At 40.9% G+C, this 288,358-nt stretch overlaps 6 protein-coding genes across 16 annotated transcripts in view; 1 reads left to right on the plus strand and 5 right to left on the minus strand.

The window, feature by feature from the left end:
* Positions 1-600: 600 nt before the first annotated feature.
* Positions 601-62,755, minus strand: RAB31 (RAB31, member RAS oncogene family). The gene is made up of 7 exons (XM_064705843.1): positions 62,647-62,755; positions 34,397-34,476; positions 32,236-32,317; positions 22,104-22,175; positions 21,094-21,200; positions 16,394-16,503; positions 601-4,809 (listed from the first exon to the last, which is right to left on the minus strand). The coding sequence occupies exons 1-7, from the start codon at positions 62,683-62,685 to the stop codon at positions 4,712-4,714; spliced, it is 588 nt and encodes a 195-aa protein (XP_064561913.1). The 5' UTR covers positions 62,686-62,755; the 3' UTR covers positions 601-4,711.
* Positions 62,756-82,102: 19,347 nt separating this feature from the next.
* PPP4R1 (protein phosphatase 4 regulatory subunit 1) lies at positions 82,103-145,070 on the plus strand. Of its 8 annotated transcripts, none has more exons than XM_064705852.1 (21): positions 82,103-82,383; positions 82,653-82,697; positions 97,143-97,278; positions 102,130-102,236; positions 115,841-115,983; positions 117,337-117,483; positions 119,050-119,157; positions 119,939-120,004; positions 122,104-122,262; positions 123,506-123,636; positions 124,751-125,274; positions 130,320-130,388; positions 132,405-132,580; positions 136,678-136,773; positions 138,382-138,567; positions 140,053-140,214; positions 140,706-140,806; positions 141,165-141,285; positions 141,382-141,516; positions 142,337-142,478; positions 144,035-145,070. In XM_064705852.1, the coding sequence occupies exons 1-21, from the start codon at positions 82,377-82,379 to the stop codon at positions 144,196-144,198; spliced, it is 2,925 nt and encodes a 974-aa protein (XP_064561922.1). In that variant the 5' UTR covers positions 82,103-82,376; the 3' UTR covers positions 144,199-145,070. The 8 variants fall into 8 exon arrangements, with proteins under 8 accessions (XP_064561922.1, XP_064561919.1, XP_064561915.1 ...); XM_064705849.1 differs by having other exon boundaries at positions 82,159-82,383; positions 97,194-97,278; XM_064705845.1 differs by lacking the exons at positions 82,103-82,383; positions 82,653-82,697 and adding an exon at positions 82,793-82,887.
* Positions 145,071-151,024: 5,954 nt separating this feature from the next.
* Positions 151,025-184,939, minus strand: RALBP1 (ralA binding protein 1). 2 transcript variants are annotated; one of them, XM_064705854.1, is made up of 10 exons: positions 184,750-184,939; positions 167,062-167,354; positions 159,417-159,875; positions 157,272-157,621; positions 155,697-155,858; positions 155,106-155,237; positions 154,501-154,608; positions 153,618-153,739; positions 153,072-153,195; positions 151,025-152,836 (listed from the first exon to the last, which is right to left on the minus strand). In XM_064705854.1, the coding sequence occupies exons 2-10, from the start codon at positions 167,303-167,305 to the stop codon at positions 152,573-152,575; spliced, it is 1,965 nt and encodes a 654-aa protein (XP_064561924.1). In that variant the 5' UTR covers positions 167,306-167,354; positions 184,750-184,939; the 3' UTR covers positions 151,025-152,572. The 2 variants fall into 2 exon arrangements, with proteins under 2 accessions (XP_064561924.1, XP_064561923.1); XM_064705853.1 differs by having other exon boundaries at positions 184,794-184,931.
* Positions 184,940-189,280: 4,341 nt separating this feature from the next.
* TWSG1 (twisted gastrulation BMP signaling modulator 1) lies at positions 189,281-212,832 on the minus strand. 2 transcript variants are annotated; one of them, XM_064705857.1, is made up of 5 exons: positions 212,695-212,832; positions 210,573-210,738; positions 203,509-203,608; positions 199,720-199,986; positions 189,281-191,799 (listed from the first exon to the last, which is right to left on the minus strand). In XM_064705857.1, the coding sequence occupies exons 2-5, from the start codon at positions 210,693-210,695 to the stop codon at positions 191,618-191,620; spliced, it is 672 nt and encodes a 223-aa protein (XP_064561927.1). In that variant the 5' UTR covers positions 210,696-210,738; positions 212,695-212,832; the 3' UTR covers positions 189,281-191,617. The 2 variants fall into 2 exon arrangements, with proteins under 2 accessions (XP_064561927.1, XP_064561928.1); XM_064705858.1 differs by lacking the exon at positions 212,695-212,832 and adding an exon at positions 212,362-212,456.
* Positions 212,833-214,875: 2,043 nt separating this feature from the next.
* On the minus strand, positions 214,876-274,380 carry ANKRD12 (ankyrin repeat domain 12). Of its 2 annotated transcripts, XM_064705859.1 has the most exons (12): positions 274,090-274,380; positions 255,452-255,589; positions 248,997-249,144; positions 240,643-240,789; positions 239,414-239,614; positions 236,045-236,187; positions 234,366-234,513; positions 227,290-231,977; positions 221,329-221,427; positions 219,025-219,168; positions 216,466-216,561; positions 214,876-216,142 (listed from the first exon to the last, which is right to left on the minus strand). In XM_064705859.1, exons 2-12 carry the CDS (start codon positions 255,536-255,538, stop codon positions 215,957-215,959), a joined length of 6,087 nt encoding a protein of 2,028 aa, XP_064561929.1. In that variant the 5' UTR covers positions 255,539-255,589; positions 274,090-274,380; the 3' UTR covers positions 214,876-215,956. The 2 variants fall into 2 exon arrangements, with proteins under 2 accessions (XP_064561929.1, XP_064561930.1); XM_064705860.1 differs by lacking the exons at positions 248,997-249,144; positions 274,090-274,380 and having other exon boundaries at positions 255,452-255,584.
* Positions 274,381-279,947: 5,567 nt separating this feature from the next.
* NDUFV2 (NADH:ubiquinone oxidoreductase core subunit V2) overlaps positions 279,948-288,358 on the minus strand; it is a 12,046-nt gene continuing 3,635 nt past the window's right edge. Inside the window, exons 3-8 of the mRNA XM_064705861.1 lie at positions 285,032-285,094; positions 284,832-284,948; positions 283,096-283,264; positions 281,779-281,888; positions 280,969-281,045; positions 279,948-280,103 (exon numbers count right to left, since the gene is read on the minus strand). Coding sequence (XP_064561931.1) covers positions 280,010-280,103; positions 280,969-281,045; positions 281,779-281,888; positions 283,096-283,264; positions 284,832-284,948; positions 285,032-285,094 — 630 coding nt within the window. The 3' untranslated portion in view covers positions 279,948-280,009. The remainder of the gene's footprint in view (positions 280,104-280,968; positions 281,046-281,778; positions 281,889-283,095; positions 283,265-284,831; positions 284,949-285,031; positions 285,095-288,358) is intronic.

Genomic DNA, 288,358 nt, shown 5'->3' on the forward strand with positions numbered 1-288,358 from the left:
ACTCCAAAACCCCGTTCTTCCTTAATAAACCCAGCTCTTCATTCACAGTCCCCACAGTTGTTGTAACAACTGTGAAAATATGAACCAAACAGTGCAAAAATCTGCTGGTGTAGTTAAATACCTCTTGAAACAATAGCACCAAAGGGAATGAAACACTGCACATTTCTTAAGAGAGTGTTAATTCTTCTAGACACAAGTCTGAGGGAGGGACATAAAGTAGGGTGAAAAATAAAAGCATACAAAAGATGAAGTGTCTTACAAGCCATACTAGTCATTGCTGTTATTCAAAGCAAGCGGTAACTGGAAGCTCACTTTCTACTGACAGCTACTATTCTAAATTTCTAAGCAGATGCTAGCCACTCAGGTCCCTCTCTTCTAATGGATAAATCAAATAACATAGCAAAAGGATTTTCAGATCTTCTTTTTCTGGTTTTTGGGAGTTCATCTGGACCGCAGGATCCCCCAGGAATGCATTCACTTTCTGTTAAAAGGCCATCCACACACGTTTAAAGCAGCATTTAAATCCCAGGCAAGTAATCCACAGACTGCAGAGAGGCCTTTTTCAAGAGCAAAGGACATGCAAAACGGAAGCTATTTTGTTCTGCTTTATTGAAACCAGAGATAGTCCCAATTCAGAACCATTTAAAACATTTATTAGCATTAATCATTGTAGGTTAAATAAAACACAAAAACTACATTTTAGGGGGGAAAATATTATTAGGTATGATACAATTAATATGTAAAACAAAAGGTAAAGTATTAACAGATTGCAGCATCCCATACATGAAGCAAGTGGGTCCAGCCCAACCAAAGCTCTTATATAAACAAAACAGAGGAAGAGTACCTAGCAGGTGATTTTAAACTGGGAATTTATCACCGACTCTGGTATAAATAATTAAGGGTAGGTTAGTAAAATATATCACTGTAATGAAACAGTGTGATGACAGCCAGAATGCTCACACGTGTAACCTATATAGTCATGCTTATTCCCATGTGCCATGAAGGATTAGTGAAGACATGGGATGACAAATAAGTTTTTCAGGTATTGATACAGACTCATATTACATTGCAGCACTTTAGATAACATGTTGTACTGTGAGCAAAAATAATAAGTTTTTGAGCGTCACTTTATTACTTCTAAGTTCCAATTCCTGAAAAATAATGGCTGGTTTTAGATTTCTCAATCTGCAAGACAAACATTTTCTACAATATGCCATTTTCATGCACAAGAATGGCAAGTCAGAAATTGTACCTATGCATATCTCTATCTTGCTACCTTTGATCCACAACTTTATGTTCATAAAGGTGAAATGATCACTAACAGAAAAATGTACTTACAGAATAAAATGTGTAGTATATGAGAACCAGACATAGCGAAAAAAACACTACATGTCAGCAGAACCATACAAAACTGTACTTTATATACACACATATATGCAGAGCATATACAAAAACTAGTTCCTTCATAATTTTTTTTTAAACTTGTTCATGACAAGCCAGAAAAGCAAGTCACCCTCAACTGGACAGTCACAGTCCTGAGTCACAGTGCAAACAAGCTCCACCAAATATCCTTGGCACTACAGCCTGTGCCTCAGTCCTGCTGCCAGCTCTCTTGAGAAAATCAGTCTTGGACAAATCCAGCACCAGCTGGCTAACCAAGAACTGCAGCGTTGATATTATTATTATTATTATTAGAGAAGATCAGTTACACAGTCAGGTGCTCCAGTACAGTAATTCAGCTTTTCACCAGCCATTAACTACTAAGAGGAATTCCAGTTGCTGCTAAACTTTCAACTCAGAGGTTGTAATTTTTCTGACTGTTTATGGAGGGTGGTGGTACTTTCCAAGAAATACAGGGAACCAATGGAGCAGAAATCATTAATTTTACATTTTAAATTCACTATTTTTAAACAAACAATCGCCCTATTTGAATGGGCTGCACCTTTGCTTTGACAAACAGCAGAGAGGCAACAATATTGTCAAAAGTGGGCCCTGTGTTCAGAGAAAATGCGAGATGCTCTACACAGCACACTGGCCTGTTATTTTTATTCTGGTTTCAGACTTCCCTACTGAAGCTTCCACTAACCCAAATCTCAAGAACTCATACAATCAGATTCCTTATTAATTTAAATCTTTTTCTTGACTAGAAGCAGAATAAAGTGATTTAGATTTGCCCTGCCAAAAGCAAAACCTCTTTAGTCACCATTCAAATTTTAAAATCTGTCAGAGATCCATTATAAAAACTTCCAATTTAAAAATATTTTAACATATAACTCAGAAACCTGTTCTGATTCACATACTGCTCAAAGCCAGCTGTGAGAGCTGGTTGTTCAGGACAACATCCCATAAAGATCAGCAAAAATTGCCATTTCTAACATAAATTCGAGTATACAGGGTAGTCACAAATTGTCTTAAAAAGCTTTCAGACATCTCAGTTAGGATTTAGTAAGTTTTGAGATGCCATGGTAGAAAAAATAAAAAAATGCAACAATGATTTACAAAAGCCTAAAAATCAATTACGGATAACTGCTATATATTGAACAAAAGTTTATGGCACCTCTAAAAACACGGGTTCGATCTCATCTTGTTTTCTGGGTAACTGCTCTAGCCTCTTAGTGGGTTTTACATAGGAGGAATCAGATCTCTTCCAGCATTGGGTCATGGACCCATAAAATGTATGAACCTGTGATGTTGGTAAGTTTGGAATTTCCTTAGCACTGAAGGCCACACTAAGCTTTTCCCTCCCCAGCCAAGTGAAAGAGCCAGGCATCCCTGGCAGACTTGCTTGTACTGGGATGGAATGAAATGTTCCCTGAAGGAACCTGTCTCCCTCCCCTGCTATCCACAGTGATGATTACTGAATTTTCATTTAAATAACCCTAGATTATCAGTTAAATACTTGCTGCAATGAGACAGAGACATGGATCATATATCAGCACAGCTGAAAACTGAAAGTTTGGCCAAAATATCCAAGGCTGTATTTTCTAGAATGATTGTTTTCAAAGGAAGGTAAAATATAGGAGAAACTACTTATATGTGAAAAAACAATGCAGCATAGGTTCTCAAATAAAATGCAGAGGGATATTTCCCACCTATGCTACTCCAAACCCTCTGGAGACAAAATGTTCCTGTTGATTTTATCTGGCTCTGTTTCAAGCCCTAACAATTGGTGACATTTTATCTAAGCAATCTCACAACCAGCCAATAAGGTCTGGTTTTCTATGTATCAACACGGAAACGACGCTCTCGGCTGCCTGCTCATGATTTATTGTGGAAAGTTATTTTTCCCTTTTGTTTGCTTTTCATAAGCCCTCCTGAAAATGTGCAGTGGCGATAATTTTCCTCATAAGAGAACAAATTAATGTTGTGGAATTCAGGCTGGGCTCTGGTTTTGAATACAGCATTTCTTACTCCAATTCCCACTTCCAATGAAATTGATGAAGAAGATAAATTTGGATTTTATCATCTCAGTCACACACATTCATAAAAGACAGAAATTGAAAACACATACGGTTTTACATTATTTCTACTTCATAACCCTCTGTAGGAATTCTTTCCTCCACTGCATTTCCAAGTGCATCACGCTTCAAAGATATCACACAGTGTGCCTTCCACACCACATCCCCACACAATTGAGAAGATTACTCCACAAATTCAGGGAATTACATCTGTAAGCAAACATTCACGTTTGTTTTTTAGATTCCAGCCTCTAACCCCAAATAATATTGTGCTCTCTTGTGCAGTTTTTGTACAGAAATATCATTCTTTGAACTCAAAAACCTCTTGGAGCACAGCACTGAGACCACACGGAGTGGGGCACTGTGGCACTCTCTTTCAGAAACCAAGGAATACGCAACCTTGAACTCAGACAACTTTGGTCTGGGGCACAGATCTGAGGAACCCTGGTAAGCAGTGGATATTAAGCCTGTATTTATCCTCATTTTACATTTTCAGCAACTATTGAAACCCACACCATACACAGGAAATCATTCCACTCTACACAGGGGCTGCATTTTCACTTCTTTCTGGAGCACACTGGAACTGTATGGGGTCCAGCAGTTTCCTTCGTGACAACTCCTTCTTCCACATACACAGCACTTCCTGACACAGATTTTGACTTCCAGTCCATAAAAACTGCATTCCCTCATCCTTTGGATCCTTTTTTTTTTTCTTCAGTTAGCAAATTCAGTCCACTTCTTGCTGATGTTTACTGAAAGTAGGAGATGAAGCTGCAGATTTAGAAAAATCATGAAGCAGAGTCCAGCTAAAAAGATGGCAGAGAAATTGTAAGCCAAAATTCAGGTTTTATGAGATTTTTTCACCCTATTATTACAGAGAAAACTCTAAAAACAGGCCAAGTCCACTTTGCAAATGTAAGAAGATAAGTTTTTGCAGAAAACCTAAATTTTATTTAAAAACTGATCTTTTTATTTAAAAAAAACCCAACAAAACAGTCACTGGTTGAAACAGAGAATCGGAGTACTTTGTAATTTTGACAGGATATTAGAGAGGATTTTCCAACTGGGTTTTGCAAAATCCCTTTGAAGTAAAGCCTTCTGCTTCTGGTCCTTGCGTTATTGCTCATGGGAAGTATTGAAATTACTGCTTTCAAGATAAGGAGCCACGTCACTGAGATCACGAAGTCCTTTCTCAGTGAAAAAAAAAGCAAATGGTGCTGTTTTTCAAGTAAATCTCAAAAGATCAAGTTGGGTCAGCAGCACCGCCTACCCGTCTGTGAAGTCTGCCTTCCAAGTTTGATTGCTCCATTGTTACTGTTTTCATGAGGATCTAAGGGTGGAATTTGCTGACCTGAAACACATGAGGAGACATGAATTCAATTTTCCTGATGTGAGAACAACACACCATACAGGTAACAGTTAGAATTTAGCTTGCATAAGAATTACATCTGTGAAATATTACAAGAAAACAGCCGTACCTTGAATATTTTCCCTTGTATCCTGCTCATGAAAAAAAGGCTTTCACATTTAAAAAAATATATGAAATATGGCTATTGAGAAGACATGAAATACACTGAAATTATATTATCCATCATTTTTTTTTAATAGTTATCTTACAGAGCTTCTTACAACTTAAAAAGAGAAAATTCTCATCTTTCTCCTAGTTCCACCTAAATGTGAATGGTGCAAGTTTATAGAGATTGTGCCCATCCTAAATCTGCATGCCATTTAGTCCTAGCACACTGGAGTTTTACAAAGCACTGTAACTAAACACATGGTGCCTACAATTGACAAAGAAAAACAGATCTGTTCTTTCCATTGAATCCCTTCCTCTTTTTTAGGCATACCCACGTCTTTCCAGTTGACAGCTCTGATTACCTAACATCACCACCACCCCTTTCCTTGCAAACTCTCCTGATTTTTTAATCATCTTATGGAGCAATTATTTAGAGTGTTCGAAAGAATTCCAGCCATTACAGGAGAGCCAGAGATCTCTCCTGGGGCAGAAGGGCACTGCTCCAACTCCCTCCCCTGTGTACCCTTTTAGCACTGCTGCATCTTTTGTCTAGCTGCCTTCCTATTAGTGGAAAACATACAATGTGCTTAATAAGAAAAATAATAAATGGGGAAAGAAATTCTCCCAGCTCCAGTCCATCCTGTCTCTCTCTCTCCCTTTCTCTGGTGTGCATCTGGCTTTTGCATTAAAATCTTGTGTGAGCTCTCCATCAGTACCTTGAGATTTTACAGTCATGGTAATGTACTTTCCCGTCACTTTGTGGATTTCCTAAAATTTTTTTTTCTGAAGCTGAATCCATTTTTATGAATTATTCCTGGGTTTACCATTACCCATGTTAAATAACATGAGCTAAAATATTTAACATTTGTTTCTTATATACCACTTTCAGAGAACACAGAGTTCCTGTGAACAGCTCATCATAATCCAGGTGGATTTTACAGCTTAGATTTCCCCATCCTTTGCTTCAGTCATTCACAGCTCTCTCTTACCAAATGTTCTATGAATTATGTACCTATGCTGAAGCCTCAGTCCTACAAATTATTTGGGGGAGTGGTTGTGGGTGGGTGAATTAAAAGCATTCAGGTAAAATCCAATCCCAATGAAATCAAACAGCAAAATTTGATCTGTAAAACTTGTCCTTAAATTACCTTTAGCAAAGATTCAAATTTTCTCTTATTCAGTCAGCTCTGCACAGGTATGCTGTACAAGAAAAGTGTGACTTTTAAAGCAGATAATTTTGTGTGTTTGCACAGCTGAATGAGAAGGGGAAACTTCCTCCCATTACTAAGGTAAAGATACTGCATTTGGTCCAACAGAATGAAAAATGTGTATCTTGAGGGCCAAAGCATGTATAAGCACTGACATTACCATGCTGAGCTCTCTTTGGGTCACTAAAATATCAGCTTCACATCCTGCTTAACATTCTGTTCAGACTTCACGTTTGTAAAGTAAAATAAAAAGCAGAATAGGTGGTTATAGACCCAGCTGTTACATGCATTAGTGCTGTTGGCTTTGTTTGGAGACAAAGAGAATCCACTAATTCTTAAAACTCTAGAGAATATGAAGAACATGGTATCTGTGAGAGGCTTTCCAAGAAGGCAGTGCTGTCGTCATAGAGACCTGCAGGGAACTTGTGCATAGGTACCCTAACACTTCCAAAGGGCTTTCAACTCAGTCCCAGCAAAATAAAACTCTGTCAATCTGACCCAGACAGAGCACAATGTAGCAAAAAACCTGGAAACTCCAGACATGACTTCCATAAATAATTTGCCATTAATCAAATACCTCTAAATGTTTGTTCTTTTAACAGTAACTTTGAAAGAGGAGAGCTTTAATGTGCAAACTTTCATTTTAGAAATGAAAGCCTAACTTTCATTTCAGAAATGAAAGCCTAACTTTCATTTTACAAATGCATTAAACCAAGACATTAACTCTATTTGTTTTTCATTTAGCTTTTCATCTTTCCTATGAGTTTCAAGTATTTTCTACGGTAGTCCTGATGTGTCTGCCAAGAAGCAGGCAACTCTTATCTTTGGAGCAAAAACCTTGCAGGCTTCAAGGTCAGCAAGCAGTTTGTCCAGTTCAGACCAGGACACATATATGTTCTAAGAATCACCCAGATTTAAGTAATTTCTCAGAACAATAAAACCCTCATAGATAACAACTGTAAATAATGAAGACAGAAAAATCTGTAGACCTATCTGCTGCTTAGTTATTCTTGAACTTAAGTACAGTTTGTCAGGAACTAGCCATCTTTTCTACTGTTTTGATACCACTACCTCCTTCTTGAACTCAATGTAAGGACATAAATGTTTAAACAGTCTAAGCTTTGACTTTATTTGGGTCTGAGAATATTTTTTCAGTAGGTGATTCTTGCCTCACTTATTACTTCTCTTATTATGAAAATTATTAAACCATGAAGTTAAACCATTTTAGTTTTATTAACAAGACATCCCTGCCCAAGCAGCTTTTACCATGATAGGAATCTTGGAGCATAAAACTCAGTCTAACTCCTGAGAACCAGCTCCATGGCAAATGATACAGCGATTTTTCATCAGGCATCAGGGAAAGTGAATAAAAAAATCAGTCAGAAATCTGTCTGACTTATTGTCTCTCCTTAGGCCTCCCTGACAGTAGGCACTGTAACAGAGAAAGGCCTAAGCAGCAGGAGAACACTAAGGATGAGGAGTGAAATGCTGATCCTGCATCTACACTTCCTGCTTCTAACCCAGCTCAATCACTATTGCCACCTAAAAGCACTGTGATCATCTCATCTTGTCATTCAGCTCCTGATAAATATGGCATCAATATTGCTGACACCAACTCAAACATAGCTGGCACTGAGTCAGGTTCAACAGAGGTCACAAACTGAATTAATTTTGGAAAGTATATACTCATTTAAAATTTGCATCTCACTGGCATCTACAGCCTCTGTTCCAGAGTAATAAAAATATCCCAGTATTGAATACCATAAATTAAAAATGCTGTAGGTTATTTCTTTCATGCAGTTTATGTCAGAAAGAAGCAGCAGTGCTCTGACATCCAGCCCTGGAATTCTCATGCTGAAGAAATAAAAACATAAAGGCAATTCCTCTTCAAACTGAAGACTGCTTGGTAGAGTCAGCTTAAAAGTACCATCAGAGATTGAACTCCTGGAATAACAGAATGGCTTGGGTTGGAAGGGCCCTTAAGATCTGGGGAGTTCTAACCCCCCTGCCCTGGGCAGGGATGTCACTCACCACATCAGAGTGCTCAGGGCACCTGGCCTTGAGCACTTCCTGGGAAGGGGCATCCACACCCTCCCAGGACAACCTGTTCTCATCTCTTGCTTAACTTAAGATGACAAAGTAGACCACAAATAGTCTTCACCCTGTTTTGAAGAGCAGGACACAACTTGCCAGCTTGCCAAAGATCAACAGGAGTGTGTTTTAGGATTCCAGAAATAGTTATTCACAGAGAATGCATACACATTTATCTAAGAATTCTCCAGCTGAACTGGTGAAACAAGGAACTTGGGGATAAAATATTACTGAGCTGGTATGAAAATTCCATATGGCTCCTATTGCTGATATTCCTACAGAGTAAGTTGCTGACTACAACTTGAAATTTGATTTTGCACTATTATTAAATGTAAGATTATATATTTCAATTTTATTTCACTAAGGTTCAGACCACGTTTCACAGATTTTGTGCAATAAAACTGTTTGTAACCATCCACCTCTGCACATTCCTGAAGAAGTCTTGGTGTCCTCCATCCTCTCATTCCAGTAAACACTGGTGTGTAAAACAAGAAGTGTCACCAAAGACTGCTCAAATGTAGGGTTACAGAAATTGTCACAGCTCTGAGGTGAATCATCCAGATTAACAGATGAAAAGCATTAAAGCAATTGCATCTCCTCCTTTCTGGCATGTTTGAGTCGGGCTGAGGCAGTCCAGAATGAAGGTCAGAGTCTTCTCCAAAACCTGGTAGAGTTCCAACTCCTGCTACTGAATCTGAGGTTTGTTAAGAGATTAATCAGCACTGTGGGCGTTGCTGTTCTAAGAGTGCCAGAGGCAAAGAGATTGGGAAATGGGAGGGTGGAACAAGAGATAAACAAAATGGGAATGAAGAAAAATGAAAAGTGGAGTAGAGAAGCAAGAGAGACAGCAGAGGCTGGGTGGCAGCTCAGTGAGCAGAACTTGAAGAAAGACAGGGAGTGCTCTAGTGCAGCTGGAAGCAGGAGGCATCATGAAAGTAATAAAAGCTGCTCTCTTTGTTCCTTTTTGAATGTGATGCTCCAGTTGGAAGCTGTGACATTCACTAGCTCAGAAAAATCAGGCTTGGAGCTGAGTTTTTTGCTCTTGTTTGAGTTTTTAAACATTAAACTAGTTTCATCATTGACCTGTAAAAGACTGCATGAAAGGAAAGGTTGGGATCAGCCCTAAAGCTGAGCATAAGGCTCAGTAAAAAACCTGCAACAGTTACCATGATGATAAAGGGACAAACACAACAATGCATTGAACAGATGACTCATTTACTGTGGAAACAGATGTGTTGTGATCAACCTGAACTGGCACATCCAGATGATGAAGTCAAGTACCAAGGACTTGCAGAATCACAGAATATGCTGAGTTGGAAGGGACCCACAAGAATTAGCAAGTCCAACTCCTAGCCCTACACAGGACACCCCAAGAGTCACACCATGTGCCTGACAGCATTGTCCAAATGCTTCTTGAATTCTGTCAGGCTGGTGCTGTGACCACCTCTCTGGGGAGCCTGTTCCAGTGCCCAAGCACTCCCTGTGTGAAGAACCTTTTCCTAATATCCAGCCTAAACCTCCCCAGACACAACTTCAGACCATTCAAGAAGCAGAGCCCTGCCATCTAACACAACAACAATTACTCTAAGGAGAAGAAGCAATCAGAGTCCTCTGCAGTGGCTTTCTCTGCCTTTCTTTCTGTCTTCCTGAAAATCATGTACTAGGTAATTTTTACGGGGCTGGAAGGTGAAATCCATTCCACTCTGCCCCAGAGAAGCAACCTAACACCTGTCAGACTCAGGTGGGCTTTTCTAATGGCTCACCTGAAAAAGGGTTAACTTCAAGCAGTGGTACAACAGCTACACAATGCCCAGAACCACCTTCTCAAATTTCCAGCTGTATCCCAGCAAGTCGAGCCCCTGCAAACCTCATTAATAAAGAACAGCCACCTGTGAAGACCAGGCAGAGCAAAGCAGGCACATCTGATCCAACAGTTTTACCAGTTTTCTGCACCTGTAGGACTTAAAACAGTCCCACTTCATATCTCCCCCAATTCCTTCATGCTCTGAAACCCATTTCAGTGCTATTTTAGACGTTTCTCACAAGAATTATAAAGCTTGGCTCACTAGTCTGTCTCTAGTTCTTTCTCCCCAACCCCCATATTTATAATTAAGATTTCCCCAATTGACTGTTTACTCATGTTGGAAGTTTTCATGCAAGGGAACACAATAAATAAAATTGACTGCATAAGTAAACACAGCTAAGTGGCAATTATTTTAATAGCCCTAATAGCACAGTTAACAGCATCTCCATGTAGGAAAATAAAGCCTTTGGTTTGGTTTGGTTTGATCTTAAGCAAAAGTATAGACTGCTGACACAAGTTCTTGCTAGGGGAAGCAGCAATACAACTACGTTTTGCTCATTTAATTAAAATCTCCAGAAAAAAAACCCAAACAAATATTCAAATCTTGCATGTATCGAAGTAAACAACAGTATTTCTAATTACTTAATTACTAAGATCCAACCTTGACTCAAGGGCCTGCTGTAATTAACTTTGGGCTATGTCAGTTTATTCACTGACATAGCCCAAAGTTTTAAGTGCTCTCCTTGGAGAGGAATCCAGTACCTCACATGTTTAACTTTAGGAATAGTCCAAAGGTCATTAAGTTTTGCTCCATTCACTGAACTCTGAAAGGAAGAGGAGAACTAATCCTGAAACACAGGGAACATAAACTGTAAAGAATATAACCTCAAATATTAGTTTGGACAATGTTCTTCCATCCTTTCACATCCTGTACAAAAATTCAATTATGAGTTTGGACTACCTTAAAAATTGGCATATGTCAAATTTCTTTGTAACCTAAATGTACTTTCTTTTCTTAAAACATCTTTCATAGACCTCTTCAAAGTACTTCACAAATATCTGCAAATCAGCAGATAAAAGGATGAAAATCACCACAGTCATCACTCACAAAGCTTGCAGACTGTCCATCTGCAATTTCACCCACCCAAGCCCATCTGAGTCAGTGTATACATTGAGTGTCTGCTGGAAAGTATTCCTTACCCATTTCACAGGTAGTTCATACCTTGCACTTTAGCTTGTCCAGCATACAACTGGTTAAAGTGTAAACTCTAGAGATCGAGTTTGATTGGGTTTTTTTAATCTCCCAGTATTTCTAGGAAACGAGTATTTGGGTTACATTAAATATTCAATATATGAGCTGCTGGCAAGGCATCAGAAAATCAATAGCTTCATACATTTATAACTGAGCATTTACCACATGAAAGGTTGAATCCCAAGACAGAAACTGCTCTAATTAGGAAGCCTCATCTAGGAAGAATGTTCTTATCTGGATTTTAAACATCAGCCTGTCTCTCCTCGTAGCAGGAGCATCAGTGTGAGTGAGCATGCTAACCACTCTTTGCACAGTCTCCAGAGTGTTCTGATAATGCTCTTCCCACTTCCTTCTCACCCTCAACAGAGGATGCTGAAATGATTTAATCTTGCCCCCTTTGGTAGCACGCTGATCTCAGACTTTTGTTGGATGGGGCCTTGAGCAACCTGATCTACTAGGTGGCACCCTTGCTTGTGGTGGGGGAGCTGAACTAGATGATCTTTAAGGTCCCTTCCAACCCAAACCATTCTATTGTCCTATGATTTGCCAGACTTCAAAGAAAGTAACCCATGGCCATCATGCTTGTTTTGTTTAAGCCCAAGTTTATTTCATGTTTTCCTGGGACATTAACCGGGGAGCCGCGGGCTCGGCTCAGCGCGCACCGAGGGCGGCTCTTACGTAACCTGCGCCTTCATATCTGGGCCACCTTCACACTGAGGTGGCAGGCAACACACACGGGCTGGAGGGAAACATCTGGGTGTGTACCCGATTTGAGTAAGGTAACTCAGGCTTATTTGAGCTGGTAAATGAACAGGTGTCTGAGAACTGCAAGGGTATGATTGCCACTAATTGAGGACACATTGGGGAGCTTGTTTAGACATTGAAAACCAGCCAGGCACAAGCAAAAGTCAGTGGGCTGAAGTCCCACAAACAAGAAGGTGCAATACAGAACTGGTATGACCCCCTGCACAGGCACAACTTTATTATACTGCTGTTGTATAATACATTCTTGGCATTTTTGCTGCTGCCAAAAAAACAGCAACAAGGAGCCACTGTGCCTATGATTCTTTTAAGGCTGGGAATAAAAAGTTAATAACATTTGTTCCTATAGAAACTCAGCTATTAAAAAAGAACTACTGGAACAAATTAAAGAAACACTGAACTGTTAAGCCCTTTTTATGTCAGAAACCTTTAAAGAAAGACATTGGGAAAAATCTACCTCCATTGAGGAATATACAACTATATTAAAAATACTCATTTCATGTTTACAGAGACATAAATCAGTCATGTGATGTTTCACAATCACAGCAAACCTTCAGCCAGGCACTGCTAAACAAACCCAGGCTAAGTGCAGTAGCTTATCATTTGAAATCCCATGGGTACAACAGAACCCAGGAGCTGCAGCCCATTACCCAGTGCAAACTCCCAGCTCAGAGAGCACTGACTTTGCTGATTCTCGTGCTCAGTCTGCCTCCTCATCCTTATTTGCCCAAGTATAGCAACCGCAGAGTACCTCTCCTGCCAAATTTGACCCATCTTCAAAAAAAATCAGAAACTTTTACTGATTCTAGTCTTTCACATCTTGTATTTTCTTGAGACAAATTAAGGGCAATAGATTTGTGTTGAGACTGTGCTATGAAGATATCCCTCTAAGCAGCCAAATCCTCAAATTGTGAGAGAAACTTATTTAAAAATCTTTTAAGCACAGTGTAATATAATAACTTTAGAAATGAAGCAATCTTTCTATAATCTCTGCTATTTTTCCAAGATTTATCTGGCTGTCAACAAAACATACCAGTTCCCCTTTTTTCTTTATGCCTTCTTCCTATCATTATGAGTATACATTTTTTCCATCATACTATTTCACTCCATTCACAACAATGTCCCTGGAAAGAGACAGTTGTTAGACATCTCAGGAAGGAAAAATTTTATGTTAAAACGCCCCTAGGAAATGAAAAGCATAGGCAAGAAGGAGGTAATTTTTTTTAGCTAAAATAAAATGAAGTCTAACCTTTGAGCTGCTTAGGCTATCAATTTCAAGGAGGATTTAATAGAGAAATTCTCCACACATGTTGGAATATCCTTCCAAATCCAGACTATAAAACAGATAACACAAACAATCTACCTGCAAAGTCCAAGGTAAACAGAAATTGCTGCTTCCTTGTTCAGAGGCCAGGGAGCTGCACCATGCCCTTCAGGAGCAGCACAGGGAGAAGGGCAGGAGCTCTCAGGCAACATGAAAGCAAATCTGAAGCTACAGAGTGACTTTTAGGGCATCACACAAACAAAATTAGCCAGCAGAGTAGGAGACATTGCCACAGGAGGATTTCATACTCTGAAAAGGCAGAAATGTTGCTATGCAACTTGGGCAGAGACAGACTTTTTTGGAAATTGCACTAAGACTGAAGTGGTATAAAACATCAGAAAGTTACTTATCAATACTCTCTGTCCAGTCACAATCACACTAATTAATTCTACTGCTAATCAAGCATTTTTCACTTGGTTTCCACTACATTTCTATAAACATACTCTACCAACTCTCTCCTTTCTCTCTGCTGAGTGCTTGATAAGGTCACAAGTAGATCCACTGAGACCAAATATTTCTATATATAGAAGTAATTGCCTGTGGAATTAAGTGCACTTGCCTGGGTATCTAGTTCATACTAAACTTAATTTAGCTGATTTTCCTTGTCTATTATATTAATTATTAGGGACAGTGCACACTGCCAGCTGCAGCAATGCCTATCAAAGCTGGAAACTAATTATCTAATTATGTGGAAAGAATGAGTTCCTCTGCAAGAACATTCACAACCATCAGATGCAGACAAACAAGTAAACTATCACAGGGAAGAACCAGTTCCTCCAGACACCCATGTGGCACACACCTCTTTTTTAAAAGGAGGCAAAAGAATAGTAGTGTATTCTAGGAATACTGGCTCTTATTAACCACTTCAAATATATCCCATAAAAGCAGAGCAAACAGTTCTACACTTTCCAGCAGGCAAAGTGTGCTAGATAATATCAGCTGATTAAAAATATGTGAAATAAAAAAAAATAAAATAATGGGAAACAAGGAAAGGACACAAGGTTGAGTGTCTGGACATGCTGTCTCCTAGGTCTCTGCACCCCAGAAGAGGATTCAGGGAGAGAAGGCAACAGCAGTAGTGGAAGAAGATTAGACTATGGATGTCTTAAGAAATCTTAACCATACAAGCCTGAGGATGCATAGGGAGCAACACCGTTTTCTTTATCATCCCTGTTGTTTTTGAAAGGTTGTGGAGAAAGATGAATGTTCTGTCTGTCTTCAAACAGGGACATAACAACCCAGAGGTCTACAGGCTGATTAGCCTCACTCTGCTTCCTGGGACAGCCCAAAGCAAATCCTCTGAGAAGCTGCTTCTGAGCACAAGAAGGTGAAGAAGGTGGCCAGGACCAGTCAGCATGGGTTTACCAAGGGTTAACTATGTCCAGCCATCCCGGTTGCCCTCTATAGCAGCATGACTGGATGTTGTTTACCTTGACTTTGGCAAGGCTTTTGGTACTTCTCCCTGCAGCATCCTGGTACATCCAAGTTGGGATGCTACAGTCTAGATAGGCAGGCTGTTAGCTGTGAGAGTAGCTGGCTGGAACATCCAACTCAAAGGTCAGTGGTTAATGGTGTGTGTCTACCCACAGACCAGTTACCTTGATTAATACCTTTTATCAGAGCCTGAAGGATGAAAAAACAGGCACCCAATTCATCCCTCAGATGACACCCAACTCTGAGGTGCACTCAGTATCCTTGAGGGCAAGGCTGCCCTTCATACGGCCTTAGGCTGGAGGCAGATATGGGTCAAAAGGAGCCCTTACAAAGGACAAATGCCAAGCACTACTCGTGGGAAGGAAGAGCCCCTGGCTATGAGAGAGGCTGGGCACTGGCTGCCTGAGAAGCAGCTCTGCCCAAAAAGGACCTGAGGGAAGCAATCTGAGCATGAGCCAGCAGCACGCTCTGGCAGCAGAGACAGCCAGCAGCAAGCCACAGGAGCCAAGGCAGAGCATTAGGCAAAGCAGTTATCCCCTCTTAGATGTGGTCCAACACCACCTGGGTCACACTTGCTTTGGGCCCCACAACACAAGACAAATGTTGACAAGCTGGTACAAACTCAGAGAAGGGCTGCAGGACAGTGAGGGCCGGAGGGCCTGCCCTGTGAGGAGAGGCTGAGGAAAAAGGGCCAGGTCAGCCTGGAGACACAATGGCTTTGGTGTGCCACAAAGCTGCCTGTCAGTGCCCATGGGAAGGGCTGCTGAGAAACTGAGCAGTGAGGTGCACCCAGGACAGGGAGTGAGCTGAATGAGGATAGGCTCTGGCTTGATGTGGGCATGTCACTATGAGGACTATTTGAACTAAGGAGGCTGTGGAACCTCTGCTTGGGGGCCCAGCCAGACAATGGCCTGGTCTGAATTCACCACCAAGTCTGCTTGGGCAGAAAGTTGGACTCAAGTTCTCATGAGGTCCCTTCCAACCCACAAAACCATTCCCACTTGCAAACAGTGACCAGCACTGGAAGCCCTGGCAGGCAAACTGAACAAGACAGGTTTTCTTCTCCTCATGACAATAGCCAGCCTCATCATGTTTAGGAGGCCTGAAGAAATGTATCTGTTTGGGGTTTTTTAAAATTACTACCTTCCACTTACCAATGCCCTCCAGGAGCATTTATCAACATTTAAGTTTTTCAGCAACATGATGATAAGATCAACAGTACTGCCTCTAGAGCAAGCTTGGTCTGAAACAGCAGATGTGACCCAGGCCAGGATTTATATACAGATTCAGAAGGAACAGGTTTACTCTGTATCTACTATCTACTATGTTTTGCTCTGGTGTATTCAAAGCTGTTCTTAGTTTACATCTGCATAAATAGCAGCCATACCACAGGCTTCGTAGGATTTATTGATGTGCTTGGGAAAGTAGTTTATAGACCTGAAACAGACAGCTATTTTCAGAAAACTTCTAAACAATCACAATTAATTAATTAAATTAGAGGAAAAAAAGAGAGAACATATACTTAAAAGAGAACATATACTTACTTATTCCTTGAAAAAGTTCTTCAATGTTAACAGCATTCTTTGCACTGGTTTCAACAACAATTGCACCTATAGATTCTGCATATTCTTTGGCATCCTTCATAGGAACCTCCCTGAAAAAAAAGAAAACATTTATAAATAAAAGAAGCCAAATTAAAAAAAAAAAAAAAGTTAATTTTTAAGAAAAAACCCCAAACAACCTCAAACACAGCCTGAGCATTAATATGCTTTCATCTCCATAAAAGCAGTACTGTTTTTCTTCATATGACATTTAGATAATCTGATTAAAATATATCAAAATTTCAGCAAAATTGATCAATTTGCAGATTTCTGTGACTTGCTGCTGAATCCATGCCTTGAGAAAAGGAAGATAATTTAAAGAAAATCACATTTGTTTGTGTTTTATATTTGATTTTGATAAGAAAAGCACTCTCCACATGCCAAATGTTCGAACATGATAGGGTACAACTGTTGAGGATGAAAACAATAAAAGCATCATGTGTCTTTGTCTGCAAGCAGCAAGGAAATGAGAGATTGTGAAGTAAGAAAACCACTGACTTTGAGAACATCAGCAACAGCAATCTGTGAGTGCCAGTTCACTGGGGAAAGACACCATTCTGTGCCATTTCACCAAACTAACACCATCTTAAAATCACCAGCAGAACACCCTCATTTTGTAACCAATACTTCATATGCCAAAAGCTGGCAAATGCAGTTTACAGCACTCAAAAAGACCTCTGCTTTAAACAAGCTAGCCCTATGCTGGCCTTGTATCTCCCTGAGCCAGGTGGCAGAGCTGGATCTGCCCATGTGCAGTGCTATCTGTAACCACCTCTACTCCTGATTTTTGGGCTACAGCAGACTCTGCACCGACTGCTTCACCCCACAGCTCCAATATACCAATCCAGAGCCTCCTTGTACAATTTCCTCCCAGTATGAGCATGTCAGATACATCACTCAGCTTTGTGTCATCAGCAAACTGCTGAGGGTGCACTCACCCCTTCTGTGTCATTACTTGTTATGAGTAGAGAAGTTGCCCATTTTTTAAAAGCTTGCAGAGTTCACAGGTTGGGCTAGTTGCTGCCAGGGTGGAGTTCCAACTGCCTGTTGTTAATAGTATTTCGTTAATAGTTTTTCATTAACTATCTGTTGTTGATAGTTGGGAATTCCCTTTTTCTGTCGAGTGGCACCTTGCTGTTTCCTAGAGGGTGGCACCCGGACAGTGAAGAGGAGGAGACATCAGGGTTGGCATGCAAATGACATCGGGGCTGGCATGCAAATGAAGAAACCTCTCACCAAACCTAGCAAAAAACCCTAAAAACAATGAGCCAACACAGAATTAAGGGATCGAAGTGATATCTAGATGTGAGGAACAGAATCCAGAATCGTATCTGCTAAGACCCTTTTTACCTCTCACCTTAACCTAAAAAAAATGGCTGGAAAGGGGACCTCGAACATTGAACCAGAAAGTAGAGACTTTCCTGATGCGCTCATGAGGATGGAAGCCCCAGTTCTGCCCACAGACCAGCGGACAAAACTACATTTTTCCTCCTCCTCCATGCCACTCCTGGAAGCAGCAGCGGCAGCGTGAGCACGACCCGTTAATTCTTCCCACCCAAGCTGATTTTTAGTAAAGGCATTAAAAAGGAGAAAGATCTCCTGCCCTATTTATTTCATTGCTGAAGGTATTAAATAACACTTGTCCCAGTATGGATCCCCAAGGGACACCCCTGGTGTCCAGCAGGACTCTGAGCCATTGACCACCACCCCTCAGATGCGACAGTGTGACCAACTCCTCATCCATCAAACAGGCCACCCATCAAATCCATCTCTTTTCAGTTTAGAGAGAAGGATGTTGTAAAGGACTATGTCAAAGGATTTAAAGAAGTCCAGATAAATTACGGAATAAGGAAATATTGTGGATGCATCAAGATCTGAGCATGAAATTCTGCTGAATTCTCTTCACCAAGGATTTCCAGAGAACACAATTTGTTAAGAAGGTGAACCACATTTTTAGGGAAGTGAACATTTCTTAGCTGCTGTTACAACCATTGAATTCTATAATGCTCAAAAAAGTATTATGGACACTTACAACATTTTAGCATTGAAGTTTCAGCTCCCGTCTTTTAAAGTACTTTTTAATGACCTGTCAGAAGAAAGCCTTATTCCTATTACTTAGAAGTATGCTGAACATTCAGCAGTTCTAAGAGTTGACAGTACTACAACAAAGATGAAGATTTATAGTTGATAAAATTGCTTGCCTATCTGTAGAAATTCCGTCAAAGTGGAGAAGAAATTTACTTCAACAGAGCACCAAGAATTGCTGATAGCTTATTAACAACATCAAGGAAAAGCAGTGTGATCCCTAAGGGTCCCAAGGACATCTTGGCGGCTCAAAACCAAATTTTAAATGCTAAACAGGGAGTGTAGCCTGGTCAATGATTATGAGAAATACATTAATTCCTCCTTACATTATCTCTTACACTCAGATGGCAGAATCAAACCAACTTGAACCCGGTCAGCTTGACCTCTTTTGCATCTATTCATATTGGTCTTAAAAGCGGCTGTCTCTCTGATATCCAGCAAAACATCTGCCAAAAGCTCTACAAAACCAATCAGAGATGCCAGAAATGCACACAAACAGCAGCTTGCTCCTGTGCGCTCACATTATCTTACTTGTAAATTCTCTGTGCCTAAAGGCACACGTATTTTCTACTCATTGGAAACAATCTGATAAACTGGTGACATGTTTCACCTAAAACCATTTTTACTGAAGTAAATCTGAAGACATAAAGCAGACAGAGAATGCAAACAGCTGCATGCATTGCATAAACAATCACATTGTTGGAAGAACTGTGAAAATATATCACATATGAGATAGTCTACTCTCTTTTTTCACCAAAATAACTTTAGCTGGACATCACTGGATAACTCCAAGAAGAAAAAAGGTTGGTGGACGCAGAAAGAACAACTGCACAAAAAAATATTACCAAAACTATTCATAATTATGAGGAGAAAAAATGTTTTCTCCCATAAAAACTAAAAAGATTAAGAGACTAGCTCATGGACTTCAATGAGGACCATTCACACAGCAAAACAATTTGTGCAAAGAAGAGCTATACCAGCTGAACAGGAGCAAAAACTGGATGATCAGCAATCAGTAAACTACAGGTAGTGGTTGATAATAATATGGTGAGAAGATCACATATCACAGTTGCTCTGTGAGGAAGCCCAGTACTTACACAACATTTCTGGGATACAGGATTTTTTTAAAGTCTTCAATTGGGGCAAGAGCAAAGAGAAAAAGGGCTGGTTATGGACTCATTTAAAATTGTTGCCATTTGTCACCATCTCCAAAGTTACTACCCTTGAGTTAATCTGGCAACTGTATTGGAAAATAGTATTGGATATTGTAATTGCTGGGAACACTTATGCAATAAATTTGAAAGTGACTCTCAGGGCAACCAAAACCCCTGATTTGTGCTAACTGGCTTTTGGTTTTATTTTTATAACCATCCTTTCCTCTTTTTTTTCTCCTTCTGAACAAACTGGAAATTTTTGTCTAGTAGGACTCAGTTTCACCATGTTGACCAGCATATCACAACATCACTTAGGAGATGCCAATACATCTGTGTCCTTGATTCTCAGCCCAACAGAAACCACAAGTTTGCCAGAATTAGGGCTTGTTCAGTTCTTACAGAAAGCAGTGAGTTGCAACTTTGTCCTGGTTCATGGCTGACAGTGGCAGGGGGGAGAACAAAACAAAACCCACACAGGTCAAACTCCCGTGTAGGCCTTGATTCCATAAAAGCACTCAGCACTTGAAGTTACACACATGCTCCAGAACCCTGGTAAATCTGCGCCAAAGTAACGATAACTAAACACATGGGGATGTATTTGAACAGCCAAGAGAGCCTGTGAGGTCATAAGGGGAAAGCATCAAATATGATCATTGAGTTTGTACTCACAGATGAAGCAAGAAATAATAGTCATGGGCTGACAAACAGAATCACTATTGTACAGCAGAATGTGCTTCCATTTCCTGAAAGGATAAATGCAAATCCAAAATACAGCTAACAAGCAGAAGAGAGATTCTAGCTTCACTCTCACTCCCAATAGCATCATCTCAGCTCTTCTGTAGGGGATATGGATTCAACCCTTCCCTCTTTTATCTAGGAGGTTCTTTGCTTTACACAGGGACAAAAGTTTTACTTGAGGATATGCTCCAAAAAATCCCAAAAAAACACTTTCTACATCCAGTATTATGAAAAAGTTTCAGTTCTTGCAAGTCACAAGTTCTCAAAGTTCTGTGATTAATATTTTACCTCTTGTCCACACTCACAGCTTTATATTGCTGGTTTTGCTCATCACTTACTGCATTCTGCACCTTTTAATAGAATGGAAGGGAGAAACAAAAAAGAGAACTCTTTTCAATTCCCAGTGATTCAGCAGATAAAGGATGTAGAGACTGTACAAATAAAGAGGAAGGGCAATAAAAGAGGGGTTAAAAAAACCATAATTCACATTGTGCTGTTGTTGTTAAGGTTGTGCATCACCAGAATCACTGATTCTAGGAGTTGCTAGAATCACCGATTCTACAGGAGGCCAAAATTATATACTATTATAACAACAAAGCAAAACTATTACCTGAAGGGAAGAAACAATATAGTTACTGCAATGAAAACAACATCAAAAAGTATTACCTGATATCAGACAGATCACATTTGTTTCCAGCGATGGCCATTACAATGTTTTCAGGACCATGTTCTTTTAGTTCTTTCACCCATTTTTTCAAAGTGTGAAATGAATCCTGCATCAGAGAAATAACAAAATAACCTACCAGCACACTCTCTGCCAATGTATTTGCCTATTTTTTAAAGTAGAGGAGCACAGCAGTGGAGAACAGCACTGCTGCACAACAGTGACCACCACTGTCAGCGACAGATCACTGCACTAATGCACTGGGGAACCAAACCTGCCCTCCCAGCCTCGGAGTAAATAAGGCAACTGGCAAGAAAGGAATAAAATGCCAGTGAACTCTCCTGACCATCCATCCATTAGCACTGCCTCTAAGTCTGCTATATCAGCAGGGGTTTCTTCCTAAAGGAGTGAAAGAGGTGTTCAGCTGAGATCTCCCAGCCTCCTCTAACCGAGAAATGAGCCAGAGAAATTAGGGATCTAAAAATAAAATTTTCATTCTAAATGAATAATGTTGAGACAAAAGGTCAGAGACTCATGATTTCATTATCAGTTTGAAAATTAAGGCATGATGCTTGCAATACAAACATGAAATTATACGCTTAGATAAAAAGAATTAGTTTTAAAATCAGTAATATGCAAACAACTTAATTTCTACTCAGATGATAAAGCTAACAGCTGCTTTTTGTAGTAAAAATTCAAGTCCACACAGAGAACATAGGTGGTGGCAGTAGGGAGTATTGCAGGATATGAATCCTGTCTTAGTCAGAGGAAACCCAAAGAAAATTGACACAATGCAGTCTCAAACCTTTTGTCTACATGAAGTTGAAACAACACAGAAGCAGGACTTTTATATTTAATGTTTTAAGGCAGTTGGATACCTCCAGCCAGATCTACACAAACTACCAAAGCATATACATGTCAGACAAATTAAATTCTGCAGTTGTGGGGTTTAACTCAAACTCAGGCCCAAACAGAGGAGTTAACACAGTTAAAAGCATCCCAAAGGTCTCACCTGTTTGGTGATATCATACACTATCACAGCTGCTGCTGAGCCTCGGTAGTACATTGGAGCCAAGGAATGAAACTGTTAAAACATAAACCCCCAGGAGAAAGTATCATTAATAAATAGAATTATCATATGCTTTGCCAGGTCTCAAAGACTTGCCACAGCAGGACCACCCCCTTCATCTCACAGAGAACAGACCTTATCAGTGGTCACCCATCTCTCATTTCCCTTAAACACAAAGAAGCCAGACCTCCTTTATCTCGTGCTGTTCTTCATCCCACTGAATTTACACAACCAGCCCTCACTGATTCAATGCACCAGGACAAGTTTTGACAGGAAGATCAACTGCACTTGGAAGCCCAACCTGATGGCATAGGGACCCCTTCCCCTGGCAAACCACAATCTTGCTTTGTAGATCTAAGACTGGATTCAGCTTGGGTTTGAATTTTGTAAAACATTGCAAATGACTTGTATCTGAGCTCCTGTCTTGTTTAACTATCCTATACTATGATAAGATATTTCAAAAACCATGGATTCTTGCAGTTGCTCTTCAGCTTTTTGCTTCAAGGAAAACATTCTTTGAGGAAAAAACCCCAAGAAATAAACATGTTTGTTAGAACAACTGAAGAACAGCATAATTTTCAAAATTTACCAATGACTAAGCAGCTGATTTAGAATTTCAACTTACAATTACAATTAGAGTAAGGAAGTAAAAAAAAGTCATTTTGCTGATTCAACTAAGCTTAGTCTCAAACAAACCAAAAATAATCTTTCTGGGAAAATGCATTCAGTCTCAGTATGCTCGCACAGCCATTTTATAATTTTTGGGGGGTGTAGCTATCTGCAAAAGATGCATATTAAGCTGCAGCTAATAACTGAGGGCAGCGCCTAAATCAAATACATTATTAGGGCAGGGTCTGAACCTCACTGCCCAGCAAACACACACAGATCCACACGTCACATTGCAAACCCCTGCACATTTACTGGACACATCTTTTCCCCAGATCTGTGCCTACTGACTGAGCACTTAGACTTTCAGCAGCCTCCACATTTCTTGCTGTTTCACGTGCAATTTATTTGCGGCGCTGGTTGCCTTGCCAGTCTGTAAGCTATTTATCACAGACCACGCACACCAGCTCAAGGTCGGCGCTCTCTTTTGTAACAGTGTGGATGCACAGCAGCAGTGACAGATGGCCAAGTGCTCAAGTGTTTTGGGCAGCGAGGCAGGTGGGAGAGCTCATTAATAAGGGAAAACAGCAGGAAAGAGGATGAGAAAAGAAAAAGGAATCAGTCGAGAAGCGTGGTCTGAAGAAATGGGATCAGCCAAGATCCTGAGGGAGTTGGGTAGATGTGTGCTTTCTGGGGTTTTAGTATGCAGCTTTATTACTTGCATGCTTAATGCAATTAATGCTTTCCAGAATTTTTAGTCTTCTAAATCACAATAGAAATTTTCAGTATGTTAGGACAAAGCATTTCAGTTGGAATGGACCTACAACAATCATGTAAACCAAGTGCCTGATCAATTCAGGGCTGGCTAGAAGTTAAATTATCTTGTTAAGGGCATTGTCCAAATGCTTCTTAAACACTGACAAGCTTGAGGCTTCAGATAACAAGAAGGGGTTTTTCAAGTATGTTAACAGCAGAGGAGGTCTAAAGAAAACATCCAACTCATTATTTGTTTCTCAATCACTGTGGCCAAAGTATCCCACCTACTACCACACCCCAAAGTCCTTCCCAATCACAAAGGAGTCTAGCAGGGCATCTTGCCTGGTTGGCTCACTGCATGCCTGCCACTAGAAGTTATCTCCTACTGTCTTCTAGCCAAGACCATCTCCTCAACATAAGTGTTGTGTTGAAGTAGTCTGGAAGTCAGGAACTTTAACCATGGAGGGTACATCTGACCTTTCATGGTGTATGCACACCCCTCCCAGTCTGTAAACTCCAGGGAAAAAACATTCAAACCCTATACACATGCTGATTTGGTCTTAATCTAGATTACATTTTAATCTAGATTACACAGTATTCATGAATTTACAAAGAGCTCTCAGATAACAGTAATCACATTTCACAGGAGCCATGCAGTTAAACTCACATACTCCAAATTCCTTCAAGACTGGCCCTTGAAAGCACACTGAGAACCTGTACAACATCTTGGTAATTTCTCTCCCTTTACTTCTGACCAGCTGACAAGAATACTTCCCTTAATAGCTGTTTCACTGAAGAATATTTGCAGTGTTAGAGCCAGAAAGAAAAAAAAAAAAAAAAAAAAGTAAAACAAACAACAATAACAAAAAAATGCACTTTGTCATTCTCTTATACAGGCTAATAAAGAAACATAACAATACACTATGTCCAGTCACAAGAAATCACTGTTTTCTAGAAGAAAACAAGAAAAACCTCTTTGCAACACTGAACAAATCAAGAGGGGCTGAAAAATTGTAAATGCATGAATTTCATGATCTAATGATAGACTCGCTACAAATGTGCTTCCTGAACATGAATTTTCCAATATCGTGCAAATTATGATGTTCAATTTTTCTTTTAAATCAGTGCCCAAAAGCAAAGTCCTCTTGAACATTTTTCTGGCCTAATTAATCGGAAAAAGAGAGTCACACCAAATTAATTAAAGGGATACAAAATACTAATCTGCACATTTTTCACCTGCCAAGGACCAAATGTGGGACAGATGCCCAAAACAACTGACACACAAAAAAAACAGCTCACAAAATTATATCTCACGGGACTACCCTCTGTATTATAAATGACAATGTCTATAACCTTGATTTTATAGTTCAGTATTTCTGTAACCAGTAATTCCCAAGAAAATCAGGATAAACAGAAGCAGTTTGAGATTTGGCAGAAAAACAATACAGCTTGAGAAGGGCCACCTAAAACTGCTCAGGCAGCCACTCCACACATGCACTCAGGTCACAGCCCCAGCTTTCCAGGGAGCCAGCCCCTCCATGACCTGCAGCCAAGAGCAGAATCTGCCAGATGTCACCCCTTCCTGCAGGCAGCAGCAGCTCCTCACATCCCCTTGCCCTAGCAGGAAAACACAGACCAGAAAGAGATTTCCATCAGCTCCCACCATCACAAATAATCACACTCCTAACCCATTTCAAACGCTGATCAATGTTCTGCCTAAAATAATTAGTTTTCTTTCTTCATTATGCTACATGGGATGCTAGCACTGCTACAGGGATCATATTACTTTGACAATTAATAACATTTTGAATTCCTAATTACTAAATTACTTGTAATTTACTTGCACCTTGACTTAGTAAAATTAAGGGATCACTGCTTGCCTTTAGCTGAAATATTAATATAGAGTGACAAACTTGCAGATTTAACTTTGCCAGTCTTCTATACCAGGCTCTTACACTCTGAGGTAAAAGGGAGAAATCAGGGTCTAATCACCTTTCCTTGTGCCTTGTCCAGCTTCAGCTCATCTTTCCTGACTGCTGGTGACCAGGTTTCTATGCAGCATTACAGACATTGAACAAACAGCCTTAACTGCACATGCCCTAACACTTTTCTCTTGGCTGCATCATACTCACATGGCTGGTGAATACATTCAGAGGTGGTTTTTCTCCTCTGTTTCCCAAAAAAAACCCAAAATTTAAAAACTCACCGACAACTCTACAGCATAGATTTTTGGAGCAAAAAATACAGAACCTTGGTTCTGTACAAGGTCCTTGGTTCTGTTACACTATCAAACTTCATCTCAACTGCTTTCCACCTTCTAAGCACTGGGAAAACCTCCCATCTCTGCATAATGAGTAAATTACCATTAGCAGGTCACCTACTGAGGGAATTTAGAAGTTTCATGCCTCTCATTCCATGTCCACCAATAAAAGTTTGCCTATTTGACCAACTGCATCACTCATTAGTCCCATTTTGCTTTTGGAGAGGCTGAGGCTGCTAATCCACACAGTGCCATACTCCAGTTGCAGGGGTACATTTCCCAATCCAACAGCCAGACTGAAAGGACCATTCAAAATATAAATAAGAAACTTATTTTTCCAAAAACATGCCAAAACCCAGAATCAATTACTTTAAGCAGACTTCCAGGACTCTCCTCCTGGGAGACACACAGGATGCTCCTTACCTACAGTCACCTGAATCCTGGAGCAATGCCGACTGGGCTCAGAGCACCTTCTTCCTTGTGCTCCTCTACCAACACATCCACTTTGCCCTTGTGTTCCACCATCTCTGACACTAAGCAAAGAAGTGAGGCCACATGTGCATTATGAAATTTCCTCTGAAAGCAGAACCCAAGGGTCCAACTAGAAGCTGCCCAACCCTTTACAGCTGTAGAGGCCAATAGTACAGGGAGCAAAATCAGTCTTACATGGTGCAAATGCTAGCTGAGCATGACCAGAGTTTCTCTCATTGATTCCAGGAGTATTCTGGGATTCTGCAACTCCTCATCTGGCCATCTCAATGAAGTCAACAGAAGCTTTGCCCTTGCAAAGGACAGAAAGATGGAACCAAGTAGCCATTAAGGAATGTACCACCTATTTAAAAGCAGTGTAGTATTTTGCTTGTCTGCTTCCTGTGCATCTCATCTCAGAGGGGTGTATTTGGCCACAGGTAACACCATGTTTCCTCTTTACCAAAAGTAAAGAATGGGGAAGAAGGAAAATCATCACATCCTACTTGGAACAGAAAACCAAAATCAAGAGAAAACAGCATAAATCACACCTGAGCTGTGATAGTGGAAGTCTCTTAACCCTGTCTAATATAATGCTGATTTAGAAAGCAAAACAGAGGCCAAATGAACACAGAAATAAAAAACTACCACTCCTGCTTGTTTATATACAGGCTGACAAATGCTGCTGAAGACAGTTGGGATTCATTCAATCTGCCAGGCACACCAGGGAACATTAATTCATGTCAGCAGCTCTCTGCACCATCCTGTGGTGCTATATCCCAAGACTGGCATACAGCCACAGCAGGGCTGCCTCTCCCCAACTCCACAGTCAAGAGGCAAAAAAGCAAAAGCAAAACCAACAACTACAACCACCACCTAACTCCTGCACTTGGTTGCTTTTACTATTCTAGAATGTAAAGAACATCACCTGCTCTCACTGCAAAAGGATGATAATTCTGCCCATAAGCACAGCTGGAGAGGATAAGGGAGCACAGACTGAGCATCATCACACCAGTGCTCAGCAAGTGTTGCACTCTTTGAATTCAGCTATTTCTACACAGTGCCTTCTCAAGCACCTGCAGGTGCACAGCAGCACAAGATTTGCTTCCTGACAGCTGTGATCATTTGACTAAATTTCACTCCCTTTCCTATGAAGCTCCTCTCTGACAACGTACGTTGCATCTGAGTGGCCAAGACCAAACCACTTGGTTCCTCTCAAAGTCAGAGATCCTTACTCTTTACTCTTCATCTGGGTGCCACTAAAGGCAAGGACAGCCACAGCCTCGGGCTCAGCTGCTTGCTGACATGCACAGGCAGCGTCACAGCCCTGCAGCTTCCTTCCCCTTCCTGTCACACCCACTCACTACTTCTGGACTCTTATCTCAAACATACATCAGGTCCCTTGGCTCAGCAGGCCATTCCCACACAGGTGATTTTCAGTGACCTGTTTCTCCTGCCCTTGGCCCTTCCTGCCAAGCCACTCCCAGAAAACCCCTTCAGCCCTGTCCCAAAAGCCACCTGAAGGACACTTGCCAAGTCTGGGCAGTCACACTCCCCACTCCTGCCACCTTCGAGGCAGTGGCTGCCAACAAACAGAAAACCGTGGTGTGCAGAGAGAAGCAAAGGCAAAACCCAAAAGCATTAAACAGATTATCCTGACGCACAAAGCTTCTAGAACAGGGAGGGATACAAAATTCCTGACATTCTCAGCTGGCAAAGAGCAAATGGGAAAAATGTTATGCATGAAAGCCACTTTCAGATACCATTTAGCATTTTAAAACCTTGAGTAGTTTTCCTTACATGATTGAAGGCTGAAATTCCAGTTCTCAGGATTTGCAAGCTGAGTAAATCAGGAAAGATCTGTCTCTGATCTACAGGTATTTTTTGCTAGTTAAACTGAAGATTAAATATATATCTATAAATTATATCTATAAATATATAAAAGAGTGAGCATTTTTTTCCAATGTCCAAGAATTCTTTGACTGAAGAAGGAAAAATCTCACCATTTTAGGTTAACCTTTTTAAGTTCTTTTAAATAGGCAGAAAACAAACCTTTGCAACACCACAGAAGGGACCTGTGCTTAGCTGTTCTGAAGTTTACAGTCATTAAAGAAAGGATGCTAAAGACACTACACCAAAACCACGACTCACCATCAAGCTACAAGTGCTGCAAGTTTGCTGAAGATTAAGGAAAACCACATTTAAATGCATCCCTTAAATTATTTACTGTGCTTTATGCTAACTCTGAAAATAGTAAAAATAACATATTGGCTTGCTAGCTCTAATGCCACTTGCGCTCTCACACACTGCCAAATCACTTGGTCAACATTTGCAGCATGCAAGAGGTCCTCACACCACACACAGTGAACCACCCCACCTCTGACTGAGCTGTGGGAGACCATCAAAGCCACATTTATGACACCACAGAGCAAAATTCAGGCTGCGTTTTGCCTGCAGAAATAATTCAAGTCATTGATAGATGGTGTTGTGCCTCTGTCTCTGAATCACCAGGACAACTACTGCCACTCAGAAAAGAGGCAGCTATAAAGAGCTGTGGACATGTCATCAGTCAGTCTTTTCCTGAAAATGGAGAAGGGTAAAAACCAAAAGAAGAAAAAGCTCACAACTCAGAATAATTCCTATCGAGCTTTAAACTGGGCTCAGGTAATTGAGTCCTCTTCTATTAAACAAAATTAAAAGTCCCAGAGTTCAACACAGTAAATTTTAAAAAGACAGAGATAAATTTTACTGCCCTAGAAACAGAGCCCTCAGACTGCCTGTTTGCTGCAATATTCCTCAGCTGGCAAAATGGAAAGCTGGCAGCCACCCAAGGTATTCAAACAAAACATTGTAATTAAAAGCTACTTAGGGCACCATGAACCAAAATATATGCTAATAAAAACATCATTAACTAACTTGCAAGGAGACTCTTCTTAGGGGAGGGAATCTTTGCTAATAACAACAATTATTGGGCATGTAAGTCCCATAGTCTGCAACAATTCAAAGCTAATGGGGAAAACATGAGACACGAGGGGGAAAGTGACATTTGGGAAATACTGGTGTGGAGGGAAAGTGACTGTGAAGAAAAGAATAAAGCAAGTTTGTTGGATAGCACACCAACACAAAGCAACCAGGTCCACAGAGAGCAGTACTTAGGCACAGAAGATAGGGGGATTTTGTGAAGTGTTCTACCAGTTTGTTTCTTTCTAGTCAAGAAAAAGAGAAAGAAAATAAAAACAAGATAAAAGGATTAAGAAGCTCTCTCTCCTTTTGTAATCATGTACTGTGTGAATTTTTCACCACAAGCCACACACCCCTCTCCTGGGTCTCCTCCTAGGAAGCACACTCAGCACTCACCCCCACCAGGGATATGACAGAAAAGCTTTTAATCTCCATTTTCTGCTGCATTATTGTCACTCTGCAGCATTGACTCCAAGCTAGCAGTTTCTCAGAGAAAATAATGAACAGGGAAATGAAAAGTCATTAAAAAGGACAAACTCATGAATGAGGACCATGGAAGCACCACTCCTGCTGTTTCTGCCTGCCTGCTCCACCACGGTTAAGCTTTGAAAGTTTTTAACTTTGATGGCATAAGTGAGGCCTCAGTTAAATCTCAGCCAGGGCTTTTCTGCTGTGAAGGCTCCACATCAGCACAGAGACACAGCTGGCACATCTGGGGAAGCACAGGGCACCCCAGCTCCAGAATAAGCACAAGCCTTGCTTGGGCTTGCATTTAGGAGAGCAAAGCCAAATGAAGGCAATGTTGAAAGAGCAGGGAGTCCTAAACACTGCTCTCAGCAGTACAGACTGACAAAACTGACAGGCTTCAGCAGTGGGACACAAAGCCTCAACAAAAATCGCAAAGAACAAGGGAAGGACAATTCTCAAAGCAGAAACAACATTCAGAAGACATCTATTAGTACATGGTGAAAACAGCAATAGGGATAGGCTGGAAATGTTGGGTCATCATTGCTGGTCAGAGAATAATCAGAAAAAATTACCAGGGGGGAGACATTTGTTCTTGAATCAGACGGAGGAACACAAAACAAAGCAACCAAAATTTTCTGATTATAGTCAGAAAGATACTGAGAAGCATCATGTGTTTAGCTGCAATGTAAAACAGGAATGTTCTAGGACAGGGAATGACCTGGACCAGTATGGACCTCACCTTGGGAAACTTGTCTGCCTCCATAGCTTGCACTCAACGCCAATGAACTTTATTTACTGTATCACTCTACACCTTCCTAGTCCTAGTGAAGGACTGGGAATACACTGTGCAAACACAGAACAAATAGATGGTCCCTGGACTAATTAATGATTACTAATTAATGAAAACCTTTACCATGCCGTATCCATAATAAATTCTAAGCAATCTAACAAAGGTTGTGGTGCTCACTGCTCACCACAGCTTCTCTCTCTTTCTCTCTCACACACACACAAAAAAAAAAAGGAAAGCAGATGTTTGAAAAACGATGAGCTAAAAAAAAACTGAGAGGAAACATAAGGGACTAGTTGGGAAGGATGAATTGTGTGTCCAAGAGTTAGAGCTCAGTCACAGATTTCCTGCCTCAAATGAGGCATCATTTTTTTCAGAAAATATGTAAATATGAATATTGCCATTCACCAAATTTTAGAGGGCTTTGAGAGTCCTTAGACTATGTAGGAAAATAGATAAATCTTAATATAAGTATAAATCCAATTGAGTTTTGTGTGTAAAGTGCTAAAAAAACAAAAACAAAAACAAAAAACAAGGAGAGCAGGGCAGCAGAAAGAAAAGAGATAGAATAAGCAAGGAAACTGAAACCATGGGAAAGAAAACGGAACTTTTCCTAGCTCTTGCAATAATTAGTCAGTTATCAGCTACAGACCATGCAGAAATGGAACAAACAAGATTCAAGGGAAGGAATTAGGCTTCAAATATGTTTTTCAAGGTCTATTTTCCCATGACAAATAACTTACTGAATTGTTATGAGCCAACAGATTTCATCAGTCACTTTATCTCACACTGTGCGTTATAAATAAAAGCACAAACATTTCCTGCAATTAAGAGTAAAAAAATCTTCTTTGCCCACAATTCACATACAAAGTATGGAGAATACAGTAGGATGTATCAGGACTGACATCCAGTCTGTATAAATATCTCATTTTATCCCAACCTAATGTGAGCATAGCTGCAATTTCCTATGAAGACACACTGGCCATTTCACAAGTTTGATGTTCTAGAAGTGTGCATAGGTTTTTGGATATATATTAAGAGAAACCTTCAGCTCTACCATCTAGAGTCCAGTACTGCATACTACTGTCACTGAGGCTATTAAACGAAAAAAAAAAATCAATCCGACTTATATATAGTCCAGATGAAGTAATGCCCAAAATTCTGTTATGGTTTGGTTTTCATTTCTGGTGGTTTTGTTTTTTTTTAAAGTCAAAGGAAAAGCTGCTCAATCTGAGCAATTTGCTTCATACACTTGAAAAAAAATCAAGATAAAAACCCAAAGTGGTTCAGGTTGCTGGTGGTAATTTCTTATAAATAATAACAGCAGACACAAGCCATGCCCATATTCCCTGTCCCAATCCAAGACAATCCCCGAGTCACCACCTAAGTTCAGACCACCCCAGCCCTGGGCTGCAAGTCAAAACCTTTCCAACGCCAATGAGAGCTGCCACAAGGAAACCTGATGAAACCAGAGGGGAGCTGGATGCTGCTGGGGCACTGCTCAAGCTGTCTTGGGGAAGGTGGCTGACAATTCACACCATGGTTTGGGCTTTTTAGGTAAGTGGTATGGTCAGCCTGTCTGCATTTTCATCATAAGGAAAGGGAACCCACATCCTTGGTGCCTGCTGACCACCTGCACTGCAGAGCCTTGCAAAGATTCAGGAGGTTGATGCTTACAAAGTCTTCTGAAGATGAAAGGTTTAGAAAAAGTACAGCACCACATTAAGAGAGAGCAGGATAATGAAAGCATTCTGCAAACCAACACTCACCCGTTCCTGACCAGCTGTGTCCCAGATCAGAAATTTATGAAGCTCATTCCCACATGGCACAGTTTTAGTCATAAAGGATGCTCTGGAAATAAGGAAGAAAGAGAAATTTGTATCATAACTGACACTCTGAATATGTAACCTGTAGATCCTAGTGAGTTCTTCTGGATTAGACTGCATTTGGGGGAAACTCCAAAACCTTGATAAAATACCTGCAGAAGTCTCCCTTTTCTCAGATAGGACACATGCTACTTATAGATGTATTTTTTTAAAAGAAGGGAAAAGCCTCTGAAGTTCAGAGGGCATTTGTTCATGGGTCCAGGAACACAAATGCTCCTGCTGCTTAACTCCATCTTCTTGGTGGTACAGACCTGAGAGAAAGGCAACAGACAACATCAGGTGCCACTTTTCACTTGAACATATGAGACTGGATCACCTGGGAACAGAAAAGTCACCTGCTGGAGTGCACATGGTTAACAAATGCAAGAAAGTTGTTCTTCATTTCAACTGGGATGAAGAAGTCTTGGTAGTTTCTTTTATTTTCCATAGGAAATGAGATAGGTCTATATTTTCAAAGTTTTTTCTTTTAGGAAAGAAGTTTTCAAATTTATAGGCTTTTTTGTATTACAGCAGTTCATTTGAAAGCTGGTAGGAGAGACTGCCAAACTCTGGCAGATTTCTATTTTCCCCATCCTATCTGGGTACTGATGAACCATTTTTGTTGTGGTAACATTTTTCCTGGCTCATAAAGATGCATTTGATACAATGCATGGTTGTTACAAAAGCACCAAATGACATCAAATGACATTTTCTGAGAATGATATACGAGAGTTCTACTCTACAGCCATCTGCGAATTGCTTGAATTTAACAATGCTGCATTGTTTATGAAAATACTAACTAAGGGGAAAAAATGGCCACATTTCTTTGGTTGTTTTCAGGGTGTGTTCTCTCAGTTGTCACTCTCCTTCTCAAACCAATAAGCAGCACTTTACAGCTTCAAAAATGGGAACTCTATAGATCCACACTGGCTACTGTTGATTGCAAGGATTATATACTTAAAATAGTTGAATAATTTGGAAGAAAAAAACCCTTATCTGTGCAGACAAATAATATCACCTGTGTGAAGCTAGTGCTCACATTTTAATCTCCCAGTGGAAAAAAAAATCCCTTTAGTTTTCATAATTATGGTAACAGAGGAAAATTGTTTTCCAAATTGAGCAGAAGGCATTTACTTAGCAACAACAACTACTTGGGGAAAAGGGCAAAAAAAACCCCACTCAAGTTGCCATCAATTGTTTCACTGCAAACAAGTGTCCTTCAGCCAGTAATTTCATTCATGACATGCTTCCTTTCTCTCTGTCCATTTTTCTCTATTTATTTCATTCAGGAATCCAAAACTGTCCTGGAACTTCTACATGCAGCTTCCACCTAAGACTCCTCCTTGGGTTGAAAGGCAGAGCTTCAGAAGGTACTGTCCAACCCTCTGAACAACACACAGCAATCAACACCAATCCTTCACAGACAACTTAAAACACCTCTGGCACACATGCCAGATCAGCCCTTTCCCCCCAAATTACTCCTTTCTGTAAATTTCATAATAGCTTCCTTTCCCATAAGAGATCTATATCTATAACTTCAAAAATTTTCCAGGTTGCATTGGACTTGGAAAATCTGCCCCTAAGGTATTAAAAGAAAAAAAAAATTTGAATTAAAATCTACTACAGGACTATTAGGATTCTGATGGTCTGATACATGGAAGCTCAGGAGTTTTTAAAGAAGTTACATAAATTAATTACACTTAGTTTGAACTGCATTGTTCCTATTTTAAGAAAGGAAAATGTGACACATCCTAAACTTCAGCAATAGCACATCCATATGGGGAAACAGACACTGTCCATGTTCCAGCCCAGCCTACCAGGGCACTCAGCAAAGGTACTTTGAGGGCTTCCCATGGTCCTCCTGCCATCCCTCAGCTATGGGATGACCTGATCATTGTGCAGGTCACAGCCTCTCGGGTCGTGGGGTGGTGCTTTTTGTCTTGTCAAGAGCTTCCCACTTTAGAATGTTTTTGCTGTAGGACCTAAGGACTTAAATCACTCAAGGGTCAGATCTGAAACCTCACTAACCAGTAAAAAACAAAGTGATATTTTGTCTGATACTTACCCAATAGTAGGACTAATATTATGATCAAAGTGGTCCTGGACAAACCGACAGACGATGCTTGATTTCCCAACCCCAGTATCCTGAAAAGCAAAGAAAGCATGACAGTGAGTCAAGGAAGTCACATCCACAAGACCCCAGATGTCAATACTTCACTTGATTTATTTTCAAGAATTAATATTTGACTCTTTGTTCTTGTCCTGTGGCAAGCAGGGCACCTTACACATTTCAGAGGAAAAGTAAGGACATGGCTCATCCTTTTCAAACAACAGCACTGTGAGTGAATCTCCCTGGCCCTCTTCCCAGGACTCCCTTCTCTCCAAGCCCTCTATTTCATTGGATGGATTTTATATTCCTGTTGCAAGGACTGCAGTCCATCCAGCAGAGCCATTTACTTGTACAAGCAAACCCTGTGCTTTCCAACACGCAGCGCATTGCACGGCACAGCCAGAGAAACAATTCCACTCAGGCCTGTTGCACAGCCAGCCCAAGCAAGCCTCCAAAACAGACTAATAACACCAACATTTCAGCACACTGACAGCACTGAGTTAGTGAAAATAACCTTTTCATGGCAAGACAAACTAGCCCACTCAGTGGAAACTTTGCAGAGACTTTGGGTGGTTTTGAAAAGGTGGGAGTGCAAAAATCTGGATCCCCAGGGATGTGCAGCTCTCCCTGTGCATGCCATGCTAGAGGTCTGCAGTGCATTACTTTAAAGGCAGCACAGCTTACTTTCTGCACTGCAACATGGCAGGCTGATTCCATTTGCAGGAAGAGTCTTTTTTTCCCTTTCAATTCACCAAATCAGTAGGGAAAAATAACAGCAGTACAATACTGAAATAAAATTCAAAATAACCTGAAGCAGCAGGAGAAAATTTGAAATTACGCAGAAATATTATTTGGGCACCTAAGATATAAACAACTTCCCTAAAATGCAACATTTTTCAGTCTGTCTGTTTTTGCCTAAAGCCTTGGATGGTAGGTAGAACTTAAATTATACAGGGAATTATCAAGGAAGAGGAGTAACATTATCACTGTGTCTTCCACAGAATTGCAAAGAGCCTCCTTAGAGACAAAAGGATGCCAGGAAATCAATACTGACCTTTCCAAGACATTAACAATGACAGCCCAGGGTCCAATCTAACTCATTAAACAGTCAATGGAAAGTTTTCTATTAATTTCATTGAAGTGATTGCAGAACTAGCAGATTTTACCTGGTAGCTCCATTTGTATACACATTTTAAGATGACTAATTTACAAAACACTCCTGAAAAATGCCAAGATAAGACAATAGATTTTGTTAACAGCAAAACGCACATAGCTTTTCTATTAAAAAAACAGAAAAGCAGCTTTTGCCCACTCATAGCTACATATTAAAAATAGCACTTCTGCCTCCTATAATCAGTTTTGCAATATGTTATCTTCTTTTTGAATAAGAAAGAAAAAGAATGCCTATATTTACATTTCCTTCCACCATGCTTACATGAAATTGTATTGTCACACCACTCTTTATGGACAGCACTTATCAGAAAACCATCATTTAAACTCTCATATTTAATTCAAAGCTGTCCTTAGTCAGCTTAAAATCCATAATAAATGCTCATGTTACATAGACAGTTGTTTATCTACTCTGTTCAATCAATAGGAAAAAAAGATCAAAGAGAGGAGCAGTGTTTAAAAACAGCCCTGTAGCCTTTGATCAATAGCAGTAACACATCCTGCTACTATTCCCAAATTTTGCCTTCATTATCGATTCCAGCTGACATCACTGTATAATTAATACACCAGGATAGCAGAACGCACTAAAAAAATAAAATTAAAAAATCCCTCTGCCCTGAAATTGAGGATCTAATTATTTTTCATGGTTTCAAATGGTGTAGAGAAACTAGAATTACCACCCACTGGTGGCAAGGAATTACATTTCTCTCTTGTGGGGACAGCGTTTCTGCCACGGTGTTAGAAACTAGACATTGACTGTGGTGACCCGATGATGCTTCAGATCCATCTGCCTCCCCCAGCTCCCCTGACAAAGTCACTCCCAATGGCAACTGCAGTCACAACAGGAGCCAGGGTCTCTGGCAGGGACGGGACATCCACAAGCATGGATTAAAGCTCAGCTCATCTTCCTGGAACCTCTTCATCTCTCAGTTCGTGGCTCTTCCTAATGTTTCATGATAACGTTAGAAGGACCTTTCAAAGTTTCTACTGCTTTCACATCTCACAATGAGCAACTTAAGCACATGCCAGGCACACCAACAGCCCTCCAGAAGCTTAAAGGCTTTCTTACACTTTGCTCCTGGGGTTGCTTGCACTACCAAGAGGGCTAAGGTTTCCCTGGAGTAACTGGAGTGAAACCAATGGACTTGGACCACGAGTGAACCTGTTCCTAGGACGAGCACTGCTGCAGCCATGGCTGCTGCTTTCCAGGAGCCAGGCTCTCCATTGCACCAGGGGGGCTCAGTTGCAACAAGCACTCCCAGCTTCCCTTTTGTTGCCTGGAGGATGCAAACCACCACCTACCAGGGTATAATTAGAGCACAGAGGGGAAGGAAGTAAAATAGAAAAAGCTTCCTACTTAAGGCAGTGATAATCCAACATGGGATTTAAAACTGCTTCAACAGTGTTCAGTCCATGTTACTGAAAACTGTACTGGCACCCATCAATCAAGGCATTCACCTGCCTGAAAGCAAAGTAAATCATCATATGAACATTATGCAACAACTTGAAAACAGCTAAGGAGACCTTAACTTTTACCAACAACAGGGAACTGTCTTTGAAGTCTCTCACAGAAGACAAGGAAAGCAGAGTTGTTGCATCAAAGAAGTAGAAAAAACGTTTTTTTTCTCAGCAGTGCATTGATATTGAACCTCCTTGCTAAGACTGTATAAACCTTCCCTGCAATCATCTGCTTTGTACTTTACTATATGGTCTTTCTCTACACAAAACTATTTTTCTAACATCTGATGGGGATGATCTCCCTTGTTTTGTTCTTTTTTCTTCAAAGGATTACAGCAGATTTATCAAGCCACATGTCTGGGTAACATTCAGGCATACAGAAGATTTATTTTTCCAGTTCTCAGAATTCTGCTACTACACCCTCTAATCTGTTTTTCTGTTTTGTTTTACCTGATGTTGGTGTACATAAAACATCAAACACACACGAAGGTATAACATCCTGGCTTATGCAAAAGGTCATGGTGGCACTGAGCAGAGTGGATTGTTTAAGTTTCAGAAACTGAGAAGATGCCCTCAGGAGTTATGCTGCACTTCAAGGAACAGATCCTGCAATTCTTTGGGAAAATCCTCATTCACAGGAAACCCAAGGGCTTCAGCACTACAGTCATTGACTCATCATGATCAAGAGCATACCCATCAAGGAAAGAAGTGGCGAGAAATGAATAATATGAAATAACTATTGCAAATCAAAGTGTTCACAAATCACTCAAGGAACAAACTACAGGTTTCCCTTTATTCTTTTTCTTCTTCATAAGCCTCCTAGCACACTTAGAAAATATCAGTTATGAACCACATTGTAGCAAGATAAGCAAAGTGGGTGGGGTAGGGAGGAAGGAAAGAAGCAGGAATGTATTTCACAGTAAGTGAGCCACTTTTCGTTTGCCAAAATAAGTAGCTACAGCTTCAGAATCTCCCCTGGTCAGCAAAATGGATTCAAAAATCTGAAACTGTATCAGATGTTTCTGATAAATACAAGGAACCAATGCAAGCATGACTAATTCCAGACTTTTAACGTTTAACTCCGGGAAACACATTCTCTGTCCTTCCAAAATCCCTTAGCAGCAGATTTAGGTGTGAGGATTTCAAGAGCACCAGAATGGAGAGCAGAATGCCACAGAAAACAGTGCCTCCACCCACACTCCTGCTCCTGGGGAACCACCCCACTTGGCTCTCCTTGGCTCTCACTGCTGTAAAGGAGATGAGACTGTATTTCAAGCCAGCAGCATTACAGGATGCTGGCAACTCATTTGCAGGCAAGCAACAACTGAGCTGCTTCTGGCTGATTTGCAGCAGCTTACAGGGAGATAAAAAAAAAAAAAAAAGAAAGCAGAAAAAATATGAGCAATATATTAAAAAGGAAAACCATTTTCCCATTACAAATAGGCATTTGGTATATTCCTCTGCCTATTGTTCCAAACACATTTATCCCAGCAGAAAAAGCTAATGCAGAAAAATTGAGTACTTTAATTTAAATCTGGATGTCTCATTTATATCTTTGCACATAGGGCCTGGTCCTCCAAGCACTTTTCTAAACTGGAGGAAGCTATAGCACCCTGTGAACACATCCCTGATTAGGCTGTTAGTCTGCAGCCTTGATATTATAATAGCTTTTAATAGAGTGAGGGTCAAGCCCTGTTGTGCTGACTAAACTAATTTCTTCAGGCAATTTTTTTTCTACATCTGAAATTGAATAAATGTTGGATGCACACAAAAAAAAAATCCACACATATCATGACTGATGACTAAACAGCAGCCCTATAATCATGCACACTGCTGCAAGAGCTTTTTTAGCCTCCACTACGCAGTCTTTCTCTGCTATGTTAACACACAGGGCTTCCTAAGTATGTGTTAAATTAGATAAACCATACAAAAGCCCTTTATGACTCTAGGATTTTGGAAATACAAACAAAACAAGAACACTAGACAGCACTTCACATGAGGAAATGGCACCCTAAGAATGAACACACTGAAGAAACTGCCTTCTGTCCTTCTACTTGCAAAGTAAGGACAAAAAAAGAAAAAAAGAACATCTGGCTTGTAACCACCACAGATCTCATGACTAACTTCCCATTTCAGCTTTAAAGGAAGGTTGAGACACCCTGGAGACAGGCACCACAAAAATCTGCATTAAGAAGCAATGGAGAACTGACCTCTATATAAACAGGGATCCCACACACAGCTCCTCCAAAAGGAAGTTTTCTCATCACCTTGGACAAAGCCAGGATTCAATCAAATTTACAATGTGAATATTTAAAAATGTTTAAAAATTAAAAATGCCTGTCCCTTCAAAACATTCCTCACAATAACTAAGAGTCACTGAGACATCGGCTACAGACAGGTCTCATTAAATCTGACAGGGTTTAACATGAGTTAGTCTTATAGATCAAAAGAAGAATGAGCCCTAGCAACCTGGAGGGTGTTAAGTACTAAGTGCTCAAAAATCCCCAGGCAAAGAAGATGTTATTTCAGTAATAATATGAGAAACATTTGGACCTGACAAGTCTTTATCCTTTCCCACATGCCAGAAACTGATCTCACAGCTCATGTGGCTTCCATCAAATTCAGCAGACTTCCCTGCACCTCACAGCAGGAATACATCTGCTCCTCAGAGCCCATTTGTGCCAGGCTCCCCAAAAGCTGAGCAGCCACCACCCTAACTTGAGCAAAGGCACCACAAGCATTTGGTGGCTGAACCCTTCCTCTGAGGATCCCTAATCAGGAGAAAAAGAGCACAACCAATGCAGTCAGGGTTAGTTTAATAACAGGGTTAGTTTAATGTAACCCCCAGGAAGCCTCTTTTCAGCAGGTATAGGGCTGGAATTACAAAGCTGCTCACACTGATGGAACTCAGGGTTTCAGCCAGAGAGCAGTACCAGCAAGCTGCTCTGAAGCTTTCTCCAGACTGGTCAGCATCAAGAAGTGCAATTTAGTGCATGCACCAGAAACATCTATGGTCAAATTTGTCTTTAACAATTCACTCGGTGTCCAGTGAGATAACAGCACCTTCTGTCTTCCTTCAGACAAAAAACCAAACAAAATCAAAACAATAAAAATCCCCAGGCTTGATGAAACACACAGAATTGGGGTGTAGTCAAAAAGCTGTCCCACTCTCCTGGGTGGGGAGGAGAGGATCTGCTCAGAGAGGAAGCTGGCTGCTCCTCATTGTTAAGAGAAGCAACAATTCCTGGCTCCCTGTTACATATTCCCACCACCGGACACTCTTGGCTGATTCATCCCTAACTGAAAAATAACAGAGGAGCCAGTTCATGCTCAAGATTTCCCAAGCTACATTCCACTTTTTGTAACACTGATTTGATTCCTGCCAGTGCTAGTGCAGAGAGGAAGGAGAGGTCCTAGTCTTGTTCTGAGCAGAGCTTTCATTGTTGAAGCATTAAAGATGTACATATGAAAATACTTGAATTGGTATGAATTTACCAAAAAGGAGAAAACTGTCCTTTATTATCAATGTATTTAGTATTTTATATACCAAAACCAAGCACTGAAAAGCTTTGCAACTGGCAAGGCAAACCTGAGGTAGAAAGACAGAATTTAAACTTTAGGGGAAGAAAAATAATCAATGAGTCACAAAAAAAAAAAAAAAAAAAAAAAAAAAAAAAACACCAAAAAATAAAACCAAAACAAATGCAGAGAGACCATTCATTCTAGTAGCTCTGTAAAGCACAGCTGGTTTTGACTTGGCAAATCAGCTTCTGCACATTTGAACAGCTCTTCTTTCCACTGCCAGAATTGGCCACGCTTTCATTTTTGATTTACAGTTGAATCACCCTGGCCCATTCCCATTACCCTCAGCAGGACTTTGATGGAATCTGAAAATTCACAGCAGTGTAATCGCATCTCAGAGCTGCTAAATGGTTTGCATTTCATTAGCTATCATCAAACAAATTGCAGGGCCTGGGCTGTAAAGTATCACTGGGCTTTAGCAGAAATGTAAGCTCAGCTCTGGTCAAGCCTGGTGCCCAGGAGGAATGCCACTCCTCGGGCACAGTCTGGCATGCAGCACTGAGACACCCAACCTGCATTCTGAATGCTTTCAGGGTTGCCAGTTCTTAACCCAAAGGCATGTGACAAGCTAAGGCTGAGCACAGGATTATGGCTCTCTTTTAAATTCCAGTGGAGGTAAAAAAGCAACAAGCTGAAAAATAAATTAAAGCTCTGCAATTTCCAGCCTGCTTTAGCCCTCTGTGCCTGCCTTCAACATTTTAATCATTACTCTACTGATCAAATGCAGGTAGCATTGCAATACTTTCCATGTCTTACTAATCCACTTACAGCTGCTCTGGAAGGCTGTGACAGGCAGCTTGAAGAGCATCTGAAACTGCCTTTGGATTTTTATCAACTGTATGAACATACAAGGAAGAGTTATGCACAACAGATTCCTGAGGGCAGTTTCCAAGGGCAGTATTTTAATCCAAGAATTACTCTGCCCAATAAACTTTATGCTATCCTTAAACACATCCTTCGCCCTTCCCTGTGTTTGGGTATCACTTTCAGTTGTCTGAAAACACTGCTGTAAGGAGAAATACCTTGCAGGAGACTGAGGTTCAGACACCCCTGGGACTGAATTGAATCTGCCAAGTGTCAGGCTTGTCCCAGGGAAAATGAAGCCAAGCACTCTGGAGTGGTGTCTAGGAAGAAAAAAAAAAGCTTCCCGCCTTTATTCGGTTTTTCCATCTGCAAGATGTATCAAGTGGGCAAAGCTATCACTGCATAACTGCACAGATGAAAATACAAGAGCAGCTCTTAGACTCACACACTGGCTCTCAGCTGCTTCACCAAGACAAAACTGCCTGAAGCTTCAGCCTGAACCACAGGGATGCAGGTACAGGTGCTCTGAAGCCTCACTTCCACAGTCAAAATACAGGCATCTCACCCAGGACTAATGATTTCTGTAAATTCCAAATTAAAATTTTGTGACTGTATACCATCAGTGATCTTCAAGGAATTTCTGCAAAGATCTGGGAGATACTCATCTGTAAAGCAAATTTTTGAAAGGGAAGAACTAGGACCAGAGCTGGCTCCCAAAAGTGTAATTTTGCTGTCATGCTCTTTCCTGAGAGAAGGGTACTTGCCAAATTAACAACACTCACACTGAATGTTGGAACCCAGCTGCCCACGATCCCAGCACAAACACATGGATCTCACTGCAACTCTGTTTTGAGAGGGAGGATGGCCACCACCGGCCTTCTCTGGTGGATTCTGCAATGTCTCATTTCAGTAGGAACCACCACAGATCTTCTGGCCATCTGTCCCCGTGTGAACTTTACATGAAAATCCCTATTTGCATTTCCCTTTGTTGCATTCCCTTCTTTAAACTCATAATATATGGTAGTAAAGGCATCTTTTAAGTCAGTTGGTACATTACTCCCACTAAGTTAGGATGACCTATGCCAACTCCCACACAGTAAAAAACCCTACACATCATTCCTAATTGCTTTCAGGCCAACATTGCTGTTACAGAGCACAAATTAGCTACAGAATCAGACTTTTTCTTCTGGAGTGCATTAGAATTATATCAATTCCCTCTACACACAAAAGTGCAGCACTTGTTCTACCCACAATCAGGTCAGTCCTGTTATATCAGAATGCAATCCCTCCTCCTAGTACTGCAAGGACTGCATTTGGCACAGTAATTCTTGGCTCTATTGTTCTCAGCTGCAATGTGAAAATACTTATTTGGTTTTACCTTGCAACAGCATTATGGGGATGTTAAACAGTGATAGTTCTAAAGCATTCAGACAGAGTAACAAAGGGCTATTTAAGTTCTTTAAGAGATAGCCAAGCACTGAGTTTATTTGTTTGGTATTTCTATGCCTCTTCAATACCACCCATACATGTCTACTGGCTGTTTTAAAACAGAAAAACATTTGCCAGTCAGGGCTGAATGTATCTGGCCTCCTGTGGTGGGCTGATGCTGCCTGGAAACCAGGTGCCCAACAAAGTCATCCTATCACTCCCTCAGCTGGGCAAGTGTCGCAGACATCTTTTCATGAAAATCCTTTCCTTAGGACTTTTTCCTCCTGAGAAGCTGGAGGCCTCAGGAACAAAATGTAAACATTGGTTATCTGCTGCTGTGGAATGCAACAGGTGGATCTGTGATTGGCCTCATGTGGTTGTTTCTAATTAATGGCCAATCACAGCCCAGCTGGCTCAGACAGAGTCCGGGACAGCTGCCTTTGTTGTCATTCTTTCCTTTTCTATTCTTAACTTAGCTAGCTTTCTGAGGAGAACCTTTTCTTCTGTTCCTTTAGTATAGATTTAATGTAATATACATCATAAAATAATAAATCTAGCCTTCTGAAATATGGAGTCAGATCTACGTCTCTTCCCTCATCCTAAGATCCCTGCGAACACCGTCACAGGCAAGGGAGAAAAAATATAACAAAAAAACTGTGGGTTGAAATAAGGACAGGGAGAGATCACTCACCAACTCCTGCCATGGGCAAAATAGACTTGAAATGGGGAAATTAATTTAATTTATTGTCAATTAAATCAAAGTAGGATGATGAAAAATAAAAATTAAATCTTAAAACACCTCCTCACCCACATCCTTCCCTTTTTCCCAAGCTTAACTTTACTCCTATTTCTCCACCTGCTCCTCACCAGAGCATAGTCTCTGCCCCTCACTCTTCCTGAGGGGGAAGACTCCCCACATTCTTTCTCTGCTCACATGTGAGTCCTTCCCATGGGGTGCAGTTCTTCCCAAACTGCTCCAGCACAGTCTCTTCCATGGGGTGCAATCCTTCAGGCACAGACAGCTCCAGTGTGGGTCCTCCATAGAGTCACAAGCTGGGCCAGCAAAGTTATTCCAGCCTGGGCTCCTCTTCTCATGGGTCCACAGGTCCTGGCAGGAGCCTCCTCCTGCATGAATTTTCCATGTGGTCACAGCCTCCCTGAGGCATCCACCTTTTCCAAAATGGTCCCCTCCATGGGCTGCAGGAGGATGGACCTCCATGGGCTGAAGGGACACAGCTGCCTCACCACGGTCTCCATGCAGGCTCCAGGGGAATCTCTGCTCCAGGGCCTGGAGTACCTTGCCCCTCTCCTTCTCCACTGGCCCTGGTGTCTGCAGGGTTGTTGCCCTCACATATTCCTCTGCAATCTGCTCTTGTGCAGTATTTTTTTCCATTTCTTAGCCACGTTACCCCAGAGTCACTACCACCATCACTGACAGACTCACCAGTGTTAGACCTGTGTTGGAGCTAGCTGGCATTGGGTCTGTAGGCCACCAGGGAAGCTTCTGGCAGCTTCTCACAGAAGCCACCCCTGTAGCCCCCCCACTACCAAAGCCTTGCCAGGGAAACCCAATGCATCTCTGAACGGCAAACATCATCTGATCCCTCTCTAGGTTTGTTTTCCTTCAGTCCACATCCATCTGCCAAACGTGTACAGTGACTGACCATCTGCTTCACCTCAGAGCTGAAGGGAGGCTACAGCCCTGTCCACCTCTGCTCCCAGCCAGTCCCCAAAGCCAAATGCCTGCTGCATTACCAGTTTTGGCACCCTTACCACTGTGATTATTCAGCACGTGGTTTCCTTCCACACACATCCTGCACACATCTTCCTGTGGAATTAAACTCAGGCCTGCATAGCTGCTCCAGTATCTGCAATATCTGGAGCCAGAGAATGCTGTCCTACTGGTCCTGCTATCTGTAGGCTTCTTTGGAGTTAGCTAGTCTCTTTGTAGCCACAGGCCCCTTGCTCTCCATCAGATCCCAGCCCAGTCATCTTTCAGAGACAACAAAAACCTCTAATATCCAAGTTTCAACTACAGTTTCTTTAATATTTTGCTACATCCTTTTCTCTCTTATAGATAAGAAAGAGTATTTCCATCCCTCCCTCACTCACAGACTGCAATATTAATTACAATCTCTTCCAACTATCTACTTTTGTCAAAGACATAGCCAAAGATCACAAGCAACAGTGAAGTTGCTTATGATCTTTGGGTACGTCTTTGACAAAAGTACAAAATCAAGCAAGCATTGATGGCCAAAACCACTTTATCATCCTACCAAAGTGATGTGCCTGGCCAGAGATAAGGGAGACTGAAGAGCAGCTAATTATGTATTGTAGCTAATTCTAGCAAAGATTCACTTTGCCAGAGATACTGATATATCCATGCACGTAATATTATATAAAACCAAAGTCTTTCCCAGAGCATTTCCAAGATAATTGGTATTATTCTGCTATCATCACTAGGGCTCCAATCTCAAGCTCTTCATGCTGGGTTGATGGCATGGAGAATCACAGCAGCAGCCTTAAGAATCACAGAATCATAGAAAGGGACCTTAAAGATCATCCACCTCCAGCCCACCTACCCTGCAGGGATATCTTTCAATACACCAGGTCGCTCAGTGCTCCATCCCGTGCTCCATCCAGCCTGGCCTTGAACACTTTCAGAGATTGGGCATCCACAGTTCTGGGCAACTTGTTCCAGCGCCTCACCACCTGCACAGCAGAAAACTTCCTCCTAATATCTAATCCAAACCTACTGTCTTTTTGTTTGAATCCATTCATCCTTGTCCTGCCACTTACATGTGATACAATGTCCCTCTCCATCTTTCTTGTAGGTACTGGAAGGTCACAATTAGATCACCCTGAAGCCTTCTCCTCCCCTTCCCTCCCCCTCCCCTCCCTCTCCCTCCCCTCCCCTCCCCTCCCTCTCCTCCCCTCTCCGAACAATTCTAGTCCTCTCAGCCTTTTGTTGTACTAAAGATGCTCCTTCCCTCTCATCATCTTGGTGGCCTCCTCTGGACTCTCTCCAACACATCCATGTCTTTCCTGTGCTGGATGCAGCCCTGCAGGTGGAGTCTCACAAAAGCAGAGGGGCACAATCCCTTCCCGTGCCCTGCTGGCCATGCTGCCTTTGGTGCAGCCCAGGACGTGTTTGACCTTCTGGGCTGCAGGCTGGCACTGACAGCTCCTGCCCAGCCTCTCATCCCGCAGAATCCTCAGCTCCCTTTCAGCAGGGCTGCTCTCAATCTGCTCACGCCCCAGCCTGGAGTGATACCCACTGCCCCAACAAAGTATTCCACGTGTCTGCTGCACATTTTCTCTTCCAGCACTTACAAATCCTGCTGCTCTTCCACAACCTGCCAACTCTTTTGTCTATGAAGCTGGCACAGGAATATAAAGAGATCCTGATTTATGAGAAAGGGGGCTGTGGAGGGAAAGGGACAACAGAGCTATTCTTCAGGAATAAAATTAACACTGCAGCCAACCTACCTCTGCTTCACACTTTTTAGAGCTCACCTACTCTGGTAAAAAAAAAAAACCAACAACCAACCAAACAAAAACCAATCCAAAACCCAAACCTATAATCCAATTCCACTGTTTATGCTTAATCACTGCATGTTACTATACAAAGAGCAAGCTAACCACAGTGCTATGCCACCATGAGTGTGGACAGCAAAGATAACAGCCTTTGATTGTTGCTAATACTATTTAGAAACTGCTTCCCCACATCAAATTTCCAGCTAATTCTCTGTGTCTGTTCTTACACCTTTCCTTCCCCTTTGCACACAAGTTATCAAATTCAAAACAGCAGCTGAGCTGCCAAGAGAAATGGAGGATTTTAAATTGAAATCAAAGAGCAGAATCTCAATCAATTTCTTATGCCCTTCTCAGCATGTGGTGAGGGCAGCTGTGGAGAGAGAATTGCTTAGCCTGGTGAAAAGGAAGAAGGAACTCAGTGTTTATTTGCATTCCTTCAGCTCAAATTGTGGCTTTTGGGGGCACTGGCTATTCATTTAAGATGCTCAGCTCCATGTTTTGAGCTGCCTCTACAGTTCCAAGTAGGAGCATGGTGTCTATAAAACCAGTTGCAAATAAGGTGGTATCAATCTGGCTGGCTAATAAGATGAGAGGATGAAAGGAGAAAGAAGAGGAGCACCTTTAAAGGGTCACACACACACACAAATCTCCTTTGGACCAGCAGCACATGCCAATGAATGAGCAAAAATCCCTCCCACTGGATTGCATGGGGGACCCAACAGTACAAAGCCTGAGAATATCCTTAATGAGACTTGCTCATGCTTCACACTACAGTGAAGCAGCTTTTGAGTTTTTGAGTTCTGCACAAACCATCCAGAAGCAGTCCAGCCTTTGGGGGACCTACCTCACTGTCAAACAAGGCACTGATTAAGTCACAGGAAACAACTTTGCATCAAGAAAACTGACTGAACAACTTTGCGTCAATAAAAGTGACTCAAGACTGAACCCGAGGCAAGAAACAGAAGCCCTGGCAGTACCTGACCCAGGTGCCCACCAAAGCAAGCTCCACCACAAACCCAAGCCCACCGAGCCCCTGTGCAGGCGCACGGAGGGCATTTCCCTGGGCAATAGCACCACCTGGTGACTCCAGGGACTCGGGAGCAGGAACCGGCTCCGCTCGGCCACGCTGGGACTGGAGCGCAGCAGGAAGGGACACTGACCCTGCCCGAGTGAGCTGGGAGCCAAAAGCCTGGGGAACGAGGGAAAGAGGACAGCAGGATGGGCTTGCAAGCACTAGAAAGGTGATGCAGACTGAGAGGGAAAGAAGAGTGCCTGAGCACCTTCCCTTGGAATCACAGGCATCTCCCACTGCTGGGACCGCCTTGAGGAGCCCAGTGTGGCAATGGGTAGTGTGAAGGTGGCAAGGGCAGCTTCAAAGGAATGCCCCATCCCACAATTAATTTATAGTACTAATGAATAAAGAAAGGAAAAACCCCACAAAACCCATAAAACCCCCACCCAAACCTGCACAGTATCAACAATGCTGTATGCCACAGGGGGGAAATTTTCGGTTTAATTTTTAGGAGACCATAGTTATGGGACTTCATGGAGCCACTATCTTCCACACAAGAATCACACCTCTAATTGTCTTGTACTGAGCACTGGATCAGAGGATCCTCCTGACCATGGCATAACACAGACCAGACAACAAACCCACTAAACCCACCCTGAGAGGTGCCTTGTAAGTGGCAAGAAAGTGTGTTACAGAATCATAGAATTACAGAATGGTTTGGGATGACAAGGACCTTAAAGATCACCTATTTCCATCCCCCTTGCCATGGACAGGGACACCTTCCACTAGATCAAGTTGCTCAAAGCCCCATCCAGCCTGGTCCTGCACACTCACAGGGATGCAGCTTCCATCAGGGACCTCAAACCAAGTTTGAGGTGCTCTCCTACCACCCTGGCTCACCCTAATCACATCTCCCTGCTGCCAGCTTGCTGATTTCCCATCTGAGCTCCACCAGAGACACTTCAGAACAACCTCTCCAATGTTCACCATTTCATTTTGCAGGTGAGGATGAGAAATGGGCCCTGGTTTACCATGGGTCACATTCCCAACACCAACAAAACAGGAACTAAAAGCAAACTTCACAGATCACTCCAGCAGATTAAGCCTCAAACAGGGAGGAGCTAAATAAAGGTAAAATAAATTAAAACTGCAGGTACTGCTTCAATGCAGTACCTGCAGTTTTAATTTAATTTATACAATACAATTTTATTGATAGTAATACCTGGATTTTGGCAATTCCAATGGTCAGAGTTAATTTTCTAGACAAATTTGGGACACTTTTTAACATCTGCATGCTGCCATCCCTTTCCTACCTCCTCTATCTCAAAACATACATGGAGTCACAAAAATCCACTTGATGTACTACTCCTCCTGCAGAGAAATTCCTATTTAAAGATACAGTAAAAAATGTGTGAATAGTATCTACTTAGAAATGCTCATAATTGTCCCTGAAGTTGAAAAATTAGGTAAGGGAAGCAACATACAAGTCACTGTACCTCACATTGTCAGTGATAATGAGTATTGATTGCAGGGGTTTTATCTCCATTGGCCATATGCACACACACCAGCATAACAATTTGGTTAAATATCTTTCATCACCATTGTGCAATGCAGTGATCACAGAAACTAAATTTAGTTTTCAGACAACATGCATAAATAACCTGAGGTTTTCACAGTTAAGTAAACACATTAAGCAACAGCATCCTGACAAATGTTGTTTTCAAGTACAATTTGCCAGCAAAAAATGGGATAAAAAATTCTGTGTAGTTCTTTCCAAACCAAATTCTTTTCCTAAGTGAACCTTCCCCACATATACTGTAACAGCTGCAACTTTCAAAATACTGGTATGATGAGGAGATAATCTTTGACTTGAATTGCTGTTTGACACAAGTTGCTGTTCATACTCTAACACCCTACCTCTTTTCATTGTCAAATTCTATCATCAGGGGTCATGACTTAGAAATATAGGCTTGTCAGTGTCACCTAGTAAATACAAAAACAAAATAATTTATATTCCTGTCCCAACATAGAAGATATCAAAAATCTTCCAACCAGTCTGAAATTGATAATCCAATCCAAACACTATAATTTCACACTGCAGATTGCCAACAAGCACCAAGTAATTTTCTTTTATTAAATGAAGGCAGTGGCTCTTACACAAGCAACAATATGCCCATCAACCACAGCATTTGACAAAAAGGCTCTTGTGTTCAGCTTGCTATTTCACTAGTATAAAAATTGTTCAGCAATTGTCTGGAAAAACTGTAAAAGGGCTCAATTACCTTCAAATTTGTCCAACCAAGCTCAATAAGCGCTATTCAATTCAATGTTCAGACTTACTCATCCCACTTTGTAACTGTCCCACCTGCAACTTGTTACTGCATTTCATAGCAGAGAGGAAGAAAAAAGCCACTTAAATTATGAGTTCCAACTGAAACATTGGTTGAAAACTTCAGTCCTGGAGACAAGAAAGCCCAATCCCTTCTCCCTTGCAGCAACAGGCAAGAGAGAGGAAGGAGGCAGTTTCAGGGGCAGCTATAAAAACTCACATTTCCTCTAACAAACAGGAACCAGCCTCACGGCCATGGAGCTTTGCTCCAAATTAGCAGAGCCCTGGTACTGGGTATGTCACCTACCAACAACCAGAAGCAAATATCTCCTCCACTGGTCTCTACTGGCCAAAGGCAGCTGGACACCATCAGCCTGGAGTGGGTCAGGAAACACACAAGGGTGGGACGGGAACTAAGGATTTCATACCTGGATTTATTGCCAGAAACTCTGCCTCTGATCATCAGCTCCTTTTAGCTGATACAACAACCTGCAAAATCAGCAGCCTCTGGTGACCATCTAAGGTGAGAGCTGGTCTCCTTTATCAGCAGCCTATATGCCTGCCCAGATGCTATGGCACCCTCTTTATGCAAGCTGCTTTTACAATTTGCCAGTCTTTGGAAAGCAGCCTCCATCAACCTTCCAGACACAATAAAACAAGTTTCTTCTGCAGGAGGTATCAGGAGAAGGGGACAAGTTGAGAGTTTCTGAAATTTGCCATTATTTGTTATTTCTAATTAACTGCAAATGACACATAGATACTATGCATCCATGTGGACATTTGGTGGCAACATGAAGGAGAGGCCTAAAATCCTTGAAACTGGAGGTTTTCATTTCCTGAATTTATGTGCAGGATGGGAAATGGACAAACAAAAGTTTGCCTAAACCTAAATCTGAGCTAAGAAATGTTTTACCCAACTGTTAGGTTTAAACTAACCTCAATTAGTAGTGATTTCATATTCATTCCACCTGCTGTCTGGATGTAGTTTTCCCTAAGACAGCAAACATCACCACTTATTTTAAACAGCATCATATAAAGACCCACCTGGTGCTTTCCCCTCTATCACTCATGCAAGCAAACTGAAGAGATAACAGAAGGCACGGTATAATAAATCCCAGGGCTGTTTTTTTATCTGTGGATTTACTCTGTGCTGCTGTGAAGTTACTAAACCTAAAGCTATCTGCACCAAACAGGCTCACAAATGGGAGAAATTATCAGTGCAAGGCTGTAGCCCTTAAGCAGTTGACTTCTTGAATGTGTTCACCTCCTGTTGATTTCATCAGGAATGAAACTTCTAAAAGCTGGTAACACTAGAGCCATGAAATTCAACTTTTTAGGGAAAGGTCCTTAAGGAAAACCAGGTTTTATTGCTCTTACTGTTAAGGCACCCTCTTCTCTCCATCACAAAAATAACTAGGAAACCAGTATCTAACTTACAACTGACCTGCAAAAGGAAGTTTTTATTCACCTGGCCATTTTTTCTCATCTTCAACTCAAAATCTGGGAACCAGAAATGGTCAAAAGTGTATAGACTTTGCAAATCTCAACTGAAATCACGCTGGGAACATTTCAAATGGAATGCTGAGCCATGGGGGTCAGTACATTTAAGGACATCTCCTCAAAGGACAAAGGGGTAGAAGAGTGCATTTCATCTTTCTCTCAAAAGTAGGAAAAGCCACACAGGAGGTGCTGAGGAGTCACCCTCAAGACAGACTGTCTGGATACTAAACACTTCCAGTGTCACATCCTGAGTGTTTGGTACTATGTGGAACTAACTCCAAAGTTCCCATAGATCCCAGACACGGCAGAACAACAGGCACAGGGATTGAGGAAGAGATATCCACTGGCCAATGAGATCCCACCAAAGCTTCCCTGTGTCACATCTGTGACAGTGGTTTTGACTGGTTGAGAGATACAGCTGAATTTAAAGCAATGCAAGCAACAATTCTGCAGGCTCCACTGGCCAAAAGTGTTTTGAAACACAAATGAAACAGCACTAAGACAAAGTCAGGGGTTTAAAATCATTTAAAAGGAAACTGAAGCCTAAAACCAAGGGAGAGGGTGGCAGGGTTTTTTCACCCCATGTTATTATTTCTACTACCTTTTCTTGGTTTGCTCTGTCTAGCTTTCTGTTTTGTTATCCTCAGCTTCTCTTTCCATTCCTCCTGACTTTACTCCTCTGTGTTCCTCAATCCCTCTCACCAGTCGCCCTACAATGCTCCCACATGTTCTACCTTGGTCTCACAGTTTCAGACTCCTCCTCCTCCATTATTCTCTGCTCCTCCAAATCTCCTCCATGCCTACTTCTACACCCCTTTTTCTACTGATCTGCACATCCTTGCAAGTGTTCAAGGCCCTGAGCAATGTTGTCGGCAGGAACGTGTCCCTGCCATGGCAGGGAGGGCTGGAATGAGATGATCTTAAAGGTCCCTTCCAACCCAAACCATTCTTTGGTCATAAACTATTCCTGAAGAACTTTTTTAGGCTGCAGGGCTACCACTCTCCTTCAGACAATCTCTGTAAATTTGGATTTATGGTGTTAAAGGTTGGCTTTCTCTCTGCTATTTTCCACACCAGCATAAGGGAGAAGACAAACCTGGCCACAAGATAGGTAGATCTCAGCTATTCTGTCTGGCTTTAATGTCAAATGGCAGGAATCACTCATGAGCTGTATAATCTCAAATACTTAATTTACCTAAACATTTTATCCTATTCTCTACACATCAGTCATTCAGCTGTGCATTAAAGCATGTCCTGAGCTTTAAGCACGAGATTCAATTTAGCCCATGCAGCAAAGGCTGAAGGATGCACCCTGACACTCTGCTGAAGGGGGATTACCCTAATGCTCAGAATCAAACATATACTAAAGGATGCTACTCAGATTAGCGTTTCAGTAACATAATCTCAAATCAAATTTATGTTATTTGGTTTTATCCAACTGCCATTTTTGTCACATAAAACATGCTCCAACCGTCTGATGAATGCCCTGGCATGCATTTATTCTTTTCAAGTGCACTCTGCAGGAAAAAAAAATACACAAAAATATCCAAGGCAGAAAAAAACCCACATCAATTTAAGACAGAACAATCGATTCTGAAGATTATTCCCATAAACTACACTCTGCTGCTGGAGTCATAACACTTGAAGAAAAAGTTTAATTCCCTCACTGACATTTAACAAAACCAAGACAAAAACAAAGTTTAGCTTTCCTTGAATTTTCCACAAGAGCAATAACATTCAAAAAAGAAAACTGCTGGTGTAAGGGATAATGTAGCAAAAAACTCTAATGTTTGTAGCACATTCAGAAAATTAATATCCTAAAAGGAAGCTTGTCTACACAGTATTGGAAAGGTTGAAGTCAGCATGGACTATGCACCATGAATAACTTCTGGCCTAAAAGTGGTTGGAGGTTTCCTGTTCATATCAGCTTTAAGAAGAGATATTTCAAGTGTTGCTATTATGATTCTTAAAATAGGCACTTAAATACTTATATTTAGTATGCAAAGGAAAAGGAAAAAAAAGAAGAGATAGATAATGGGCTTCCTATTCACGAAAGAACATACTCCCTTTCTCATTTCCTAAACCCCTCCAGGAATTAATCAGCTGCGAGATTCATCCACCAAAGTGGAAGTGCACCCTTACAGGCTTATAGTGGTGAGAATCAGTCAGTGAGAGGTTCACTTTTTTGTGGTTTGAGGGTTTTTTATTAACAGAGACGGCCTAAAGCAAACAAAATTAGTATTTGCTTCCATGGATAGTAGAAGATGCTCAAAATTAAAACTGTGACTGTACATTTACCAACACCTCAATATCTCAGTTGTAATATTCTTCTAAATCCTAAACTATTGACCATAGTGATAACATATTTTTGCCCCCTTAAACCAAGCACCTAAAAATTGAAGTCTCAAGAGTCAAGCTGAACCTTGGTGTGACACCAGACTACATTCAAAGAAACACTCTTTTCAGTCTTTGGCAAGTCTGGCGATTCCCGGTACGGCCTCTCTCTGCAGGCACACACCAGATGCTGACCTAAGGATTCTTTCTTGCCACTGAATTCCCTCACAGGAAGAAATGGGTAGATCTGGAGAATTGACACAGCAGCAGTACTGGAGATGAGTTATCAGTTACCAACTACAAGCATAAGATAGAGAAGGTTAAAGCTATTCCAGTTGTATCCCAGAGGTCATCAGTGAGCCTGGAAAGAGATGCAAGTGACTTCAGACATGTTCTGTCACCCAGAAGCACAGCTTTGCTCATGAACCATGAGATCCTATCAACACTTAAGTTTTGTTTGCTGCAGAATTAAATGGGCCCCAAATTTAATTTCTTTTTCAGAATTAAACCCACTTTAGTAATCTCTTGTAACTCATTTTGGCTCCGTATACAAGTTTTAAAGGGAAGGAGAATCTGCTTCAGAGAGCCCCTAACTGTAGGTGAATTCCTGCAAGAGCCTGATATTTATAATTTACAGTTTATTATAGTGCCCTGCAGGGACTACAGTCCCCTGAGGGGTCCAACCAGGACACCCAGTGACGTCTGCAGCATCCTGTCACTCTGCTGACAAAGGAGGAAACAATAACTCAGGGACACTAAGTATTTAGTGGCTGGATTTCATGCACATGCACTTCCACATGTTGCCCAAATAAGAACATACTCTGGCCAAAACAAAAAGTGAAAAACCATAACTTCTCTACCCTCGCCTGCAGAAAATATAAAACCCATGCACTAACCAGCATTTCTGTTTAAAAATATCCCAGCGAAAATAAAAAGCGTTTGTTCCACTGCCTGTTGTTCGGCTTTCAGCACAGCCCTGCAAGGCCAGAGACTGTAAATCAACCACTGGCATGTGCTTACACAAGGCTCTGCTCCCAGCTGGCCTCCCATCTACCTCCGCTGGCAGCTTCCTAAAGCTTGGATTTGTCCTTTGGCAGTGGTGCTCAAAACAGCGAGCATTCATGGAAAGGGTGTACAAGATGTTTCAGAAGAAAACTGAAATGTGTCCCTTTCCTGGCATCCTACAAACTGAGATGGAATTTTAAAAATGTCCTTTCACCTTGACCTTGACACCACTACCCAGCCTCTACAAGGTATGTAGTGAGAAGAAAAACAACTCTGTAAGAATAAAAACATCTTTTATTTTGGTTTACTTTGGAAGCACGTGTCCCATGGCAGCTTCAAACACCTTCTGCAGAGTTAAATTCACATCAGCTGCCCTTGGCCTACAGTCAGGAGGTGGTGGGGGACATGACAATGAGCAAAGCACTGCAGGCTTGCTCTGCTCTCTCTAAAAAGCACGGGATGATCCAACTCATTGGCACGATGACCTAACCCATAGGTGTGATGAGCACTGGATGGAGGTAAGACTTGCAGGTAGCTTGTGAGTAGACCAACTCTACCCAGCTTCCAACATCCTTTCCCAACCCTCTTGGATGGCACCTCTAACCATCTGTTGGGCACTCAGCTGGCCCCAGAAACACTCGAGAAAAATATGAGCAGAGGAAGCTCCAGACCTCTTGATGGAGAGCACAGCTCCAAAACCAGCCCCAGTCCCGTCTCAGCTGTTCTAATGGCCTGGAGAGGCTCTGGATGGCCTTGGGGCAGCCCGCACTCCAAAGGACGAAAGGAGTCTTCAGGTTTTTCAGTTCTTCAGAGTTGTTTATTAATTCTTATGTACAATATTTTCTCCCGGCCCGACAGAGGTCCACACAGCAAGCCAGCCATGAGCACACTGACTGCCCTCGGGGCGGTCGCTTATCTTTATACCAAAAACTACGTGTAAGATATTTACCTTTTGTCCCCAGTACCTTCCACCCTTATTGACAAGTGCACATTCAGTAAGAACCAATCTCAAAGTGCCACCATCACCATCGAAGATGGATGACAACAAGAAGAAGAAGGAGGACAGGACACGCCCTAATTCCTCCATCTTGTCTCCTAGAACCCCCCTGTACCAAGATTCCAAAACCTGTGTTTTCACACTATAATTAATCTATCCCTTCACCACTTATCCCCATGTGATCCTCCCATCCTCATACAGGTGTTACGTCTTGTGCAGGATCAAAGTCTAGCCACCAAACACTTCTGTCAATGTTCCAGGACTTCCGAGCCCCCCAATGGTTGTCTCGGTGACTCTGCACATCAGGAATGATGTGCTGAGTTCCCACAAGCCCCCACATCAGTGGAGGCTGGCGAGACACCAGAGTTGACAAGAAACTCCTTGCCCTAGTGTCCTGGTTTGAAAAGGAAGTGAGTTGTTTTGGGATGCTGTGCAGTTTTCTGAGGCAGCACCTGAACTGTGGTGAAGGTGGGGTCAACAGCAGCCTGCTTGAGTGGAAGGTGACCCTGCCCATGGCTGCAGGGTTGGAACCAGATGGTCTTAAAGGTCCCTTCCAACTCAAACCATTTTATCATTCTTTAACAGTGCGAACCTGCTAACGCAGTTCACTTCAAAGTGTTCACTTCAATGTACCCCTCTCCCTTCCCCTCGAAACCACAGCGCAGGAAATGGAAAAAAAGAAAAAAGTGTCTGTCCTGATCTTATCTGGAGAGAGATGTGGCCAGGAAATCCATGACTAATAGCAGTCCTGGGAGGGTCTAGCAGCCCTGATGACTGGACAAGTGCCATCTGCAAGAAGGAGCAGCAGGGAGGCAAAAGAGCAAGAGCAGCAGAGTTATGGCTCCAACCTCCCTGTAAATGCTTCTCTCAACAAGCAATTAGCTTGAGAAATTTTAGACAGAATAGGTCAAGAACAGGTCTCTCCAGCCTGTACGTGCACTTGCAGTCTGCAGCACCCACACTGCACCCAGCCCAGACACAGCCCAACACAAGTAAAATGCACCAGCACTGTATAATTTGTGTAATTTATAAACACCACCAGAGGCAAAAGCCCTGCAGACTCAAAGGGTTTTGCCCATGGGCAGCTGAACTGCACTGTAACTGCAGCACATCCTACCAATAGATCAAATTATCACCTTAGAAACAAGTCCTACCATCAACCAGAGTTTCAGAAAACACACTTCAAATGCAAATTTAAAATGGCCTTTTAATATGGCTTGACTTAAGCTAGCTAAAAGGAACCACCTGACGGAAATGAGAGGGTTTTTCTTTTCCCTATGTATTGTTTGCATGCAAAGCTTCTGCCTCCTTCACATAGTCTCAGCATTACTTCACTGAGCAGGGCTAAAACTGCACTCAACTATGTTAAAAAATTGAGTTTATCACCATTCAACTTCCTTATTTTGGCAGAAAGAAAGAAAGAATGTGGGGGTTTTTTTCTCCAGAACTACTGTAAACCAAGAAGTTTCCCAATTTTTTTGGCCAGAAATCAAAAAGAGCATGGGGCTGGGGAAATCTAAATATAAAGAGAATTTGAAAAACAGTAGAACTACAGCCTGCATATGATATCTGGGTGACAGTCACTGCATGGACTCATTCAACAGGCGAGTTACAAGCATGGGATGGGAGCTCAGAGATATTTATCAGCAAATGGGAGCCCATGAAGTGCAGCAACAAGCACCAACCACAGGGTGCTCTTTTGCTACCCAGGAGATGATTAGTAACAAGCTTCCCCTTTGAGGCTTTGCTGCTACTGAAACTAAAATCTGCTTCAAATTCCTCCTTCTGCTTCTTCAGAAATCCAGTTTGGTTAGGAAACGAAAGAAGAGTGTGGCCTCCACAATCACCTTTTCCTAGAAGGATGTTCCAGTCTGCTCTTCTAAGCAATCCCACACAACACCCTTGGAAGAAATTAGTAAAGAAAAAAGTTTTCTAGATACATTAGGAAAGCAATAGGGCCAAGATCAACATGAAATCCTGAATTCCAAATTATGAGAAATTGTTTACCTACATATTTAATGGATATATTGCAAAAAAATCTGATTGCAGCCATTTAAATGTCTTACGAAATAATATGAAAAGGCTGCTTTAGGCTTCTGAAGACACTTTTTTATTGATACAAGAGAACTGGTCTTTCTTGCTTGGTACATAACTGGATTTTTATGCAATATTGACAAACACAATAAAAACAAAATCACCAGTCTCAGTCTCTTTTAGTATCTTGCATGCTTCTTTTGACTGGCAAAGCAGGGCAACAGAACATGGAAGTGCTGTGTGCTCACATTAAGTGCATATTTCAGAGTATTCTTCACCAAAGAAGAATACAAAGAAAAAACATTTCCCAAGAAAATCAGGTAAATGTAGTTCAGCTAACCACGTCTGTCTTTCAGTTCTCCATGGACTTAAAATCACTGTTCAGTTTCACCTGTAATTTGATGCTTCACTACAATGCAAAAACATAACTAGCTAGGAAAGAGATACAGATCAAAGGGCTCCTTTGATGGAAAGCCTGAAATGATGGACACTTCAAAACAGTGACTTCACAAGACAGAGAGCCATGTGGCCACGACTCAAAAATTTTTCTCACGATAGAGCTACTTGTTTACATAATAAAATAGAATGAATGAGTATGTAACGATGAACCATTAACATGGGAGAAAGAATTGCTTGGCAGTCTCTGTCCTTCTCTCAGACAAGACACTTTTGTGGACAAAATTACAGAAGGCACACATTTACTTCATCAGTACATTCTTCCTCTTTTCACGACCCCCTTTGTTTGCTCTGCTCTCTGTTTTAGGCTACAACAGTGCAGATGTTGATGCACTCGTGGCTTCTGCACTGTGCAGCGTTGCTGTCTCCAGCAGGATGCTCACCTTTCCACTGAGGCCACCTTTCACACACCTGGTGAGAAGAAAGCTCCTTAAGTGGTCCAGCCCAGCCAGGGGTGATGCTATTCTGTTTTTAACAGCAGCTTTCCTGTTTGTGCTGGGACATGCAGGCCATAAAAGCATTGACTATGACAAACATTTTAGACACAAACGAAAAGATTCCCAGCGATCTGTGTATACATCTGTATCACAGTGTAATTTCCACAGAGGAAATGTTACTCCTTTTACAAATGCAGGCTCACCAGCTTCAGACAGCATTTTCATGCCAGCAAGCGACTCCTTGGGAGCAAGAAAACAGAGGCACAAATGGAAGGGTGAAGAAACAAAGTGTCAGCCAGGGAAGACGTGGGCACTATGTTCAGGAAAAACTTTCTACAGGAAAAGCAGTTAAGCCCTGGGACATAAACCCAGGGAGAAGACTGTGTGCTTTTAAAGACAGAGGAAACAAACATATGTCAGGAATAAGAAGGGCTTTAGGGACAAGCAATGACCTCTGAGCCTCTTCCAATCCTACCTCCTTTGGTCCTGTGATGCACAGTCACAACACAAAAATGTAATAAACAAAAACAGAAGGAAAGCAGTAATGGAGGTCACTTTAGATGGTAGTCAGCAAACCACCTCCCAAAGCCTGAAGAGTTGTCAAAGTTTCCTCAGGAAGTGACAAAGAGAAGAAACTTTGCCTTAGTCGTAAACCTGGCAATCTCTTCTGCGGCTGCCACACACAATTATGTCAGGATTTGGCAGGGAGCTGTAAATCGCTCCTCCAGCCCACATAAAGAAAATGTTGGGAGCTAGGCACAGGGCACTGGGCAGCCACAGACAGATTAGGAAAGCTGGCAGCTGCACAGCCAGCCACACTTCAGCACTGAAGCACGGCTCAGGAACACAGCAGCTCCCCGTCACTCCTCCCTCCTCCAGCCCCTCAACAAGGTGCCCACATGGAAACACCATGCAAGTCAAAGGAGAGCTACACTTCATTTCACCACACACACTGAGCTGCAGCTAAAACCTGCACAGACCCAGAAGCATGCGGCATCCAACACAAGGACAACTGCTGGGAACAAATAAACTGGATTGGGAGAGCAGGAAGAGTGGGGGGTAACAGGACAGGACTTGGAGCAGAGCTCAAGCATTTGCACTCAGGAAGATGAACACCTCCCACACGCAGATACCTCACTGCCCAGCAGCAGTAATTTACTGGAGGAAGTAGTTAAGGAGCAGGCTTGAGGACACTTGCATGGCAACATACTAAAGCGAGCTGTTCAACTGCACCTCCGTGGCTCCTACACCCGAGGCTGCGAGGCACCGGACAATTAGACAGGCATCCTGCTCCTCCTCACCCACTGGCAAGCTGGAACCATCCGTTCTCAGAGAGCTCTGCAATCAACAAAGCCTTCCTTCCAAACTGACTCCCTCCCACCCTCCTGCTGCCCCAGACTTCCCCTTTGCCCTTCCCTCACTTGTGTCTCCTCCAACAGCAACAAATCCCACAACCATCATCTTGTACTGACCTACTCCTGCCTGCTCCAAATCACTCCTGTGACACCCACAGAGAGTTTTAAAAACTCCAAGATACTCTGGAGGAAAAAGAAATGAAATGCAGACACTCAAATCCTGTTTTGTTAGGTTAATGCTGAAAACTAGAGGCCAGGCTCCCTCTTGGCAATGTGGGGTCACATCCAGGAGCCAATAACCTACTCCTCATCTTTAGAGCAATGGCTCCAGGCCGCTCACTGGCCCTGGAGAACTGCACTGGCCTGTAGGGCTGGCAGTGTGCACCAGAGCTCTGGTTTCTCTAGTCCTCTTCATCATATTCCCATCTAGACCCTCTATAGCCAAATGGGACTCCAGAGCTTGTGGAGAAGCTGGCTTTGCAAACATTGTACCAGCTGCAATTTGTTCCCACTGGGAAATTCTGAATAGGCAGAAACAGCCCAAGCCCAGGCCCTCTGCACAGCTTGAAGCCAAACTTGTCTGATCCAGAGGTGCAGTCTAGGGCTGTGTTCAGAAGTGGAGAGGGATATGGATTTACCAACCAATTTAATCCATATTTCTAACAAGGATAAGAACTTGTCTTGGGACTAGAACATGCCAGACTGATTATCAAGGGATCTGTGACATACAATGCAGATTAACCAGGGTTTTTTCAGGACCTACTGAAAAAAAACAACTGTCAAGATTTCTTTTGGTAGATCTGAGAATGTATTTTGAGTTGCCATCTAGCTTTCAAGCAGATCAGACAGTTATTGCCTCCATTTGTTCACACAGACAGGTATGGAGTTTCCCTGCTCTAGAAACGTCAACTTCTTAAGAGGATTCATCATCTGAAGGATTCCTCTCTTTTGGGGAAAATAGTGTCAATCCCCACAGTAAATGAGATGTCTGTGATCAGAAGTAGGAGGTTTTCTACAACTATGCCCTCTTAAAACAGAAGGAACATATCACTAATTACTAAGTGACTATAACTACAGACACATCTCCCTAAGTGCTACCACTGCCACCCCATCATTTTAATGAATCTACACAGTAATTGCATACTCTTAGTAACACAGAGCTGCACTATAGGTTTCTTTTCCTGTCTTAAAAAAAAAAAAAAACACAACAAAAAAAAACCCCAAGCAATTGCCTTACAAAATCTCCAGTAAGTTTTAATGTTACAAAACGTCAATAAATTATGGACATGTGGAATCTCATACCACAAGACATTTCATCTCTATAAAATTACAACATTTTCTGCTGGAGAAGAAAACAAGCAAAGACACATCCACATATTCTACCACAGACTCCTCATGTTTGTACAAACCACATTTATTTTTGTCACTATGCCATTTTAAAAGTTGAAGACAGGAATTCTGACCAAGAAAGGAGGGATGGTCACTGCCAAATACTTTGGGTTGAGCTCTCCAGAGCCCTGGCAGCACATCCTGGCAAGAACTACTCCAGGGCAAGGTACCCACTCCTGCTGGGCTAAGTGTCAACACAAATCAGAGAGAACTGGAGCGTCTATTTCTGTTTGGTTTTCAAATGTTTAACTCACTTGGATGGCATGAAAGCAAATTCACTCTCAAAAGCCTTCATTCATGCACTTCTCTGAGTGCTTATGGAGATGTGGGCCTAAAAGCAGCCGAACTTGCAGCGGGTAACTTGAGATGTTTGACTTTTAGACAGTAACTTGTGTACTGGAGCAGTGATGCTCTGCTGGTTACTGTCAGGAGAGGTGGTTCTGCTCCGCGGCAGTGTTTGTGCCAACTTGGTGGGCACATTTTGCCGGGAAGCTCGCTCGGTGCCGGGCAGCGAGGGGCAGGCGCAGCCAAAGTGCCGAGCTAAGCACATTGCTGCTCCAGATGTGAAACGCACGCGTGAGTTCGCCAAAAAAGCGAAAGAAAAAAAAAAAAAAAAAGGGAATGGCAAAAAAGGACGTTCCTGTAAGGAATCGAGTCAAAGAAGCGCTGCTGAATAACGCCAGGCAAGGAGCTAAACAAAGCACCGAGCAGCACATCGGTGAGCCGGGAGCGAGCCCCCCGACGCAGCGTCCCGGGGCGGGCAGCGCTGCCGCTTCTCTCCGGGCGGCTCCCACCGCTGGAACGGGGCTCGGCACGGTCACCGCCGCCTGTGCCGAGCCCCCAGGGTGGGCAGCAAAGCCCCCTACCCCTGCCGGTACCTTCGGGGCTCTGGCACCAAAGGGAGACCTCGGCGGGGCCACGGCCACCGGGGGATGGCTCTGTGCCGGCAGCCGCGCCGCCGGGGAGCGCTGGGGGAGACCCCGAAAGAGAGCCGCTCTCCGCCTCCCCCTACGCCCTTCTCCCTTTTACAAAGCTGAGAAACAAGACAAAAACAACCAGCCCCAAAGCCTCCCCCCGCCCCGTGCGCGGCTGCCAAGTTTCGGCGTGCAGGAATTTTCTGCGGCCGAGCCCCCCTGCCCCGCCCGGACCTCCAGGCACGGCTCCCCGCGGGAAGCGGGACTGCCGGGCCGGGAGCGGGTCAGCCGGGCTGGGAGCGGGACAGCCGGGCTAGGAAGGGGACAGCCGGGCCGGGAGCGGGACAGCCGGGCCGGGAGCGTTTCCCGGCTTAGCGACCAGCCCAGTTCCCACAGCCCCCACCTGCGAGGCGAGAGAGGAGGCAAAGAAAGGGGGAAGCGACCCCGTGGCCGCCCTTACTCACTCCAAGCAGACAGACTTTCAGCTCGCGTATCGCCATCATCTGCCCGGGGCCCGGCCGCTCCGCATCCCCGGCGCTCCGCACTGCCCCGCCGAGGCGGCCCAGCCCCGCCGGGGCCGCCCCCGCCGCCGGTCACATGCGCCCGGCCCCGCCTCGCTGCTGCCCCCCGCTCGCATCCCATCCCATCCCGTCCCGTCCCATCCCATCGCCGCCGGAGCCGCTCCGGGGCTGCCACCGCGCCCTGGGCTCAGCCTGGAGAGCGGGGACAGCACGGAATGGTTAGGGATAGGAGGGAGCTCTGGAGATCATCTGGTCCAACCCCCCTTCCAAGGCTGGATCGATCACCTGGAGCAGGTTACACAGGAGCGCATCCAGGTGGGGTTTGAATGTCTCCAGGGAGACATGGAGGTCCAGCGCTCTGCCACCCTCAGTGGGAAGTTCTTCCTCATGCAGAGGTGAAACTTCTTGTTTTTCAGTTTATGCTTATTGCTCCTCATCCTCACTGGGAACGACTTTAAAAGAGTCTGACACCATCCTCTTCGCACCCACCTTGAGATACTTACAGGTATTAATGAGATCCCCTTCAGTCTTTTCTGAGGCCCAGAGTCTCTCCTCATGAGAGAGATGCTCCAGACCCCTAATAATCTTTGTGTCCCTTCGCTGGACCCCCTCCTGGGGCTCCTTGTCTTTCTGGTACTGCGGGGTAAATATTTGCTGTTGTGAGAAAAACAGTCTGTGAGATACGGCATCCTGCAGGGGGCTGTGCATATGCTTAGTCCTACACACCATGTGCTGGGCTAGGCACGGGATGGGGACAGCTCTGGTTGTGAACCATCTGAATCCATCTCCTTTTTCTTTTCTTTTCTTTTTTAAGCTTTTCCTGCTATGTGCAGAAATAATTGAAAATAGTAACTCCATTTTTTACCCAATCCCGGTAATACACACCCAATGTGGATTAAAGTAGTCAACCTCAGGTTAGTAGTAGGTTGCAGCCCACACATCTCATACCAAATTCAAGTTAAACTCATTAGCTTAAGGCTAGTCCTCTGAAATCAATGAAGAATAACCACTCTGCTCTTGGTATGCAAGGTGCTGGAATTTATGGAGAAGGATTGCACACAATAACCCCGGGAAGGCAGAAGAACATCATCCATCAGATATTTTAAATCAGAGCCTCTCTGTTCTGCTTGCAGTTTTATTTTGGCTTTTTTTTTTTTTTTTTTTTCCTGCACTAATTTATCAGGTAAAATTGCTAAAGGGAATTGAAGAAAATCTTGATTAGTCATTGTGAGATTACTGCCAGGTTATTAGATGCTTCCTGGCAATAAACTGTTGTGGCATTCATTATAACACTAATTAGTTCCACGTGGAGCCCTGCACTCACACCAATAGGCTGGATTTTTTGTTTGCCCACTTCCAGAATCCCAAATCCTAGGCCAAGGAGATGCCTGGAGCACAGCAGTTGTTATCTCCATGGAGGAAAACACGAAGTATTGCTAGCAGAGTATTCACAGCCTGTCAGGAGAGAGATTATCAAAAGAGAGAGATCAAAGGAGGGGCTCATCACAGAGATGTTTTTGATTTAATTAAGCTTTTTTTTTTTTTAGGAGAATTTAGCAGAGAAACAAAACACAGCAGGTTTTTTAGACAACGAGTAAGGAATATTGCAAGGATTCTGACTCCTCATTGCCTTTCCACAAGAATGCATTATACAGTCAAGTATTTAAATAAGCACATGGATACACTCCCTGATGTAGAAAAACTACAGTTCACACTCAGGACATTCAGTTTAAAGCAGCCTCTAATTATTTTTCCAAATTTCAGACAATAATTAGTTCAACAAATTGACAGGAGATAAAATTTTTAAGGTTTTACACCATCCCACTGCATTCTTTTACAAAGAGTGTGTGGTTCAGGATCACCTTTCTATAGATTCTTTTGGGGGTTTTGTGATGTTTTTAAAAATTTCTGTATCTTTCATATATGCTATTAGTCATCAATCCCTTTCCTTTGGTCCAGATTGTGTAATTCTTGAAGTCTGGGATTTTTTTCATTACTGTGTATGTGAAACATTATGCCACCTGAATTAATTTCAGCAAGACTCACTGGAATTACATTTTCATAGAATCATAGAATGGTTTATATGTTGGAATGGCCCTGAAAGATCATCCAGTCCCAAGCCCCACTGACCATGGGCAGGGACACCTGTCCATTTTTCAGACAATAATACATCTCACTGACTTCAAAGCCATATTACTACATGTCCACTGGCTGTCTTGACTCAGTATCACCAAAATACGAAGCAGTGCCTGAGATATTTGCCCAGGAAAGCAAGTCAGATTCCTGTCTTTCATCCTACCTGGGGAAATTTCTCAAATACACACTGGTGTAGTGTGACCTCTCACTAAAAGAAGTTACAGCCCAGACTCAAAAAGTTTCTTGTTGAATAGAACAAATAACTAATTAGCTACTTAGAAACAAGCAAATTGTTTAAAACAGTAGCACAAAGATGACCCACTGGAAATTGTTCAGGCTGAAACAGCAGAAGAGAGGTTGTTAAGGGCAACTTTATTATACAGTCAAAAAATCTAAAGAGCCAAACTAAAATTAACAACCAGAGGAAAAAGTAACATACTTGTTTAAACAAAGAGCCTATGAACAACAAAAACAACAAAAAAGGTATCCCCAAAAGTTTTGAGTATCCCCAGAATTAGGGAGATAAGAAGAGAGAAAAACAACAAACGTTTTCCAGAATTTAAAAAAGCTACTGATGCTCATTCTTCCAGGAACTGGCATAATCCTTGTGTTTGTCTGCATGCAAGACGCTGTGGTCAGGAAAACATTTTTGCAGAATTGGTCATGTTGCAGTGTTTTCAAATGGCTTATTAAAAATAAAGGAAAACAAATCTTTGCATCCCAGAAGCTTGCTTTCTTTTTTTTTTTTTTTCTTCCTTTTGTAGCATTTTATTCAATGAATAATTGTAAGTTTTGAAGCAATGGTGTACCTCACTTCTTTCTAACCAGCTGTATTTTGGTTTGGGGAAGTACAAAGCCAAGTGGCTTTGGTTTTCAGCAGCCTTCCTCTGGAGCTTTCAAGTCATGGCAGGGTGTCCTCCAGTGGTCTGGAGCAGTGGCAGCTGGGGCTGCTGGTGCCCTTCTCTTTGCCCCTGCTCACACGTGTCTGCCCCAGTGTGGCTCATGCTGGTAGATTAGTCCCAAGTTTAAAAGTTTTCTATGACCTCAGTCTCCTCCTCTCTAGAAGTGGTGTAATGGTATTTAAAAAGCCTTTATTGGCAGGAAACTGGATGCTTTTGAGGTTCTGGCAGTGTTTGTAAGCTTATGAAGGCATCTACACTTCCTCCTCCTGCTTTCTTTCTCTGTGAGCGACGTAGGTAGAGAAAGATCCATCCAAGACCCTGATGTGTACCCAGATCCTGAAACTGCTGTTGTCTGTCCCAAACACTGATGAGTTACTTCCTTTCTCCCATGTTACTTCCCCTCTCGATTTCTTGGCAAGCATCTTTCTCACACAAAAATGTTATCCCCCCCTTCACTGGCGAATTCAATCCAGACCCTCCTACTGTGGGCTGCCATCCCAGCTCTTATTCCCAAGGCAGGGAACAGGAGGCAAGTTAACTCCCTGCTGCCCAGGAACAAATGCCTCCGCATCCCTTGGATGACACAAACTTGCAGCACAGTAATGACTGCCACCACAGAAATCTTTCTGGTGCTTGCCCAAGAAACTGCCAAAATCTCTTAGAAGGAAAGCAGCTGCTGCTGAGCAAGCTGTTCCTTGAGTGGGAGGAGCAGCTTCCAGCTCCTACATCCCATGCAAAATCCAGTGGTTATGAAATGGCTAAAATTCTGGGAGATGCTATTTTTGTTTGTTTGTTTACTTGAGCTAAGTAAATATTTACTTAATCAAAGTTTGCTTACTTAAACAAAGGCTAGAAAAGGACTGCCCTGGAAAAGCATCATGAGAGTCCTGAGACATGAAAGTCAGAGAAGTTCAGGGATGACCTGGTGGAAATAAGAGCATGATTCTGATGTCAGCTACACAGGTCTTAAGCCACTGCAATTTATTTTTTTTTTTAGTTTGAGAAGGTTTATTCCACTTCATTTCACATGCAAAAAGTGAATTAGGCTCTTTATAACCCACTGGTTCCAGCATTAATGCCTGGAGACTATGTAGCTGGCTGCTACTTCATTTTGTTGTAGTGTTGCTTCATGTTTTAACGTCTTCTGTTTATGGCAGTTGGATGGTCCAGTCACTCCCTTCTGAAGAGAAAAATCTGCTGGAAAAGGTTAGAGGGGAGTAAACCTCTGCAAGATGCTGCTTGCAGCTTGACTGCCAAGAACTTTGAAAAGCACCATTATTGCTGTTGAGCAAAACCTGGGAATTGTTTGCGTGAGGCTTTACCAGCATGATTCTTGTTGGACCTTGCAAGAGATGCACTGTTCCTAAAGTGTTTGGGAAACATTTTGACATCTCTGGCATTAGAGATGTATGTTTGTCAAGAGGGTCAAGATTACTCTCCTTATTCACTGCTAATCCCCAAGGCAATCTCCTATTCAAGGAGTGAAAAATGATGCAAGACTTCTCATTCTTTGCAAATGATGTCCCATAGCCTCAAGCTGGTGATAGTGCAACTTTTCTCCACTGTTAGATGGGGAAAGAATTTAAAAAAAGCTTTTTGCTTACATCAGAAAAACAGGAGCTATGTTACAACTTGAGAACACTGCAAATACCATAGTGAATTAAGCACCAAGAAGGGACAAGAACTAGCTAAAGCAAAATATTGGCTCAATTAAAGAAGAGACCTAAATTAGCTTCAGATGGATTTAGTCTGGAAGCTAGGATTAGGGCTTTCTAAGTCCTTGAAAAGCTCAGTCAGACAATAAATGAAAAGTAAACTAATTTAAAGGTACAGCCTTATACAGGTAAAAAGAAGTTTCTGAGATGTCTTGGAAAGCAGAAGTCAAGACTCTGTGATCCAACAGATTATTTGTCCATATTGCTAAGTAAATTGGCCAGTGGGCTGGGTTTGACTGGGGTAGAGTTGATTTTCTTCCCGTTGGCTGGGATGGGGCTGTGTTTTGGATTTGTGCTGAACACAAATTAATAGGGTTGGTAATACAGACATGTTTTTGTTATTGCTGAGCAGAGCTTACACAGATCCAAGGCCTTTTCTGGCTCTTCACACTGCTGTGCTGGGAAGGAGGCTGGGAGCATGTGGGAAACTGGGGGGAGACACAGCTGGGGCAGCTGACACCAACTGACCAAAGGAATGTTTATTTGAAATCATGCTCCGTTTATAAAGTGTGGGAATAAGGAAGAAGGGGAGGACATTTGGAGTGATGGAGATTCTCTTCCCAAGCCACTACCATGTGTAATGGGGCCCTGCTCTCCTGGAGGTGGCTGAACACCTCCTGCCCATGGGAACCTGTGAATTTATTTTTTGCTTCACCTGTGTGCACAGCTTTTGCTTTGCCTAAATAATGGTCTTTATGGGAACTCATGAGTTTTCCAGCTTTTATCCTTCTGATTCTCTCCTTGGTCCCACTGCTGGGGCAGAGAGTGAGTGGCTACCCGGGGCTTGGTTGCTGGCTGGGGTTAAGCCATGACAGCCAGTCAACACCAAGTGTTGAGGTTGGACATCAGGTCAAAAGGAATCAAGTTTGAGCTCTTTCTGCTGAGATTGAAATAATCTATGTGATTTTATGCAATCAGTCCAGCAAAATCAATCCAGTTGCTGCATCCTGTAAGTTCCTTATACTGTATGAATTCATACAGTCAGTTCTTGATGAAAGCCCTGTATCTTATTATCAAACTCATTTTCCACATGAGCCTTATGAAAACACTAATGTGAGCCCACAAGGCTGCTGAATTCTTTGTCATGTATCATCCCATACAAAACCGTGTCTGAGCATGCAGGTGTTTGCAGTGTAAACACCAATCCAAACAAAAGGCTATTGTGATTTCCTGTACCAAGGCACAGTTCAAAACAGGGGGCACTGACTGGGGGATATTCAAGGTTTTGTCGTGTCTGTAGCTCTTGTAGCTTGCTCTGTTTTGCAGGTCCTCATTTTGGGCAGTTTTGAGAACAGTTTGTAAAGACAGCGTGACAATTTTCCTGAATGAGTCCCTGGAGATGACAAGAACTGTCTCAGTTTACTTTTGGTGGTGCTGGCATTGGTTTGCTCGGTTCCTTTCATGCTTCTGGCATAGGTGACACCTGTTACTTGCTGCTTGAAAAGGGAATGTGAAATCAGCTTTTCCCAACTATCAGTTATCTGGTTGGAGTGATAACTGGAGATCTCTACTTCAAAATTCAGGCAGTCTTTGCAGCAGGTCAGTGATACCTTCTTGCCTTCCAGCTCACTGCAGGAGCAGCCCAGCGAGGTTCTCATAAATTACAACTGGATTTACTGAATAGACATGCTGTTTCCTTCTAGCAGTATATTCCACAGTACACCATTCTTGTATAGAGTGGTGCAGTATCTGGTTTACCACCATTAGCTTTGTATGAGGTGAAGGAGCCTGTGTTTACTACCAAATGAAAGGAGAGCATACACAATTCTCCTTTTAATTAAGCTTCGCCTTATAAACTATGAAAAGGGTTTTATATCAAGGCCAAATATTGTCAAGCAAGCAGGCTTCTATTGTGCATACTGCCAAAGAGAGATAAGAGCGCTCTTATACTTCAGAAATTTGTCCTGCCAAGGGAGCATCAGGTTTGTCTAAAACACACCCAGCATGTGCTGCCAGCCAGAGAAGGTTTGAACTTCACATTGATTCTTCTCATTAAATCTGCAGGCAGTGAATGTACATTGATGGGTGCTTCCTCTGGTTACAGAAGACCCAAACAGGGACCTTCCAAACAAGGCCCAAATGGAAAATTTCAAATGAGAATGCATCTATCTATCCTGACCTTACAGTAGTTTAGGCAGTGAGAAGGGTGTCTGTAGCCAGCTTGTGGTGTCGCTCCTACCTTTTTGTCTGCATCAGTGGAACTGGGTGCTCATTAGGAACAATCATGAGGCAACTGCAAAGGAGAAATTAAAATCCAATTGTAAGCCAGGTGGTGACAGAGGAGACATGTCTTAGTCTTACATACTCAAGCTGATTCCTTTCTTTAGATTTAACAGTGAGAGGGATCGTTGCACTCCCGAAAGAAAACAGGAAAACAGTTTGAGAGAGGAATTTCAGAGGGATAAAAATCTGATCATTTTGATGATGAGAAAGAAATTCTCATCAATCCAAAAAATCTACAGCATAAAAGATAGAGTTCCTTTTTTTTCCTCTTTTGTTTTGTTTCTGCTATGAATAACACTTTTGTATGTTGAAATGAGCTTAAGTCTGAGCATGGACTCTGTGACCTCTCCTCTTCCCACCACTAGTCTAAACAGCCCTGAAATGCAAAGGATTTTTGATGCAAATTCAAAATTCCCTTTTTGAGTCTATGTCATCTATGAGGATAAATTAACCCTTAAAGAAATCTGCAGTTTTGCAAAGTTTTGACCACATAATTTATAATTATTACTGGTAATGATGTCAGCCCCTTTTCAGTTCAGGACAACTCTTTGCTTAATGTTTATTTCAATTTCCTTGTACAGCAGCAGAAGTACTGCCTGTTTATGGACCTTGAATCTGGCTTCAAAACAGATAATCTCAGTTTGTTCAAACCTAAAATTAAATAAGAATTTAGTGTGCTTTGTTTTGTAGGTTTTTTAATATATATTATTAAAATATTTTACAGGGGGGAAAAGAATGCATTACTTAATCAGTAGCTTTAATTTTCTAATGAGGAGTAATAATATAGTAATCTCTTCAAATAAGCAATAATTTGTCAGGACCTTAAGTGTACCAAGAGGTGCTGATTACCCTGACACAACTAATAGCTAAGAAACTATCTTGAGAAGCAGAAACTGGAAATATACACAATGCAGACTGTTTTATCAGTCCAGCTATTTTACACTCCTTCTCAATCAGTTCTTGTAGATTCTTTAAAGATGATGGGTGCATTAGGTCCAAAAATCCTGCAGTACATTAGGAGGCTTTAAATGCTATTTTTAGGGCAATTAAATGCAAAAGAAAAGTTCTATACTAGGTCTGCACTCTAAGGGTCTGCAAACTTACTTTCATCACACATAGATCATAGAATCATACCTCTCAATTTCACAGTTAGAAAAGTTTTAAGAATAGATGAGAATAAAAAAGTAATAGAGTAGTAAGTTGTAAAGGTATAGCTTAAAGAGAACTAGCACTAGTTATCTTCAGCAAAGAAATCAGCAAAGTGAAGGCCTATCTGCAGAACAACCTTAAAGAGAAGCTACCATGGTCATAATCTTTCTTATGATATCAGGAGGGTGGTAAAATGGATTAAAAAATAAATCTGATGCTCTGGCAGAGACAAAATATCATTTCACCAAAACCCAAAAAGAGTCAGAAGTCTCATTTTGGTGTTAGAACGCATTAAAAAATTCTAACTCAATCTTCAAGCCTTGGATGAAGTAAGTTTAAGCTAGTAGTGCCAAGTAATTCCTTTCAGTAAGACAGGTGGCTGGAATGGCGATGTGGTCCTTGGCTCCTTGATCCAGGTGTTCCTGCAGTCATTAGCAAGGGAAGAGCCTAGCTTGTGAGCAGTTTGGATTTATGTGAGCCACTGTTGTTGACTTAACTTCTGGGCATGTGACTTGACTGTAATTCCTCTTCTAAACTAGCTCAGATGATCTGCATCTTGGTAGGAATATCCCTTTGGCTTTGGCTTCTGCACGGAGAATGGGAGCCCTTGGGCATCTGGATGACTTAGGTCATAGCAATTTCCAATAGCCTGAAAAGTAAGGAAATCAGACCATTGGAAATAACAAAGGATCTGGGAAGCTGGATCCCAAATTATTTGCAAAGAGGATGAGGAAAAATGGAACTACTGTCTGGCTTTATCCTGCAGGAAGGGAAGGTTAACAATACTGTGGGAGTTCAAAGATTTCCAGCCAGATGCAGAGCTGCCTGGGCGTGTTATCCCACAACACCAGAAAGTTCAAAATGCCTTATTTATTCCATCACAGGAACAAGGAGATGAAGATGTCTTTGAGGAGGACACCTATGGCACACCTATTTTTTTTGGGCTTGTCACCCCAAAAAAATAAGCTCACACTGAGGGATGATTGATTGATTTATCTAGTCCAGGGCAAGAAGTATGATAGGCAAGTAATCAGGCTTAATGTACATATGCTGTGTTAGTGGCATATCAGGAGTGAAATGTGGAAGAAAAAAGGATGCAGAGATTTTTGAAGATAAGATTACCTAAATCCTGCCTTAAAGCAAGACATGCAGCTCCCTGCTCTTATCTTCATGAAGGATCTGTCTGCAGATCAAAGAAACAAAATCACGCTACAGCTTCTTTTTTTCAAGATAAGCCAATTTTTCACTGCTTCTCCTCTAACTTGCGCTGGCATGCCGTACACTGCTTGCTTTTGTGTTTGCTTATCAAAAGGTATCATGAGATAATTAATGCATATAAGCCAGAGCTTTCCAGGAGAAATAATTTTTCTTTTATTCTCAAGCTCTTAATATCCCGAAGTTTTGTTCTATTACTGTTCTGAGAACTTTACAGATTAATTTTTCATGGGTAGCTGAAGGACACCACGGCAAGTGGAGCCTTCTATTTAATCTGTTTCTCACTGAGGCAAATTACAAACCAAAATCTTCCCTGTGTATTTAATCTAATATAAATCTTAACATTTAATTGAGGGAAAGGATGTAATACATTCTTTGAAGCTAATCCGTTAACCTATAGGTTAATAGCATTCATACCCTTAAAAAAAAGTCACAATTGATAGGAAATTCTGAGAACTAAATAACATCTTTGGTATATTAGTTCCCTATTCACAGGTCCTGCAAAACAGCAGACAACTTTTCAAAGGAAAAGGTGGAAAGCCCTCTGGAAACGTAGTATCTGCGCTGGTTCCTGCACCGAATCCTTTCCAGCGCTAGGGGCAGACCGAGAGCCCTTTTGGCTCCTGCTAGCAGGAGGGTTCACCTCGTCCCCTTCTGTCCGTGAGTCCTGCAAGCTCCTTCTCTGCGGGGGGGGCGTACGTGGCCCGAAGTTCGAAGTCCGGCTAGTTGAGGGCGAAAGGCCGACGCCCCTCTGCAATTCCTGGCCAGCACCCCTCGGCGTCTGATGGCCTCGGGCTGCGCTGGCTGCGGACTGGCTCACACCGCTGGTATTGGCGAGGAACGGAGCTGACCACTTCACCGGGGGTTAAACGTCGGTTTATTGAAGGTGTTGCGGGACCCAACGTGGGGAAACCAACCGGGAAAGTGGCCCCGAATAGGGGGTGAAACAGGATTATAAAGGAGGGGAGTGGGTACAGGTGGAACCAATCGGGAAAGGTGAGGGGATGAAGTTCACAGAACTGACACTCCATGGAAACCAATAATCAAAAGGTAAGGGAGGTGTCCCGGGACCCCAGCCAACCAACACCTCCAGAGAAACGAAAGTTCTGGAAAACCAGGAGGAGTGGGGGGTGATTGACTGAGCCCAGGGAGGAGAAAAGATTTACTAAAAAGGGAAAAAGGGCTAGGAGAAATTATATAACTTGGGTGACAGACACAGGGGTAACCATGGTAACCTAACGGACATCAGGGCTGTGGCGGGAAAAACTGGGGGGACAAAACCATTTTACACATAATGGGGGGAAACAATACATAAATTGGGGGAATAACACAAGAAACTTAACAACACACTACAACACTTCTCCTCCTTCCTTCCTCTTGAAACAGGGCATCCACAGCCTTCCTTTTGCTAGTTTCTCTTTTATTTCAGTAAGCTATCCCACCTCACAAATGCATGAATTTCGCCAAGGGAGTAGTTAAGACTAGGCATGGCCAGGCTAACAAGGTGTTTATGCCCTCCGAGTGCATCTGAGTGGGCAAAGCAGGGATAAAGGCAGAATGCTCTGTTCCTACTGTTTAGCAAACAGTATATAATAAAAAAATATGTAATTCTTGATCGGGGGGTCAAAGAAGAATCAAATATAATGTATTTAAACAGATGTTTCATAAATGTAACAGCTTGATTTTTAATAATGGAACTCAGGACAGGATTATCCCTCCTGCCAGTATGAAGCCCTCTAAGCAGGGCTCAGTTTCTCAGTGTTAGAGCTCCTTGTTCTCAGTACGAGTGGCTTCTTAGACTCAGAAACAAAATCAGCACTGTGGTTTTCAAAATACTGCCTGGAAGGAGATGCAAACAGGAAGAGTGCAGAGAGGGTGAGGTACATGCATGCAAATGTACAATCACAGCATACCCAGCTCAGTATGCTTGTGGATGCAAATTAACAGCAAAATTGCATTTAAATAAAAATGTTGCAGCCACTCTGTTAGGGAACAGATAGAATTTTATTCTGTATTGCAACTGAAGACAATGTCCCTTTAAATCAATGTTATTTTTATTAATTTTAATAGTTTTCCTGTCTTTCACTTCCAACAAGTCTGACTGTAGTCTCATTGCCAGTGGAATATCTGAGGGTGAATGCTGCAGCTTTTTTGGTTTTTACTTTAATATTTTCAAAGGGCGGGGGGTTCACTGGAATAAATGGCAGTTGGAAATATGCTGAGGTTCTCATGGGCTAAATCCATCTTCATTCAGAAAGAAGATTTCCTGTATGCTTTGCTTGACGAACATATTACACTAAATCAGTACTTTGATCCCACCCAAATTCCAATACCACTGTGCATACTTTGTCTGTCTTACTTTATGAATCACTCAATAAAACACACCCAGTTTCAGATATTATTGGCAATGCTACAGTGTATGTACATTAAATCTCATTTTAAACAGAAACCTTGGAACCTGGAATGTTTCCAGTGCTTGAATCCAAGAAGAATTTGAAATGCATAATGTAAAGCTTCTTAATATATTCCTCTGACACCCTTCAACTGTTCCCACAGTTAAAAAATATTACAGCTTACATTTGAACCTCAACCAGGCACCCAGGAGGTCAAGCCCTATATGATGGTTAAAGAAAAGGAAATAATCATTTTTATATCAAGTGAGCAAAGCTGATTTGGAAATTATTGTAAGAATCAGCCTAGTCAGGAGCTGCTTTAGAGCTGTAATTGCTCTTTCACATCTTAGCTAATTTAATTAAACAGAGAAACTATTTTTGGACTAGACAGTTCTTTAAACTTTTGGTACCTCCTATTACAAACCATCTGGCCCTGTACATAGTCAGATTTCTTAACTCATACTTTGTCACTATCTTCAGAAATTATACATGGGGTTTTGTGTGTATCTGTATCCCCTATAGTTCTGTGTACATTTATTTCAGATAAAACACTTAATTCTTTGCAGCCCCTCCCAGTTCACTGAAAATTTCAGTGTAGGAACCAGCACATCTCAAGAACCATCATTCAGTTCTTCTCTTTATTTTGGATAACTTTTTGGTGGTTGTTTCCTCTGTTATAGAATTCTTTCCTCATAGTCTGTAATCCTTTTCTAACACTGTAAATAAGATATGCATTGAGTCGTTTTGGATATTGTCAGCCTTCACTTTGAGAGGAACAACAGTTTCAGTTTTAATTAATTCTTCAGTGAAAGGACCTCTGCTATATTTTGCATATGTTTTACTAGTCTCCAAGTGTCATGCTGCAGTCTGTCCATACCTCTGAGCTCAGTGCTACCTGGAGTGTAATTACACAGCTGCTGATTGAGGTGTACCAGAAGCAGGATGAGCTCACATCTGACCTCAGAAGACTGAACAAACACATCTGAAGGCTGCCTCCCCCAGAGGTCTAAAATACACGTGTGTAACTGACCCTGAAATTCAGTGTTCTTCCTGCAAGAGCCAGGGTTATCTAAACAAAGGATTCTTAGGAAGTAACCTCTTGACTTCTCCACCCCTCACATTTTTAAGGATTGACAGGTCCTAGCACTTGCACAGACCAGGATAACAAGCCGTGTCCCATAACAATCATTCTCCTGACATGCTTCCCACTGGCACCTACCACCCTTCAGATCAGCAAAAAAAGAGCTTGGCTGCCTGCATAGGCATGTACCCAGTCCTCCCTGACTAAATGGATTACACACTTGTTGGCTGAATAGGGTGCCAAGAAGACTTCCAGCCAGCTCGTATTCACATGGGTTATGAAAGAGTGCTACTCCTGAGTCCTACCTAAGGCCAGTTAAAATATGACAAAGGTCTGCAGACAAGGTGCCATACTCCACTTCTGCCAGGATTTACGTTTTATTTCTGTTTTATTTTGGAAAAATGCAATGTGAGTATAAGAAAATAAGCAAGAAGGTTCAAAAACTGTCAAGAAGAGCAGAATTAAATGTGCTGTACACAGCAGCTTGCTGAGAGGAGTTTGGAATAGATGACAGTGGGGGGAGCTGATGCTGAAGCAAGAAGAGAAAGGATCTTAGGAAGAGACCAGTTGGAGCGATGTGAAACTCATGGAAAAGGAGGTTTGGAAGTAGTGACAATTCAATCCCATTTGTCCCTTTGAGATATGTTCTGGGATTTTGTTAACTCATCTCTGGTTCAGAAGAATGTGAGCCATCAGCTTGCATGTGTACGTGTGCCAATATCTAAGCAGATCTAAAGAGATGCAAATTTAAACTCAGTAGACCAGGAAGCAAAGGAGTGAATAAATGCAAATTTATTAATCTGAATATCAGGTTAGGTATTTCCAGGCAGGGACTAGTTGGGTGGGGAGGTGAGACTGCGTGGGCTGAGGAAAGGCTGGAGAGTCCAAGGGCTAATCTAACAGGGAGTGTCTGGCCTGGCATACAACTGAGAGCTGGCACAGTAGGGGCCATGCATTGGATTGCTACTGTCATATATTGAATGGCATCAGATAGCAAAAAATAGCACAGATTTTTTTTTTTTGTGTATTTTATTTGATGCACTAATTGTCATCTCAGGCCTGCAGCAGTATCAAGCACATCACTTTGCTTCTTTTGTTCTCTGTTTCTTTACCCGTAAGATGACAATAATTTATTTTCTTTCAAAATGATGTGGAGATCTAGGATGAAAGGTAGGGGGATAAGTGTATCTACTACAATGGTATCCCAGCTGCAAATATAGGTGGTTGCTGGAATTTCTTGAAATTTCCAAAATTCACCTTTTTTTCTCTTATCAAAGCAAACAAAACAAACAAACAAACAAAAAAAAACCCAAACAAACAAATGGTTCCCTCCCTCTCCCTGCAAAAAAAAAAATCAACAAATTTCCCCCCAGGCAATTCAGTAAGGAGAAGATTCAGTAGCCTTGTTCCCTTCTGATATGACAGTGAGATAGACACCTCTGAGAACCAGGAAATCCAGAGCTAAGGTAGAGCAGTACAACCTGAACTCTGCATTGTTTGATCAGTGATTCAGTCTTCTTGTAACACACATATGCATGACAATGTGATTCCTGAAGCAGAACATCTCAGAGCTGCAGCACTTTAAGTGCTCTTAAAGGAAAACTTTCTTTTAAGTTCTCTTAAAGGAACACCTGTGTCCAGGTGAGTGCTACTACATGAGGAATCCTGCACATGTGCTGCAGAAAAACCCTGAGACCCATCTCCTCGAAACAGCCCCTGGTGCAGTAATTCTTTGTGTTATTTCACCATCAACTTCAGCACCTGAATGGTCAGATACAGACAGAGACTTTCGCTTCACTGCTATTGAGATGACAGAGCACTCTTTCTTTGGTCTTTGGCCAAAGCAGTTGTGGATATCAACACTCCTGGTCATGGTCTGAATTGAAAAATGAGGCATCAGGACTTGTCTCCTGACTTGCATGCCTCTCTTCCTTTTGCCTACACAGCTGCTATCTCCATGTCACCAATGCAAGAGATTTACTTGAAAATTAATGCCAAAAGCCACTGCAAGCTCCAGGTGCAGCCTTAATTCCACGCTGGGATGTACCTAGGGATGTACCTAGGAAATACCCTAGGTATTTCCTAGTTTTAAGATGTTTGAGTGTCACTTGAACTTTCCACAGAATTTGCTGTTGACTTGGAATGACATGAGGAACCCACAAGGCAAACTTTATATTAACCAGGCTCTTTCTCAGCAAATGTAGGTGTTAATTTATTCATGGTTGGCATCTTGTGTGTTTAAAATCCTTCTGCAAGGCCTTCTCTGAGAGCAGTGGTAGCTGAACTTTAATGCTAAGGTTTGCCAGTAGTCACCAGCTCAAACTCTTGCCCAGGAAACAACAAAAATTAAACAAAACTGAGTGATGCACAGTTAAAAACTTTTGCAGCCACAAGGAATACAGATATATGAAAAAACCCAAACCAAAACAAACAAAACACCACCCCTCTCCAGTATTTTTATTGGAGAGGAAAAAAAGGAGTAGGGAAAGGAAGAGAAGGAAAAGGGAAGGAGAAGAAAAGAAACATTTTATGATGAACACCTCTTTTTAGCAGAAATGCTTTACTACATTGTCAAATGCAAATTGACTGTAAATCTCAGGCTTCAGCCACTGGGTTTTCACATGTATCCTACATATTAAAGGTATGTGTGTGCCTCTGTATGTACATGTATCTTAATCTGTATGTTTACTGATGGGCCAAATTTGGTTAAACACTCTGTAAAGAACAAAACGATGGTCCCAAAAGCAGAGAGTGAATGGTTGAACCATCAAGGACAACACCTGCAGGCAGATGGAATCCTGGGTGTGGGCGGCCAAGAAGACAATGAGTCAGGATTACTCAAGAGGGTAAGCAGTTGCCTTGGTGCACCAGCAGTCTAACCCTGATCCATTTCTTGATAGGCTTCACAGGAAAAGAGAGTTTCACGGAGGAATCCAAAGGAGGATTGGGAGATGGCTGCAGATATTTATGGGAAGCTCTTCCCACACATGAAGGTAGCCTGGGAGAAATGCAAAACAACTTAATATATGGACATTGAAAGCTGACACTATCTGATCAGACCTGCTTCTTCAAGCAAATGAGCAAAAATAGATAATAATACCTTAGATAATAAATAAAATAACATGGGTGAGTTCCATGTGCAGCAGTGTTTTTGAGCCTGAGGTCCTTAGACCCGGAACAGTTTTAAAAGAAAAGATATCACCAATCAAACTATGGGATAACTTGTTGCAAGTATGTCTAGGTGGATGTCGGGTATCTTGTGTTTAACATGCAAGTTTGAAAGGATTTATGTAGTACTTTATGTAAATACTACACTTTTACTTTATGGAAATGTCTTGCTGACTGCTATGGACTTTTTTGAGATACATCCTGGAGATAACAATGCAGGTGTCTTTTATCATGTGCAAAGGATCTTGTCAAGGAGTCTTCCATTTGTATCCTTCCATCCCTAGCTTGAAGCAGTGGTGTAGTGTTTGTAGTGTGTTTTTTCCTTGAGATAGAGTGTGAGAATGTGAGTTTATCATTCTTCAGTTCTTTACTTCCCAGTGCCTGTAAGGGTACTTAAGCTAACTATGAGAACTCCAGCACAAAATCTGCTAGAACGTTTTTTGGTAAATGTTACATTACTTGCTCCTTATCAGGTCTCATCTAATAAAACAAGGTTGTCATGAAAATTTTCTTCCATGTGTTGTGCTGGTTTGGAATGGCCACTCATCTGCCAAAGTCTGCATCTGTCCTACACTTACAAGGTTCTCTGTCTGCCTTATCCATGACCAGTGGCAGGGAATCTTACCATCAACTTGAACTTTGGATCAGACCCTGAAGAAGTACTTCTGGATTTACTGAGGCCAACAAGTTTAGAAGTACCTGGTTACTTATTCATTAAATGGAATTTTTCATTGAGTGTTGGCATTAAGCCTTTTAGTTTGTTTGTTTTAATGACATTATTTCCCCCTACCGTACTGTTGTCACTGTATGAACCCAAGGCTTTGCCAGAGTTCCTGCTCATGGAGGATGAGACCTTTCCTGGTGGCTCCTAGTGATGATGCTGGACCCAAGTGTGCCTGAGGAGCAAAGTCTGATGTTCTAGAGATAACACTAAGCACAAAACCCCCTGCAATTCCTGAACAATTATATTTTTTAACACACTGATCCTTGTTATCTGTGCTATTTAAATACCACATGGTCCTGCATACAGAGAAGGAACCAACAACCACTGAAGATCACAAGCACATAGGAAGATTCAAAATTAATTTATATGATCTTATGTTCAGTATAACTGCTTGCAATTGTCATTGCTTGATTCAATAAATTACGCTTCCTCTCTTTAAACAAATACACACATAGAAATTTTAAAAAATCCTAAATACTCTAGAGGCAATTATATATGGAGAAATAATTAATTTATGATAATTAACACTATTAATACTTTTAAGAGCACTAATTCTGGTCATTGTAAGCCCAGTTCTCATAGATGTATCTCGTTATGTTCTCCTTATGATGATAACCCTAATAATGCTTAAGGTAGCTTTGGTGCTCTCAGACCACAGTAATCTGTGGTTTGTGAGCATTACTGCTCTTTCCTAAATGCTTGAAAAAAGGAGTCAGACCCCTTGATTCATTCAGTAAAACTAAGTGCATCAAATTTTAGTTGTGAGAGACATTCTTAGATTCACTTCTACTGAATTCAGTGGGAGCAAAACTGATTATGGTGAACAATGCAGAGGAGATGCAAGAAAACTTCCCAGAAATAACTTGCAGTAATAAAGATAATAAAACGAGGTCTTGAAGTACACCTAACTTTTCTGATCTAAGTCTATTGCTATCACATACAGCATTACCAGAGATTTGTGATGTCAAATATTTCCCCTGAATCTCTTCTTAAATTACACTGGCAGAGAATAGCATGGTTCATATAACTTAGTCATGGTGAATTTACTTGATTTACTCAGCTTTTGATGTTATATATCTGAACAAAAGAAAATGTAAGATAATCAGTATCCAGTAGGCCCTAGTGGCTCATCCAAAGATTGAACAGGTGTCAAATAGGACAGAGCTTGTTATAAAAGATTATAAGGAAAGGGAGGTATGGATTTTAAAAGAAGATTACATATTTTCATTCACCATGGCAAATAGAATGAATGACTATGGCAATTTAATCCTTGTACAATCCACCAAATAAAACCAAAAATTGTTAAAAAGCAGCTTACAAGACATACTATCAAACACAGTTAAAAACAGTGCTAATGAAATTGCATCTTTTTTTGCAAGCAAGAAATAATTTATTTTGCTTTTCTGTGTATTAACAACTTCATCAATTATTATGGAGGCTTAAAACAAGATTGTGGAAGACTCAAGTAATATTCCCAGGTAGCACTAGTACCAGTACTGGTCCTTTCCTCTATCAAGTGCCCTGGTTATCAGCTGAATAGAGCATTTGTTTCATCCAATTGTTTTAATATTCCAATTTACAGTGGAAAAAATCTATTAAAACAGTTGAAATGAGAACCATCAGCAGTGACCAAAAGGTACAGCCAAAAAAGCAGAAAACCATGTGAACCTTCGTGTCTATGTACAACTAAACTGCCTGTTTCTAAAGTAGAAGTCAGAAGGCAGAGCATTGCAGTGGGGCAATATCCTGTGTGTTTAAGCCATGGGATCCCAGCTGCAGAAACTTGGCCATTCACATGAGGAGGATGCTCGTGGGCTACACAGTGGTGGTGGCACGGCTACCTGCCACAGAACCATTAGATTTGGAAGGGACCTCTGGAGATCATCTGGTCCAAACCCCCTGCCAAGGCAGGGTCACCTAAGCAGGTGAGGCAGGAACACATCCAGGTGAGGTTTGAATGTTTCCAGAGAGAGAGACTCCATGACCTCCTGGGACAGCTTGCTCCACTGCTTTGCCACCTTCAGCGTGAAGTTCTTCCTCATGTAGAGGTGAAACTTCTTGTGTTTCAGTTTATGGTCATTGCATTCTCATCCTGTCACCGGGAACCACTGAAAAGAGTCTGGAACCATCTTCTTACCACCTGCCTTTGAGATATTTATATGCATTAATGAGAACACCTCTCAGTCTTCTCTTCTTCAGACTAAACATTGCCCAACTCCCACAGACTCTCAATAATCTTCGTGGCCCTGCACCGAACCCTCTCTAGGAGCTCCTTGTCTTTCTTGTCCTGAGGAGCCCCGAACTGGACACAGCACGGCAGATGCGGCTTCACCAGTGCCCAGCCGAGGAGGAGGATCACCTCTCTGGACCTGCTGGCCACACTGCTCTGGTAGATCACGAAACCTTCCTCCCCAGGTAACCCCACGACGTTACGGGGTCTGGGAGCGCCCCCACGGTGGAGCACCTTGGGGGCCCTTCCTCCAAGTGACCCCTCAAACTCCACGGCAGGGGAAGCTCCGTAGCCTCGCCTCAGCCCGTCGGCTGGCGGCAGGAGGAGCCCGAGCCCAAGCCCCGAGTTGGCGGAGCAGCGCGTAGGACAGGTGAGCGAGCCGGGGCGTGTGGCCGAGCCCGGGCGCTCCACAGCCCCAGGGCCAGCCCGGGCGGCTCCGGCCGTGACTCAGAGCGCGGCGAGGGGAGGCGCGGCCGCCCCAGCGAGCGAGCGAGCAGCGAGAGCGGCTCCGCCGGGCGGAGGCGGGGGCAGCGTGTCCGGCCCAGACCCCTCCTCCCGCCTTCCTCCGCCCGCTCCCTCCTCCCTCCCTCCCTGCGCGGCTCTCCCGGGGACGCGGAGAGGCGCCGCCGGGCCCGGGGCCTGGACCGCACGGGTGCCCGCCCTCTCCCACCGCCGCTCCCACCGCCCGGCCGCGGGCTGGATGTAGCCGGGCGCCCCGCGGGGGCTGCAGCAGCAAGATGGCGGGTAGGCATCGCCCCCCTCCCCCTTCCCGCACACGCCGCCTCCCCGGCGAGGCGCCAGCCCTCCCTCCCCTATCCCCCCTCCTTCTCCTCTCCCCCGCCCCGGCTTCGGGAGCGCTGCCCGCCGCTGTCCGGGCACGGAACGCAGGGGCTGCGGGGCGGGTCGCGTCGGGGGGGCGCAGCCCGCGGGCGGGGCAGGGTCACGCGTGGCCCCGAGGGTCGGCGGGCGCAGTGGCACATGGTGCGTGTGTGTGTGTGTCTCCCCCACCGCAGATCTGTCGCTGCTCGAGGAGGACCTGCCGGAGGAGATCGACGGATGTGAGTGGGGACGGGGGGAGCGGCGGGGCGGCTTTCGGGCGAGGAAGTGGCTTCCGCGGGGGAGCGCCCAGGGTGCATTGTGGGAGGCGGCGGGGAGGAGGAGGAGGAAGACATGGCCATGCTCCGCGCTTCCCGGTGTCCATGACCCGGTCCCGGTCGCGCGTGGGGCTGCGCCGGGCGGTCCCGCGGGGTGCGTTGGGCGGCGGGCGGGGCGGGGGCGCCGTTAGCGGCCGCCCCGGAGGGAGCGAGGGAGGGGGGGAAGGAGGGATGGAGGCAGGGGAGGCTCTGCTTGCGGGGCGGCGTCCCCTCATGGCCCGGGCACGGCAGGGCGCCGCCGGGGAGGAGCAGGAGGAGGCTAGGGCCGCTGCATCTGCAGCAGCATGTGGGTTGCTCGTTCCTTTTATATCTCTGTATTTTGTATATTTTTTTTGTGTCCCCCATTCTTTCCCCCCCTCCACCCCTCCCCCTCAAGCTCTCCCTGCCTTGTGCAGGGTCTGGAGCACATGTCCTGTGAGGAGCAGCTGTGGGAGCTGGGGATGTTTAGCCTGGAGAAAAGAGGCTCCAGGAGGGATCTTTCTGCTCTTTACAGCTGCCTGAGCGGAGCCTGTGGCCGGGTGGGGGTCGGTCTGTTCTCCCGGGCAACCAGCGATAGGAGAGAGGCCGTGGCCTCAGGCTGCGCCGGGGGAGGCTCAGGCTGGACACCAGGAGGGATTTGTTCTCAGAAAGGGTGCTTGGATATTGGAATTGACTGGCCAGGAGGTGGTGGAGTCAGGCTGCTTGGATATTGGAATTGACTGGCTTGATGTGGTGGAGTCGCTGTCCCCGGAGGTGCTTACGGAGAGTGGACGTGGCACTCAGTGGCATGGTGCAGTAGATAGGGTGGCATTTGGTCACAGGTTGGAGAGACGGTCTCAGAAGTGTTTTCACACCCGACTGATTCTGCGAGTCTGACCCCGCTGGAGAGATCTGTGCAGAAGAGTTGATGGCAGGGTGCAAAGTCGCAGAATTGTGGCTGGGGTGATGCAAAAATTACTAACTCAGGGCTGAGAAGCCTTAGCATGGCAGACTAGGATGTTACTCAGATGAGAAGGTGTCTGTTGATCGTGTCGATACTGAGGAGTTGCTTGGAAGCAGAGGAGGATGAATTTTGGGTGGAAAGTGAAAATGGAGGTAGAGGCAGGCGCCGGCCGTGGGTGTGCAGACCCCTGGTTGCTGCCTGAAGGTGTTGTGTTGCCTGTGCAGTCTGCAGGATATCCTCTCACCAGGGCTGCAGTGCAGGGAAAAAACCTTGTGTTTTGTGGATTACAGTTTTAGAGGACAGCTATTTAAACTTTTCAGGATTTAACTGATACATCTTCTTTTTCACTTTTGTCAGCTGACATTTAGAAGGCTCCTATTGTGCTTTGCCTTGCACAAAGAGGGAGCCTTTCCCTCAGGCTTTTTTTTTTTTTTTAATTCAGTGTGATAAGTCACTGTTTCAAAACTCTCTGTGATTACAGAGGACTTTTTCAGAAGGGACACACTTAACCAAAAAATAAGGTGCATTCTTTGGTTTCCACTTAGATTATGGTTTTAGTTGACTGTAAGACAGGAATTGAAATTATCTGTAGTCATTGGAGGGGTGACAGAAGCTGTGGGTTCCTGGTGCTGGTCTTGCTGTTATGGTCTTCAAAAATGAAAAAAAAAATGCTTGGAGATATGACTCAGTCCAGATGAGAGCATCCTGAAGGCAGAAACCATAGAAATATAAAGATTTGAAACCTCATTAAAAATTACTGAGGATTTGATGGAAGTAGATAAAAGCAAATGTCTCAATACTTAGGCATGATATTTTTGGAGGAGAAAAACAGGGCCCTCTATGAATCAATATGTGCTGTTTGGATGTAGTTCAGTCTCACAGTGGCTTTTATGGTTCTAAATTGTACATGATTTTGTTCTTGGGTGGTGTCTGTGTGCCAAAGAAAAATAATACAGATCAAGGAGACTGTCCATATCTAGTCAAAAGTGCTGTTTCTTGTGCACTATTTGAAATAGTTGTGTTTTGTACCCATATACAACATGTCTTACACAATTATGGAAGTGTTTCCAATTGATTGGTTGCACGTATGAAAGAGACAATTAAAAATATAAGACACAAAGTTGCAACTCCTGCCTGAACCCCACCCTACGCTATCCCTCTGTTGTAAATATTTCAAATGTTTGCAGCTCTTTCAAGTAGCAGAGTTAGACACTGGTTTAGAGGTGTATTACTGAAGTAGTAGAATGCAATAGTGATAAAACTGGAAGTGCTGGCAGCTTTTATGTCTGTGTGATTCTGCCAGCTGCATTCTTGCTAAAAGTGTGCTAAGCTATACTTAAAGACAAATAAGAGAGAAGTACCTGCAGGCATACCTGTAGTCCTGGTTGTATAATTTAGGAGGAGGAATCAGATGAATGTAAAATGGTCTGATTGACTGGCTGTTTTGAAAAGTGAGCTGTTTTCAGTAAATTTTTGGGCTTTTAACTGATCTGTTATCAAGCAATAGCAGGACATCTGTGAGGATGTGCTAGGAGTGTTTAAGACTGGATGCATGTGTCAGGGTCTGGTTTGGACATCTGAAGCTGGGTCTCTGTGCATATGGCTCAGGACATTTCACTAGATTAGGTATTCATCTGTAGCTAATCAGTGAGCCTACATTTGAGTCTGGATCACGAACATTTTTTTGTTGTTGTTGTATTGTTTTGGGGTTTTTCCCCTTTGGTAATGAGAATTTCCAGTGGGATTCAGTGTTTGCTCCTAAAGGAGGAATCATTAAGGTGCCTTAAGAGCTACCTTTTGTTGGTCATGTTCTAAAGCAGTCGGAGAAAGTCCTGGAGCTGAGCAAACAGCCGTGCACAGTTCCTGCTGAAAGTGATGAACCAAGCATCTGTGCATCTCTTAGATAGGCAGAGTGAAGAACAGCTGGGTTATGATCTTTGTCTTTTAAGGTTTCTGGAGTCAAGTGTTTTACTGGAAAGCTGGAGTTTAATCAACAACTTGTACAACTGTACAATTTGTTCTTCTCCTCATTCATTATGCCAGCTTGTTGTAAGCTAATTAACCTGAAATATAGAAGAGTAAAAGATTATCTCTTTGGAGTACTGTTTTAATAGCTGCTTGTGAAACAAAGTTTACCTTTTCTCTGAAGAAAACTTGATAAATATTTAGGTTAATGAACCATTCCTAGATTTCAACAGGGAGCAGTAAATCTGCTGTTGGAGTAGTGGAGACCTTCAGAATATATGGTGTGGAAGGCATCTATTTATAAAATAACCAAAACAACCTTCCTTTTGTTGATTTGTTTAAGAGGTCAGAGATTAAACAAGAGCTTTTATAAGAAAGGCTTTCAGAGAGTGGTTGATAAACCAGCTGGATTGACTTTTAAATAATTAATTTCAGCTTTGGTTTGCATTTCTATTTTGAAAGCTCCATATTATTTTTCTGCTCTTGGTTGCTTGGTAACCACTGGAAAGCTCTGATTTTTTTTTTTTCTTGAGGTGAATGCATACTTTACACCTGGTACATTAAACAGATTATTGCTTTAAGTAGTTACATAGCTTGCTAATGAAATGGCGTTTCAGTATTTTGATTTTAGCTGATATTTCACTTCTGTAGATACAGCTCCTGATGTCAAAGGCTGTGATAATAATTGAAGAAATTCTGGTTCTTCAGGAATTCTTTAGGCAGTGGCTTTTCCTTGTTTGTTTGTAGTAAAAGGAAAAATAACCCAGAACCAAGACAGTGAGTGTACCCTGGCTAAACATACTGAATGCTAGAAAAGAAAAATTAATTCCTAGATGTGAGTTGTTTCATGAAAGACAATTAATTGACTCTAACCCCCCCAAATAAGGAACATAAAAATTGCATTTCATTTATGTAAAGATAAAGCTAAGAAGAATCCATGTGTGATATTATCCATTAAAGGACAAAAAGAATAAAGGCACCTCACTCTAAAGACAATAGAGTGAAAATTTAAAAATTCAAAGTGGAAGCCTGAGGAAGAATCTCCATCCCACTACTTGGATTGTTGATTTCCTCACTCTTCTGTCTGAAATCTTGCACAGTGTACAAAAAGTCAGGGAAAATTTGGCTTTTATTCAAATCTTTTGTTTTGTGCCTACAAAATCAAAACAGAGTAGTATAACTGTCTAAGATAAGTACAGAAAAGAAAAGAAAATAGGCAGCAAAAATGGTTGAAAAGCGAACGTGGGCTTGTGGAAAATGAGGTGTTCTTTATGGCTCTTGCCAGACAGTTGGTGTTCCCCCTCCCCTGGCTGTTTCTGGAGGCTGAGCTGATCAGCCCAGATAGATGAAATGAAATGAAATGTACCATGATGCTGACGGCTTTCAGTCTGACCATTGATGTGTGCGGGATGTGTGCTCTGAAAAACAGAGCCATCTGCAATTAGGATTCACATTTGGGAAGGGGTAGCTTTATTCAACTCGTTATTTTAATTGCGGTTTAAATCAGGAGGGAAAAGAAATTTTGATCTGATAACTGCTTTTAATACTGTTTCACATTTGTTTTTGGAAAAAATCTTTGTTAGTGGTAGCTGATAGCTGTATTTGCATGCAATATCAGGACTATCAGGTAGCTGCAAGTATATGTGTATGCTTTGGTGGTTATGTAGCTTACCCAGATTCTGAAACTTTAGCTTTTGCCCTTCCTTTTTCTGTACCCTTAGTTTCCAGATGTTTTAACTAAAAATGCAGAAAATTGAGTTTTAATATCTACACATTGTTTAGGCATTTCTAGTTTAGAACTGTTAAATGGGTTTTTCACATATATATATATACACACACATATGCAAACTCTTATGTGTAAACTTGTTTTCTATAGTGCTTATTGCTTTATTTCTTTAGCAATAAGGTAGTTCTTGCAATTGGCAAATCTAATGTTACTCTTTAGATTTTACTAGTGGATAAAACAGTTTTAAAAACTAAAAACAGAGTGGTGATGATCCAACATAGTTCTATTTTTATTATTGAGTTCTTTCCCATTGATTAAAAAGGGAGGACAGGTCTTCCTAGCCTCTCCTCCCAGCAGGCTTCTCAGTGAGTGAAACACATTTTAGCTGAGCTGAAGAAAATTCTCTTTGTGCATCTGCAGATGTCAAAAGCTGTTTTATCATTGATGCTATGTTCTTTTTCCAGGTGATGAGCAAATCATCTGGCATTAGCAGTGAGCTTGTGTTGGTTGAATGCTTTTAATTAAATTATTCTCTTAGACTTAGGGTAGGGCACAAGTCTCTTTCCAAATGAAAGGTAATTTAAATTTTTTAACCTTTTTAATGATAATATAAGTTTTAAAAAGTAGTTTTTTTCTTTGTTGTTGTTTTGTTTTTATAAAATCAGTCTGTATTTCCCTGCGGTGTCAAATCACAGTCGCAGCTTGATGCTGTGTAGTAGTTTTTATTCTCTGGTAGTGAATTATGCTGGCATAACATGCATTCAGCATATTAAAATTCACCTTCCCTTTCCCACAGCTGTACATAGTAATATCAGAAGCTTTTGCACTGTGGCTTCTTTGTTCCTTCACCACAGAATAAGAACTAGCAGATTTTGTTATGCTGGTAGTTGTTTTGTATAGGCTGCGCATTGTGCCACTCTTAGACTTTATTCCAGCTTTGAGTACAGCTGAATTTCCAACATGAGGTTCAGATGCCCTGTTGCAGTACTGACCTTTTGGTCCCATCGGAGTCTGAGCTCTGGTGAGAGTGCTGAGATAGTTTGAGTTACTGGGTTGGCATTTAAGCACTGCAGAAAAGTAATAACAGAAATTACTGGCAGGCTTTCTGTAGTGATTGGAATCAGTTCTGTGGTGTGACTGAGATTCTGCTCCTTTGGGAATCCAATAACCGTTCCTTAATGCTAATGAAGCACACTTGTTAAGTCCCTTGTTTTCCCTGGAGAGCAGGGTTTCATTCTCCCAACACTTCAGTTCATTTCTTTCTCTTTTAATGTGGTGATTGACCCTCATAGAAGCTGGGAGACTCAGGTGGATGGCTGTGTCCCCATGGAATTCTGGTGTTAGTGGTCTCAGGTGGGTAATGGTTAGTCTCTCTCTCTCCAGCTACCTCTTAGGATCCTAGTGAAAAGAAGATGATGTGAGGAAGGGATTGTGCTTGATTTGATGTGGGCTAACGAACCTTTCTCATGCAGCTGCACATTTTTTCTCCATTACACCTAGTAGAGGATTGAAGAAGTAATTTTCTAGGCTTTCAGCTTTCTGAGGCCACTAGCATCACTTCTGATGTGGGAATGCGCTTTTCACCAGCCAACTTTTATTATCCCATCTCTGGCAGGGATCCTCAGTTAAGGTTGCCAGCTTTTTTTTTTCATTGTCTTATGATTTATCTTCCAGGGCTTTGGATATTCTCCTTCTCCCTTTCTCTCCCACTTGCAGCTAAAAAACTGAGGGAGTGAAAGAGTCACGAAGGAGCTGGAAATGTTCAAAATCCTCGGCTTAAGATAGTGAAACCTTGGTGCTTGCAGTTATTTCTGACTGCTGACCTATTGTGGAGCTGGCAGACTGCAGTGTGTTGAAGCTGAAATGCTTTTTTTTCCTGTGTGTACCTTTTGCTGCTAAGGCTTTCCCTCTGTGTGGGCAGGAGGTTTTCATTGCAAGGGTTATAACATGAGCAGAACTGGATGAGAGGATAGCTTCTGCTCTGAGAGCTGGAGGAACAGTTCCCTCTTTGGAAGAGCAAGCCAGGGACTGCTGCTCCTAAAGGTTCCCAGAATATCAGTGTTCCTCTGTCTGCTTTAGAAGGTACAGTATAAGAGAAACTAATGTGGCTGTTCCTTGGTTAGAGGGATGCTGCAGTTCTTTCTGGCAGTAGGGTGTTTAAACCCTGCTGGATAGGTTAAAAAAGTGTCAGAATATGTTTGTGAGGGGTGTTTGTTTGCAACAGTGGAACAACACCACTGACAGTTGAGACTACTGGTTTGGTGGTTTTTCTTACTGTATTTAAGGTAAAGAAAATAGAGAGGCAAATAGTAGCATAAATATGGGTTATTCTCTGTACAGTTTCTGGAAAAGCTAAATAGATTAATGTATAAAATGGATGTGGTATGTGAGTGATATTGCAGGCTGTTGAAACATTTTTCTCTGATAAACAAATCCGCTTAGGGAATTTTTTTTGTGTTGTTGCCATAGTGCCTGAACAGTTCCCAAATACTTGAATGGAGGAGAGACTACCTTTTCCTTCCTCTCTAGCCTACAGGAGGAACAGCTTGATTAGTCTGTAGGGATGCCTGCTTGTGCAGGTATTGTAAACATTAAATTCCATTGAAATGAACACCCCAACCATGTTCATACTTTTTCTCTAAGAGTGAATCCACTGCATTCTGTCCTGCTCAACCTTCTCCCATAGACCAGTTTTAGAATTTATACTGAGCACAGACAGAAAAAGTGTGGAGAGTTGCAACAGAAATTTCTCTATATGCCCAGGAAACACGGATGATTATCTCACTTAGGGTTTTGAAAGCTGTCAAGCAGTGTCTCAAGAACATTGTCTGCGATTTAAGCAGAGAGAGGAAAAGTGCAGTTAGAAAGTTGAAAGGGATTCATGTTGCAAAGCCATGTTTTATAGTTTATAGATGTCTCAGTTGTAGGGCTTGCCTTCTCTGCAGCGTTCAGCCCAGGTAAGTGTATTTTAGTTACTGCAGTGATGCTGTCAAAGTCCCTGCACAGTGGAACAGCTCATGGTGTCACATCAAGCATTGCAAAGCTTGCACAAGTCTTTGGAGTGTTTGAGCTTCAGCTGCTTGCTTCATGTCTCCCTTCCTTTTAGTTAGTCCAATGTTAAGGCACATATAGTTTGAACTTGGTGGTATTGTGTGTACCAGATACCCAGTTGTGTGGCAGAATTTAAGCATGGCCCCAAGCACAGTGTCCTGTTGTGGTAGGACCAGAGAGAACATGTTGGTTGAAGGTGGAAGTAGGATTTTCCTCCCAGTGCTACAAAATTCTTGGTCAGTCAGGAGGTCATTTAAAAATCCCATGTACAGCAGTGCTCTGCTGAGAGAAAAGGGATACCTTTCTTTGACAGCAATGACCTTGTAGAGGAGAAAAAAGTACCTTAGAGGAGCTTCCTGCTTGCAGTGGCTGGCTTTTTCTTCATTCCAACCTCATTCCCCAATTCTTAAGTACATGCAGTTGTTTGGAAGGGGTAGAAGACAGGGACTTAAACAGCAGCGAACTTGAGTGCCTTGGTGATGGGCGTGACATGCTCCCTACAGGAAATAGGCAGACAGAATATAAACTGTTGGTTGTTTTAACTGGTAGCTTGGATGTCCTTCTCTTTGTTTCAGTTTCCTCTGGAGCAGCAGTGTTTGTTGCAGGTCAAACTGTTAATCAGCAGAAGGTGCATTCAGCTGTTGTGCAAATAAATGACTAGTGAGCAATATGAGACAGAACTATTCCTTTCTGTTCCGAGCAAATCAGGATTTTCAATGCTGCTTGCATATGCCTGAAAGAAGCAAACTTGTGTGTAGCTCCAGCTTTTCTCCTTGCATGAAGAATTTTGTATTGCCCCTTGTTTCTTCTGATGCTTGATGAGAAATGCTGCTCCTGTGGCAGCTTGATAACTATCTTTTTGTGAAGGCCTTTGCTGTGTCTGTGCTTCTAGCTGTTAGCCAGCTCTGCTATCAAAGTGCTGCACAGGGGCTAGTGTGGTAATTGCATCAGAGCTGCTTTGCATTTCCAGCTTTCTTATCTTCTTCCTTGCTCCTTCCTCTCTACTCCTTCTGCCCAGCCCCCAAACCCAGTCCTGCTAAACTTGGAGTTGAGACAACAAAGTCTGTGCATGCAGATGTGGTAACTTGACATTCATAAGAGGCTCAAGTCTGATAGTGCTCCATGGTTTGATGGGCTAATTTAGGGGAGAAACGCAGAAGGAGAAGGGTGGTTCTGGTTTCTGCTTATATGGTAGGTAAGCTGGAATCTAACATTATCGTTTCCAGTGATGATATTTGCCAAGTAGAATCATACATCTTGTGGCTTCTCAGTTGCATTTTCAGTCTCAGACTACAGCAGGAGGAAAACAGAGAAAGTAGGTTTTAAGTGTCTCATGGAAAAAACAGCTCCTGCTTTGTGATGGTGCGTTCTGTGATGACCAGTGAGTGATGCCTGGATGGGGCAGGCAGCATGGTAGAATTCAGCATGACAAGCACATTTTGTAAAATTGTGTGATTGCCATTGCAATAGCTGTTGGTTAATGTTACTGAAGCAGTGCAATAAATATGTGGTAGCAAATTAATAAACTGAAATAATGTCACTGATGGGTCTGTGCTGTCATCACAGAAGCAGAGCTGGGACCTTAGAGCAGTTAGAGCACTCTTTGCTCAGAGCACTCTTTCCTTGTGCACTAGGAAAGAGTTAAGAGTAGTGAGTTCAGCTGTGAGCAAATGCAGATGCTTAAGCATTAGTGCTCATGCTGAGCTGAATTTCTCTTTGCAGCACATCAGATACAAAATGAGATTTCTTACAGAAAGTTACATAGAAATGAATGTGTTTACAATATTGAAAGGCTGAGAATACTACTTGTGTTCTGCAGAAGTCTGAACCTAAGGTGGATTTATTCTCTTGTAGCATGGAAGGCAGTAATTTAGAACAAAACCCGCTGCTGTTATTTTGTGGTCGTGATATCAAATGTCTGGGCTCATAAGATTACAATTCTTGCTTTACAGTTAAGCAGAAAAATTGCTTGCCTGAACAGCAGAACAGAACTCAGTTCTTTCTGCACATAAGTGCTGTATTATCCTGAATGTCCATATGATAACAATTGATGCACAGCATAATAAGTAGCTTATACTAAAATTGAATAAAAGTTTGTCCATTTTAGTAGATATGTCTGCCACATAGTTTTTGCAATAGATCATGAGAACTCTTTGGGGATACAGAAGATAAAATGAGAGAACTTAATATTAGCTGGAAATCTTGAATCATTAAAGCTGTTTGTTTTTCAGCTTTCAGAATTGAAAGTTGCTGATTTTTTTAAATAGACTTCTTGTCACTGAGTTTCTATGGCAAAACAAAGAAGAATATATTTCTGCCATGGGGCTCATAGGAAATACAGAAGAACAAGAAGAATACATGTAGGCCTCATTACTGAGCAGTCTGTGGCAGAGAATTGTTCCTGCATTATTAAGTAAGAAAAAACAGCAGTTATGTTTTCCAAATGTGATTTTGTGCACTTCTCTGTAAAAGATTCAGCATGAGAGACCTTTGTGAAAGATACTATCAGGGTATATATGTAGTAGAAAAACCAACTCCCTTGAAAATTGGCCTAGAGGCTGTGGTTTTATGGAGGACTGAGTTTTAAATGGCCCTGTGTTTTGTTGTTGTATGCTCAGCCAAGCTTGGCAGTGGTTGACTAAGCACCCCTAAATGTAGTGTGCCTCAGCAAGATTGCTGTATAGTTCACATTAGTTAATAACTCTGTCACATTATTGTATCCTTGCCATAAAACTAGGGCAGCTTAAGGGGAACAGAGAGATATATTTTCACGCAGTACAGTATGGACCAGGTGCAAGATAGATAGACAAGCTTGAGCAACTTCTACAAAAAAACACTCAAATGTTTTGATTGGAAAATGAAGGTGCACAGAGGAGAAGTTACTTGGCTTCTGTGATACCACAGAAGTTAATGGCAATCAGACATGGAAGCAAAAGGCAGCGCCTGTGTTGTTATGTGATGCATCCTTGTGTTTGGCAGTCATTGTGTAGAGTTTTGAAGAGAAACTTACAAACTTCGTCTAGATAAATTATGAGTGTATTCATTTTGCTCTGCTTTGGTACTTGAATGTGTGGAAATAGAAGCACTGTGGTTGCTTTTGACATCATTGTGCAATTGCTGTTTCTCCTCTTGAAGCCAGTAGTGGCTTTGAACTCCTGGGATAGCGTGTTCTGATGGAAACTCCTGTTTTCTCTAGCTCCACTTTTGCATGCTTACCTGTGAGCACGTAAGACCAGATTAGAAGGTAGTAAAGGCTCTGCACTAGCAATAGTTTTCAGAGGTGTCTTGTAGCTTATATGCTTTCTGTGGATTTGGTCCAGACTTGTACCTGTTTGAAAAAGTGGAGAAAAATAAGAAAATTTACCCACAGTTGTTTTAGCAGTAGATAAGTAGTACATGGCCCTGTTACCTACCCTGTTCCCCGGGAAGAAATTTGTGTTTTGCATTTGAATTAGCCAGAATTTGTACTGGTTTTGACTGGCATAGAGTTTAAATTTCTCTAGAATACCTTATCTGGGACAGTGTTTTGGACTTGTGCTGAAACTAGTGTTGATAAATCACTGATGTATTAGTTACTCCTGAAGACAGGGCTTAAACACTGTCAGGGCCTTTTCTATTCCTCATGATGCTCTCCCAGTGAATAGGTTGGAAATGTGCAAAGTATCCCCATATAAGCTACTGGGGAGAACTTGAATGCTGTCCCAGCCAAAATCAGTACACTTGTGTTGTCCAGGGGTGTGGCTTGCGTTGGCAAAATTCACAGAAGGTCCTGTGGTACTTAGTCAAATGCTCAAAGCTGGGTGGAAAGCACAGTAGGGCTGAAGAGGCAATATTCAGTTAACAGCCTTTTTGGTCACTGTTTTGGTGTAATGTGGAGGGAATAGCACAGTGACTTGGTTAATTGCATAATGCAAAATATGTCCTTTCTGCATTTTTGGTGAGGAGTGGTCAGGTGTTGGTGACTGATGTTTGTGGTGAGTTGAAGAGCAGCATCCACGTGAGGGGCTTTGTTGGAACGGGAGTTTTTTGTTAGAATGGACTGTCTCTTTTGACTTGCACAGATTTTGTGAAATGAAAATAAGTATGTAATGTAACTGTAACAGCACTTCACTAGAACTGTAATACTTCATGTGCTGATTGATTTATTTTTACCACCCTTTTCTTCCCTGTATTATAGTTGTGTTAATCAAGATGCTGTCATTTGAATGATCTCTTCTGTGACTATGAGCTGCGATGCTGGAATTATTTAAATAATAAATGTTGTTTGGTAGCAGAGGCACATCAAGCTCAATGTAGTGCTCAGCCTAATTTTACAATTCATAAACTCAGCAGAGCAAAATTCACACAATTCACAGTATGAACTAGTAGGAGACATCAAACAGATAAATTGTAAGCAGATGTTTATATTTTTTATCATTGGTATTTACATCTGATATAGAGTGGATTTAGCAGTTGGATTGACTTAACTGGTTTCATAAGACAAAAATTGTAGAAAAATAAATGTAGAGGGTACAAGGAGGAACATAGAACAAGACTGAGGTTGAGAACAGGGAGATTAAGTGAGTAAAATTGGTGGTGCGTGTAATGGTCAGCATTTTATTTTTTTGTATTCATGAGTTTGATAGCTGAGTAACTATTGTCAGCAGTATGGTTATTTTTATGTTGGTATTTTGACATAGTTTCTTTAATTTATGTTTTTTAATTTACAATATGATCAACAGACACTGAATTAGAAAAATAGGACTCTGTCACAGAAGTAATTTCACTGTCTGGTTTGGAGAGAAAGAGGCTGAGGGGTGACTTCACCACTTTCTGTAGATTCCTGAGAATGGGAAGTAGAGAAGGAAGTGATTTTAGTTTTGGTCAGCCTTGAGGTGGTTGGGCAGCCGGACTGGATGATAGTTGAAGATCTCTTCCACTGAAATAGTCTAGGTGTGAGATGGCAGAACTAAAAACACAGAAAAATCTCTGCTTTCAGTTGGATTTCTAGGTTGAATTAAAGGCCTATGAGCCTGTGAAAGGTTGTAGCCTGTTCCTTGTTAACTTAACCTGGCATAAAGTCCTAGCTTGCACTGAGTTCATTTTTACTCGCCTCCCACTTCCTGCGAAAATAAAACAGATTCTTGCAAAAAGCCCAAACTAAACAACAAAAATTAAACCCAAACAAACCCACAAACCCAAACCAAACACAAGTTCAAACAGTTATGTAAACCTGGAGTTGCTAAACACTTTCCCTTTGTGTTGCAATAGCTTTTTGCAGCTGATCTTTCTTTTCAGCCTTCCTTTCCTCCCCCTGCAGTTTGTTATTCTATCCTCTACCTTACAAATATCTAACACCACTAATTCCCCTTCTCAGATTGCTCTTCCATTTCCTTTGGCTCCTAGTACACTTTCTTCCTTTCTCCCATCTCTTAGATTGTTCTTACACTCTTGCTCTTTCCCCATCGCTTTTTCTTTTGATTTCTGGCAAGAATTTCATGTCCTATCAGCAACTGCAGAGTCTGGTCTTTTGTGCAAGCACGGGATCAGTTGATGTCCATGGATTCCCTATGTAGAAAATGGGAGAATTACTTAGTTTTTAAAAGGGTGCCATTACCTTAGTTTATGTCTAAAAATAAAACTCTCCCAGAGCTCAGTGTTTGTCTTTTGACATTTGAAGTACAGTAAGGAATATGTTCAGGCAGTGGTAGCTGTTTATGCATTCTGAATGTCGAAAATAATGACACACTATTTGGTAAGCAATTTATACAGCACAGCATAATTGTGTGGAAGGTAGAGGACAATAATGGTTTTTTCTTCCTTTTGTAGAGTTCATTTAAAAAAAGTTGTGGTTGGACTTCTAGGTCTGTTTTCTGTTCTTCTCTATTTGCAAGTTATGAAAAGGCATTGCAGGGAGATTTGGATGGACTGAAGAGTAGGGGTAGTGTAGTGTTGTGTTTTCAGGACTAATGGAGGTGACCTTTCCAACAGGTGATCTCATTTGCAGCCAGAGGTGTGTGTTTGCTACGGGACTGAGTGTTAGAGCAGTTTTGAGGGCATACAGAAACTAAAGAGGTGGTGGTAATTCAAATCTTCATTCTTAAGCAGCTCTGCAGAACAGGATTGGACTTCCTTCCACTTCTTTGGTTCTATGTTGATAAATGTTGTATATGAAGTTCCGTGATAATTTGCTGGTTAATAATTATGCAGTAATTGAAGTGACTTGTGCCCATTTTATTTGGTAGCCAGATCTAGCAACACGCTCTGATTTTTTTTACATGCTTAGTTTAGATTTTTCTGGTTTGGAACAAAGTCTTTTTGGTCTGTTAGATCATGTTGTATAAACTTTGGGCTACCTGCAGCTATCATTTGAGTTTTTGTCGTCGAAAAAAAGCTGACTTGACAATTGGATAAAAGTAATTTGCTTGAGAAAAATACAAGGTATAAAAATACTCAGGAAGTTTAGTGATGAATCTTACTTGGGAAGTTAGAGAAAATGACTCAATATCCATTTATACATCATCAGTTGCACTTATAGAAAAGACTTTATGGGGGCTGGGGAAGCTGGTGGGAACAATGTGATGCAGTTACTAAATATGTTGTCAATGGGACCTTGCCTAGATTTCTGTATTTCAGACCAACAACAGACATCATTTTAGTGTCAAACTACTGTGATTATAAGGAATATTTCTGATGTCTCTGATAGTTGGTGTGGATGACTACAGCTCAGAGTCTGATGTGATTATTATACCTTCAGCCCTGGACTTTGTCTCACAAGATGAGATGTTGACGCCTTTGGGAAGATTGGACAAGTACGCTGCAAGTGAGAACATATTTAACAGGTATGCTTTTTAAATGTCTGTCTGGCTAATGGTATGAAACTATTCATCTGATTCAGATCTGACTGAAGCTAATTTGCATGGAATACAAATAATTTCAAAAAACCCAACACCTTTATGAAACTTCAGTTTCCACCCCTCCTTCTGTTTGCTCATGCACCTCCTATTTAAAGAGAGCAAAATATTAATGATAACACAAAAACATTAGTTCACCTTTTAAGCAGCTGTAGTAAAGGCCTTCTTGAACTTCTTCCTTAATTGGAGAACATAATTTAGGTTTTTTTGCAGATGCTAACATTCCTGTTGGCACAGGAGTGTAAGGTGATAGTAAACTCCATCCATAACTCTGTGTGAAAGTAAGTTTAAGAAAATACTTCATGAACGGTCAGGAGAGCATAATGAACAGCCAAGAGATTGCCAGGAGAAAGCCAAGAACTTTATTTCAGAATCAAGCTCCTCTGTAATTTACAGCTTGAGTATTGCTGCTTCTGGTTATTGAAAGTGAACTTGCCCAGTTAATACTGTGTTCTGCATTTTCCCCTTTTTATTTCTGTACTGAGATGCCACTGAGATGGTTGTTTCATTTAAAAGCACAAGTATTTCCGCACACTTCAGACAGACACACATCCCACCCCATCCTCTTGCACTCAGACCCTCTGCACTCAAATGGAGAAATTCAAGCCCATAGTTTATTTTAATTGGAACTGTAAATGGTAACATGATCACAGAAATGTATAAAATATGTTAACATTGAGATTTTCTGGTATTTTATTTGAACATGGTTTAGTTTGGGCTTCAAGTAAGCTTTTAATAGAGTGTTTGCTTTAATGCTGAATTCTTAATACAGTAATGTGCAGAAGCAAAGTCTGTGATCAACCACCCAATAGGATAGCCTCTGTTTTGTTGTTCATGGCCTGGGTTTGGAAAGGATTTAGCCCTGTTCTTAACTTATGTCATGTGCAGTGTGCTTAAAATTCCACACTACGTGTGTGAACATACCATTGACTCGAAGCTGAAAATTGCAGAATGGATTCTCTTGTTATAACCTGCATAAACCTGTATGCACACATAACTTCTGAAATATGCATCATTTTCAAATTTTGTTTTTTCCTGAAATCCAAAATTACTGTATTTTACAATTTAAGATGAAATGGACACTTATGCTACCAGGAGAGAGTTTTTGCATGTTTTGACTTTTCATGGGGAGGGAGGGAAGAGGAGCTTTCCGGTCTCCAGGTGACAATTATATAATAAAAGCCAGTAGGAAGGAGAACAAACTCAAAAACTCAAGTTGTGTATCTTCAGAAACTCAAGTTGTGTATCTTGAATTTTAACCAACAGTGCTGTTCCTAATATCTTACTTGCCTGCCTAAGAAAAAATGGTGATTTCTCAGTATGGATTGCATTGGATATGGGCATGCACAAACTGGGAATCCTTTTAATTGCTCTGTCCAGCTTTATGCATCCTGTGCTTTCCTGCAGGGAAAGGTGGTTGGAGTAACTGGTTTTTCCTGATTTTTTTTTCCCCCTGTGTTTGCTTGTTTGGATTATTTTTGCTGGTACAAACATGTTTTTTAATCCTAGCTTTCTTTGTAGGCCTATTGTTACATAGCATTAGAAAATACAGGAAATAGCAAATGATAATTATTAGTGGTATGACTGAGTAGCACTTAGATCACAATAAATGATAGTGACTACTGCAGTCAGTTTATGATGATTCAGCATTAGTCAGTCTCAGAATAATAGGAGAGATTTCTGCTAAGCAGAGGAACTGGAGCATTTAATACGAAAAATATTAATTCAATTACATTTGTTTATTCCTATGTCTTAGTATGGTATCAGCATATCCAATTACTAATGAGTAGTTTAAAAGTTTTAAAATGCTGTGATTGAGTTAATAATGTTTCAGTTGTTTCTGTGACCTTGAACCTGCATTTCTGTGGGAGCTTCATATTACACATTCCAAATTCTTGAAACATAATCATTGAATCTGGGTAAATTAGGGTAAGATGTTTTTTCCCCCTTTAATTGGATGAATTTGCTTTTAGTATGGCAGGTTTTATTCATTAAGTTTCATTTTAGGTATTATTTCTCTTTGCATTTGGTTTTATTATCCTTTTCTATCTGGGTAATCGCCTACCTATGCAGCATATTTGCAGTCTGTAATTGTATTGAATGGTTAAAGTGAAGGGATTTTTAACAACTGCTGCAAAAGTCTAGTCTCCTTTAAGTGGATTCCTTGAGTGCTTATGATTTTTCAGCCATTTGTTCTGAGATGGACATGAATCAGTGTCTGTGTCCTAAAACATTTAAGGAGATGAGGTTTGGAAATAGCAATATCTTCTTTGTTTAAATATGTAAGATTTCTCATAGGATTAACTGAAAGTGAGAGAGAAGTAGGGAATCCTTTAACAGCTTCCCAAGTGGTGGAAGGTTTTGCTTTGTGACAACTTTTGGTATGTTATGTTTTTAATTTTTACTGGTTTAGGTGTTGCTCATGAGCACCACAGATGTTGTCTATGAGAATGGAGGGGAACCTGACAAATATTACAATAAATTGTTTGTCTGCAAAATAAGACAAGTGGGAGTCTGGCTGTGGTGTGATTGTTGAAGAGGCAGCCTTCAGTTCAGATTTGAGAAGCATCTCTAGGATATGCCTTAATAATCCACCATCACATTGCAGCAAGAGTAGATGTTGAGCAGAAAGCCAAAGCCGTCACCCTGGAACGCAGAATCTTCTTGTGTCTGGTAGCACTGGTGTATGTACATACATACAAGGATGATGATTCCTTTGTACTTGCTTTAAAAACCAATTGCTAGTTGCTGGTGCAGTTTGGAGCTTAGCCCTTGTCTCTTTTTGGTTTTTTTGTGTTAAAATCCATTGTGGGTTTTTTAATCTTTATTGCCTTGAACTTGCTTCCATTCCTCATTAAGAAGGCTCAAAGTGTAGAGCACTCACCAATAAATCTGTTTGAATAGTGAGGCAGTTCCTGAACACAGATCCTTTATTTCATATGAGGAATTATTGCTGCTTTTTCTCTTCAGACCAAAGCACATCTTGGCAGTAATGCTGTTCACTGTGGTTCCTCCCTTGCTGAGACTCAGTGGGTTAGTTGACTTGTCTCTCACTTTCCAAGACTACATTAAATATGTAGGAGACACATGTCCACACAGGCTGGTTTATGAAATTGCTTCATCTCTTCCTCTTCTCTTTTCAGAGGTGTCCAGCCCTTTAAAAAGACCAAGTCAACTCTGCTTCTAGGTTAGTGTGTCATGCAGTCTGTTTCCCTCCGTTAGGGTTTTTGTGGCTGAATTTTAACTGCATATCAGGATCTCTGCTGAGAGATGTACTTCTGTCGAGTTGAAAAGAGTGAGGGAGAAGAAATTAATTAAAGGCAAATGGTTTCTTCAGTTTGTTTTTTTAGAAGATTTTATACATCTGTATGTCAAAACAGTTTTATTTAAAATAGTTCTGCAACTGGCCAATGTGCAATATTTAAATTACTGATTTTCAGTAGGAGAAAATGTGTGCTTAGCTTTGGGAATTCATGGAAACCTTCTGCCTTTCTCTGATTCCATGGAATTGTGAAGTTCTTGAGCTTCCCTTGTGCACTGGGAATGTAACCATCTGTTCTCTTGTAAGTTGTTGAGCACTGCTCATGTTCAGTGCTTGTAGTGAACATAATAAAGTTTAGGTATGCCTCTGCTCTTGTCTACAGCACTGCTGTTTGTCAACAGTGCTTCTACCTAGGCTCCATCCTAGGTGTGTTTCTGTCCTTCAGTTCTGGAAATACCTGGCACTTGACACTTGCTCCTTCAGTGTTTTGTTGAGTTGCTCCAGGGCATTACCAGATCTACCAGTGTCTTGGACACTGTTCCTTGGCCCATTCCCATTCCATTTTCCAGGGATAACTCTGCTAGCTCTGAACTGACATTAACCCATGTTATCCAGTAGGGTAAGAAAAGAGTGATGCCATTGCAGAGTGTTTTTGAGGAGAAGGTTGATTGCCACGCATTCCCAGTTGCATCCAGGGCTGTCTAGGTACCTGATGGGTATTACTTTGTAGCACAGGCTATGACAGAACCTTGGGGGACAAAAATCCCAAATCTGACTGTATCTCATCACTCATAAATTAATCCACAGAAAATTTTCTTGCCCATTTGAAGTAGAACTGAGTTGATTATTACTTATTTCATATTTTCTTAATGTTTCTGCTTTGCTTAATGTATGTCTTAGGTACACATGGGTTGGGTAGTACGTGTTATTTTCACAGTATGTACCCACCACTCACAGTATATACCCATAGCATTCAAATGAAGTTTGACTTTTAAATGTCAACCACTGTTGGTTTAAATGTCAACTACAGCACCATTGGTATGAAAATCTTTAGCTTGAGTGTTCATGCTTTTGTGAAATAAATTCAGAGTTCTGTTTAAAAACATTTTAACGATACTAGTGTTACTTTGCTTTGTATGGAACAAGTTAAGGACTTCATAGATGAGGATGGATGGAAGGCTGATTCTGACTTCCTAACATTCAGCTCCTGTTTGCCCACTTAGCAGATGATTACTATTTCTGGTCTTGGTGGCTGGTTTCTCTTATCCTTGTAAATGAAAGGGATACTTTTAATGTTATATTTAAAGCTTACAATTTTTTAAGATTATGCCAGGTATCAGAAGTAAGAATTCCCAAAGCAGGGCTAACTAAACTTACTACAATTTATAAATTAAAATTTAAGTGAATATATACAAAATTTTACTTGGTGTAAGAAACTTCTGTGATTCACAACTTTTTGATTTAGCTGTATTTCTGGACACAAATAATGCTTATTTTTAATCTTTCTTGTAAACTAGGCAAATGGTGGCTCGAAGTTTGCTGGACACTTTGAAGGAAGTCAGTGATGATGAGAGAGATTGTATTGCTGTGTTGGAGAGAATCAGCAGATTAGCTGATGATTCAGGTAGGTAGCACTAAACATTTTACTGGGTTGATGTGGGAAAATCAGAGGTGCTAAAGCTGTGTTTAGCACAGGAGCAGTATGTTCTTTCTCCAGTATTCAAACTAGGCTTCTGCAAATTCAATAAAGTAGTGTAAAAATTTATTTTTTCTTAATCATCCCCCAAAGATGACTTTTTTCCTTACTATTTTCAGCAATAGATTTACACCCCTTCAAAATGTAGGACTGTAGCTTTCCAACAGTACACTTTTTTGTAACTTTTATTATTTACTTTTGCTACTCAAAAGATCTATATGATTACTTTAGATTTGTAGATCAAGATCAGTTTCTTGCCTTGAAAATAAACTTGGAAACCATCTGTACAACACTCTCATAAGTTTTGATAGAATTTAAATGCTGAAGTTGTTCCTTTGCACCTTTTTGGGCAACCAGGTGTGCAGGTAAGAGAAGCAGCAAGAATTGGTAAAGGTGCAAATATAGAATCAGAGAATGGTTTGGGTTGGAAGGGACCTGCCATGGACAGGGACACCTTCCACAAAACCAGGTTGTTCAAAGGCCCATCCAGCCTGATCTTGAACACTTCCAGGGATGAGGCATCCACAGCTTCAGGGTAACCTGTTCCTGTGCCTCACCATTGTCATAGTGAAGACTTTCTGCTACCTGCCTTCTTTCAGTTTGAAGCCATTACTGCTTATCAGGCCACTATGTGGTTTTGTAAGAAGTCCCTCTCCAGCTCTCTTTCAGGCCTCCTTAGGTACCAGAAGGCTGCAGTAAGGTCTCCCAAGAGCCTTCTGTTCTCCAGACTGAACAGCCCCAGCTCTGTCAGCCTTCTCTCATAGAACAGATTCTCAGTCTCTCTGATCAGTTCTATTACCCTCCAGTGGACTCAGTGCTACAGGTCTACATCCTTTTTATCTTGAGATCCCCAGGGCTGGCTGCAGCACTCCATATAGTGTCTCACCAGAGCAGGGGAGCAGAATCCCCTCCCTTGCCCTGCTGGCCAATGCTGCATTTGATGCAGTTCAGGTTGTCTTTGGCATTCTGGGCTGCACGTTCCTGGGTCATGTTGAGCTTCTCATCAACCAACACCTCTGACTCTTTCTCCTCAGAGCTGCTCTCAATCCATTCTCTACTAACCCTGCATTGGTACCAAGGTTTGTCCCAGCCCAGGTGCAGGACCTTGTTCTTGGCCTTGTTGAAATTTATGAGGTTCACATGGATACACTTCTCAGTACATAAAGGTTCTTGTGGCTGCTGTCCCTTCCCTCCAGCATGTCAGTCCCACCACAGAGCTTGGTGTAGTGGGCAGACTTGCTGAGGGTGCTCTCCATCCCACTGTCCATGTCACCCACCAGGATGCTGAACCCAATATTGACCCCTAAGGAGCTCCAGATTTCACTGCTCTCCCTGTGGATATCAAGCTGTTGACCACAACTGTTTAAGTGCAGCCATCCAGCTGTTTATCCACTGAGTGGCCATCTCTCAAATCTGTGTCTCTCTGATTTAAAAACAGGGGCTTAAAAAGATAGTGTCAAATGTTTTGCATAAGTCCAGGTACATGAGGTCAGTTGCTCTTCCGTTATGCACCAACACTTTAACCCCATGGTAAAAAGCCAACAGATTTGCCAGGAGTGGTTTGGCCATAGTGAAGTTGTGTTAGCTCTTACACATTACCTCCTTATTTTCCATGTGCCTTCTCACAGTTTCCAGGAGCAGCTGCGCCATGATCTTGCTAAGGCACCAAGGTGAGATGGCCCTGTGTCTTCTCTTTTTCTCTTTTTGAAAATGAGGGGTTTGTTTTCCCTTTTCAGGTTGGTGGACTGCCACAATTCCCAAATATAATGGGTAGTGGCTTAGCCACTCCTTCTACCAGTTCCCTCAGGACCTGTGGATGCACTGCATCAGGTCCTGTGGACTTGTGCACCTTCAGGTTCCTGAGATGATCTTGAACCTGATCTTCCTCGGTGGAAGTTCTTCAGTTCTTCATTCTCCCAGTCCCCTCCTTCACCTTCTGAGACTCAGATGGAGAACTTGTCACTGAAGACTGAGAACATCATTGAATACCTCAGCCTTCTCATTGTTTGGGGTAACCAGGTCTCCCTCTTTCTTCTACAGAGGGCTCATATTTTCCCTTGTATTCCTTTTATCACTGGTGTACCTATAGAACCTTTTCTTGTTACCCTTGACATCCCTGACCAGTTTTAATTCTTTGAGGCTTTAGCTTTCCTAACCCAGTCCCTGGCAGCTTGGACAATTTTTCTGTATTCCCCCATGGCTACCAGTCCTTGCTTGCACCCTCTGCAGGCTTCCTCTTTTTTGCTTGAGTTTGTCCAAGAGCTCCTTGTACATCCATGCAGGCCTCCCAGTGTTTTTGCCTGACTAGTTCTTTGTTGGGATGTATTGCTCATGAACTTGGAGGAGGTGATCCTTGAATATTAACTAACTTTCTTGTGTAGCTGTTCCCTCAGGCTTTATCCCATGGTACCTTCACCAAGTAGATCCCTGAAGATGCCAAAAGTCTGCTTGTGAAACCCAGTGTAGTGAGCTTGCTTCTGCACCCGCTTTGCAATGAGTAGGAGGGCTCTGTAGATCCAGTGGGTCTGTTGCTAATCAATATATTGAGACCGCTGAGTGTTTAGAATAAAAGGCAAAAGCAAAAGAAAAATTAAAAACAAATGTGAAAGAAAGAGAGTGCTTAAAAAGTCATGGGGAAGTGCATGAAGGGAAAAATTATGTGGACAGAGCTGTGGCAGAATTCTGGTTTAAAAATTATCTAGAAAGAATTAAGGGTTTGATTTCAACATAGCTAGATACAGTTGACATACCAGAAGGAAGAAAGTCTAGCAGCAGAACATCAGAAAAGATCTGGTCATTCTTTTTTAATTGTTGGTGTGTTATGAAGATAAATTTGTAGTTAATCTTGAATGAGAAGAAAATGTTTCTTCTATTTAATGTCTGTTAGTTTTTCTCACTTCTTCTGGAACTGCAGAAGATAATGCTTTCCAAGGGTAAAAATATGTTCTGCTGATTTCTCTTATTCCGTCACTGCTGTCTTAATTTAAAATGCCTGGTTTTATTTTTCTGAGGGAATGTCCTTGTTTAGCCAGGAAAAGTAGCCTGTTGTAAGCATTACATAATTGTATTGAGTACCTCTCCAAGGATTCTTTAAAAAGGAAAAAAAAGTCACTGTTCACTTACAGTAAAATGTGTCTTTAATTGAGAACAGTGGCATGCTACTGTTTATAGAGTGCTTTCCCAGCAAAGCTCTGCTTCTGAAATCTGCATTTACAGTTGCCTGGTTGTGTGGCCCTGTGAATAGTTTAGAGCATCAGACACTTTCTGAAGCTCCTCTTCAGTTTAGAAAATAGGACAGATGTGTCCAAGGGAAAATGGCCTCTTGCAGCAACTTGTAGCCTTAGGCTTTTCATTGGTGACCAACTAAGTGTGTCAAATTGAAGTTTATTTAGGCAGAAGTGTAGTGGAAGCCAAGAGTTGAGCTCAAATCAATTTGTTGCCTTTAACGAGGGTGGGGTACATTTTTAGTCAGAGCTGATATTTTCTCAGCGTCAGTAAAAGCAGCAGTTCAGGCTTTTCCTGCACTGTAGAAGTTGTCTCAGATCTGCCAAACTAGTAGTGCTGGATTCTGCAGCTGCCCCACAAATTAAATTTCTGCAAACTTAACTGTGAGTCTTGTGCCTCGAGCAGTTGCAGTATTGGACTTGGCTGGTTTCGGTAAGACAGGTTATTAGAATAGCCTTGTGTTTTAAACCATGTGAAAATTCATTAGGGAGCTTCATCTGCTTTGTATCTTCTTAATATATGGGCTTGTCTATTATTCATGCTGCAGCACAGTGGATTTTTTTTTTTTTTTTTGGCTTTTTGGTTTTGTTTGCAGAGGTTTTGGTTTTTGTGTGTGTATGTTTAAGGTTGTTACTATTAGAGTTGTTAATTTTTGTCTTGCTTCTTTTCATTTACAGTATTTATTTTTCCAATTTGTCCATAAAACATAAAAAAGCCCTTGGAATTTGGAATAAGAAAACATGGTAAAACATTGTTTTAACTTGCTTGGTTAGAGCAAGATATTTGTATGGGTAGAGCCCTCCTGGAGTCAAAACTTCACATTTAAATGTTTAAATAAATAAAAACAAAAACAAACTTAGAAGTCAAACTAATCTATGACTAAGTACAAGTCTTTTCATTTCTAACTGTTGATGCTTGTTAGTCTTATGCCAGTTCTTTTAACATTTGGAGCTCTTTGTCTTCTCTTGTCACGTCAAGTCACAGAAAGTCAGATACTTTTCCTATTTTTTCAGTAGTTGGTATAATGAGGTTGGAATTGAAGAATATACCCAGGATACGTAATATCTGTTCTCTTTCTGGGCTACTGATGCTGATTTCTAAAGTAGAGGTGCAGCAGTGAACTAGAAATACCAGCTATCCTAAAGTTGCCCAGAGAGTGCTCTGTCCTGTTAAAACCTTGCGTTTTCTGAAATCTTGTAGTGGGATTGATGTTTTTCAGACATGGTCTTTGCTTGAAAAACAATCAGTCTCAGGGTTTTAAAAAAATTCTTTGGGTTTGTGGTTTGTTGGTTTGGGGTGTTTTAGCTTTTTTCAGGTTTGTTTTGTTTTAATAAACTGGGGCTATGCTGAGACAGCTATTTCTGTGTTTAAAAGCAGGAGAATTTCCAATAATTTTCATTCCTCATCTACTGTGATAAAACTTTAAGAACCTAAATGGCATCTTGGTTGCACTAAATACTATTTAAATGCATAATAAAAATACTCTTTACTAGAAAAATATCTGGGTCCAAATATGATAGTAGGATGGAAGAAAATGATGTGAGTATGGTTTGCTATGATTGATACAACTGGGTAGCCAAGACACATTTTTTGAGGCATCATGGCAAAAGCAAATATCAGCTCTAAAACTGGTTTTATAAAAGCTTTTTGTAAAAAAAATCTCAGAGAAAGTGCTTTTGATGGAAATTCATTTGGACCCTTTGAGTAGAGTTGTAGTGAATTGTATTTTGTGAAAGAGAGTTTTGTTACCATTGTGTCTGCCCATACAAGTGATGTAAAGTGTGCCTTCTCCTTACAGAGTAGTTTGGACTCTTAGTAATGAATTAATTCCAGTTTATACTTGTAGCCTTTAAATCAATCACAACATCAAAATGTTGTGTTTCTACTGGGAAAAAATACCCACTTCAGGTGGTCCTGGACATGAGCTGCTCCCAGTGCTGGCAGAACACAGGATTTGCTCTGCCCTGGTGTCATGTGCTGCTCTTGTATGTACATGGCAGCACAGAACAGCTGTTCCATGGAGGAAACCCATCAGTGGCATTTGGGCAATAATCCCCTGCCCCCAAGGCCCTTACTTGCTAAAGAAACTTATTCTCTGAATGTGAGTTATTTGTAAGACTTCACTGTTTGTCTTCATTGCTGTAGCTGGGTGTTGCTGTTAAATCCGTGATTCTCCTGTGGAATTTGGGTATTCTTCAGTCCTAAACTGGACTTTCCTGCTGTCTTTGGTACCAAGTTTCCTAGAGTAGTGACAGCTAAGAAAGATATCTTCTACTGCCTTTGAATCTGCTGTTCAATCACTTTGTAATTTCTCTGTTTCTTCTGGGATGTTAGATATGATTTCTCACTTAGATTTTTTTATGGTGTCTTTGAATCTATACAAGCCCAGAAGTAGTTTGACATATAAGCTCAGTGCTTGGCAAATGTTAAGTTATCCCCCATACACTCTTGTTAGATCAAAAATGCATATCTTTGTGTTAAGATAGCTGGGTCTTCTTCATTTTCAAATGTACACTGGCTACAGGCTTGTGAGAGCTTGAACAAGGGCCTTATGTCTGAGTTATTGACTTAAGTAAACAAGCATAATTCAAATTTTTTTTTTGGTACCAGCTTGTGAGTGGCTTAGATGATACAAGATTTCATCGTTGTGTGCTGAAGTGCAATTAACTGGCTTTGAGAGTTAGCCCCAGCCAGAATGACTGCATTATTGGCATTTTGCTTAGTGTGCAAGAGGCTTCAGAAACTTTAAATTTTATTTTCTGAAGTTTCTTTAGACGTGAAGGTCTGTATCTTTGTTCCTAAAATGCCTGTGTAATGTAGCTTACTATGAAATAGGTACACATAGGTATCTTTTTAAATAAATGATGGGGGAGAAATAAAATGACATCCTGAAGGACTGGTGCTTATTTGTCTGAATACAGCCAACTAGGATGTTTTTCTTCCGAACGAAAAGTAATCCCTTTACTGCAAAGAATCAGTTGTAAATGCAGTTTCCAAAACAACCTGATTTTGAAAACAATTATTAGGCTAATTGGTCGTTAAATTTTGAAGCTCTATAATCAGGCTTAATGTGGATGGCCTCACAACCCTAATTACTTAATAGTGTGCTTGAATGGCTTTATTAATGTACATTCAATTACTGCTGTTGGTATTTTGAAACATGCCAATATTACCTGTCAAACAGCACATAGTGCAGTATTTCATTTAACAAAAATCTTCATATGTAAGCAATATTATTGGGAATGCTAATATTTGCTTTTCTCCAGCTGCATTTTCTTCCCTTCTCCATCTTCATGTTCCAGGATTTTCCATACCTCATCTCCCACCTCGTGCTTTGCTAAGAATTTTCTCCTGAGCTTGATGTAAACTTCTTTTGCCTCTCCATGCACCTGATGAGTGACTGACGGTGACTTTACCCTCCCTCATTAGTCCATGTTCCACTCCTTGCTCTGCCAGTCAGGAATGAAATCCATTTCTGGATCCACTACTGAAGCAGCACATGCATCAGCCTTTCTGCTGGACTCCTAAGCTGACAGGGATGGGCTGTGGCTGCAGTGTATTTCCGCTTGTCTAGCTTTTATTTTATCTTCAAAAGAGATAGGAAAGTCAGAGGGAAAGATGAAAAGGAAAATGGTAGAAATCAAAAGGGAAAATACGTGTGTTTGTGGAAGGAAAAGAAGAGGGAAATGGAGGGTTAACTTTAGGGAAAGAAGAGGATAGATAAAGCTGTGTCAGGGGACATTTAGGTTGGATATTAAGAGGTTCTCCACCCAGAGGGTGGTTGGGCACTGGAACTGGCTCTCCAGGGAAGTGGTCACAGCACCAGCCTGACAGAGTTCAAGAAGCATTTGGACAATGTTCTCAGGCACATGGTGTGACTCTTGGGGTGGTCCTGTGCAGGGGCCAGGAGTTGGGCTTTGATGACCTTCTGGGTCCCTTCCAGCTCAGGATATTCTGTGATTCCATGAAGTATTCTTCTATTGAATGGAAGTATTAAGGCAAAGCCATGCACTTACGTCCTTCCCTGTTGTTCACAACCCTTAATAACAACAAAGGGCAATATTATTAGTACTCAGGTGTACTTAAAACATCCATAAAAATTAAAGTCAGTTAAAACAGCTCTAACATCATCAGTGGTTGTTCTTCATATACAATTTTACAACACAAAAACAACTCCTCACAAGTGTTGTGGAAATTCACTGCTGCTTATATTTCAGAATGGTCATAGTGGGATAATGAAAGCGCTCCAGACTTTTTTTAAAATACTGTATGTTGCTGCAGAATTAAGCATTGTGAAATAAATCTAGTTGTGGGGTGGCTCTGAGTAATGACTTGATTTATAAATAGCTGGTCTGAAGCAATTAGTTGGTATTACACTGTGCAGTTCTAAAATAATCCCTTTTTAATTTTCAGTATGCAGCTGATGGTGCTGCTTTACTTCCTTATAGCTGAAGTGGAATAGAGAGTGAACTGAAGCCTCAGCAGGGCTGAAATAAACATTAGACATTTATAGATCCAGGCTGAGTGTATGTGCTAGGAGTAACCAAGTGAGCATGCTGGCACTTTACATGAGATGGTGTCAGATTTTAGGGGAAAGGGTTTTTTTCATGGATGAAGAAGAAATAGTAATTACTTCTGTGATTTTAGAGTCAGTTTAGGATGTTGATTTGAATGGTCATTTGTGAAATAACTAAAACTGATTGTTAGTTTAAGCAGAAAAAGTCTGCCCAGGTTCTGTAGATGCTGATTTGAACACATTGATGGTTTTGTGTGATCTGGAAATGAAGAGAGGTAGAACTGTGTCATTTTATTCTGGAAACTTCTTTTCCACATTGTTTAATGAACAGAAGAAATGGAAGCTATTTTCACTGTCTTCTGTCATTCTCTTAATTTTTCTTGATTCCTAAAACTCGGTTCAATGTAATTCTGTATCTAGATAAGACACTAGATATGATAGAATGAAATAAAATGCTAATGAGTAAGGGAATCTAGTATTTTATATTAATATTTATTTTCAAAGGTTTTGTTTTAATAGATTGCAGGGTTTCTTTTTAGTAGATTGCTACTTTAAGGAATAGATAGACTTTGTCCTTTCAAGAGGTAGTTTGAAAAGATCATTTAAAAATACTTCCTCTGCTGAACAGAAAAATACTGTTCCAGCAAATGTTATGTAGAACCTAGCTGTACACAGAGATTTTTCCAGACTGCCTAAAATAGAAACTTGACGTGAAGCAAAATTCTCCTGGTTTGTTTATACTGTGTGAAAGTATAAAGCCTGGTCCTTGACTATATTGTGCAGTGCAAAAGAACACAGAGTGCAGGCGTATTCCCCAGCTGGATGAGCTCATGCTTTACAAAGCAACTTGTACCTGCTGTGCACTGTTCACTCTGTTGATAACTGCTGGCTTTGGCAGAGGTAGAGTTAATTTTCTTTATAGTAACTAATATTGGACCATGTTTGAATTGATTGTGCTGGAAACAATGTTTAAGCTGCCTTCTTCCCTGCGAATGTGAGAGGAATTCATACACCACTCCCATGGGCAGGCAGCTATTGAGCCATCCTCAGATGAAGGGGCTCTGTCGCACCTGACAGTGACTTGGGAGCATGAACACCACCATTCCAAACTTCCCCCATTCCTCCTTCTCCCTCAGCTCTATGTGATCAGCGTGACAGCATGGTCTGGGGTGTCCCTGTGGTCAGTCCCTGGGATCAGCTGTCCTGGCTGCATCCCCACTTTGTGTGTCTCCTGCTGATTGCTGATGAGGTGGGGTGAAAGGCAGAAGAGGCCCTGCTCTGTGTAAGTGTTGCTCAGCAATAACTAAAACATCCCTTATCAACCCTATTTCCTGCAAAAATCAAAAACATGGCCCCATACCAGCTACTGTGAAGAAAATTAATGCTGGCCAGAACTAACACAATGACCAAGCTGTAAATTTGGTTTTAAACAACAGGGAGGTTTAAACTGGAGTGGCAGACACTGATATGTCTTGAAGCCTCCTGGAATCCCTGCTTGGAGCTGCCACCTGTTCAAGCTAAAGACAAAGCTGAGGAATAGATGAAGAGAATAAGAAAGCACTCTGACTTCAGTGGATTTTTTTTTGGCATTGTTGCCTGGGTCTTAAGGAAACAGAATGCAAAAAAAAGCTCTACTGTAACTGCATCAGACTGCAAGATTAGGCTCTATTCAGTACACACTGGAACATATGCCTCAGCCTTTGGAAGAATTGAGCTCTTATCTAAATTGGTAAGCTTAAGGTTCAGGTTCTTGCATAGCAGCAGTAATTCCCCAGAACAGCACAAACGCCTTTTGATGGCGAATTACAGTGTTGTGTTACACAGCCAGTTCCCTACACAGCCCTCCTTGTTTGCTGCTTTGAATCGACCTTACAAAGATCCCAGAGCCAGGTACTTAAAGTTAGGGAATGTAAGAACTAAGGTGACTTTACAGTTCTAATTCACTCCTGGGTATGAATGTTTCAAATCTTTAATTGCATCGTCTCATCTGCCCGTGTTCTTCACAAAGCCAGAGCTGACTTGGTAGCTCAGGAAGCAAGGGGCTCACTTTACATCTGCAGGTCGTTAGTATTGTTAGGCAGATGACATAAGTGCTGCATAATAGATGAGCCCCGTTCTGAAGGAAAAGGATCTCGTGGTTTTGGTACATCCTGTACTCTTGCTAGAGTGCTTCATAAAGAAATGTATAAATCCTGTTTCACAGCAAACCTCATCAATTTAGGGAAAGGGAGTGTTGCCACTGCTTTTTCAGTGGGTGGGCAAACTTTGAAGGTGTCAAAGAGGTATGGAAACAGTCTCCCCATTTTGAGTGCCTCATGTCCAAAGTATGTACACAGCTCTTGATATATTTAATACAGAGTTCTTGTTGTCTTTGATTGCAGAGCTATTTCTTCAGCATCAAGACAGAGTTCAGACTGTGATCAAATGAGTAGTGTGCAGTTACTCTGTGGAGAGCCTGGCTTGAACGTTTTGCACAGCTTCCTGCTAGAAGGAGGAATAAATTTGCTTTCCCAATATTTTGCTTCTTTCCCTCAGTTCTAGCACCTTTTACCATTGCTTGCTTTCATCATCAGATAATTCTGCTACTTGAGGGAATTATGTGATTGCACAGGGAGATCAATATTAAGTGCCAGTTCTTGCTGTTTAATTATGCTGCTGTGGTGAGGCAAAAGCTGCATCAGCTAGATCAGTTCTTTGATAGGATTTATTGTCTGGCTGCATGAACAGTAGCATTGGCATAAATGGAAGCTGCAGGTTCTGTGTCTGGGAGGATGGGAACTGCCTGAAGCAAATTTAGAAGCCATTTAAGAAAAACTGCTGCCGTGCATGCAGCCTCAGTCAGATTGATTTTGCTTACTCTCCATCCCCTTTAACCTGGGAAAGGTGGGCATGAGTTCCTCCAGCCTTGGCTTTGGGCACTGGTTCCTATTTCTTTACCATCAAGTTCCTGTCCTCCTTACCCAGCCTGATGGTTCCTCATCTTGCTCTGTTTGCCACCTTCACCCTTTTCAAACAAATTACTCTTGGGAGCAGTTTGCTCAGGTGTACAGCCTGTTTGCCGAGACAATCTCTTGCTCTGCTTTCAGTGGATACTGGGCAGTTGCAAATGGAGGGTGCAAGGCTTCTTTAACTCAGCCACCTTTGAGCAGATTGTCACACAGGTGGAAAAAATGCACATTGATGTGTCAAAGTTGGCATGTGAAAGGACTCCTTTCTCAGGCACACTTCAAGCCCATCTTCCAGAACTGAAGAAGCCAGGCCTTGTCACATAAAAGAACCAGAACTGAATTAAATGTCGGAATAAAATAGGTGTTTTTGCCAACTTGACTCTTGAAAGCACCCAATCTACTTTGGTTGACTCTCCCCCACACCACCTCATCCTAATGAACAATTTCATCTTCTCTTCCTTGCGTTCTAAGAACTGCTCTGACATTTTTATAAGGAAGCAGATGAGTTACTACAATAGGAATATTTTCTTTCTTTTCATTAGTATAATATGGAGACTCTAACTTTCAGAATTAATAATCTCATTAACTATTAGTTTGTCCTAGTTACAGGTGCATGTTTTGGTCAGCTGTTACCTTTAGTGCTACAAATGGAGTGTTTGATCACGAGACTACAGTTCAGCATTTTGTTAAGGTGTGAATTTTTGTTAGATCTGCTAAAACTTGCACATAGTTTGTGTAGTGTTCTTCAGGATCTGACTTCTTCAATATGAACTTCAGGATGCCAGTGTTGCTTATGGAGTTCAACCTGCACATGTTTCAGAGCATCTGAAGTTTAAACAAAAATGTTTTTCTCCTGTGTGCTCCTGATAACATTTGGGAAGAGATACAGAAGAGATGGGAAGACTTTTTAACTTTATTGTCATGAACAGCAAACCTATACGATATTGATTTGTCTGAGACTTCACTTTGTATTTTGCAACTTGTTCAGCAACTCATAAACTTTCCAGAGTATCCCTGAAAGTGTTCAAGGCCAGGTTGGATAGGGCTTTGAGCAACCTGTCTAGTGGAACCCCAACCCGCAGGGATTGGAACTAGATGTTCTATAAGGTCCCTTCCAACTCTGATTTTGGTATGTTTTTCTATAGGAAAAGTAATTTAAGTCTGTAGTGAAGGAACTGGACCCCATAGGCATTTAATTACTTTGTGTGCAGTGATCTTTTCTGTTCTCATTGTTCTCAGTGAAGAAAAGACTGCACACAGCAGGGGACTTGCTTTGTCTTTGTTATGTTTTATTCAGACCTGAGTTTACACTTGTAGCCGGTGTTCAAGAAAACCAAGTGCTGCACACATTTGCCATGTCAAATACAAATGCATGTTGCATGCTTCTGTTTAACAAAAGGTTGTATTTTTAATGAATCATGTTAATTACAAGTATTTCAAGGAAGATGGTTCAGGTTGTATCATTTTTGCCTGAACAACTTTTAGGTAAAAATTTAGTAAGGCATATGTACCTATCCTGTGACACATACATCTTATTATTTAAAATATTCTAAATCAAATCAGTATAGTTTGAGAGTAACTGATGTTACTTTTTGTAAGTAATCAGTAGACCAGTGGTAACTGCATATATCAGCAAATCCTGAAAAGGCAGAGGTACTCAGTTCAGATTTTTTTTTATTCCCAGGGGGGAAGTTAGGCACGTAATAAGGTCCTGCTTCTTAAATTGAATCTGTTTTTCTAATAATTGGAATTGAATCTACATCTGTATTGTTTCTCTTGCTTCTTCTCTCATCCCCCGCATATATGTGCATGTTCTGTGAGGATTAGGATTCATCCAGGCAGTGTGCCATTTCTTGAATTTAAAAATTTAATTAAATATTTTTAAATAATCACCAACTTTGGTGAGAAACACATCTCAAAGGTTTAGCAGAAGCAGCTGGAGAGATGCTTTCCTTTTCCATCTGACAATTACATCAGTAGCCTTAAAAAGCAAAGAATGAAGAACAGCGTCTGTGGTTATGGCTGGCTGTCCTGCTCAGTGGGATCTTTCCTGAGAGGCCGTGGCCCAGACTCCCCCTCAATTCCTTTCTTCTCACAGTGGTGCCAGTTCTGGGCTGACTTTCTTTCAGCATAGGAGGTTTCTGTGAAGTAGGTGATGCTCGTAGGGAGTTTGGAAAACTCTGATGTAGCCATGATATTTTCTGAAAAATCCTTTCCTTAGGATTTTTTCTCCTGAGAAGCTGAGAGGCCTCAGGAACAAAATGTAGACAATGGTTATCTGCTGCTGTGGAATGCAACAGGTGCATCTGTGATTGGCCCATGTTGGTTGTTTCTAATTAATGGCCAATCACAGTCCAGAATGTCCAGACTGTCTCGGTCAGTCACAAGCCTTTGTTATCATTCCTTTTCTATTCTTAGCTAGCCTTCTGATGAAATCCTTTCTTCTATTCTTTTACTATAGTTTTAATATAATATATATCATAAAATAATCAATCAAGCCTTCTGAAACATGAAGTCAATGTTCTTGTCTCTTCCCTCATCTTAAGACCCCTGCAAACACCATCACATTCTGATACTCATAATGTTTGATGGCTGTCTTACACCTCTTCTTTTTTATTACTAATAATGTGAGATGTGACTTTTTAGTAGTTCAGCAGCAGAGTGTGTACTATCTGGTTTTGTAAAAAGATGTCAAAATGAAGCTTGACAAACACACTGACATGAACACCTGAGACCATACTTTGTATGTAGGGTACTGTAAGAAGCTTACTCTTGCAGGATCTGGGAGCATGCTTGTAAACATATATTGTGCCAATTTTTTGGTTTTGTTTTGACCCTTACAGAGCCAACAGTGCGGGCAGAACTGATGGAGCAGGTGCCTCATATTGCCATGTTCTGTCAAGAAAACAGACCTTCAATCCCTTATGCTTTTTCCAAATACCTGCTACCGATTGTGGTGCGATACCTCGCCGACCAGAATAACCAGGTACGTTTCTGGTAGCTGGTGAAATACTGTTGTGATGCCAAATTATTTAAATTTAGCGTGGTACAAGTGTGTTATATTTTGGGATATAAGGATTTGGAATGGACATGAAATACATGGTACTATAAATTTACTTAAATATTAAAGAAAATCTTTTAAAGAAAATGTAATGACCATTTTTTACATCTCATGTGATCTGTCCTGATCTGGGGCCTTTTATCTGATATTGTATTCGTATGGACAAAATTAGTAATTTAGACAAGCTTGCATAATTAAAATTCTGGCAAAAAGGAATGGTAGTAATGAAAAGTGGAGCCCTTTGTATAATTCAGTTTTTAATAGCATGATGTGCCTTCATTACCAGTTATTTGTATATCAATCCAATAAACATTTTGGATTCAGCTCGTGGTTTGTCTCTCTGCATGTATAAGTTAGCTTGTCCAAAGTTTCTTGAGACTTCTCCAGTCATTTCAGACTAGACTAATGCTAGTTGAGACATTATTTTCAATATTTTAGGCCTCTTGAGTTTGTCACTTTTTTCCTTGCCCTTTTCAAAATTTACAGAGTTAAAAATAACTACCCAAACCTATTTTTCTTAGTAGTTGTTTTGCTAATTCATGTATAATACAACAACTCTACTTTTGTTTGATGTTCTCCTGCTAGAAGATTCGGTGATTGTTTTCATTGTGTTAACGTCTCTTGAATAGTTCATTGGGCTGTGGATCTCTGAAACAAAGAGCTCAAAGGTGTTTCCAAAATTGCTGCATTGCAGTATATGTAGTCTCTTGCTGTATGTAATGTTTTCTCTTCTGGTGAAATTATTCCTTTTGGAGGTAGGGGTTAGCAAGCTATGACATCAATAATGGGTATCTTATTTTTGCACTTTTTTTTTTTTAATTGGGACTAAGCAGAATTGTGTCTCAGAATTTAAAGACATTGGAAATAAACACAGTTTCTCCTTGCCAGCCTATTTCTGGGTAATCTCAGAAAAAGAAGATTTGTTCAGTATTAGAAATTTGTTACTCTCCATTAATTGCGCTGCTTTTTCTTTGCGCGTTTGCTTCAAATTTGCCATGACTGCCCTTTTTGACATTAAAACAAATTGTGTGTGAACCCAAGAAACACCTGCACATTGTCAACTGCAGCAGATATCCACCTCCATACTTCCCAAAACACAGGACAGCAAACAGGAAGTGCTTGCAGAAGCACGTGTGGAGCACTTGTCCTGTCACTGTGTGCAGTTAGTACTGCTGTGTGTTGGTATATAGGTACACCTTCCAAAATACAGCACTCAGGTATTTCAAAAAATAAATCTGTCTTGGAATTGCTTGGTTCAATTTTGTCGTTTTGTGGCAGGTCAGAAAGACAAGCCAGGCAGCGTTGTTAGTGCTGTTGGAGCAAGAACTCATTGAGAGATACGATGTGGAGACCAAAGTGTGCCCTGTGCTGATAGATCTGACAGCTCCAGACAGCAACGACGATGTGAAGACAGAAGCTGTGGCTGTAAGTAACAGCAGTGCCAAATCACACAGCCAAAAGTTTGCCTGAATGCTTGATAGTGCAATGGTGGTGGTGTGTTTCCAAGTTGCACAGCCATTACTAAAAAGAAAATGTTATATTCCCTCTCCGTAACAAATCTGTAACAACTTCTGTGCTGTGTCAGTGCTGTACACTCTGGTCAAGTTAAGATTTAAATTCAAAAACTTAGATATGCTATTTAAAAAACTCCAGCTGGACAAGACAGTGCAGGGGATTAATTGTATTGATTCCTAAAGCATCTGCTGTGTTGGCTTTTTAGTTTTTTGAATGTTTGTCTGTTTATTTTATGGAAGTTTAAATTGCCTGTGTGGAAAATTTCCATCACTTCAAAAGCTTTAATGCCTCAGTTCTTTTGCTCTTTGCTGTATGTCTATTCACTTTATTGATTTTGTGATGTTTTATTGGACAAAGTAATAAGCATCTGAGTTGATTAACTCATGGTTGGTTGGTTGGTGGCCATTTTTTTGCATTAGACACAACCTTTGTAATTAAAATGTATGTGTTGAATTAAAATAGTAGATGAGTTAATTTATAATGGAAAAATGGCAGATGTAGGCCCTTTTGTTTCCTTTTTTAATTGCAATTTATATTGCTGCTTTCTGCTGGGTGAATTTTTTTCTGTTCTTTTTGCATGAGAGGGACCTCATTTAATATTTTACTTTCCTACAGTGGCTGGACTGATAAACAATAAAAAGTCTCAGTCACTGTTGGATTTGGCACCAAATTTCTAGTGCTTCTTGATGAAGCTTACAACTACATAAGGGAATAAAGTATAAGCAGATTAGTTTTATCTGTCTTCATGGTTTTGAAGGTATTGAAACTTGACAGAAATTTCTGTACCTCATCAACCCTAGAGGGGTTTCTAACCTCATCTACCCCCTAGAAGTTAGAAAAGCCATCATTTGTTATTATAGAGGAATGAATGTAAGTAGTTCTACTGACGTGATGGGGAATGGTAAATGTAAAATTCTTTTTGCTTTTTAAAGCTTTTTTAAGTTTCAGTACAAATTAGAATGAAGGAGCAGTTAGAGGGGAAGAGGGATTTTTTTGATGTGATACATTTCTTTGGGAATTTTATGTTTGGGAGTTGCATGTATGCAGTGTGATGTTGTATTTAATTTTAAACCACACAGGACTCAGAAGTCTCTTAAGCATATTAATGGTCAATAATTTTCTGTTAATTGTACATATATGCATTTTGTGTTGAAATAGTAAAAGAATCATGTACTTTTTTTTTAAGATCTATTGGGTAACACAGGAGAATAATTTCTAAGAGTCTAATTATCTTTGTTAGCTGGGAATTTCATTCACTTTATTGGAAGATCAATGTCATCTTGTACACCTGTGCCATGTCATGACAAGTGGCCAGACCTTTTCAATTTAAATGGCATTTTGTTTTCACTATTTTTGACAGTTTTCAGTAAAATTATGTTCATCAGAACAAAGAGTAGAAGTAAAAAGCCTCTGCTTAGCTGGCACAGAATGGTGGGTTATGCAAGCATCTCTGATTAGTGTCTGTCTTGCCATTAGATTATGTGCAAAATGGCCTCCATGGTTGGGAAGGACATCACGGAAAGACTTGTGCTTCCCAGGTTCTGCGAGATGTGCTGTGACTGCAGGATGTTTCACGTTCGTAAGGTATGAATTACGAGCATCTGCTCTGGATTATCTGTGACAAAATGTGTCATGTGCTTGGAACTTGCATGTGACTAAGAAACTTCCCTGGTAGATCTCATTTGTGACATGTGTAAGTGAAAGCTGTGGGGGTTTTTGTTTCTCACATTTCCACAAATTTTAATGTTTGACAATGAGATTTTTTTTCCAGAATCACTACCCTTATTACTAGAAACAAAGAAAGAATCTGCTTGTCCTTATGCTATAGGTGGCTGCAGTGTGGTTGGGCATTTGTCCTTATGGTTGTATTGGTAGCCAGGAAAACGTGGAGCAGCTGTGGCTGATGCTGCATCAGCCACCTGAGCTTATATCTCTGTGCACAGATGGAATTCAAGATGCTCATCTTCATCAAAGATGAAGTAAACCAGTATTCCATCATGATGTTTAGGTGTGGAGTTATAAGCTATCCAGTGGCAGTGTTTTCTCATCCTGCCACTGGATAGCTTATTTCCCTTGATAGCTGCATGTGTTCTTTAATTTGACAGCACCCCAAATACATTTTATCCTCTTTTATTTTCATTTAAGTTCTGCGGTTCTGTGATTAAAAAGACTGACTAATTTTTAAGAAAATAAAATTATTTATCTTTTAAAAATGTAGAAAATGATAGAATGGGAAAGTAGCTCATAATGAGTTTGCACCAAAACATATTTTTCTGATTTTAAAAGTTGTTGATTTTTTTCCCCTTGGATTTTGCTGTATTAAAGCTGTGGTCTTAGTCTTTATTTCTTGCATTCTGTCTGCAAGGTATGTGCAGCCAATTTTGGAGATATCTGCAGTGTGGTTGGACAGCAAGCCACTGAAGAAATGCTGGTAAGCCATTTCTTAAAGGGTTTTTCTTCTTAATACAATTCAGGAGTGGAGCCAGACAAGCTACAGAAGAAGGGCAGTTCATGAGAGATTGCAGACACAGGGGAGTGTGGCAGGGGGAATAAAGTGCTGGGAGTGCTGAGGCTTATGTATTGATTTAATCTCTTCAAGTCAGTTTTCCTGCCTCAAACAGCCTCCTGGAAAGGAGGGAAAGAGAAAGTAAAGTAAAGGAAATAAGTGAATCTCAGAAATAAAAAATGACATAAAGAGAAGAGAGACAAATTCAAAATGGAAGAGCAGGGAACTGGATGGAGTGGTGAGAACAGGATCCTTAACTGTGCACGCTTTCCCATGGTGGGTCTGGGGAGCTAGTGGATGTTGATGGATTTGGAGATGTGACAAGGCTAGGGAGGAGAAATTATCTTGGCAGGCTCTGGAGCTCTGAAAGCTCTTCAGGCTTTCTCCTCTTGGGAATGTGGACAGTGAGCTTGTTGAGGGCCAGCCGAGGCTGATGAATCAATGCCCTGAATTAGTGAGGGACTTACTTACATGGACAGTGTAAATGCAGGCATGACTTGGCTGAAAGGCTCTGCAACTTTTTGCAGTTGGGACAGGTAGGCCTGTTGTGGCTGCCAGGCCATTTCTTATGCTCTTAAAGCATTTGCTGCATTTTTCTCTAGCTATTGAGTGATTCAAGTCATTTGGTAGTGAAGTTTAGTAGTGTGGATTTGCATCCCATATGCTTCCTGATTTGGGATGTAAATTGATTTCTCTCACACAACTGCCCTTTTAGTGATTAGCGTAATGAATTTGGATTAAAACTTTGTAGAGGGTGCACTTAAACTACTATGCAATAAAAAGTGATGATTATTTCATTTGAAAGCAGTAATGTGTGACAGGACAGCTGGGGTTCTCTTTCTATAACAGAAAATGCCATTTTCTGCTCTTCTTGGATTATTGTTAAAAAAAAGGAGGGGTGTAAAAAGCTGAATGATAAAACTTCATTTTCTAATCTAAAAGCTTTTTTAAATTAGAGGCAAAGTCCAGGATACTTGGCTGCAGAGAGTAGGGGACAGCTGAACATTAATAAATGTGAACAAGGCTGTAGCAACAGCCACTGAATTATTAGTCATGTTTTGTCACTGTGCCTGTTGCAAAGCCAAGGCAGCTGTGCCTCACCTGCACTCTGTCCACCCTTACCATTACTGTGTCCAAAAAGCCCAAGCACCTGAGCACCTTCAAAATGCTTCAGTTATATTAGTAAAACCACTGCTCTGTTCAAACATGTTTTCTCTTGGGCAAATGCAGTCTTTCTCTCATTCCCCTGTTCTTCTTTGCAGTTGCATTGTAGGATAGAGGGTGGCAGAGGTCGATAAATCTAACAATGAGAAGTGTAGGTAGAAAGGGAAGTTTTTTCTTTCTGAAGATGCTGTTTGTTATTTCAGTAAGAATCTTACAAAAAATCTGAAGTGATCTCTGATAGGTAAAATGCTAATCATAGAATCAAAAAATGTTAAGGTTTGGAAGGAACCTTAAAGATCATCTAGTTCCAAACTCCCCTGGCATGGGCAGGGATGCCTTCCTCTAGATCATGTTATTCAAGACCTTACCCACCTGGCCTTGAAGACTTCCAGGCTTGGGGCATCCACAATCTACCTGGGCAGTGTGTTCCAATGCCTTACCTTCCAGTAAAGAATTGCTTCCTAATAATGCACCAATATTATTTTTCTTGTCCCTGATTTAAAAGAATGGTGTGGACATGAATGGTGTAGACATGTAGACTTGTCTTTCAATAGGTTTCTTGGTCTTGGGGGTATTTTTGAAGTTGGGCTTTTGGGGTACGTTTTGGGAGTATAAATCATTCTTAAGAGTTAGTACTTCCTTGCAATTCTTCAAACAGGTGAATTTTCCTTATCTGTATCCATAAGTAATATGAAAGCAGCAGATTAGAGGCATGGTGCTACTGCATATGTGTTCTTTGTCTTGCAAATGTTAAACTGTGCATCTAAGTATGAAGGTGGACAACCAAGTGAAGAAAAATGAATGTGAAAAGAGAACCTGTTTTGAAACAAGTGCAAACTCACTCACTGTATTCCTAACAGCTGCCAAGGTTTTTCCAGCTCTGCTCTGATAATGTGTGGGGAGTTAGGAAAGCCTGTGCTGAGTGCTTCATGGCAGTTTCTTGTGCAACATCACAGGAAGTCCGGAGGACAAAATTGTCAACCCTTTTTATTAATTTGATTAGTGATCCTTCACGATGGGTAAGAATTGCTTTTTGTTTTTTGAATAGCTGTTGTATTTGAAGGATTTTACTGCAATACTCTATGTAGAACTTCTCATGGGTGTGGGTAATCTAACCTATTTCATGCACCTCAAGCAAAATTGTTCTTAAACTGGTTAGTTCATTGGTGGGTGTAGAGAGTCCCTCGCATTTTTACAGCAGTATGTAAGAAAAACTGCCAATGAAGTAGCTTTTTTGAGCTACAGAATTGCCTGTGATTAACACAGCTGAGAATCATTAACAAAACCAGAAAATAAATTATGATATACTTATTCTTCTTCAGGTTCCCTACCACCATGTTGTTTTTTGATGGAGGGCATGGTGAAGTTTGTGGTTGGTTTGGAGGTTGATTAGTTTTGGGTTTTGTGGATGTTTTTGATGTTGATGGTGGAGAGTTTCTTATTAATTAAAATTGTATTGTTTCTTAGGTGATGGGTTTTTGTTTGCGGGTTTTTTTAGGGGGGTTGGGTGGGATTTTTTTGTTCTTGTTGGGAGGGTAGGTTGGTTTTTTGTTTGGTTGGGGTTTTTTATTATTTGCCATCTTGAAGATTTACTCTTAAACCTTAAGTTTGTTACTAAGCAGACAACTTCCAAGAGCAAAGGATCATCTGCACAGAAGCATGAGCTTATGGACCTTGGGAAGTCATGGAAGTTGTAGCTCAGCAGAATTAATCAAATAACAAAAATTGAGATAGAGAATTGTTGAGAAGAGGAGAATAAACAGTAGGAGAAAGGAGGAGCAAATGCACAGCATATCATGTGGGAAAGAAATATAATGCTTATCAGTTAAATTTCTGAAACTGAAATGTCTGTTTTCTGTACATGATGTTTTTTTCCTTTCAAGTTGTTAAAATTCTGAGCTCCCAAATTTACCTGCTTCTATTATCTAAACAGATTGTTGCTCCTTTGGCTGTGGGGAATAAGCCTGTCAGTTTGGTAACCTGTGATTTAACTGGTTTCACTGTGCTTTTTCATTTTTCTTAACTTTTTTTTTTAAACTTGGCATTTTGTAGACATCTGGCAGATTCTTTCCAGACAAGAGCTTCTGCTCTTGATTTCTTGATTTCTTTAGTAGGCTTATGACTCTTTCAATTCCTAGTAGCAGGCATTTTATGTTTTCTAGGACAGCAAGATTTATATATAATTATATATATATATATATATATATATATATATATATATATATATAATTTTGTTTTTTCACCTTGGACCCTTTCCCCTAGGTTCGCCAAGCAGCTTTTCAGTCTCTGGGGCCTTTCATATCAACTTTTGCTAATCCATCCAGCAGTGGCCAGTACTTTAAAGAAGAAGATGGTAAAAACCCAGAAGATTGTGATTCTGCACAGGAAAACAGGTAAATTTGCTAAATCTACAAATTACTTTTGCCTCCTTGGTCTTCTTCTGCATGAACTGTTAGAAAAACTAACTTTCCTGGATAAGTTGAATATTTGGTAAATGGAAAGATCTGGATCTTCTCATCTCCATAGACCAGAATTAGGATATATGTTCTGTGATGAGATGACTGACTTGATAGACAAGGAAGAGCAGTGTATACTGTGTACCTGGATTTTTTTTTGGCATGGTCTCCTGTAAGATCCTTGTGGAGAAGCTGCTGAAGTTGGGTTGGATGAGGAGATAATGAGGTGGGCTGAGGGCCTGGCCTGGCCCATGGCACTGGTCAGCAGCGCGTAGTTGAAGGTCACTGACTGTGTGTCAAGAGGGGTCAGCACTGGTTGGGTCCAGTCCTTTTAACATCCTCTTTAGTGATCTGAAAGGAGCAGGGTGTAACCTCAGCAGGTCTGCTGATGACACAAAACTGATGACAGGAGTGGCTGCTTCACCCACAGGGTCGTGCTGCCATCCAGAGGGAGACATGGAGAGGCACACTGGAGAGGGTGCAGTGGAGGGCCACAAAGTGACAGATTGTGGGATGTCTCCTGTCGGGAGAGTCTGAGAGAGCTGGGACTGCAGCCTGGAGAAGAGAGGGCTCACTGGGGTGTCTTACCAATGTTCATAAACACCTGAGGGGAGAGTGAAAAGAGAATGAAGCTGGACTCTTTTCAGTGATGCTCAGTGACATGACCAGAGTCAATGGCCACAACTCCAAACAGGAGGTCCCCTCTGAACATCAAAACCTACTTTTTTTTTTACTCTGAGGATGACCAAGCACTGGCAAAGGTTGTCCATGAAGGCTGTGGAGTATCCATCCTCTGAAGTACTCAAAACCTGTCTGGACACAAGTCCTGGGCAAGTGGTTCTGGTTGTCCCTACCTGAGCAAGGAGGTTGGCCCACGTGGCTTCTAGAGATCCCTTCCAACCTTGACTCTTTGTGATTCTATGACTTCTGTTTTGTTATGGTGTAAATAAATGTACTTTGACAAATAGCAAGTTGATAGCATGTGTGTTATCAAGAAAGAGCATAACAAATCTATTTTGGTTTTTTAATGTCAATTTTCTTTGGCATTCAGCAGTGAGCAAGTCAGGACCACAGAAGATGGCACAACAGATGAAGAGCACAACAGGACAGAGGATCTGTCTTCACATTGTGATGATAATGATGATTTTGCAACAAAACTTGAAAATGTCGTAGAAGATCAAAATACAGTGTCAAATAACTCCAAGAGGGAAAGTGATTTCCAGACTGAATCATCCTTCCATTGCACTTTGCCTTCAGAATCTTGTGGGGAAATGGCAGATGAGAACGAGCAAAGTTCTCATTGCTGTACAACAGCTGTGCAGGAGGCTGGGCTGAATTCACAGGAAACCTCTCTTTCAGAGCAGGAATTATACAACTCTTTCCATTTCTGGAGGACTCCACTTCCTGAAATAGATATTGACTTTGAGCTTCAGCAGACTTCTGATATAAAACTCGATAGAGAAATTCAGGAACTCACTATGCCAGTGTCTCCAAGCATTCCTATGGCAACAAGGAAAGAATTAGAAGAAATGATAGAAAATTTGGAACCCCATATAGATGATCCAGATGTTAAAGGTATGGTAAAGATACTGAAGCATTTTTAATGTTTGCAGATATGTGTATGTTGCTTCAGCAGTTTGTGCTTTAACCTCTTAGTTGTTTTAAAAGTCAGAAGTACTGTTTTCTCCTGGTCCTCAAAGAGGAAAATTGATATATAGTCAGCTAAAAGGGAATTTGCATTTGTGTAAAGATGTTTAAAGGAGTATAATTCCTTTTAGAAACTGAATGCATGTGCAGTTAGGCAGTATAAAGTTCTGACTGCCTGTTTTGACATTATAATCAAATAGATGGTTCAAAGGCATAAGCTGTTGATGAGCAAGTTTATGCCTAATTAGCATACATGCAAAATAAGGCAGATTAAGAGGGTTTTATTTTTTTAATTATCAGTGTGAATTATGGTTTTCTTTTTACTCATTATCCATTTGATTTTGGATTAATTAGTCTCCATTTTTTTCTGCAAAGGCTTTTTTATTGCAGTCACATGTTTACAGCTTTAATGCGACAAGTTTGTCAGATCAGGCTGATAATTGATCCAGGCTGAGTTCTTGAAGTGAGCACACATTCTCCATTTTAAAAGCTCTTTAAGAATGGAGAAGGGTTTCATAAGTGTGACGAGGTGGTGGAGCAGCACTTCAGAGACACCTCCTCAGCTTAAAGGACTTGGCTCTTCTACACATACTTACTGGAAATAGGTTTTTCTTGGTATTCATATGCTGAATAAATTCTAAGACACATTGGGCTTGAGTGTCACAGTCAGAAAGTCTGGAGGTACCACTAAGGAGGCAGCCATGATATTTTGGAGCTGAAGAATCTCTAAGGGGGGAAGCATGCCTCTGTGCCAGAAAAAGTAGGAGGAAAAGGAAGGGCAAGTTGGGGGGAAATATTTTAGAATAAACTGATATTGCTTTCAACTTCATTTTATTGTTGGTAGGTTGATATGCTAATAACTTTTTTAAAATCCATTTTGTGCTTTTATCTAATCACTTGTGAAGTCAGCAGATAAAACTTTGCTTTAGGAGTGCTTTGGGCACTAAGGAAAGAGGTAAGGAAAAAAATTCACCCTTGCTAATGACTTCAGTCTTCATATAACCCATCTTTGAAGCCAGCTGCAGAAGCTTGCACTGCTATTCAGGTTTACTTTGTAAAGCTGTTCTGTCTGTAGTTAAGAGAACATACCTTAATGCATAAATTACAGTGGTTTGTGTAAGCATGTAGTTGTGCATCCAGAATTGTCCTGTGTTATGGGTTTATCATGTGTTCATGTCTTGTTTCAGAGCAGGTTTTTGGAATTCTTTTTGTTTGTTTGTTTGTTTGTAGGTCTCTTGACTGGGGTCAGGAGCTTTTCTGTGGAGTTGTTGACCAACATTTGCACATTTAAGTAAAAGAAAACTGTTCCTAGGTTGCCAACACCATGGATTTCCCCACTCTGACTTGGTCAAGGCTATGAAATGAAGCCCCATAAAATATTCCTCCTAAATCTTCTACTCTTTTACCTCTTGCCTGTGCTCTTGTTATTCAGTCTAAGCGCTCAAGAAGCTGGAATTTAACAACATGCCTGTTTCAATTTAGTAACATTGCAATTTTAATTTTGCACAAAGTGCAAGTAGTATTAATTTTGCATGCTTGTCTCAAACACTGTGGCAGACGTAGAAGTGGTAGATATCCAGACTTTAGTCTGAGTAGCTGACTTAATACATGTGTTTTGAATCTTATGCTTCCTAAATTGTGACAAAAGGTAGGCTTGCTCTGGGGGTAATCCAGAAGATCAGAGCCCTGTCTCCTTGCTCATGGCAATATAATCTAAAATGGTTGTTGCAAACTCATGGTATTAGTATTCAATCAAAAGTATATCTTAATCTGTTTTCATGGAAATTTTATGAAGCTCCCTAATTTCACAGTTAATTTTGTCTCCAGTATACATTGCTTACAAATGTATGCCAAACAGCCCTGGTCCCAAATGGTCCATAGGGCCTTACCCTGCCTGCACTTCCCTCTCTGCAAAGCTGCCATGATGTTTTTGAGTCTTGTACTGTGAGTAGGCTTTGCTTTGACAGCAATGACTGAGCAAGCTAGGAGGGTTTTTTTTCCTCTCTTTATTTCTTTTTAAATCCCTGTGATCTTTTTCTTGCACTTATTTTCTTCATTGGCTTGCTGTCACCTAAGTCCTGGACTCCTGCTTCCATGCTGTGCTCCTGTCTTTATTGCTGCATTCCCAGCCAAGGGATGGGAGTGGAAGATGCTGTGTTCTCTGTGGTGGGTAAGTGGAGGCCTGCCATACTGGAGAGCTTCCATGGGTACACATCTTCTGGCTTCAGTAGCACATTGGCCAAGGATCCTGAAGGCATGACAAGATGAAGTGATAAAGTGTGGTTTGGGAATGAGACTGCAGTGTATGATGTTTTGCATGTGTCAGTAAGATAAAGTTGTTCAGGTGACCTTGTCTCTGGCTCTGCCTTGCCTCTCTATGCTTAGCTGTGCAAATTCAGCAGCCTTCTTTTGACATGGGTTTTTGGTTGTTTCTTTTCTCTTTTAAAATTGTTTAAAAATTTTCTTTAACATTGTAGAAATTTATGAGAAGAAGAAAATTTATTCCTGTTGTGTGGAATCATAATGGCACAGGGTTTTTGCAGTTTCTTAAGATCACACTGAATTTTTATTATTTGACTCTGCAGGATGTATAGTGATGGTAATAGGGTGCTGTTCTTCACTGGTCAGTCGGAGGAGGTTGATGATTTCTATTTTGCTAGTTGGTTTCAGAGCCCATCCGTGACAGCTGAGGCAGATGTGGAGATTTGGTGCTGAAATTCAGCCAGCAATTACTCTGAGTCAGAAAAATATGGTTGTGTTGGGGTTTTCTTAGTGGTTTTTTTTGTTGTTGTTCCTTCCTCCCATATCACCCTCTGCTTTGCACTGGATGTTCATCCCTAGCAGCATACCTTTGTACCTTCCCTCCACATGTATTCCCCTTCCTATTTCCTTTTTTATCTTCATTTCTCTTTCTTTCTGGGTTTGACATTCCTCTGCTTCACGTGTCTCACTTCACCCTTGTGTCTTGTGTGAGTTGCTTCTCCCCTCACCTGCTTGCATCATTATAGCAGAAGTATTGAGAAAGAATAGCTCAATTTTTGTCTGAGGAGTGCCTGAGTGTACCATGCCAATGGGAAGAGTCAAAAGAAAGGCATCACCAGGTCATGTAGCCCAGAGTATGGCATGTTCAGTGCATATTCCCATCTTCCAGATGCCTTGGATGCCAAACACTAAGGGGTTGCTGTTTACATTCACACTACTCATGACTGTGTGGTTTTGGTTTGGTGTTTTGGATGGGGGGGAGTGGTGGGTGGTATTGGTTTGTTTGGGGTTTTCTCAGTCAAGCCTTAGATCTTTGCTTCAAGGCCTGGAGACTGATGAGATCTCCAGCAAAAACAGTTTTTTAACAGCAGTCAGTAACCATCATAGAATATTTTTTCCCTAATCTCATTCTCAGAAAAGGATAAACTGCTTCACCTGAATCTCACTCTTTACCTTGGAGTTTTCCTTCCAGAACTAGCTTATTGCAGAGTGATAAATCTGAGCATTCAGCAACCAGGATAAAGAGAGCCTGTCTTCTCACAGGCAAACTGCTGGCTAGCAGAGCTGCACAGGCTGTGCAAAGTTAAGCACTGCTACTGTAATCCCTCTGGAAAGGACCTTTCCAATCCACTGGCCAGACATCTGGAAGGTCTCAGGCTGGGAGATGGGAACCTGCACGTTCCTGTGAAGTATGCCAGCTTTTTAAAAATCATCACAGATCTTTTTTCAGGTCACGTTTTTCCAGTTCCCTGAGGCTGCTGCTGTCTTCACTTCCTTCAGAGATTGCTTTTCTTTCCTCAGATGTTTTTCTTTCTTTGTTTTTCTTTCCACTGACATTTTCTTCAACTGGCTTTATCTTATGATCTGTATAGAAAGAGCTAAATCATGTAATGTCAGCTTTCCTTAATATTATTTGGGGGAATAGAGGAAGCCTGACTTGCAGGCTACTAAGGCTAACTGTGGCCTAAGTCACTTAGTTACAAGCTGCTTTGCCAAAAGGAGACCTAATATGGACAAACCAGCCCAAATGTGGGGTTAATTGATCCCATTCCCTTATAAGAACTGTAATTTAGGTTACTGGCACTGAAAATCTAAAACATGTTGTTAATGGAACAGGTGAGGAGTAAGTGGAGAAGAAACTGTTCTTATGTTTCAGTTACTTCATCTCTGTACCCATTGCAGCCCATAGCTTTTGCCTCTGAGTAAGAAGTAAGGGTAGGGAAGGCAGATCCTTTAGAAAAAAGAAAGTAAAAAGAAGAAAAAAAATAAATGAAACATCAATGTCTTCTAGTGAAACATCAGGAGAAACAGAAAACAACAGTAAGGGACAGAAACTCCTGAAAACCAGGAAATTCAGTAGGACAGATGAAATGTGATTTAGAATTTCTAGATTGTACTAATTATTTTAGGATGCAGGTACAGTAGCCAAGACTAAATACTTTTTTATTTAATAATACATCTCACCTGAAGCAAAAGTTGAAGAAAGAGTTAATTAATGGTCTAAGATGGAGTGAACATTGACTTTATCTGAGCAATGCAATAACCTGAGTTCTATGCTATGTGCAAAACTGACCTTTACACTCCAGTTTTTACCGATGGTAGATGTGAAAACTGGTTAGCCAGAGATTCCCTTCTTGAAGCATTTCTCAGTCATTCACAGGAGAGCCTTATCCTTTACTTGAATTTGAAATTATTTTCTGGAAACCATTGCCTGTCTCATGTCAGTAGGGGATCTCTCCATGAGAGATAAGGAGCCACAGCAATTCTTGGCTCTTCTTTTAGCAAGGACCTTGAGATGTTTGTGGGCTTCAGGACATTCACCTTTCAGTGAATGGCAGCACTGAAGTCACAGATAAGCACTGAAAGAAGGCACTTGCCAGTCAATGAAATCCTTGGGAGTTTGGCTTCTCCTGTCCTTCACCCCCACATCTTGAGATTGTAGAATTGACAAGAAGCTGAGGAAATGCACATTTTTGTCATATTTCTTCTAGGGCAGGCAGAGGAAATCAGGACAGGTGTTGTCTCCATCCTGTTAAAGCCCCTAAGCAAGGGCAGTCCAGGTATGCAGGCTGACAGTGGGGCATGGGTGGGAAATATGTCTTGGAAAATTCCCAATACCTGCTGTAGATACTTTTGTTGCTGTAGGTAATCTTTGTTAGCTCTGTGTGGATTTTTCAGAAAATACATAAACAGTGTTGAAGCAGTATGTGTTTACCTAGTTGGGGTAAGCTTTCTTCACTTTTCAGTGAAGGTGAGAGGAATGCACATTTTTCATGAAGTTGTCCTTCAAGAAAAATGTCTCAATGTGCAGCAGAATATAATTATTTTCCATTTTCTTGTTTGATTTCTCTAAATTAAAATAGTTTGGAAATAAGCCAGGCATTCCTTGCCCTAGCATAGCCACTTATTTTGCCTGGTATTGGGGATGATTTATTTAACATTTAAGTTTTGGGGAAAATTTATTAACCTTGATCTTTTTTATTCTTATGGGTCTTAGAGTATACAAGTTTATTGTCAGTGAAGTAATACTTGAAGAGTAAGGTTGTAGCAGTCTTATTAATGTTAGTAACAGTAAATTTCCTTATTTTTATATATTTATATGTAAATTATAATATATATATTTGAACTATATGTTTTATAGTGAAAGTATTAGTATTATGTTGGTTATACTTTAAGTTTTTAACAATTTGTTTTTCCTGTTTCATGTTGAGGAATAGAGTAATACAGCAAGAATATATTTGGGTTATTTTATCAGAAATTGGACAGAGTTAGAGAGTTAGCATTGCATATTTTAAAAAATTGTCTTTATTCCACAGTGTGTTTTCCAATTTTTGCTAGATTTTGCTAATGCTTCTAATCTAAGATTTTGCTGAGTTAACAATTTTTGTTTCTTGTAACAGCTGTATATCTGTATATCTGTTTCTTCTATCTACAAATGAGTCCAACTTTCTTTATTTAGTACTTGTTAACAACCATATTGAAAATGCTGGAGGGAGTAATTCAGAATTCTGTAGTTTAGTATGGCAGTGTGGGATTAAAAAGAAGCATATGGGTTGTCATGTAATTTCACAGTGAACATTTAAGAAACCTTGGAAAAGACAAAATCTGTGAGGAACAGATCTTCCGGATGGCTGGATAAATTTAATAAGTGAGGAGATAATTCCTCCCTGCCTTCTTGGAAAGAAGAGGAGGAGGAGAGTGGCAGGGTGGATTAATCTGCACTGAATTCTGTGTCACTTGCAACTGAGATTGCCCCTGATATCTGATCTCAGGTCAGGCTATAGCCAAGGAGCATTGCTCAACAAAGCTTTTTCTAATTGGCAGTAAACAGAGGGATGGAAAGCAGAGCAGCCTCAGAACTGCTGGATCTTTTCCAAAAGAGTGGATAGCAGAATATGAAGTGCTAATGCCTTTTTTAGATGAATAAGAGAACATCACACAGTGCAACCTTCTTATTTGTTTGGAGGATCCAAGAAGGCTGAAGTATTGGGTCTGGCATCTTTCTATATAGATCTTGCTTTGGAGTTGCTATTAAAATGTAAGATTTTAATGAACATATATAGAGGGAGAGAACAACCTCTCAGAACTGAAATCCTTTGTGTATTACGAAAATTGTTCTCAATCTTTGTTTGAATTATTTCATGTCTCTGTCTCTTAGTCCCACCTACCACAAGCAGCCCAGTCTATAAGTTAATATTCATCGGCTGTCCTGCCCCAAAAAACTATTTGCACTATTAATATTTACTAAAATTGTTAAAGAGCTGATCCTGCCATAACAGCGGTCTCCTTATTTGTCTTGAATTATGGGGTTTGTTTGTTTATTTCAGCTTTAGGAACAAATTTCATTGGACTGTGGTTTGGTTGAGTACCCTAGAAAAAGAGTGGGGTGTTAATCTAGCACTTAATTGGTGCCTAGTTTGGGATTTACCAATATGATCTTAAGTTGGTGTACCTCTCGTGTAGTTCCTCTGCCATCTTTCAGTTAATTAGTCTCTGTCTAAAACTTGAATCTGTGGACTTGCTAAAAGTTTTATTGCAGTTTAGTCTCTCATGTGTTTCTCTTTCGTGTACTGCAGCACAAGTGGAGGTGTTGTCTGCTGCACTCAGAGCATCCAGTTTGCATCCTCAAGAAGAGACAATGGCCAGTGTTGGCAAGGGAACAGATTCACAGACTGAACTAACCATCAATGACCAACAAAGTTTTAAACCTATACTGAGTGATATTGTGCCTTTAATTCGTGACACTGTTGAGGTAAGGACAGAGTTTTGTACTTTATTTTTTTCCATTAGGATTTTCAGGGCTCCAGTAACAGAGCAGTAATTTGCATTCATGTGATGATTGCAGCCAAATGCTTTCTACTTTTGGCTGGTGTGACATTCCCATTTGTTGGATGGTATTGAAATGCTAGCTACTAAAATAAAATTACTGGTATTGGGTGCCTTTGTTTTTGCCAATTCTCTGCTTCTCCGTGTAAATTCTTTAAACTGTTTCTGTTAAAATCTCTGTTGCAGAATTTCTGTTAAAATCTCTGTGACTGTTGCATTTGCAGTTGTTTTAATGCTACCACATTTTATTAATGTGAAAGTGCCTTGCTTAAAATAGATTCCCTACTCATAATGAGTGAATCTTCTTCTCCAGTGTCCTTCCCTGAACCTGTAGAATGGGGTACTTTGTTCTCATTCTCTTTGCTCCCTGTGAGTTGATTTATTCTGGTTTACTGGTCTGCATCAGAGAAGTTGAGGACCTGCAACTGACATGTTGTGCAGACTGCTGAAGGATTCTAGCAGTCAGTAACATCTTGAAGTTTTTTGCATTTACTTCTTCAGCCCTTCTCCCCATTCCCTGCCTGACTGTAGTTCTGGCATTTGATACTCTTTTCTGTTCTTTGCTCTGTCAGGCCAAACCCACTACATTCACTGCATGTAATGCCACAAGCTGAGGTGGTAACCAGATAGCAATGGTTCCAAAATAGGCTCCATAAAACCAGAGCAAGTGATTTGTTGAATCATTCTACTGAAATTGTGTTTTCCAGATGAAATTTTGACAAGCATCTTTGAAATGGCTAGTAGTTAATACCAGTTCAGTATAAAATATTTTCATCCTTCTTGAATTAGAGCAGTGTTTCTTGATGGCATTTAATTAACTATTCTCTAAGCTGTTGGACCACCATCTAGACCAAAAACATACAAGGGGTTCAGGAATATGACATTTACATGGTTACTGCTGATGATACACAATCATAATTTAACTATACAAATGTGGTTTGTTTCAAAAACACCAGCCTGCCTCAAATTCCTTTTTGTCAGGCTCAAAATGCTTTTTTTATTATAGAATCTCTTCTTTCTAATGCTTACCTGAAATTACAGTTTTCCTCCATTCTTAAGAATTTTGGGAGGTGATGTTTGTGCAGAGGGACTTGTCCTGTGTTTTATGTTTTTGTATACAGAGTATAATGCTGAAAGAAAATTTAAGAAGCAGTCACATTGCTGGTATATGTTGATTTTGCATGTTTCAGTTTTATGCTTTAAGAGGATGCTCTTAATCTGTCAGTTTCTTGTTTGTTACTGGCACTGAATCAAGCCCTCATTTTACAAGTGAGCAGATATTCTAGAGGTGACCTAGAATTCTGGGAATCAAGCTGTGATCTGTTGAGCAAGTAGACTGTTGCCCCTAGCAGTGAAGAGACCTCTGATTTTCACAGGTGGTTGTTGGGGTTTTTTACTTTGGTCAGGGTTTTGTTGTGGTGTTTTTTTTCTTCTTGACTTTTCTTGAGGTTTTTAAGTCTCAGCATAGCAGTGTGTCAGTCGGGTACCAGACTCTTGAGGGAAGTGAAGCTGTCCAGCATTTTATATTTGAATGCAGCCTGCACAGTTCTGCACATACTCCAGTAAGCAAAACCACAGTGTGCTTGTCCTTTGGCAGCTGTACTGGATCATGAAGGAGTTAATGCTGCATGCTTAAGAGAGATTCTCTAGTCAGTGAAAATAAATGATGTAATAGAGTGGACCAGTAAGATTTTTGGGACATGATGAAGCTTGTTTGTTGAGGGCAGCTGTTTATTTTTCTCAGGAGGCATTGTTTTTATTTTTTTTAGGTTTTATGTTCTTTATAAGGTTTGATAAGGGGATGTGTATTGAAATCTGTTTTTATTTCGAGGTAGAGAGGAAACTGGGCTAAAACTTTCTCACTCCTGTCTGGCACAAGTACCTCTTTCTAATAAGAATAGCATGGATGCCAGGAGGAGATGGACCCCTGACATTGGCCTCTTCTTTTTGTGGGCCAGCTGCTCCATCAGGAAGCGCCAGCACTGCCTGTCCTGGTGTGCAACCCTCGACACAGAGCAGAGATCTTTGGAGCACAACCCCAGAGCTCTTGTTATGCAGCCAAGGGAAGCTTAGCCTTAGAGATTTTAGAGGCCATGGCAAAGATTTTGTGTTTGAGGTACACAAGAATGCATTAAGGCCATGGCAAAGATTTGCATTCTTGGTACACAAGAAGCTTTTAGGCTAAACCCTGCTGAATTTTCATGTCCTCTCTGCAATGCTCAGTTAGGTGTGTGCATGGAAAAAGATGGAACTTCATTTTCAGGAGTGGGGATACTGCATAACCTAAATACTGACTGATGGCTGGCCTTCTCTACTGAAACTCTTCTTCTCAGGAATGCATATCTGACTTTGAAAGTGGCTGAGTGAAAATATTCCCATCTGTGACACCCTCCATTATATTCGGTTGTTTGCCTTGGTTCAGTCCATAAAGTATGATTTTTTGAAGCTTAAGCTTTTGGAGCTGAGCAGGGAATGTGAGATGGAGTCCTTTCACTTTTATTGTAACAGAATGGCTGACCAACCTCTGGTCCCATGCAAACTGGCAACTCATGGAAGGTACTGTGGCTAGGGTGTACTGGCTGCCTCATAATTCCATGATTTGCCAGACATCAAAGCTGGTGACTGGCAATGCTGAAAATAATCTCTTTTTCAGGGGGAAAAACCCCCAGACAAACAAAAGGCTAAAAAAGAGTGAAGGAGGAATTGACTGTCAAACTAAAAATCCTGCAGAGATAGTTTTCAGAGCCTCCAGAGGTTTTACATTTGGAGCTGTGTGCTGCTGGACACATTTAGTTATGGAGTTGCTTGCAAATCTCTTCTTTCCTTGGGTCTTTAACACCTTCTTGCTGCTGCTTCCTAAGCCTGACAGGTGGCATGGACTGCTGTGCCAGAGATGTGCAGTTGCTTCACAGCTCTGCCTGTCCTTTATCACCTGTAATTATACCTCAGCAGCTAAAATTGCAGCCCAGTGCTTAGATGAAAGTAGCTTGTGGAGAAGGAAAAAGCAGCTGTCTGAAGTCAAACCAAGGAAGACAGATTGTATCCTGGAGGCTTTTTTTGGAAGAAGTTTGTAGTTTGCTGGAAAATTCTCGTTGTCAAAATGATCTGAGCAGCTGGTGGAAGTAGGCATGTTCTTGTTGCTTGTGTTGACCCTAGGAGCTCACCCTGCAGCATTTGGGAATAGATAGATACCTTGGCTCAAATCTAGCAAAAATGCCTTTGTCCTTTTCCAGCACACAGCAGCCTGATGCACTTTTCAGATATTCATTGTATTCTGCTTGAAATTCCTGGTTTGTTACACGAAGCCATTGTATTTGGGGAGCTGCACTTGTAAGGAAAGTGTTGGTGCATCCCCCCAGCAGCACAGCTCACTGCAGCCCATCACACCTCTGCCACTCCCCAAGGCCCAGATGTGTGGCCAAGGTGCTAAAATGATTGCTGAAAATTATTTTATTAGGACTGCTGAGAGAAGTTACGACTCTTGTCAGCAGCTGTGGCCAAGCAGGACTCAGTTCTATAAGGTGAAGCTTGTCCAGAGAAGGTTATAGAATAATCACCTCCAGGAAGGGTGCAACAGCATGAGTCTCATGAGATTCTGCTCTTCAGTGTGAGGGTGGCTTTGTTTTAACCATTTTCTAGCACAAATCCAAAGCAGCAAGTCCATCAAAGTCAGCTACAGGTGTTTTCTTACTTTCCATTCAGGGGAGAAGCAATGGGACCCATATGTTAGTTGTATTTTCCTTAATGCAGTCTCAAAAGTACTTCTCTCCTGTGATTTTCATTCCATAAGAACCAAAATGGAGCAGAGTAAGAGGAGCTTCTGTTTGAAATTGAAAGCAGATTTATCTTGCAGACCTTTTGATTTTGGGCTGCAGTAAAATTGTATTTGATATTAAAACATATAGTCCTTTAATCTAAGAAATAGACTGTGAGGCAAGGACAGCACTTCTTGATGTTGGTATTTCTTTTGTGTTTAATCTTAGAGTGTGTTTTATGTGACCTTTTATTTTCTTTTTTTCACAGGGTATGGATTCTCCACTTCACTATATTCATAATGATTCAGATTTGAGTACCAACAGTAGTTTCAGCCCTGAAGAAGAAAGAAAATCCAAAGTACAGGTAAATGATAGTGAATTCTGGTTTTCTTATATGTAGCAGATAAGTGAAATTTTTTTAATATATATGGGTATTTCTTTTATCCTCTTGATAAGTAACATTTTTAAAAATATATGTGGGTATTTCCTTTATCCCTTTTTTTCATTCATTCATTTCTGACATGATCTAGTTTCTATTAAATACCTCTTAATTAAGTAGTTTTAAATTAGTCCTTGTTTCCAGAGTCAATGGCTTCATTTAGAAATTGTTTCTGTTACATTTATGCATGAGAGATAACAATATTATTTTGACATGAGATAACAGTTGTCACAGATCTTCAGGCTCTGTTTAATTTGGTTTAGTTTTCAATGGGAACCATGCTGTAGTGGGACTTAGGTTATTGAGGAAACAGGTTTTTTATTACATGTTTTGAGAGGAACCACCCCTGCCCCTTGATAGCTTTTTGCAGAACAGTTTTGAAAGTGTTTCATTAAACTGGAACTGCCTCTGTTTTTTTTTTCCAAAAGGAATCAAGTGTCTGTTGTTCCATAGTGTGGAACAACATTACATTGCCACTGTGCATCAGTGTGACTCCTTGAGTGGGAATCTCAGTCCCTGGCTTGTTCTTGTCCGTCGAGCTGTTCAGCAGCTGTGTTAGGCAAATGCTCTTGTGCTCCCCTTCATAGAGTCAGTCCCTGACACAGCTGAAGCAAAGGCAGTAGTAAAGAGGTTCTCACAGAATTTTGGTTCAGATGATTTGATTCCTCAGTGGACAGAGGGATAGTTCTTCACCACAGATCTCTTTGTCTCCGGAGAAGCCTCTTTCTCCCTGTTGAGTGTCCAAGGAGTTTGGACGCAGTATGGAACACACTGTAGTCTGCTCCCTCCCCTTCCCTGCTTCCCAAGGCATTTTAATTTAGTTGTCTTCTCTCCACCTTTTCAAGATTTTGAGAGAATTAGAAAAGGTTTTTTTGAGCAAGTCACATCATTTGCTGTTTTACCTGTCTTTATGGATGACACAAAATGGCCAATTTGCACAACATGAATCTGAATGTTTGCAAAGGGTAGAATGGAGTCTTTCCATTTCCTAGACTCCCTAAGGAGACTTGTCCACTTGCTCCTCTCTTGAGTTGGTCTGTGTGTTTTCAAATAGCCCCTAGTCATGTTATTGTTCCTTTGGAACCTTTTGGTGGAACTTAGCAGATACAAAACTGTTGTGTGTCAGAATAGGACACAGAATGAATGACACGCAGAAGCTGAAAGGTCTGAGGTAAAAAGAGCGTAGTTTATTTCTGACTCCAATATTTATAGACTTTCAAGAGTGACTATGGATTGGAGGATGAAATTGCCACCTCTCCAGCCACACTGGTCAAACCAACAGTCCATCAAATTTCTCTTCCTCTAGAAAGGAATGCAAAACAATCATTATTTACATGAAAAGTACATGAGAAACTCCATTACAAAAATGTAAACATCAGAAGGCTTAGAAGAACAGGGTTGTGCTCTTATTAAGACACTGTAATTAAATAATATTCTATAGTTGTGGGGGAAAAAGAGGGCCCTGGAATGATAGTGAGCCTTATGAGGAGTAAGTGAAAATGGTGTGTATGCTGTGCCTTCCTCCTGCTGCAGGATGTTGTCCCTCAAGCCTTGCTGGATCAGTACCTGTCCATGACTGATCCGTCCCGCGCACAAACAGTGGACACCGAGATTGCCAAGCACTGCGCCTACAGCCTGCCCGGCGTGGCTCTGACCCTGGGCAGGCAGAACTGGCACTGCCTGAAGGACACCTACGAGACTCTGGCCTCTGACATGCAGGTGAGCTCAAGCACTGAACAGTCTGAAGTTGTGAGATGTGACAAAGACCAATTGCAGCCTCTGTAGTGGTTTCTCTTGTTCGCTGGATGTTGGGCTGCTGTGCTTTCCACAAAGAGCTTTCCTTCCCTCGTGTTATCCTACAAGGAGTGATGGATAGGTGCAGTGGTTGTTTTAGAGGAAGCAGGGGGTGTGGTGCTCAGGTAGTAAAGAAATGGGCAGGTTAGAGTGGGAGATGGATCTCCAGTAGGAAAATGAGGACAGGTTTCTGATTTCCTGTGCATGCTTGAGATCTTATGGCAGTGTCTGGGAGCCTCCTATGTTTGAGAATTTGGGCCGTGCTGCTGTGTGAGCAGACATGCCCCTGCAGGCATGTCTGGAGCTTGGTGAGTCAGCCTCACACCAGGCCTTGGTGCCACATCCAGTTAGTCATACAGGAATAACATCGCTATCACCATGCAGCAGCACTGCTGCTTTAAAAACAAATCCTGGAAATAGCAGCATTTTCCTTGTTGTCAAGTGGTAAGGAGGTGGCTTTCTGCATTTTGTGGTTTACAGTTGTTTCCCAGACCTCCTTTGTTTCCTTGTTTGGAGATGCTCTTTATATTTTTTTAAATATTCTCAGACTGCTTCACCTCCCTTGAACTTGCTGCTTGCTCTGTCAGAGCAGCAGTTCTCAGTGATACATTGTGAGTAATTTTATACATGGCTATTGCTCATGTCTTCCAGGCCCCTTTACAGCCATTAAAAACAACCAGCTAATAATTTGAAACACAAGTAAAAACAAATTGCCCTGTGTGCAGAAGTGTCCAGAATTTATCACCAGTCTAATCTGAATTACGATTGGATCACCAAACCAGAGCAAAAGAGCAGTGCCCATGCTAATTGGAAAGTGCTGCCTAAAGAATAGATACTATTTTATTTTTAAAAGACTTTTTTGAAATAATTACTAGAATTAAACAATGTGCCCTCAATTTAAGGTGTCTGGTAGCTCCACTGGTCCTTGGGCTGCTGGGCACCAAGTGTGGAAGAAACTTTACCTATTATGGAAGCTAAAATATCCCAGCTGAAATATTGTGGGATATATGTCTTACTCTTTTAATTTTAAAAATAGAATGAGACAATAGTAACATGAAACTAATTTATGCTGAAGAATTTAAAGCGAAAAGTAATGTGTGCAAGAGCACTCATGTCAGGAATACTATTTTGCTTCCTGGCACCAGGAAAATTAAAATATTTTGATTACTTCTATTTGAATAGTTCCTTGATATGGAGGTGGAAGAAATGATACCTTGTCATTTGTCTTCTCTTCAGTTTTCCTTTTTTTTCCCCCTATTTTAAATTTCTAGTGTAATATTCAGTTGTTACATGAGGTACTGTAAGGATATTTATAAGCAGTGGAATTTGCTGGGAGTCCGGCTTGGATACTGACCCTCAGGTTTGCCTGGAGCCCTTTGGATCAATAACATTGATTTGTTTGTGTTGCAGTGGAAGGTTCGGCGGACACTGGCATTTTCCATACATGAGCTTGCTGTCATCCTTGGAGACCAGCTTACAGCTGGAGATTTGGTTCCTGTCTTCAATGGCTTTTTGAAGGACCTAGATGAAGTGAGGATAGGTGTGCTTAAGCACTTGCATGACTTCCTGAAGGTATGTCTGTGTCCTACCCATGGAACTCTGTGGGAATCTCTGCAGATGTCGGTTGAATACTGGAATATGTGTTCAAGAGATCTGTGTTGCTGCTACTTGATTTTCTCTGAAGAGCTTTGTTCATGTTTATTCAGTATATGATTTTTTTTTCTCTAATCTTGCCTACACAACTTACTTGTCAAATTTTTGTAGAGGTTTCTTTGTAACTGCCTCATTTCTGGAGCTGAGAGACACAAATCCTAAAACTATCTTTACTATTTACACCTCCTTTCTTAGAAAAGAAGAGACTTGTCACATTTTCCTTTCAGTAGTGCCTCATGTGATTTTAGTCTTTGGCATTACACAGTTTAGCCCAGGAAAGCAACACTGTTGCTAAAGATTTAAGGTTTTTTAAATAAACAGAATGTTTCATTAGTTGTATTTAAAGCTCTTGTTCTGTGTGCTGATTGTAGCCTGTAGCTCTTTATGTAAGTTTGTATTTTCTGTTTCAGCTTCTTCATGTTGACAAAAGACGAGAGTATCTTTATCAGCTTCAGGAATTCCTGGTGACTGATAACAGCAGGAACTGGCGTTTCCGTGCTGAGCTGGCTGAGTATGTGCTTTTCAGAATGATTATTTTTATTGTCGTGGATATTTAAAAATATGAAAATCATATTATAGATGTTTTTCAGTGTTATTCCTAATTTAATTTTTGATTAGTAGATGATCCTTCTCCTCCTCCATATGTCCCCCTTGCTTAAAAATTCCCAGTAGTTGTATTGTTAGTTTGATATTTTCAAGTTACCCACATTCAAGATGATGGCACTAAAAAATAGATTTTGCTTCCCAGTAACTTCATTATGGCCACATTGCATATTTGATAAGTGCTGTCCTATAAATGATGGTACTCAGTTCAGCTGCCTTTTTTCTTACTGTGACACACTGTCTTTGGTTGTTCTTCCATCTTGTAGGCAGCTGATTTTGCTCCTGGACCTGTACAGTGCCAGGGACATCTATGACTACCTGCGGCCCATTGCGTTCAACCTCTGTGCAGACAAAGTGTCCTCTGTCCGCTGGATTTCCTACAAGCTGGTAAAGCAATCTGAATAAATTTAGGGTGTCAGACTTCTGAGTGTTGGTGGGGGCAATTTTTTAATTTACTTTTTTGTTCCTTCTTGTTTCTTCAAGGTTAGTGAAATGGTAAAAAAGCTGTACATGGCTTCAACACCAACTTTTGTGATAGACCTCATGAATGAACTTGTTGAAAAGTTCTGTAGATGCCACAAATGGTCTGGGCGGCAGACTTTTGTCTTTATTTGCCAGGTGAAATGTCTTTTCATTTCTGTTCTGGGGGTTTGGGGGAAGTTGATTTGTTTGTTTGCTTTTTGGTTTTGTTTGAGTGGTGGTGGTGGTGATCAGAATTAAGGGGACTGGAACTCTCCAGCTGTCCATTGGCATTATACTGGTGAATATTTGAGAGCATTGTTTCCAAGGGAATAGTTTCATGGCTGTTTTTTTCTCTGTTTCTCCATAGGCGAGCTTGACTGCATCTTTAGCTCAGCAAATTAGCACCAGGTCATCAAATCTGATATTGAATATAGAGCACAAGTGTAGCAAAATAATCTCTGAGTTGGGAAGCTACTTTGTTGCTCAGCATGAAATGAGATTGGTGTAATAAATCTTTAGAAATCAATGAGTAGGTGCTGCCTGTACCTCTTCAATCAGCTTGTGCAGCTTGGTCAAAGCCAGTGCATTCTCAGCAAAACAAACAGGAGTTGAAACTAGCTGGGATCCCAAGGAAATGGTCAAATTTGGAGGCTGTAGCAGAGGTGCAGACTGGGAGCCACTGTGGCTCCTGCCCAGGTGGACAGTTCTTTGAAGTGTTTGGAGAAATGTGAGCTTTGAGCTTATTTAGAGAATTGTTATTGCTATTAACCATTTTTGTCTCTAGTTTAAACAAAGACTAAATTAACTGTGAGAAGGATTGTAAAGGTCTTCTGCTTTTCTCTCCTGTTGTCAAGTGGTACAGTGATTAAAAAAACAAAAAAAGGGAAAAAAGGGAGTTCCAGGTTTCTGATTATGTGTTGAGATTTCATCCTCCCTGTGCTGAAATGTAATGAAATTGCCTCTGTGTTCCTGCCAGAGTATCAGTGAAGATGACTGCCTGCCCATGGACCAGTTTGCTGTGCATCTGTTGCCACACTTACTACACTTGGCATCTGACAAGGTTCCAAATGTTCGAGTCCTGCTCGCAAAAACATTGAAGCAAACCCTTTTGGAGAAAGGTTAGTGGCAGAAAGAGTTGCAATGGGCTGACTGCACAGGGGTTTTTTGTCCCTCAGTTTTCCTAAATTCAGCTGGGAAAGAAAAAGCAACATCAGATGTGGGCTGCTGTTGCTTTTACTGTCTCTTTGATGTGAGATGTTACCTTGGCTGACCCTGTTGTGGTGTCCAACCTGTGGTTGTGTAGTGCTGAGGAAATGAGTTCTTGCTCAGCCTGTTCCTTTGGTGTCATTTTCCATGAATAAACTACTTGGTAGAGGTGTCATCAGAAAGCACAAGTGAGCAGCTAGCATCTGTGAAATTGTTGAACAGTGCCCTTTATTTAGTTTAGAAAATAAAAAAAGTTGATGTTCTGTGTAATAAGACAGAAAAATATACACAAATATAAACTACCATTTGTTTTTTCTCACTGGGGGAGAAGAGATGGCTGTTGTTTGGGCTTGATATTTTATGGTAGCAGTGGGAAGAAAGCTTCTCTGGTTTCTCTTCAGGGAAATAAGACATGCAACTCTTAAATTGCAGAGTGTGCTTAGGAAAGCATCCCCAGTGCATTGCAGGTGCCAGAAGAGTCAGCAGTGCTCAGAGCCCAAAGCACTGTTAAGGAAAGCAAAGGAAATCAGCATTAGAAGTATTAGGCTATTTTCTAAGACAGCTGAGTGTCCATTTTGGAATACTTCATCCATTTCTGGTCACTTCCACTCCCAGCACCATACACTGGCTTGAGGACTGCTGAGCTGTTGGAGCTGCCTTGTGCATGCTGACTGAGGAAGCATATGGGGGCAGCTGAGATGGATCAGCTGATGGGCAGATTTATCTTCTGTTAACTGTGCCAAGGATGTCACTGTTCTTCCTGCCCTCACGTGCATTGGTGTTTTTGTGTCCCCCACATGGATAGTGCACCTCCATTCTGCATTGCCACTACTTAAATGTATGGCAGGTAGTCTCTGCCTCAGAGGTGTTCTCTGTAGGATTAGGGAGGGTGGATAGCTTGGGGAAGGCAGGTTGAAAAAATCAGTTCAGGAGTTTTTAAACCTCAGATCTCAACCAATCTTCCTATGAGCCATTTTTAGTGACATTGCTTTTTTGCAACTTGTGTTCTGTAGTTTGTCGAATGTTGGAGCTTCTTCCACTCATGTTATCTTAGATCTATCATTTGATGATTACTTGGCAGGGCTGGCAGGGAAATGGAGTGGCATGGCCATGGGTTGATGGTGTCTTTCCTCTGTCACAAATACAAGCACTCTCATCTGGAGTTTTGTACCAGGCTTTTCCTTCCTCTTTGGCCATGGAGTCTGACACCCTTTTATACTGAAGGGCTGTAGAAATCCTGTACTTGTGCAACATCATTAGAGCAACTGTGCTCTGAAACATTAAATTATTTTTAAGGTGAATTCATAGATATATTTGGAAGTGTCTTGTGTGCCTGCTCAGATATTCCAGTTGGACTGCAGGAGTGCACTGTCCTCTGAAATTTTGTGTCTCACAGGGTGCGCTGAGGCTGGCATTGAAGTATCTGCTGCCCTTTCCTCCCATAAGTTTTGTGCATTTTCTCTTACAGAGTATTTCCTGAATTCTGCCAACTCTCACCAAGAAGCTGTGGAACAAACAATTATGGCTCTTCAAATGGATGGTGACAGTGATGTCAAGTATTTTGCAAGCATCCACCCTGCCAGTACCAAAATTGCAGATGATGCCATGAGCACTGCTTCATCAACTTACTAAGTTCCCAATGTTGCTATAATTAAAAAAAAAAAAATTAAACCAACTATCCTCAAATGCTTCTAAAATGGTTGATTTAGAGCAACCTCTTTGGAAGGAGGGATTTCTTGCCAGATTTAACAGGTGGATGTTATCTAAACCTGATAACCAGGGATTTTAAGTCAAGGCAAAGTAAAGATACCTGTGTCAGCTTGACTTTAGAAAAACACTGCTCAGAGGATTATTTTTGCCACCGAAGCCTTAAATCTTCTGTCTTCCTGAACAAATGAAACTTGAATTGGCAGATCATTTTCATTGTAGAAAGGATGTGATGATTTCCAGACACCTGCATTGTTTCTCCTGAGGAGTTAACTTAGCAAGTATTTTCTGTAGCAGCTGATGGGCAGGATGGCCAGAGAGGCGAGTTTGTACAGGGACTGAGACCTCCAGTATTAGAGCTAAAGTTTTTATCAGTCAAGGACTTGATTTGTGTGCAGCTGGGCACACCCTTAAGTGGGAATAGCTTTGATGTTTGTAAATGGGAAAAGTAGAACTTTGGATTTCTCTTAAGGGCTCAGTGCTAACACTAAACTAGAATCTGATTTTAATCCTTAAATGCAGCATATTGCTGTATCCATTAGCAGAAAACTTTGCTGAGTACCTGTGTCCTAATTATTTTCATGCTGGTCATGACCTAAAGGAAATTTATTAGCACATGTACTTTAAGTCAGGTATTTTTAACTTGATCATGATCAGCTCTGAAGGTGCAACTTTTTTCTTCATATACTGTACATATCTGTGAGCCTCCTTGGAGTGCTGCAGTCTAATCATGTTGTTTAAAAGCTGTTGTGATACAAGTTGTTCTCTACTTGTCCAAATAAAATTTATTAATAAGATGGAAAGAAATCTTGTGACCTTTTTAAGACATTAAAAAAATAAGTTTGAAATTTAAGTGGACTTTTTCTTTCAGTTTTCTACACTCTGGTGGCTGTTTCAGGGGCAAGGGGTTTGCTTAATGATCCTGAAGAATTCTGCATTTTGAGATGGAATATGCTACAGCACAGATGTACTTTGACCATATTGTTGAGGTTTTGCTGGATTCTTCCAAGTGTCCCTTTTGCTTGGGAGCCTGTTGCCTCCAGCCTGAAATGTCATCTTGGCTGGAAGTAAGTCTGAACATGCACCTCAGTCAGATTTACAGAAAACTGTGAGTCCAGACTGCCCTTAACCTGCCTGCAGTCCATTGACTGCTTTCCTCTCCTCTCATTTAAAATTACTGATCCAGTATCTCCTTCTGTGTCTTCCAGGGAGAACTTCCTTAAATCACCTTTCTTCCAGCCTGCAGAACCCAAAGTGTGAAGCTTCTTTTCCCCCCTGAGGAAGTAGAAATGGCTGTGGCAGCTTATCTTTGATGTATTTTAGCAGAACATTTTCACTTATCAGTCAGGTACCTGATGCCCTGGCAGTTGAGCCTTAGGGGGATATCTTTTTTTCACCTCCTGTTTTTTTGGAAAATAGATTATTCTGCAGTTTCTTCTCTTGTAAACAGAAAGTTGCTATTTGCTCCCCAGAGGCTGTTTTTGTACTCCTTAGCACAGCCTTGGAGGTGGTTAAGATGCAGAGCCATCTCTGTCTGCCTTGAAATGTGGTGAGTTTGGAGTTTTTTTGGGTAAGTTTGATTTTCTAAATTGCAGAGTTTTTTTCTTTTATGCTTGAGGATTTTTGTGGGATTTCTTTATTTATTACTTTTTGTAGACGTGTGTTTTTCATCTGCTTTTTTGGTGTAGATTTTTAATACAAAATTTTTTTTTTTTTTTTTTTGCTATGCATGTCCCTTTTCAAAGTTGGCAGAATCCCTGGAGGAGCAGGCAGGGTGACAGTGCTGTGGATGGCAGCAGGCCGTGTGGAAGCAGGGAGCAGTGCTGCTCTCCCTGCTGCCCCAAGGAGAGCACCTGAGAGTGACTCATCTTCTCCCAGGCCAGGAGGTTCCCATTTCAGCAATATGCACTGAAGTGCAGTTGATTTCTTCATTTTGTTCAGAGAAGATAAATCCCATCATCTGAGGGGTTTTTTGCCTTGTGTGTGCCAATTAAGTTGCAGTTGAATTGTGTGTGAACAGGACCTGTTGAGACCAGAGGCTGGTCCAGGCCATGCTCTTGACTGTGAATGGAGCACAGTGTTCACTGGAGGAGTGTTGGGGTTTAAATCCCAGTTTGGAGTCTGAAATTAACATGGCCCAAACTATTTCCAACACTGTACTTATGTACTCTTCCACTAGTCCAGTAAAATGAAGGATTATGTCTGATCCCTTTATTTTCCAGTTACTTCAAGGTAAAACACTTCTATGTTGAAAAATGAGACAGAACTTCTGGATGCTCTATTTATGCAGTAGTGGCTCAGGCCTAGGAATCAGAGAGAGTGTTTGAAGCTTTTCCTAAGGAAGACTTGAGTGTTTTCAGTTTCAGAGTGCCTGAGTCTCCCTTTCATGTAACAGCTGAAGATCATCTCCAGTGAAGAGGAGAAATGGCTTTGTCCTTTCTCCTCCACCCAGCCTGTCATGGATCCGTCCCTTTCTTTTCTGCTCCGTTTGATGATTCCCAAGAAGCAGAGGGGAAGGAAAGCCTTGCTTTATTGTCAGCATTTCCCTGGAGCATTTGATCTACAGCCTGAGGCATGTGGACTCTCTTGCTGAACTCTGATAAGGGATTTTCTCATGCCAGCAGTGTTAGCAGTGCCAATAATTCAATCTTCATTGTTTCCCTGAGGATATGGGGTGTGGGGAAGTGTGGATCCTTGTTCTGAGCACTGCTAAATGGCGCTGGTTCTTCTGTGGAGCAGTGTCAGGGGATGCTGCCAGACATCCTGCTGAATTACCTCCTGGGTGCCTTTCCTGAGGAAAGATTTGAGCTCTGTACTTCAGTTCATTTCTCTTTTGGTCAGGATTTCCTGAGCAGAAAGGGAGGTGGCTCCCAAGCTGCCATCTGTTGGTTCATGGTTTTCAAAAGCTGTATCATCACTCAGCTTTCACCTGCTTGGTAGAATACCAGATTGGTTCTTCACAGGCAATTTTCATTGTTTGCCATTTAATATTTTGGCTCACTCATCTTGCATCTTCTTCATGAGAATTCTTCACAGGAAACTCCTTTTATTCCCATGTCCTGCTTGCAGTGCTGCCTTACTCCCACTTGCTGTTTTCCACAGCAGCTTCTCTCCCATCAGTTGGTTCTCCTCCCAGGGACCCATCAGGATTTGGTATGGCCATTTCCTCGGCACACTTGCCTGCAGATTTCATGCCAGTAAAACTGGGAAATGTCTGAAACTCTGTAGAGGGAGGGTTTGTTTGTAACCAAGACATGAGCAAGGCTTGGAAACTGGTTTTTTTCTGCTCTGAATGTCCCAGATGGCTGCTGCACAAGCTCCTGGCCCCGTGGGTTCATTAGGACAACAGAGCAGCAGGGTCCTTGTTAGTGCTCGGCCCCTTGTCCCTGTACTGCCAGAGGTCAGGCTGCAGAGGTGCTGAGTGGAATTGGGAGTGGAGGGGCAGGAGGGCAGAGTCTGTCCCATGGCTCAGGCACTCTCTGAGTGAGTTCCCTCCTGCTGGCAAAGGCTCCTCTTAGTCCCTTGTCTTTTGCTGGGGAAGCTGGTGAGCACCTCACGTTTTCTGACCTGCTTTCAGGAAGGATAAGAAGAAGATTCTGAGTCAGGCAGATGGGCAGAAGCTGGTTCTGTATTCCACTTACTCTGTCCTCCCTGATACTGATGGGAAGGGTTTGTCTCCCTGTCTGTGCCAGCTTGGAAAGGATATTTGAAGTGATTAATCATTTCTGTATGTGCAGAGTTAGGCCTTACTGAGAGACTGCCTTAAAATATGAAAGTATGACAGAAAACCTCATTTTGCATGATCTTGTCCCTCTGCCCGAGTGCCTTCAGATTCCGCCTGTTAGTTTTAATTAACATTCTGTTTAGATCAGAAAATAAATAAAGAGCCCAAATTAATGGGATTATTTTAGGGTTCAGTTGCTGTTGAGGTTGGGCTACATCTAGCTGATTAGAATACCGTCACTTAGCAGAGATAAATAACCAAATGTTTAAACATCTTACAGTTCTCTGATCGTTGTCTGCTTGAAATTCCGTGACCTATTTCTGCAGACATATAGTGATGTCTCTGTGTGGGAAATGCTTAAAGGGATTACCTGCAGGTGCTTTGGGATTGAGACTGTGACAAGTGAAGGTACTGAGCATGCTTCTCTGCATGTTTTTTAGCAAGGCTGAGAGGAGGAGAGATGCACTGCTTGAACATCAAAAGGAATTTCATTTATTTTTCAGTCAGTCTGGGTTTGTGGTGTAAGAAAAACCCAAATAAACTCAATTTGAGTAAGGTACTGACAAAGGCACAAATGGGGCCAGGCCATTTCTCTTGTACTGGTCATTGATCTCATGGTTTCTTCTGGTCTCTTGGCTGAGGGTTTTTTTTTTTTGTTTTTTTTTTTTTTTAGTTTTTTTCCAGTCACCCCCTGGATCTTTGTGCCTGACACTGTTTCCTGTAGGAATTTCTGCTGTCAGCAGAAATGTCGTGCCCCCATCTCCCTCAGGGCCCTTAACTGGGATAAGCCCAGGCAGTGACTCTCAGTAGTGGGAGTGTGCAGCAGCAGGAGCTCATTGGGACTCCCAGGCACATCCCCTGTGTGGCAGCAGGAAGTGTTCATTGGGGCAGAAATGTGGGATGCAGTATTCCCATCTCTCAAATACAAAATGCTGGGATTGCAGACTGCCATGGAATCTGTGGAGTTGTAGAGAACAAGGCTATGGCCGCGCTCACGGCTCCCTTCCCCCCCTTCAAGGACCAGCTGTGGTTCTTCTCCTGGACCAGGGGGCTCAGAGAGAAGAGGGATTTGGGAAGGGGAGAAGTCCATGCAGAGCAGCCCAGTTTGCAGGGTTGGTCTGAGAACTCTTGCGGTTCGGATGGGGAATTTTTCCAGGCTGTGGGAGTGGGGTTGTCTGGTTTAGAATCATGTTTGTGCAGTGTAATCCTTTGGCAAAGCTTCCAGCTCATGCTGTTAAGGCAGCAACACAAGAAACTCCAGAGGAAACGTGGCAGCAAGTCCTTTGTGTCAGCAGTGCCAGTGCAGAGTGCCCTGTCCTGGCAGGTGCTGTGGGTCTGCACCTCTGGGAGAGGGTGGGGCAGCAGCCGAGGGCTTCCTCCGAGGGACAGGAAGGACAGACAGCCATGCTCTGGCACAGGGCACCGTGCTGTGCCTTCTGCTGTTGGAGTGTGTTCTAAAGAGCACAGTGGAGAACTTGTGCTGTTGGATATAAGCCATGTTATATGGGTCTGGATGAGGCATTTTTCCCTGTGCAGATGAAGCACTGGGAGTAAGAGCTGCTTGCTGAGAAAAGGAAAGCTTGACAGATGAAGTTTGGTCAGACCTCTTTGGCAGAGGTTCAGGTTGAAGTTTTAATTGTTATCTATTTTTTTTTTTAATTGAAAGAAATTAGCTTTACATGGTCAGGTATCAAATTCTTGGTTTCAGTACATAGATTTTAAAAATTGCTACTTCACTCATTAATCTGAGGGGACAGAGAAATAAAAGTCCCCCCAGTGCTAGTGTAGGAACAGGGAATAGAGGTGGAAACCTTCTGTACAGGAGTCCTTCATGTCCATGGTAAAGGACAATGAATTTCTGGAGGCCCATCTAACATTTTATTTTTTGTTATCTTTCAGAAAAATAAATAAAACAACCCCAGTTCTTTTTAGCTGTTCAGGCAATACCAGTTCACTTCAGGCTGCTGCTTTTCAGGTAAAAAGAGGGAGGGAAAAATCCTGCTTGGTGTGCCAGATGTCTGAGGCTGTTCCAAGCACAGCTGCAGTATTTCAATGGGTATAAAAGCTGTTGTGATTTCAGTAACCTGTGGGCAACCCCCCCTCTTTGTGTCCTGCCTCACTGGCACAGGAATCCCAATGATTTGTTCATATGGTGCTTCCTGATCCCTTGGGCTTCTGACTGTCGGATGTGACCGGTCTGTTCCGGGCCTCTGTTGGAAGGAGGTGTCAGAACAAGCCAGGTGTGTCATTGTCACCCATCCCATCACCTGGGGCACCTCCAGTGCAAGTGCTCAGATTTTAAGAAGGAAGCCAAGGGCCAATCACTCAGAAATGTTAAGTCCAGAACAGTGGGAATAATGTTGTGAGCCTGTTCCTGCCTCTTTTCAGTAAATGTAAATCAGTCTGGTATTTTGTCCAAAGGGTTTGACAGAGATGCTGCTGCTGCACTTGGCACGCACAGGCTCTTAGGTGTTGCAAAGAGGCTCATTTTAAGTCAGCTCAAATGACACTTTGATTTATATAACCTGGTCCTTTAGGACATGGATGTGCTTCACGCAGGTGTCCAGGCTGCTCAGGTATTTTTCTGTGGCCCTTGGGATTGAGAAGTTTACAATTTGATCTGAACAGCACACTCAGATTATTGTGCTGTAGTTACTTTCCACTTAATTTGAAATTAACTTTGGCTTTTTTTGGCTAATGATTCTCAGCTGCCACGTGCAGGCTTTCCAGTGGCTGCTCTCTGTGTACTTTTCACTGCAGGCAGTTCCTGCTTGGGGCAGGAGGGCCCTCGGCAGGGGAGGAGCAGGAGCGCAGCCCCAGCCTCACCTGTGCTGAGGCACACAACAATTCAAACATCTCCCAGGTGTTTGACACCAAGTTTCTGCTTACAGGAGCTGTGCTGCTGCAGGGGCTCCACCTGTTTCAGACCTTACTTTGAGAAATTTTTCATAGAAAATTCTCAGCTGCAGGCACCCACCTGAGAAGAGTAACTGTGATCTGCATTATGAAGTAGATGAAGGAGAAACTACTTTCAAATGGCTGTTGAATTTATTTGCTTGATAAATACAATCCTAACAAAATAAAAGTTAACCAATATTAAGAGATTTGTCTGAAGAACATTAGAAAAATCCATGACAATTCAATAGGAATTAGTGTGAATTAAACAAACAAACAAAAAGTTTAAATATTGCCAGCAAATATAAAATGTATGTAACGAAGGCAAGGGAGAATGCTTTAGTTTACATTTGTAATCTGATCACATTTTCTGTGTTTATAAACTTTTTTCCAAATTTTAAAAAAATACTATGCTGTTTTTTCCTATAACATATCAAAGCATTATTTGTACAAAAATCAAATCATGGCCAATGATTCACAACAGTGCAATAGATAAAGAATAAAACCACATCCAACAGGTGCTGAAAATAAATATCCAGATTAAAAAATAAGATAGCCTATATGCACTCTGTGGAGTTTCTGTCTATCTATGGATTGAGGGCTGAGTCCAATGAGCGTATCCAAAACATGAAAGGGCCCTTAAATGCCAGTGTGGGTGGAGGATTTGGAAGGGCAGAAGCATTAAAAACAGCCAAACCCAAACCAAGTCCCAGGGAGGGGTGGATGGTTTGTCAAACACCAACAAAAGGAGGCTATTGCTGAACCCCCGGTGCCTCCCGTTGGCGTGGCTCTGCGGGCTCCTTTGGAATCCCAAGTGCCTGGCATTTGTGCAGGGGCAATGCTGTATTGCTTGGTCAGGCAGATACGTCCCAAAGACACGACCACTCCATCCCTGCCTACAAGCAGTGGCTTTTTCCAAGAGATGGAAACATTTAAAATGGATGAAGACAAAGCGCTTGGCTACACGGCAGCAGTGTGAGCAGGGCCTGTCTCAAACAGGAGTGATGAGGGTGGTTAATGATGAGTCAGTGAGTTACCTACACCGCTAAAGGACACGGACATTGCCACCGTTCAGGGACATAAATAACATCTCTCAAGTTTTTACACTTATTCAGTACATCTCAGAACAGAAATGAAGCTTAAGGGCATGTTAGGTAAACATGATACCCCACAGTCTCCCACCGTTTCAGCCAACCCAGAATAAATTTAAAGCTCCCTTGTATATAATCTGCATCAGAAAGGTATCAAAGGCACAAGCAAGAAGTGACTAGGTTAATAAGCAGAGATAATGGTGAATGAGGATGAACAGATCCACAAGGCAAATCATTAGTAAGTGTGGGTGGGTTTTGTTTTACTGAAAAGGAGATCTTCCAATTCTGCTCCAGTGAATGTAAATAATGATTTTGGTTTGAAATAAAACTGTTACTGAATTATTTTGAATCACCTGAAGGAAACCAGTCTTAAAATAATCTGATACTAACTGGAAAACTCTTCTGGCCTCTCCAAACTCACCTGAGTCTGATGAGTAGAAGCCACAAGTATTAGAGACAAAAGTCTCCAGGGCTTAAAAGAAAAGTTTCTTTACAGAATGTACACAGCCACCAATAATTTGTGCAGTTTGACTCAAATTACAGTAATTTGCACAGTTCAGTTGATTTCGTGCATAGCCAAGGAGCCGGATCAAATGGGAGTTTCTTTCCTATCTTTACTTGGGGATGGCTTGACTTGCTGCTCCTTGCTTGCTTTTGGCTGCTCTTTGGCTGCTTTTGTCTCCAGGACAGTGTCTCTCTGCTGCTGAGAAACGCCCCCGCGCTTTTCCGGCTCCTCTTCCTCCTGGCCCTGCTGCTCGGACTTTGCGCGCTGCAGCAGGCGGAGCTGCACCCGCAGCTCGATGATGGCCTCGCGCTCCTCGTGAATCGCTTGGTTCAGGTGGTTGTTCTTGATCTTTTAGGGAAGGGAAACAAATGTCAGGGAATGACAATATGTTCCTGTGCTGTAGCTCGGGGGTGTTTAGCACTGCTGACCCAGGCAACAACAGGAACTCGCACAGAGCAGCGATTTAAAAGCTGCATATGGGTCACAAGCCTGGGCAAAACTGATGCACGCAACCAGTTTGCACCTGTGCAATCACATCATCGCCACAAGAGAGAACCAGTGAATGCCAAGAACCAAATCCTACCTCCAGTTCCTCGTTCTGTCTCTGCAGATCCTCCAGGATGACCTGCAGCTCCTCCTCATCTTCACTCTCACTTTCACTCTCGGAAGAGTATTCCTCGGTTTCGCTGCGGCCGTGCTGCTGGCGACTGAAAGAGCAAGGGCAAATTCCACTTTAAACGCTTCCTTCAGTCTGCCAGAACTGTGGCAACACTAGAGACTTAATTTTCATCCCCTCAGTCATCTGCCAATGGTTTAAAGGGCAAAATCAGATTTCCCTTTCAAAGCTTAATTAATAAAAAAAAATAAAGCAGTGATTTTATAGGTGGATTTTTTTTAGTGCACAGGGTCAAGTTTCCTTTAGATCATAATTCCATTGTTAAAACAACAGAAAATATCCTGCAAGATTCAAATTTGTCAAGACTTCGATAAGAACAAGTGGCTTTCAACTGTGATGTTCACTGGGTGAGCTTTTAAGTGTGGTTTGGAGTATTCTTTCAGCAAAGCATTTATGCACTTTTAATCCCAGCATGCTGTCCTGGCTGGGCTCTGCTGTGAGCTGGCCCCTTACCTTTGTATTTCGGCTATTTCTGCTCGGAGCCGATCTATTTCTTCCTTCTCGGAGGCGATCTGTCTCCGCAGAAACTGCTCCATGGCCAGCAGCTCTTCTTGTTCTGTTAAAATCTCATTCTCCTGCAATGATCAGTTAGTTCACTTAAAGTCTTGACTTTATTTCCTACAGGAACATACAATAAGTATGAGATGATGCTGTTCTCTGAAATACTTTCAGTGGCAGTGGTTAGCATGTCTGCTTTGAACTTTGATCCATCAAAACCTCAAAGCAAATAAAAAGTTCAAACCCAACAATGTCTGTTCTAAATCCTCAAGATAATCACTATACTGAATAGTTGTGGAGATGACACACCAAATCCTGGCATGTTTGGCTGCCTTTCCTTAAATCACAGGGGAAAGCTCTGGCCAACCAGTAAAATAACTAGAAAAACTGAATTACATGTCTTTGATCTTCTCCCCTCTGTACTTTCCTCCTTATATTCATTTTCAAAGCTACTGGGGGAAGCAACAGAAGGCAAAAAAGCCAAAAGAGTTGCCTTATTTCCTTTGATCAGTAGGAAAGCAGTTAACAGTACTGAACCTGGCTACACTGGGAAGTGGTGCTTTCTATATACATGAACAACAAAGGCCACTTTTTTTCTTTCACAGTGTCTCCTTTCTGCTGTTACCAAGAGTCTCCTCAGCTCTGGGCTCACTCCTGCAGTCAGCATTCCCTCCTTGCTTCACTGGCCATTAAAACAAAGCCTTGTGGTTTTAATGGACACAGAGACCCCTCTGAGTCTGCAATGTCCCCTCTGCATCAGAAGGGACAAAGAAGTGTTTAATAGATCTGAAATATAAAATACCATTACCAGGCAAACAAGTAAGTGCCTGCCAGCTACCTGTGCAAGCAGAATATTTATAACTTCTTCATTCTCATTCATTTCTTCTTTGGAGACATCCTCCTTTGAAAGGCTAGCAATTTCTTGTGCAATCTTTGTTTCACACTCCTGCCAGAGAAAGAAAACAACATTTAAAGGGACAGCTTCCCTGGTCAGTGTATTTACTCTAAAAAATATTTTTTTGAATGCATTATTTTCCAAATTTAGAACCACCATCACAGTTGTCTTCCAAATTTTGAGCATGGTCTGTCCCATCTGTTGGACATAAAATAGTTTAAAAAATACTTCTCAGATTTGTTAACGTCAAGTCCTCCAGTAATTCCTCTTGGTACTCTAGGACTCAATGCAATGAGCATGTTCCCTAGGAAACACTAAGGTTTTCATCACACAGACATTTTTTGTGAACAGCTGTGAAGATCTCCCTGTCCCTATGAGAGCCAGCTAAGCAGAAAACACAATTGCTCATCAAGCATGTAAAGTTAAAAAGAGAAAATCTGCAGCAAAGAAGATTGAAAGGTGTTTTGATTTGCCTAGGTGTCTCTGCACTGTTATGGATTAGGATCCATGCTTTAGCTGTCTGGCCAATAAAGAGGAAAGTTACCCACCTGTCTCTTAGCTTCTCTTAGTTTCCTTTTAAGGGCTGTTAAGATTCTCTGCACCTCCCAGAGTCTCTCTTCTTTGGATAAGTCTTTTATCCCTGCCTGCAAGTCTCTGTGTAAACAGTTCAGAAGGAACTCCTAGAAAGATTGCCAAAGAAATCATCTTTAAATATATTGTACCAGGGCAGATTGAGAAGGAAGATCTTTCTTGCTTTGTGGCAATGGGCTGGGAGTTCTGGTTTCAAACCTTGACATGTCCATGAACAAGTGTTAACACAAACCCAGCATGGATCCAGAGCCAGCTGAAGAGCAGTACTAAAGAAACCACCCTCCCTAATGGGCTCTCCTGGCCCTCCTCCCACAGCCAAAGTACACAGCAAAGCACTCCATGGGTGACACAGCTATGAGCATCACAGACCACAACAACTTTCCACACATGAAAAAGGAAAGGAAAGCATCAAGCTCTTCCCAGTGGTCTCATCAATAGGATAATTGTGATGGACTTAAAGCACGTGTAACAAACTTAGGAGAATTTTCTGCTGAATGTATGAAATCCAGGGCAAAGATAAACAGAAAAACACTCAAGTAATTGCCAACCTGTCGCCTGATTTCTTCTTTGATGCTCTCTTGTGTTTCTGGAAGTGCTGGCATTGTTGCCATATTTGACCAGCGAAGAGGTTTTGTCACCTGCTTGAGGGTCACATTTCCAAAGAACTCTTGAACATGTGTAAAAAACACGTACAGGACACGGTTGCTGATCTGAAAAGGACAGCATATTGGTTAAGATGATTTATTCACATCATCTTTATCTACAAAGCACAGTGTCCTCCAGAAACAGCAGCCTTCAGTAAACCTTACTGTGAGCCATAGTCATGTCAGTCTCTCTTGAGATTAAATCTGGATTTAAAACTATCTTTACTTTCAACAATGCAGTGTTAGCCTCAAGGGATCACTTCACTGTTTCTCTTACCTGTGCATCTGAGACACTTTCATGCTAAACTCAGCATCTTCACATCTCTTAACCTACCAGAATTATTTCCATCATGATAGACATAGAAATGCATTCAATCTCTTTGTGCTCACATAAAGATAGATAGTAAGAGGGAACATCAAGCCTACTGTGTTATACCTGATGGCTGGCTACACCTTCTCTCTCTTCCCCCAACCTTTAAGTATTCTCTACAGCTTCTCTCTCAGATGACTTAATATAGTAGAAAAAGGTAGTATGAAAGTATCTTTCACTATATTCCTTGTTTTAACCTTAGACAGAAGCAAGTATATTTATTTTGATACTTTATCTTCCACTGACATTTAAAAAATTATCCTGAAACAAATGTTAGAGTTGTGTCATTACCTGCACTTCAATTGCTAAGATCTAGTTACCAACAAAACATGATTGGGCCTGCATTGTTTTACCCTCATTGTTACTTCTTTTCCTAGCTAGAGAGGTGTCTGGCACAGCAAAAAAGCCAGGAATAACAGCTGGCCCTTCTGCTACTGGGCCTCTACCTGGACTCTAATTATAAAGTCAGGCTTTTCTAACTTGTGGGGTTTGCTCTAGAAGATCCACACCCAGTAATGCCATGTTTTCATCATGCACAGGATTAATTCTGAGCTGTATTTAATTAAATATTTCCAAGATGTCCATTAAGGAATCAAGCAATCCAGAAACCACAAAATCTTACTGGAAAACCAAGTCAGTTGTTAATCCCCAGCCATTTGGCTGCAGACAACAAAGCCATTTCACTTAAGTCACTACTGCACCAGGAAGATCTATGTGCAGGACAGGGTTCATTAGCTTGATATTAAAATTAAGCAACAATATCTTAACTAAACTATCACTGAATCAAAACCCCACAGAAATTGTGTAGCTGAATTATTGAACCAAATCAACATTAAATGACTTCTCCTCATAACATAATTGAAAGACAGCAGTCTTTGTAATACTCTGATAATAACCCAAATATCAGAGCCACAGTATGAAAGCCCACATGCAGAAAGACTTTTGTTCCCCTTTTCCCAGCATTTTGGGTTCCTGAAGCATAAAGAGGAGCTGTAAATTAGCTAAACTGTATCAGACAATACCCAATTCCCACCTGCAAAAGAATTCCTACAAAGAAATCTTTCTTGGGCTGCAGTTCCTCTCTAAGCCTTGCAGTGTGGAGCACATACCTGAACAGTAGGGCTGAGCACTATAGAAATATTCTGGATGTTCATTTTTGTCTCTAGTTCTTTTGCAATAACATGGTCCATATGCACAATCAGCCACGAAATCAGGAGATGGTTACACTCTGGCAGCTCTTTGAGCAGCTTCTGGCACTCCTGAACTTTCTCAGCTTCTGTGCTCTTTCCACAAGCATCCTCAAAGCGGGGCATGAGCTCTTTGGTAAGCAGATTTTCGGGCAGTTCCCGCAGGTACTGTTTGAGCAAGCTGGCGACTGTGTTGGGCTCATATTCCTCCAGGTTTGGAGATTCCTCGCGATCATAGGCTGCCTTCAGCTCGTCAACTTTTGATTTTATTCCTTAAAATAGTTAGATCAAGAATTAAGAGAAAATTTTACTGTAAATGTCTAACAGTTATATTTAAACTTTTGTTTTTGGAGATGCCTTTATTTCACCTCTCCTTACAATTTCAGATAATTGAGAAGCAACTTTTAAAAGTTATGCACATGTAACAAAGTGAAAATCGTGACTCAAAATTACATGGTCACTGGTTCTAAAAGCACTGACTACTCCTATGAAGCAAAACCAAAGCACTGACAGAGCTCTGAATCAGAACTGGTGCCAGCATTCCTTTTCATCAAGGAACATAAAATAGGGTGAGGAAAGTCTGGGGAACTCGAAATCAATTGTGTGTTTGCATTAAGCTTCTTTCTGGCTGTTCAATTACCCATCCCTAACCCAGGCAGCAAATATGTTTTTAGTTCAGATGCTGTGCAATGAGCTCTGCCTATAACAGCTTTCCTTTGTCAAAACAAACCCCACACTTTTCAGTTTCCAGATTTCCAGCTGGCCCTCCTCAGCAGAGGAATCTCGCACAGGATCCTTGATTTGAGACATCACATGATTAAAAGTGTGTTCACAATTATTCAACCCAGCCAAGATTTTCTACAAGGTGTTTGTATAAACTCAGTGACATTTCAATCTTCCTAAGCTTGGGGAAATTTCATTCTTGCAGCTGAAACACCCACTCGGGTTACAACAGTTTGGTGCACAGCCCTGGCTTGGCTCATACTCAATGAGCACAACTGGGCACATTCAGCTCCTGGAAAATGCCAGGAAAACATGCTCAGTTTCATGGCCAAAATGAGCCACCACAACAGCTGCAGGCCACTAAGGCACGGCAATGCTCTCTCTGAGCTCTCAAATTAAACAATCCTACACGCACAAGAGGGAGCTGTTGCACAGGAGAACATGTACAAAGGACACAGCAGAAATTAAGGAAAACACACCTGTGAAAACTCCCAACACATTGTGAGTAAAAAACCAAGGAACCAAAATGTGTCACTAGGCAGGACTAAGCAACTACTGCTTAGTAGCTGCAGTATTTCTGCATGCCCGCCAAACACCAAGCAGATGGACAGCAAGAAGACAGCTAATGAAGCCTTTAAAATAATTTCATTACTGGTTTACAGCAAAGGGTAACTTGATTCAAAATGCTTTTCCTGAAATTCCTTTTCTTGCTTGTTCTTGTCCCCTCCAATGTAGCCACAGAAGTACTTACAGGAGTTGCATTTCTATTTCTGGTGCAGCTCACAAATAAAGGGACTGTTTTGTCTAACATGACTTAAACTGAGGTTTCACTTATGTAAGCTGGTGTTACACAACTACCACAGTTAATTAGCTGCTGTTGCTAACCTTAGTGAAACTTGCATTTTCTCCTTATTAGCAAATTTGCTGAAAGAAAAGAAGTTTTCAAGAAAAAAAAATTCAATGGGAGTAACTGGATAAAGCAACTTAGTGGGAAGCATAAGCAATGAAATGGTTATAGCTCATCTTTGCTTTTGCTATCAGCTACCATTATATTTCTAAAGCAGAAGAAAAAATACAACATACTAACACATTTTATTCATTGCTATCATCCCATGACAAAAGGCCAAAATAGGTGTGTTTTTACTGCCATTAAGCAGTACCACCACATTACCAATTTTTTCTGGTACTTCAGACCTACAAGTTTGCTTAACTTCGGCTAGCTGATTACCTTCTGGATAATTAATGGAACTATGAACAGTGTACCTAGATGTTGGAAGTGATAAAATAATAAGAAATTCACAAGTGAAGACCTTAGAAACCTGCATGTCAGTGTGCCCAGAGTACCTGAAACTCTGTAGATGCCTTCACATTTCATGCCATACTTCTCTACGTAATCTATACATTCACGGAAAACTGCTGGCAGGCGGATGCCATCGTACATCATGGTCCTGTCTACTGCGTCAGACAAAGGAATGCCAAACACGGGTCTGTGACTTGGAACATCCACTTGAGGTATCTCTGTCTCTTGAATTGGCTTTTTCTTTTTCTTCTTCTCTTTCCACTGTTTTACAACATCTGCTGCAGTTAAGTCTTTTGACTTTTTCTCTTTGTGTTTGTCTTCCTTATGTTTTTCTTCCTTGTGTTTTTCATCTTTGGGTTTCTCTTTTATTTTAAAATCCTTCTCCTTCTTTTTGGAAAAGCTGGGTTTCTTGAAGACGTGTATTCCCTTGGAGCGCTTCAACTTGGAAGGACTTTCAGCTTCATCACCGGAACTGTCCTCTTGAAACGCGGCGTAGCCTTCCGCTGTTGGGAAAGCAGGACAAGGGAAGGGGACAGCTGTCAGTCTGTTTACTTTCCAGACAGCAACAACAAGAAGTTGCACGTAAGGAGGAGAGGGAAGAAGCAACATGAATTTAAAAACAGTGCCCGTCTGACTCCTCGGGAGGTTTTCTTTAGTTACACACTTGAGTGGATAAGGATTAAATCAAATTGTATAATTACATCAAAGATAAGCCACAGAGCTCCTGGACGATCTAAACAATGAATACTTTATATACTTACTCATAATGGCTATGTCCATCTTATGGGCTAGATTCCCATCTAATAGTCAAGGAAATGCAAAATAAAAACAACTGTCTGGCAACTTCTCTATGTTCCTGCAATCAACAGTATAAGAGTTGCTGTTAAGGATCATCTACTGCATACACAGAAGTCTAACAAATTTCAATTAACAACAAACTAAACTCCAGCCACTTAAAGTCCCAATCCTTTTCCAAAATATTATGAATTTAAAGACAAGTATGAAGTTAATAAAGTTTCAGCCTCAAATAAAATACAAAAAACCCCACCCCAAACATAAACCAAAAAAACACTAGCACTTACTTTTTACTAGATGAATAACACAATTCCACTAACACTAGAACAATACCTGCCCATGAAAGTGCAGATTTGCCTTAAAAAGAACATGGGAGAGATTCAAACAAGTCCCTGGGCTGAGCACACCACTCCAGCAGCAAACATCCAAGTGCAGTCTAAAACATGCACCAGGTGCTTTTAAGTTGCTACGCCTCTGCAGCTGGCCCTGCCTCACCTTCAGGCAAGAACACAGGAGTCTTTAAAGGTGGATTACAAAAAAACCTCAACAAACATAGCAACAAAAAAAACCAACCCACAAACAAACCCAGCAACATGCAATGCAACACAACTTTCAAGTCCACTAATTCTAATTTTACATACCCAGTACCCCATATAAGAAAAGTAAGCCTGAAACCTGGTCAACAAAGGTGACATTGGACATGCCATCTGCACCAGCCAGGTCCCCAAGGCAGTGGGCAGCAAGCCCCCATTAGGAGCCCTTTGTGGCTCTTCCACTACCCACAGGCAGAGCCTCTGCTCACGTGAGGCAGCACTGACAGCCAAGTGCTCCTGCTGCCTGAACACTTTTGGCCAGAGGAAAATTACCCTCTTGATAATATCTGAGCGTATCATGCACAAGACTACAGCTGAATTTTTTTCCAAGTGGAATATCTGCAGAAGAACCAGGGGGCATTTAGTCTGTCCTCCTTCTAATTCTGAACTATACCAGACTGCAGAGTCTCTCAGCATTTTTTCAGCATATAAAAGAACTGTCTCTATTTTGAAGCCTCATTGACTGCTCTGTAGAAGATAGCTTGTAATAGTCAAACAAATATAAGAAATGTATTGAAGCATGGAACTACCATAAGATAATTGCAATTGTTCAATCAGCTCAGTCTCTGCAGCTGATACTCCTCCCTAGGACTACCAAACACACACTTTCCTAGAAGACTGAAAAAGACTGTAGAACTGTTCCTGTCAAAGGGGAATTTAAAATAAAAATGCAAACATTAATTGAAGGCCAACCAGCAGCCAGGTCTTCTCCTCCCTCCTTACTGACTATGTCACTTACTGGTTTTTGTAAACTAAATCCACACATGGGCAAGGATTCAAATCTCACTCTGGTACCGAAGCAACTGTGGATCCACCAGCTACAGGACAAAGTAGGAACACCCATTTTCACTGTCTTTTATGAGAATGAGATGGGGCTGGCACCAAGGTTCCAGATAAACTTCAGAGATGTAATTTCCAAACAGAGAGCCAGGTGTCCCCCAGAGAGAGCCCAGGACAATCTGCCCTCGATGTTTCCTCCTGGGTAGCTGTGACAGCTCCCAGTCACACAGCGTGGGGTTCCCACAGGCACACCAGCAAGTGCCAGCACTGGAACACAGCCTGGGAGGTTGGTGCCACCAGCAGAGCACTGCTCACACATCCCAACATTGTACTCTGCAACACAAGCCCCAGTGCCTTCCTAGGTCTGTGGTAATGTAACACAGCAAGAGAACATTACTGAAACTGGTATTTCTTGAATTCATGAGAAGACATGAAGGTGCAAGTTAAATACAAACCCAGCCTTCTAAACTTTGTCTCAGTAACACAAGTCAACAAAGTTTAGAAACATAAACTAATACAGATTCACACAGAATATCCCAAGAGAGGATTTGCATGTCTCTCAAGAATAGCCTGATTTTCTTTACTATACTTTTGGTTATAAAATTGCTGTATCCTTTCACCAGTGATACAATATATTGAAATATAAACAACTAAAGTTAAAAATTACCAAAAGTGCTTGAAAAATCAGGTAGTTTTAAATATGGAAAGAGTATTACCCAGGGTATAGTAAACTGGTATTTCTGTCTACTGTTTCCTCAAGACTTCCAGTACTAATAGTCCCCATTTTCCCACCACTCTGTTCTATGCCACTGATATTTTCCTCCATCTAAATGAGAACAGTACTAATGTAATAAATACTCCAATTTCACCAGCATAATGACACAGCATAATCTGCCAGCTCCTTTTGTTAGACCTTCCTTCCATGAGCATGCCTTCATTGCAGTTATTTTAAATGCAATGCTTCAAGTTACATTACATGTAATGTAATGCTTGAAGTTCCCTTATCTTACTGAGAATTATAAAAAACCCTTTAATAATACTAATAATAATGCTACTAACAATATTCCAGTGTTACTCTGGAAAAATCTAGTTTACAGGCTTATAATCTTTGTTATGCAGCAAGTCCAGTGTCTCTATCAGTCTGCATACTTGGGAATACTTCTGTGTTCTCATAACAAAGCACTAAAGTCATGCTGTAGTATTTATTGTTAACTCCAAGGGTGGCATTACTCAGAACTACCACTTATCAAACCTACTGCAAGAGACATTTTGTCCATTGGGTCTCTGATGGGTTTTTTAAAGTAAATTACAACTCTACAGCTGATTTGGCTCCCCAGGGAAATCTGCAGCATCTGTAATTAATTAATTGAAAGAAAACATGGATGGCTTTTACATATGAAAGCATTAGTAGGTCAAATATGACTGAAGTGCAGTGCAAGCATGAGTTACCTAATGTCAGTTTGTCAGAGGGACTGTCATCAGATTGTACAGCACTTCTAACTACAGCATTTCTAAGTAAAACTAAAACACACAAATGCACAATGAGCTTGAATAGATGGCTTCTACTTCATCTCCTTGCCCACAAGATGCATTTTTATTGTCAACAGAAACTTCTACCTTACAGACACTACCAACACTCACTATCCAACTTTCAATTAGATCAGTTTGTCTCTAATATTCACTTGATTCACTGATGTCAGCACAGGACTCTCAAACAAATTCTGCATGCAAATTACTCTGCAGCACCATGCCAGCAGAGCAAATGAAGCTGAAATAAGAAATTTGTCTTACTTTATTTTGATTTAAAATAATCACTGGCATTGAAAGGCAGACCTTTAAACTATCTGCAAATGGTGCTTTGCTAGATAAACACACAGTGGTACACAGAAATATACAGTGATATGTCAGTAGAACAGGATGCAGCAATACACCCTATTTATCCCAAAGATAAATCCTGATATTAAGAGCCTCTAATCTTTATCAGGTGTAGAAAATTCTAATAACCTTTTAGTCTGTAGATCTGAAAACTGTATTCAGAGCTTCTCCACACACTGGACAGTAAAAATGTTTTGTTTGCAATAGCAGTGGTTTGGTTTCAGTCTTCATCTACATTCCAAAGGAACACAGAGGAGCCCTGTCCAACACATCAAGGATCTGCCTTTCAAAAATATTCCCTGAAATTTTCAGAAGAGTTCATATCGATGATCCTACTAACCTTTCATGTGATAGTTTAGTACAATTCTAATAATTCTCCATTTTCTTGGAATTGTACAAAGAAAACCCCAATTCTTGTAAACGAAAAAAAAATCCTAGCTGTATATTGAACCCATTCTGCCCATCAGCATCAATCTTCAGAAGTAAAATGAATAAGCAGAGTAAGATCTACTCCATACAGACTCTTTATCTACAGAAATTCTAATGGGAAGAAGAGCTTCTTCAGAGGTATTTTACCATAACATTTTTCTTCTGCAAGAAGCTGCATATTTTATGGCTTTATCAACATGTGATTAGTGACAGGTGGTTAAACATTTTCAAAAATCAATTACAGTGGTTGCTGTTTCACATAATCCATTACTGCTTAACACAGATCCATTTTTGCTCTCCTGCTGTCACAGGACAAGTTCTGTTTGAGTCAGGGAACAGATGTGATTTAAAACTATGCCAGTAAAAAGAAAATTCCTTTTAATCCTTAGTAAGTTTCCTAATCTAACTCAATCTACAGGCAACCAACACCCAGTCTATCAAAAGAGAGGGGAGAATAAAAATTAGTGGCTGAAACATTTTTCCAGTAGCCAATATTCCACACAAAAAACAATATTAAATTGAATTTTCTATTACCTCCAAAACATTTTTAGCACTTTTCTCCCAGAATAATTGCTGTGTATCATTAGGTTACTGACACTAACATGAAAAAAATCAAATAATTAAATAACTATATCTATATACAAAAGTATGGAAAAGGATATTTTGCTAGCACACAAAAATGCTTTTTTATATAGGTGATAATAATGAAACTAAGAATACATTACTCTTGCAGAAATTATTTAGCTGAAAAACCAAACTGAGTAACTTTGGGGCATTTAACCTTCCCTGCTGCTCTTCAAGCACTTCTGAAGTTTACATTTAGAGTATCATCAAAATAGCTCAAGATTTTGTGGGATTAAACTTAGATAGAGTTTCAGGTGTTGGAATGACTTTGTCATTAATTCACTAATATTGCAAGTTCAATAAACACTCATTCTGTCATAATGTAATGTTCACTTGTCTTTTTTTCACTGACACGTTCAGTTATATTTGTTTATATCCCAAACAGCATCATCATGGCAGGTTGTGCACTACTCAAAACCAAAGCAGGTAGCCAGAAAAAATGAAAAGAAACAATCTGAAGACATACAACAAAATTGAAAAGGTGAAATAAAATGAAGAATCAAAAGGATGGGAGGAATAACAAAGGCCAAATCTGGAAGGAAAAATCTTAAAATCTACCATGATAAGCAACTGTACAGTACACTTGCAATTTAGACAGGTAAAGTCTATGTTGAGGGTATATTTACAATATTGATTATTTTTTGAGTGTATGAGATGTACTGAAAGCGTGGTATGTAAATTACTCTTCTATCTGACTGGCAATTATATGACAGACATATATTAGGGCCAAGAAATGCTGAATGCCCTTTACATTATATTATTTTGATATAAGATATTATTTTGTTCCTCCCATATTTTGCATTTTTGTGTTCTTTGAGGACTTTTTCATACCTTTAAAGGTTCTTTTAAGTAACAGAGATTACTTTACATCAGCTATAAAATCCACTATAAAATGTGTTGCAATCTCTTGTGGAAAAAAACCAGTTGCAGTGCCAATGTGCACAGACCCGTGTGGATTTGCTGAAGTAGCATTTCTCCTCCTAAACAACAGACTACAGCTACACTATCACCATGAGACATCCTGAATTCCATACAAAGAAATCCATACGATGAAAAATGTTGGCATCTACCCGTTCCAGATTTAGAGGTGTGCAATACAGAGCTCTAACAGAAAGCTGGACAGTAAAAAAGGAACTACTGATAGCCTGAATTTAGACCTATCCAATCAATACCAAATTTTCAATGCCAATCCAGTAATCCGTACTAGGTCAATATGGTTTACATTACAGAAAATCACTAACAAATCACTTTTCTAAAAACCTGTAAGAATTTCAACTGTTGGTTTTAACTTGAGGATGCATCTTTGAGTTACAGTATTCCTTAGGCAAACAGTTGTTAGTTAAAATAGCCATAGCCCTTCTTAACTGTGGTAGAAACAATTCCTGCATTCCAGGAAACTGGTTTGATTAAAAGCAGTGCAGTGACAGCAGATTCTTAAGGAGTGATTATTTAAATATGTGCATGCATATTACAAATAGTGCCCATATTAATTCTAACAGAACACTGTCTCACTGTTTCTGATCTTCCAAATTCCACATGTAAGAAGTAGCAGGATACACTGTATCAGAGATTCAGACATTTTGAGATTTTGCTAAAACAAATATCACTTACAAAGTATTAGCACTTGGGCTGTGGTATTTAGGTTTCAGAGACTTGGACAGGAAGTGTCATTCTGGTATTGAGAGTGCTCAGTTAGTATTTACAAGTGCTTTGTTCTTTCAGAATATGGAGAAAAACTTTCTTGAATAAAAACTATTTCATGTTTTGAAAATTTTCTGCTCAAATCTAAAGGTGGGAAGTAATAGTTCTGTTGTTTTGGACGATGGGTAAGCACTTAAGAAATTTCCACTCTGGATACTGATACACTGACAAAGGATTCTGTAGTCAAAGCTTTACCTTCTTCTAACCTTTGCTCAGTGAGTTCTGGAAAATTCAGATCTCACTGTTGGTTTCCATATTTTTGACCTCTGCAATAATACTTTGGCACTGCTGGAGGAAACTGCATGATCAGACTAAACTGAGAAGCTAGAGAAAAAAAACAACAGAGATTTTATGACTGCCCGAATAATGGTGCAGTGTGCACATAAAAACGTGGGATGGTACACTGAATAAGGCAAACACAGAAGAAGGCAGACACATAGGAAAAGGGCTACAGTTGTTGAAACTGCTTCTTCCAAATGCACAAGTGTACAATTGAGATCAGACATACGCTTTTATTCTAGCTGGCACCTCAGCTATGATTAAAAATGGATATATTTGGAAACACATTCGAAAACCTCCACTTAAAACATGAAGAACCACTCCATGCCAGAATTTACCAATGCATCATGAAAGTTTTTGGATAAATGCATTTATTAGCAATTCTGGGCACATGCTTGGCACCTGTATCGCACAACAAAAGAAAATTAAGGTGTGGAGTTTTTTTGTAAGAGAAACAGGTGCTCCACAAAGTCTGCTTGTAGCAAACTAAATTAACTTCCTCCACACTGAAACACATTTAAAAGAACCCACTGGGAATATTCAGCAATTTTGAGAGAGAAAAAAGGAAGAGAACTTGAAAGCATTGAATTAAAAACAGAAGTTGTCTACTCACTTCTTTTTTCTTTTTTCTTAAATTTTCCTTTCTTCTTCCCATGCTCCTTTTCATCATCAGACACTATATCAGGAGGCTCATGCAAGCTGTCGTGAGGCGGCGAGGGCTCCCCGGTGCGGTACAAGCCGGGGAATTTTGTGGGGCTGATCTCTTCAGAGCTGGGAGTACGAGCGAGTCCCCCGCTGTGCTCTACCCGCCGGTGCTCACTGGGGCTGCTCGTGGGAGGCAGGAAGCACTCGGTCATTCTGATACCAGATAGCAAAGTGAAATCTTCTGCTACCTGTCCATCACACCTGCAGCAGAAGAAAACAAAAAGAGAACCCACACAATTTTAAGCAATGGGTTTCAGAACGCTTGGTTTAGAGCTTTACCCTGAAATCATAAACAGCAATACCTTCTACAATGAGAGTTCCAACTTCTGCCAAGACAGAGTAACACAACATCAGGTCTTCAGCTCAGTGTTTGCAGAATTTGTGCATTAACTCCTGAGCCATATTAACATGAGATCTGCCATTTTAGCCATTTCTACTCTATGATATATAAAACGTATTAATTAAGTATCTGAATATTTTAACTGTTGAAATAATTCTTGCAAAATTCATAGGCAGCTTGCATACTGATTGGCAGTATTTACCACAAAATAGTTTCCTAACTTTAACTTTTTTGGACATCAAATAGATTTGCCTGGAAGCTCAGAGTGTTGTGAGCACTGCCCTTAAGGCAAAAATCATTTTCTTCTTTCCCAAGCATATTTTATAGATGCAAATAAGAACTCACCTAGCCTGTTGCAATAAGGGGGAAAATAAAATAAATACAGCTAAAGCAAATCTATCTTTTAATTATGCTGCTGCAAATTAAAGAAGGTAAAAAAATAATGATTATGCTTTACTGGTATACAACAATTTCCCCTCTGAACAGGCTGGATCAGGTTATCTGCATCCAGATGCTGGTACATTGTTTGCTTGGGAGCTATGGCCAAATAAAAGTTTATACAAAAATTGCTAAAGGAAGCCAATGCATAAATTCTCAGCAGTGGAACACATAAGCAAAATCTCCTCCTAGTACAGATAAATTTCAGAAATACCACAGAATGGATATCCTGTATGGGACACTGCACCTCTGGAGTCCACTTGGCTGGATTTGGCCCCTTGTGTCTAAATGGTCACAAAGGACACATTCCACAACACTCTTCAGCAGAATCACTCAACTCCAGGGCTTTTAGTTGCAGATTGGTAGCACACAGAAAAAATACGACATGCTGTTGTATTCTGCCCATGTTAATTCTGCCCAATTAACAATTATAGATCAGTCTAGCTAAGTGGGTTTTGGGGAGGGTGATTTGTTCACTTTTTTGGGGTTAGAATAATTTTTTTTTTTTTAATTCTCATCTTTCAGCTCTCTGTATGCAGTGAAATTTTAGAGTATGTATGCAACAGTATCTCCCTACAGGAGATCACTCACAGTGCTTATGGAAATTACCGGTTACTCAGATCAGAATTTGAATAGGGCACAGTAAGACACAGAATTATGATGAGAAAGTATTAATGAAATCTTTATTTAATACTGTTCATTCCTTATTCTAGCTAAAGCAGAGGCACTGGCTAAAAATTAAGACAATGGGGTGTATTTGCAAATGCAATAAATTAAGACTGCATTTATGTTTCTTATTTTTTTATTTTACAGCTTCAAGAAAGCATTAATTTCCTATATGTAACATTGCCTAGGGCTTTAAATAAGTGAGAAATTTTATGATGCTCAAATTATATCAAGACCTATCAGCAGAAGAGAGCTTTTAAGCCTACTGAAAAAACCTCTTCTACTTTACTAATGGATGTTAATGTTCTACTGCCATATAAATCTTTACATTTCCTTTGGCTTTTACCATTTTCTTCTGACAGCAATAAGACTGAAAAAACCATGGACCTTCTAGGCATTTTGAGAAGGAACATTTCTAACAGGCTTGCTCTTCTGCCAGTTTCTCCCTCTCAGACTTTTTCTTCCCAATCTGTTACTGCTTCAGCCCTGCCTCCCCTCTGCAGCACATCCCTCCCCTCAAACTGCTTCTCTTCACCTGGGCAGTTCTCATGTGTCAGGGGATTCAATAACTCACTGCTGCCACATGAGGAAGGTCACACTGCTCCCCCATTAACTCTCCTCTGCCTCCAATTGCAGCAGTTTCCTCTTTGTGAGATGATTCAAGTTCCTAGCTGCTCCAACAGGCTTCTGCTGCTGAGCTGGCCTCTGGAAAAGCTCAACAAGCACTAGCAATGAAAAACAGAGAAGTGGCAGAACCACCATGACAGGAGTGCAATCCCTGTCTTTGGGCACCTCTTTTATCATACCACACACACAGCTACATCTCCTCAAATTTCAGTTATTTCTAGTATTTATAACTTAAAACTTTGATTTCTTTACCACCAAATGTCAGAACTCCCATAGCTCTCGTCTTGACTTACCACTCTGTTTCATCTTCAGTGTATCATAGACAATCTGATCTTCATCTGCTTTGGTCTCTGTGACTCAAGCTCGGCTTCCAACTTTCCCCTCATCTTGTTTTTCATTTGGGCAGTTCCTACTTTCCTGCTGCACACCATTTCCTTGCAGATAAAATTCTCTCCCTTCTTCCTCTGTTTCATCTACCGGATTAGTTGCCAGTTCCCACTTCTCCCTGAATGTTCTCTGCTGCTGTTTTCTGTTAGCTCATTTTTTCACCTTGTCCCTATTTCTCCCAGTGGCTCTCAGTCTCTCCCCAGTACCACAAGAAGTCCCTTCTTACCTCCCTGCCAACAGCAGGCTCCTTGACTCCCACCACTTCTCCTTCACTTGACATTTGACTCCTTCCACAGGAGCCACAAATGCTGTTACATGACAGCATCAGAGAGCTTCTTGCAGTTCTGGCACCTTCTCAGACCTAGCTACTTTTTTCAGTACTCCCAACATGCAGTTTCTTGAGCCACCTTCCTGCTCAACACTGAGTCAGTCCTTCAGAATAACTGAATGTCAAATAGAAGCCTTCACTGAACATGGGCAGAATTGTGATCTCTCCTCCATCCCCCAAGGAAAGACTAAATTACAGGAGACTTTAAACATGGAAAGAAGGTACATCATTAACACAAAATCTCCTCTATCATGCCATCACCATCTTTCTAGACCATAGACTAAGCACAGGAAAGCAGGTCGGGGAAAGGAAGGAAGATGCCTGCACAGAAAAAATAATGTGGTTTTTCAAGTCTCATTTTTGAAAATAACCAAACTCTTTCCCAAAAAAAATTAGTTTGAGCTGCATATTTAGTAAGTAAAGATGAGATTTGGAAAAAAGCATAAAAAAGGGAAGACAGAGAGACATGACAGCCAGCTTTAATAGATCTCATTTTAACAGTGTATCATCGAAGTCGGTATGAACACATTAAAAAGAAACATAGTCTGAAAGACCAAATTCAGCTCTTTCATTCAGCACAGAAGGCTCCATTATTTCTGTTTTGCACTGAGTCTGTACTGTGACTTTGTGCTTTGTACCAATTGCAACAGCAGAAGCAAATTAGAGCAGGTGATTGCATGCACAGATGTTATTTTGTAAAGCTTCTGGGTGGAATGAAGGATGTGGATTTTTTCTGCAACAAGTATTATGCAAGACCACATCTGAAGCACAGTGGGTGTCCTCTGGTCATTCCATTTTGCCACAAACAGACACCTTCTGCAAGCCTGGGTGTTACACTGAAAATAGTCCCAAGAAGTCACTAATCAAAGGATGGAGGCAGAGCGAGGACATTCACTCAGCTACCAGTACCTGCTCCACCATAATTATCCAAAAGCAAGACAGAGAGCACAGCAGTCCCTCACTCATCACCACAGACCTTCAGTCCAAAATATTTGCATATGTGTGAAGGACCTGATTCTTGCAGAAGTGAAGCACGCCATTTTTGGATAAAAATATCCTAGTAACAAACACAGCTCCATTTTGGAAAGCAATGAACCACAAGAAGAATAAAAACTATCACTTGTGGGCTAAGTATGTCAAAACACTTCAGAAACCATGAGTGGTACTCATATAACTGTTGAGACTCTGGAATAAGATGAGAAGATCCAATTAGAATTTATTTACCAAGACTATACAAGGTCTGTATCACATCTAAATTCCGTATCTACTGCATTTTTCATAACATACTGAAAAGCTTAATACAAATCTCTGTTTTCATTTGAACACTTCTTAGATGGCCTCTGATGTAATCTTGACATTTGACTGTATGGCAGAATTTCAGTCTTTCATTTAATAAGCAGTGGCCAGGTATAAAATCAGTGCCTTTTCTTTAATAAGGCAACGCAACCATGAAAGGAAAAGGAATAGGGAAGTACTTCATGTAGACAGGCAAAGCAAGTTTAAAATTTCACAAGTCACAAGTAATCACACAAACACAGCATTAAGTAACTCCCCTGTGAGTCATGCACTCTTCATAACTGGCAAAAATTAAAGCCTCAAGAAGGGACTTCACAGAATTTTTTTATAAAAAGAATGAAATACAAATTGTTTAGCAGAATTCAGCTCCTCAACCTCAGATTAGTTTACAGGATATGTGATGCCATGAGAATGTTGGAAAATTTACTTCAAAGGAGGGTGTACAATCATATATTTGAAGTCACACAGGAGCAAGCTGTACATTTTTCAAATAATGCCAGCATCAGATCACCTCTAAAAGTAACAAAACTAGATTTTGTGTGGTCTCTCATTTACCTGTAGGTGGATAAAGTCTGGCAGCTACAGCACCATCCAAGGCATTTCAAGTTTGGCTCTGAGAGTCCATTCCAGCTCAGGAGTGATATACAAACAGACAAAACTACTTAGCTCTCAACAACCAGGGAGCTACAGACCACATCCACATCTGAGTGGGCTCTTGGAGGAGCCAGCTCACATTTAGAATATGAAGTTGTATCCAGAATACTCCTTGTTACTGAGGGTATTCCAGCTCTTCAATAATCTAATCAGGAGGGAGCCAGCCTTAACATAAATAATTAAATAATATCCTAGACATTTAGAAATATCGAAAAGAAGGTTTCCTGTTGAAGTGAGGGAGAGACCACCTTTGTTGATTTAGCATCTGACTCCACTTTATTCATCAATCAGGCACTTTTTATAACAGTGTTAATTAAGTTCATGCATATTGCAAAATTTGAGCTCCTGATAGGCTGTAGAGAAAACTTCAGCTCCTCCTTTTGTTTACAATACCTGAAGTTAGTTTAGTGAGACCAAGATCAGTGTTCCCACCATAATATGAAAGGTTCTCAAAACCTTCATATCTATTCCCAGACTGGCCGTCTGTTCCCAGTAGCAGCCAAGGACAGAATGGTCTGAGAATCTTGTTGTTTATATAAAAGGTGGCTGAGAACCTAATTATTTACAGGATCAAGCCTGGGAAAGGCTGCTTCACAGCAGGCTTCTATATTTCCCTCAGCTGAATACCTTCATGGCCTCTTTCTTTAAGCCATGCTTAAACCAGGCTCTCCACAGTTTCCAATCCCATTATGATAAAGTCTTGCAATTGCATGAAGATAAAATCTCCAGATATGTGGAAGCATATGCTTTCCAGTTTGGTTCACTTCAGGGAAAACAGTATTACAGCCCCTAGCCTACAAAATTCTGTAGAGCTCCATCAGGATGCAATTCACAGGCTGCTTCCAAGACACACATTTTGGAAAAAACAAAAACGGGATCCCTGGAAGGGGATGGATGGTTGAATGCTCTGCTCCAGGAGAGAGCACATTGGAAAGAGATGGACCAGAGCTGCCTAGGAAAAGCCCCTGTCCCATGGTGCTGCCTCCAGCACTGGCTATACTGTCACACTCCTATTTCACTGTAACATCCCGCTTCCCAGAAGAGGCAGGTATCCCACTACCTCTCCAAAGCAAGTAGTCTACCAGGAAAGTCTGGGCACAGATCTTTGTTACAGGCTAACAACCAAAGCCCTACACAGAGGGTACACAAACTATGCCCCACAAGGGGCTCCCCCTGCCCTCCCCACCGTGTGGCTCATTCCATCCTTCAGGGATATCAGAGCAAGGCCTCCCATGTCTTTCCTCAGCTGAACCAATGGCCATGGAAGCAGTATCAAAGCAGTGCACTACATTATGATAACACCCAAATATTTAAGAGGCACTCTTGCAAATAACTGTCCAGCTAACAAGCTGTTGAATTGCTTTGCACGGCAGCTTTCTCAAGTAACAAGCAGAAGGCCTGAACTCTGCACCACAAGGCAGACAGGCACTGCACCCAGACCAGACTTCTGCAGGAGTATCTTGACTAATCAGCCACCTGCACTGCAACTGCTGCTGCCCACCCTGAGAATAATTTCTCATTCTCCAAACTTCTTGGCAATGTGCTACTCTGCTGTTTGGGATTCTCTGTTTTTAACCCCAGCAAATCCTGGTCTTGGTTCCTGTGGTCTTGTCAGCACAAAGTAATCCAATACCTGCAGTAACAGCACTCAAGCCTGGTACACTAGTTTCTCACTCACGGTTTAGTCACACTCTTCCCCAGATTATCTCCATTTGCTTCCTTGTCCCCTTTCCTGCAGTGCAGCTCCTCCACAATCAGGACTGCACCTCGTCTATCTCACAATCTTTTCCTCACCAAGCAGGTGCTCACAACCTGGACCCGTGCAACCCCAGTTTCACCATTCCTGTTCTCCACACCCAGTGTCTCATCTAACCTCACCTCTTGGCTGCTTGCTGTTTCCCAGGTTTCCCTCACCACCTTCTATTTCTCCCACACTCAGTTCTCATTAAAACTTCTGCAAATTATGGGCCACACATAAGCAAGGCAATCTGGGAGGTCTTCTCCAGCCAAATACAGGTTCCCCCTCTAAATTACAAATAGCACTAAAAAGATTTGCCTGATTAGCAAAATATTCTTTAGAAAATATTTGTTATTACAGAAAAGATATTTTCTTGCTAGCTGAATTCTCGGAAACAGCTTGAGGAATGTAGTTAGTGCTTTTAAAAAAAATAAAATTAAAGTACCAGCCTCTGATACAAAACTTTTCAGCCCAAATTAAAATATGGTAGCTTTTGATAAGAGCTGAATTGCTGAGAGCTGAATTGTCCTGCTAACATACTGAACCCTCCTATACTTCTGAAAACTGCCACACTGTGCAATATATCTAATATTCACTTTGTTTCGACTGGCTTTAGAATTATTCCTGGTGTGACAACCCTGCCCCTTCTCTCTTGTCCACCTCTCCAAATTCCCACTTGTACCACCAAGAGAACAGAAAGTTTTACTTTTAATACTTAACAAAGGAAGGCAGGAAATACAACAAAAGGTGTGCAGTTTACTTCCTTAACAATCACTATAAACAGCATCACCATGGGTTTTGTCTGCCCTTGGAACTGTATCCAAGTCTTTTTACAATTCACATTTTCTGACAAGCCCTTCAAAGAGCAGTCTAGTCCCCAGAGGTCTGCAGCAAGTTGTACAGAGATTATGATTTTGCAAATTAATACTAATTGTTATACTTTAATCAGTTCCTGGGCTGGATCTATTTAATGACAAATTCCCCTGATCAGATATTTAAACTACAGCATTGCTCAGTCACACTCCAGTACCTGAATGCAGCCAGCTTGAGAACAGCTGTCAAATTAGTGGAGTCAGGGGAAACAACCAAACATCCTAAACCCATGACTGGTTGAGCTGAATGTACTACAAATGACGTTTAAAAAGCAAGTGCTATTCAGAGTAAAAAATGCAAAATGAAGCAGAAGACAAACCAATGGATTTGGCATGAAGTATTTTACAGGAGTTTTAAGCACTTCTGTTGTTCTTTCAACAGCATCTGCAGACTACCCGTGACAGATCAAACAACACAGAACAGAATCTGGTTTTCCAGAGAGGCCTGAGCTCTACACACTCAGTTCCAACACCCAGCAAAAAACAACTAAGCCTATAAAAACTATATTTTTGTGTTTTGTGGGGATTTTTTTTTTAAGTGTCTTAGCTAACACATGCTAAAATACTAGAAATGGCAAGGGTAAACAGCAATTACCAAAGACCTTTTGCTTTGGATTTAACAGTGGCAGCAAATCTGGGAATGCCCACACACCAGAAATACACACTGTGATGCCCTGGCCCTTCTGTAACAGCAGCAATTCACCTGGCAAATCCAACAGCAGCAGTGGAGAGGCAGAAGGCACCGTGAGGCTCCTGGCAGCAGTGGAGCCTGGGCTCTGTGGCACTCTTGGGAACACATTCAGCTGGATGTGCAGCAGGTGCCACTGCTGATGCAGCACCATCGCCTTCTGTACCTGCACCAACTCCAGTGAGAGCAGGATGCTGTGTGCCCTCTGCCAACACCACTGCACTGGGGTGCCTGCTGGTTTGCCCTTCCAGAGGCACCTGCTGCCACCCCCAACACAGAGAGCCACAGAGAGCCTTGCACACTCCATAAACTGCTTCACACGCAGAGCATGGGTGCTGCACGCAGAACTGCACACTGAGTCCAGACAGCGGGGCTTTTTAATCCAGTATTCAAATATCATCTTTCAGACTGGATATAGAAAAAAAATCAATTAGAAGCACCATGCTTCTTCACTGAATTGGGTGAATTGTGATTGTTATTTTATTCATAGAATTTTCAAACAGCATTAACTTTGCAGAAGTCACTTCATAATCCTTTAACTGGGAGGGCAGTACAACCAATCCTTACCAAAGGCAAAGAATATTCAATTCTATGGCCTTATCATACCCAGAAAGAAGCAATTTTTGAAAGTATATTAATGACACACAAACCTTTAGGGCTTGAACTGTGAAAATTAACTTTCTTATGCTTTACATTGCATTTTTGCCACCATCTATTGAGCATAGATGAAAAGATCTATCAATTACAGGGTGTCACTTGAACTGACAACTCTGTAGCAGAAGAGGAAGCAAAGAACAGCTTTGCTTGGATCTCTTCATAGTGTGGTACAGGACACAGATTATAAATTTCCATGTATGATTCTTTTCATGTTTAAAACCCTGCATGTTCCAGGACAACAATGGCAAAACATGTTCAGCTTCTAGTGAATATTAAATGGAACCATGGTGGTTGAGATAAAACCCATTCTACCATAACAGCAGAAAGGAAAAGTAAAAGAAGACTTTGATCCAGAAACAGTTTATTTTTAGTGATTATTTAATAACTGTTTCTATCAGCTGATTATTCTTAGTGATTAATTGATATCTATGTCTATCACCTTTGCTTTTGGCTTAAAAGCCCTGTTTATTATCAAGCTAACATCGGTGGCTATTGACCTGAAAATCAGCCTTCCCTGGTTGCTTTATTAAGTCCAATTTGAGTAAAATCAAGCACAGACTGGGCTGCACGCAAATGTTTTCCCAACTTAACAACAATGGATTGACATGTAACATTTCTGTGCTCCCAGCACAGCAGTTTTTAGCACAGCCTTATTGTAGATACAGTTCTACCCACCAAAAGTTTTATTTTCTGATGTAGCTTGTTTTATTTTGAGATCTGTTTTGAGACATGCCAACAAAATAATTGTTTTGCTGATCCATGTTATGTCTGCAGCAGGAACCTGTGGGAATAGATGTCAATGTCTTTCAAACTCATGTGATATACAAAAAAGATAAATTTAGCATGGTATGTTATGTTTCCATACAAGAGTAGGGCTATACCATCTCTTCTTCCCAGACATATTCCCATTAATGCCAGTGACAGCTCTTTATCAACACCACATGAAGGATTTAGCCTTTCAGCAAATTTCTGAATTTTTAGGGGTTTTTTTCAGTACCATACGTAGAGATGGGATTAACAAGTTCTGCTTTCCATGTCTGTCCCAGATTCACTCAATACCCAAGGGGAAAGTCAATTTAAATATTTACAAGCTCAGCAGATTATTAATTATGATTAACATCACCACCTCCAGGGCTGAGATGTTGCAAAATGTCACGCATGTGAACACAGAAAGCATTCAGAAATACATGCAAGGCAAGGTGTGGCACCACCCACCCCACCATGGGGCAGCTGTTGGTCTCTGCAGGGAACGCAGGAATCTGCCATCCATCAAAATGCCAGTTACTGGGACAGCAGCAAGACCCACAAGTTCACACTGTTTGCCTTGTCTTCTATGCTAATTTAGTCAGCCTTAGAAGAAAACTTACATGAAACACCTGCCTTCTAGAAAAATGTATAAATATCCTTAGAATTTAAAATTAAATTCACATATACTTTCTAAAACAGGCTTCATTTAGCTCAGTCTGTAGCATCTACTGCAGCAATTTTCAGCAATCCTACATCTTGAGAATACCACAAAAAACCTCACATACCTTAAGAAATTCACTGATTGATGTTTTCAACCTACTTGTCCAATATAATAAAAATTAACTGAATAATAACACTAATATAACACTAAAAATACTGTATGCTTCAGAGATAGAGAAAAGGTTTGGTATTTGATAGCACAGGACCAAAGAAGATGTGATTGCCTTTCTAAATCTGTTGTGTTGCCTTGTCTAAACACAAGTCATGCTGCTTTATTTAAAATTAGAGCAGACAGTTTAATGGAAGGCTGAATACACTAAGACCAAAGACGGCCTCTGTCCTATCCCTCCCACAAAAGAAGATAAACTGCCTCCATCAGTGTAAGGCAATGTCCTGGGGTGACGTTATGATGCTTGTATATCCCCATTCATCTGTTCTGTGCCTTTAAGACCGGCTCTGAAGAGTGGAAGTTTTGTTTGGGTTTCTCTTATCAGGGACACAGAGACAAGCGGTACATAGGGCTGCTTTTTCACTTCCAGCTTCAGCTTGCTGCTTTTGCTTGCTCTCTTTTTCTGCTCTTGCTTCTGCTCTGCTTTCGCCTCTGCCTATTAGCTAGTTCTAGCTAAACAGTCCACATTGCTTCCTGGACTGTTTCTCCTCTCCTGTTCCTGTGACCATCTCGAACCTGCTCCGGACTGGGACCCGGGAACACCGAAGGTTCGGCTGCAGCAGCTGCCCCAGCGCCGGAGGGACTGAGAACAGAGCAACCACCCCCGAAAGAGACTTTCTGATTTTGCCATCTTTCTCAGAGCGGTGTCATCGGGTATTGTTCATTTTGTGTGCTGGGGGGTGCTGGGCCAGTCAAATAAACAGGTTCTTTCCACCTCTCTCCGAGGAATTTTTTCCCGAACCGGTTGCGGGGAGGGGCCGTGTGGGTTTCGCTTTCTGGAGGGGCCCTCCTTTGCAGATTCTTTAACAAATTTGCCCTAAACCTGGACAGGCAATTTTAAGAGTGGTGAAATCCTTGCACATAAGTACTAAAACCCACCAAATGTAATAAACCTACCTGTCAAAATATTCACCAAAACTGACTGTTCTAATGATACACACCAACTGCAAACTTCTTTTACATGCTTGTGTGTCTTTTAGATGTGTTTGAAGTTTGACTGAAGTAACATTAAAACCTTACTTACTAAAGGATTTATCAAAAACGAGCAACCAAAAGAAGCACAGAAAACTGCAAAGAAATTTGATCATAGACCAAATAAAATATCATAAAATTGCAGCACACAAAATTAATGACATAGGTAAAACTGATGTGCCTTCTCCATTGCTTTTTGGGACTATACAGGTTCTGGCCTATTCAAAGATACATTTTGAAAGCCACTGCCACAAAATCAGTTCTATTTATCTTTGTGAAGGAACATGTATTTAAATATACATCCTAGTATATCAGTCACACTAATATAGTGTAGCAGCAAAGAACTTCACAAGTTCATCACTTCCTCTTTCAGCTGGAAAGTTGAAATTTGTTTCCTCCAACAATGTTTCAAAACCTGACTGCTTAAAAGGCATCTGCTCCCCAGTGGTGCAAACTGCATGAATTTTGGAGAACTGCAACCCCAAATTTCAGAATGAACACTTTAGAAGCATGACCTGTGAAAGATCTCTGCATCTAGAATTAACAAGTGGCCAGCATGTAGAAAACTTAGAGAATTTGTCAAGATTAAAACATCTAAAGAACATGAAAAGCTGAAACAACTGGACTGAAATAATCCAAGGAGTTTCTGGGTAAATCTGTTCAATCACTTGGTATTTTTGCCCCCAAGGTTTTAGTCCATTCAATCAATTAAAAATATCCCATAAAATATAAAAAGCTCCTTAGGCTATCTTAAAGGAATGGTATCTCCTTTAAAGCCCGCACAACTGAAATGCAGAAAAGGAAATTACTCTTTTCTTTGAATCCAGTTAAAAAACAAAAGGTATTTTGGGTTCTTTACAGTTTAGCATTACACTTTTATATACAGCATTTGGTTCACAATATTAAAAGCTACTGGAGCAGTACAAATACAGTAAAATATCTGCCAACTTAATTACCTTTTATCAGTAATTATACACTACATTAACACACTCAGCATTAAGTATGTGAAAGCAGTATACTGGATATAGGAAAACAATACCAGAGAATTATGAACTTCCAGAGTATTCATGGTAGAAAACCACTACTACTACCATGAAATGAGAGAGTTTAATTGCTGACATGTTTAGCACTACACTTTACATTCAGAACTCAATTTAATTCATGCTAATAAAACTTACTGAAAATTTATTTTCATGGCAACCAGGCATCCAGAAAAATTCTGCACCTGACTGCTGATCCTTGTACTTACAAAACACAACAGGGAAGGCTAGAAATGCTAAAGTAGCAACAAGCTTCATCACCAGGGTAAAATTAATATTAAACTTCACAAAAGCCATTAGAGGATAAACATTAAATTACAGCTTCAAGCTCATAGGAGTAAGTAAAATAGGTGTAAGTCCTATTTTACAAGTTAGATATGACTTTAAAGAGAAGTAATGCCCTTGAAATTTTCTAACTTATTTTTTTATGAGAAAGGGAAGCTACAATTTTTGCCACTGTGATATCCTTTTTCTACTAGTGTCAAGAATTATCATCATATAATGTGTTTTCAAAAGTCATTCTTCAAGTTCTGGTAGCAGAGTTCTGTGATCAGTTCCAAGAGCTCCTTTCTGCCAGATGTCTTGTCCTTTAGTGACAGGAAAAGCCCAGAGATCCTAGTGAACTGTGAAACACGAAGAAAACCTGTTCCACAGGTTTTATGAGCTGCCTTCACCTAGATAACAGAAACCTGTGACATTTTCATACTAGAGAGGATGAAAATGTACAGAAATACATTTTATCTTTACATAACTATTGGAACTGACTCAAGAATTAGTCACTGCTAAGAAATGTACAAAACAACGAACACGAAACTAAATTTATTCTCCTTAAAATAAATTTCAATTTGGTCCAAACCTGCATTCAGATTTGGAATGTCAAACCTTACCACCCAGCACTCGCTCCTCTTTCTTCCTCTCCAGCAACCATCTGGCCCTTCCCACCTCATGCAAAAAGCCATCACTCATCCCCTGCTTTCCTTGTGTGCCTCCAGAGACCAGAATAGCCAGTCTAAAAAAGCTCTGCTCCTTGTGGGTGAGAAAGAGAATAAAGATGGCAGAGTGGATATGAGGAATCTGCTTGGGAAGCTGACCCTTGCACTGCCCTGAGGGGTGGGCCTATCCCTATGCAAAGTGCAGCCCCCAGCAGGCAAAATGGGCACCTGTGCACCTGCCCGGGCTCTGCCCCAGCGCTGGCTCCCATCGCGCTGCAGCCGGCACCGAGCGTGAGCCATCCCCTGCTTCCTGCAGGGAGCACAGGCGAGGCAGGGATCACCTACAAGCTCATATCATAAATTAATGTCCACCACCAAGGATCATCTGCCTTCTTTTAAAGAAATTTTCTCTTTGCATTGATTGCATAAAGTCTGTATTCCTGCCTACCTCCCTAGCACTTATAACAAATGGATAGACAGCAAGCTATTAACAATTAAACTATTAACAACACACCAGGATAGATGAAGTGACTTACATCACATTCTTCAATTATTAGTATTACATCAGAATAGTTGCATTATTTTATTCTGCACTATTTCCTATTTCTGTAGAAAACAATACTAAATTTGCTTATTTAAAATACAACATTTCCTCTATAAATATGTTTTTAAACTCTGCTAAATATAACATTACTATTAATACACATTACCAATTCACTGTATGCACTGATTTATATTATTACTGTTTTAGCATCTGGCAAGCACTTTTTCATTATTATTATAAAACTATGTGTTTAGTAAATAATTAGTTGCTATTTCTTAGTCAGGATCCTACACCAAGCTGCTTCTGCAAGAAACTAGGACATCTTCATTATCTGTACTTTTGTTTACTGAGCATCACAGGAACTAGACAAGGAAAAAAATACCAAATCATGTTCTCTATTTAAACACACCTTAATTAGTTATCAAAGGAAATACTGCTTGTAGGTAGTGAACTGATTGCTCTAAATGCTGTGATCTCATGGCTTTGAATTTGCAGATCTCTGATGAATATGTGGAATTCATCATTAGATAAGAAAAAGAGATGCTTTCTGTGCTTTTCAATGCACAGCTAATAATAAAAAACACTAAGGACCCCGTTACACATTCCAAATATTTTTGGTCAGACATACTTTGTTCAGGTGTTAAATGTTGTTTTTACCTTCCTATTATCCACTGAAGTCACTGTACCTGATATTTATCTTTTTCACAAATTCTTCCCTACTAATTCAAAATTGTCACAGCACTTTACTGATGAAACCTAAATAAATGTTTTCCTAGTACATTATCTGCTAGTAACAGGACAGAATGAGCTAGAAACTCCTTGGACATATCTGAGCCACCTTACTGGATCACCACTTCTCACTTGGGTAATACCATATAAATCCTCCACTTCCCAGCAGCTGCCCCAAGTAAGTTGTCATTCCCCAGTTTCTACTGTAGCCTAAAGACAAACTGCAATCAGGGAGCACTGCATCCCTGCTGCTATTCAGCTTGGCAGACTTGCCATTGCTGCCACCATCAGAGTCTGTTTCACTCTGCTGTACCTGCACACCTTCAAGTGAGTTTGTATTCCCTGATGTCAAGCCCAAAAGGCGAGGGATGGTTGGGATGAGAGGGGTAAGTATGGGCAGGAATGGAGTCACACCCTTCCTTTTTCTAAACTCAGCCTGCACCCTTACCCTTCTGGTTTTGGCCATGGCAAGCAGAAGATGTGAACCTCATCTGGACAGCAGTCACCCCCCCACACCACCACCTCTGGGGATGCAGCCTAAGCAAAACTTCCTACTCCATAAGGTACTTCCAGCCCAGCTCTGGGCCCATTTGATATACTTTTTTTTTATTTTTTGAGCAACAATTTGAAAACTACCATCCATGAGGCTCTGAGGAACAGCAGGAGGAGTTGATGAAGGATAGCACACCATGCACATAGCAAACCATGACTAGTGGTAAGGGTAGCAAAACATTCAGTGATTCCACATAATCAGATGCATTAGTTCAGAGACAAGCTTGGTAGATTATGCTACACTATACTGCTATAAACTGAAGGTAAATATCATCCTATATTTTGGTATTTTGGGGCTAGCTACATGACAGCAAGCCTTACCCAAGGAAAGTAAATTAGCATTTGGTGATATTTATTGCTGAACAGCAGCATCTTCCATATTAGTCTAAGAACTGCCCATAGGAAACAGCAGTGTTTACTCAGGAAATATGCAAACCTTTTCTGCAAGAAAATGCAGCTAAAACTCACTGGGAGGAGTGCATGAAGGGTGAAGTGGAGATGAGAACCCTAAAGAGTCAGAGGCAGGGCTTGTACATGTCAGCTTTGCTTTAAGCACATCTGCAGAACTGATCCATGCAGCTCTGAAGCAGGAACGCTGTTATGGCAATTCCAGGACAATTTATTCCAGTGCAGACACACACATATAGAAATGGAAATAATCTGCCCTACAGAAAAAGAACTTTCTTCCCCACATAACTACAATCACACCAGTGATTTCACTGTGAAATCCTTACTCTGGGGAAAAGTCCCACCAATCCAAAGCACAAAATACACCCTCCTACCCCTGAACACACCTGAACTAAGACACAACAATGCAGAAGTTGCACGTGGAGTATTAAGATTTTAAGGCAGCTATTCCCATGTTCCATTTCAGAGGTGGGAAGACTAAAGTAAATTTATTATCTCCAACCTAGAAATGAGATCTGTAGGACAGGGAACGTAAAATTCCCTACTTCAACAAAATAGACATTCTATTCTTGTAGTTAGCTAGAACATTATAGCAAAAGGGTTAATAAATTTCACACACTTCGAAGTACTAAATGCTCAAAACTACAACAGTTTGGAAGGGCTTTTAAAAATTCCTGTTTATTTCTTGTTTATTTCTCTGTAGAAAAGAGCCCCCCAAGAGCTTGTCACACCGACTGTAGGGATCATTCCCAGACTGAGCTGAAATGAACTGAAGCACAGCACCATCCACCACGAGCTGTATGCAGCACCTCAAGTTACATCAAACCCCAAATCTAAGGGATCCCTCTGCCATTCCCCTGTAAGCTCATTAATAAATTTACATCCATTACCATCCTGCATCATATCCAACAAAACCTTAACACCGCCCCTGAAAGGGTGAGCTATGGCAGTGCAGAGCACTCCTGGTAAGCACTTCGAGCTGTCTCCAGATCAGAAACCTGTGTAAGGGCACAGTTAGGGCTGTTTTCCTGTGCTGAAACAAGGGACTTGCACAAATCACCCTGGTTTATGCAACTGGCAAAAAGGCCTTAGCCTGGGGTTTTTTAAATTACTATTTTCTATCAACAATTATCATTAACCTCAGGGACACTGGGGTGGAGTAAATCCAAACTACACCATTCTCATTCTCATGAACAGACACTTTCAGTGTGGATTGCTGGCATTATCTTTGTCACTCATTTAAACATGTTAGCACTTAAAAATAAGATGTATTTGCTCATACATCACCCACTAACATATCCTTGGAAGCATTGAAGGCCATCTGGGATGGGGCTCAGAGCAACCTGGTCTAGTGAAAGCTGTCCCTGCTCATGACAGAAGGGTTGGAAGTAGATGGTCTCTGAGATGGCCTCAGAATCACCATTCTGTGATTCTATGATGAACACTAACACACACTTTCTAAATAATATTATCAGATACGAAACATGACATCCTTAGAACCTGCTATATGCAGAAAAATTACAGTAACAGTAAATTTTCTTTTACTGTTTTAAGATGAGACCTCTAGGTGAAGGTAAAAGAATATAAATCCCTGACCTCTCCCTCCCTACAAAAAAAAAAAAGCCAACTAAAAACGACCTTGCAAAGAGCCAACCCAGAGCCCAGACTGAGCTGCAGCGAACCCCGCACGATGCAAAGGGAGCAAACACCTAGGGAAACAGGGCGCACAAGGAGCCCGTAAGGGCAGGAGGAACAACACGGCCCGTAAGTATCGCACAGGGGCCGGACACTGGCGGGGAACGGAAAGCAAGGGAAGGAAAAAAGCAAGGAAAGCGAGGAGAGAGGGAAGGAAGGAGGCAGGGAAGGCAAAGGAGAGGGAGGACGAGCAGCGACCCGATGGAAAATGGGCGGAGCCTCCCGAGGCCCCGCCCCCTCCCGCTCGAGCAGCCCGCGCCGGCCCCTCCCCCACCCGGCAGCCGCGCGCGCCGCGGGGCGGTGGCGGCTCGCGCCGCCAGTTGTGCGCCCCCCCCACCTCCTTCTCCGCCCCCGCCCGCCCGCCCGCCCGGACCCGGAACGGCCCCGCGGCCCTCACCGGGTGTCGGGCCGGACCGCCCGCCCCCGGCGCCCCGCACTGACCGTTGGGGGGTCCCGCTCGGCCGCGCAGCGGCTCCGCCTCGGCCTCAGGCGCGGCGGGCACGCCCCGCCTCGCGCCCCATCCCGCCGCCGCCGCCGCCCGGCGCTCGCAGGGACGGGCGGGGAGCGGCGCGAGCTCACGCCACCGCGCACGCGCTGCTGCCTCGCTCCGCGCGGCCGTGAGGGCGGGGAGGTGGGGCGGGCGGGCCCGGGGTGTCCCCCACCCACGCGCGCAGAGCACGACGGGAGTTGTAGTTCTCCCCGGGGGACGCTGCCGACAAGGGCACTACAGGTCGTTGCCGGCCGCCGCACTACAACTCCCAGCGGCCAGCACGCCGCGGGGGTGGTTCCAGCTTATCTGCGCCCCGCGATTGTTGAAGCCCCCATGCCCGTGGGAGTTGGGTCCGGCTGCCTGAGGGGACCCCGGCGAGGGACCCCGGCGAGATATATGTGAAGCTCCCTCAATAGCCGCCCAGAGCTGGCAGGCAGCGGGTCCATCTCTCCTCTGGGAACACAAGGAACGTAAGCGTCCCTGGGCCATGGGCAGGCAGTGGCCTTTGTGGCCAAGAACGCCGATGATACCTGGGCTGCAGTAGGAAGAGTGTTGCCAGCAGGTCGGGGGAGGTGATCCTGCCCCGCTATTCAGCACTGGTGAGGCGGCATCTGGAGTGCTGGGTCCAGTTTTGGGCTCCTCCGTACAAGAGAGACATGGAGCTCCTGGAGCAGACCCAGTGGAGGGCAACAGAGATAATTAAGGGGCCGGAACATGTCTATTACGAGGGAAGACTGAGGGAGCTGGATCTGTTCCGCCTTGGGAAGAGACAACTGGGAGGGCACCTCATCAATGTCTATAAGTATCTGAAGGAGGGAGGATGCCAAGAGGATGGCTCTTCTCAGTGGTGTCAAGCAATAGGGTAAGAGGCAACAGGCAGAAACTGATTCACAGGAAGTTCCACTTGGATATATGGAAGAACTTCACCGTGCAGGTGACCATGCACTGAAACAGACTGCTCAGAGAGGTTGTGGAGTCTCCCTTGCTGGAGATATTCAAGCACCATCTGGACACAGATGTGTGCTGTGTGCTCTGGAATGATCCTCCTTGAGCAGAGAGGTTGGACCAGGTGACCCACTGTGGTCCCTTCCAACCTGACTCATTCTGTGATTTTGTGATTCTTTTGGCAGTGATTAAAGATGGGTACGGCCAGAGGAGTTGTGGGATTACACTAGTCAGAGTGAGAAGTCTGCAAACACCACAAGCCATCAGTCTCAGTGCCGGAGCTGACACAGCCCCATAGTGGGGGCACCTGGGCCACCTTCCATGTGATGTTACTGCTGACAGAATTCCTCAATTCACATGAGAACAGCCACTGGCTTTGGCTTCATCCCACATAATAAATCTGACCTCCTGAGAGGAGTTACCCACTTCTCTCTAGCGCTTTCTGGAATGCAAGGGAAATGAAGAAAGGCTCTGGATGCTGCTTGAGGTGACCTGTGCCAAGGAACACATCCCCATCTCAAGATGCATCCTGTTTACAGTGGTGTTATAAGGAATGTTGTGGGGGGTTTTTTGCCTCTTACAATGCAAGTTTCTGTTACGTTGAGCACCTGCGTAATTTGAATCCCTTTCAGGACTGCTCATCAACAGGGGAATTTGTTTCAGTCAGAAGCAGGGCCGATTCATTCCCACAGCCTCAAGCATAATCCCCGGCCTATTGGACACATTAACACTGTGGCAGCGTGCCACCTGCTCCATTTATTCACTTGGGACTCAATGCTGCTTAGTCCCTGTCGAATGAGCTCTTTGTGCCACCTCCTGCGGCAATGTAAAAGGTCCCCCACAGGAATTTGTGCTATTCAGTGGAAGCTACAAAAGGGAGGGCTGTAAACACTCCGATTAGTGTTGGAGCACAGCGATATTGTCTCCAGCACCTATTACATAACCTCGCAACTTCCAGGCTCCCTCCTCCTCTCCAGAAGAAACAGTGTAACAGCAAGGGCTCACCAGGCTATTTAACTTAACATCACAGCTCATGTGTTTCTTTTTTTGTTGCATATAAAGGCCACCTTCCTCCTGGCAGGAGAAGAGAGAAGGGTCAGTTCTGTAACATCCCGTAGTAATTGGAGATGGTTGCCCATGAGGATCTCCACTTGAAGCCACAGTGGCCAGAGGCTCTCAGCTCTGAAGAATGTGCATTATTAGAGGCCACTGCCAACAAAAGTTCATGCACAATGGGCTCATCAGCTAATGAACCCAGAATGAATTTTCTCCCAGATTTTGAGGACAAACAAGCGATTGTGTGCAGTGCTGACTGTACCAATTTACTGCCATGTGAAACAGATTTGGATGATTTCTGACTTGCAAAATTCACTGTGGTCTGGGGCCAACTTACACAGACTGAGGCACTTTCTTACACCGTCAGCTTGCCCCACATTCACTCAGTAAACTCTTACTGCTTGAAAGACAAAGAGAAGCAAGGATTCTGAGGTGGCAAGCTCTCTGCTTGGAAAATCAGTCTCACTGATGTACCTGAGTGTCACAAAGTAATAAAATAATAATGGAGGGGAGCTTCAGAAAGGGAAAGAAAAGGGAAAAGCATAGTGGTGTTAATGAATAATTCCTTCCTTCTCCTACTACTTCAAGAAAGCCAGTTCTGGAGTTAAGTTTGTCTTGGACAGATGGGAGTCTGCATGGGCTTCTATCTACATGTACCATTCTGGGATAACTTTAGACATGCTGTGTAATTCTCCTTAACAATAAAGGAATACACAGCAAACATAAAAAGACTTAACTTAGGAAAGAAACTAGTTGGTCACATACTGAAACAAACAAGTGAAACAATGAAAGCCTGAAGATATAACAGGAAACCCTGGAAGTAGTAAATTAGTTAATGCCTTTGGGAGAGAAAGTAAGTTGTTCATAGAAATTACCACAGAGCAGGAGAACAGAGCCAATAGAGGTGTATGATGCTCAACTCTGCCTAAGCAACTCCTGTGAGCAGTATTAGGGAGCCATAGAATCACAGAATGCTTTGGGATGGAAGGGCCCTTAAAGACCATCTATTTCCAACCCCTCTGCCTTGGGCAGGAGCATCTTCCCCTAGAACAGGTTGGTCAAAACCAAATAATTCCAAGTTCTCTGTGGTAGGAAGAAAATTTATAAATATTTAAGCAATAAAAAGGGTGTAAGAAAACTTGAGTCTTGGCCACCTTTACATCCTAGATGTACTTGTCTGAATCAGGTTTGCTCTGTTTCTAGGAAGATTTTGTATCTAAGTGTGTTTTCCCACATGAGTAGCATGAATTTTAATGATGTACTGGTGATTTGGTGAAAGATCTCGTGCCAAGGAAATGTGTCAAATCTTGGTAAGGGTGTTCCTTTTGCCAAGCCCAACAGACATTACCATCCAACAGGAAAATGTTAGCTTGTTGTCTGGCTGTGCTCTGCAGGTATGCCATCAGCACGGTCTGGCCTCTCTTCTCATTAAACTCCTCCCAGGCTGTGATTCTCCAGGCTTTGCCCATGGAAGTGGAAGTGCCGGCCGTGGGACAGGGCACCGCAGGTCACGGGGCTGGAGGGACTGCAGCAGATCTGTGTGGGGTGGGTCTGTGTGTCACTGTGCAAGTGCCAGCAAACCTCACCTCACTCCAGCCAGCAGCACGAGGGGCTTGGGAGCCAGCTATCAGAACAGCCTTAATTTTGGGAGGGACACTGGAGTGACCATAGATATATTATTAAAGATACAACAGGTGTTCTTACATTTATTTTTTTGGAATTAGATGTGAAAGCCATTAAGCATAATAAAAGCAATCCAGGAACCTTAAGAAATGACAGGAAAGCAATGTCACATTATGACCTTTGTACTCAAGTAGTCTGTAAGGAAAAACAAACTTAAAAAACCTGAACAAAAACCCAGACCCCAAAGCAACTAAACAAAAACTTTTTACTTTTAAAGAAAGAATAATAAAAGTCCCTCCACCCCTTTTCGGTCAGACCCCCAACACACTAGGGTGTCCGGCCACAAGAAATTAGTATAATTTCTTACTATATGAATTCCCCCTTTACTTCCCTTTACGTTGAGTGATTTACAATTCTGCCCCAAAGGACAGTGATAAAAGTGGCCAATGCTTTACCTGGAGAACATTCCTAACTAAAAGAAGTTTTAAAACCGTGTTCTTATGTAGGTGATGGTTTGCTGGTTATCCAGACACAGGGTGAAATAAGAGACCCCAAAATAAATGGTGATTTTTTCCTGCAAAATTATTAAGACTAAATAAACAGCTTTCTAAAATGGTTAGGTTTTTCAGAAAGAACATTCTGAGTATTCATCATTTATGTACAGAAAAATAGTTCAAAGCAACACTTTTAGGTATGGAAAAAAACTGCTGGAGAGGTAATTCTTAGTATTATTCTATCCATCTAGATCAGTAACTTTTGTAATATGCTTCCTGGTAATGTTTCCCTGAGAAACTCTTGAGAAAGAACACACGAGAACCAGTAATGTCTTTTTATTAAAATACCTCTTAAAACACTCATCATCATAAAATACACTGGGTGTTGCTGCATGACATTTGTGTACACACAACACTTTCAGCAAACTCTAGACAGCATTAGGAATTACAAAAAGTAAGGCAAGCCCCAGAAGGTGTGCACTACCTTCTCTCAGGCCACTACAGACAACTGCGTTTACATTTTTATGCCATTCCCCACAGCATTTCCTGGGACACCTGTTAGGCTGCACCCCCATCCCTCCTGCCCCCACTTGATTTGACCTCACAGTGAAATTCTGAGGATGTAAATGGAGACAGTGTCACAGATCCATGGGGCTGCACGTGCCTGACCAGAAACATCAGCCCTCTTCCTCCCCCAAGAAGATTCTGAGCTACCCTCATCTTTCCAATAATTTAAGACTGCAAAAATGTGAAGCATGCTAATGACCTCCTGCATGTTTGATTGCTACGTGTCTCCTGTCTGGGTCAGGAACATGGATGCATCACCCTCCAGCTACAGTCACAGCTACTCTTAACATATTCTTCCTCTCCATTCATTTTAAGAAATTCTAGCAGAAAAAAAATATAACATGAATTGTAAAATATAGGAAGAACAACTCCTCCATTATAAGCTAAGTTTTTCTATTTTTGTCTATGATCTTTTATCACTTAACTGTAAGTTTAAAGTATGAAGACATTCCATAATCCACTAGCTCAAAACAATAACATTCATCTTTCAAGTACATCTTTACAGCTGAAAAAGACACTGAAGAAAGTAACATTATTTAACGAGAGTAGATTTTTCTCTTATTATTATCATTATTATTATTATTCCATCTTATTGAAAGAACTGTATCATGAGGAAAAAATGGAAAAAACATTCAGGAAAATTTTTCAACAAAATAAATGTAATATGATTGCTTTCATGTGTACATGGTACAGATAGACAGGTGTAACTAGAAAACAGTTTCATCCCTCTAGCTGAGGTTAATGAGAGAAAAATGAATAGTCAATAGTTCCTTTTTGTGTTTGCATATGCATATATGCATAAAAAATTGAAGGAGTTTAAACTTACATTATTATAAATACAAAAAGCTGATCATTAACTACTCATAGACTTTATTCTTGTACTTAGTACCATTATCAGTGGACACCTTAAATCAGTCATAGTAACTGCTATGTAACTGTGTAACATATAAAAACTCTTACTTAGAAAAATGCACAATGTTCTAAACTCAGAGCACTTTAACTTTGCCTTTGCAGACACATATTCCCTTCTTCACTGACAAAAATTTATGGGGAAAAAGAAGAAATTTAATAATAATAAAAATGTTTTGGAATAAATATTCACAGGAAATTACTAAATGGGAACATGCTTGCTGCCAGCTGCTCAGCTGGTAGACCTGTACCACTTGCTTGTTCCTGTCATTTCGTTCTTTATTCCTTTAGTCATTAAATCCATCATAGCCTTTCATGTTTCCTTTACTGGACTAAATGTGCAGGGTCTAACAGCCCTAGAGAACAGTGCAACAAGTGGGAAATGCAATAGCACTCACCAGCTTTATTTTGGGATCTAAGAGAAGACTGAAAAGATTAACTTGTGTAACACATAAATTATGCATCATGGCCCCAATGAAAAGAGAGCAGGGCAAATCAAACTTGGAGGAAAAGTACCCCATATATGGTGTTTTGCTGGGCAGCCCTTCTAAGAAGTTAGGATTTTATCCATGACAGCCCATTCTTTGAACTTGAAGAGAAAACATGAATTTTAATTTTTCTCCAAATATCACTTCCACAATAACAGCTAACCTTAAAAACTGGAAGGTAATAAAGTTAAAAAACAAAACCAGAAACCAAATCCCAAAAACCCAGCCCCTAAACAACATCCACCCTCCCTCCAACCTAGCAGCCATTTATTTATTTGTTGAATTTAGACAATGGAAATCTCATTACCATATTCTAAAAGTTTCCCTACTCTAAACTACAGGATCGAGTACTATGTTCTGAAAACCAGTATAGACAATACTTTCAAATCAAAGGAAAACAATCAGAACAATAATGATGAACATGACTGTACCATTTGAGCAGAAAAAGAGAAAAACAAGTTTAAAACATAGTGTTTAAACATCTACTAGTTAGCCTCGCTTATATGAATTTAAAAAAAAAAAAAAAAAGAAAAAAGAAAACAGTTCTCTGATTTTATACATCCTCTTTTCAACCAGGTACATTTAATTGCAACCAGCAGGCACTCCACCAAAATGCAGTATTTGCAATCCCAGTCTCTTTAACTGAGAGAGATTACTTTGGCCTCAGTATTGCTATATTACAAATTTCCTGCTTCAGAACATGCAGTTCATACATTTGACAGTTTTACTGCCGTAGTCGATGCATTCTGGCCCAATGCACTCACAGCAGGCGTTGTGAAACCATCGGTATTTGGAAGCTCCCATGGACTCGCAAGAGATCTTGCACTGATGTATTGACATGCAGTCATCAAAGTACACCACAGTACACATGTGTTCTAAACCAAGAAGGGGAAAAAAGTTTGGTTTAAAAGGTGTTTTTAAAGGTTAGTTAGATATTAGTTAAATGAGCAGCTGTAGAAGTATGATTGCAAACCAACAGGAAAAAAGTGACAGTAAAAGCAGAGAGGCAAGGCAGAGAGACAAGGTAAAATCTATCAACTTCAAATTTTCAGCATCTACAACTCAACCCGTTGTCTGATCTCCTCCTGGATTAATTTACTTCCATATTCACAGGCAAGAATGTTTTTAAGTTTTGTCCCCCAGTTACGAGAGCGTAAGGATGAGTTATTCCAAAATTACAAGCAGGAATGTGTCCTCTGAAAGTAATATGCTACCACAAAAACTTCAGGTTTAGAGAAGTTATTTTAAAAAAACATCAAAAACCATTATATGGTTGTAAACGTTTCTTTTCCCCCCCCACCCCAAACTCCACAATGATCTTTAGCCAAATTAAATCACAGACCTAAATAATCCTTTTTTCATCAGCATGAAACTGCACACTTTTATCTTTCTTTTTTTAAGCAACACCACCAGCTTTACTACTACTCTTAAGAAACCCCTTCTGCCTAACTGTTGACTTCATGCTTCTAACACCCATGCAATTACTTGAAATGCCATGAAGTTTGGTGCAGCAACATCAAAATGGAGCTAAGGCATTCACCACAACTATAAATAAAACCATTCCCCCCTCAGTCCCCTGTCAGCGTCATATTTTCTGAAAAATCCCCTTGTCCAGGATTCTTCTCCTTGGGAAGCTGAGAAGCCTCAGAGAAAAAAGAAAACAATATGATCTCATCTGCTTCTCCTGTGTTTTGCTGCTTTGGAATGTGGTTTGGAGATTGTTTATCCAACAGGTGATTGCTTCATTGTTTTCATGTGAATTGTTTTGCCTTAATGACCAATCACAGTCAGGCTGTGTCGGGACTCTGGAAGGAGTCACCAGTTTTCATTAGTATCTTTCTAGCCTCCTGCCTGTATCCTTTCTCTATTCTTAAGTATAGTTTAGTATTCTTTAATATAGTATAGCATCATAAAATAATAAATTAGCCTTCTATGAACATGGAGTCAGATTCATAATTTCCTTCCAACAATGGAGGTCCTCAGAAAATACCACAGTCCACTTCCAATTCTCCAAGCTGGCAGATTCCACCACCTCTTCTGTACTGACCATAAAACTTTGTTCATCCTCCAAAGGACCACAATTACATAACCTTTACCCAGAGCATAACTTGGCAGACTTTGGGGAAAGCACAACTGATGGCTATCTGCAAACAGGAATGTCTCCCTCATGCAGATCAGACCAACTTGTGAGCAGGAGATGTCAAAGGGCTTTCTAGCCTATTACTACTCGTGGTGCACCTGGGAGAAACCCACTGATTTACACTCCAATGTGGATTAGAAAAAAGTAATACAAACTTAAATAGTAAATCAAGACAGCGGGTTTGTTTTGTTTTTTTGGGTTTTTTTGGTTTTTTTAAATGACTGATTTTGATCACTGTCAAATTATTATGCTACTACCAAAACAGCTGCAAGAAGGTCAGAGGATGTGCTGCCAGCCCACTGAAGGCAACAGAGTATTCACTGCCTTGGTCAGGCTCCAAACTGATGTACATGCCTTGCAGACACCAGACACAATGCAACAGGCAATAGGGATCTTGGGTAGGAGAGGCAGACCCAGAGCTGAAGCCATTTCTGCTCCCAGAAAAGCTGCAGTTGTCAAAAAAGTCTTGCAGTACCTGAAATACTGCTGGAAACATCAACAAAGTCCACTGTGGCTATGTAAGTCCTGTCCCATTCTTGGCAGTTCTATTTCTAGAAGCCCTTATAATATATCCTGAGGCAAAGCAACCAGAGGAATAGAATTCTCAGAGAACAAAATCTCTACCTGAAAACAACCAACATATCTACAGCTTCAATAAGGGTGTTTGACTCACAGAGAGGAAGAGGAAAGTCCTGAACAGAAATATGGTACCATGTGCAGAGTGACAAGTGTACACCTGAAGTGCTCAGCCAAAGCTGAAAAGTAGTAGGGAGAAGGAGCCACCACAGCCTCAAAGGCAAGAAGGCAGAGGCCAGACAGAGCTCCAGCTTCAATGGGGAATGCACAACAAGGACTTGGCAGCATTTCATCACCAGTGACAAAAATTTCAGATTGCCACAGTCCCAAGAAGAAGCACACACCATCCATTCCTAGAAGTCCCAGATAGCCCCAGGTATCTCTTCCCTTCACTCCTCACAGGAAGTTTCTAGTGGAAGGGTAGGGATGAGAAAATAGGAGCAAGTCTCCAGACAGTATTCTCATTCCCATCAGTCACCCAAGCCAGTGCTGGGGCTCAAGCACAAGAGCCTTACAGAAGCCTCTGCTGCACATTACTCATACTCTTTATATCCTTTTGCTTAATCTCTATTCAGTCCTTTGATTCCTTTTTAGTAGTTTCTATGAAGTGTTACTACATTAGGTTTGACCTTAAATTCCATAGCCTTAGAAGGTGTCAGTTGGAGGCATGGAGCGTCTCCCTTGAAACAGGCAATCCTGGCTAAACTAGAAAGATTTCTTCCTGCAAAATCACCTTTTGGGATGCCATCTTCAGCCAACAGACTTAGTCTCCAGATAAGCCTGAGAGGGCAAAATGATTCATGGCTACCTCCAGATTGGAGTGAAACAGCTCTTCAGAGGAAGCAACCATCCAAGGGACTGCCAGAAGTGCTCACTATCTGTTGATCATGGCACTCCAACTTGCAACACAGAAAGGGAAGCCTAGGGTAGGCCAGGGAAGTTGTCAGGAAAGCTGTGCACACTCTGAGGTGTGCTAACTGCTCCCAGCACTTACAGACTGTCTTCACACCAGAGAATGTCCAGTCCCTTCTGTGCTCACCTTCTTGTTAACCTCATCTCTGACAGCCAAAACTGTCAGCACTGCTTCACAAGTCCTGCTGAAGCCTATCAGCTAATGCCTGCAGAAATGAAATAAACTTCCTGGGGAAGGAAAGCCTGTGATTTCTAGGATGTAAAGATCAATGACACTGAACAGGGAGACATCTCTCTGGGTAAAGGAGGCCAGAGGAGCAGCAGCACATGGCCTATAACTCTGGCAAAACTAGGTGGCATCAGTCAGCTCCTGTGAGACCGCAGACTGGTCTCGTGAATCACTCTCCCAGGACCAAAGCCAAAATTCAACCTTATTATGGTGGCAGTGACAGCCAAGGACATTAATCTTGACTGACTGGAGAGTAGAAAAGAAAGTTTATTTCCACCTGCACACAAGTCAAGAGGATTAGGTTCTTGAGGACAAACACAAAAATGCTGCAAAGGGGAGAGAGCAGACTGTATGTGGCGGGCCAGAGCCAGCAGTAGATCCATCTGGTCCCAAGCAGCTCTTGTAAGCAGCTGGAGGATGTACTCCATGTATATGTTACCAAATTGTTTCTGACATCTTGCTTACTGAAAGACTTGGCAGGTCTCAACAAGTCAGACTGCCCAGGGTGCACTTTGCTTGTCACAGGGCACTTGTGATCCTCAGCAATGCCTCTGTGCTCATGTGGAGGCTGAATTGCTGAAAGCAGGAGTTCCTCCCCTCAAGCACTAAATCCTGCTCTATAAACTCTGCAAAAGGAGTTACACAGGGAAAAAAAATACATACCCACAGGCTCAGCTGGGAGAGTACTTAAACTCCTTCACAAAGCTAATTACCGAGTCATCACTTGGCTCCCTCAGTGTAGATAAAAACAATATTACTTAGTGCAGTAACAGCTTTCTCATTTGCATTTTGCCAATTTTCACACCCCAAGGATGACAGACTGCAGATGCAGGGAGGGAGAAGGATGCAGCAGTAAACTTTTTTCCCAGAACATTAATTTCTCACCTTTTCCCCCCTCACACTTCATACTCAGTGAAGGTTGTGTAGGAGAAACAATAATCAAGTCTAAATTGAAAGTGAACAGAAGAAACTACCAGGCTTTGCTATAAAACTATCTGTATTGGTGTAATATGGAAAAATTTAGCAACTCAGAGAACCTTCTCAGTTAATGATAATTTGCTGTATGGGATCTTTGAAGTTATATGTGCTGTGTAACTTCAGCCGTCTGCTGGCCACTTTTGGTAGCTCTAAAAGTTCTTTAAAAAGATAATTGTCCATCCAGCAGTCAGACCATTTTATCATAGAACAGCCTGGGTTGGAAGGGACCTTAAAGAACATCTAGTTCCAACCCCCCTTCTGTTGGCAGGGATACCCCTTCCACTAGGAAAAACACTAGTCTAGTGCAGTAGTGAGGAGAGGGGAAAACAAGAACAAGATTAACCTGCAACTGCTTATGCACAATCCATTTACATAATCTACTACTTTTGGACAAGTCAATTTTATGTCAATCAATTTATAAAAAGAAACATTAAAAAAAAAAATCTTCCTAGACTACCTACAGAAGTAGATGTCTCTTCACTGGAATTCTTGCTCTCTTCCTCTGTTGCACTGGAGGGGAGCAGAATTGCAGACAAGACACCATTCCCTGTGTCACCAAGCAGTGCAAGTCAGAACTCTTAACTACAGCACAGATTTTGTTTTATCAATTGCCAAAAAATTATCTAGTTCCCCTCTCCCTCTCGCCAACATCCTGTCATCATCTGAAACAACTAAGCTTATTTAAATCTCTGAACTCACAGTTCAGAGCTCTGAGGGTATCAGCTAGAAGTACAGCAAAGAGAATGAAGTACAAATGTAGCTCCAGATTAGTAACCATCGCAATCCTCTCTGAACTAGAGGCTCAAGTGCCAGAAACAACAGACACAAAGAACTACAGCAGCTCCAGCAGCGCATGCATAACTCTGGCAGCTAAAACATTACAAGTCAGTTCACAGGAGGAAAGGGAAGACACTCATTAGGAAAATAACGGGGAAGTTCAAGGTCTGGTGGCTGGGTTCAGAGTAGCTGGGGCGAGAAAGGAATGCTTTATATCCCACCACACCCCACCTCCTCCCGGATCCACAGCCACCCTCCCTGGTGGTGGCTCCATGCCACTCAGGCACAAAGCTCGTGGTTCCTGTGGCTGGTGCTGCTTTTCCTGGCACTCACCCAGAACTGCATCAAGCAAGTCTGGCACCCTGGGCCAGCTTAACGGCGATCCCTGCGAGAACGCGCAGTAACGCTGAAATCAGAGCTGAGTTACACCACGTGACAAGGGGTATCTGTGAGCAGTTGTACAATTTGTATTGTAAGCCTTTCCAAATTTTGGAATGTATTCCAGAAGACAGCACAGAGACCACTGTTCCCCTACAAAATCTACCTCTCATTAGCCCCTGTCCCTTAACAGGCCATGCCATCGGCTACTGCCAGCACACCATGTTGGAGGGAAACAAGCAAGGAGCCACAGAAGAACCACAAAATGGAGGAGGCACAGCACTGTAAAGGAAACATAAAGCATCTGTGCTCCTAACCACAGGAATATTCTTTCAGATCCCTGATTGTCACAGCCTCGAAGACAACTGCTTGGCAAGTCACCTTAAGGGTATCTCCGTTTGCAAGACCTGCCCTCGAGCCTAGCGGCACTTCTGGGGAGAAGGAAAGGATAAAGACAGGGCCTGTTTCTCCCACTGCAGGCTAAGCTTGTGTTTACTGCCACTGAGCACACACATACACCTTCACAAACCCTCCCTCTCTTTCAGTGGCTCTAACACTTGCCAGCTTGTTAAGGCAGTGACCCGATTGTGTGACTGAACTCTGCATGGGCAGAAGCCATCAGGCTCCAGGAACTCCCTCAGCCGCCTCACTGTGCCCATGCTCACAAGGCTCTTCAGTCCCGACCTACTGCCTGCCCCTCCACCTTCTGATTATGGCTTCCCCAATGAACTCAGCAAAACAGAATTGGAAACAATGCTAGCCCATGGCTCACACAACATCCAACACTCTTGGATGTCCAGCTGTCCTGCTTCCACCATAATAATTGATCGAGGCCAGATGCTAATTGTTCTTTCCACCTCCTCAATTCTCAATGCTCAAATCATCAATGTTTTTATAAGTAAAATTTAATATGACTTTTGAGAAAGCAGAGCACTACAAAGTTATCTACACTGTGACCAAGAAAAGAGACTCTTCAGCAGGCTTACGTATTTAGATACTTAAAAGTATGGGAATAGGATGTGGAAAGTAATCCTCTATCTTTTCCAGTTCTTCACTGGTCACTAAGATGGAGAAGGCACAGCAAATGATTACAAGAACAGGCTCTGACATTTATTTCTGTTTTAAGTGTCTGCTGAGGCCTGAAAGCCAGTGGCATTTGGTAACTATTTCCAAATATAATTGTTGTTTTTGGACTGCCCTCATTCCAGTAAGAACTCTCTCAGCCTAATCTCTAATATGTTCCTAGTAAAAGAAATGAAGGGGACTTTTGACTAAGAAAAAATGGCAGTGTTATGTATTTGTCTGTGTTGTTGAACTCAAAACTGCTCCACACCCTTGAGATGCAATTCAGATTCTAAGTTTAATCCAAAACTATCATTAGCCCATCCTGTTGGTACAGTAGTAAAGCACTGTCAGGGAAAAGCCATCTGGATTGCAGTACCTAAGTACAGTGGGATATATTCAAGGCTGTACTAAACATAATTTTTTCCCCCTGAGTTTAATTTATAATTGTAAGTACTGTAGTCTTTATACACAGGGCTTTTTGTGGCTTTCCATTTTACATGACTTTGTACATTATTCTCATAACGGCAAGCATCAAAGACATATGAATGAGATGCTTTCTGCCCATCTGGTTTCCTAGTTCTGGAATTAATTTATTTTTCTAATGTGCCTTAGCCAAAGGAAATTAGAAAAGTTGCCATTATGGTTCCATTTAATCAGCAGCAGTCCTACTCAGAAACACAACTAGGTCATTGGTTCACACTGGTGTGGAAAAGCAGCATGTCCATCAATTAGGGTATCTTTTATTGATAAGATAAAAGGGCCATCACAACAGCAACATATGGGTTACAAATATTTAAAGTGTACATTGGGAAGGAAGCAAAGCATTAATTGCACTAATAAATCAGATGCCCTTTTTCCCCTGTTAAGCAGCAATTCCACTATGAACTGTTTATGAGATTCTTTAAAGTCTGACGTAATGATTTGCAGGGAAAAGTGTTTCAGGTTTAGTATGGAAACCAAGAAACAGACTGTGTTTTTTTTTATATCACTGTTGACTCTAACTCAAAGTTCTCATCTTTCCCCCACCCAACCACAGCAAACAGCATCCTGAAGTCTGTCCTCTAAACTGAAGGAAAGAATATAAAAAACTTAATATTAAATAGGAGGAATGAATTTTTAAGTTGAACCCCTACCACCAAGTTACTTATTATGAAGACAGTCTGCCACATATCCTTCCTTCATCAATGCTTCTAATCTTGCTTAGGTTTACTATTAATCCTGGATTTCATACAAAACATCCCTCTAAAGATTTCAGGTTATGCCAGCTCAGATGAAATAAATAAACAACTGTTCCAGATACAAGAGCTTATGGCACATGGTTCTCTCAGACCTCTTAAGCCATGTTTCAGTTGCCTACTTCTGCACCTATATGTAATTTGGATTCAGGTTCTGGTCTGTCCTGTCTCCTAAGCTACAGGTAACTGTTTCTGGGTCAGAGAATACACCGTGCCAGTGCACATGAAACAGCATGAACAAACTGCCTCATGCCACAGGGGTAATTATAAACTCACGTGGTTCAGTGTCTCCTAAGAACATCAGTCATTTTAACACCATCTTCCATGTTCATCAACACCTTTGCCTCACTCCTTCTGTTATGTCATGCTCAAAATTAGGCTGAACCTTTCACACATTCTTATGGGAAAAGAAGAAGCGAGCATAGAGAAGAAGAGGACATGCACTGAGAAGGCTCCTGGAAGAGACAAGAGGAGATGCTAGGGATTTAGACACTACACTCATTACCTTTGTCACTAGAGTAAGGTGTGTGGACATTGTTGTTTGGAACAGAGACATTCTGATGCTGTGGCTGGTTCACTGTTTCTAAAAAGGAGACGAGGTTCTCATGGTGTGACAGTTCTTCTGCCACAGGGAAGGAAACAATATTCCAGTTCAGCTGAGTATCCCCTTCTGTCAGTGCCCGGAAAAGGGAAGGAATTGGTTCATGCAGCTCCTCGACAGTGCTCTTGGATGTCGGAGGTGTGTCACTGTAATTGCGAGGATTGCACATACCTGCAGAGGAAACAAAGCGTAAATTCCACAGAACTCCCCAAGCTCTTCTTGAAACAGGTAGGAATATTTGGAGAATTAAAATTGCTCCTTTTCTTGCTGAACAGAACAGAACAGAACTCTTTCATATCTATCCCACTCTCAGCCCAATAGCAGAAGTGCTATCAAATGCAGCAGGACAAGTTTTCCATTACAGCAGGCTTTGGATTGTTCAGACTTCTACAAAACACACCTGTGACTTGTGGAAAGAAAAATCTAAACAGCACTTTCCTTCCCTGTCAGTGTTACAGCTTAGGAAATGGAGGGTTCAGTGGAAGGTTTGTTTTCCCTGGGAGAAGAGATTATACAAAGCACAGTATAATTGATAGGAGCATAAACCTGGCATGCAAGGTTAGGACTGAAGAAAGGGAGTATCTTGAAAAGTCTGAGGTATGTGAAACTTTTGATCACAATTCAAGTATTCCATCTCATCTGCTGCAGCAGTGCACTAGATCTTTTTAGTCATCTGCCAGAGACACAAAGATCACTATCAGGACAGAGCATGAGTCTGAATTACTTTACTTGTGTAAAGACAGCCAAGATGAACCTCATTTTGCTACTTAGCTGGAGGGGCCACAACAGGCAAAATACTCATTTCTTGGTTACCTCTTCCTTCTTTTTCAACATCTTCTGCAGTATCTTTTTTGAAACCTTGTCATTTTTTTCACTTTGCCAATTCCTACAAAATGTTTTTGTGATATGCAATGCTGGTTCGGCTTTTTGTTAACCATTTAAACACAAATATTTATTACTAGCAATTAAACCAAAGGTCATTTCAATTTAAATCCAATCTGTGGAAACTTGCAAGATTAAAAAGAAAATTTGTATCTGCATAGGTATTTTAAACTCAGGAGTGATAAAACTGTTGAAAGTCACCTGTCAAGAGACAGGCAAATCCATTTTCCCCATGTGCATCTGAATATAATTTTGGGTAGTTTCACAGACACAGGTTGAGACAGCTACAGCTGCAAAGCACACCAATTCCTGAAGTATTAAAGTCTTATGAGACATGAATGTTCAAAGTCTACCTGCCTCATACAACCAGAGAAGTATCTCCTGCCCCACAGATCCAATAGGGCTCTGGCTTCACAAATAATTGTGTTTAACTAGAGCCTTATACAAGCCCATAATCTTCTCAACCTAAGTAGATGGATTACCACAGTGAACAAAGCAGAGGGAAGTTTGTCCATGGTGATTAGCATGAGATCCAGCAAATCTTAAGCAAGTGGTTAGCATTACCAGCATTTGGTAATAGGAACACTCCATGACAGTCTGCTCCTATAAAAAGGTGAGCCAAGTACAGAGTTGGAAAAAAATAAGCCTCTTTTCCAAACAACATCAGGTCATAATAAAATATAATTCCACTTACACAGACACCCTACTGTACATGATTGTTTTCCTGCTCCTCTCAGTTAGGTTTGTTCTTTGCAGACCTTTCTAGACTCACTGCTTTAATAAAAAATTTTTATCCCTTCCTTACCATCCTTTAATAAGCACTAATATTAACAATGCTTTAACAAGCACTATATTAACCACACAATTGCAATAGAGGATAACCACATGAAAATCAGTTAGGAAGATATCAAACCAGGTAAGAGTTTTGTACAGATACATCAAGGGATGTATGCTTGAGTTGATGTCATTTTATTAATGACATCATTAATAAATTTCACTGATAAAAATGACACACAAGGGAAAGAAAAACCAAAACATCAAGATTGTTTACCAAAATCCTGCAGAATGTATACAAGTTTGTGTGCATATCAATGCAATGAAAATATTACCTTAAGATGGTACCAAAAAATCATTGCTTATAGTTTAATGGGTAAGTGCTCATCCTCAAAGATCCTTCACCCTTGCTGTTTTTAAAAGCATTTGAATAATAATATTTTAATATAGTAAATATTGGTTAAAAAGACAATTGGTTAAAAGGTTAAAAAGAAAATCAAAAAAGTTTAACTTATGAGCAACCTGTAAGGATCAAACATGTCTACACTATCACTTTGGAATGGATGAAAATATGCAGAAGTGGGCTATTAATATGATGGAAGCAGATAAACCTTTACAAGGAACTAGAAGAGCTTAACTCAAAGGGAATGGGGGACTTGTTGCTGTTCTCCCTCCTCCAGCATGTTTTTCCCTGTCAGAGAAGGGAGAGAGCATACACAAAACATGGGGCATCAACTGAGCACTAGCACAATTAGTGGTGGAGGACAGGAGGCAATTCCTGCCCTCGAGGCAGACATGACCTTTAAGACACAACAATCTACCTGCTTTTACATTAGACATGATCAGCTTATAAAGAAACTTGAAACATCAGCTCAATTATCAGCAAAGAACTGTGTCTAGGGAGTCAGGTATGGCATGTATTCCTGTTTCTTTATTTGAATAAGGCTACAGCAAGGATGATCCTACACTGAAGAGAAGAGTAGGACTGAGCCATAGAATCCAAAAAGGCCTGAGGAACCCAAAGAACCATCAGGAGAAGTTTGAGTTTACTCAGTACTGGGAAACTGAACCTGAAACCTTGTTAGCTCCTCTCCAGAAAAACACTATGGGAAAGAGCAGCAGAACAGTGAGTCACCTGCAGATTTATGAAAAGAAGCTCATGTGTGGACTTCACAATCCCAAGAGGTAGGTCCTTCTTCGCCCTAGAGATCAGTACACTATGCTTCGCTTTCTACACCAGATAGTGGTTCTAAACTAGGGAAATAACCTGCACTGAAAATGGGCATTTTGACACTAATCACCTTCATGAATTCAGAGAAAACTGACCTAGAAAGCCAGGATTTTGGATGGTGGCACAGGGAGACTTACAACAACCTCAGGAAGATGAAGCTTTTTTTACATATAAAACATGAAACAGAACTAGAATACAACCTTCTTAAGCTGGGACAGCACTCACTTGCAAAGATTTGGGCACTCTGAACACCACCTGTCAGCATCAACATGTTCTTTTTAAGATTGTCATCTAGTCCTACAGTAAGACCTTGTCTGCTTCTTTCTCACCCTTCACAAAGAGCTCTTTTTGTAAATTAAAAACAGTGGAAACACTGGGCCGTGCATATTTACTAGTTGTCCCAACCCAGTTCTAAAGGTGTCCCAGTGCTGTACCTGTCAATGCACCTTTTACAGGTAGAAACCTTCAGAAATACAGAAACAGCATCCAATCCCACTGGAGAGTTCCCTCAAGACAATTCAAACAGGAGTTTTATGTTTGAGAGACAAAATTAATAATCAGCTATGATGACATTTAACAAGCAGTACCTGGGCTACTGCCACCCCCAGCTCCACAGAGCAGACACAGCCCTCACATATTTGGGTCTCCACAGTAATTTATTCCATACCCACACAACCAGCTGTAAGGTGCTTAAAGCACAGATTCTGTCCCAGTGTTTTACTCCTATTTTAAGACTGTGAGCTCAGCATGTGGCAGGAGAAGCAATGTAAAAAAAGCAAGAATTCCCCCCAAAAGTGCAAACTTACCAACACAGTCACAGCACTCATCCCAAAGTGTGCCCAGGCAGAGCATGCACTCCTTACAGCAGGAACAGTTCCCTTCCCCAGGGCGGCACTGACACAGCTCCTGGAATCAACAGACACTCATTACACTGCAGCAATCCCAGATGTGAAATAACTACACAGCACAGTGATTTTTCCTCAAGCCACAACTCAAATTAGGGCATTAAAAAAGCTTAGTACACTAATACAGCGAGTAAACGGTGAAACAACTCCAGCCAAAATCCAATCCAAGTTTACAAAAGGATCTTTTGCGAGTTTGCTTTTTTTTTCCCTTAAAGGTGACATTCTGAAGAGAAATCTGAAGCAAGCATTTAAAAGACAAAAAATCCTATTCATGGGAAAGGTGTCTGCACTTCTGTGCATGTGCATGCCCAAATCTACAAGTTCTTTGAATGTTTTCCCATCACAACAGGAAACCTGGAGACAGATTCTTCTTTATATATAAATAGTGACTGTACATTATAATTTAACTAAAAAAGAAAGCAACTGTAAGCCAAATGTGCCCACTCAAGACATGCATGATGTCTACCATCACACCTATCCCTGGATTCTAAGAGGAACTTACCCATTTAAGCCATCTGACCACAGGATTTTCTGCATCTCCAAACACTTGTTACACGTTGCTCTCTGTTTGCAACATTAGTGACCAGATTTTCCCCCCTTCCCACCCACCCCAGGTCTGGATGATTCATTTTTGCTATTATGAAAACAACCTTATGCTTTGTCCCTCCAAATTGACACCTTGGGATACCTATGAGATTTCTAGAGCCTCTAGAAAGTGAAATGACCTACACAAGTATTTTTCTTTAACCATTCAATAACCTAAAAAGATGGAAAAGGTGTGGAAACATAAAGACAAATATTTCTTTTTATACTACCTAAACCCAAAATCTCTGGTTTAGCAGTCCTGCTGCAGACACACACTTGTGGATTCAAAGCATGGAAAAAGCCAACAGGGATGAAGAAAACCTAAAAACCAGGCAGTTTCCTTCCCTCTAACTCAAATCCATCCTAGTAACTCCAGTTTGGCCAAAAGACTGCGGCTGCACGACAATAATTCACAGCCTTGAATTACATCATAGCACAAAACACAGACTGGCCAAGAAGTCCCTTTGGTTGTCCTGTGTAAGGATTTGGCTTTGATGACGTCTGTCTAACTATCACATTACACACAACTGGGGAGAAAACAAATCCCATTACTGGAAACACTGACCACAGGATGGGATCGTTCCACCCAGGCTTTACTGGAAAGGCCGTCGGCAAATGTGTGACACACCAGGCCAGGGGGGAGATTATGGCCATCCCCACTCTCTGATCCCATTATCCAGAGGCAGAGGAGGGACACATTGCAGGTGGTGCTCATGGACAGGAGAGAAGGGCAGGAAGGTGGTTTGGTTTGAAATTCTCCTATCCTGGAGTCTCCACCCATGGTTCCACCCCAGCTGGGTCATGGCCACCTCTCCTTACATTGGTGGCAGGCACCAATGTAATTTTCCAAGTGAGGTTCCTTTCTGAAGCACATTGGGAAGAGCTCAAATTGGGCAAAATTCCATTTTTAAAATAATTCTTTGCTTGCTATGGTGAAGAAGCACAAGGTAGAGGAGAAAGAAGCATTTTTATAGCAGATGTCAGGAACAGGTTTGCAAGGCACAGTGAGTGCAGCCTTGCACCTGACAGTGTATGACTCCTGCTCTCTCTTTACTCTGCAAAACCGGCCACTGCAAATGCCCACAGCCACCCTCGCTCACACCAACTCACGTGGGCACACAGAGGACCAAGGAGAGCCCTTCAGAGAGGGAGGCCAGAGCAAAGTCTGTACAGGGACAGGCCCCCAGAGCACAGCAAATGGAGCTGCAAGGCTCCCAGGCCTGAACAAGCCCTAGAATGTGCTGCAGACAAGCTACAATCTACTAATGCAGTATAAATCCACAGATTCCTTATTTTTCCTTTCACTTCATCCCAGATCACAAGTCATCTTGTATCCAGCAAAGAAACAAAATTCACCAGCTACTGCTTGTGCTGCATAATGCTGAGAAATGCTGTTGCCTGTAGAGTTTATTGTGACCTCACTGACTGATGGAGAGTGAACCCCTTCTCCACACTCATTTCTGCAATAGGCAGCCCTTGCAAGTATTGAATTTTTATTTACAGAGTGGAAAGCTACTAAGATTTATTACTTTTTCATCCTCAAAATTTATGAATGGCACCTACCACTGTTTCCACACAAACTGTGCTGTTTCCTAGTAAAAGATGAAAACAGGCTGATTAACAAAATATGTACATTTTTCCACCACAGGAGACACTACAAACTTAGTAAGATGACTTACGTGAGTTAATGATGCATTTCTAAAATATTTATCTTACCATTTGATAAACAGATTTTGTCAGCCTTCAGAATAAAAAGCCTGAATAGAACAACTTTAAAAATAACCACGAGTTTAGCATTAAAAATATCCAATTTATTCTTCAACAGTTAAACCGGGCAAACAACTTTTACATTTTAAAGACACCAACAGGCCAGCATGTGGGAGGAGGCAATTCTCACTAAACTGTTAAATGTAATGCATGAATAGAAGCCAGAAAGTTCACTAAACTAAAGTAGTTGTGGTTTTATGGAAGAGTACTCTCAGAGAATTAAATGTAACCTTAAATTCTGCACTTGCAACCTGTTAACAAAAATTTCTGCCTAGCATCTATGTGTGTAAGCACTGACTTGGGGCTACCACCATTACACCTACCAGTATTGTAACAAGCTTGTTTTCACAGGAAGGGCTCATGAGCTGTGCAATGTTTAAGGGGTTTTTTGTTGCTGTTTGGGGTTTTTTGTATGTTTATTTGGTTTTTTTATTATTATTTCTTTATTTTAAAGTTGGAGGGAGAGGAAGGAAGAAAGAACAACCTAATTAATTGGTCTTCTGCCACTTTGGGGCAATAACTGTATGTTTTTCCATGTATCTGTTTGCACATCCATGGTTTCCTTAACCACCTTTGAGTCCTCCTGCCTGACTCATCCACACTGGATACCGGTAGAGGATACATCTTTATAAAAGAATGCTTACATGAGACGTGGGTGACAGCAAGGCAGAATAAGGAAGGTTCCTTGTTGATAGCTGGGGGTGGTGAGGCGTCAGTGGAAGAAAATATTACTCATCAGTCAACTTGGCAACTTCCCAAGCTGAACTACTTCACTTCCCAAGGTGCATCAGAGAATGTATTTTGCTAGGCAAGAAATAAGCCTCAGAGTTTAAAAATACAGTATTAAGTAGGAAGTAGGCATTTTTGTACAATAAAGATATTCCTGCTCCAGAGAGCAAACAATAATTTTTAGAAGATGTTAAACATCTAATTTTTTTCCAAAGCTTTCTTGCAATTCCAGAGAATATTTTCTTGGTGTAGGGAGAAGCAGGACCTGAAGGCATTGGAAACCTCTCTGCAAACTGGAAGGGGGACTGAAAGAGAGCTTTTTTCCCTAGAACAGTTTAATAACAGAAAATCTCCTGGAAGTGAACCAACCAGAACTGTTTTGTTAACCCAACCGGGTTACATACTGCAGCTACAACACACACTGGAAGTAATTTTTAGCTGCTGAAGCCCTGAAGTTAAGGAGTGGCATTTATTTCATACCACAGGGCTAAAATGTCTTGGAAATCCTTTCAGGCTGACAAGTTTGTACACAGGATTAACAGGAGGCAAAAAAGACAGATGGAAAGAGATTTTAATTGCAATGATACCACACCAGCTGAGGTGGCTGCAGGTCTGTAGAGTTCAGGAGAGAAAATCCTGTTTTCCTCACAAAACAACCTCTCTTTAGAAGGATTGTAAAACCATGCCTGAATTATAACACCATTTGTTTCCTATGCACAGCAGCAGTTTAAAGCACTGTTGCAGATGAGGCAGCAAAGCTCAGCTTCCAGCCCAACACTGACATTCCACCCAAGCCTGACTCCTGCCAGGAGCTCTGCACCTCAAGGGCCAACCTGGGACCTTTTGCTATGAACAATTGTGGGAACATCTCATCTTGAGGTTTCTGCCTTCAAGGATTTCCTCCATGTTGCAAGGACACAATATTCCCTCCCCCCGCCCAGTGAGGGCCTTTTCATCTCCTCCACACATGGAAACATCAAAACAACCCACGGGCCAAGCCAGCAGCAGATGTGCTCGATAAACACTGCAGCACACGCTCCCTGTGCGCCCAGGGCTCCACCTGGAATGCAGGGCAATGGTGGCTCATGGACTCCAATCCCAATCCCAGGGACGTGGGAAGGAGCCACAGCCAGAGCCTTGAAGGGCCAAACTAATTTTGGCCCTTCACTCTCTATACTCCCAAGTCTTACCCACTGCTCTCTCAACAGCTACAGGAAGCCACAAAGTTTCTTAGTGAAGGCTGAGCTGATGCAGAGAGATGCCTCAAGCTATTTTCTTCCAGGCCTTTGCTTATGGAAAAAGAGGAGCACCAATAAAGCTAGAGCCCAGGATGCAAAGGGAAAGCTGAATCCATGGGAGTTGTTGATCTCATGCACTGTTCTGGACCTAACAAAATAAATATTTATGTAGGGACCACCCTTAAGCAGAGGAGCTCCTAAGGAGTGGCAGTAATGACTGTACTGACTTTTAGCCACGCTGGCAAAAATATTTATGTTAACTGTATGCTTGTTGAGAGAGCAGGTCCCTTGTCCCTCTGTCTCCAGGACAGGCAGCCTCCCTTTCTGCACACAGATGCAGATGACAAACACTCACAATCTGTTTGCTCCCCCAGTTGACTCTGAGTGACATTATCTGGGTTTCAAGACAGGGATTTTGCTAAACTTGAACATCGATAAAGGTCGGTGAGGGAAAAATGTCATGCGATAGTCAAGCAGCCTCCCTCAGCATGGTATTTTATTTTTAAGCTCAGATTCCTCCAGAAGAGTTTAGAAAGGGAAAAAAGTACATGGATATCTACTTGCATATCTATCCAGGAAAGAACGTGCATTTCATATGCCAGTGCAGCATTTCTGCCACACCAGCACTGAAGTTTTGAAACAAATGAAAAAGCCAAGAAGAAAGATGACAATTGCTTTAAGTCAAAGCTTTAGGATATCTTCCTGTCCACAATCAGACTAGTCTGACCTGATCTGTTCTTCTATAAAGAATGAATACTGACTGGTAAGTCAGGCCTGTGTGCAGGAAGACGGCAGCCAGATGGTGAAAGCAAACAGTGTAATTCCCTTGCAACTGCACACAACTCACATGGCCTAAGCCACTTTAGGATCTCAGAGAATTGCAGATGATTTTGATTTTAGGGAAATGCTTTAAAAAGGGACTCCACATCACCTGTACAAAGTAAGAGAGAACACACCACAAGCAAAGCAGTTCAGTGGTTTCTCTGTATGCACAGGGCTGTGTTGCTACAGAGATGCCAACATAATCCAAGGAAAGCAGAGTTGTATGAGCCATTTCCATGTACTGCTGAACCTCAGCCATTTATTGCCAGCTAAGTAAGGACTCCAGCAGCATTAACTCCACCCCTCCTGGGCTGTGATCTATTCAGACTAGCTCATAAAAATAAAGTTTAAATGTTTGCTGTCTCAAGCTTGACTCGATAAGAGATGATTTCTCAAGGAGATATCTGTTCTTTCACAGATGGTGGGCTCCATCAGTGGCACCAGAAAAGGAGATACATCTTCTCTGTTGTCCCCTTTGCTTACAGAGAAACAAGCAGCAGATCAACAGCTTCCAGGACTGAAATCCAGCACCTGGACCAATAACTTTCCCCTGAATCAACAAATCTGTACCACTGGACTTACTTTTTAAGTGCCACTTACATCCAATGCCACAATTGGATGTAACAACAGCATGTTACTTCTTACAGGTTTCATTTCTGGAGCTGATTTCAAAAAATGCAAGAGAACGGGCTCATATGTGCATCAGTTTGTCACAGTGCACAGTGTCCACATGCCAGCAAAACCACTGAGTTCTGTTTGAAAAGGTAAAAATCAGAAGCCTCATTCTTGCTCCCCTATTTAACAACTCCACAGATTGTGGTGAGGCTGGAAGAAGCAGCAATTTCTTTTTTTTTACTTTTAAAGCAAAGGCAGTGCAGAACCCAGAAAGAAGACGGTTCAGCCTACAGTCAGTCTTCATTCCACAGGATGGATTTGTGAATCTGGCAAGTGTTTTATTTGTAACCAGACAAATTTTAGACAGAAGTCAGCAAAATGAAGTAAACATGGAAATGCTTGAGGCCACTTCTGCATCTCTTTTCAGGCTCTGACCATGCATTTACAGCAAGCACACTCACATCTTACTGCCATATGACGTTGGTGCTCTCTGTTATTGCCTTTCCAATTTACAAAGAGGCAGTAGGAAACAGCTGCTTTTAAAAAAGCTGCAGCTGACCACATGAAGCCTCCTTTCTCAGTCTGGAGTCAAGAAGCATGCTCTGTTTACCATGACTAAAAAAATACTTGGTAGCTACCAGAACTGCTTGTCTTTTTGCTAGAAAAGGCCCTTTTGTTCTGCTGCACACAACATCTCCTAACTCCTGCTCTGAGAAGAGCAACCTGGTCTCACTCTGTTTCTTTCACTGTACAGACATGCAGTAAGTCTAAAGCAGCATCATGAATTTAACGTACATTTCCTAGGAGTTCAGCTCATAAGTATTTGGTTTGGCTTTTAGGCATCTTTTAATTCACCATACAAACCTGATGCTATGGAGAGCATCAGGTGTCAACTCCTGACCCTCTGCTAGAGACTTAAGGAACTGGACAAATTGAAAGTTAAGGGCAACATCTCAGACAGACATAATCCTTGGCTTGAAAAAAATTCAATTAAAAAAACCAAAAAGCATGCCCATATAAATATGCCCTCGGTATTCAGAGTCTATAAAATGGCTGTAAATCTGCACTTATATGGGTAGGAGATCAAACCAACCTCTTTACAGAGACACTACTTAACATAAAATGCCAGTTATTTGTATCTTTTCAGGAGGCAGTTTTGGGGCTGCTTCCTGCACGCTGGAAAGCAGATGGAGGACACAGGACCTGTACCTGTATCAGGCACTTGCTGACGTCGCTGGCACACAGAGCCTTGTTGCAGCCTGCTGAGGATGGGATCCACAGCAGGAACAGAAGGACGGTGACTGTGGGCGCCGTGATGTACTGTGACCTCATGTTTCCTGCAGGCGAGCAGCTTTCACAAGTACTTCAACCAGCGCTGAAACAAGAACCAGCGACTGAAAAGGCTGTTGGAACACAAGTCAAATTCCATTCCATTCCCCCTTCAATAAATATGAATATTTTTAAAAAATGCAAACTGGGGTACTTTGCAGCAAACCAAATCCCTCCTCCTCCAGCTAACTTGTTTGTACAAAGCTTTCTGCTATTGCACCTTTGGATTAAAACTGCAGTAAACTTGAGGTGAGCAATCTCAAGTTTGCAGCATCAAATATGACATCCTATAATAAAAACTGCCTCAGATGAGAAAACCCACCAAAGGAGACTTAATTTTGCAAATGCCCAAAGCAGGAAGATGGGTTTTGTGTAGTATCTCCTCAGGCTAAGGTAGCCACAGGTCTGTAGGGCCAAGGCCACACAGCCATCTTTTACACCAAGGTAAGTTGCCCCGTCACCTTTAATGCAGACAGGCAGCTATTTCACATGGACTCAGATGTCACACAGGCTATCAACCCAATCACAAAGTTGTTAACTTATTTTTTAAAAATATACAGACACCACCATTAAAAAAAACGTACCAGACACTTTGAACAATGTAACTTTCAAAAGCCAAGCAAGTGTCTGAGGTCAACCAGAGACGACAAGCATCTGCTACATCAAACAGACAGGAACTGGGTTTGTTCAAAGCATTCCACCTTTCTCCCTTTGTGAAAACCCAGCCTGTCGGCAGGTGGTATTTGCCACAAATAATATATCACGATTAGCAGCGTGCCACTCAGTTTTTACTTGTGCTTTGCATGTGAGCCCAGCTAAAAGAGGACCTATTGCACCAGGCACTGTACCAATATATAATAAAAGGCAGCCCATGTTTGGGCAAGCTTACAGTGAGCCTGTATTGTTCTCCTAAGAGAGAAAGAATGCTAATGGAGCACTGGATTGCTTTCTTTTCGTATCTAGAAATGTTTTTCTGTTTTACGAACTACAAAACCCGACACCCTCAATGAACAAAAAAGTGGAAAATGAAGGCACGACCTGGACATTCAAAGTCTGCGTCCGATTAGTCCCTCTTACAATGGTTGTTAAATGCCTTCGAATCTCGCTGTGCTGGGCACGCCGCCATCTGTACCAAGTTTTGCTGGGGAGACCCCCCTGCAAGACGCACGGAGAGCACGGGAACTTTTCCCCCACCGCTTTCCCTCCCTGCCATCGGGAGCCAAGGACGCTTCCCTCCAGCACCCACAGCCGCCGGCCCGGAGCCAGACCCGGAGCCGGAGGGTGCCGCATCCCGGCCGCGGGAGCGGAGCCGAGCACGCTGCCTGCCGGGGGAGCGATCCAGGCGTGCTCCCGCACGGCTCAGCGCGGGGCTGCGTTACATAAAGGGTCCCAGCAGCGGTGCCGGGCGATGCCGTCCCCACGGACTCCCCTGGGTGCGCACTGGGGTCCGGGTGTCCCTTCCCCGGCCTCCCCCCCGCTCCAGCTCCGATTCACCGACCGCTGCTTTCCCAGACTTTTATCCGGCGCGGCAGCCCCCGGAGCAGGACCCCCGCCCGCCGCCCCTCCGTCCCGCAGCCCACCGCGGCGGCACCGGCTCAGCATCGCTCCCCCGCTCCGCCAGGATCGCACCGGGGCGGAAAACTCCCCAAAACCCCTCCGGCCGACCGACCCGCGCCCGGCTCCCCGTCCCCGCCGCAGCTCCCAGAGGCCCGGGCCCCAGAGATGGCACTGCCAGGGGCCGGGAGGCCGGTGACAAGGAGGGAGATGTGGGAGAGCACCCCCCCTCCGGAGTGGCCCGGGGCAGGCGGGGCCCCGCACGGGGAGCGGGTCTCCTCCTCCTCCTCGGGCAGGCACGCAGGCAGCGGGGCGGCCGCGCCGAGCCGCACCGAAACTTTCCTGCCACAAAGAAGCAGCCACGGCTCCGCCGCCTTCTCCACCTCCTCCTCCCCAGCCACCGGCTCCATCCCGGCCGCCCCCCGCGCACTCCCCCGGCGGCGCTCACCGGGCGGCCCGGGCCGGGCACCCCGCGCTCCGCAGGCGGCTCTCGCTGCTCCGGAGGCGGCGGCGGCAGCAACCCCGCGCCTCGTCCCACTGCTCCCCCCTCGGCCGCAGGCAGCGCGGAGGCGGCGGCCTCGCATCATCGCCCCGCCTCGGGGCACCGTCAGGCGCCGGGACCCTCCCCCCGGGACCCTCCGCCCCGGCGGGCGGCGGCTGCGCGGAGCGGGGCGGGAGGAGGAGGAGGCAGGGGCCGGTGGACGGGAGCTGCCGCCGGGCCGTGCCTAGCGGGACGGGACGGGACGGCACAGCCAGGTCACTGCCTCCGGAGGGGCTTCTTCAGGGGGGGAGGAGGGACTATCCCCCACCAAGCCGAGTGCGAAAGTCGGGGCTCTGTGGGCAGGCAAGCAGCCCGGGAAGCCGGGTCAGGAGCAGCGGGCGCGGGGTCTCTCCGAGCGCCCGCCGCGGGGAGCAGAGAGCGCCCAGGGCAGCGCTCCCGGGCCGGAGGGAGGCGGGGGAAAAGGAACCGGGGGGCAGCGCCCCTGGAAGCGCCAGCGGGGAACGCGATGAACTTCCCCGATGGCTGAGGAGGTGCAGGTGCCCGGGGGAGGGCGGGGGCCGCCTGCATTCGGAAGGGACCCTGGGCTTCCGGACAGCCTCTCCCAGGACCTCTAAAACGCGGCCGGACGGCGGCTTTATCCTCCCACGTGCCAAGCCCCAAGGGACCAAGGTAACAAGTTTGGTCCCCAGAAACTCAGAGTAGCTCTCGGGCTTCCCAGGAGGCAGCTGGACCCTGGCGAGGGAAACAGCCATCGCGCCAACGCGTTACTGCCGTGTTTCCTCTCATCCCTTCTTCCCAGCTCCCGGCACTCGGCTGAGGTAAATCCACAGGCCGGTGTCCTTAAAGAACACAGGAGGTATCCCACAGAGTAAACTCGGGGAAAGAAAAGGAAAGGAAAAACAAAAAAAAGGGAACAAAACTTGGATTCAAATCACAGAAGCCAAGAGATCATTATCTATGGGATTGAAACATTTGGAGCAATAAAACTTACTAAGAAGTTGCAATTGCAAAAAACTCTGTTGCAGAGACTGGGAAATCGTTTCTCCTTATAAAGAAGACCCAGACTAATGCTAAGAAACATCTGTCTTCAGATCTCCTTACAAGATACTGCCAAAATATTTTTCTTGTCTCCTGCAGACCAAGTATTTTTGTTACACACTTCTTTTTTAACACAGCCAAGACTTGTACAACCCAGTTTATTTTCTATTCTTTTTGCTAGCCTCTTAATTACTGCTATCTCATATTTCTGCCACTTCCAGCCACGTCTGTTACTTTTTACTACTCCAGCAAGTATCTGACAGAAGGAACTTGTACCCACTTACTGGTTAACACCTTGCAGCTTTATCCATTTTTCCTCATCTTTTCAAGCAGATAAAACAGATTTCTGCAGCATTTTAAGATTTTACAGCTATGTTCAGAAGAATATTTAACTTGGAGAAGAAATTTGCTCTTTCCTCAATAGTTTCAATTTTGAATGAGGTCAGAAAGATATTACTGTAATAAAAGCAGGAACAACTTCTCCTTCCACAGGTACTTAACAAATTAAAAGTGAAAAAAACCAAAAACAACTTACAGGGCGGGAAGTACATATTAATTGGCTTTACTGTGCTTGAGTTACTATTTATTCTAAGCTGGCACCAGCAGTGATGTGCAGAGGGAAGGAATCTGCTGTCCAGAGAGTCTCTTGTTCACTGCCCGTTTGCCCTGTGCCCCAGGAAATGCCCCCTGGACATTCACACAAGCACAAGGAATAAGTTCTCTGGAGTAGCTCACCTGCTCATTAAAAATCAGTTCAAAACCAAGGATTTTAAATCTCTGGTTCTGATAACCAGCTGTCCTGCCCAAGCTTCACTTCCTTCAGAAATAATTTCACAGACATCAGATCTCAAGCATTCTTGAATAATTTACGGCCTGGAGGGTAACAAATCTTTTTCATGAATATCTGTAACCTCCTACTAATAAATAATTAACTGTCTGGTCATTAACAATACGAAGAATAAAAAGCATTAAATTTCACAACATGGAGAATTTTTTTTAACTTTTCCACTGAGTCTCCTTATATATTCCAGGAATGCTAAGGTTGATGTATCAAGTGTTCCAATACTAAGAAATTCCAACTAATAACATGACCAATAAAATTTATTAAGTATTATATTTACAACTATTTACATATCCCTTCCATAGATTAATATTAAAATAGACAATATACAATTTAAGAATTTTAATTCAAAGGCATTTTGTTGGAAAAAATAGGCTCTGTTACGAGACCACCATATAAGAGCAAAAGGGTTTTTTTGTTTTACACAAAAATATTTTCAGTATAGGAAGTCATAGGTATGGCATTACAACAGCAGACTAATATGAAGTATGACTTTGTAAATATTACAACAGTTTAGGTATCAGTTATTGAAGGGAAGGAGTTCAGAGTCCTGTGGAGCATGCAATACAGTTCAATCCTCTTACAGTTATGGTGATGAAACAAGCAGCTAAATCAAACGCATGCCATACAAAAGGGAACTGCCAACCAGGAACACACTACACTTAATAAAAACGACAACTTTGGTCCAATAAAACATTAGACAAAAACAGTTTTACAGTTAAAATATCTATTTTATACAGGTTTGAACATTAATTACAAGACTATTTACATTTGCACAATATGTATAAAATAAATTATTTAAAAATGAAGACAATATTACATCTTTTTCCAAAAAGAATTCTGTACAGTAATTTACAAAACATAATAAGATTGATTCTTTTCCTCCAAGTCTTACACTTTCTTCCACAGGCTTTCTCATCATTTTTCTGTGGGAGTTCAACTGTTACTGAAGTTTCATAATACAAAGCTTTATAGCAGATTTTAAGTATCGTTTGCTTTTTGGTGGATGTTTTAGTTATTAACAGCTTCCAGCGCCGTAAACTCACCAGGTTTTGTCATCTTTTTCAGCAATAAGCCCTAAAGCTACAGGCAATTTTAAAACACAGATAACAGCAGTTATTGGGAATCTGAATTTAAAATCAGCATCCATCTTCTGTGTTTGAACAAGTGTCTGTGCCACACTTCTCTGCAGGAACACCTGAATTATGAAGAAAGGTAGTATTCCACAGAATTAAGTGCTCTGTCTCAAAATAAAAAATACCTTTGTGCATCTCTGCACCTCAGTCTCCATCTGTCCACGGCGAGGGACGAGCCAGACGGTGCTGGCTGTCATATGGGTGTCAGCTCAAAGTCATCATTAACATCAACAAGAGGAACATAGAACTCCTGAATTTCATAAATGCTGATAGATTTGTAGGTAGCAGGATCGAGCTCTTGCAGTTTGAGCTGCCACTCCAGTCTCTGCACTGCGTTCAGCGCTGCTGCTTCGTGCTGCTGCCTCATCAAAAGGCACGTCTGGTTTGAGATTGAGAAACAAGTTATTGAAGTATTTGAAATAATATTATTGCAGCAAGTTTGAACACAGGAAATATCTCTAAGAGCCTCTCTGGTGATAGTAAATAATTCCCCCAGTATGTATTTAGAAATTTGCAGAATATTCCACTACACTACATGGCAACAAAAGTTAGGTTTTTTCTATACTGACAGACCTTCCTTTGTGTTGCCTCCACAGAAGCCCAAGATACTGCACACGTATCTATTCTTTATTCATCTCATCTTCATGCTGACATTAATTTTGGTTTGGTTTTTTTTTTAAGTGGAAAAACTAAGAAGTGTACCTTTAATTTGTCAAATTTATCATCAACATCCTGCAGCCATGACATGAACTGCCTTGCATTAAACCGATCCCTCACCGATGTTTTGCTGTCATCAGTCTGCAAAAAACAAACATTTATTAAAACCTGATGATTCAATCTGAAACATTAAAACACAAAACCTACTCTGTGGGACATAAACAGTAAACAATCCCACAAACACTGCTTCCCATGGAAAAACAGATTCAAAGTACAAAGGTATATGAAAATATAAATTTTGACCAACACTTCCCTCTGTGAGCCAGATGCTCACTAAAAATGGGGATTTTCAGATTTCCTCAAGCTATTTACTGTGCTCTGGTTTTGAAATTTAGAATGGGAAGCTTAAGGATTTACACCTTAAAGCCTTAACAAAAAAAGATCCTTCCACAAAATTACTGTCTCTTTTTTCTCTTTAAAATACAGTATCAAATCAATATCCCTCATGGAAAAGCAAAAACATTACTAAAGGAAAAATTAAGCAGCCTTATTTAACTGACTACACAAGTATTGAAAGCAATTAAAAGTATTTCCACCATCACAATCCCCAAAAGGAGATTAAAAAATTGAGCAGAAAAAAATTACGTCCTGCTTAATGAAATAGTTTTATTTTTAATTCCAACTTTTTCCAAAGGACTTGGAATGTTACATCTGTCCACTGTGAAAAATTAGATACACTCTATGCACAGTCCTAAAGCCAGACTATGCCAATCTAACATTTAAATTATAACCATTAAATACAAGAAGCTGCTGTTCCTCTTTCAGAGAGAAAGAAGACACTGCAGGAATTTGTACACTGTAGTAGGAGGAACAAAACGAAGCCCAACCAAATGTGCAAAGATTGATCTTTCTAGAGAACAAAATAAGTTGTTTGCTAATGAGGTAACAGGAAAATTGCAGGATGCACTAGAGGACAATGTCTTCTTATGCATCTACATTCTTCCCATTAAACAAATTTGAACCAAACCATCAAGCTGGTAGTATAAAACATTGATTTCAATTATATAAAAATGTATTTCATAATTTGCTGAATTATATATGCAAAGTAGTTTCCTAAGAAAAATTACCACAGACTAAAACACAAAGTTGTTGAAGCAGTGAGAGGGAAGGAGAGGCATTTTATTGCTCTTGTTATTATATAGATGGTAAAAAAATGGCAGTTCTTGGGGGGCACATCTCAACTTCTCCCCCAACAAGGATTCCTTTTGTTTCATAAATTCAAATATGGAATTAGCTTACTTAAAACAAATTGTAAAATGTTAACTACAAAAATGCACTTATGTGCACAACTCACATATTCCTCATCTCTAAAAAGCTCAAGGCCTCTGAATAGGAGAAGAAATAAAGCAAAGGATTTTCCGGATTTTGGAAGAGAAAAATTTTTGCCCTTTCAGTTAGAAGTACTAAGGAAATGATGCTTTAAAAATTTATCTGTGTGAAGCTTAATATGAGACAACAATACAGTCTCCATAAACTGCTATCTCCTGCTGAATCACCTTGTAGGGCATAGCTCTAGTTCTTTAAAGACTGGGTAAAAATGTAGCAATTGACTGAAGAAACAAGGGAAGCTGTAATAATTCTATAAAGGGCTGCAGAACTAATGTAAAATCTCTCATATCTTGGAAATGTACGTATTTCATTTTAAAATGCCCAACATCCAATGCACCAATACTTTTATTACACCCAAAATATCAACATTTCCACCTTGGGTTATGTGCTTCTCACAGGTATCAAATGTTGGTCTGTGTTTGCTAATTGCAAAAACTGTCCACAAAATACCAACACCACGAGATAATTTTATCTTAGAGATACAGCTGCAGCCAACTTTTGAGTGACAGTCCATACAACATACACAGATTGTGAAGCACATTTCTTATTTTATATGTTTCAATCAGGACTAAATACTTACACAGAACATGTAAATAACAGGGCACAAGTAAATCATATGGAGTCTGAAGTAATTTTGAAAAAGGTTATTTCATCTGGTAGCATTCAACATTTTTCACTGCTGGTCATCTGTTTTTTATGGTACAGTTCTACGGCTGCCTTGTACAGAGGAGGGAAGTGTAATGTGGATACATCCACAAACATCTCCAGAGTTCACAAACCAATTTCATCACTTCACACACTACTGCATTCCAATTATCTGGATTTCTGATAGATGTCATCTTCTATGCTGATAATTTCTTTGCTCTTGTTTAAGCTACATTCGTAAGCTTCAAAAACATGTTCTGTTTATGACTGTAATCTGTTTTTTATAACAAAATCAGCAGAGGAATGTTCTTATTTTATCCATCTCATAATTCCTGGATTTGAAAGAAAACCAGACACGGCAGAAAACAGAAAGAACACATACATACACCCATATCTTCCCATTACTGTACACCCAATGGAGGCCTAATATAAGTAACAACCTATCATGGGCGTAATCTTAATTCCAGGCAAATCCACGACAATTTTGCTATGGGAACAGAATTCTCTCTGAATGCTTGAGCCAGGCTAGCAAGACATTTTTGTCTGAAGCTGTGAAGGACAAATCTTTACCTGAGCATCCAGAGGCACGTTGTACACCTCAGCATCCAGCAGCACAGTGCAGGCACTGAAGGGCAGAGTTTGATTAGCCAAGGTCCTGGCAGCTCGGTAGTGAACACGTAAAACCTCTTGCTCATTAGAGACAATAAGCTTTTCCTAATTAAGATATCAACATATAGACATACATTTAGTAAGTTAAACATTCATACAAATATCCACTAATTCAAACATATCTTTTCAGGGCTTACACTTTGGAACACTGTGAGAAATTGGATGCTGAAGGTAGGAGGGGTTGTTCTTCTAATCAAATAGGAAATTTCAATTTGATGATGCAAAGATTGTCCCATGGATGTCAGAACTGAAAACACCTTCTCCTTAGCCCCAGCCTCCACTGATGGCTGAATGTTTCTACTTACTGAGGCAAGTCCTGGTTAATGAAGGTGGTGAAAGATGAAAGGTAGGAGGAGCATAGGCTTAGAATACACATTTGTGAATGTTAACTGTGTGAAGCCTTTTCTCCAGGCACACTGGCCAAGCAAACTGAAGCAGAAATGCATTATTTGCATGATAATATTTTTAAAAACACCATGCAGCAACTCCCTAAATTCACATCTGCATAAATATTCTTTCCTAAACTGAGACAACAAAAATACAACTCACTTGACAAAACTTGACTTACAGTTCTATAAAGTGGATATAATTTGAAGAACAGCCTATATGAACAAAATAACTAGGAATATGCGTAATTTTTTAAGACACAGAAAAATGTTTGTATGTGTTTACTGCTCTACAATAAAATGGCTCTAATTTTTATCAAAATAAAAGAAGGCACATTATAATATTATAATATATTTCCTGTTTTTCAGAAAACAGGAGAAGGACCACCTTTGCTTTGGTTAGAATCATAGAGTCTGTGCTGGAATGGACCTTAAATATTATCGATCTACAGCCCCCCAGCTGTGGGCAAGAACACCCTCCACTACACCAGTTTGGTCAGGGCTCCCCACAGCCTGGCACTGAACCCTGCCAGGGATGGGGCACCCACAGCTTCTCTGGGCAACCTCTTCCAGCGCCTCACCACCTCACAATAAAGAAATTTTCTTAATATCTAATCTAAATTTCTCTTCTTTTGGTTTACAACTGTACCTCCCCTTGTCTCATCACTATTTGCCTGTGTTAAAAGTCACTTTGCCTCTTTTTTACCCCTTTTAGTACTGAAAAGCACCAATGAAGTTTCCCAGGAGCCTTCTGTTATCCAGGCTGAACAGCCCCAGGTTTCTCAGTCTGTTCTCCATAAGAGAGGTGCTCCAGCCCTCTCATCAGTTTCCTGGCCCTGCTCTGGACTCACTCCAACAGGTCCATGCCCTCTTTCTGCTGGGGACCCCAGAGCTGGATGCAGCACTCTAAGGGAGGGATGTCCCACCAGAGCAGAGCAGAGGGACAGAATCCCCCCCCTTGCCCTGCTGGCCAAAGTATTTTTAGTTGCAACTGATTTCTTTTCACTCAGAACTTGAACCACGTTTACAATTTCTGTGATGCTTATTTAATACTCTTCACTGAAATACTAAATTCAAGAAAAACCCCTCCCTCAGCTGGGTTTGTTAAGTCACATCGGAACTGTCAATTGAAAAAGTAACACACTGGGTTTGATGTGGCAGCTCCTTGTGTAACTACGTGGAAATCCTTGTGATTTCCAAAATCCATGTCAGAAAGGGGCCCTGTCTGTGCCCACAAGCTATCTGGCTCACAATATTGGCATCTAAAGCTAGGTTACCAAGGAAAAAAGGGAGCGTAAAATTACAGAATACTCATAAACCAGCAATATTTTCTCTATTTCTGTGCTCAAAGTCAGTGATGACTACAGATGTAACTCTAATATAATGTTAGGCAGTTTCTGAGCAGAATATTGCCAAACACATTTCAGTCTTAGAGCCACACATGTCTCCTCTCAATACAGAATTTACTTTATCTTCAATTCTTTTAACTCAGTCAATTGGGATCTGAAGTGTACAATCATCATTAGCTTTTAAAATGACAGTGTGAAGCTTCCTTCCCACTGCTTCTAGGATAAATCTGGGACACAACTCAGAGCAATTAACAGAAAAAAGCTGTTGTCTTCCCAACTTGAGGGTTCTGCTAACAGCTGTTCAAACCATTTTGCCCCCCCCACTTCGAAGTTTCTCCAATTAATAAATTTGCACAGAAAGAATATTACTTCTAAGCATTGTTAAATTAAGAAAAATGTAGTCTGTTTGTTGAAAAGGCAAAAAACCCTAAAGCTTAAATCCAGGACATAAAAAAAAAAATTATTCTCACCCTTTCAATACTGTGCTGTAAACGCAGTTTCATCCTTACAACCTCCTGTTGTTTAAATAGCTCCTTAAGTGGGTCCGACAGTGATGGAGGTGGTGTAATCTGTGGAAAAAAGTTTTATAAATAATATAGTGAATGTGTATTTCACATGTTTAGCATTGCTTATGTGATCTATTAAAAAAAACCCCAAGAAACAATAAGGCATTTTAAAAGAAAAATAATTTTACTTTTTTAAATTATGTGAATTCAATGTGTTTGCAGTAAAAGGTTTTAAGAATTCCATACCATAAAATTAATAAACCCAAGTGAAAACAGCGTTTCACGCTCCTTAGAGCTTTTAACCAGTCATTATCAGCATTCCATAGCTGTTCTTTTTAAAATGCTATAGTGTATAATATAGTAAGAATACAATTTGCTTCCTGTTCTGAAGATTCTTTAAAGCACAGCTGCTTGTTTTGAGAAGATAAAAATTGCCTAGCAAAAAGCAAGAAAAAAGTAAAAACAAGTAAAGTATTGCTAAAAAAACCCCCAAACCCCTTGATACATTCATACAACAGCAACAGCATTTTATACTGCACAAAAGATAACCAACCATACTCCTAATCTTGCAATCACACAGAACACAAGAAAGCACAAAAAATAGACTAGAGACCCAGACACTAGCTTGAAAAAGTGATTCTTCCTGTCAGTTATTTCAGCAAGTTTTAAGAAAACTTATTCCTTAGAAAGAAAATAATTTTAATAAATCAAATAGACTTGAGTGACATATCAATGCTGTTACTGATTTGCTATACTATAAACACTCTGCAACTTCAGTCAATTACAGTAAACAGCCAGAATTACTGTCAGGTCTGAGCTGTATGAAAAACACTGACAAGGACCTGGAGCCCTCCTCGCAACTGCAGAAATCAGATGCTTTCTCAGAAGTAAATAATGAACTTCTTGGGAGTTTTAAGGCTCCATGTAAAGTTCACTTTCCTTTGTGCCAGTTCTATCTGACAGTTCAGCATGGGTTTTAACACCTGACAGATGCAAGAGCACTGATACTGCTTTGCAAAGACCCATTCAAACTACACGAAACACTGCCTACTACCACTGATACCCAAAAACCACAGCTCAAATACATACCTGCAGTTACTACTCATATCTAACACAAGCAGAAAGATAAATAACTCTTTTCAATGAATTAGATCCTTCAACTGTCAAGAAGTAATAAATCCATTATGGAAATACAGATACACTGTACGTTAAACTAGACTATTAGTATCAGTCTTGCAACTATACATTCCAGTACCCAAGTGATTTATTACCAGAAATGCTTGAATTAGTATTATATTATTCTAATAATAATTATAATTATTTCGGGACTTTTTTTTTCCCAATTGGAAGTTAGCCAATGCCTCTGGAATTATAGCACATAATCTGAATAACTGATTACAGTTAATTCCTTAAATTATTATTTTGTATAAAATGTAATTCAACTCCTTCACATTTCAAGCTACAAAACAACATACACTTCATTTTTCTAAGTGAAAACAGTTTGGTTCTCAAACCAGTAATGTTTATGGCATATGTCATTTTGTGTAAACAGCAGTATTAAAAACAAATGCACCTCCTATAGTGTATTTTTCTTTAAGACTTTGCATTCATGGTACAGTACAACAGTCCTGTCACAGTCTTTCAATGAAATAAGACAAGATGCTTGTAAATAATATCAAGCTTTAGTTTTAAGAAACCCCAAACATCTCCCAAAATCTCCATTATTTTGCTTACAGAAAAGCACACAGATAAGAAGCAAGACAGAGTATCTAAATAAGCTTTGGGTTTATGCACATGGATTTTCCAAAAATAAAAATTTCAGAGCTGGCAAGCATCCTTATCACTTGAACAATTTCACAGAACCACAGAATGGTCTGGGTAGGAAGGGACCTCAGGGGTCATGGAGTTCCAAGCCCCCTGCCATGAGCAGGGATGCCACCCACTAGACCAGGTTACTCAAGGCCCCATCCAATCTGGCACTGAACACTTCCAAGGATGAGGTATCCACAGTTTCTCTTGGCAACCTGCTCCAGTGTCTCACCACTCACACAGTGAAGAATTTTTTCCTACTACCTAATCTAAACCTCTCTCAGTCTGAAGATGTAATGTCCTTGTAATGTCACTACATTTCCAATATTTTAAAGTGTTATTCCTTTAAATTTACAGACAGTTTGATTGTGCAACAGAAATAAGAATCAACATCATAGAAAGAACCTGACAAGGAGCTGATCATCTAGACAGCAGAGCTGTGTGGTCTTCTATTTAAATGTGCAGAACTCTGTTTCAGCAGATTATGTTCAGCCCTGAACACAGATTATGTGATACTTGTGTGACACTGACAGGTCTCCATGACTCCAGAGATCCTTATTGCCACTGGATACATTCATAAACTCTTCACTCCCACCCAGCCCAGCACCACCTGCCAAAATACTACGTTTGGTTACAGTCATTTATGGAATTTTCTGGTTTTTCTTCTCTTCTTGGAAACTTGGGAAGAGTGAGCCTCAGATTCTTAGGAGTCTGAACACAGGATTAGGGCAGTTGCACACCACCTGCTGGAAATTCCAGCTTGTGAAGCAGCACTGGATTCAGACAAAGGAAATTGGTTTCTTTGAGACCAGAAAGTCTGACTTAAAGGCTCTGAGGCAGGAACAGCCAGAGGAGCCTCCTGGACCTTCCAGTCAAAGAAACAACTACTAAAGAGAACACAAAGAACTGTGTAGGGAAAATACAAACACATAAGTTGGACTTGCAAGAACAGAGCATGAAACTGAACACCACAATAAAAAAGGCGCCCTCCGTTTTGCATAACCAAAGCATCAAACTATTTTAAGGGCCCAGACTCCACACAGAAGAGAGAGAAGCAAACGGGCCCTGCCTGCTTCAGAGAATTCTCTTTTCCCAGTCTGAGAAATGACCCAGAAAAGCCAGACAGATCTTGGCCTTGTGCCTCTGCTCCACCTCCCTTGGAGCCAGCCATTAGGGCAGGTTTGATTGGCCAGAGCTGATGTTCAAGGCATGCCCTTCCCATCTCCAACACATCAAAATCCATCAGCAACTTTCCTGCAGGCCTTGCATGCTTCAAAACAGACACAGCTACAGCATCAACTCTTCACTCTATAAACCTTCAATCTCTATTTTGCCTGCTACAAACCTCCACTCTTCTATGTCATCCAAACAACTGGCCTGATCTAATGCTCTGTTTCATGTATTTTCAAAACAAGTTTCTAGTAATATCCTTAAAATTAGATCTTACTACTTGAGTTTCTACAGCAATGCCAAGGAGACTGGACAGAATCCCCTTTACTAAAAACACATCTGCTAGATAGGCACAGGAGGATGCAGTGAATCATCCTGGCACCTCCTCTCAGGAGACAATACAGATAAAGATGACTGAACCCTGTAGAACAAGGCTTTGAAACAAGGTTTTAGCACACCATCTCCTGGCTCCCACCTACAGCATGTCTGAAGTTCATCAGATAAACCACAGTGCATCATTAAAATTCCAATGCAGAGAGCAGTAAACACACTGTTCCATACACCAACGATTCCAAGTCTCAGTGTCAGAGCTAAATATGCAGTCTCCACACAGACCTACACAAAGGATATCTGTAACACAGCAATAATTAAAGAAAGAGTATCTACTTTCTCTCTATGTAAATTGATGAGGCAAAAATTTGGTTAACAGAGAATCATTAGAGAATTAAAGGAAAAAACTGCAAAACAAACACAACAAAAAGGTATTTTTATGGTTGCTTGTTAAATTCTGCATTATAGGGAAAACAATACACTATTAATATTTCAGAGAGACTAAGCCTAGTCTTATTTTCACTTTATTGGACAATGTGTACAAGAAACAAACACTCATTTCTGAGAACGAAATGATCCTTGGTTTAGCAATTCCCTTGTTCACGGTACTTGTAACAGGAATTATTATGACTGTGACATTCAGTGGTGACAAAATAAAATCATTAGACTGCGTACACAAGCGAATTCTGCAAGTAAGTTAAATCTGAAATATTATTAATGTTTTAAGCAATATTTTTTTTCTGAAAGGAAACCTGAGAAGTTTTATCAAAACTGTACACTTACACAAGTGACAGTAATTAAATAAAGCACTTAGTTGTATTGGAGATTTTTTAGACAAACAAAACTGAATTGCTTAGAGTATCTTCTTATTTAGAGCAAAACTCATGCTTTTTCTTACACTTTAATTGTAATGAAAATAATCACCAATTTCCCAATAATTTATTTTGGCTGCTCAAAATTTATTACCTTCCTTTTTGCTTCTAGGAACTAGAAATAAAATGTTCCACCTGTTCTCTCTACTATCTGTAGAATATAACCAGGAGCATCAAAGTATATACAAAACAATTAACTGTTTAAAACATCATTACCATCAGAACACGTACATGTAAGGAGGTAAACCAGAAATCTAAATGAGACAAAAATCAGTAACTGTAATCCTTCAATTACATACTTACATTTCTATCTACCTTATTTAAAGAGGCTTTTCTTTTTAATGATTAATTAAAAGCCATTGAGAATAGGAAGCACTTATCCATCTCTGCTATTTTCTTAACCTGTTACCTGAGATTTTGCTCTCCAATACCTAAATTTATTTTCATTAACTGCAGAGCTCCTATTATACACAGCAATAGAGACAAGAAGGAATCATAAGGCAGTGCTTTAATATCAAGTCAAAAACTCTGTCTTCCTTATGGTGTCTACACACGTTGCCATTTATGATTGGGAATTGAATTCTACTGCTCAGGTAGGAGATGGGCCAGGGAAAAATATATTCCAGGCTTCTCTACTTTCCACTTATCTCAAATTAAGCACTGAAGTGTGATGCCAAAGCAGTAAGCTGTAGCTCAGAAACAGTATGTACTTGACTAGAGGCAGCTTTAAAAAAATGAAATCTGTGCCTCCAGTGATAAAGATGTTACAAAAGCTGCAACAGCTTCTGTAACATTGAGAAAGATTTGCAGACTTGGGAAGGCTGACAGCCTGGTACATCGTGGTAAAGCTTACCATACACCCTGGTTCACCTACAGACCTTGCAAAAGGTCTTACCCACATTCTTTCTTAGACTGTAACTGGCCAAGTAATTCCCAAAAAATGAGAACAAATAGCTTGTGTAGGGAATTAAGACTAGCTGCATAATGAAGAAAAAAAAAATTAAACTTTACACATTAAACTTCTGTTCATTGCTTCATCAAAAATTCCTCAACTCTACTGCAAAAAGCTAAAGGTTTTTACTCTCAAGTAAGGCTGAGTTATCTTGGATGAGCTGACATAACTTGATCATTCAAAAATGGAGAGCTTAGACCTAAACAAGTGTCTCTGAACTACAGATGTTCTTCAGTAAAAAGGAAAAAAACCCTTGACATTATTTAATAAAATTATGAACACTTCAGATTGATGGATTACAAAAGCCAGGACACAGCAGATTACATCTGCTGCATTTGAGATAGCTGGCAGGCTATCCTGCTTAAAATATTGGCAATAAAACATTTGGCAATGGACTTGGCATTTTTTTTTTAAGCACTGCATGTCCACCCCCTCCAAACGAAACAGCTTTGACTAATTAGCTTTAACGAAATTATTGACAGCAGAAATTCAGAGAAGCTCTCAATAATTTACTTCACTTCTGAAAGAGCAGGCTTTACATACTTTGAAACATAGTACTTGTCTGTGTGCCCTTGACATGGTTTGTCTTACAGTGACTGAAACCACTGTTTGTATTTCCAGTGAATGGGGCTTTTACTTATGATGCTATTAATCAATATTAGTTGACATGTATCAGCTTACTGCTTCCAGCAGAATATTCAGAAGCAAGTTAGGAAGAATATGGAAGCTACAAAAACAAAACCAAAACATGCCTTTCCATTGCACTGCATATTGAAAGACCATGTTACTTACAGTTGGGATGCATATCTTGCTCAGGGGATTGCCATCCAGCAGGTAGGAGCCATTGAAGGTCACATATTCATCGTAATACTGAGGCGCCTGAGGAATAACACTGCACAGCAATTTACGCTTCTCTTCTATTTTCTTCCTTATGTGCAAGTATTCAAAATAGGGGTTGGCTCTCTCTGAACTGTACGGCTGAATCTCTTCCAGTTTCAAAGAATCAACAATAGCTGCCAGCGACTGCTGGGTTTTCTCCTTGGCCTGCAGCAAAGAAGGGTTTGCTTGCACAGGCTGAGGCACGCGTGACACCTTCCTTTTACGAGGATGATGTACCTGAACATCATCATCTTCAGTTAATCTAATTCTTGCTTTCATAGATGCTGACGATTCAGACTCTTTTTCTGATGTTTGTGTACAGCCAAGAGGATTCTGCTTGCCCTGGTTAGCAAGCAAATTTGCTCTGTTCCTCGTGATTCTTTGAGGTACTTCTTGCTGTTCCATCTTCTGATCCTCAGCAACTTCTTCTTCTACTTTAATTATTTGGCTGTATTTATGCACCTCTTCCTGTGTAATCTGTTGTGAACTATTTTCCAAATTGGATATAGAGGAGTACTGTGGTGGGTCATCCTCCAACACATTTTCTCTGTCTGCAGTGCAGGGGCTTTTATTAACCAATTCATTTGTAATTCCCTTTGACATTCCTGAACTTAGTTCACAGAGATCAGCATTGGCTTTACTATCAACAATGTGCACAGAGACTAACTTTTCTTGTTGGTCTTTTTCATTTCTAATATCTGATCTATCTGCTGTGTTACCATCCACTTCACTCAGGGCATTCTTACATACAACTCCACTGAATGAGTTCATGTTTAACTGTGAACTGCTATCACTTTCAGGAGTATCCTTCTCTAATGGTAAATCATTCACCTTTTCATAGCTCTGAGAAACATCTTTTGCAGAGCTCTCAGAATATACAGCCACAGGTGCATCAGTCTTCCTAAAGTTTGAAGGGGAGAAAGCGTTTTCCAGCTCTCTGGTACTAGTAGTATCTGTTTCCAAAGCAGAAGTTGCAGTCTGAACTAGATTTTGCTTTTGCTGCTGTACTAATGATGAATCTTGACTGATAATGCCTGGTAAAGAAACGTGTTTTGACACAACTGGAAGTGGCTGGATAGGTAAAGAACAAGGAGATTGTGAAGGCAAAATTGATGCAGATTCTTGAGAACTGGAACTTCCCTTAATTTCAGGGTGCTGAGGCAAAAATTCAGATACTTGTTGCTCTTTTAATGTCCTGCTCTCAGAATTATGCACTGCTACAATGCTTTTAGCATCTTGCTCTGGTACACCACAGCCTGAGCTGTTAAAGTCATTGTTTAATGAATTAAGTCTGTCAAAAGGCACATCCCACAATTTGGTTTGCTGAGTCACACCCCTTTGACTACATGGTTCTAAATGCATGTTAGAGTCTTCTAAAGGACTCATCTGAGCAGTATCTTTAATGGTACTTGTCCCCGTTGTTGCCTGCTTGCTGCTAACAGCTCTGCTGGGAGATGATGTGAGGTTTGACTGCAGAACAGCCACGCTGCTTTGAAAATCTCTTTCAAGCACGCTGCACAGTAGCTCTGGTTTAGGAGAAGTGCTATTGTAAGTCTGAGCTGACGGCAGAGCGTTCTGGTTGTTTTCTTCTGATGTTCGAGGCTGTTTGCTGTGCTCAGAAACTGCAGCAGGCATGCTGCATCTTCGAACCTCTATAACAGGCCTACACTCATTTAAAACCAACTTAACATCTTCAGCAGATGCTGATCTAACATACATTTGTGGGAGCCGGTTCGTGAAAGGCGGCTTAATGCGATCTGGCAACTCAGCAAGACCATCGGCCTCTTTTTCCACAAGGGCTGGTGATTTGGCACTTGCCAAAAATGGTGACTGTGAAAAAGACATTTGGGAATCAGAACCTTCTGGCATAAAGTCCGAATCAGATTCGATTACAGGCCTTGGAGTAGTCACTGTGGTATGGCAAGAATCCTCAGAGCTTGCAACAGAAACCATGGACACGGACCTGGAGCTCAGCCCCATCTTTTCATTTTCTGATCTGGGGGATCTATTTAAATTATCTAAAGCCAATGAAGCCTTTGCAACACTGACACTTCTTGTATCTACTGACTGTGATCTATTACTTGTAGCATCTTTCTGCTGTTTTTCCTTCATACAAACATCTGGCAACTCGGAACTTTTGGAACGAATCAGTTCTTTGCCTTTTACTTCAGCGAATGAGTGTTTGGGTTTTTCCTTCATTTTGTTATGCTCTGAACAAGTGCGGTTTCTCAAACGTTCCTTCTCTTTCTGTTTTATTTTTTCTTTATGCTTTCTATGCCACTGTTCTATTTCCAGATCTTTAAGGCTAAGCATTCTTTCGAAACTAGTTTGCATTAAATCATCGTTGACTAATCTTTTTTCTTTAGGCCGAGCATCCTTCGATGCAGGAGCTGGTTTAGGCTTAAGTTTCTCGTGTTCAAGTTTTAGTTTCAGCAAACTACTTTGATGCAGTTTATCTTTGTGCTTATCCCTCTCTTTGTATCTGTCTATATCTTTATCTTTTTTATCTTTCTCTCTACCATCTGGAGTTTTCAACAAATCATCTTTTGGTTTTTCTTTCAAAGATGTCAGTTTGTCATGAACTGTTTTACTACTTTCGGTAATAGTGCATCTCCTTTCCTCCTGCATATGTTTCGAGCTTGCTAAGGATGAGGCCTCCTTGTCTTTGGATTTGTCTTTTTTTTCAAATTCCTTTTCTTTAGTTCTATTTTTTTCTGATTTAGTATATTCAGATTCTTTTTCAGACTGTTTGACTTTTCTTTCAGTACAGTGTTTTTCTTTGCTTTCAGCCCAGTGTCTGTCTTTATCAGCCTTTTCTTTATCATGCTTCTTATCAGTTTTTTCTTTATTTCTTTCCTTGTCATCAACTTTTTTAAGAGCACCTATGCTTTTTACTTTATCATTTTCCTTATGGCACCTTTCTGCTTGCTGAAAACTGGACTTCTCCTTTCCTTTCTCTGTATTCTCATTTACTTCTGCTTTATCTTTCTCCATTTTGTATTCATGCTTTAACTTTCTCTCTTTTTCTCCATGTTTTCTTTCTATCTTTTCAAAATCTTTTTCTTTGATTGAGAATCGCTTTTCTGTCTTCTCTTTATTCTCCTTTAAATTCTTTTCCTGCTTTTCAGTATCTGTTTCTCTTTCTACTATATGCACACTAGCTGCCTCATCTTTAACACCAAAACAGAACAATTCAATTTCTTTATCTGCAAGCATAACTTCTTTTTCTTCTTTTGTATCTTTTATTTTTTCATCCTTGAGAAACTTCTCATTTTCCTTTTTGCTCTTCTCTTTTTCTCTCTCATCTTTAATACTTCTCTCTTTTTGGCACTGTCTCTCCTTAACTAACTTATCTTCTTTTGCCACGGTTTTTTCTAGCTTTGATTTTCTGTCTGAAGAAAGAGATTCATGTTCCGTATTTATCAGCATATCATCATTTTCATCACTTTTGAAAAAGTTCTCTTTCCAAAATTCTCTGTCAAACTCAATACTTCTTTGAACCTCTTTAACATTATCTTTATGTTTGTGTTTTTCTCTTTCCCCATCCTGTTCCTTTTTGTGCTTTTCCTTTTCTCTTTCTTTGTGCTTTAATTTATGTTTTTTAAGTGTTTTACCTTCCTTGTCAATTTTTCTCAAAGTATATTCTGAATTCTCAAATGTTGAGCTATTATCTTCCTCTTTAATTTTAGGACTAGATTTTTCACCAAATTCCAAGTGAAAATCCTTTTGATGATGCTTGCTTTTTTCTTTGTGCTTGCAAGATTTGCCACTAGAACTTTCTACCAGATAATCAGAATCAGTGTTGTGATCATACCGAACTAATTCAGACTGCAATGTTATTTCAGAACCTCCTGGTGATAAGCAAGTTTTGGTGTTCTCTTGCTTTAATGGTGTTGACTGCTTTTCACTTAACCCACAGGGATGCTTTGGAGATTTTCCAGCAGTGATATGAAACAGCTGTAAAGAAGAATCTTCTTTTGAGGTGAAAGACTTCTTAAAGGTTTCTTCCTCTCTAGCTTTATCTAAAGAATCTAACCCAGAAGTAGCTATATTTGTTACTCTAGCATTTTCTTTTTCTTGCTTTACTTCTTGATTCTCTTTATTTTTGCTTTGATTTTTTACTTTCCTTTTAACTTTGCCCTTTTGCTTGTGCTCGTTTGTAACCATATATTCTTTCTTCACTCTGACATCAGAATTTGATGTCTCTGAAACAGAGCAAGGAGAGACCATTTTCTTGTCCTGCATTATTTCTTCATCTGAACTTTCAGAACTTGAATAGAGAACTCTAGAGGGTTTCTGCTTTTTGTTTTTGAATGATTTTGAAAACACAACTTTTTCTTGTTTCGCAAATAAGCTGGACTTTTCAACTTCAGTCTCATCTTCTTTCCTTGGGTCTTTTCTAAGAATATGTTTGTCATCAATCATTTTTTTCATTTCATCTTCATCATCATCTTTGAACTCATACTCATCTAGAGCAGATGGAAGTGGTGCCTTACTAGGGACCGTTTGTTTGCTGTTGTTGGCTACTGAGTCCTTTTCTGCTTCTGAATCAACATTCCCATCTACACTGGAAGGATTTACAGATGGAGCTTCTTCAGAATCTAGAGTAAGAAAGTGAAAATTAATTGAATACTGATGGAACACTTGTCACATTTCAGGACAAAAGAGTTCAGTTCAGCAGTCACCTCTTTACAAATGAAAAAAGAATAAAACCTATCTTAAACACACAGCAAAATTTCTCACTAGAATTAAGCTTTTTAAGAGAAAACAAAAGGTCACGAAATCAAAGTTCTCCCCTCCCTTTACAGCTCTCACTTAAGCATGTAAAAATACTAAATAACATTTATATCTAATAAACGTAATGCAATTTAAATTTTGAAAACCTCACCCATTGTGCATAATTCCTGTATAACCTGTCTCTTTCTAAAGGACAATACCCTGCACAGACTGTTGAGGAATCAGTTGCTAAATTGTAACAAGTTTCTATTACACATATGTAAAAATATTTGTCTCAAGATCAATGCTTTCACTAAGCTGAAGTTGATTCTGTGAAGTGATGCCACAACAGTCCCCTTAGAACAGAAGGATCATGCACTGCATTTCAGATTATTCTAATGCCAAAAAAGCTAACACTACATCAGACCATAGGGCAATATGACTTTTTTCCTTGAAGTATACTGAAATTCTGACTAGAAAACATTCCTAGGGGGTAGTGTTTTATGCATTTGTCTGGGAAAGAGAAACCAACTTTTATAATCATGTGTCATGATGCTCTTCTTCATGTGCTTTTCACAGACCACAGAATGGCTGAGGTTGGAAGAGACCTCTGGAGATCATCTTGTTCAGCCCACCCTGCTCAGGCAAGGACACCCAGAGCCAGCTGCCCAGGACCGTGTCCAGAAAGCTTTTGAATTATCTCCAAGGAAAGAGACTCCACAATCTCTCTGGACAACCTGTGCCACTGGTTGGTCATCCTCACAGTGAAAAAAATGTTGCCTGCTGCTCAGAGGAAGCTTCATGTTTTTCACTGTGTGCCCACTGCCTCTGGTCCTGCCACTGTGCACAAGTGACAAGAGCCCAGCTCTGTCCTCTTCGCAACCTCCCCTCAGGTATTTTTATACATCAACAAGATTCTCCTGAGCCTTTGCTTTTCCAGGCTCTTTGTCATGTTCCTGGCCCTTCCCTGGACTCTCTCCATGGTGTCAGTGTCTCCCCTGTACTGGGGAGCCCAGAACCAGACCCAGCACTGCAGCTGTGGCCTCACCAGTGCTGAGCAGAGGGGGAGGATCCCCTCCCTCAGTCTGCTGGCAGCATTCCTCCTGCTGCAGCCTGGGACACCACTGGCCTTTGTAGCACGGGCACTTTGCTGCCTCATGGTCAAGCTGGTGTTGTTCAGCATGAGCCAGGGCCACTCCTGCAAAGCTGCTTTTCCAGCTGGTCAGATCCCAACCTGCACTGCTGCTTGGATGCTTGTTCCTCCCCAGCTGCAGGACTTTGCACTTCCCCTTGCTGAAGTACATGAGATTCCCAGGAGTCCCTTTCTCCAACACAGGAAGATTCCTCTGGATGGCAGTACAACTCTCTGATGCACCACCCACTCCTCCTCAGAATCCCCAGTTCTGTATCATTAGGAAATGGCTACTATCCCAGTCATTAATGAAGGTGTTAAACAGGAGTGGACACAGTACTGATGCAAGGTATAGAGGCAGTTACTGGCCTCCAAATAAACTTTGTGCCACTAATCACCACCATTCTGGTGTAGACATTCAGCCAGTTTTCAATCCACTTCATTTCTTTTACCTAAAAGATTCTGAATTGTTGAATATTCTGTGAAAGCCAAATGAAGAGTTCCTGTCTGGCACTTAAGTAAGTTACCCATGATCAAGAATCTTTTGCTTCTGAGGAGGCAACAATTCTTTCTGTGCTCCAGGAGATGTTACATACTCCTCAATCTGCTGGAACACAGGAGGGACCAAGAATTATTGCCTCCACTTCAGCAACTTACTTACCTGGTCACCCACAGAAACCAGTGGTCCCACCCACTGGCAGGAACTTTTCTACACTGAGTAACTAAGTTACATCCATGTGAAACACTGACTTCTGATTGATCTACTCAAGATGGAAAGTGACTTTGGGGGTATTTTTCACCATGAAACGAACCATCTCAGAAACACACTGTATTGTAAAAAATATGGTATTTTCGTCTATATCTTTCTCTGGTAAAATCATCATTCTGGTATTGAGTTGATCTGCTAAGTGGGAATGGCTTACTAAAGACAGAGAGAAAAGCAAAAAAAAAAAAAAATCAGAATATACATTTCAGGTAATTCAACTGAGAAATTTAACAAACTACCCCTAAAAATGGAAGTGAAAGACAATCAATTGTTACCAGCAGCAAGCCTTAATAGCCAACACTATACAAAAGATTAAGGCCACTTAAATTTAGGTGAAGTGATGCATTAAGTATGCAATTAAATAGCTACTTTTACCTGAGCAACTGTCCTCATCATCAGAGATGGGCACCTCTCTTTTCAACAGCATCTCCAATTCTTCAGTTTCAGCAACATCAACAGGTCTTTCCCCGTGCTTATTGGCTTGAAATGGATTTCCACCATGTCGAAGCAACAGCTTCACAATCTGCAGCATTAAATAAATCATCTTTCAGGTTATCCACAACATGTTACTTGACCAGCATAAAAATCCCTCGCTGCACATGAAGCGTGAGTAACACGATATGCGATCCTAAGTCCTACCTATGATACTGAGACTGGAAAGCAAGACTTCAGCAAGTAAAATGCAAACTCCAGGTAGTGCATGGAGTCTGCTCTGTAAAGGAGGTGAAGGGGAAGACAAGAGACAGCTGCCTTCTGTTACACAGCATCATTATAAAAGAAAGAAACAAGGGCCTTTATTCTTGCTGTTCTAGCACTTCTTCACACAATTTATCTGGTTCCCCACCTATCAGGCTCTCTACTCCTCTGCAGCTGATTCGCCCTCTTGCTCCAAATTTTATTCCACTTCAATAAGGAACAGATAAACTTTTGCAAATCAGTACTATTGGTTTCCCCAGCAGTTCCAAAAAGCCCAGACAGAGATCCAACATCTTACTGGAGGAACAAAGCACCCCACCAGCAACTACATGCAATAAATCAAAATCATCAACTTCTCCATCATCAAATGCAACAATTCATTAATATTACAGTGAATCCAAGGCCACTGCATTAGCACAGTGTCCAGTATTACTTTTTTTTCCTATGTATAAAGAACGTGGAAATTCAGCAGACAGTGATACCTTAACAGGAAGCTTCAGAACTATTGTGGTATGTAATGTTAGTGAGATGGCCACAGGCACCTGTACTGATATCAGATAAACAAGAGGTCCTGTTCTCCAAGACTCTGCAACAACTCCATGAAAGCTTGATCTAAAGACCCAATTTGTTTATATACCTAAAAAACCACTTACTAAACAGCTAATAAAAAAATTCCCAACAGATTATGATAATTAATTTCTCTCTTTTCCAGAAAAGCCTTTCAAACTGAACATCTTGTTTGCAAGGTGTACTTGATTTAAGGATGTATTCTATCTTTTGCTTTATACAACAGATCGCATACCCAGTAATGAAATAAAGGAGATATAAAGGGAAAGCAGAGTCATTTCTGCATCTTATTTGCAGAAATCAAGAACAATTTGAAAGTTAATGTAAAGCACCTCACCTACAGATCTCCATTTATCTTCTCCTTTAAGTGCTGATTGGTAAATTTAAAAAATAATAAGAATATATATATACATTAATTTAAAAATAAATATAGGATATATACCCTGAAATATTTATAAACATATATGTACAATATACACTAATCCACAGTATACTTTTAGGAGATCATTTTCTTTTGAGAATTCTATACAGTAAGTTTCTCAAAAAAAGTCACTTAAGTGCTTATTTACTAAGAAACTAAAGATGAAGCTTATAAATAATTAATAAAACAGATACTGGTAGAAAATATCTGGCAAGAGAAGTCAGATGAAACAATCAGAACAACTTTAGGAGGCTCCCAAAACAGCAGAAGCAGAACTACAAGACCATACAACTGCAGTCAGGATTTGTTCTGAAGCTTCAGCATTTCAAACCACGTGTTTATCCCCCTCCCACTCTCCCAGAACACTCACGTTTCTGTGCCCACTACTAGCAGAATCATGAAGTGGGGTATCATCATCCAGGCCCTGTGTGTTCACATCTGCTCCTGCTGCTATCAGAACTTTAGCAACATCGTAGTAACCAACATTACAAGCTTCATGCAGTGGTGTCCAGCCTAGAGTGAAGAACGGTAGGTTTAAGACAAAGATCAAAGATTTGGTTTTTCATTCCTGTGCTATAGATCTGTATTGCCTCTGAACATTTCAAAACACTCTCACACACAGTACTTGGCAGAACAGCAATGCCATCCGTCTGATGAACAACACACACTTTATCAACTTCAAACCTCACATTGAATTCCAAGTTTTTCTGAGATTAAACACTGGAATCAGAAATCAAATAGTAGAAGACAAAATCTGGCATAAAGTCCCCAGGCCAAACATGTCAGAGATTCTTTGACAAGTAAACATTTGAACTCTGGTAAATATATATAAAAATAATATTATAATACATGGAAACCCTCTGATAACCACACTGTTGGAAATGGTAAGTGCAGCAAATTGCCATAACCAGTGCTTCTTTAGAGTTACTGAACATGAACTAGGAGTCAGTAACAACATCAGCAGCTAGAGAGCAAGCTATTAATAAATAATGGCAGTGAACTTCTTCTGCTATTTCCCAGAACACTAGTCATTTTTTGCAATTATGATTTCCTCGAGTTCAGTGCTCATTCTCTGTAGCAGAGTGTCAACTGTAGATGACAACCCACACATGCTACATTCCTTACCTTAATTTCCTCTCCCCAACTTGATGACTTCCACTTCATAGCTGACCTGAACTGCTGTTGATGCCTTCTCAAAGCCCAGTTCTGGGGAGGCATTCAACTTTTGTTTCCAACATAACCAGTAAAAGAGTTTAATCACATGAGCTTTGTATCTAATCAGTAGCAGTCTTGTACATCCATGAAGTGGAGGTACAAGAAACCCCTAACTTATCTAATCCCTCAGTAATGGGATTTCTCACCTTCAGCCTTCACTCAACTTCCAAGCTGCCACTCATTTAAATTTTAAAAGCAGCTAAAAAAAAAAGAAAAAAGCAAAAGGGAAAAAAAGAAAAAAGGTTCTAAGTTATTCTAAAGCAAAACACTTCTTTCTCTTCTTCATACACTAAATTTCCTCTTCAATCATCACTTAGGTTACTCACTTCCAGCAGTCTGGCTACCACCTCCATTTTTCCATTTTCTTGCCATTTGCTCTTTTCACACGCACCCAACATGGTAACACTCTTCTGCTCTCAGCCCTCTGATCCCTGTCTTTTATCCTCTATATTAAGTACCTTCATAATTTATTTGTCTCCATGTTGTACTGCTTTGCTTTTCCATCCTTTCACAATGTCCAGCCTGCCAACTCTAGTGCTGGCTTGCTGTCAGTATCTGTTTCCTTTACTCTTGTTCTCACACGGCAGTATCATTCTGGCAGATATCCCATGAGCAGGGTTACTTCCTCCATTACTAATTCATTTTCTGCTCCTTTAGTTCTGCCAAATCCTTAGCAAAAAAACCTCTAATTCTCTAAACTACACTGCATCCTAAATTCCTACTTTTCTCCACTCATGACTCACTGCTTCAATCCTCCCCCTCTTCTTGACTTCTCCCTCTGCACAGTATTTTGAAGTTCAGCCATCTCTGCTTCTCACTTTGGATCACCAATAAAAAAATATCTCACTTGATCCCAAACAACTCCTCCAGAATTTTAAATGAAGCCTCCAACTTGTATCCAACTGATTCTCAGAACCAGTTCTCAGCCATTGTCCTTTTCCTTTCATCTGCCTTTAAAATAAAATATCTGCCCTAGGTGAGACTGGGATGAAGCTGTGAAGTTAACTTCCTTCAAAGCAACTCATACAGTAATGTGCACTGCATTTGGGAGCAACACCAGTACTCAGAGCATACTGGTGTTTTGGCTACTGCTGAACAGGGCTTGTGAAGTGTCATGGTTTTCTCTACCTCCTCCTGCACCAGAGTTTGGGAGGGGACATAGTTAGGACAGCTACTCAAATGTGTATTCCACAGCACAGGATGTCATGCAATGAAAGCTCACTGAAAGGAGAGGGAAGGAGGGCAGTTTGTACATAATGGCATTTGTCTTTCTTTCCAAGTATCTGTTACACCTGCTGAGGCCCTGCTTCCTGGGAAGGGACTGAATATTTGCCTGATGATGGGAAGTAGTGAATGAATTCTTCTTCCTTTGCTTGCATAGGCAGCTTTTGCTGTTCTTATTAAATGGTCTTTAGCATGACCCACAAATGCTTTTTTCTATCTTATTTTCTCCCAACACCTTGGTGAGGAAGGGAAGTGAGAGAGCAACTGGGTGGGCGTCTGGCAGCCTGCCAAGGTCAACCCACTACATCTCTTCTTCAAGTGTTTCTATTATTCTCCCAGTGATTTCTATGGGCCTGTCTTCCCCTGAACCTCCCCCTCCTTTTCTAAAATTGCTCTTGTCAACAAGTTCTTCTCATCTCCCCTCTCAACTTCTTTGAAGATCTCAAAGTGTTCTACTTCTGCTTGTCTTCTCTTCCTCTACGTGCCAGTCCTGGGCAGCTTCATGTTCAAATACAAATTCAGCTACCCTCTTCAAATCAAGAAATTACCCATCTACTTCTTACTTAAAGTCAGTATTTCGGTTCATCTCATTAATATCTTCTCTTGAAGTCAAGTTTGAGCTGACAACTAATTGTGCTATATAGTTCTTAGCTTCTTCCACAGGGGCCTGCTACCTGAACTCCTCTCAACCATTTCCACTGAGAACATAATTCAGACCATAAACCTAAGAATATTGTATATGCTACAACTTCACAAAGCTCACCAACCCTTATGTAAATCACAGCAAACACTGACACATTAAATACTGACATATCAAAGCTGTCATTAATCCAGCAGGACTAGATGACAATTGCAACCGTACCACTCTCCTCTGCCTTGCTGCGTATCAGTTGTCCCAGTCAAGACACAGCACGTCACAGCACCATCACCTCCACCACTACTCAACTCTGCATCTCCTCACATAGCCCACAGTCTCACCATTTAACTCTGCCCAGCACAGTCCTACCAAGTTCAGCAAGAATACAGAATCTGTGTGCACAGATTTCTGTAAATACCTACTACACCAAGGCCCTGGACATAACTGAAACCTCTCAGTATTAAAACACTCTTCTAATCATAAGCTATGTTCCTACAGTGTCCCAGTACTACCACTGCCACTGGAAATGAAAAACACAACTTTGGAATTTCCATGAAATTATAGTTTTTCATTTGCATACAACATGAACTGAAAGGAAACTTCTGTTAACAACTTCAGTCTTACATTTAATTTATACAGTTAAGAGTACTCATATTCACTTACCTGCAAAATCTTTTACATTTACATTTGCACCTAATCTGATTAGCTCCTTGACCTGTTTAACATCCCCTCGAATTGCTGCCATATGTAGAGGAGTTTCCCCTCGTTCATTCCTCTTGTTAACTTTGTCCTTTTGTCTTGAAGAAGAGGTTGGAGTTTTCTTTTGGGTTGGTGTTGTTTGTAAGGAATGATTTAAGGTGGAATCTACAAAACAAGTTTTTAAATGGTCACTGTTAAGTCAAAGTGAGATGAAGAAAAAAGATTGTCAACACTTGCCTTCAAAGATGATAACAACCAGTGAATAATTATATTTCAATAAAAGACATTTCACCCTTCATAGGAGTCAGCACAATGCTGATTTTCAATGTGAAAAAGGGCATTTTGCAAAATCTTACTATTTTAAGCAAGTTTCTAGGAAAGATGAAGTCTATCCAAACGACAAGGCTCACATACTCTGGTATAAATTCTCCTAAATCAAGACAAGGGAGATCAGTATCTACTCTGCTTTCTCCTTCCTCCAGCAAAATTCCACTATATTTTTATGTAGTGGGATGCCAGGTTAAAGAATTACAGTCTGTGTATTGTACTACATACAAATCATCATCTGTACCAACACAGCTGGACAGCTGGATAGTTCCTAAAGTTCCACAGCTGGGTGGACTGGATAGTTCCTTAAGAAAACCCAGCCATTTGCATTTTAAATAGCAATTTTGTAAAAACTTTACACCTGTAGAACATATACACATATAAAGATTTTTTTACATGCAGCTGGATAAAGGACAGCTTGAAATGGTGAATTAAGAACAAGATGTCTCCCCACTCCCATTAAATCAAAAGGAAATGGTCCCATTTCCTCCCAAATTAAAATCCTGCTCCAAAGTGAGAAAATGAGGTAACAGTTAAGCTTCAATAAAAATCAGAAAAAGAAAGTATTTCAGGCTTTAAATAATCCATATGGAACAGTGTCTGCGAGGCAAAAATAAACAAAGGAAGAAATTAAATTTTCAGTTTTTACAGCTATCATGGTGCAAGGCTTTTCACATAAATATAGAAGATCAAGAATTTTTCATCGGATTAACCATCCATGCAAAATAAATTTTAACAGATGTATGAATGATTTTAAATATTTGAAAAAAATAAAAGATTGTTGAAAAACGTCAGTGTTCTGAATATTCTGCTAGGACAGAATTAAACAGGCAGGAGTGAGAAAACTGTTAACTCTGTATGATCACCTGGGCTGTTGTCTCTTGCTGTCATCTGCATGAGAAGTGCCATCTGTTTGCGCTCTGACAGAGGGTAACCAAACAGAATGCTAACGGGTGCTGATTTCTTATTCCCAGCATCCTTCTTCATTTTCTTTTTCTCCGGACCTTCCTTCTCTAGAAATAGGAACATTTCAAGACTCAAACTGCAGTTCCATCAGTCTATTTTTCTAAAAATAAAACCATCCTCTTAAGGCCTGTAAACTCGTGACTGGTGACAGGTGATGAAAACCAGAAATTATACCTTTAACTTACTGCATTTGCATTAGTGTTGCTTACCTGCTCTAATCATATTAGGATAATAAGCTACTGAGATAAAGCACTTAAAGCTCTAAGCAGGATTACCAAAAAATTCTAACAGATGAAAAACCTGTTACATAGAAGGAATGCTGTGTATGCCACAACTTTAATTCTCAGAGATTAAAGCCAAGAACTTAAAATTTCTGTAAAATCAACTGGTCAGCTTTCAACATTGAATACAAATCTGAGACTACCCTCTCTTCTACTTCTCTCAAGACACCATGGTAAAAATTAGGAAAAGACTAGTTAATACTGGTATGTGTTAAGTAATTGGTTAAAAGTTTGTTTCTGTCAAACTCATCCTGGTATTTTGTCTTAAAGCATTTTCTTCTCCAGAACTCATATCCTTCAAACACATATAGCTATTTTACATACATAACTTCTTTCCTTTTATCAATATTTATGGAAGCTGTTTAATATTTCATCTCCAAGTTTTAAACCAGGAGCTAAAATTACACATCTGAGTAAACACATCAAAAGTAAAACAAAACAAAACTCCCACCAAAACCAAGAAACCCTATCATCTGCAAGAGAGGAAAACCTTAAAACAGAGGACTCCAGTGAGGAAAACTTCAATGAACTTCTGCAGAGGTAAAAATTAGAATCTTAATTCCCTTTGAAGTTCCTAGTTAACTTTTAACTTGCTATAGTTCTACCTTCTTTCTTGAACCATTCTTTTCCTCTCAAATGATTTTCTGCCTTCCTAGCCTTCTCTAAATCTCACTTTCTAGGCCTGATTACAGACACAAGCTCTAGTAATGCAGTGCACTTGAGGCACAGGAAGGCACATCAACAGTCCTTATCTTGAATTCCATACTGACCCATAACAAATACATGATTTTATGGGCTAAACAATTGCCAGTGAGAGTATTTAAGAATGGAAAGCTAATGACCCATGTATATATTTTAAAAACCTCTATACATTTATAGAGGTTTTTCATTTATCCATCATGTTTAAAAAGGAAACAAGATTCCTTTTACAGAATCAAATGTTCTTTTATTCCTAAACTCAGAGTCTTGAATATCTAAAAAATTAATTCAATATCCAAATCAACACTATTTGTGTTCTGCCCTATTGGTAAAAACATCTACGTAGGAAAATAAAAAAAAAACCCTTAACAATAAAATTGTACTTTAATCTTTCCACTGTAAGCATGCTGCTCTTTCTGCAAAGATAAAGCACAGCATCCACTTTACTGACTAATTTAGTACTTCCATCAAAATAACACATTTCAGATTGACCAGCATAATCAGATATTTCTTAGCATATGCTATTTATTGTTCACAATTCTTTCCTTGAAAAATGTATTTGTTTTCATTCTGAATTATTTCTTCCTATTTTATAGCTATTTTCAGCTTGAGAAAATAATGCATCAAAATAAATGCAATAAAGTTTTTTATTATCTAGGCTTTACTCTTTTATATATTGGGATTGTCTGAGTTTTTTGGGTTTTGCTTTTATTTAAACCAGCACAATTTATTCCTGCCTCATGTTCAGTGCTCCATTTCAGTGGTAAATTACTCTTCTATTACACTTTATAAACACAGTGTTTGCAAAGCATTTCTAGATCTTACAAATTAAAAGCATCAAATAAGAACACCTGTTCTCACCAAGTCATACTGTAATTATGCACTTACTGCTCAAAAGGAGACACCCTTTAATTAAAACAGATATTAGACTTCATATATGTTGTCAGTTAATCTAAACAGTTGAATACACAAAAATCAATATGATCAACAACAAAGCTAAAAAAGTCTCAAGATTATAGCTGGTGCACCTGATGATCCCCTCCAAGATCTCACAGATATGAACTGGTTCTGACAAGAGGGGTGGAAGAAAGCAAAAAAAACCAACCAAGCAAACAAAAAACCCCAACAAACAAACAAACCCACTAAACCCTTCCCCCCCAGAAAAAACCCCGAACAAACAAAACCCTCCAAAATCAAACCAAACTAAAAAACAACAACAAAAAACCCCAGGGGAAAGTGAGTAGGGCATATAAAATAAAAAGTTCTATACATAAAAAAAAAAAAAATCAATGTTCTAAGAATACCAACACATAGCACACTTCACAGGATGAGACCAACTTAACATTTAGGAACTTCAACTTCTTAGCTATTCTTCATCTTATGGTAACAGGAAACTTTCACCACTGTGAACTTGATGTTTCTACAATTTCAACAGTAAAAACTTCCCTCATAAAGGAACAGAATCAGTTAAGATACGAAGTTTAAGCAGAATTTAATTACAAAATTGACTATGAAACCCCATCAGTTGGTTTGGGTTTTTTTTTTTTTTGTTGTTGTTGTTTTAGGTTTGTTTTGGTTTGGTTTTTTTTGGCTGGTTTTTTTTTTCCATTTTTTATACTTTGTTTTCAGGTTCTATGGAATTCAATTATCTTCTATTACATTCACATTCTCATCACTTTCTGCTGTTCTTCAGCAGTTAGAAATGAACTTACGCTCATTAGAAATAGAATATAGGCGATTTTTTCATTTTTTATTTAAAAAATAGAAACTAGAACTATTCCAGTGGCTTCATGTTCAACCACCTTTATTAAATAAATTTCATAATACACAGCCACACCCCTTTGTGTGTGGCTCTTTAAGATTTTCCCTTGGCAACACAAGCTTTTCAACGAACAGTGAAAAAATTATTTTGAAATACTCAGGTTATGTGAAACAGGAATTCAGGAGCATCTGAGAACTCATTTGTAAAAGGGCTCAATGAAATCCACTCACAACACTTGAAATGTACTGGCACGAGGAACATCAGAGACACTGGTGATTGTACTAGGATAACTTACACATGACAGATTTTGTCCCAAGCCAATAATGTATCTGTTTCTTTGTTTGCTTGCTTTTTTTTTTCTCCAATTAGATAAATTACAAATACCACTCAAGTAATTTTTAATGTATTGGAAAAATAAATTATTAAGTAATGCAATATGTGGATTTCTCAAAACAAATCATGCCAAACTAACAAAGCATTTCATTTGGTAAAATAATCATTTCAGCTGATAAAGGAAATCAAGCAACAAAACCCAAAAAACCAACAAACCCCAAATTCAAACTTCAGGGCTCATCATACACTGCTTTTACGTAAAAGACTCCCAATATAGTCTAAATCATAAAAATTAACAGGATCAAAAAACAGAACCATGCAAAATTAAAATATGAACTGCTTGAAATGAATGTTATGAAGTCATAAGATTGAATGATATACAATCAAAGAATAATATGTTCATTGCTAGGTCAAGACCACTTCTGCAGGTGAAGTTCAGAGATAGAGTTTATGGAGCTCTGAGTGATCATTGCCACCTGACTGAAGTTACTTCCAAAAGAAACACATCATGACTGGCTGTGTTTCCTACCCTAAAGGAAAGGGAAAGCTTAGAATGTGATGCAGAGACCCCACAGCGCATTTAACAATGTAGAGATTTCCAGGTGCTATTGTGATACCTAATTAATCAAGTTTATGACATATTTATTGAACAAAACCAACACACAAAACCAACACACCTCCACTTTCCTGCCTGTAGCCCAAACAACAGTTAAATGAAGGTGTCACAGTTGAACAATAAGCCCAAATGTTGTAGTGTGTTGTTAAGTTTCTTGTGTTATTCCCCCAATTTATGTATTGTTCCCCCCTATTATGTGTAAAATGGTTTTGTTCCCCCAGTTTTTCCCGCCACTGCTAGCCTGTCAGCTAAGTTGCTATGGTAACCTCGCTATTCATAGTTGCCGATATGTAATTGCTCCTCCCCTGGTTTCCCTTATAAGTGAAAGTTGTCTCCTCCCTGGGCCCAGTCAATCACTCCCTTTCTCCTCCCAGGTTTCGAGAACCTTCTCCTCTCTGGAGGTGGTGGTTGGCTGGGGTCCCAGGACACCTCCCTTACCTTTTGATTATTGGTCTCCATGGAGTGTCAGTTCTGTGAAGTTCATCCCCTCACCTTTCCCGATTGGTTCCGCCTGTACCCACCCCCCTCCTTTTTAATCCTGTTTCACCCCCTATTCGGGGACTTTTCCCGGTTGGTTTCCCCGCGTTTGGATCCCGCAACACCTTCAATAAACCGATGTTTAACCCCCGGTGAAATGGTCAGCTCCGTTCCTCCCCAATACCAGCGGTGTGAGCCAGCCCGCAGCCAGCGCAGCCCGAGGCCATCAGACGCTGAGGGGTGCTGGCCAGGAATTGCAGAGGGGCGGCGGCCTTTCACCCTCAGCTAGCCGGACTTCGAACTTCGGGCCACGTACGCCCCCCCCCTGCACCCAAATCCAAGCAGTGTGTGAACACTCCCTCCAACACTCCCACAAACCTCTCTAACTACAGAAAGCAGGAGCACAGGAATTGTGTTACTGTGATGTACCCATGCAGCACGAAGAGGTCAGCTGTTTTGCTCTTCTGGATGACAACTAAATGCTAAAAGAAGTATGACTCTGCCAGGTTTGGACTACTTTAAAAACTGAAATTGAATGGGTCAGAAAACAAAACCAAGATCTTGCTATAAACAGTAAATCTGGCTAACATAATTTCCAAGAAAGATTAACAAATTACCACACTGAGTGTAATTGTAACTCGTTGTTCTTGAATAATCAACTCTGTAACACGACTCTCTTTACAACTGAAAGATTTTTAGGATCTGCCGTTATGTTTAATTATTATGAAAAATTCTAATTTCTCTCTTCAGACTAATAAGGTGGAGAAAGCAAACAAATCTGACCTCTGCAAAATCAACACTTGTCTATTGTTCTTATTCAAATAACCACATCAGAGGTTACTTAAAACTAACCAGATTACTTAAATAAATTAAGAAAATTTAAGCAACTCTGTTTAAACAGTCTAAATAACTGTTGGCTTTTCAATCAAATTATGGTTTTGGATTTGGAGACTTCAAATCAGAGAATTTATTTTAAAATACATGAAAAATAATTCTGCTTTGATCATCCAGTCCAGCAGTTTCAATCAAAGCTTGTGTGTAGACTACTCCCTAAGATTTACCTATAAATAGGTTAAAGCTATCCTGCAGTATAAATAAATTTGCCTGCAGGATGTATTATTTTTTTGTGGTTGCTCTGACCAAGAATGGGGACATCACAACAGAGCTCTCAGTTTCGGGAAGCCACCACAGCCAGGGGAGTGTCAGAGCCCTGCACAACAGCAGCAACACAACAGGATGCTGCTGATAAAGACAGGGACAGAGTGTCCTTCCAGGTGTGTCCTGTTCCCAGGGGCCTCTTCAGAGGGCACAGCTCTCCTGGGACTCACACTGTCCTCCAGACCTGCACACACCTGGCAGCTCCTGCAGCCTTCTCAACTGGCTGCAATCTTCATGGGTATCCAATTGCTAAGAAAGTAACTAAAAGGCTCAATCTTAAAACGCTGAATATAAATTGATTGTAGCATTTTCTTAAGAAAAAAAAAATTAGATGAAGAGGTGGGCCATAATTGTTCTAAACTCTACAAATGCTGTTTGGTTTCAGCCTTGCCAAAACTGACTGGGTGTAAAATGTACTTTGTGTACAGTGTTGCAGAAACCAAATGGAAAAAAAACCCAAAACATTTCTGTGTTACATCACTATTCATTTTGGCTGTCCATGTTCATTATCACTTGCAATATTTAGACAAAACCTGAAACAAAGCAAAACAAAAACAAAGCAAAACAAAAACACCAAAAAACCCCCAAACAAACAAACAAAAAAAAACCCCACCAGAAAAAGGAGCAATTTTTACAAAAATCAGCAAAAAAAAAGGCAAAATTTTAGTTTACAAAAGACCCTGGAACTAGAACCAAGAAACTTCTAAAGATGTAACACTCTAAAATTAAGTATCACCATTCTTTGACTCATTTACATGCCTAACCAGGATGAAATCCAATTGTCATGGAGTTTCTATAATCACCTAGTAACCCTATAATGTATCTTGGGGATAAATATTAAACTAAAAAATTTTAAGTACCTCTAGCTACTTTTACATTTAGGGCTTTTTTAACTCAGACATATTTTTAAAGACCTTGAAGCTGATAGGAAGCTTTTCATTACCTTTTCTTTTTCCCCCATCTGTGTCCAATTACATTCTAATTTCAAAAAAACTTACTTGTTCTTTCTCAACGTTTGCCATTCTCTGTACACAGCTATCAGGGACACTTCTGTCAGAGGTAGCAGTTTAGCTCAGTGACAGCAAACCTTTTCCATCTATAATGCCATGTTTGTGCCAGAAGCAGCGCTGCATTTCACGATCACTGATGTCACTCCTAATCCATGTCAGTGACAAACTTGGCACCAGTGTAAGTGTCTAATTCCCAGTGGTCCAACCTAATTGGTTAGGCACAGAATCTGCATTACAGGAACAGTTTTTTCATCCTAGCAGTGCTCCTGCTCTGAAGTTTCTGGCAGGTTTATGTACCAAGTGTCCCACCTGCAAAAGGGCAGCTGCTCCAACCTCCTTAGCTAAGCAGAAATTAAATCTTGACCAAGCTGTGGTGTTTGCCAGCACAGCTAAGAGCCACGTGCTTTCTACTTTTATGTTAAATATTTCCTGCCCCTACTTGAACTGTCTATTTCACCTCCCTGCTACAACTTCTGACAAAAAATTTTTGTAGTGTGAGCACTGTCTTTTTGTGCATGTCTAAGCATCTGAAGTAGTCAATCTTGTCTGTGGCAACTGTAACAATATATGCTACAGCAAAAAAACCCACAAGAAGTTCTGCTACTTTACAAGATGCTTGGGACAATGACTTATTTAAAGTTGATGGGGGTAAGAAGACATGACTAAACATTTTGAACAGAGAAAACTTTCAATATATATTTAATATTACATCTAAATACATTTACTTCCACTATGAAAAAAATAGTTATGGTCTAATATCAAGCAAAAAATGTAATAAAGCAGGTGCTGGGAGCATACTTCTAATTTAGACATAGTCTTTTCAAAATCAAATGATATTGTGAATAGTGCAAGAATGCTGTAAAACCACTGGGAGCAGAACTACTGTTTTGCATTGTTTTGCAATGTGACTATTTCAAATATGGAATTCATACTACAGTCTCTTTACAGTAATAAAAGTATGGTATGTATTATCAAGGAGCCAAATCTGCATGAAATAAATCCTGAACAAAAATTAAACTCACACTGACGTTTACACTTCTACCTTGCATTCAAATCTACACATATTAAGGGAACTCTCTGGCCATGAAAATATTCAAATGTACAATAAGCAATGTATAAACAATTGTAGCACTGAGCTTTGAGAAATTTGGGGAACTTCAATGTGTTCTGCTGGCCATGGATACTGTTTGGTTATCAACTTAACTATTACTGAACTATAATTGCACAATGACACAGATAATTAATTACCTAAACCCAGAGATAACTGTACCTCTTGGAATGTATCCAGCTCCATCCATCTTGATTTGATAAGAACTGTGTTACAAATGGCAGTTTGAAGCCTTGAAATCAGTTCTAATATAAATAAGCTTATGCTGGGAAGAACTACTTAGGCTCTGCAGAGAAGGTACAGGTGATAGGAACTTAAACTGAAAGGAAAGTGTGCTCTCCATGAGTAGCTCAGTTAGCTCTGCTAACAAGAGTTAGCAATCTCTTCTATGAAGGACAGTATATCTACCAATGCAATGCTCCCTCCCCAAAAAAGGCTATGAAAAGCTGACAGCTGTGTCTCAAATCAAGGCATTCACATGGTTTTTCATCTGTTTACTCATTTGAACAAATGGACCTCTAGGGATGACAAAACAAAGAAAGATTTGTTACTGAAGCAGAAGGAAAGAATGAGGTTAGGAAACAACTGGAGAATATAGATCAACGATGGTGGCATGCTGGCTGTTGCTAATGACAGGATGAGAGCCTATCAGACTGAGGTGCAACAATCAGAAGGAAGCAAGCAACTTTTATACTTAGTATTCTTTTTAAGGAGGAAAAAAAAATCAATGTAAAAACACAACACACAATTAATTAAGTTAGGACGTATTTTACCAACAAATAATTAGTTAAGGAAATAAAAAGGTTCTACCTGCGTCTGAATTGCGATCTTCATTTCTGGATGGACTAATTGTAAAAGGAAGTTTACGTTTCATGGAAGACTTTTCTTTCATCTCCTTCCCCACATCACTCCTATCCACTTTTGGAGTTTTGCTGTAGGATGCAATCTTGTCCTTGCTCTAATATAAATAAAAAGTATACTAAGTAATTTTTGCATAAAGCAGGACAGTCTTATAATGTATACATACTGAAAAGACTGACATGTGAGAATGCATGTGCTTGTGTATAAGTACGTGTATTACAAAATTTATTCAATAAACAATAGAATCAATTGTCATTTCTTTTTTAAATTACTAACTTCTATGTTATTTCAGACACATCACTGTAGAAATGCTGTTCACTATTAGAGGCTTAACTAATTAGCAAAGGAGCAACATAAACTGAACAAGAATTTGCCAAGTCTTGATGACGCCCCCAATTTCCTTCCCTGACCGTAACAATCCCACTAAAAGCACATTAAAAGTCCACACTGCAATTTAGACTGTGAACTGTAAACCCCCCAAAACCCTTCTAATTACCCTCCCCTGCCTCCGCTCCCACCATGTGATACAACAATGCAGAACTCCCTTTCTATTTCAACAATAACAGTGCAATGTTTCATTCGAGGAAAATCTATGAAGAAAGGTTTTAAACTGATACCAAATTTAGAAGAAAAAAGGTGGAAGTTATTTGGATTCTTGAGTTGTATAAGTCTAGATATTTTGGCTTATAACCCATATTTCAAATAAACAGAGAAAAACCTAAACACGCTTGCTATTAACTTATACTTGATTACACTAATATAGGAGGAAAGAATGCAAAACCTTTACACTAACCAGATTAGTGTAAAGACTGCTTGAGAGAACCCTCTGCAAACCCAACATCTTAGCTACCAATCGAGTTGCAATGCAGAGACATCTTTTCTGTACAATACATGCTGCAGAAACAATTATCCACTCTGTCAGCTATCACAACTCTACAGCTTCATGTCATTCTTAACACATGATCAGATGAAAGTACTAATAGATTAACTTCCTAAAGGTAGAAGAAGAATATTCACCATCTTGCCAATCACTGCAAACCAAAAAGCTGATCCTTGGTACTTCTGAAGATTTATTCATTTGGAGGAAAACTAAAAAATAACTTGAAGTAGAGGTACTGTTCTCAAAGGCACCTTTCCTTTTTTTCAAAGAAACCAAACTCAGGTAGGAAGACATCATCTGACATGCTGAGTTTAAAATGTTGCCAGAAAGTTAGGCAGAAGTGATTAGAAAAAGAACCTGTATCAAACCCTACAGCAGAAGACAAATATCTGTACAAGGGAAATGACAAAGAAGGCATTAGTCTGTATCAACAGAATTCCTGAAGTATAAAGGCTGCTGCCCTCAGAGAACATCTGCCTTCTTCACTCCAAGTTTAGAAACCCAAAAATACAAAGTAAAATGCAGAATAAAATCCACACACCAAAACCAAAGCCAACTCTCCTTCAAAACCCTAAAGGAAACAACACCTTCCCCCTTTTATTTTTCTTTTTTACATGCTAGAAAAAAAAAAATCTAAAAACCCAAACCCCTTAAGACACCCCTAAGCCCTTGGATCATACAGTGCCTGTGGTATTAGTTATGAAAGAAGTTCATCCATATTCCAAATGCATCTCTAAGTTAGCAAGAGCAGATCCAAACTCCATTAAGCCTTTCCACATCTCTTCCACCACACACACAAGTTTCCCACTTGAGCCCAACCTCACCAAGAGCTTTCTGATCCCTTGTTTCAAACAAACCATTTATTTCTCCTATCTATGTATGTGAATTTCCCACAATATGAAGTGGCATCAAAATTTTATTTCTTTCTCTAGAATATTATCTTATGTTTGGTACTATGCAATAGAAAGGATAAACTAAAAATAATTTTAAATTCCTAAGCAGAAAATCTTGGTTTCAACTTGTTCAGTAGAAAAAAAAACCAAAAACCACAACTTTTTGCAGTTGGTAACCTCTGAAAAGAATTCCTTTTTTGAGGGCACTCCTCAGTAAAATACATCAGTAAGTGCTCACAAAGAGGTACAAGCTGCTTAAGTAATTTGATAGCTTTACATTCATTCTTAAATTGCTTATATGTATCATGTTAAATATTATGAATGATGCAGTAGTTTTTGAATAATGACTGAAAATTAATTACATGAAACTCTAATTAGGAGGAGAGACAGTTCAAAGTGCATACTTTCAGATAAATAAAAACCCATTGAAAATTTTAAAAAAGGCTATACATAGAATACACAGAAACTGAAAAAAAAAAAAAAGGGAGACTATTCTGTTCTTTAGCTAATGTGGAAATAAGCATTCAGCATTCAGTGATGGACTTTCCAATCCAAAGGTTGCAATGGACAGGGTGTTTGAGAAGTCTGTATCAAGTTGATGTTATTTATTATTTTTGGTGACAATGCTGAAATAGAGATACAATCAGATACACAGACATCATCACAACTGAAAGAGAGGAAGAAGCAAAGAGCCCTGGCAAGGCAACTGTAAAATGACTGATTTGAAAAGCAGTCTTAATACAAAACAAAAATAGGAAAAGCCAGAATAAAACCAAGGTCCTACAAACTGATAAAAATAATTAACTGTACCATCACAAAATGCTGTGTTAGAAAACTCTTAATGGCATCCTGGAATCAACTCCAAGTAAAGGAAGTAGGAGGAGGAAGTAGAAACCCTGCAGGTTAGACCAGGCATTCCGTTTTCAAGAGTGAGCATTCACTGTTGCAATTGTTCCTAGTCACTGCAACAGCATGGACATCTCTTTCTCAGGGTCCAAGGCAAGGTTCAAAACACAGCATCAACAGGTCTGTGGCGTTACTTTAATGTGACCCATATAAGCAACCTAAAATGAAGTTGACATTTTTAATAAAATAATCTGTAAATCCTGTGGATTTTCCAAAGAGGCTGATTAATCTCAAATGAGAACTGCTAATCAGAAAAAACACTGATGAGATGTTGATGTTAAGAAAACTAAACTACTGCTGCAAAGTGAAAAGCATTACATACTTTCCATGTCCACTGCAGCTAGAGAACATTTAATGGCTTTAGACTGCAACAGGAGACTAGCAAAGGTTATTTATCCTTCTACTAAGTATCTAACTCTATGCCAGTCAGCATAATTAGGAATCAGAATAAACTGCCCAAGGAGACAGGAATTTCCATCAGGCAAGCTTTAAAGAAAAGGTCTGGCAAACATCTGTCAGGAACTGAGTACAGCTTATTCTACTCTGGGGCAAATGGATGAACTGGATCTGCATGTCTCAACCTTTAATGCATGCCTCACTGGAGGATGTAGTAACAAGGAAGAATTTTCTCTGTCAACAAAACCATACTAGTGTGCTATGATGAGGAGCACATTTTTAATCTGTTCAACAGGAACTGTCTCAGAAGGCTAACAAACAGCAGTCTGGACAATTTCTTGATATCCCATTCCAGCTCTATTGTCTGGTACTTCTACAATCAATGACAAGACACAAAAGGAGGCAACAGAGAGCCATATAATCTAGCAGATGTACTAAGCCCTGGGAGAACAAGCATTCTTTTTCTGCCTATCAAAGATAATTACATATTGAAGCACATTCTGTATGGTACCAAATGGTTTTGGGCACTATTGTTGGAGTCTTCCAAGGAGAGAATTCATTCTTACGAACTCCAAATGTGCTTCTCCTTTGGAAGAGATATCCATAGTTTACTTCCTTAGTTTGGCCATATGAAGTATAAATTCAGATAAATTAAAATTTCATCATGTTCATATGTTAACAAAATATCTTATGCCTCATGAGATAAAATACCTCAAACATTAGATGGTCTAGCTGCTGTATACACTTCTACTATTTTTTTATGCTTGCCAGATAAACAACTGAAATAAAAATACATGTACTTTAATGCATACATGATATAAACTCAGCTTATTAACAGCAACGTTATCTCTAATGGGTTTTTTTGAGTTGTCAGAAGACTTGAACACATAGTTCACATGTTCACATAGCTATTCACTGGTTGTTAGGGATGAATAATAAGCATTAATTTCTGGACAAATATGAAAGATTATGCCTAATAATAACAACAGTAATCTCACTACATTTCTCTGCCAACAGTTAAGAGTGCACAACTAGAACCAGCTAAACAGTGTAAAAACTATGAAATGGAAACAAAACCCCACAAGTGTTTTTTCTTTTATCTTATGCTAACCATTGGAATAGTCTTATGCCATTTAGGTCACTACAGCTTTTAAGTTGTGAAGTATGGGAATTTTTTAATGGACTGGTATCCTTTAGCATTACTCATCACTTGTAAGAGGCACTGTTTTTTATGAACATTATTTCACACTAGGCCTCAGCACTTCCTAACACCAATTACATTACCTAATGAATCCCTAACATTTTTCACACTTCTAATGAGTTAAGAACTATAACTTTTACATTCATGGCTGCACATGTTTATGCATTGAGAAAAATCCTTATTTGCTTTACAGATATTTCCACTACCTTTGGAAGATATTTCATTAAAATTATCACTGTTGATTAGCCTGGTCAATCTTTATTTACTTCAGGGCTCTATGTTTGTATATGTAGTACAGATTTACCTTCATGACTTTGTGTTGTTCAAACTCACACTTTACCTTAGCCTATTGCCTGCCTGATTCCAAATAATTTTCTTGGCAGAATCTAAATTATGACATTTTGGCAATATTTTCTCTATCTTTCCTAATCCATTCTGAAAAGTGCAGATTAGTCAAAGGCCAGCTGAACACTTCTCGCAATTGTCCATTAGAAAACAGGTATGTGACAGTTTAAGTGATTATTTAACATAACCATGTATTCAGTTCTCAAAATATGACAACTGTGTTTATTATGCTAAAAACAGGAACATTAACTGAAACACTTCTACTCTCCATTAATAATATTAATTCTCTGTTTTTATTTAGGACCTTATATTACCCGTTGTTTTATATCATGCAATTCCAAACCAAACCCTACATCATTCTAATCTCAAGCTGTCCACTGTACCAGGGTGGACAGTGAGCAACACTGGACAGAACAGTACAAGCAGTTTATCAGCTTACTTTCTGGTATCACCTTCATCAGTCCATCACTGGGATTCCATATTCACAGCTTTTGTTGAACTTCCATTCCCTACTCTGTCCCTAAATTACTGAATGATACTTCAATTAATGTGACCATATCCCAAATAAAGACCAGAATAAATAGGAAAAAAAAAAGAAAACCCAACAAAGCCAACATTGTTTCATCCCTTTACTAGTAAGCTGATTTCCTTTCCCTATTTTATTCTGTTATCTTCCTTGTCTTATCTAAGTAGTTCATCAGAGTCAGCAGAAAGAATTACCTTTGCCTCACTTTACTGGGACCAATGAAACAAACTAGAACGAGACTAAAAGGTCTAAAGGTTTCTATGAATGTTTTTGGAAGATAAAAAGTTACAAGTAGATGCTGAATCTTCTAATCTTTTCCTGTTTTTTAACCTCCTCCTGTCTGTCTTGTATCCATTCATCATCAAATGGTCTTGCAGAGAATACAGATTTCGACACAAGGGTAAGTATGACCACACACACAGAGAAAATCCTTTTCTAGAGAAGACAGCTTTATAGATTGTTGGGAAACAAACAGATTCTCTCTCCTTAGGGCAATACAATATACATGTCACTCATCATTGTCAAAGCAGAGGATTACTCCAGCTTCTGTTATTCATTAGTAGCACAGATAAATCTGTGGTCTATTGTACAAGTGTACTAGGCAGACAAGCTGAAGAACTGGGTGATTTGAAATTTGCCTCCAGAACTCTGAAAATCATGGGATACTTCACATTCAAAAACAACAAACAACCTTTCAGCATGACATGACATTCCTTCATTTTCCAACACTCAAAAATGGTCTGTACAATTTTTAGATGAGACTCCCTTGTACAGCAGCTACCCTAAAGCTTTGTGCATTTGGCTTTTAAGCCCTCCCTCACAGGGCAAGTAAGTCCCTCTGCTATAAAGGAATATTGGAAACTTCTGTTTTTCTTTGGTCTGTGCTCGGTCACAGGCCTTCACACCTGTTCTGTGTGTTTGCAACAAAGAGAAATACACAGTAAAATAAAATAAAATATGGATTGTTGTTCTTTTGAGTGTATGAAGACTTCAAATTAGCTAAGATATGGAGACTAAGTATATCAAATAAAACCAGAGCATCCAGCTCCTTTTAAATGAACTTGCACATTACAATAAAAGTAGAATTCTATCCCACAGTTTAAGTTACAGTTAAATAAATATAAAAATGTATAACTTTTTTCAATACTGAATATATCAGAACATAGATTCATATTTATTTCTTCCAATTACAGCAACAAAAATCATGAAACATGCTTCATTTTACTGAAATTAAAGGGGCATGAATATAAACTTTACCTTTCTTGCAGTTGTTTTTTCCACCATGGTGCTATTGCTGTCAGAATTTTCAACTTGAACTGTTTTTGTAGACCCAAATTTGGGCATTTTATAGCTGTTTAGCTAGTTGTATCTTGTATCAGTGGGTTCATCCTGTGTCTGAAAAACAAACAAACAACATTACATAAATATACACATGGCAGTGTCATTTCAGGACAAATGTTACTGCAGATGGTAGCAGAGATGGAGAGTACCCCAAAAAAGACGACTACAACGACACCTGGCTCCAAGCATCTTCCTCACATACAGCTCAAACCCTGGGGCAAAACCCCAAAAGGTCTAACACAGCTGTTCCTGGGGATGGTGTATGAAAAAAGCACCAAGTCAGCTGCTAAAATATCTCATCCCTCTAGCTTACCTTTTTAGAAGACTGAATATTTTTGGCTATTTTAACAGGTTCATAGGTTCAATATCTCACTTTGTGTTAAATGTCCTAAGGCTTAGAAAGATGAACAAGATTTCTAGCAACACTGGAAAGAGAAATAAGGCTTTCTAGCCCGGGAAATTGAAACACTGTATATTCAAAGTAGCATGGGAAAAAAAAAGTCAAGTCTTATGATTTATGATTTTTTCTGGATCAAGAGATGCCCTTTTAGAAGAAAAATCTTCTAAAGCTTAAACCCAGAACTAGAAACCTTAATTTCCACTGTCTATCAAATCAATTACATAAGCCACTACTAGAGCCAGATATATATCTATATAAAGCTCCAAGAGCTGTGTAGTGTTTCATCTCCATGGTACACCAAACAAGTGTCACTACAGATTCACATGATGGAAGAGGTCTGACTTGCCTCTTCCACAGCAGGAAGAGCCACCCTTTTTGCAAGAATGGCTGAGAGGAAAGGTCACACAAAAGGTAAAACTGCATTTGACAGCACTTTAAAGCTGATGACTTTTTATGGGTCTTTTTGAGTTGATGTATTTTGTTACAAGTATTTACATGATCACAATCTTACTGAGTTGTAGTAATTTTATGCTTGATCAAGTCATCATTTCAGGTGCAACACTTCTACTGTTGCTTCACCATTAAGGTTTTGGGATTATCATGTAGAGAATTTGTTGCTGTTCTAGGACCATGGCACTATTTTGGTTTGACACAGTTAACTGACAACAAATCTGGTGCAGATGACTTTGAAAAAACCATTTTGCACACTACACCTGACACATGAGACATTGATATTCAAACAAATTTCTACATCCTGCCCACACATCCATCCCTCCCAAAGCTTAAACCGTGGAAAATTTGAATATTTGTCTAAGATTAATACTGTTGTATACAACAATGTAACATGCTACCTTGTTAATCTTCCAGAATAGGAGGGGAAGAAAGTTCAAAAAGCTAAATCCTTGAGACAGAGAAGTAGGAAAGGTTGCACTAAGTTCTGCTGTTTTCCTCCCTTTCCCCTACACCTGAGGAAGTTGTTTTTTGTTTTGTTGGGGTTTTTTTTAACACTAACCACAAGCTTGTGAAAAACAGGAAGAGATTAATTAGAAACAATCTCACAGTCTATAACCAGAATCTTGCCTCCACTATGATACAATATTGTGAAACTCGTACTCTTCTACTCTTACTTAAGACAAAAGAAACATTAGTATACTCCATTTATGGAGTGTTAACAGGATTGATGCAGTCTTACTGATACAGAAAGTAATTGTTCCATTTTAATGAACATTAAAGCACATGGTTATCAGCCTTTTGTTTTTAGTTGCTTTTTGTAACAGCTGCAGGAACAAAAAAAATGGTTATCAGTTCAAAGAGAAAGAAAACTACACTGAGTTTCCTGTAATTTACAAAAAAACTTTCCTGAATCCTAAAAGAAGCAACAAGTTACTATCTTCACAGAATAGTACTGTGCTGATTAGACCAAACATAATGTATGACCATAGCAGCAAATATCTGTTCCCATGGGTTTAAAAAGGGACAAGTAATAAATCTGCTTCTGCTCATTTAGCCTCTGAAATCCTCTCTGTAAGTTTCATTTGTAACAATTCCCATTGTATATATCATGATTACAACTACTTAAAAAAATAATGGGTCAAAGTTTTCTTTATTATTTTAATCAAATTATTTTTCATTTCATATGCTGCTGTTTCCTTTCCTTCCTTTTTTACTGCTACCTGGCTCCCTGAAACTATCTCCATTCCTGCTTTTCTTCTCTTCCTTTCCTGGTTTCATATGCCATTCACTGGTGTATGACAGCAAAAAGCCAAACTTAAACAGCTCAGTAAAACTGATTAGCTTAGGCTTGGCTCCCTTGGTCTCATTTGCTTCACCAGCAGGAGTTGCTCTTCACAAAAGGCCTCCCTGCATGTCTCACCTGGGCAGCAACAGTTTATTTTTTTAAATGGTAGAATAAAAACACCCAGCCTCAAGTATTGTATAGGGGCAAGAGGACTATGAAAACACTTTCAAAATAGATTTCAATTAAAGGTGTTTTTAATAATACAGTTAGCTTAATATAGAAATAGAAGTAAATGAAAACAGAAAGATGTTTCCATTTTCTTTACCAAATGGTCAACAGGCAGAAGCAGATGTGCAGGAAGCTCCACCTGAACATGAGAAGAACTTCCCTGTGCAGGTGACCAAGCACTAGGACAGTTAACCCAGAGGTGTCAGAGTCTCCCTCACTGGAGGTGTTCAAAAACCCTGTGCCGTGTGCTCTGGGATGGCCCACTGTGCTCCCTTCCAACCTGACCCGCTGATTCTGTGATCCAAAGTCAACGTGAATTCATGAAATTCTTGACCCAAGTCAAATATGTTTTGGAAAAAAAACCTACTTTGGAAGTTCACTGAAACGGAGTGTTACATACTGGATTACCAAAGCAGAACCACCACACTCTAAGACTAACAAACTATTTCCATAAAGTGTTCCAAGTACCAGACTGCTGTTGCACAACGGCTGTGCAAAATTTAAAACAGACATAAATGCATCATGTATTTGAGAAAAAAATACTTTTCATAAAGAACACATATTCAAAAAATTATTAAAATATCACTATGGTGGCCCAGAAATTAGGCAAACTATTCAACTGGTGATTACATAGTGTATATAACAATAAAATTTTCTGTGGAATAAGTGATTTTACTGACACTTCAACTTTTATTTCCATTTGTCTGGAGTTCAGTGCCATTTCAACTCAAGTTCTAAACACAAATGTTTGCATTCATAGTGAAAATGTAGAACATTAACAGGGTCTTCCAGGGAAATCTACATCTGTCTGCTTTGAGTTTTCCTCACTGCCATTTCTTAATGCAATTACTGGTTTATTAGACAATCTTGATGGCACATTTTGAATCACCAGAACCCTAAATTAAAAGTTAAACTCTTTACATTCAAATTATTCTCCTTTGTCACAACAAGCAGTGTCCTTACTTTTCATCTGATAGACAGGCACAGCTGTGCTTTCTCTCAGACTGATTTCAAGCTTTTCAATAAAACAGAATTTGCTTCCTACTAAAGAAACTTCTCTGTATGTAACAAAATCAGATATTCTTATTTTCTGTTTGGACATCTTTCCTGCACATTCATTACCTATCATGAGTCATACTACTGGAAATACTGTTGAACTCTTCTCTCAGTCATTTTTCAACTAAGAAATGAAAAATTCTATTTTCTCCTTGAAGTAATAAAGGTATGCATCTAGACAGATCTATGGGCAGTGACATAAAATGCTAGGATTATTTAATATAAAAAACCCTGGACATAAAAAAAAAAAAATCCCCAAAAAATTCCACCAACCACCAGAATTTCAGATATAATTAGCTACAGAAAATTAGTGATATAATAAATGTCTAATGCTAACAAGTCACTGTATTAATTTGTATAAGCTTACAACTAGCACTGATGAAAAAGATTTGAAAAAGCTTCTCCTTACCTATGCAAAAAAACAGGGAATTCAAGCAGTACTACAACAGGGCTGCTGCCACTGTCATTCACTCCTTTACATCTTTCAGTCTGTTCTTCTGAGAAATTAAGGGCCATGTGTTTGTGTTAGGTACATATGTATGATTCACTAATGACTTCCAAGCCTGTAGATGGATTTTCTTTTAATTTGGCAGCAGCAGAAATTTTCAAATATATTAAACTCACAAATTTCAGGGGAAAAGGTGGCCAGTGGATAATAAGAATAACAATAATAATCCATCAGTGTTTTTTGCATGGGAAGGCTTCAATATGACCTTCATGACATACTGCCTGGAAGAAAACTCCACATGAGATGGCCTTTGTAAACCACTTTTCCTTTCTTTTTTCCTCTTAGTTATGGGGGGGAGTTTTAGTTGAGACCTGCACATTACCAGAGTCAGTCAATTACAAGACACAAATTGCTGAGAAATTAAGCATCATTAGTTTTGGTGCTCACTGAACTAGCTGTTTCCTTTCTGGTTCAGACTGTGTTCCCTTTAACACCTACAGCAAAATGTGACAGGATGCTTTGGGAAGGTTTTCTTGGTAGCCCTGCTGTATGGCTGATCTTGAAGGTTAGTTGCCTGCTGGGACTACATCAAAGCAAGGGGACACAAGATTAACCTTCTATAGGAATATCAGTAATTGATGAGTTCATTTCCAAGACACTGCATATACCCCCTCCTGCTCTAGAAAGCATCTGCATTTGAAAAGCAGGGCTCTAGAGTAAGGCAATCTTCTCAACTACCTCTGCTTCATCTGCAGGGAAGAAGAAAAACAAAACCAAAATCAAACAAACAAAGAAAATCCCTCTCTCAATAAGGATTTACTCCAGACTGGGAAACAGTGAATCAACTATAGCAAATTTCTGCTATAAATAGCTGACAGGAATGCTTCTGAATGTTATAATAAAATTAAACTACTGAAAATGACAACCATGGCTACATCTAAATTAGCAAGAAGTAAAGAATTATCAAGAGCAGATCTGTAGACTAGAACAGCTGGTAACAAAACTCCAAATTTCCACTAGTCACATTTAGCAGGTTTGCTCTGGACTACTTTAGTGCAGTTCCATGTACTAAATGCACATTAAAGGTTGGAGTACATTCAACAATTGCTAAACACGTCTCAGCTTAAACCAGGAGGACTCAAGCTCTGAAAACACTGTACATAGCAAACTAAACTACAGCGAGGAGAGAGGGCAGTCATTGATTTAAACTAATTCAATGTTTAATTGACCTGATTTTCTCTTAGCAATCTCCTTCCCAGCCCTAGAAATTTGTCTCTTCCAAGTTTATTTTGAAATGGCTGGTATGATCTAGATCTCAAAGCTATTAAGAGTCTACCAAAGGACAAAAAAATAGTTAGTGGATGAGTACAAGAGAGATGGCTAAGAACAGCTGAACTGAGGGAAAGGCAGGCAAAAGCCAACATTACATATTCTGCTCAGAGAAAGCCAGCTGGCCAACCCGTATGCACACACTGGCTAATTAAGAAGTATGTAGGTAGCTCACGCCTAGCCATACCAAATGTTATCTGCATTCTGGTGGGAGTGTGTCAAAGACAGATGAGGTTAACACACTGGGAGAAAGGGAATGGGTAGAGTACAAAGGACCAAAAAGCTAGAGAAAACTGGTATTTTCAAATCCTGTAAGAAGCAGAGTTTTAGCAAAAAGATGCTCATTTAACTAAGTTTAACACTCTGTGGTCTTTTTTCTTCTTATAAGCAAAGTGCAAATGACTTCAGTATTCTATTTCACAACAAAAGCATCATTCAGCAAACAGCTGAGAGAAGTGATTTCTTTCCAAAAGAGAGGTTAACTAATTATTGATGCTAAATGAAATGTGTGATGGGAGATGTAGCAGCACTGCCAATTATTTTCTTCTTACGGAACTCAGTCCTTCTGCACAGTTACTCAACCACAGCCAACTGCTACACAATGAAATGGCTCCTGGTAAATTAATATGTCATCAGATCAGCGTCTACCTTTTCACCTACAGTGTCCACTTAGAAGCAAGGGCTTGAGACATAACAAGAAATTATTCAGGATATTTCAGTTAGAGGCTGGGGATGTGCTAAGAGGCACAAGCAATTTGCTACTGTGAGGAAAGAGACCATTCAGGTTACAACACACACTAAGAGGGCAGTGAAGTCCAGTAGGACGGGGCCAGGCTTTTCTGGGTTGCACCACGTCTACAAAAAGAACATCTGTCTGTATTTTAACCTGCTATCTCCCACACAGAAATATGTCTAAAGCTTCAGATTAGCCAAATGGCAGAATGTGACTGACAAGGAGGCAGAGGAGAGAGAGACTTGACAGGACAATGCTGAGAAAGGATTGTCTCTGGGAGGAAAGCACAGGGGACTCCATGATCAACACACAAATATTTTTTCCCCAGAATACTTTTTTTCTGTGTTACACAACACAAACCAGAAGCCTTTAGTCTTGTCATTCCTATGCCTTATAAAAAAGCATAAGAGTTCCATATCCTTTTTGTTTAAATTGAGAATGATCAGCTTATCCCTGTGTCCATCTTCCACTACCTCCTTGGACAGATACACTTCAAACATGGCTGATGTCTCATGAAAATGTCAAAAGGATGGTAAAGGATGGGAAACTGCCGAGAGCAAGCACTTAAAAATCTCATCAGAACATTATACATAACAGTGCTCTGAAAGGTCAACATTTCAGTGACTGCAGCCAGAAAAATATTTGTACCAAGGTCTTAATTGAAGAAAACGGCATCAACACAGCTATTCCATAATAATTACAGCAGTTTATTTGATCTTTACAATGAAGACACTGAAAAGGTCATTAAAAGCTTTATTTGAGCAGAAATAGTTTAAGGTTCTTGTGTTACATGGATCTCCCCAAAAAAGACTTTCTCTCAATCATTCAGCAACTGAGGGCACTGCTGTAGTCCAACACATATTACTGCTAAATAGAAATAGGGAACATTTGAACTCCCTGGGTGCTAAAGTCAAAGTTGAATAGTTACAAAATCTAGAGAGTAAAACATTTTTTCTAAAAAGCTGATAATATATTAGATATATGCAGCTATAATGGACTAAATATACACTGCAATATATCCCTACTGGCAAGTCTGCCTCCTGCTGCAGGCTAGAACCATATTATTCTCTACAAGCTCAAAGGAAACCACGTTCTGCATAAGAAAAGATTAAATAAAAGGCTATTTGTGTACACTGCCCTATTAGAGATTGTATTTTTACCATCACCACTTCCTGCATGTGGTACACACTATAATACCTTCAAACACAACGAACAGAACATTTCACCAGGCTCTTTCTGCCCTGCGCTCCATGTGTCTCATTGTACTCACAATTCAGTTCTCTGGCAGTAAGCAGCAAATAAATTACTAACCACTACTGGCTTTAGGAAACACAGCAATTTAGTATTGTAGAGAGCACTGTGTGAATGATACACGCAGTGGCTTTTGCAGATGAAAGGTGACAAGAACGTTTTTATTTGGAAAATATTCACAAGGTCTTTTCACACAACTGCGACGGTTCAGTGCAGGCACATTCCGGTGTCAGGGTTATGATGAAAGAACTGAGCTCCAACACAGTCTCAAACTAATGTGCCTAAGGCAACAGTCTGGTGCTGTATTAAGTGCAAATGCAGTACCCAGCACGGACATGAGTCACAAATTTGGCAGATTTTACAGCATTTGACGATAAAAATATGACAAAACATTCTTGGTTCCGAAGTGAGAAATTCTTTTTTATTACATTTTTTCTTCAAGATTTGCACAATACTTGGGACAACTTTGTGGCTAGACCATGCAATGCTGGGATTAGTTCTACTCTTTTGCTATACCTATTGTGCAATCTTAGAAACAGTGCCTTACCTCTCCCCTGCAGCAGTTTGTGCTACCAGATTTTAGTGGATATATTTAAAAAACTGAAGAAAACAAAGCATCATCCTAATAAACATACATTTCAGAAATACGTGCCATGAGCTAAGTTGTGTATATTTTTTTTTTTTTGGAGACTCCTCAAATACTTGCTAATAGACAGAACAGACTCATTGTCCTATCAGAGAGCATTCCTACATTTTCATTTGAAATGTTGAGATACCGAGATTCAAACATAAGAATTGCACAAATCTTTCTGCAGTAAGTAAAATAAACTACTTATTTGAACTCCATTTTATAAAGGTGCCCTTGGTAAAATAAAGTGTAACAGTAAAACAGGCATGGGCAGTGACTACTCACAATCTCCAGAACAGCTTTAATACACTCTGAAGTACCTACTCACAGCATGCCAGATTACACTATACAGGGATAGGAGCAAGGCCCTAAAAAACAGCCAACACTCAGGCAGCAAGAAAGATTTTCCAATACTTCAGCTGGAACTCACCACTACTTCCTACCAAAATAAGAAATGTATCTCATAGTCTAGGAATTTCTACTAGGAAGTGAAAAAAAAAATGAGAGGACATACAACTCTTTCCTATGCAGAAAACAAACAAAACCTTTGCAGTGGTTTTGTTGCACTTGCATATATAGGAGTTTCTTGGGCTTCTACAGATAATCCCTATTTTAAGAGCCTGAGTTTACCTGTGCCTGGTTTCAAGTTCCACAGATTTCACAACACTCTTCAACTGATTTCTCTGGTAGTAGTAGCAGCTAGACATGTCAACTTCTTTACAACAAATATTCTCTAATAGAGTGTGACTGAATCTACAGCTTTCTAATCAACCTCTAGTAGATTTTTCTCCTCTTTTATTTTAACTAAAAACATATTTATCAGAGAATACAAGAACTTCATTGTACATAGAATTAAAGAATAGCTGAGGGGAAGAGACATTTAGAGTAAATTGGAGTAAACTGGAGTAAATTGGACATTTCCTGGTTCACAAATCCTCAACTAAAATTCCAAAATGTACCTGCCAGAATGAAACCAACACGCTGACAACCTGGTGAAGTTCTGAGGAACCAACAACCACAAACAGCTGCTGCAAGTGGCTAAACTTGCTCCTAGAGAAAGATAATTTATTTCTCACTCTTAACATGATTCCTGCTATTTCAGCTTGTCTTGATTTCTACCTTCTTAAAGGGATGAAAACATCTACCATACCTTAAAGAAAAATACAACCAAACCAACAACCTAAATAAAAAGCAGCATCTATCCCAGACAACTGTAAAGAAATTACTATTCATAAATCAAAACCAGGAGTGCTCCAGCTCCCTTCACAAATATTAATTTCTTTTCACCATATTGCTGGAAGATGAAAATGCATTATTTCCTTTGTTTTACAGATGGCAAATTTGGTTGACAGAAAAGATGAAGGGAAGAAAAAATGAAATGAGTTTGACCATCTACCACACTTAGAACATCAAAAACTTTATTTCTGAGATCTTTTGCATTAGGTAGTAGTCAATACTTGGTTAGACCATAGCTACTATTGACTTAATTTTCAACTTCTGCAAGCAACCACTCTTTCTGCAGAAGCAAAAGGTCAAACAGTCTCAAAGCAGATATCCCCATGAGGAAAACACTTAGCATGTACTCATAAAAAGCCCACAGCTCACATAAAATCCAAAACAGACTGAAAATAGGTAATTTTCAGGGTCAGTGTTCAACTTCCTTCAACATGGGACCCTCTTTTCCTGTAACCTTCTTGTAAATTACAGAACTTCTTCAGCTTTTGCCAGAGGACTCTTAGAGCAGTAACCTGGACTGCACAAATGCCTTTAACCCCAGGCATTTGTACAGTTTATAATTTAAAGTGGAATGTCATCCAAAACCCCACCAACTCATGCTGCAGTTCTGCTGTGTGCAGCAGGGCAAATGAGCAGGGCTGCTCTAATACAGAGCAGACAGCATTTCTGGCACAGCACAAGGTCAAGGTTAGCCACACTGTGGAACACAGCAAGAAGTCATGCAAATATGGACAAGAAGCACTCGTTTTACTTCTTTTGCAACACACTCCTCCCATTTCCTTCCTCTACTTTCTCTGAAGTTTCCAGTCTCAAACAGATTCTGAGATCCTCCCACTGCAGATGTCACTCCACTCATCAAGATTACAAAAAAAAATATATTAAAAAAAAAAAAAATCAAAGCAGTTTGTTGGTATCACACTTCTAAACTCATATGGAATTAATTACTGTTTATGTCTTTCCAAGACACTGCAAAAACACATAAAAACGAACATTTTGTCAAAATATCCTTGCAGGTGCTATGTCAACCAACTGAATATTGTTTGGCATGTAAGACCTAAAAATTACTAGGAGAGCATGACAGAGGGAAAGAAGAAGGATCCCAAATCTCAAATATCTATAAATGACCTTTAAAATACTTCCACATGGATAACTGAAGAGGAAAAAACTAAAAAAAAACCTAAAAAGGGTGGTAGTCTCTACTTTAACATCTCATAGCAGTATTGAAGACCAAGTATCCAAAAAGGTCATTTTCAAAGGATGGGACACTCTCAAATTACTATTTAGATTCATGGACCCTAAACCTGTGTAAATCCATCTCTGTAAAGACCTATCCAAAAGAAGACACCAGGAAACCGCCAACAAAGCCCTGTAAGGTGCTGAGAAAAGGTAGAAAGCAAAAGAAGGAGAGAGGAGATTAATTATTTTCTAACTCTTGTACAGCTCCCTTCTAGGATGCTGAACTCCTTCCTCACTTTCCTCACTAAAAAAAAAAAAGAAGGAAAAAAAATCCTTAGGAATTAATCTGTTTACATAACATTATTTAGGGTGAAAAAACAATGTTGACAAACAGCCTGAACAGACAGGACAGCCCAACCCTGAAAACACATGAACAGGGAAGATGGTGCTTTGCAACAGGGATCCTTTAGAAAGATTGTATTTAAACAGAGAGTTGAGAAATGAAAGCACTGATGAGAAGGTACCTGAAGGAACAAGAAAGTAAGATCAAATATCATGATTTCTGTTTTTAATTTTCAAACAGAAATAGTTTCACAAGTCTGAAATCCTAAATATTAATTGTTTAGTAAAAGGAACACACAGGGTCAAGGAACTCTCTTTACAATATGCACTTTCTGACTTACAGAAATAGTACAGATGTCTATATTCAAGACAAACCTTCAGAACAGCAGTTCTACCAGCTGGAGATGATGGAATTCTCCATTACTTCAGAGAAGTTTTTGAAGGGCAGTGGGCTTGCTTAATAGTGAAGCATGTAGACTGGATACATGTATTACAAATGAACTTGCACAATCATAAGTCTTAAGTAATAAGTAACTTTCACAACAGGCTTGGAAAAAGGTGACTTGTTCTAGAAAAGTAGAAAACAGTAGGACATTTGATATCACAGTGGCATCCCAGACCGCCCAGGAATGGCAGAATCCTTATCAATAAGCCAGTATTACCTTGCAAAAAAAGACTGACCATTCCATTACCACTCAATCATATAATTTCCTCTCAGTAACCAAGAAAAGTGCTGCATGGAAAGCATTTACATTTTATGAAAAAACTGATTTTAAATTGAACAACTTTAAGTACAAAAGCTGGAAGTTTGTGGAACTTGCATAACACACACCTGATATTTTCATTAAAGAATGGTTAGGAATTACTTAAAAGCAGAAACTCCTCCCTGATTCTGAGAGACTTGTGTTGAAGCTCCTCTTTATGCATATAGACACACATTGCCTACCACAAAATGGGAAGGATAAGACATAAGAAATGAATGTTTAGGAATAGGGTTATCTTGGGTTATCTCCTGGCATTATAAACAAACAAACAAGCACTGCCTCTCCCAAAATAGTGACAAATCTTCCTTTCATAAGTCAGACATCAACCCTCATTTCAGTGTGGCAGGAGCAGCTACCACATAGTGACAAGGGGCATCATTCCTCCTGAACCACTTACACGATTTCTACAGCATTCCTTCAAGTGTGCCAGTAAGGAACTGAACTGCTGCCAGAATTCAAGATGAATCTGAAGGACACTTGTCAGTATTGCATTATTCTCAAGTGCATTTCTCTAGTCTCAGATTAACCCTTTGTCTTTTCATGGAGGATACTACCATTATTGCTCTTTCAGGCTGGCTGCTCTGCGAGGAATCACTAGAAAAAAAAATAGAATGGCTTGAATAAAGAATTGTTTTTCTTCTTCAAAGAATTCCAAATTATCAAAAAAAGGACAAAGTTCCTTTGCAGATGTTTTCAATATTCAAATAATTTCTGAATAAATTGTCTTATTGCTAATTATACTTCAGCTACTTTTCCTATTTCTCCTTCAGCAACAGAAAATAAGATTGTTTCACTTTCAGTTTCTCACTTACAAGCTCACTCAGAGTCAAACACCGGAAGAGACATTTTCCATTAAATTATAGCACAAGTAATGTACAGAAAACATAGATGCATTTGTCTTTCTTTAAAAAGAAATACCAGAAACTGCATTTTTAACAGACAAAATGAAGTCCAAAGAAGTCTTACTTATGCAACCAGCTAATCAGTAATTTAAGTATTTTTTTAAAATGACTTAAGTAAGAATCTGTATGGCAGAACTTGGTAGAACGTACCACAGCTTTACAAGACTACCACACACAGGCAGTACAAGAAGAATGCATCCTTCGACTATTAAAAATCAAATTAGTCAGGAAAAACACATTAACTACAACAGCTGAAATTTTATCAAGCCTTCAACAGTAAGTTCAGCAAGGAATCTCAACAGACTAAGTAAAATTAGAACATAATATATTCCTTACACTATTGAGCCAAGCTGCAGGTTCAGCTGGTCATGACCACAAGCACACTGCCCTAGCTGAGCCTGCAGGGAGCCTGGGAGGGACGAGATGATGGGGCCAGAGGGGCCTTCTGACCTCAGCTGGTCCATGGTTCTGTCCCATGAATCAGAAATGCAGCTGCTCTTTACCTCAGCAGCAGGATGGCTACAGGCTCTCTCCTCCTGCTGCCACATTCAGCATAGGACAGGGTCTGTGTCTTCTACATTCTCCAGAGACTTATGCTATGTGGTCAGGACAGCGTTTATTCTGACAAATCCTCACACAGCTGGCCAGAAGAACTGGGGCATCTTGTGAGTAGGGGTGCCATGCTCCAACCATGTCAGGACAACTGTGCAGAATGCAAACACCATATTCTCACTAAGGGAAAGACCTAGGTGTCAAAATAAACATTTACATGGAAAAGCAACCTCACCTCTTAGAATCAGACACAGGTAAGTTTCCAGAGTGCCTGAAGGGATTGCCCTTTATTCTCAATAGTCTCTCAAAATAAAGGAGATTCTACAAAGAAGAATTCTATTCCAGGGAAATAAAAGAATATGCTGGCCCAACAACTCTGGCTCTTAGGAACCCAAAACACTTCTTGCAAAATCCATTAGTCCTCCCTTTTAACCTACAAGTCTATAAACTTGAATGTTCACAGGTGCTTCCTCTTGAGTCTTTTTTAGGATGAGCTATGGGTTCAAAGGAAACACCTGCACAGCTTAGCTTCATATGATGCACTCTTTAAACTACATGGAGAAGTGGAGTTGTAAACGTCAGGTTTGATCTACAGGTTATTACTTAAAGATGTTGCTACATAAATATTTTTCAGTTAAGAAAGATTATTGCATATGCAGAATCTACCAGAATAAAACTTAAAAGCCTCTTTATCAGTGCTTTGACAAACATAAAATAAGCAAACCTACTGCCAAACAATTTTCAATCCCTCCACAGGAATCTACTTTCCCTCTGGAAACCTACAGATCTCCAAGACAAGAGATTTCATAACTATGCCATACGTTATTACTACAACCTCAAAAATTTCTATTTAAATCTTCATAAAGTAATGATAATTTTGCCAATCTAAAACCAAGAAAACCCACAACTTCTCTGCAGCACTGCCAGAAAGAACATGACTTAAAACACACACAAAGGCCCTTCAGAGGCTGAGAACAGATCAAGTGCCAACACCTACTCACAGTCCCTCAGTTACAGCAGGATTCAGGACAGGAGAAGCAGGTAGCTGGAGTGCTACCATTCATAAGGAAAATCTAAAGCAGTAGATGCAGGATAGAAAGCAATCTTGGCTTATTCATGGGTTCCCAAATGGACAACAGAGGTTTTTGTCCTGGCTAAATTGTGAAGACATGCAACATATTCAACAGGCTTTAATGCCACCTCTTGGCCATCACCAAATCTCGCAAAAATAACAACAAAATCATCTGTCAGCTCCTTTACAGAAATAATCTTTCTTCTGGGGATAAGAGATAGCAAGGGAACAGATGGAGTGGAAACAGAGAACAAGCAGAATACTGTTTGCAGACAAGTATAACTATTTAGGGCTGTAAAACTACAGTGAGTACTGCAGTTGACTATCATTGAAGTTTTACTGTGTCATCTGCAGAATCGAAGGGACTGGAAAGCAAAGAACCAGTTATTTTCAAGACAAAAACTAGAATTGTTTTTAATTTGCTCACAAAAGGTAAAATGGGTGTCAAGACACCTGTTTCTTCTTGAAGTCAAAAAATGAATAGATTAGCATTACCCACACATGAAAGAGAACAACACCAATGAAAGGCCCATTTTCCCTTCATTACTAAACTAGGAGTAAGAACCCAGATTAGTAAATTGCTGAAGAGTACAGAGCACCACAGAAGGTTGGTTTCTCTCAGTTACTTGTTTGTTGCACACAATATTGAAGGAAACAAACAAGAGGAAGACATTTCCATGAACCAGCTGAGAAAATTATTTGGCCGACACAGCCTGAAAGGTTTGATAGTCGGACACCTCTTAAATAGGAGAAATGCAAAAGGCCTGGAAAGAGAAGGGAAACCATAGGAAATGTCTTTACACATAAGCTCATTTCTGCTGTCATCAAACAATGCAACTTTTTAAGATCTACTACAGAACACTTGGAAATGTGTAAGGGTTATTTGGGGTTCATTGCACTGAATACATTCAGAGAGGAGGATAAAAACTGCCTTCTACCTGATGCTTTCCAGCCTCATGAATGTAAGATATAAGGCAAGGAAAGAGTTGTTCCAATACTCTCTATCTCCAGCAAGTTACTCAAGGGTAGAAAACAGGTGACCAGAGAAGAAAATATATAAAGTTTTCCTCCACAGAGTGCATTTTTAGTTTCTGCCTCTAATATAGCCCCTAATTCTGTCTCTAATGTTGCTAATGGCTTTTCTTAACATAAACCAGTGTGAAATCAACCCACTTGTGGCATTACCTAGAGCACTCTGTGCAGAAGCCATGGAACTGAGGAGCATTTATTCATATGCTGCTTGTGAAAGACAAAAGCAGTTGCAGCAGACATAAGGATCCTTCGTAAGATCCAGGGAAATAATCTAAAATAAACTAAGGCAAAGTCATACTCTCAAGGGCTTCATGTCTCTACATGAATATTTAGTCTTTAGGCAAGGTGGCAATAAAGGTCCTCGACTGCCTCCATAAGCTTACAGAAGAACTTTTAAGACTCTTGTATGTTCTGGAATAATAATGAACTGACAAAAAAACCCCTAAAGACGTTAGCAGAGCTCTGACTTTTGTTATTCTGTTAATAAAATCATTCAGTGTAATAACACAAAATGCAAGACTGAGTTTGTGCTAATATTTATTTCATACCATCTGTCACTAGAGTCTAATGATGCAGTTAAAAAATAGTTTGATTTGGAGACTAAATGACCAATCAACATTTATAATATTCCATCTGCAAGAGAACACAGAAAAGAAGAAACACCAAACAGTCATGCCCAGCCCATCACTTTGTAGGGGAAGATCAAAAAAATGTCAAAAGTAGGTTGTTCTGAGTGTGCATATTAACAGCCTGGTAGCAGGTTAATCATTATGTATTTTGTGATCAATAGTTTTTTCCAGTTTTAAAGAGGACCAACTGCACCAGACTCTCAGGCAATTTCATCAGCCTAAGATGGTCTAAACATGGTAAATCAGTCCAACAAACAAAATTTGTTTTCTTGCCTGTATGCCCAATACTGAGGAAGACGTTCTAGCTCAGTCATTTCTAGGTGCCTATATTTCCACTAAAAACTATCTCCAGGACCTTGCACCTAGTTAAGTGAAAGCTGAAACAGCTTTTGGAGTTTCTAGCAATTTAAACAGACATCTAAGGGTGCAAAGAAACTTATTTTTTGAGAATGACTGATGACCATTGATTTGTAAACATAGATATTCAACTTTCAGTGTATGTTTTTAATCCCATGGTTAAGGGGTAACATAGCAGTACCTCATGCAACTGATGCCAAGCAAACACAGAAGCTTCACACAAGCACTCATTTAGCCTGCTTATTAAAAGACCCTTTCCTCTAAGAAGTCACCAATTGTGCAAGCCTGTTGGAAGAAACTGCACACAGACTTCAGTTTGTGGCATGGGGCTTGCTTTCTTACACAACATCTGTCCTAAGCTTTAATGTCTGTAGTATTCTGAGTTCACAAACAATTCTGAATAATCCTCTGGGTGGGAGAAGAACACACAAAGAGATGGCAATAGAAAGGCAGAAATATTTATAATTGAAAGACTGAGCTGTCATCTTGGTGAAAGAACCAAAGGCTCTCTGATCAACTGCCCACACTCAGTGATTACTACAGAAAAGCTTGGAAATAGGAAAAGGGATTCACACACCACACACTGAATAACTTTGCCACAAGAAAGCCATCATGGTGCTCTGAGTGCCAAGAAAAACACTGGTACTCCTTGACATTTTAGCTTGCAAAACACATACAGAAAAGTAGAACTATTAAGGGGAAGGTGGAATGTAAAAAGACACAGACAGTCAAGGGGTTCACCATTACCTTCCCAGAGAAATATTCTGCTGTACCTCAAACCATACAACTTATTTGAACAGAGCAGTTCTCAAGCTTGCAGAGAAACCTACTAAATCCACAGAGGGTGAGATTAAGGTCCCCAGCTGATCAAACCACAAGGTCAGCAGGGAGTCTGAATTTCCACCTCAAAGAATGAAGAAAAGCAAGAGATACACAACACCTGCACAAACCTCAAATAAAAAGAACAGTTGAAACACCTTGACATGTCAGATAATGCTGAAGATCTGTTGCTCTGGGAACTTTTACCCAGTGAACTATAGCAAAGGATTACTGCAGAAGAAGGAAAAGAAAGCACAGGCTCCTTGCACTACACCATACCTGCACAGCAGCTCACCATGTCCCTACCTACAGTAACCAAGACTTGAGGACAACCAAGCTACCATCAACTTGCATACTGAAAAACACCCACACCCTTGCTGTTTCAAAATTAGAGAGAAGGAAGTGCCCCCAACCTCCAAATGAAGGCTTGTCAATAATTTGTCAAAATGAATTATTTTAATACTAGTTAATCTTATAGACATGATGATCTCACCCTTTCCTAGCATTCCAAAATTAGACAATTTTTTCCTGGAACATAAGTACATTTGGACTGCTCCACATCTGTCCAATAGCTTTTTGTTCCTGTAAGCATCACCACTCACTCACTTACTTTTCTCCATTAAAGATCTGTTTTATCCCATCAGTTACCTTGTAATTCAGGGGCATAGTATTCCCTTTCTTCCATATCACATGGGCTGCAGAAGAAAGGCGTGGAACACAGTGACAGTGTCCAGGCAATTTCCAAAGGAGCTCTACCCAATAATACCAATATTAAATAATTGACATTTAATATCAATATTAAATAACTGATACTGGAACGTGTTGCTTAGGGAGGTGGTGGAATCAACACCTCTGGAGGTGTTTAAAGAAAGACAGGACACGGCACTCAGTGCCATGGTCTACTTGACATGATAGTGTTTGGTCACAGGTTGGACTCAGCAATCTCAGAGGTCTTTTACAACCTAACTGATTCTGCAAAATATTTATTTTATTTGGGAGCTTAACGTAAAAAAAAAAAAAGAATCCTTTAATTTCTTATTGCATACACATTCTTTAGGGGGAAAAAAAAAGACCAAATTAAAAAAAAAACAAACAAAAAACCCTCCACCAAAACAAAAAAACCCAACCAAACAAGACTGAATATTATCAATGGTACCTCGAGAGTCTGACAGAAATCAGAATGAAGAACTGAGCAACTGAGCCTGGCATTCTCTCATTCCTTGCCCTTCCTTTGTTGCCTGCTGTCACCTGTGCAGCGCGAGTTACCGCGCTCCACGCACACCGGCGGCCGCCTGCCGCTGCCAGGGACGCCAGGGAACGAACGCGTTATCCCGCCGAGCTGCCGGCCAGCCCCGGCACCGACGGAGCAACTCCCGAGGCTGCAGGGAGCAGCCGAAATTCCCGACGCGGAGGCGGGGCGTGTGTGTTATGTGCGTGTGTGTCTGTGTGCCGTGTGTGTGTACACTGCCATGCCGCGCTCGGCACCCGCGCCCCGCTCGCCCGTGCCGCCTCACAACCGTCCCCGCACATTCCCGGCCCTGCCTCCCGCGGGACCCTCCCGTGGGCGGCGGGCCCCTCACGCCGGGCGGCGGGGCAGGGGCCGGGCTCGGCGGGCCAGGCGGTGACAGCGGCGGCCATGGCCCCCGCCGCGGCGCTGACGGGCTGACAGCGCGGCCGGACGGAGCAGGGCGGGAGGCGCGGTGCCCGCTGCCCGGGGGGACACGGCGGCAGCGCTGACACCGCCGAGGCGGGCACCGGGTGGGCGCTCCCCGGGCTCGGGGACAAGGGGGCGGCACCCTGCGGGCACCGGGTGGGGCTGGGGGTCCCCGCCGAGCGCCGGGAAGGTGCGCTCCGGTCCTTACCTTCTCCCGGGAGCACGGCAGCGGGACGCGTCCTCCTCCTCCTGCTGCTGCTGCTGCTGCTGTCTCTGTGGACGGCGCGGCCGCGGGGAATCGGGCAGGGCAGCGAGTGCCGCCCGCAGTGCTCAGGGGCTGAGGCTCAGCCGCGGCTCCGGGGATTGCAAACACCCCGCCCGCCGTTCTTTCCTTCTTTCTTTCTCCCTTCCTTTCTTTCCTTCCTTCACCTTCCTCGCTCCCTTCCTTCTCTCTATCCCTGTCTCTCCCTTCTTCCCTCTCTCCCTCCCTCCTTTCCTCACACCCCGCGCCGCCGCTCGGCTCCCCCCGCCCCCCTCCCAGCGGCGCTCCCATTGGCCGCGCGCCGCCCACGTGGGCCTCGCGCAGGGCACGGGACGCGGGCGAGCGGTGCCGCTGCCAACGACAGAGCGCTCGGGGCGGGGTGGGCAGCGCGGAGCTTCTCGCCATTCCCGGTGCCGTCCCCATCCTGAAGGAGACGGGCGCGGACGCCCGCAGGGCGACGGGAGATAACGGGCTCGCGGGACGCCACACACGGACGGGGCTGGGACGAGGACTAGGGCGCGAGCATTGCGCATGCGCGACGGGGGGGTTGCTGGGGGCGGCCGCGCATCCTCTTGGGCTGCGGCCGCTGGAACCTTCTGGAAATGGCGGCGGCGGCCCCGGCTGGTCACGGGGCGAGGTGGCGGACGAAAGCTTTTCCGGTCCGTGCCGCGGGACGGGAGCCGACCTAGAGCCACCAGCGCGTCTCGCTTCGCCTCGCTCGGTCCTGGCGCTGCCGCCCCCTCCCCGGGGAGGGGTTTTTCCGGCGGTGATGGCGCAGTGAGTTTTAACTGTCCGGCGCTGTGCGCGTGCGCGGCGGGCGCTGCCCATCCCGTTCCCTCCCGTGTTCTGTCCCGTCACCGGGCGCTAGCGGGCACGGAGGGACCGCAGCTAAAGGCCCCGCAGGTTTTGGGGGAAGGCCCCGGACGCAGGTGCGTGTGGCGCGGTGCCGGAGAGCCCGGGCTGGCCGTTCGCTTTCGCGAAAGGCTGCGGGATGCTGATCCCGCCGCGCCTGCGGGTCTGGGCAGTGCTGCGTGCCCCCAGCCCCCATTCAGGCACAATTCCCATCCGCCCGCCGCTGCAGGACGAGAGAACTTCTGGGTTTCCAAACTAGTTTTTTGGGGTGCTCTGCTTGTAGAAGTGAACCAAATGTCATATAAAGGCATCTAAGGCGTTACTAGACTGACGGTGCAGCCCTAGTTGCAGCCTTGGAAGGGAGTCATTAATCTGCTCTTGTGAAAGGTTTTACATTTGCTTGTGACAATAGTAGTGTGTGGCAGGACTTAAGGAACACGTCTGGTGCGATTCTCATGGGCTCTCGAGTAATGCTCTCCAGATCGCTTCTGGGAGGTGCTGAAGGGGGCCAGGTGTAGGATTTTGACACGGCAGCTAAACAAAGCCCTTTAGCATAGTTAGCATATTAGTTTTAATGGTCGTGGTCACTCTGCTACTGGATTGCTTTATTCTGTTACTGGATAGAAATTCCTTAATAGTTCTTATACATCAGAAAAATGAGTTTTTTCAGTATCAAAAGATAACTTTGATTGAGGACACCTATTGTGTGGACTTGCTGTATATTCTGATCCTCCCCTATGATATACCAGCGTGGATAAAGGATAGCATCACAAATCTCTCATATTCCCAAGCTCCACGGTTTACTGGTCAGACAAGCTTCTCTCATTTGCTTTCACAATCTTCCTGTACAAATGCTGGTACAGATAATTTATTTTGTAAACCAACTGCCTTCACTTTAATTTGATTCTGTTAGTGTACAGTGGGTGCTGTCTGGTGCTGAGTGACCATGTCACAAAGGGAGTTGCCTTCATATTCTTTTGTGTTTGGTTGATGGCAGAGGCTTTCTCTAGAAGTGGAAAACTCATTGAGTAGCAGACAGCCTATGGAACGTCAACATAAGTGGAGTTTGCAAAGACAGAGTAATTTTTCTTTTCATGGGATCCACAGTGTAAAACGTGACAGGCTACAGGTGTGGCCTGCATTGTGATACTGCATTTTGATCCTTGTGCATGAGTAGTGTGGAATTCCAGAAATTTGGTGTGTGTTAGGTGTTCATAACCAGCAGCTGAAATATTGGGGAGGGAGTCTCATGAGCAATATCTGCAGATGTTAAGATCTTATATCTGTCAGTAACTGGAAAAAATACTGTTCCTTAAGCTTTTTGTAAGAAGTACTGTTTGGACTAATGAAAAGCATCAGTCAGTTGACTGCTAGTTGCTACCCCTAATTTCTTGCCCTTGTTTCCAGCAGCCCCTCCCTTTGACATCTGGCACAGCTGCAAGATGCTTCTGTAGCTGCTGGTGTTGGTGTGCATAGGACTGCCCTTGATGTGCCCTCCCATCCTGTGTCACCAGCCCTGTGAACTGCTGGTCTTAGGACACACAGGTCCGGCATCTGGTTGGACTGTGTCCTTGCTGAATTCAGTCTAGTAACTGCAGGACTGAAAATTTCAGGCTGCAGTACCAAAACCTGACATAAGAACTTGCAGGTGCCACACAGGTGGAAGTGTGTGCACCAGCCTCTGGTAGGTAACTGCCAGGTCAGCCCATGGGGCCAGCAAACATCCTGCACAGGTGGAATGGGATCTCACTGCTTCTCCCTATTGAATGACAGAACACTGTTCCAGATAACATTTTTTCTAGCAGTGTGTGGTGGTCATGGCAATCTTTTCTGTTATCCACCATCACACACTTCATTGGCTATATAGAATTTCCTATTACTCCACACTTACTTCCTTCTTTCTTCACCAAAAGAATGAATCATCATCTCCCACTCTTGCAGTCCAGTGGATTATTTTGGTGTCTTGTACTTCTGTGTCTTAAATCACATTTCCTTTCTCAAGACTACCTATTTTAAAGTCTTCTCAAGGTAGTCTTTTTTATTTTTTTCTTTCCCAGTTTCTTTTACTTTGTTATCTTCCACGTTTAGAGACTTAATACATGAGTTCTTTAATTTTTGCCTCATTTGGGAGAAGCAAACAAGAGCACTGAAAACACAGACTGTTGGTGCTGGAGCAAGTTTCAGGAACGTGTGGACTGGTGCAGTAGTTGACTCATTTTTTGCTGAACTTACCACCCAGTACTCTTATAATCCAGGATACTAACTGCTTGATTGGAACAGCTGAATTGCAAGTGTGTAATTATTTGACAGGTTAGTGCTACTGCCTAGAATTAATATTATTGGCCCTCTGCTATTGAGGATAATAACAATTCGGTCTTAATATTTGTTACCAAAAATGTCCTACTGCAAGTGTATATAAAATATACATTTTTAATACTAGTAAAAGCTAGCACAAGGTATTATCTACAATTATTAAAAAACAGAACAGAGAACTGGGATGTATCAATTCTGCAACTCTTTCATAACTATCACCTTGCAATTCACAATCCTGCTTAAGTTACCATTTTGAAAATAGTTTAATGTATATAATAAACAGCTACATGTAACAAATAATGCAGAATGTGTATTTCTGCTTGAGATGTTTGAAATGTTCGAATTTCAAAATCTGAAATAACACAGGATGTGATTTTTAAAAAACCATTTAAACAATGATTGCCCAAACTTTTTTGAGGAGAAACCAGAACCATAAAGCCTCATATTGATGATTGACGAATTAAGAGGATGAGAGAGTAGTAGTTACTTTCTTATTTGTCTACAGTCATTTCACAGTCCTGTAGCTGTCCCTCCAGTACTCAGTTTAAAGAGTGATGTATCAGATTTGTGCCATGCGGTAGGGATAATATAAATTATTCTATTCTAGTCAAGTGATTGGCAGATTCTCACATGTTGCATCAGAATGACTGACAACTTGTTTGTGGAACATCACTAACAGTCTCCAAAATATGGGAGCTGTGGAGGTCCATGTTCTGCTCCTGAAGCACACATCAAAATCATCACGTGCAGATGGAATAAATTGGGGAGAAAAGTGGGATAAGGCTACAAATTCTTTCTGGCTTTAAAAATGGGTGGAGTCAGGCATTCTAGAGCTTTGTTTTTGTATAGTTGGATGTTTCAGCCTTGGCAGGTCCAAAACTGTTTCCCTTCAACAGTGAATGGGATTTCACTGTTACATACAAAACCATGAATAACTGTAGCCCAGTACAGTTCCACAATGCTTGCAACATCCTCACTTGTATTCCACATGTTCTTCAAAGGTTAGGATAAGGTAAAGCTGTATGAACTAGAATACAGCTTTGCTGTTAAAATGGAACAAACAGCATACTCAGGCTGGGATACTGAAATGAGTCTGTCTTTGCATCAAGATGTGAGATGCAGTCTGCCTCATCTCATGTCTCCAGAGAAGTGCCACACAGTGCCAGATGCCTGGCCTGCTGCAAGGCCTGAGGCTATTACAAACATGGAGTGACCTTTCAGAAGAGCATTCAGAGGCTTTAAATGACAGATAAGATTTCAATCCATTCTATTTTCTCCTGTGCACTATGTTCTGTACTGCTTCTACACAGGATTTTTTTTTTCATGCTTGTTCGGAAACTGCTTCCCTCATGACTTGTATGTATTTATTGAATTTTCTTTTCCATTTTCCATGCAATTATTTCATTTTATAAATATAGTAATATGGAAGAGATAGCAAGTTTCTCATACAAATGGTTTATAGCTCTATTATGTTCCCAGAACTACCAACAGTAATACTGCTTTTTTAATGGCATGTGAAGGAACTTCACAGAGCGTGCTGAAATGGTGGTGCATGAATAGACTACATGACATGGCCATTATGCAGGTAATCTGTAAAAACACCATTTAACTCTGAAGAGGGAGAATAGTTTGGTGAAGTACTATTAATTAGACTATCAAAACAAACTAAATATAATGTAGAATAAAATTATAAATGATACAGTTAAGCTTCATCTCTCTCATCAATTTACAAATATAAGTTCCATGGCAGATTTGAGGCAAGACAGACATACTATGCCTGTCTCAGGTGACTGATGTGTCCACATTTCCTAATTTACGTGGAAATGTATGTCTGTGTAGCTAAAGCATATGCCCAGTTTTAGAAGCATAGGTATGAAGTATCAGTATGCAGTCCATTTCTTAAAAAATTATCTTCAGCTTTTTTATATTGAAAGAAATTCCTCAATTTCACACAGATTAGTTCTTGCAAGTAGATGGTGCACAGTAATAAGGTCAAAGAAGGATCTGTGAATCAAAGATCCAGTGTCAGATATTATTACCCTTAAGCACATGTTGAACGTATTCTGTCTTCTCCCAACTCCATACGTTGTCTGTACTAAATAAACTTGCAAAGGAAGTTAGTTGGTGTCTGTTGCTATTAATTCTTTTAGTAGAATACTGCTGCTCTTTGGGGCTTTACATTTTTCCTGATTACAGAATGATATTAAGAAGCATTAAGCTTGAGAAATCACTTCTAACTGAGCCTATGATTTTTTTATACAACACAACTCAGATAACCTTTCTTGTTTGTGTGTGTTTGTTTGATAATAAATTGCCAATAAAAGTAACTTGATGAAGTTTTGTCAGATCTCCTTTCTTTTTGGTTCCTTGTGCCTTTGCCAAATTTGTAATTTAGTTTTGTTGCTTCTTCAAAGAGCTTTAGAAAAAGCTGAAATTTTCAATGACAGATCAAAAGATGCAACTTTTCATCTCTCGTTGACCATAAGTGGACATGCTCAAAGAGTCACCTTACACAGTCTACAGAACACTTTTCTTATAATCTGGAATTGTGATTAAACTGTGCTGTAGTTAAAACCACAGTAAGTTAGATAGTCTAATTGCTGTTAATTTTTAAAAGCAAACCATTAGAATGTACATAATTTTACTGGGATTGAAGATACTTTATTCTTTTCAGACAGTTCATCTTATATTACAAAAATCCTTAGAGATCATCTCGAACTCCAAAACCTGGTCCTTTGGGTGGTTCAGTCAGGGAAGTAAGGCCACCAGCTGGCTCACAAGAAAAACGTCCACTCCTGAAAAATGAAAGCAGTTTATTCATTGCTGGTATCGGTAAAAACTCAGATTCTGTTTAATCATTTGATAGAAGACTGTCAAAAATCTGACGTAAGGCTGAAGCCACTAATTTTTGTTTTGTCCTTCCCATTCAGCCTTCAGAAAAAGTGTGATGTAGCTGTTAAAGTGAAAGGTTTCCAAATCCAAGTAGTGACAAAAAAATTCATAACTGAAATGCAAGCTAGGACCACTTGTTGTCTTTTATATTCATTTATAGTTGGCCAGGCAGCATCACATTTTATCAATCAGTTTCGTTATAGATGGATGCTTCCCTGTGTTTTTTTGAAACTGTAACTGTTTTAAGATTATTGTTCTTGTACGCAAAACATCTTTATAGAAACAACAGGAATAAGTAACACCGAAATCAAATTAATTTCCCCATTGGCACAAATGTAGGTGGGCTAACAAAGAACAGTGGGAAACAACAGATAAGAAAAGTTCAGCAGTAACACCTTTCTCACTAACTTAAAATCAACCAGCCAACCAACAGGAATTTGTTGGTTTAAATGATCTAGGCAAAAATTCCAACAGGTGACATCATTCACCTGTTAAGGACTAAGACAAATCAGAATTCACGTTTTCACATTCCCTGCTCCTCTGGTCAGTCACCAAGAACATGCAAATTCTCAGTTCTTTCCAGTTTGTTTTGGCTTTGAATACATGCACTTCTGTTCAGGAAATTAATTAATCCTTTTTAGCTTCAAATCACTAGAAAAGTAATTTAGTTTCTCAGAAGAATCACCTTCGTGTAGGTGACCAATATCATTTATATAATTTACAAACACAGGCAATTATATATTATAGCTTGTAATAAATATAGCTAACCTTGGGCCTGGTTTGGGAACTTTGCAAAGCTTCAGGTCATCAATTATGTCTTCAATATCTTTGGGTGTCAAATCCTCCTGTTTAAAAAAAAAAAAAAAAAAAGATTACTGACAAAACTGAGAGTCACCAGTTATGCTAAATGCAGCACTTCAAATTTATCAGATCAGTGTGACCCTAGCAGAGGTAATTTTGATCCTATCCATTAACACACATAGTGGCTTAAAGAATTTTCCTGCAGGAAAATTGAAAAGTCTACTGTCATTTTAATGTTGAAACTTTATTTTGCGTGTAGTTGCAGAAATTATGTTAAAACAAACAATGTTTGTGTTTTCAGCTTCCTCATATTAGGGAGCTGGATCTCTGCCTTACCCACTGCACACAAGCCATGACAACACATAACGTGTGTCATGCAGAATGGTGCCGGCTGCAAGAAAAAGATTTTGAGTACAGTTCAAGACATCACTTCTTAAATTAGTGTGTACTTTGCAACAGACTGCTTTAAAATGCTTTCAAAAGCTTATCAAATACCTATTTAAAAATTCCAGATTTACAACAGACCACAATCACAAAAATGCATCACTCCTCTTGTATAATCAAGACAGTAACTGAAATGAAAAATACACTGATACACCTGATACGAATGAAGTGTTCTAGCAAGAGGCCAAGAAACTAAAAGGTGCTGCAGGAAATGAGTACTTCGTGTCAATAGAAATTGGAAAACTGACCACAACTTCACAATCTGGAACAACTGGAAAATACAGGTAAGCCAGCAAAGAAGCTTCATCTTTTAAAAGGGGATGCAGTACTTACATAGTAATTGTCATTTATTTGTACCATTGGTGCGTTTACACAAGCACCTAAACATTCCACTTCTGTCAGCGTGAAGAGCTTATCAGATGTTGTTTCCCCAACTTTAATACCTAAACCAATAAATTAATTAGGTTTAGCAGTGGTTATGAACAAGAGTAATAAAGCATGAATCTAAGTACTCCATAGACACTGCATTACTTGTAGTTGGGCCTTAAAAGCATTTGCAAAGTTAAGTGCCCTTAAATAGTCAGAAATGTTTCCATTAAATAGAAGTTTCTAATGAACCATTAAGTCAATTTTCAGATACATTTTTGAGACCTTGTTTACAGGTATGAATCACTGAAAAATAACCATGAAATGACAATTCTAAGAAACACAACAGGTCTACTCAAGAACATTTTTAGTAATCAGTACAATAAAATGGAAATATAGGGACACATAGCTTTTGTGTGCTGACAGGAAATGCATTAATATACAGTGTTGAATATTCCCAAGTTAACCAACATCCTAACATTGTTAGCTACAAATTCATAAACAACTTTCAAGTTATACACAAAAGATGACTTACCAAACTGTACACATACTTAGCATCCAGGGCATGTTACTGATCTACTGCTAGAGATACAGACCTTCCCCAATATGCGAGTTAGTCCAAGTAACATCTCAGAATCTGATCTCTACAAAATACTCCATGGAAGGAAGAATACTGAAAAGCAGTCTTCCTCCATTTACTAGTAGGAATGGGATGGAAATAATCAAAGTTATAAGTAAGGCCTGTCTCAGTAGACTACAGAATCATCCTTACTGCTTTGATTTCTCAAGCTGAGAGTTTCACTTGAAATTAAGCTATACAGTAACAAGACATTTCATCTAAATATGCCTTTTTCAGACAACAGAGTATATGGAATTACAGATGACTGGCAGCTGTTCTGCAGCTCTTATCACCGGTTCTTAGAAAAAGTTAACACAGCTTTTCATAGAAGGGGAAGAGTTGTCAGTTGCTGTCTTACCCTCTCTTCTCCCCATAACCACCCAAAAAGGAGGAAAAAACCTCAACCCATACACAAAACCACTGAGTATTCCTTACAACCCATGATGCACCATTCTCAATTGATTTTTCCCATGGAGAACTCAAAAATTATGTTAACATCATGTCATCATCCAGAGGGACCTTGACAGGATAGAGGTGGGCCCATGTGAACCTTATAAAACTCAACAAGGCCAGTTTTTTCCTTCCACTATATGAAGAATTTTACTTCAGTACCACTAAAAAAAGGTAAAAAAATATAAGAAGTAAATTACAAACTTGTGTCGTACCAAGTTTCTTCTTAATGGCCTCTAAAATGCTGTCAGAGTCTCGCAGCATGCACGGCGTGGTGGTGCAGACCTGGATGTGGTATTTCCCAACAGGTTTGCGATTGTACATGGTGTAGAAGGTTGCTACTTCGTAGACTCTCATGGGAGGCATGTCTAAAACTTCAGCCACCTGAGACAGGCAAAACATGCTACAGTGAATTCTCAGAGGGCAGCAGTAAACCATTTCAGTGAAGTCAGCTGTCCTGTTTGCAGTAACAGGTAAGTAGGGGGGTGGGGGTGGCTATCAAAGCACAAATGTATTTTATTCCAAGCGCCAAGACCGGACACCTGAGTTCTCTGAGTGGCATCACCCTGCTTGAGCACAAACTCTGCTAAGCTGTGGATCAGCACAGTGAAGAGCTTGAGTCAGCTCCCCTCCAGGATCTCTTGTGAGACACAAGGGGATGCAAGGAGTCAGCTCCTGCTCACACTGCACTTGGGCTGTGTGAATGAACCAACCTGTACGAGCCTGCTCACACTAATCCATGGAAGCCTTTTGGTAAGGAATACCTTTAAGCTGGTACTGTGCTTATCTAATTCATACAGAGCAGGTCTCCTCAGTTCTGTGACACACCAGGCTACACCTGCAGATTCCTGTCCCAGCTAATAAGTAAGGATTGGAGCATGTTCTCCATGGAGCCAGTTCTAGTGCAAGTATCCCTGATCTCATTAACATGGAACCCTGGCAAACTGCTCAAGTTGAGAACTGGCTCTGGTTTCAATAGTGTAACTGTTTTATGTTCCAGTTTCTCTAGCAGGCAAATAACAAATCATGGAAAATATCTGTTCACTTAAAAGCCTTAAGATCATTTTAAACATACTATCAACCTGAAACTGAAAAAAAACTAATATACACTGCCAGCATTAATGGAGCTTTGAGGCTTTATGTTATGCTGTAGAAACTGTAGCAGACAACTGTAAGTTGCCTTTCTTTAAATGCTCATTCACCTCCTTCAGTCATTCCTCTAATGCTCACAATCCCCACCTTAAACTGAATTTAAAACTTTACACTGTAAAATTAATAGTATGCCAGATGGTAACACAAAGTACAACAGATTTATCCATACGAATATAAACCAGATTTTTTTGTTTCTTGGTGTTTGGTTACTGTCATGCAGCCTCTCACTTCGGAGCAGTGTAGTTGTTTGCCTGGTTATTTTGAAACAATTTTAATAATTAACCTGGCAAGTCTTCTGGGCACTTGCTGTGAGGTGTTACTCAACACTCCTTACATCAACTACACTAACATTGCTCTGCAGAGTCCTTACAGATTTAGAGACTAAGTATAACCCAGGCAATGGATGAAATGCCATTAATCTGGGAGGAAGAAAGCTCCATTGACATTACCTTTTTTTTCTTCCCCCACATTCAGCAGTGAACAAAATCAAGTCTCTGTTCCTATATCTACAATCACTCTGGGAGAAGAGCCTATCTGAATAGGTTTTACCTAATTTTCTATTTGTTCTGCCTGTAGTTTCTAGCAATGGGCTAATATTATATAAACAGAGTCCTGAGTTTTTCTGCATTAGTTTTCCCTTTTATTTTTAAAAATGTAGTCTCAGAGGGAATTCTCCCAATTCTGTGCCACATGTAAATTCCCATGTTAGTAAGCTTTCATTAATCAACGTTAATATTCTAGTAAGATATTGAAAGAAAGCAATAAAATTATGCTTGAAAGATAATCAAGTACTAAATACCCTGTTCATAGCCGATATGGGCAGCCATCCATGCTGTCTTTGGGCCAAATCCAGTACTGCCATGACAGCTGCAGACTTGTGTCCCTCTGGGTAGTTGTTTATGATCGCTTCTATTCGCTGGTTAAAGGCAAAGAAGGAAAACAATCAGTACTGCTCTAAAGACAAAGTCTGTGCACTGATCTTTTTTTTTTTCTGCATACCTTTAGGTTATCAGGTGTGAACTCAAATGGAGTATCTGGATTGTTTTCAGGACTGTCTCTATGCTTCAAGAAAAGAAGAAAAACGTGTAAAAATGGGTTGTTAGAAAAATATTGAGGACATATTTACTGTTGTAAAATACCTTCTCATTACACAGTTATGGTTGAGCTGCTTGAATAAAAACTATATATTCCACATAAAAATGTAGCACCAAAGTGATTAAATATATTTGGGAAAGTTATCAAAATATTGATAATTATTTAATCACTCTTGAAAATCATTACCTATTCCCATTACTTCCTATTAAAGAAATTATTTACTGAGAAATACATGAAATTATATATTGAGAAAATGTATGGTGTTGTTATCAAAATACATATTTTTAATACTGTTAATACAGTTTGATAATTATGTTCAAATTTACAATTGGCAGAGTAAGAGCATTCTGGTTAATACCTTAATAAACAAGAGACTAAAACAACAGTTCATTTTTCCCTTTACCATGAAACATTGATTTTTAAAAAGCTACACAATTCATCAAGAAGTTTGTTGCAGAATTAAAACATCTGCACATTCAAACACATTATTAATCCATTTTAATATATTGTTTTGATTTGTAATGGATTTCAACATTTTCATTTTACATACAGTTCCAAATCAAAATGTAAGAAGCAGAATTCTGAATTACTATTTCCAAAATAAGAAATATAATAGTCTAATTAGTTCTTTTTCTAATTATTCTATTAAATTATTTTTAAGGTGGTCTTCTAGGGAAACTCAAATTTTAATTATTTCTTCTATAGTCAGAAAATACAAATCTGGAGGTCTTGAAAAAAGTAACATTTTCCTGTAGTAAAATCTTAGTTCTGATGAAAATCCTTTTCCACCAGAAAATGTTCCTGCACAGAATTTTTAGCTGTCTCTAAGCAGCTCATGTTGGTTTCCTTTAAATACCTATAGTTAAGTTTAATTCCAAACTTCATACGGTTTTCAAATTGAGAAAATTGCAAACCAAAGGAAAGTTTGTGGGAAAATACAAGCTGTACTTGAGGCTTAATGTTAGAAGTAGTCCACAACTAGCCAATAATAAAAGCTTTAGAAGTGTATTTAGAACAAAGTAGCCCCCTCCACTGACTTGCACTTGCATAATTTCCTCCAGTAACCGAGGGTGATTTTGCAGTTGCCACACTCCACTCCTTACTAAGCAACAAAGGATTTAATGAAAACCTCAGCATTGCCAAGACACCTGCACACTGAAGTGAAGTTTGTATCATCAGTGAAGAACTTGGAATATGTGTGGTCCACAGCTATTCTCAGATTTAGACATTTTAATATGGAAATATTGCACGGGCAAATACTTCAACTACATCTGTTGGTCTGTCCAGGGATTACCTTTGCTTATCCTGTCTATATCCCAAAGCAGACAATATGACTGCCACCATCAGTTTGAAAGCATTGTGCCCTCACCACAGTTTCAAGTCCAACATAAAACTACCATGGATAAATACTGCGCCAAGGATGACTTTCCTGTAAGAACAGGAATTACAGAAAGATGAATGATGCCCTTTGAACACACTAATATTTTATTTAGTGTTAATTTCTTGCTCATTGTGTGGTTTACAACATAATAGGAACACGATTCCCATTATTTCAGACTGACCCTTCCAGACTCATATTTAGTCTTGGTGAGTGTCTTCTACCAATTTTAATGGTAGAAAAAGAGTTTAAAAAGCTCTCAAAAAGAGGATGATGGAGAGAAGACTGATTGGAAATACTGGACAACTTTTATTATTTTTTCCCTTACAGACCTTTCCATGTCTTAGCTGCACAGATCAATTCCACAATTCATGGTAAGTATTTCCATAACGTAGCTTTTCCTTCTCAAATCTGCATGCCTATTTTGCTATTATTTTGCCTTCTGTAGCTATTTGATAGTTAGCAATTGTACTTCATCTCAATTGCTTTTGCAAATAAATGTATTTGATTTATTAAAAATTCCCTCTTTGTCTGAAGCAGCTGTTCTTTTCAGCGTATCATCTCTAAATTTATATCCTTAAATGCCCTACATGTGAAAAGGAATAATAAAGAGTTTATATTGGAAAATACAGGTGTAGCTCTAGCAAGGTTTCACGATATATTGTAAAGGCTATAGCAGAGGCGAGCAATAAACAAAACATGTCACCTTCTATATTTTCCCTTTTCCTGAAAGGGCTTCATCTGGGCCATGGAGAGTTTGACAGTTTTCATCAAAGAGCTTACAGTTCTAGGACTCCTAAGCAGTTAGGAATTTATATATATAAGTTCTCCAGTCTTACATTTGTCTGACAATGCCATTTATCTGAGACTTACAGACACTGACATGCTTCTAAATGACATGGGTGCATTTCCATGTTTTTTTAGGATACAGATTCTAGAGAGCAAGATGAGAAATAAGAACACAGTATTGGAAAGAGTGTTATTTTAAATTACAGAGTGGTTGAAGTTGGAAGGCACCTCTGGAAGTCATGTGAGTCAAACTCCCCTGCTGAAGCAGGGACACCCAGAGCTGCTTGCCCAGGACTGTGTCCAGATGGCTTCTTCTGAATCTATCCAATAAGCGAGACTCCACAACCTTTCTGGGCAACCTATGCCAGTGCCTGTCACTGTCATAGTGAAAAAGTGTTTCCTGATGCTCTCTGAGGCCATTGCCTCTGGTCTTGTCACCTGGCACCACTGAAATGAGCCTGGCTCTCTTCTCTTTGCACTCTCCCCCATGCAAGTCTTCTTCCAAGTCTCTTCTCATGCTCCCGAATTTCCCAGTCTCATGTGAAATTTCCACTCCCTTCGTACATACATTATTATCACATTTCTATTGCAGAAGAGAGCCTATTTAAGTAGGAACACCTTCACTGCAAAGGCTACCCAAGCCACAAATGCCAGTGGCTCCCATGGAAGCCACTAAGGCTGCTGAATGGTCACCTCATATTCCTTTTGCTATACAGACCTGTGCCATTTTATTATTATGCTTTCTTCTTTCCCAGATCCATCTGTCTTTCCTGACACAGAAAATTATTACAGAGCACTGAAGAATTACAACATAATAGTTAGAATAATTTAGTTTCCATGTATACTGCGAAACCTTGGCCTGAAACTTGACCTATGTTCTATGGTAAACACCAGCCCAGAGCACTGTAAACCAAAATGAGAGAACTGGGGGGTCTGCAGGGGCAATGTTTAAGGCAACAACCTGCTCAGAATCCACATCAAATCAGCCCTGAAAAAACATGTATTACTCCTCCTTTAAGGGGAAAGTACCCTACATTCACTACTCCAACAGAACTCAAAATATA

Source organism: Zonotrichia leucophrys, chromosome 2, assembly GCF_028769735.1.
Source record: "Zonotrichia leucophrys gambelii isolate GWCS_2022_RI chromosome 2, RI_Zleu_2.0, whole genome shotgun sequence".
Lineage (NCBI taxonomy): Eukaryota > Metazoa > Chordata > Aves > Passeriformes > Passerellidae > Zonotrichia > Zonotrichia leucophrys.

Excerpts from the sequence above, each read along its gene's own strand:
- PPP4R1 (XM_064705844.1), top strand. The coding sequence starts at position 83,007 with ATGGCCCGGGCACGGCAGGGCGCCGCCGGGGAGGAGCAGGAGGAGGCT. Across the intron at positions 97,279-102,129 it reads AGTGAGAACATATTTAACAG|GCAAATGGTGGCTCGAAGTT; the intron begins GTATGCTTTTTA and ends CTTGTAAACTAG. Across the intron at positions 122,263-123,505 it reads TTAGTGATCCTTCACGATGG|GTTCGCCAAGCAGCTTTTCA; the intron begins GTAAGAATTGCT and ends CCTTTCCCCTAG.
- TWSG1 (XM_064705857.1), bottom strand. The coding sequence starts at position 210,695 with ATGAGGTCACAGTACATCACGGCGCCCACAGTCACCGTCCTTCTGTTC. Across the intron at positions 203,609-210,572 it reads TCAGCAAGTGCCTGATACAG|GAGCTGTGTCAGTGCCGCCC; the intron begins GTACAGGTCCTG and ends TGTTGATTCCAG. Across the intron at positions 199,987-203,508 it reads TGAGTGCTGTGACTGTGTTG|GTATGTGCAATCCTCGCAAT; the intron begins GTAAGTTTGCAC and ends TTTCCTCTGCAG.
- ANKRD12 (XM_064705859.1), bottom strand. The coding sequence starts at position 255,538 with ATGCCCAAATTTGGGTCTACAAAAACAGTTCAAGTTGAAAATTCTGAC. Across the intron at positions 239,615-240,642 it reads AGCAAGAGACAACAGCCCAG|ATTCCACCTTAAATCATTCC; the intron begins GTGATCATACAG and ends CTTGTTTTGTAG. Across the intron at positions 219,169-221,328 it reads TACAGCACAGTATTGAAAGG|GAAAAGCTTATTGTCTCTAA; the intron begins GTGAGAATAATT and ends TATCTTAATTAG.
- RALBP1 (XM_064705854.1), bottom strand. The coding sequence starts at position 167,305 with ATGACCGAGTGCTTCCTGCCTCCCACGAGCAGCCCCAGTGAGCACCGG. Across the intron at positions 155,238-155,696 it reads AAGAAGAAATCAGGCGACAG|GAGTTCCTTCTGAACTGTTT; the intron begins GTTGGCAATTAC and ends CAATCTTTCTAG. Across the intron at positions 152,837-153,071 it reads GACAGAACGAGGAACTGGAG|ATCAAGAACAACCACCTGAA; the intron begins GTAGGATTTGGT and ends CTTCCCTAAAAG.
- RAB31 (XM_064705843.1), bottom strand. The coding sequence starts at position 62,685 with ATGATGGCGATACGCGAGCTGAAAGTCTGTCTGCTTGGA. Across the intron at positions 32,318-34,396 it reads AATATTAGTCCTACTATTGG|AGCATCCTTTATGACTAAAA; the intron begins GTAAGTATCAGA and ends CCTTATTTCCAG. Across the intron at positions 4,810-16,393 it reads AGAACTTTTTCAAGGAATAA|GTCAGCAAATTCCACCCTTA; the intron begins GTAAGTATATGT and ends CATGTGTTTCAG.